This window comes from Sphaerodactylus townsendi, linkage group LG04, assembly GCF_021028975.2.
Source record: "Sphaerodactylus townsendi isolate TG3544 linkage group LG04, MPM_Stown_v2.3, whole genome shotgun sequence".
In the NCBI taxonomy this organism is placed as follows: Eukaryota; Metazoa; Chordata; class Lepidosauria; order Squamata; family Sphaerodactylidae; genus Sphaerodactylus; species Sphaerodactylus townsendi.
Window position 1 is genome coordinate 25361616 of NC_059428.1, and position 288358 is coordinate 25649973.

The following is a 288358-nucleotide window of genomic DNA, read 5'->3' on the forward strand; positions in this document are numbered from 1 at the left end:
TGGTCCTCTTTGGCTGAAAAGGATGAGTTGGCACCCTGCCTTAAAACATACCACAATGTGAACTAACCAAACCAGGAGCTGGGAATGGCTTAAAACATACCACACCCTTTGCAGGATACCCCATACCACAAACTTTGCATACCACAACCTCTGCAGTTGATGTATGAATCCAAAGACCAGTATTATTCTCAGAAGCACTGTGCCATCTGGAGTGAAGGGGAGACCTTTGACTCCAGCTGAAACTCTTGGTAGGCTTTTTGTCTTCAAAACACTGTAGAAATACTAGCCTGAATGTTCATGTGTAAACATGACCTGTGCTCAGCTTCAAGTAGCGTTCTACTGTAGGTACCCCTGCTGAAGTGATTTGCTAGCCATCTCTTAACTGTCAAGAAAGCTACCACAAAACCAGAGGAATGCAATATACTTCTGAACATCAACTTTCCTATAACAAGAACTGCACTAGGCATAAATCTTCAAGGTTCTGTTGGAACCGTTTTGACTTGCCCTAGACTTCCAAGTGTTAGTAGCCCCCTTCAAGCCTGAACAGATTTATTGTGGTGTTAAGTGTTCATGGCATTACGTTTCAAATGGCGACTTTGTCAGTCAGATGCATGAAATGTTATCCTCAGTTGGAAGATACGTGCATAGACAGTGGAGACAAAAGATCATGAAAAATAGGGGAACATTCAGCCTATTAAGAGCTCCTTATCTTCAGCTTATGTGGGCACTGAACAGATATGTCACAGACCCACTCCTTTGTGATCTTTTTATCTCCTACTCTATACATTTCTCTACAAGTATGCACATATAGGCAACTGATAGTCAGCTCTACGCCATGAAACATAATATATCTCTGCTTAAGGTGCCTCCCAAAGCTTGTTTTGGCTGCAACTGTCTAACACAGGGGTAGGGAACCTGCGGCTCTCCAGATGTTCAGGAACTACAATTCCCATCAGCCTCTGTCAGCATGGCCAATTGGCCATGCTGGTAGGGGCTGATGGGAATTGTAGTTCCTGAACATCTAGAGAGCCGCAGGTTCCCTACCCCTGGTCTAACATAACTGCTCCCTCTGGAATCCACCATAATGGCCTTTTCCACACTCACCATTTATGACATTTCCAGCGTGGAAACAAAACGTTTCCTCCACTGAGTTTCACACTGTTCCTCCCCTGCCCCCTTTGGTTTTGGAAATGTTTCCAAACAACATTTTCTCCATTGTTTCTGAAAACACTTTTACAGTGGTGTATTTTTCGAAACGTTTCCAAGTTGGCTTTTCTTGTAGTGTGGTCATACTTACGCATTTAACATCTTAAAATGTGTGACGTCTCTCCTGCCAAAAAGCCTGGTCATTTTCCATGCCTCTGTGCTATCACCCAATTTCCCCCTTGGTGCCATTTTTTTTTTTGCATCTCACACCTAATTCCTTTCCCCCTCGCTGCTTAACTGTCATCATTTTTGGTGGACTTTTTCCTCCTCTCTCTTTTGGGGGACCAACGAAGCATTGATTAAATGGATCAATAAATCATCATCTCAACAAATAAGCAAATTACGACAGCCTTGAAATGCTTGGAGGAGGTGAACATTGTGGTAAAGGCAGGAATCGAAAATGTTCTGGAAATGTTCTAAGTGACTATGTAAGCATTTCATTCTTTCCAAGCTTGCATTTTGAATGGCCACATCACCTGCTTTATCAGAGGGCTGTAGCCTTGTACAAGGACAGAGCCAAACTATGTCAAAATTCAGAGCAAGACATCAACAAAGAGCCAGTACAAGAAAGCCTGTTAGTATCACCACTTGACCCAACACAAAGTTTTCTCAGCCCAAAGGCTGGTCATTGTAAGTCCTTCATTAGGAAGTATCTCACATCTGATCTTATGGTAAGTCTTTACACACAGGAGTACTCTGCATAATTATTTTAGAGTGCTGGAATAAAACTGCACATAGTTCATACTCAAATTACTGGCAACTGTTCCCTATCATTTCCCCCTTTTTTTGTGCAGAATGTCTAAGAAGACCTTGAGCCCTACAAAAATCTTGGCCTGCCATTCAATCCACCTACCGGTTATTCTAGCCATCCAATATGCCTAAGCTTACAGAGCCATTATTTGATTCCATGCTGAGCCATAGGTTGCAGATCCCTGGCCACATGCTTTTTCCTGCTCTTCAAAGCATATTGCGGTTTGAGTGGTACATGACAGACATGCTGCATGTTGCTGACATATGAAAAGGTGAATAATGTAAAATGCTTTCATGTTTTAAAAGATGAAAGCCTCTTCCTAAAAGTGTCTGTCTAAAAAAGGGACACAAGAGTACTATGATGTCTGCTAGTGATATTTTAATTCTAGTTATCCCCAATATCACAGTCCTCAAACAATTTTCTCTGAAACAGTCCTCTTAAGATCAATTGTACTACTCTAGCTTAGTCAGTCTTCCTATTGCCAGCAGCCTAAAGGTGCATGCTCAAGATGGCTTACAGGTCAACCCAACACACTTCTAGTCAGAAATAAATACTACTTCACGCAATGGGCCTTAATCCCAAGTGCATAATATTGCAGTCTTCATGTAGTTTGTTTACCTCTGGAGATGGAAGGTTAACAGTGCCAGAATACAAATTTGCAAAGCTTTGAAACGATTCACATTTCTGAAATTTGACAACAGCATGTCAAAATTTCAGTGTTTGGAATTTTAACTTGAAAGGGGTTACATTTTGAAATACTCTGCCCATTCCTTGACAGAATATAAAACTGTGATGATCAGCGTCTGCTGTACTTCCAGCCCCCTTTTTCTAAACGCATCAACATTCAGAATCATAGCTAGGAATCCTATTATAAATCCAAACATAAATATGAATTTTTGTAAACAAAGTCAAATTAGAAGAAGAAGAGTTTGGATTTTTATCCCCCTTTCTCTCCTGTAAGGAGACTCAAAGGGGCTTATAACCTCCTTGCCCTTCCCCCCTCACAACAATCACCCTGTGAGGTGGGTGGGGCTGAGAGAGCTCAGAAGAATTTTGACTAGCCCAAGGTCACCCAGCTGGCATGTGTGGGAGTGCAAAGGCTGATCTGAATTCCCCAGATAAGCCTCCACAGCTCAGGTGGCAGAGCAGGGAATCAAACCCGGTTCCTCCAGATTAGAGTACACCTGCTCTTAACCACTACGCCACTGCTGCTCCTTAAGCAAATTAGGATTTGCTTAACATTCCCCACCCTTCGTATAACTAGTAAAAGACTTTAATGTCTTCCCTGCTTTTTCAATGATTCAGACAGGAGAAATGGAGATTCTAATTTGTCTTATTGATTTTGAATGCAGAGCCAATGGGGGTAGATTTTCTGGGGAAATCCTGCACAGTATGAGGGTTGGTTCTGTGTACCGGCTGGTACAGCTTGGGAGAAGGTCACGATGCTTGTACTGTCCACTTTTCAGCCATATCCCATCAACTATGAAGAACTGTTATTTGCAAATGAACAAACTCCTAATACAAACCACAAACATCAGCCAGTTGAGGCACTGCCAAGGGTAAGTGGAACTGGAACATGATGTTTCCAGCAATGTACCAGAACCTATTTTTTTATTTTCACTGTTCTGATTCTTGGACTGACCCTACCGGCAGAGCAAAGGCAGAATGTCATTTTTAGGTAAGCAAATCTAACTGCCAGGAAAAGGAAATAACCCACATGGTGTTCTCGCAAACCCGAACAAAAACGGCCTTTCTTATTGTTCAAACAAAACCCAGAATAATTTGAAAGAATGGCATCCAATATATAGCAGTCGACTAATCTCATACTTGGAACGCGTAGAATATTATCTGTACAGAAATCGGAGTGCATCAGAAAAGATAACATTCCTACCATTCCTACCATATTCCTACCATACTGAATATATAGTCCTTCTGCCAGGAAGATTATAAACGATCTCTACAGTATTTGTACGAGAAAAAACATTAAAATCCTTAGCCTTAAAAGAGCTTTATCCTTACTGAATAACACTTTTAAAGGCAAGAATGCATCTCAACCAGAACTCTACACTTCGCTTGCGTGAATTTAAGATGTCACAGAAACCCCGCTGCTCTGGATTGTGTGTTTATTTCACAAGTACCTGTGTATAGTTCTACTGACACAAATGGAGGATGTTTCCTCAGTAGCGGGAGGTTCATGCTCTTCAAAATGAAATTTCCCACACATTTCTGAACAGGAGGAAACATTCCACTAAGCCCGTGGTGGTGAACCTTTGGCACTCCAGATGTTATGGACTACAATTCCCAATTGGCCATGCTGGTAGGGGCTGATGGGAATTGTAGTCCATAACATCTGGAGTGCCAAAGGTTCACCACCACTGCACTAGGCACTCCATTGATTTAAATGGAACTGGCACCGGAGACTCACTGCTGAGTGGAATGTATCCATCAGGAGCAAATTAATTTGGATATCTGTGTTTTTTTTAAAACCACGCTGACATTTATGACCAACAGCAGCTCCAGCAATAGAGAAGTATTTTGCTTAATTTAATTCTTTTTCAAAACCCTTTTCCCGCCCCCCTCCCCCGCCAACACCCTTTCCCAGTTTGTTTACTGACAGCAGTCACCCACCTTTAAAAAGAATTATTGCCTGACATTTTCACGGAGCTTTTTTTAAACTGCTTGCTTGGAACAATGCAGTGAAACAGAAAGAATCTCCTTTCTCCTGTCATGACCCAGTTCTGGGCTTGTGCTTTTGTGACGAGTCTTTGATCTGCAGCGGGCCTCATAGGCTCGTTTCCCGGAGGAACATGGTGCCAATGTTGTAGGAAATCTTTCTCACTCTGGCAGATGTGACGGAGGACTTTGGCTGCTTCTGACCAGTTCTGACCTCCAGGAAATAACAAATCCCAGGGATTTCCTTTGGAAAGTTGTCTGGAAGCTCTTCACGGGATCGAGGAATGAAGATAAAATTTTCTTCCTTTTTCAAAAGTCTAGGGGGAAAGAAACAAGAAGACAGGGGTCAGTCTTGAATTATAGTTCTTTCACCCCATAGGAAGTTCAAGGCAGAGGGGACGATTTCTTCACCTGCCCACAAAACTGTGCCGATTACCAACCATTAGTGCCTGCACCTTCAACCCATCATCCCTTTCTTCACGGGCTATCTATTTTAAATATTAATATGCTAACTGAGACCCAAGGCAGATAACAAAAATCATGTTGCCTAAAAAATTAAACAACAGTAATAATACATTTAAAACAATTATCAGCAAAGCAGCCTTAAATGTGCAATAAATAGATCAATGACCAAAGAGTCTATAAGTTCCTTAGATCTTATTACTAGGTCCTCTTAAAGAGCTCAGTATTGCAGTCCTAATGAAACCATTAAAACCGAGGCCCTCTTCCAGAAGGCTATTTCAAAGAACAGTCGTGGAGCTACAAGGGGTTGGGGTGTGTGTGTGTGCCATGCACTGGGCGCACGCCTGGGGGAGCGTGAAAATCAGCCCCAGGCCCCTCCCACTTTCCTCATGCCCCCTGTGGTGCCCCCCATGGTGCCCCCCTTCCCACACTTACTTTAGTTCCTTTCCTTTTTCTGAACTTTTTCAGGCTGCAAAAGGCCTGCTTGCAGTAAAAACGGCCTGAGGATCTACAGTTCCCAGAAGACCTTGGGGCTCACAAGGTCTCCTGGGAAGTATAGTTCCCATCAGGCCGTTTTTACTGTGAACAGGCCTTTTGCAGCCTGAAAAAGTTCTGAAAAAGGAAAGGAACTAAAGTAAGTGTGGGAAGGGGGGAAGGGGGGCGCTGCGGGTGGGGGCAGGGTTCCACAGGGGAGGGGCCATGGGGGGCAGAAAATATAGAATGCGCAGCAGGCACAGTTTGGCCCAGCTACACCTCTGTCAAAGAATAAGGGTAGCCTCCAATAAAGAGACAGAAATAGAGTACATCTCCCAAGGGTATGGTACCACAACCACAAGATGTTGCTGTATTGAGTGAAGTTGCCTCATGGGCTTACAGGGCTTGGTTATTTAAGAATGTAGATCCCAGGCCAAGAAAGATGTTAAAAGTATGCATCAGCATCTTAAATGGTATCCAGGAAACAAACTGGCAACCAGTGAATAGACTACACAATGGCAGTAATATGCTTCTTAGATCCTGGCAACAAGTTGTATGTCACATCCTATCCCCGCAGAGGTTTCTAAGTCATCTTCCAGGGCTGCCACGCAGAGCGCACACAACAGCTGAGCCTTGGGGTTGCCGTACAAAGGATCAGTGTGGCCAAATTGGGAGTCTCCAAATATGGAAATATCTTGCATGCTAAATAGTGGCCTTCGCAGCACACCGAATCCTGTTGACTTCATTCTGAGAAACAAAGCTGAAACATATGTCGCACCTATAATTAGGCAGTGCTACAAAATACCCCACCGTGTGAGCTACTGATGAATCAGCATTCAAGGTGGGGTGAACCTTGGAGATTTTACTGGCAAAGGAGTGTAAATATCACAGCTAAAAAGCCAAATCCCTGACATAGCAACTTATTAGTAACCGAATCAGATGCCACGTAGGGTTGCTAACTCTGGCTTGAGAAATGCCTGGAGATTTGGGGGCAGTGCTTGGTGAGAGGAGAATTAGGGGACTTTCAGTGGAGATGTGATAGCCTGGAGTGCGCACTAGAAAGCTTTCATTTCTTCCTGTAGTCTGGAGATCAGCTGTAATGCCAGAAAACTAGGCTCCACCTGGAGGCTGTCAGCCCTAACGCCAACAGCACTTTAGACATCTTCCCAGTCTGTTCCGTTCCCTTAAGCCCAATAAAAACTACACAGCTGGGTCCCTCCTAGAAGAGGGGAGAAAGTAAGGAGGACCAGCTGTTCTCAAAAGCCTCCTGAGGACTGTCATTCCCTTCGGAAACATTGCTTAGAATCCTAATACGTCCCAGTGCGTCTTGAAATCACATGAGATTAACCATCGATTTACCACCCTAATGTCCTTTGCCCCTGCAACCAAGCCATAGCCCAGGCCAAATCTCTAGCTCTTCTGCTTGACCAGAAAATAGGCTCCATACCAAAGATTAACTCTTTTCATCAGTTGCACCCAAGCCGGATCAGATAAGGTAGTTTAGTCTGTCGCTCTGGTTTTATAGAATAGTTTTAAAAGCAAAATGCCCAACAGTCCCTTGTAGCACTGGGAAAGTTGACTCAGGAAAGTCACATGTTGGTGGGCTACAGTGAGAGATGGGAAATGTGTGAATTCACTGAAGGGTGTTTTATTTCCCTTTCCCCTTCCTCAGTGCAGCCTACATGGCTATTAATCCACACAGATTCCATGACTGCAGGAATCTACAGATATCTGGTTGGGTAAATGAATGGTCAGTTGAAGCACTGATGGATCTTCCCTGCTTCCCCTTCAGACCACAAGTCAGATGTCTCCACCCCAAAGCCAGTACCCATCTCCATACTATTTCCTGCCTTTCTTCTACACAGAACTCCCATTTCCATTTTATCTTCATAAATCTATTAGGTATGTTAGGATGGCTGCAGTGGTGGGATCCAAAAATTTTAGTAACAGGTTCCCATGGTGGTGGGATTCAAACTGTGGCGTAGCGCCAATGGGGCTGGGCGGGGCACAACGGGGCCATGGCCGGGCATTCTGGGGGCGGGGCTGTGGCAAGGACGCAGCCGCTGCGCTGGTCCTTGGGCGGGAAACGAATGCACGCAGGCGCAGGCTGCCACGCACGCCGGTGCACCTCCTGCTAGACTGCTTCAAGTTCTGTGTGCTACTGCTGAGAGGAGGGGCGTAACTAAGGCAAAAATCATGTGGCAAAATCACCAATTAGTAACCCCCTCTCAGCACACACAAATAATTAGTAACCTACTCTTGGGAACCTGTGAGAACTGCTGGATCCCACCTCTGGATGACTGCCCTTCCCCCAATTAAAAAAAATATGAGTGGCTCCAAGTCACACAAAGAATTTCACAGAACATTCTAATTCCTATTTCTTCCCAAGTATAGAACTTTACTTGCTTGTATGGCAGTGAAAGGCAACCCTTCCCTTCCCTTCCCTAAGATAAAGTAGAAAGGGTCACAAGGATTATAGCAAAAACTGCTTCTTGTCCTTAGAGACCCCAGCCTATGAGAATCAAGCCTGCTCCTATCAGCCTGACCTCAAAATAGCTGCTGTTTCTTAGGCATTTCAGAGTATGATGGAATCTTACAAACTGGTAGCCCAAATCTGACCCTTCCTACTACCAGCAGGCCAACTTCCTGAAGAAATAATACAATCCAGTTTCAATCTGGATCTTGAGCCATGGAAACTCTGGCTCGCTGGTTTATTAACACAGCCCTATTTGTGGTCAGGAAATGCATTTTAATACTCTGGATATTGTCATGCTTCCAGCTGGCTCTGCAGAAAGAAAAGACCGATAAAACATTTTGCCGCTTGGAGAAATATGTCAGACTTTATTCCCTTGTTTGCACTGGAGAAAATCCAGCTCAATGCTATTGAAATAAATAAGGCCAATTTTAGAACAAGGATGAGGAAAAAGAAACATACTAATTGAAACCAAGACAGTTACAGAGTCCTGATTAATTATGGTTTTACATCATGGGTTATGAGCTGGTTCATTGTGAAAAGTCTGATATGTCTGTGTATCTATCGCAGATCCTTTGAGGACTCCATTTGGTTAGCAAGGCAACCAATAGATCATGACGTTACTTATGGCTGTTTTGGTTTGGTGTAGTTTATTAAAGCAGCTGTCTATCATTAGTTTTAGGAACAAATTCACATGTTAAACTGCTTCTTTCCCATAATACTTGACCAAGGATTGTGGCCCTACCCCCACTTTCACCTCTCCAGAGAGAAGCTGGTGGGAATGTCTCACCCAGGCACTGCTGGGGCTGTATGCAGGAGAGCAAAGGCGAGATCACACCTAGAAATGCATCAGAGCATGGCAGGTCCAGTATAAGCCCCAGAAACAAGGCAGGGTTGAGACAGCAAGCTAGACCTGGTAAGAGACCTCCTGAGGTCTGTGCAGCTTCTTAAAATATCAGGGGAGGCCAGGAACAGAGAAGGGGGAGTCCGACCAAGGAGGCCAGTGGCTCACTTATCTCTGAAGAGGAGGACATCAGGGAAGTCCAGGGTCAGCCCCTCCCACACAATCCTTTATTAGACCAGCCCCAGGAAGTTCAAGGAGAGAGGTCCAGATCATTCCCAAGATAACAAAGGAGTAGAACCTGGATGGAGTGAGAAGACTGGAGAGGAACCTCCTCCTCACCCTAAACTGAGGTTCTTCTGGGAAGCAGCTTAGAAAAAGGGGAATTCTGGAGGGCACTATAGCCCCAGACTCCATCTAGGGCTGGCGGGAGTGATGATTGCCAATTCCAGGCTGAGAAATCCCTGGAGATTTGGAGGATGAGCCGAGGAGGGTGGGGTTTGGGGAGGAGAGAGGCCTCAGTGGAATATAATGCCATAGAGTCCTTTTTCCAAAGTGGTCATTTTCTCCACAGGCAATGATTTCTGAGCTCTGGAGATCAGTTATAATTCTGGAAGAACTCCAGGCCCCATTTGGAGGTTGGCAGCCCTAAGACACTGTTATATTTTCCATTTCTTCTTTTCTGGCTAGGCTTTTATTTTATTTTTTATTTCTCAAAGAGGATGCGTAATCTTGAATTGGATAGCTGAGCCAGATGGTGTTTCTCCCAGTTCTTGAATTATCATACTTTATCTGTTAATTTACACACGAACGGTAATAGATTATTTTAGTATCTTGTAACCACTGCATAATGGAATTTTAACATTATTATTTGTGATAGTAACAATTCTCTCCTAGTTAAACTAGCAGTGGAACAGATATGATTCATATAGAGATAGACGGATAGATATTAGCTGTTTGATTGCCCTTTTTAAAAAAAATTAAGAAAACAAAATGTGGAGATTGTTCTATTCAATATATTTTGTAGTTGTTCTGTTTTATTTTGCCATGATTAAGGTACTCCCCTTCATTCACAGTATTTGCTGTCTTCAGCAATGCCTACGCGTGTATTACTGAAGATTTCCAAATGCATGCTTCCTCTCGGCTAGATGTTCCCCATCTATCTACTAATTTAATTCTTCTGATGCAGAAAAAGGGTCTCTTTAGCTTCGTTCTACTCAAAACACTGGTAATAGCAATGTGTGCCCCTGCAAAAGGCTCTTATGAAAATAACGACTGGACCTAAGACATCTTTTGTGAACCAGCAATAGCAGTTGCAGTAAAGAAAATAAACAAAAAAATGAAAGAAACAATGTAAATGGTAGTGAAAATCAGGCATTAATGCAGCACATTAATTATCACAGACTGTTCAGCTCCACAGGAACAAGCTGTCCACTGACATCTCAAAAGGATATCTATCTGTTACAGCTGGATAAACTTTTCTCATTTGAGTATTTGCAATAATGTTGAAAATATTTTGAAGAGTGACTGCCACATTTGCTCCCCACATGAATTTTAACATTTGAATGGATTGTGACCAGAAATGTGAGTGATAAATTCGACAAATAAATAGATAAGACCAGCGGTGGGATTCAGCAGGTTCGTACCACTTCGGCAGAACCAGTTGTTAAAATGGTGCTTGTAAACAGTCAATTGTTAAATTATTTGAATCCCACCACTGGAGAAGGTTTTAGCTACTCTAAACTCAGAATGTATAAATAAGTAATCTGTTCCATAGTTTGTTCTTTTTTTTAAAAAATCCTGAACAAATTTGAATTTTAAGAAAGCACATAGCTCAAGGCTATAAAGAAGCTTAACATTCCCTTTGCAAACTACATGGAACATACATTTACATGGAACATTCCTTTCCCATTTGCTATAATATAAATATGCCTTAGTAGTTAGAGCAGTTCTTGAAAATTGGCAGTGGGTGAACTGAGGTCACTCCCTGGCCAATTGGTATCCGAACTTTCCTTATTATGCTATGGTATTATCCAGTTACAAGGCCACAGTTTGGAAATTTCAGTAGCAAGACCAGTCAGGAAACAGAATAAAGAAATAATGGCCATAAAAGCGCCATGACTGCAATTTTATGGTCATCTTGTGACAGGCTTGCTTTTGATTTCTGCTGATTGTGCCCTATTAACATATATGGAGGTGTTTGCTGAAGTTAACTAAGGCCGTTTCCGCACGGGCGGAATATGGCGGCCTAGGGACGGCAAAAACGCCGTCCCCAGGCTGCCATTCGCGATAGTGGGGCAGCAGTTGCCAAGCCAGCCGCCTCTGCCTTCGCTGGCGCCAAGCCGGCATTTTCAGAGTGCGCTGGGAAACGCACTTTTCTGAAAACGCCGGCTGGAAGCCGCTGCCATGCGAACAGCAGCGGCTTCCCGGCACTTCCCCCTCCCCACTCCCTGCCTTCACTCACCTGCTCTCCGGCTCTCCGGCGCGTCGCCGGGGCCTGGGGTCACGCCCCCCTGCTCTGTGACACGGAAGCAGGCGCGCAGGGCAGGGGAGGCATGTCCCCGGGCCCCGGCGATGCGCCGGAGGGCCGGAGAGCAGGTGAGTCGACCGGGCGACGGTGCCCAGCGGCGCCGTCTTCCCGGTTCTTTCTGGGACTGTCCATGCGGACGGTCCCAGCGTCGTTGGGTCAGCGTCAGAAACGCCGACCCAAGCCCTTCCGCCCCCGTGCTGAACATGCTGTATTGCTCCTTTTGCTGAATATGCTGTATTGACATATATGGAAACACGTATAACTGTGGGTGCTGATTGGAGATTGTCAGCCTTCTGGACCAACCAGGTTTGGTCAGGAGGACAGGACAGTGAAGCCTTAAATTGAGCTGTGCTGCCACACAGACCCCAGAGACCGCACCCTAGGTGCATCTTTCCATGCCTGCAGACATACTTTCCTAAATAAATCTAACTCGCTACTAGCTGCCTTGTGTGGGATTTCGTGATTGGTAAGAAATTCCATAACAATTACACCCGCATTCCTACTCTGTAGCTATCTGGAAAGAGAAAGGAGATGCAAGCTCACGGTTAGACCTCTAGTATCATAGATCCTCTCCTTTTCAGAAAGGTACCTTTTCAGTTGGTGGGGATGAGTGCAATCCCTGTGATGTTGCCAGGCACCCTGCCAACTGTCAGGACCTTTCCTGTTCCCTCTGCCTAAATCCATCCCTTCAGCTCCCTTCCTTTCCCTGTGGGGCATATCTCAGAACTGTTCTGCCAGGCCTACAGTTGTGGACAGTGACAGGTCAGTTTCCATCTTAGATGGCCTCCCTTTCTTTTCCTTTCCTTGTTTAGTTATACTGAATTTGTTTTAGGATACAGGGGCGGGAACTTCCTGAGCCATTCTATCCTTGGTTGGACCAAGCACCATCTTTATATGTTTCAAAGTACTATTTTCTATTAGAATTTTAGGTATTATAGTTTTTATATTGTTGTGAGCCACTCTGAGCCCGCTGCGGAGGGGGAGAGTAAGATAAAAATTGATCGATCGATCAATCGATCAATCGATCAATCGATCAATCAATCAATCAATCAATCAATCAATCAACTCAGTTTTGAAGAAAGGGAAAAATAAGTTTACTAGTAATTAACCTGGAGTAACAACCCTTCATAGAAGGAAGGAACCCTAACATAGAAGGAAACCCTCCAGTTTTTCTGGCTCTGTTTTACAAGTACTTTGCTGTCAAAATGCAGATAAAGTATTCTGTCTGTTCAGAAGAATGTCTGCTTAGCAGGTTTCATTAGAATCTTTTATAAGACAGTAAATTGGCTTAACACAGTTTATTACTCATTTAATTCAGCAGAGGATTTCTTGCCACTGTTAAAAGGAGAGGCGATATGTTATCCGTATAAAGGCCAGACCGACCATCTAAAAAGAAGCTAATGCAGACACGTTGTTAAATGTAGGAATGCACACACCAGGTCCAGAGGAGCTGTATATGATAAATGAGCAAACACTTATTTGGGAATGAGGTCTTTTGGATCCAGCTATCCCAGTTGGGCACCTTGCAATTTCAGCACATTTATGCCCCCCTTCAAGTCTGACTGCAGCTTTCCTAAGCCTGATAGCAAAATCCATTCCTTCAGCTGCAACCATTCTGTGAAAGCTTCCATTTCTGCATAAAGCCATCCTAATCCTCCAGCGTGTTCTGTATTACTCCAGCTTCAGATGATGATATACAGCCTCGGCAAGCCAGAAATATATTTATGAAATATCCTGACACCAGTAAAATCAATTTTTCCCCTGCTTTTCCTCCTGTTTCAAGAAAATGGGCTTCTTTAGATAATGACTATGGTAATTCCCCTGCCTTAATGTTTCTTTTAAAACATGGCAGATACTTCTTTTCAACCAAATCAAATTACAGTGCATATTCCAGGCCAAAATAAATGGGGACCATTTTATCCCAAACTGATTAGAACAGCCAGTCCATTTCTTCTGCTAATCTGTATCTCCTAAGCACGTTCATTTCTGTTATCCATTCATAGTAGTTGAGTTAAAACAGATTTTCAGTACTATGTCCAAACTTTTTTTCATGAAAAAAAGCCAGAAGATACTAGCATGTCAGTTCAGTTTCCCCCAGATTTTAATCAGATTTTCAACTCAAGCAGTAGTTTCAGTCTCTGAATTGAACCTGCAATTTGTATACTAGCTGTTATCTATTTTCCATTTTTCAGTTTTCTAGGAATTGCATTAGCTGTAGAATTACTGTCACTTTTCTCTCTAAAAAAGGACTAGTGCCATGTTTAAGTCCCTTGTAAGTTCAAGTTTCCCATCCCTGAATTCTAAAATATCATTCATTAAAGCTTCATGAGATTAAAGTGAACCAGTACTAGGACTGAATTCTCCCCATTGTAATAAAGTAGCTAAAATGGCTTTGATCAGTACATTTTTCATTGTTTATGAAATAGTTGCTTTTGGAATTCCAAATCTAATCTATCACTTTAAAAGACAGAAACATCTCTAATGTTAGAATTAGCAACTGATGAATTGGCTACCCTAATAAGATGTGACCGTTAGAGGCTTTTTCAGAGATCTGTACACACCAGAATGAGCCAGAGATATAATTGAACCGGATACCATAAAGAGTTTCTGCTGGCAGGAGGATTTGTGTTGATTTAGCGCAACCTCCTTGCCTCTCTCTTCCCAATGCAGCTTCAAATGCCCACTTAATGCTGCTCCTGGTATGAGTTGAAAATTTACACAAGGCCAACCAATGCCTTTCACAGAAAGAAAAGCGACTATTACTGCTATATACCAGTTTTACTATATTTCCACAAACCATTCAATAATAAAGGCATTAAAACATTGCTACATGTATGGTTAACAAAACCCTCTCAGCATCCAAGGTCTAGTCTCAATGGCCAGATTACAAAAAAAAGGAAAGATTACAATGGTACTCTTATAGAACAAGTGTAGTTCTATATCTATGTGGGCATTGTATTAATTCTTCTGGGAAATTGATAGCGCATCTTCAACAGACACAAGGGAAGGCTGAACAAACCACTCAAACAATTACTCAGTTGTATTACGTTAAAGTTGGATGGATGTTTTGTGCCTGCTGTGATTCACATATATAGGACCAAAGACGAGGTGCCTCAGCAACATTATGGAGTAGTTAATTGCCTTGATGGAGGTAATCCAAATACAGAAAAGCTCCATTTCTCAGAGTTATTCTGGGACTCCCTAAATTGACTAAAGGAAACGACAAAACTGATTAGGAACAACTAAACAAGACAATAGCAAACAGCAGAAATTGACACTAGAGCATTTTGCTCTTAACAGAAAGCAACAACCACACACACACCCCTTAACCCAACTACCATCCACATACACTAATCAAAGTAAACAATCAGCACAATAATTGTCATGGCTCCAGAGATGGGATCCAGCAGGTTCTCACAGGTTCCCGAGAGTAGGTTACTAATTATTTGTGTGTGCCGAGAGGGGGTTACTAATTGGTGATTTTGCCAAGTGATTTTTGCCTTAGTTACGCCCTCCTCTCAGCAGTAGCGCACAGAACTTGAAGCAGTCTAGAAGGTACACTGGCGTGCGTGGCAGCCTGCGCCTGCGTGCATTCATTTCCCGCCCAAGGACCGGCGCAGCGGCTGCGTCCTTGCCACAGCCCCGCCCAGGAATGCCCTGCCCCAGAATGCCTGACCACGCCCTGTCATGCCCCGCCCAGTCCCATTGGTGCTACGCCACAGTTTAAATCCCACCACCATGGGAACCTGTTACTAAAATTTTTGGATCCCACCACTGCATGGCTCTCCAGAAAGGGTTTCTTCTTGCACTGTTTGTATCCTGCACAGAGGTTGGGGGCTCTGCCAAGATTTCTGCTGTTTCTCCTGTGTCTCCAGATCATACTAGGTGGTGAACTAACACTCAGAACACCCCATTCATCTATCAGCATGCATGGGAAGGCTGAAGACACCATCCCTACCTGAAGCCATTTTTATTACACAGGACTGGAGGAGAGGATAAATTAGGTGACCTTCAGTTTGTGCTCTAAGCAGATGGAGGTTCCCCATTCTTCCACACAGGAAAATATACATGTCCCATGTTGTTGTGGGACCTGGGCATTACTTTGTCTGGATTTTCTCCTGCTCCTAATGGGCCAGGCTGTATTCTGTCAAGTCCCTGGGACATCTGCATCTATTATTAATTGACCAGGATGCTGTATTTTGTTACAGGCAAAGCAGTTATGCTGATTTTGTTTTGCTGCTAATTTGAGATCAAAAGTTAGGCCTCCTAAACTGCAAGAGAAAGCACCTAAACAGCAAGAAAATTATTGGTATGATAATTATCTACCTATTATGTTTGCTTGCGTATTTTAAATGGTTTTCTAAAAATGGTTCTACCTCTCATTAGATCATTGAAGCAATGGAACAATTCACACACTGCTGCCCCTGAATAATATATAAATATGGAATACAAAACACTATACAATAGAACAATTACTGGCGGGCTGGCCGGCTATACAATATAGATAAGTTAGCTACTAATTGCTGGTGGGGAATAGGAGTGGGGAGAGCATGGCTTTGACTTCTCTGTAAAACATCATCGACTCCTGAATTGAAGACACTTTTCTCTGGACCATCTGCAGTTTTATACTGCCTGAGACATGATATTGTTTAAGACAAATGTGTGAGCTGCCACATTATTCAACAGTTCCTGTATTGCAATGGGTCTCAATGACAGATGACACATCATTGTCATTAAAGCTGCACTCTTGGTGCTGTCTTTCTATCGGCTGCCATCAGCCCTGTTTAGAAGGAGCCAATATTTGCACATTTACAGTTACTCAAGTTAAATAAATACAGCTCAGATTTATAGACCACCCCGTCCTGTTTACAACACTGTCATGTTTATTAAGCTGTGTTTTTTTTTTAAAAAAAAATGATCAGCTCCATTTTTGTCTGCAGGCGAGAGTCTCCAGTTTAAACCTGCCTGTTCACTGACTGATCTCTCCATTCGTCTACCAACCCTTACAGGATTGTTGTATCTTTGTCATCTGGACAAAGTAGCTGTAATTTATTGGAATTTATTTATTTGAATGTTTTAATTTTTAGACGATTTTATGTTTTATATACCCTGTTTCCCCGAAAATAAGACATCCCCTGAAAATAAGACGTAGTAGAGATTTTGCTGAAGTGCTAAATATAAAGCATCCCCCGAAAGTAAGACGTAGAAAAGTTTTTGTTTGGAAGCATGCCCGTTGAACAGAACACCAGAGCATGTAGCTGTGGAGCGGAAAAATAAGGCATCCCCTGAAAATAAGACATAGCGCATCTTGGGGAGCAAAAATTAATATAAGACATTGTCTTATTTTCGGGGAAACACGGTATATATTGTAAGCTGCCGTGAGCCAGAGAGGGGAGGGGCGGCCTAGTAAATCAAATAATTGGGGGAAAAAGGTTTAGGCTGGGCTGACAGAAATGCCTGATCTAGTAATTTTAACCTGGGAATATATAGTCCCTTGTTATATATAGTCCTAGTCCAGTGCAGTGACTGCCAAATAACATGGGAACAATACCCAGTCAAAAATACCCATAAATACAATATCTTTAAGTTCTGGTTAACTCTTGATAGAAATTCCATTGGGGAGATATGGAACTGACTAAACAACAACTGAGCACTGGCCAGTATAAAACTGGAGCAAGAGAACCAGGTGTTTTGAAATTAAACAGCCTTTTTTTAAAAAAAAAACTCTGAAGACATTCTAAGATAACAAATACAAATCTTACTGTCTTACATCTTGACTTTCATTCTAAACAAATGTAAATTGGAGCAGGCCCGCCCAAAGTTCAGTGCTGTTGCTAGGAAACAGCAAATGTTATATTTATATTTTTAAACTCTTTACTTCCAGCACAGGAAAACTAAAGACACAGAAGGCTACTAAAGGTCTTTTTAAAATGTGATTATTATGTGAAATCTGATGAGTGCTTACAATAAGATAACTTCTCATCTGAATCTAGCTTTTATATTATATATGAACAGAGGTGACATACAAGCATTCACAACATTCATCAGACTGATGAGTAGGCAGGCTGGAAAAATACCAGGCAGCCTAGAAAGGTGATTCTTTCCCCAACTCCGCCCCTCAGTCCTGCTCACAAACGTCAAAGAACAGGGGATCATTTCTCTGCAACTGTCCCTGGAGATTCCACCTCTGTCCTGGGAGCAAAGGGTTGCAATGACTCCTCTGCTTACGCTATGTTATGACACTGAAAATCAGCTTGGACCACTGAGCAGGTATAACAATACTGGTCAGAGGGAACTGCTCTGCTTGTAACAGACACAGCTGTTCACTTGTGTGTGGGGGGCATAAGTCAACCCCCACCCCAAAATTATGAGATAAATTAAACAGTGAACTTGTTCTTAGTACCATCGACATCATGGCTGCTTACAACCTTGAGTTTTTGTGCACCATTCTGTAATGTTCTCATCCACATGTGTGTGTCGCTGGACAATACATGCAAATAGGTTGTCACTAATCACAGGCTACAGAAATGACCATGGAATCACCTGAAGGGCAATGCTTTTTAGTGGAGTCAGTTCATGAACTGAGCTCTAGGACATCACGAAACATGAAACAACTTAGCGATGAGAGATGAGTTGGCTTACATGTATGTATGAACTAAGTTTTCCCTGTGAACATCTCCAAGCTGGATAAAGAGAAGTATTCTGAAGTTCTGTTGTTCCCAGGCTCATGTGGATCTGATCTGGATCAGGACCATGGGGCATGGAGAAAGGGGTCTAGATCTCATTCCCCATGCCATTTTCTAGACTGTAAGGGACCTTTGGGGACTTGGTATTTGCTACATTGTGGAAACATGTGTAGCACACTGGTACATGGGATTCTCCAATGGGAGAAATAGCAGTCTCCTGGGATAAAACATAATTGTACTTAGGCCTAGTATCATAAACAGGATTTGGATTGCAGCATTTGAGTTGCCTCGGGATAACGTGATAGCATGATGAGCATACAGAACAGTGAATAATGCTGAGTCTGAATGCTGCAAATTCTGCTTGCCCAGAGGCAAGTCACTATAGGTCAGTTCATACATCGCTGTTTTAAATTAATATTCTAGAGTTTATGGGGCTGAGTTCTTAATGTTAGGTATTATTTATTTGTTGTTACCTACTCGCTCCTCTTGTTATTTATATTTTATGCCAATTATGTTGTACACCGCCCAGAGCCCTCCGGGGATGGGGCAGTATACTAATTTATTATTATTATTATTATTATTATTATTATTATTATTATTATTATTATTATTATTAGTAGTAGTAGTAGTAGTAGTAGTAGTAGTAGTAGTAGTAGTAGTAGTAGTAGTAGTAGTAGTAATAATAATAATAATAATAATAATAATGTTGATGTGGATAGTTGATGCTGGTAAATTCCTAAAGGCTGTTATGGACTACTGAGAAGCAACTGGAAAAACTTACACGTATAATGGTGGACGGCGGATTGAACCATAAAGACTCTGGCACAAACCAGTACAGGTGGTCCCAGCAGTGATCGGGTAATGACTGGGTGCAGTGCCTAAAGATCTTGAACGGCACTTAAAAACAATTGGCGCTGACAAAATCACCATATGTCAGCTGCAAAAGGCCACCCTACTCGGCTCTGCACGCATTATTCGTCGATACATCACACAGTCCTAGATGCTTGGGAAGTGTCCGACGTGTGATGTAATACAAAATCCAGCATATTGATCTTGTTTGCTGTGTATAACTGTTTTGTATCAATAATAATAATAATAATAATAGATGTACTACCATTGAGCTGGGGGCTCCATGATGAGCTGGGGGCTCCATTCTGGCTGGGCCTGGACTCCATCTTAGGCCCTGCCTTTCCCCCTCCCTCCCTGGCCTCTAGATCGGGCACCTGTTTCTAACAACTTCTGTTGTTCGTAATTTGTATTTATTTAAAGTAACTGCTGCTATTAGGATTTTAATGGGGTTAAACTATATTTTTGTATTTATATGCTGTCACTGAGAACAGCTATATTGTGAGCCGCCTCGAGCCCTTCGGGGGTGAGGCGGCCTATAAATCTAACAAACAAACAAACAAACAAGCAAGCAAACATGCATGTTTATCAGCTGTGGCAGGATTTTTTTTAAAGTTAGTGTGACGTGCAGAACCACACAGTTTTAAGACAAAACCAGAATCAACATCATGTAACTCTAGGGACTGATGGAAACACTATCGTTTTACCACAATGTTTCTGGTGACTCCTAGAATGATATGACATCAATTTTGGGCTTCCCCAGAGGTGATATCATGGTGCACGTCATGCCGCCCTGTACCAGTTTCCCAGCCCCTGCCAGCTGCAACCCTAGGCCCAAATGCTACTCTAAGCTCAGTGTAAGAAAAGCAGGATGCACGTTTAATGTAAATACTGCAAGTGAACCTCCCCAGACTCGTGAAAGAGAGAAAGACTTGGTTCATGACAATTGCTCATATTCATGCCAGTCAAGAACTGTCTGTGGTGGTGGGGAGGGGCTCAATGTAAGTATTGTAGAGAGCCAATCCATTAATTTCCATTGACTAACTCCATTATTCACATAGTTGCAAAAAAGCAGAGGAATTATCTTGAAAACAAGCAATTACTTCAGTTTCACAGCTCACTGGCTGGTTGTTTAGACAGGCAGTTCCTTGCATCGTGTCTTTCTATTTTTTATTTCAACAGGCATAGGTTGTTTACAAAGGTAGTCCTGGTACTGCATATATTAAACACACGTAAGTGAAGAGAGGGCATTTTAAGATTAAGTCCTCCAGCGTGCTCAATTAAAAAGCTCCACTTCCTTTAGCTTTATAGCAAGCTGCAGATAAAAGGCAGCGTTTCCTGCAAATACAGTATTTGCATACTTGCTTTCATCTACCAGGACCAATCCAAACACAGAAGCAAGTCCTGACAGCAGGGAGATAGAAGTTGTGGCTGATTGTTACAGTGTGCATTACTGACGGTGGCGCTGAGCACTTACATTTTTGGAGATCCCCAGATCCTTGCCATCACAACTAGACAGCCACTTTTCAAGAGATGTGCTGCAATCCACAAATGTTATATGAAGGTTTCTGACCTTTTGTAGCCTCAAAATAATACAGCAAGAATCGTTATTGGCAAAATCAAATGTAAGAACATGTTTGTATTGTCTGTGTATGGCCTAGAAGCGGGGTCCCGCAACCCTGTTGAGCCTGTGGGCACTTTTGTAATTTTGAAAACACTGAGTGGATAACACCGTACAGAGGAACAGTAACAATCATAAAATGGCTGCCATGAGGGTTGAGATCACTCACAAAATTTTGGGAGGTTCAAGCCAAGCATCTTCCTATGATGAAGACACCTACATTTAAAGAGGTATTCCTGTAGACACAAATGTTTTATTTATTTATTTGTTAGATTTATAGGCCGCCTCACCCCCGAAGGGCTCACAATATAGCTGTTCTCAACGACAGCAAATCAGTACAAAAATATAACTTAAACCCATTAAAACTTAAGCAGCAATTACTAGGAATAAATACAAATTAAAACAACAGAAGTTGTTAAAAATAGGCGCCCGATCTAAAGGCCAGAGAGGGAGGGGGAAGGCAGGGCCCAAGATGGAATCAGGGCCCAGCCAGGATGGAAAAACATGCAGCCTCAGTGGGGGGCGGTAGAACCGCGGCCAGCCCCCCCCCCCCAAAGCCCGGTGGAATAGCTCCATCTTACAGGCTTGTTGGACTCTTCAGAAACACCTCCTCCACCAATGAGGTGGAAGAAACCTAGGATTGGTTCTTTGCTTTGAGGAAATAGCAAGTAGGCTCCAGCAAACACACCGGTCAGGCCTGGGCAGCCTCCCCCACCTCACCTCGTTGCCTTGCGCTCCCACTGCCTGCCACCGCTCCGCAATGGTAGTGAGAAAAAGAAGAAAAAATTGACCAGCATCGCCAGTATGATGAAGTCACTTATGAGGAAGTGATGGAAGTAGCTCTAGGAATCACTAGAAAGATTACTGTTTTCCCGTAGAGGTTTCAGTGATTCCTAGAACTACCATTGTCACTTTCAGATTTTCTCCAGAAGTGATATCATCCACCATGCCCCTATTCCCAACTCTTTAATCAGTTGCCAGACTTGGCTCAGCAACCCTAGCATCATTCTAAGATCAGACCTCAGAAGTTAGATAATTCTATAGGACTGCTGTGCAGAAGTCCCTGATCCAAGTTCTCATCAAGCTCTCCCCTTTGACTAGAAGAGTCTTTGTATAGGACCGTGGTGGCGAACCTTTGGCACTCCAGATGTTATGGACATGGGAATTGGCACTCCAGATGTTATGGACATGGGAATTGTAGTCCATAACATCTGGAGTGCCAAAGGTTCGCCACCACTGGTATAGGAGATATCAAAGTTAAGAACATAAGAACATAAGAACAAGCCAGCTGGATCAGACCAGAGTCCATCTAGTCCAGCTCTCTGCTACTCGCAGTGGCCCACCAGGTGCCTTTGGGAGCTCACATGCAGGAGGTGAAAGCAAGGGCCTTCTGCTGCTGCTGCTCCCGAGCACCTGGTCTGTAACAGCTTATATGTAGTAGCCTGTTAAACAGCTAACAGTTGTTTAACTAACATATAAGTTAACAGCTTATATGTAGTAGCCTGTTAAACAGGACTAGGAAGAGATCTGAAACCTGTTCAAAGCAGCACACAAAAATGGGGGGGGGGGGGACCCAGCATCACACAAATCCTGAACTTTTAGTACTGAAACTGTCAGGAGAGGAAATAAAAACTTACAAGAAAACTTACAAAAACAGGCCTAAGAAAAGCCACGCCTCTAAGCTGACCAATGTTAGTCATCAGACTGTCGCTATCTGCAGTAACCTATAATACGTTTGCCGCATCTACAGTTCTGCTTCTGAGCTTGCTTGCATGCAGAAACAAGGGTTAATGATTAAACAGATCAATCTGTATTTTGAGTTTGGGTAAAGCTGGGCAAAACCTGGACAATACCAACATTTTACAGGAGACAGAGACACACATTAATCGCTGCCCAAATTTCATTTGTTGCAAGGATTTTATGAAAGCGCTGTTGTTGTTTATCTCTTGCTATAAAATGCAAATGAAATCTGCAGAAGAGTGAGAAATGCTTTCTCCAGCCACCTTGGTGGGACGGACTCCTCCTTGCGTATCGATATACAATAAATTTCTCAAGGCTATCCTCTGTGTCTGTTTTTGGTCTGGCCTTCAGATATTGAGGAACCTGAATTCCCCTACAAAACATGACTGGCTATCACTGTCTATGTATTCAGAGTTCTATCATCTCTGCACAATGAAATCCTTTGTACCAGAAAACTGAGGGAAAGCCAGTTCAATTCTATATCAGAACCATCTTCTATGATGACTCTGTTAAGACAGTACCTCCTGGTCGCCCATGGCTGCCAAATGCCAGGTAGGGTTGAAGATCTCCCAGAATTACAATTGACCTCCAGAGACTAGTTCCCCTGGAGACAATGGATGATTTAGAAGGTGAAGCCCAATCCAGATGTGGGACCCAAATGTATTTAGGGAGAGGCAGCAGAGCGTGCTGATCCATTTGCCCCCTCTGCCAGGGCAAGGGGCACCTGTGTCAGCAGAGGGGACAAAGGTGCCAGCAGCCAGTCGCCCCTCAGCTCCACAATGGCAAGGGTATTTCCAAGGGTGTAGCTGATGTTATTTGGCGTCCATCCTGGCTTTGTGGTTGGTGGTGCTACAGCAAAGGGTGGCGTAGATCCATTAAGCCCTATGGAGGGCTTTCTGGTGGTAGGGTTTTTTTTGGGGGGGTGGCTTTTCTACCTCCCCACACTGCCAGAAAATAGTGGAGTACTGGAGGTAATAGGGTGTGTGTGTGCGTGCGTGTGCGTGTGCGTGTGCGTGTGCGTGTGTCACAGCAGTGCTATCCCTGGCTGCCTGGGGATTGGGCTGAATATGGCATTCTACCCGGCTGATGTCTCCCAAAATCTCACTCTGCCTAGGGTCCACCTCCAAATACCCAGGAATTTCCCAATCCTGAATTGGCAACCCTATCGGTCCCGCTCAATTAAAGATGTAAAAGAAAAAAAAACCTCTGCTATAAATAAAACTACTTTCTTATCAAAACTGAACTTATTTTACTGCTATAATAATACAAAATGCATAATTTATACCTTATTTAACATATAAAATTATACAGTCTGACAGATTTAAAAGTATAATCACCTAGGTTTTCTATAAGCAAAATTACAAATTCATCCAAATATTGAAGAGAGAGCGAGCAGAAAATAACTGCTACCTTAGCACATATATATTAGTTTTTGCCCTCTGAGAGGTAGAAAAAAATTGAAGTATAAAACACAAATCTGGTACTAAAGAAAATGTGGAGTTTAATTTTTTTTGTAAAGCCTTATACAGTTATAATAGGGTTAGCACTATGTTTACAAAGTATGTTAAACTTCATAATGCTGAATTATTTAACAGTGTTCATCATCATAAATAATAAACATGGACAACATCAGTTACTTGGGAAACCCAATCCAAAGCCCCTGGCAGCGGGACACAGCATGGGTATGGCACCGCTCCTCTACCTCCAGAGCCACTCCTTGGTGGTTCAAGGAGGGGAAAAGCAAAAAAAAGCATCCCCGCTGGTGAAAAGCCCTCCCTTGGGGTCTATGGGCTTATGCCATCCCTGGCACTGGCCTTCCAGTATGCAAAGGCCGGGTGGGAGCAAACTAATATTGGCTCCGCTCCTGGCCATGCCTCCGGAATGCTGATTTAAGGAAGGATTGTTCATGGTTCTAGATTCTAGAGAGATATGGGCCCGCCTTCATTTCATGGAAAAATGACTTGATAACATTCCACAGTAGTGGTAATAATTATTAACGATGCAAAAATGGGGAAGGGGATCATTCAACAACAAAACCAATAACAAAACCCTTTCATGTGAAAATTTGTATCAGGGCTTTGGGTATTTACTGACATCAGTCACCAAAAACAGATTTTGTTATTGTTGTTGATGAACAATGGGATTTAGCCTGGGATAGTGAATACAACTCAAACACAATTTATAAGAGTTTTTTTCATGCCACTGCCGTAAATAATATATGCTTGGAAAAATAAATATCCACAGTATTTATACGCGGACTTGTGACCCCCGTAGGGTTTTTAAGGCAAAAGACATTCAGAGGTGGTTTGACATTGTCTGACTCCATGTCATGTCTCTGGTATTCCTTGAAGGTCTCCCACTCAAATACTAGTTGGGGCCAACCCTGCTTAGCTTCTGAAATCTGATGAGATAAGTCTAGCCTGGGCTATCCAGATCAGGGCTGTCCACAATGCACATGGGAATTATTCCTCTCTAATGCTGTAATGTTTACATTAAGAAGTTCATCTTATACATTCTGAGTGGGCAAAATACTGCTTTAAAAAGCAGTTCACTCATTTCAAAAGAGAAATTGTCCAACAAGAATTTTCCAGCGCTCAAGAATAATTGTTTAATGTATTTGAAAAATGGATGCAGCAATCAGAGGGGCGGGGAGGTGGCAGCGAATTGATTACTGGAGGTGAGGCAGGGTTGCGCCAATGCAGGTGCCCACTCAGTTGGCATAAAGGGCAAATACACCTGTGGAGGAAAGAAATGCCCTGGTGGCAGGGCGCTGTGTGGCTCAGTGGCACATAAACTTTAGAAACTGCCACTGCGCCAGCACTTCTCCAGCACAGGAGCCCACACTAGCATGGCTTGGGGCAGGCCAGAGACATTCCTGGGGGAGGAGCCGATATTAGTTGGCTTCCAAACACCTCCTCTGCCAGGTGTGGCGTAAGTAATTTTGCTCAATTGGGTGTTTCCCCCTTCCCATGGCACCTGAATCCTCTTTGAGGATGGTGCAGCTGTGCCATCAGTGGCTGCCACGAAGCTACCTCCCTGTGGATTGCACTGTAACAGTGCAACTCCAGGTTGAGTTATGCCTTTCCAAATTCCCTGAGGTCAATGGTGTGCAAGTTTATGTGCACTACTTAGTTCAGATAAACATTTTTTTTAAAACAATGGAGCTCAAGCTCCAACAGCACAAATCAAATTCTGATTTCTGGCAATCAGCCACAAAATACCAGTTTGATGCAGGAAGTTTGAGCACGGAGGCAACGTTTTAAAATATTTTATCGTAGAATGGCTGATCAGTCCCCTTCCCACACTTATTTGACACTAGATGTTGAAAGCACCATTTGCGGAGACAAAATCCATCTCCCGGCCAACTGCACCCCGAACTACTTTGCATTTCCAGATCTCTGTTCCTTTGCTCATCATCCATCACGATCTGTCCTTGACAATTTCACTATAAATCCTGCTTTGATATGCTGGGCTGTTCCTTTGAGGAACTCTGCTTCCTCTCCGGTTGCCTGATTTCTGTCTGAAGCTAAATGTGCTTCATTCCTTCCACCAGTTTTTAATTACTTTCCTCCCAAAACTGCAACCTCTTGCTGCTTTATATTCTAGCACAGCCACGTCCCCTGCTGAAGAAAATTACATAAGCTTTCATTTACATGGCGATGTACAGGGAACCATAAATGCCGGGACACTCGGCGCTGTTAAAATGCAAAAACAGATAGGAGCAGGTGAACAATGCTGAAAGTCAGAGCCGAGCCACTTGCCCCCAAACTGCAGAAAAACAGAGACGAGAGGCCAATCTCCTCATCAAGGAACGAGCGTGTAAGAATCAATCAAAGCAACAGACTGTTTGCCCAATCAATCAAAACCTGAACAGGCATTTCCTTTTAAAATCAGTTAAAAAAATGCAGTGATGTCTTTACATAATTGAACTGTGATTGCCGAAGGCACTGTGGTCTGGCTTGTGTACGGCAATCAGAGGCCTCTGTAAATGGCAGGTCAGTCCTTTGCCCACCGGGAATCTGAACAACGCCACGCTAAACATGACGTACGCCAAAAGTCTGTCTTGTTGAGTTCAATGGGACTTCTGAGTAAGTGAGCTGCAAGTGATTTTCGCCTGTGTTTTGGTATAGGTGAGAACACACATGAAGCTGCCTTATAAAGTATCAAGCTGTTGGTCCCTCAAGGTCAGTACTGTCTACTTGGACTGGCAGTAACTCTCCAGGGCAGAGGTGGGATCCAGCAGGTTCTCACCAGTTCCTGAGAGTGGGTTACTAATTATTTGTTTGTGCCGAGAAGGGGTTACTAATTGGGTCCGCTTTTCCATCTCCATGCCCTCGCCTACCCGAGAGGCATACTGCCTTTGAACGTGAAGGTTCCATATAGCAATTGCAACTAATAACGTAACTCCCTGAACTGGGTTAATCCCTGTCAGGTTCTGTAATTCATGGATTCTCAGCCTTTCATACCTTTTATCTCACCAGTCTCTATCAAAGAACCTGTGTGTTTCACCATTGCTGTGTTCAGATTTGTGAGTTGGGGCATTTTCTATAATGTGATGATGATTTAGAAATGACCTGGTGCAAAAAAATTTGGGGGGGGGGGTCATGGTGGGGTGGCTGCCCATGGGGGGGCATCCAACTCAGGTTTTGCCCAGGGCTCAGGTTTGCCAAGGTACACCTCTGCTCCCTTTGCTGAGGGGGGCTGGCGAGGGAACCTGTTACTAAAATTTTTGGATCCCACCACTGCTCCAGGGTCTTAGGCAGAAGTTTTCCACATCACCTACTGCCTGGTCCACTTTAACTGCAGATGCCAGGGACTGAACCTGGGACCTCGTGCCTGCAAAGCTCTTTCATTGAGCCACAGCTCTTCTCAGGAGGAAACACCTCCTGAGTAAAGCCACTGATCCCACACTGCTACAGAAAAGAAAGAGTAGGATGTCAGTCTTCTCAAAACTGGACTGGACTGGTGGGAGAGCTTTGTGGCTTCAAGTGGGGACTTGAACCCAGCTCTTCCTCATCCTAGGAGCAGCAGTGGCGTAGGAGGTTAAGAGCTCGTGTATCTAATCTGGAGGAACCGGGTTTGATTCTCCGCTCTGCCGCCTGAGCTGTGGAGGCTTATCTGGGGAATTCAGATTAGCCTGTACACTCCCACACATGCCAGCTGGGTGACCTCAGGCTAGTCACAGCTTCTTGGAGCTCTCTCAGGCCCCCCTACCACAGAGGGTGTTTGTTGTGAGAGGGGAAGGGCAAGGAGACTGTAAGCCCCTTTGAGTCTCCTGCAGGAGAGAAAGGGGGATATAAATCCAAACTCTTCTTTTTCCTCTTCTTCATATGGATTGTGATGCCACAGTAGTTTAGCAGCAATATATTCAGTGCTTACTAGGTGGTTGCGAAACACTGTAATTTCCAGATGGGATTCACGCATATGGGATTGTATAGAACAAAATTCCAATTAGACTCTTGAAAGAATTAACCATGCTCATATAAGCAGGTATATACTTTGATCCCAAACTTCACATTTCACAAAAAATTGCTGTACAAGCATATTTTTGCCCATATAACATTTGATAGCTTACCTTCTTATTTACCCTTTATCTCTTTAGTCTCCTTTGGTCATGGGTTACCTTTTTGTATTTTGAGATCTGTAGTTTTATTTCATCATTTTACACATTTGTTACATGTTTGTTACATGTTCATATATATTTTTAAAATACATAAAGAGTTTTTTTTTAAATGAAAAATATATAAAGTTAAAGCAACATTCAAAGAAAGGCTCATGAAGACTTACTGGTATGTTGTCGGGCTGACATTGACGCGGCGCGGGTGGCTTCCCGATTCAAATTTGCTTGCTAGAGTGACGTTGTTACCAAAAAGACAGTATCTTGGCATTCTTACACCAACAACTCCCGCCAGAACTGATCCTGAGTGAATCCCTATCCTCATCTGGTAAGGGAGAGAAGAAAAGAAAAACTCAGTTATGGTATTCAGTTACTGATCACAATTAAGAATAAGAAGAACAAGAAAAAGAAGAAGAAGAGGAGGAGGAGGAGGAGGAGGAGTAGTTTGGATTTATATCCCCCCTTTCTCTCCTGTAGGAGACTCAAAGGGGCTTACAATCTCCTTGCCCTTTCCCCCTCACAAATAAACAATCCTGTGAGGTGCAGATGGGGCCGGGAGAGAGCCCGCCGAGAAGAAGCAGTCAGCTAGCTGAAGAAGAAGAAGAAGAAGAAGAAGAAGAAGAAGAAGAAGAAGAAGAAGAAGAAGAAGAAGAAGAAGAAGAAGAAGAAGAAGAAGAAGAAGAAGAAGAAGAAGAAGAAGAAGAAGAAGAAGAGTTTGGATTTATATCCCCCTTTCTCTCCTGCAGGAGACTCAAAGGGGCTTACAATCTCCTTGCCCTTCACCCCTCACAACAAACACCCTGTGAAGATAGATGGAGGCTGAGAGGAGCTCGAGAAGAAGAAAGAAGAAGAAGAAGAAGAAGAAGAAGAGAAGAAAGAAGAAGAAGAAGAAAGAAGAAGAAAGAAGAGAAAGAAGAAGAAGAGAAGAAGAAGAAGAAGAAGAAGAAGAAGAGTTTGGTTATATATTCCCCCTTTCTCTCCTGTAGGAGACTCAAAGGGGCTGACAATCTCCTTGCCCTTCACCCTCACAACAAACACCCTGTGAAGTGGGTGGGAGCTGAGAGAGCCTCGAGAAGCTGCAGGACTAGCCCAAGGTCACCCAGCTGGCGTGTGTGGGAGTGTACAGGCTAATCTGAATTCCCCAGATAAGCCTCCACAGCTCAGGCGGCAGAGCTGGGAATCAAACCCGGTTCCTCCAGATTAGATACACGAGCTCTTAACCTCCTACGCCACTGCTGCTCCTTTGGATGTTCATAAGAATGTTCACTCAATCCTTCGGATGTTCATAAGAACCCATGTAAACAGCTTTTATTAGGTTATAACACAAATTATCTTTTTTTTGTCTCATTTGTTCATGAGTAATTTGAAAAAAAAATCAGTATCCAGTACAATAAGAAACCTAAGTACAGAACTAGAGAATCAATTAGGACAATTCCTGCAACTGGTCACTCGGAGAGCTTCATAAGAAGACAAACACACTGAAACTGTCAAAAAATGACATCTGTAATGCATCAGAAAATATCAATGGTATTTTATTAGAATGTGCCATCCTTGTAATATATGGCGGTACAGTTGCTATCCTCTCAAGTAGTTCTGAAATAAATAAATAGGAAACTATTTCTTGACATAGGGAATCAGCGGCAAGCTGAGCAATGGATGGATGGGACTTCAGCACTGCCTGAAGTCTTTGAATGTGTGGACTGTGAGGATGAGACGAAAGAATTTGATCCCTGAAAGAAGCACTAGATACGAGTGTCCAAAATCTTCAAAATCCTTCCAAGGGGCCCCAGCCCAAGAAAACTGCTCACAATAGCCAGGACTGAAATGACCATGCAATATGATGAGATGTGGGGAGATTCTTTCTTTTAATGGGAGCAGCTTCTTGAGTCTTACTGATCTGGGGGAGTGCAATCCAAGTCAGGCCAAAATGGTAGGGAAATTTTCTTACAAGGCTGATGATTTTCCAGCCTGCAGTGGGCCAATTCTGTCTCGGATGACATGTGTCTGGTGAAGGCTACGCCTGTTGGAAAACCTGAGAGCCAGCATGGTATAGTGCAGGGGTCTGCAACCTGCGGCTCTCCAGATGTTCATGGACTACAATTGGCCATGCTGGCAGGGGCTGATGAGATTTGTAGTCCATGAACATCTGGAGAGCCGCAGGTCGCAGACCCCTGGTATAGTGGTTAAAAGTGGTGGGTTCTAATCTGGAGAACTGGGGTTGATTCCAGGTAATTTATGTTATTTCCAGTTTTTGACCTAGTAGTGACATCACAGCAACAGCAACTGTGCAGTTGCTGCAGATGTCACTTCTGGGTACAAAGCAGGAAGGGATATCATGCCATGATTCCCTCGGGGCAAGTAATAACAAAGCAGGAAAAAGAATGCCCAATGGTGAGGGGGAAACAGGGTCATATGGCATACTACTAGCCAGCGTGGCGTAGTGGTTAAGAGCAGTGGAATCCAATCTAAAGAACTGGGTTTGATTCCCCACTCCTTCACATGAGCAGCGGACTCTTATCTGGCGAACCAGGTTTGTTCCCTTATTTTTCTACATGAAGCTTGCTAGGTGACCTTGCCCCAGTCACATTTTTCTCTGAACTCTCTCGGCCCCACTTGCCTCACAAGTAGAAGAAGGGAGAGGAAGGGAAGGAGTTTGTAAACCACTTTTGAGATTCCTTACGGTTGAGAAAAGCAGGGTATAAATCCAAACTCTTTCTCCTACAGTTCTTCCTCTTTTGACTCTTTCCTGAACACAGGCACTCCAGTATACATCTCGGCCGTTAGATTTCCAGTGAGATGTCCCCACACACTGTATTCACTGGCACTGCAGTTGGGCTCAGAAACATGGAGGAAGCAAAGGATCCAACTTGCGGCTGTCTATGCTGTTCCCGTTGAAAAAGCAGCCAGCCATCCCACTGTCATTCTTTTGACCTCAGCTGAAACAAGAGCCTGGCAACCATTTAGCCTACCTATGTTCTTGTACCTGTCAGGCATGAAAGCACTTTACAGTGAGCTGGGGGAGAAAAAATTGGAACACCATCTGAAGGGTTGTCAACATGAATGGTTATAAAGAGGGATTGCATTTTAGATATGCTCCAGTGACTTGTGTTTCGTTTACCTAGGAAACAGTCTTTAGGAATGGGAAATATACTTTTGCTTGGACTGCTTCAGACTCCAAGAGCCACCTTTCTTGGCAGCCTCTGGACTGCTTTTTTTTTGCTTTTATCATTTGGAGCTATCCACACTGCCAAATCCCATTTGGAACGGTACCTGCATTTTGCTTGTGGCACACAAAGGTCAGGACTGTATAGGCCAGTGATGGTGAATCTTTTTGACGCCGAGTGCCCAAACTGCAACCCAAACCCACTTATTTATCGCAAAGTGCCAACCTAGTAACTTAACCTGAATACTTAGGTTTTACTTTAGAAAAAACGGTTGGCTCCAAGGCGTGCATTACTCGGGAGTAAGATTGGTGGTAGTTGGTGGCTTTGCTTTGAAGCAACCGTGCAACTCTTCCAATGGGTGAATCACGACCCTAGGAGGGTTTACTCAGAAGCAAGCCCCATTGCCAGCAACTGAGCTTACTCCCAGGTAAAGAATCATGCTTTAGTTCTTCGCATGAAAATCAGTGGGGTTTAACAGCGCTTAACAGGGTTACCTACACTGCTTCCCCAAAACTGTCTTAGGTTTAATGCTAATAATCAAGCCCAGCGGCCCAGGCCAGCCTAGATGTGGGGGGGGGCACTCTGTTTGTGCGTGCCCACAGAGAGGGCTCTGAGTGCCACCTCTGGCACCCGTGCCATAGGTTCGCCACCACTGGTATAGGCTGATCTGCTAACAGGAAATGACTTTTGGTCAGGGAACTGGACTTGGTGAGTTCTGGCCCCTTATAAATTATTATTTTTGTACTTCATGTTGGGTTTAAAGCAGACGCTTGCTCAGCAATCTATGATGGCCCTGCAAAATGTGAGCCAGATAACCTCTACTGCAGATAATGGGCTGACCCTGAACGTTAAACCAGAGATAACAACCAACAATATTTTAAACAAACAAGCCTGGAAGATTTTTTGGATTCATGTGCTTCTTCTCACTCCCTTCTCACAGCTTAAGAATTTAAAAGTTCCACTTTCACAGCAAACCACAATTTGTTGTCATGTCTAAATCACAGACTCTAGGTGGTGCTTTCCGCTCCCTCCCTGCCCACAAAACCAGGCTATCCAAATTCTGGGCAAATCTTGATTTGCAATCCTGGTTTGGAGGGAAGAACACAAGGTAGAATTTGCAATTCAGAAATAAAGTCTTGCCACATAAATGGAAGGTCAAGACAATACTGTCAAGACACAAAGCTGTCTGGAAAACTTGAGGCTGGGGGGGAGGGAGGCATGAACGGGGGATTTCCCTTCTGTATGATTTATTGGTAAACCAGACAGGACTACTGGCACCGGAAGATAGCAGAACAGGGGTTTCTGAACCCCAAGCACACCTTCGGAGGTGAGGGCTCCTGTGAGATTTACCAGTGTGCGGTTAAGGGTTGCTTCTTGGATAGTTTGGAATCACAGATAATGCATGTTCTGTACAAAAAACTAGGTCCTCTTACATCTCACAAGGGCTCCATCACAAAAACCTATCCATTTTTTCACCTTGCTGGAAAGGATCAGATAGGCCATGCACCTGAATATTTGGCTCCCTGTCCTCAGCATGGCTATGTCCTGGGGAAAAGTACTTGCTTTCCTTAGGACACTTCTGCACTACCGGTTGTGTGCTTGAATTTCTTAGCTGCGTGGTATACGAAAGTGTAGTCCGTCAGACCCAGTCCTGTGCAGCTAAAAGTAGGCATTCCGGGCAAAGGCAACATAGTGTTTAACAAAAACAGATCTCTTGCAGTGTAATGTTACACAGTGTTATACCCTTCGAAGTCCATCAAAGTCAACAGGTTTAGAAGTGTCTAACTCTACTTTGGACCAGTAAGCAAGCCTTACACAGAATTTTTAAAGGAGTCCCGAAGTAACTGGACTTCTCTGATTTATTGGTACAGCTGGTCTCTGATGTTCTTTCCCTGGGCTAACACTGAATGATGGTACAAAGACTGAACTGCCGTTTGACACCTTTCAGCTTAACCATTTCCAAGAAACCTGTTTGGACATTCCTTTAGCCAAACAGACATAAATATTTAGGGCATTTTTAATTTGATTTTCTTTAGCAAGACTTTCTTTAGTTAATCAATATTATCAGCATCCAAACTCAGCTGAAGTCTTAAACCCAATAAGGGTCTAAACAGATTAAACCATATTTAGTGACTAAATCTAATCATTCCTGTACATGACTCTGTTCAGTATCCAATCTAATGCCAGTACTCAGCAGCAAATCTTTATTATTATAATTTGCTATTGCTCTGTAAGCAGAAATAAAACAAATCATTTTTTCTATGTATGCTTTCATGGATATGATTGGTTGAGCTGACCTTGAGCTGGCTTTTTAATTCTGTCTGAGAATACTCCTATGGGCAGTTCAAGACAACACACAAAATCATTGTTTATTACAATTAGTTTGTGAAACCAGGGTGTGGCTCATAGATGCTGTCATGCAATGTCTGAACCAAACTATGGTTCTACACACAACAACTCAACAACAATCCACAGTTTAATCTTTCCTTGTAATCCTCAATGTGTAGAGAAGAAACAAACCAGGGTTAGGTTTGACATTTGGATTACATGACAAACTGTTTTTTTGAGTATTCAGGGTTAGGGTTAGGGTTCAGTAAATGTCCAAGCTGCAACTTTACTTTACAGAAAAACTTTACAGAAAAACATTTCACTCTATGCTGCATACAATTGTAGGTTAAAGAAAGATTGCAATCTCCCATGCTGTTCTTTAACATGACAATTAACAAAATATATTACAGAGCACTTAACAAGCATGAAGAGGAAAAAAACCCCAAACCTATTATATAGCAGGACTTGCGAGAGGAAATAATATCAACATTTGTCTATCGTCAAATTTACTCTATCAAATTTCTGCTTTTATTTCATGACCAGTTCTCTGTAAATAGAGAACTTTAATCAATATTGCTAAAATAGCAACAGTTGAAAACAAAAACTGCCAGAAAGGAGAATGTGAAAAACCCTCAATGGTGACATATCAAGAAACATTGAGAATTGTCAGGGTTATTCATAGGCATTTAGAAGAAAAATAAATAGCCCTGGGAACTGGGCCTTTGTGGGTCAGTGACATTTCTTCATGCACCAGAAGACCTTGTTGCAGTTCTGTGGTGTCACTATACGAAATGTAACATGGGCAGACAATGCTTCCAACTGGGAATTTCTCATGGCTGAATTGCTCCATGAAAGCTGGGGAGCTCTCAGCACCTTTCAAAAGACGTCTGATCCATTTCAACGTTCAGAGGAACTTTGTAAGTTCTCTGTTGGAAATGTGAGTCCAGATTCACTGGTTTCCAAATGGTTTGCAAGGTGTGCTTAAAAATGTTCATGCAAATGATACAAGTGCTGTATTTTCCGCACTAAAACATGCAAATTAGCTTCTGTCATACTGAAAGTTTGGCTACAGGTAACTTCAACCATGGACTATTATTGATATTGACTGTTGCACCCAAAATGTGGGAATTCAGTTATGAGATTACCTTTCGATAGTATGACATTTGGGGGAGATTATTGATGCTACACGTTTAAACTACTCTACTTGGAAGCAAGTGCCAATTTATTTCAGGGGGATTACTCGGCCTAAGAAACATTTGCCAACTCGGCACAAGCAAAAGAAGATGTTTCACAAATGGTGATGTAAACTCCATGTGAAGACAGCAATTAAGAAGAGAAGGAAATGAAGATGAAAAATCGATATCAAGAAATGTTTCCATTTTTGTCTCAATCATTTGGATGGTATTTGCCAGACATTTGTTTTTCTTATTGAACAAATGCTTATCAAAGGGCTTAAATGTATTCTGAGCAAGTACAGGTCCAAAGTTATGTAAAAAATTCCCTACTGGGAACATTCTGGCCCAAGAAAAAGTTATGAAGGGAAGGCAAGAGCCCTAGAAGGTTTAGGTGCGAGGAAATAGGAGGCCGCTAAGTCAATTCCAGGGGAAACTATGAAATGATGTATGAATCACATCTGGGAATCAACTAGAAGCTACCCTGTACAGAGGCGTACCAGGGGTAAATGGCGCCCGGAGACAAATTGTCTCCAGGACGCTCCCCAGGCTCTGCCCCCACCACCCCAGCTCCACCCCCTGATTCTCCCAGGCTCCACCCCCACTGCCCTCGACCTTTCCCATGTCACCATGGACATGGGGAAGGTCTAGGGCACCTCCTCCCCCCAGACTCCCCCTGCCGGGAGTACTGAGGTGGGGGGGCTTGGGGAGCAGGAGGGGGTGGGACTTCCTGCTCCCCAAGCCCCACCCCTGGCCTCAGTGCTTATAAAAGCAGGTCTCCGAGGCCGGGACTGCAGTCTCTTCTGGCCTGCCCAGAGAGGAGGTCAGAAGAGACTGCAGGCTGCCGGCTGGGAGTCCAGCCGACACTGGGGAGAAGGAAGGGAGGGGGGAGTCCAGGGCGAGGTTGAGGGCGCTTGGAGGCAGCAGGAAGTTCTGCTGCCTCATCATTTTTGCGCCTCGACTGACATGGATGGGTCGAGGCACGCAAAAATGACAAGCAGCAGGACTTCCTGGTCACATGGGGGGGCGATCTTGCACCCCCACATGACCAGAAGAGTGGCGCCCAGGGACAAGGGGTACCACTGACCCTGTATCACTTCTGAGGAAAACCTAGAAATAATGTAGTGGCACACAGGACACCAACTTAAACAAACACCTCTGCCCTGAGGTAAATATGCTCCTGTTGCGGCCGCTGTAAGACTGAACTGAAAGTGAGCTGGATCTGGAGAAACCAAACTCAAGTTGTTTAAAAACATCTAGTGTAGTTTTCCTCTTAGCTACTACATGACAGAAACTCCAGGGTATTAGGCGGGAACTGACACTCCAAGTTACACAGAATATTTTGACTCATTTCAGTTATTTATTACACAATTGAGGGCATAAGAGCTAACGAAGAAGAGTTTTCTATAAAGATGGCAGAATACTTCCCACGGCAGAAGAAAATCATCCTGGAGAAAATGCAAAGATCTAAATATCTGGGCAATTTTACCTTTTACATTTTTACAGCAAATGTGCAGATATTACTAATGTTCACCCCAAACACATCATATTACTAGCGTTAACCCAAACGGGGGAAGAATTAGGACTAATAAAAGGAAACACTTCTTCACGCAACGTGTGATGGGTGTTTGGAATATGCTGCCACAGGAGGTGGTGATGGCCACTAACCTGGATAGCTTTAAAAGGGGCTTGGACAGATTTATGGAGGAGAAGTCAATCTATGGCTACCAATCTTGATCCTCCTTGATCTCAGATTGCAAATGCCTTAGCAGACCAGGTGCTCGGGAACAGCAGCAGCAGCAGGCCATTGCTTTCACATCCTGCATGTGAGCTCCCAATGGCACCTGGTGGGCCACTGCGAGTAGCAGAATGCTGGACTAGATGGACTCTGGTCTGATCCAGCTGGCTTGTTCTTATGTTCTTATCACAAAAGGCAAGAAAAGAAATTGCCAGAAAATGGTGTTCTGAAAAAAAACTATTTCTTCTTAGTATTGCTCCAGAATTGAATAATGGTTTAGGAATCCTATGAAACAACAACACAATGAACTTTTGTTTTCCACTGATTGTTATCTTTAAAGTACTAATGGTTATTTTCGTGATATTAATCAAAACTGAGTCAGTTTTGGGTAGCAGTAAAGACGTAAAGGAGATCTATTTTTTAATAATTTTAATGTGTCTTCATGCCAATAAAGGGGGTGTACTGTTTATTTAGACAGAAGTTCTATTAAGGGGGCGAAGAAACCCACACTAGATAGGAAATGTTAATAGGATGCAAAGGACGTAACATGAAGTCCTGATTAATAAAACAATTTCGGTAAACTGGGAGATGAAATCCTTCATGTAATGTTTTTGCCATTTGAAAGCATGAATCATAATAAAACAGCTTCCCACATTTAAATATGCATATAATAAGCAAGTAAAAATGATTAAAATATTCACATTTGAAATGAAGGGATGCCAGCACTAATGGATCAAGCTTGGCTTGTGCAATTTTATAAAATCCATATGTGGACTCAATTTTTCCGAATAAATATTCACTGTCTCTTTCACAGCTGTGGCCTGGCCCGGATGGCCCAGGCAAGGCCAATCTCGTCAGATCTCGGAAAATAGGCATGGGTCAGCCCTGGTTAGTACTTGGATGGGAAACCACCAAGAAAGTCCAAGGTTGCAATGCACTGGCAGGGAACATCTGCCTGGTTTTATTGCCAGATCGACCCATTGTGGATGGATGGGGGGGGGGGGTGGCTCGGTTTTAAGACAAAGATACCTCTACCCATTCTGCCAACCCTTGACATGCGTAGCAGTGCAATGCCAAAATGGGGAGCCCATTCTCTGCATTGGCCCAGTACGCCCACAAGGACACACAGTAAATAAAACTTGTCTAGACTTGCCCTCTGCCAAGCAAAGCATTAATCTCACACCCTTCCTGAAGGGATTAAGAAAGCACAATGATCCTGCTCCGGAGAGCATTCCCATACATCCCTGCAAAGACACAGGACTTGTTCATGTGTTTGCCCTGAGTGTTCCTGCCCAGTGTTGTATTAACCCAATATCTGTTTCTCTGACTAACCTCTCTAACGACCACCTCATTTGTCATTGTTCCATCAGCTACTTTTCCCTTTTTCAGGTATTCCCAAGCTTGGCTCATCAAGCTAATGCCTCAATCATTAAATTAATGACCCAACTATTAAGGTTGATGTCTGTCTCTTGTCTTTCCCCAGAAAGGCAGGACTCCTCTTTGTCCTGTAAGATTTAGGGCCACTCTGCATAACCCTGAGGATCCATTTTTTCCTATAAGAAGCCCCTCTCCCAGTGGTCATTGTTCAATATCTCCGGACACCTCTCTGTCTGCGATATTGTTCCACAACGCATTGTCTTCTGCCAGAGCTGAGTGCAGTCTGTTCAGATCTATTCATGCAATCATTCGGCTCCAAGGTCAGGTGACTATAACCGTTACTCCCCAATTCCTTCATCTATTCCATATCTACCCACTCAGCACTTCTTATATCGTAGGACCGTGTATGTGTTCTGCTGCTTTGATTATTGGGTGCCTGTGTACCCCCACTATCCCCTAATAAAATTGTTAAACTTTATTTGCTCCCCTGAGGAATTTCTTGCAAAAGCTGATTTTCGCATCCATAGGCAACAAAGACCCCAAACTTGCCTGACCTTGCGCCAAGCCGAGAATTCTCTAATTCCCTACTCTAAAGGGGAAATACTCTCACCATTTTGGGCAACAGTAGTGTGACAGAGTGATTTAGTTCCAACTCTGGGACAGGACAGAGTCCCCGATTGTTAGGCCTGTCTCTGGTGATGACCACACATTGTACCATTTAGACTGAATCTTGGGAAAGGGCAGGCTGATGTGGGTGAAATCCAATGTGTGGGAAAGGATCCAACCTAGTGGCTAGTCAGCAAAAGCCTGTTTGTACCTGAAAGCACTGAAGAAAATTCAAACCACGCTCTGAAGCCATAAACATTTAAACGTATATACCTCAGCCAGGTATCTCCTTTAATCACCTGGAGACCTGTGCTGCTGTTCTGTTCTTTAAAGTCTACCTGTAAATAAATAAATCTTTTTATTTACATACAACTTATGCCTGATCTCAGTGTCAATCTCGCTCCCCATAAAACTTATCCCATGGCAATAAACCCAAAACTTTACAATTACTACCCCAAGAACATCTTATAACTGAGGGAAAGGTTTGCATTTCAAAACAAACCTGGTTTCCCAAAATCCTTAGTTGGTAGAACAGGCCTGTCACAGAAACTTGGGGGTAAATCTTGCCTTGCTCATTCTAGTGATTTTGACAATACTTGAGTGGAGAACCAGTTTGCAATTTTCCCAGCCACAGCAGAATAATAAACTCCAGTCCACAGTCTCAATCCTTTGCTGTCAAGAAACTCAGGAAAGTGGGAAAGCCTATTTGAAAAGTGGTCTCCACAATGATGCTTTGGGAATTTTCCCATGTCTCTATGGTTTTTGCAACAAAGATTTCAGGAAATTTCCTAGAGAACAAGCTATTATATGCCCCCCAAATTCTACCCTCCCCCCCCAGGCACTATCCTCCAAATCTCCTAGCATTTGTCATGGCTGTGCTGGCAACCTGTACGCTGAATAATATCATTCTTGAAAGTCTGAAGCAGATTTTTGTGAACAAGGATCCAGCTTGAAACGGTGCTGGCATTTGTCTGTCATTACCCAGCCACCTGTCAGCTCTCTCCTCCAGAGCAAAAATTAAAACAAAACCAAACCCTGGGGGGGGGGGGTACGGAATAACTAGCAACAGGGAAACAGGGGAAGCCTCATTGAACACTGGCTAGGGGCCCTACCTGTGTTCCAAAAATAATACCTACTTTTCCCCAGCCATCACTTCTCACTGGGCCCAAACAGGAACGCAGTTTTGTTGGCTTCCTGATTCATTTTGGAAATCAGGAAACCTAAAATCTCATCCGTGCTGGCAGGAACTGATAGCTGGAGAAACTGAGAATTATTTTTGCAACAGGCTGTTTAATAAGCCCTTCCCCTTCAGATGTACTTTTCCCTTTTCCCAAAAGAAAGGTTATTGTTCTGAATGGGAGTCGGATGCCTGTACTAACCTGTGGGGGGATTTTTCGTTTTGGCAAACTCCTGTTGAGCACCCACAAATGGTGTAGTGGCTAAGAGTGGCAGACTCTAATCTGGAGAACTGGGTTTGATTCCCAACTCCCCCACATGAGTGGCGGACTCTCATCTGGTAAACTGGATTTGTTTCCCTGTTGCTCCATGTGAAGCCTTGGGCTAGTCACAGTTCTCTCAGCATTTTCTCAGCCCCACCGACCTCACAAGGTGTCTGATGTGGGGAAAGGAGGGAAGGCGTTTGTAAGGTGCTTTGAGACTCCTTATGGATGAGAAAAGCGGGGTATAAATCCAAAGTCTTCTTTTTCTTTTTCAAGAGCTCAACAGTGGCAATCACAAGGAAGCAACGGGGAGAAATAGGTTTTGCGTTCTCTTCCCCTGCTCTCTCTGACACAAATTAAGAGGAAACCTGGTTAGCATTAGCCACATTTTGATGTTGGGACAGATATGATGTTAAACTGTGGTTGCAGTAAACAAGGGGAGGAAATGATTGCCACAGACAGGCACATACTCAAGACAATCACTGTTTGCACGGAGAAGGGTTATGCCCAGTGGTGGGATTCAGCAGGTACGCACCACTTCAGCAGTTAAAATTGTGCTTGTAAACAACAAGTTGTTAAATTATTTGAAGCCCACCGCTGGAACCAGTTGTTAAATCATTTGAATCCCACCACTGGTTATGCCTGCACAGGCTGTGTGAAGACTTCAACGGTCTCAGTGCAGAATCACTAATAATTAACGCTGCATCCAATGCAAATTCCCAGCTTAAACCCTCATCATAATCTTTAAAACAGGCCTATAAATATTTAATGGAAACCCCTGCATAATAAATGACAGCAGTTGGGAATGTGCACAAACTGAATTCCAACCTCACTAACAGATTCTCCACCAACGAGCCTTGCTAATCAATTTGTTTTCACATCAGATACAATCCAGTTAATTGGTGAAAATTCAAAACCTATGAGGCTTTATGTTTTGGACCCCCTGCTGGGAAAAAAAAATGGATCTTGCTCTCTTCTTATGTAAACTGAGGCCCATTACGCACTGATGTGTTCCCTGGTTCAAGCAGTCTTTTGCTTTGGATCAGATTTTAATTATGAAACAGCTTCGATGTGTGATTTGGGTTAGATTTTCCCTCATGCAACTACTCTGAAGTGACGGTGCTTTTTCAAGGGAAAGTCCCACATTTTCCAAGGGCAGGGAAAAACCGACCTTTTCTTCACTTTGCGTGGAAGGAGAAGTGAATGCGTGTGTTGCCTCCTTTGGGTTTTTTCTCCCGCCCTTTCCCTCCTCTTTCCCACCCACTCTGCTTCCTACACTTGCAACATCCCACCATCGCCCCTCTTTTCCAGCCAGGCCTCTCTTCATCCCCTCCAACCTCCATTTTTATTCTGCTCTCAAGTCAAGTGGCTTCTGGCGGATTTTTTAAAAAAATTACTATTCCTTCTTTTATTTTGTAACACATCGATGCGTCGACATATTCATAACATGAAAAATGTGCCAATTATCTGTGAACTGCAACCATAAGACCTCCATTTGTCTGAGGATCCATGCTGGCTTCAGGCAACCCTGGCTTCTGCCAGCCCTGGAGAGTTTGTTGCCTACTAGGCCTGTACCTGAACCAACCTGGGGGAGAATTCCACCAGTCCCAACTGGAATTTTTTTTGTTCAACTAGCGACCATCAGTGAATCACTAAACAAATACTATATGGATACTTAGTTTGTGAAAGCAACTTTGACTGGGAATTTTCACTGTCCCTGGCAAGTTTGCGGGGTATGGCCAGTCTTGCTGGCAGAACAACTGATTCCCCCCCACAGTGGCCCCCCTGCGGCGCCCCACCCCCACACTTACTTTAGGAAACCAAGGAGACCCTGGGAAATGTAGTTCCCACCAGAACAGGAAGGCCTGTTCTCCAGCCTGCTCGGTTTCCTTAAGTAAGTGGGAGTGGGAATGGGAGCATGGAGGGCACCACCGCGGGGTGGGGGTGGCACGGAGGGGGGGAAGCCAGAGTGCGCACTGGGCGCACTTTGGCCCAGCTATGCCTCTTCTCTGGTCTGATCCAGCTGGCTTGTTCTTATGTTCTTATGTTCATGTCACAAAATTCAGAATGATTCGGGACCTGCTTTTTGGCAACCTTTAAACTTGTCACCAATTTTTTGGGAGGAAACCCCCTGAAAAAAACATTTTTTAAACATTCAGTTTGGCTTTGACAAATGCACACCCCTAGTCTTCACCCAGAAACCTTTAAATTTGTTCTTTAGGCTTTATGCCTCTGTGAGAAGGATTTGGATTCCAAGAGATGTAACTAGGCAGGATAAAAGGATCGATCACATTTACTTAGAGACATCATGAGGCACAATTCTTGGCTCCTAATAATTTATTGAATTTCTGTTTCTAGCTTTACTCCTTTGTGTGTGTCACTGAGATGGATTCCTGACCTTAGACTGCAAATAACCTTTCTTCACCCAAATTTCCTTCTGCTAGCCACTTGGATAGTCTTTGGATCCAACCTGCCTTTAAGGTTGCCAGCTCTGGCTTGGGAAAATCATGGGAATGTAAGGGTGGATCTTGTGAACGATCATGTTTTGGGAAGGGAGGAAGATTCCCTTCCATAGACCTCACCCTCCAGAGCTCCCAATTTCCTCCAAGAGAACAGATCTCTGCAGTATAGAGATCAGTTGTAATTCCAAGAGAACACCAGACACCCCAACCAGCGCCTTAGAAGTTGGCATCTCTACTTGCTTTATCATCCTTGGGGCCCTAGTATACTTCAACTGAACACAGGAGATAAATATTCTTGATTTCCTTTCCTGAATAATATTTAATTCCTATCTCCAGTATTTGAATAGCTTTTAGCTTTTAATCTTTCCTTATGTGGTTAGCACATGTTAATTCAAAGACTCAGTGTCCAAATTACAATAATAAACAGTTATTTCATCATTCATGATTAGAGACATTATGTTAAACCATTTCAGCCAATTCCATATTTTCAGCAAAGTGCTAAGGTTTTTTGCATTTTATTTTATGCTTTAAAATGTGATTGATATAATGCTAGCCAAACAAAAGGCCTTGCAACATCTAATGATTGGTATAATAACTAACTTTGATTGGACATAACAGACCTACGGTATCATTTCCCTTTAAAGAACATTTCTAGAAGTAAAGTAAAATCAAGTAAATCACCCAGATTTCTTAACCATTTATTTTCAGATGAAATAAATTTTAATTTAGTGTAACAGCCCAATCCAGATGGTGGGGCAGAATGGGCAATGGGTAAGCGACACCTACACTGGCAGGAAGGGCAAACACGATGGCACCATGGAGCTCTGTGGTGCCTGACCTGGAAGAGGCTTCTGGCCCAGAGCTGCATCGGCATAAAGGAGGACTCCGGCACAGCTGAGCGGGGGGGGGGGGGGAGAGACTAGAGGCATTCCAGGGGATGCAACCAACAGTAGACGGCTTCCATTGGGTATTCAGCCCTCTCCCCAGACTTGCAACACCAAAAAGTGTAGCATAAGCCCGTTTGCCCTATGGGATTATTCAGATGGCAGGAGGGTTTTTGAATTTCCCTGCGCTGCCAAAAATCTCTTTGGAGGTGCTGTGGAGCTGCAAAGTTCCCCCCGCTCATCTGGACTGGGATGCAAATTTCTGTTTTTCCTAGTCAGAGTAGAAGAAGAAGAGTTTGGATTTATATCCCCCCTTTCTCTCCTGCAGGAGACTCAAAGGGGCTTACAATCTCCTTGCCCTTCCCCCTTCACAGCAAACACCCTGTGAGGTAGGTGGGGCTGAGAGAGCTCCAAGAAGCTGTGACTAGCCCAAGGTCACCCAGCTGGCGTGTGTGGGAGTGTACAGGCTAATCTGAATTCCCCAGATAAGCCTCCACAGCTCAGGCAGCAGAGCTGGGAAGCAAACCTGGTTCCTCCAGGTTTAACCTTAACCTCCTACGCCACTGCTGCTATACATGCTATACATGCTTACTGCCACCTTGGAAGTATTTACACCATCAGATGCTCTATTTCTTCCATACATGGTGCTTTATGCAATATGATTGAAGTCTATAAAATTATGCATGGGGTAGAAAATGTTGACACAGAGAAATTTTTCTCTCTTTCTCACAATACTAAAACCAAGGGGCATACACTGAAAATGCTGGGGGGGGGCGGGGCGGGGAATTAGGACTAATAAAAGGAAACATTTCTTCTCACAGTTCCTCTTCCTGAAGTATATGGTCCAGCAAGAGAGTCAAGTTGTGTTTCTGCAAACCATGTAGGTCAGAGATTTTTAATGTAGTGCCCATGGGCACCATTGTTTCCATCAGTGGGTTTCCTATTGCCCATTTACTTCTTCATCAAAGCAGCAATTCCCCAAAGCAAAAAGCCAATCTCTGTTTTTCTCCCCTTATAGGAGCAGGAGGAAAACCAAGGAGGTATCAGCGTGTGTCTGCAGAGAGGACCCATTCACAAACAGCAGCTTCCATCAGAGGACAATCTCTGTACACGTCGTGACTTCTACTCTCTGTGTAAGACCTCAATCAAGAAGTCTTACAGCAAGGTGTCGGCACTTGGGATCCACAAACAGATCTGGAAAGGCATAGCAAGCTTATGGATTCATATACTTTCAGTCCCTCCCCCCTTCCCCCAAGCCAGGTGCAAGCAGTTGAAGAAGACGGCTAAACATCATGGGTTGTTTTCATCATGATCGAGCTCAGTTCCCACAGTGAAGGAGTCAGCTTATCTTGAAAGGAATGTGATAGTCTCACTGAGAGGCCCAGTGGAGGGGGAAAGCGGAAGCAACCAGCCATGGGAAGCATTAGCAAGAAGGCGGGAAAAATCTGTTTACTCAGACACACACTGACATCAGTACCTAATCAGTTCCCAATCCCCTGGCAAGAGAAAAACAAAGAGGATGAGGACAGCAGCTAATGGCAGGACCATCAGGGCATGACATCACATTGTGTCACTGGATTCATTCCCCTCCATAGCAGCCATTTTGTGGTGGAGCCTACTACCCATTCTCAAAATATGATATACGCCCACAGGCTGAACAAGACCGAGGACCCCTGATATACTGCAACTCAGAGCAACAACGTACACCAGTTCTTCCCTTTTGGTGTCTACTTCCAATCTAATCAGAAGGAACTACTTAAAGTGAATAATCAGTATTCCTTGAGGCCCCTGTGCTGAGATCAAGGGATAAATCTGAACAGTGTACATTTAAAGAAAGGAGATAATATTGACATTGGTTCATTTCCACAGACGTTGTCGTGACTGATCACTCTAACAAATTCTCTAATGCCACCGCTATATGAAAGATGGGTTGCAATTCCAAACATTTCTACAGCCACTGTCCAAAATATTCTATCATAATGAAAAAAAATGGGTAAGGAAATATCCTGACCTGGATGGTCCAAGCTAGCCGGATCTCTCAGAAGCTAACCAGCATCAGCCACAGTTAGTACTGGGAGGGGGGAGACCACCAAGGAAGACCAGGGTTACACAGAAGCAGATAATGGCAAACCATCTCTGAAATTTTTTTGCCACCAAAATGCTATGGTGTTGCCATAAGCCGTCTTGTGACTTGAAATCACATTGCTAAATAGAAACGATACTATACCCAATATGCTGAGTAGGAAATTACTAATACATGGAGTATGTAGAGAGTTGAAGCTGTCATTCTGTTATTTGTGATAAGAAACACTGAGGTGTTCCTTCAGGGAGTAGCCATGTTTGTCTGCAGTAAAACAACTAGATTCGAGTTCAGTAACACCTTAGAGATCGATGAGATTTTGGGTATAAACTCTCAAGAGTCAACACTCCCTTCATCCAAGGCACAGCTGAAGACTATAGCGATCCTTCCCCATACAAGCAGAACCAAGCAGCATTTGCTGATTTGTTCATGGGAGCAAAACCAATTAAACCATATAAAAAACCAGCTGAGGTCATCCCAGTGGTAATCAGCACCCTGGGCGCCATTCCGAAAACAGTAGGGCAGCACTTGCCAGAACATCTCTGGAGAACAAATTGGATAAAAAATCAACATCGGTCCAGGATTCAGAAGGCAGCCTTCTTGCTGGGAGCCTCGCATGAATACTTACACCTGGATATACATTCCACAACGTCCTAGGACTTGGGGTGAGGCTCGAATTGTAATGAAAGGTCAACAACCAGCTCAAGAACTGGCAGCTGTGATATTAAACAAAATTAAATAATAATAATGTGTCATCAAGCTGCGAAAGATTTACAATGATCCTTCATGGGGTTTTCAAGGAAAGAGATGACCCAAGTTTGCCACAGCACATTTTTGAGTAGCAACCCTGGATTTCTTTGGTTGTCTCCCACCCAAGTACTAACCGTTTCTGACTCTGACAAGCTCTGTCCATTAATCTGGACACCAGGAGATATTATAATTAATTGGAAAACACTAAATGCTAAATATTTGGGGCATTAAAATGCATAAATCAATCATGAAACAATATAAAATTCAGCCAAACAGGTGTACATAGATTTTAAAAAAATGAAGTGGTGTTCCTCAAACATTGAAAAAAACAAAAGTGTTTAAAAATGCAAGTTAAACAGCCCTTTAAAGTGGTACTTTAAGCCCAAACACATTTATTGTCATGGAAATTTTCTTCTCAGAAGCATAAAATGGTGACCTGCAAACATGCTGTCAGAGACTGTTTTATTGATTTAGGACTGAACGCAGAGGCCACACATCAATATTTGTGGAACATTTTGCCACTACGATCCTGTAAAACATCATATAATGAAACCACCACAGGAATGGCTTCGCCAAATTGAATGGAATTAACACCAGAACTATTACACTGTTGGTATGGCATTACTAATTTTGTCAGAACAGCTGCTGTTAATCTTATCAGCATCACAGAAGTGCTATAACAGCAGGGTGGAACTATTCAAATCAAAGTGCTTTATCAGGGGGAGAAAAAGATTGGTTCAGATCGATAACTGAACTACTTTTGCCCATAGGGGGATTTGCATATTTTCCTGTGGAAGGGCTCATTTTAAATAGTTGCTGTAACAATGGAAACAGATTGATTTACAGCAAAGAAGTGCTACTATACAATCCAGGGGCTCAATTAAAAACCCTTTCCAAAAATAGGACACATGGTTTTTGTCCTTCAGAGTTAGATGGTTACAGATAAATTACAACTGTAATCAATTTCTATTTATCTCTTTCCCAAAACTTCCCACAAGCAGAAGTCAGTGATTACCAAGCAAATAGTGTTCCTCCATGAGGTAAGAAGCAAAAACAGAGGCCCTTTCCGCACGGGCCAAATACAGCATCCCAGGGATGGCAAAAATGCCATCCCTGGGAGAGCGTTCGCACAGTACACATTGCTGCTGCGCAGCAGCGCTGTCCTGGCTTTCCCCAGGTGGCATGAAGCTGCCCCTGAAAAACCTCGCTCAATGAGCGAGGTTATTGATAACAAGCCACTGCTTTCTCCGTCGGCTCCACTCACCTTCTTGTGCAGGGTTCCTCTGGAGGGCTGCAGAGACCCACCCACCAGCTGTAGAGAGCTCCACCTTCAGAGTTCTTCAGGATCAGATGACCTGACATCACTCTGCCACCAAAGGTCGCAGGGCAGTGGTGGGTCTCTGGGGAAGTCCTTCAGGGATCACTCACTCCCACTGTCTCCCGCACCAAAGGTCGCAGGGCAGTGTGGGTGGGTCTCTGCAGTCCTCCAGAGGAACCCTGCACAAGAAGGTGAGTGGAGGGAGACCACCGTGAGGTGGCTCCACATGGAGCCACCTCTCCGGCTGCAGGGGAAGTCAGGGCTGCGCACACGCTAGCGTGCGAATGGTCCCTGAGCCTCCACCGGCATACTTCATGCTGGTGGAAGTGCGTTTCCGCATGTGCGCGGAAAGGGCCTAAGCAAACGTAACTCCTACTGAAGGGCATAGGAATGGTTTCCATTGAAGTGTGCCTTAAATGTCTATTCCCTCTGCTTGACAGATGAAAATATTCTCAGTTTGTCAAAATTACCACATATCTTATTCATAACTTTTGACTTCAGGTATCTTTCACATGATCCTTTCCTTTCACCAAGCACGTTTCTATAAGTGTGTCATGGACTTAATTGTACAAGGATGACATGTTGTCTTGTATTACAATCATATTTCATGTCAACCCAGGTTATTCTTAGAGAGACACGATGTAATCTTTTTAAAAATCCTGATGTAAATCAAAATATGCTTTTTTTAAAAAAAAATGTGCAACCTAATTTGAGTAAAGTCTTCTTCCACAAAACAGAAAAATCAAAATCAGACCAAGTTTGTAATCAGCCTTACAGTGTGTTGACTTAAAAAAAATACTGTGGAACGAGTTACTATTCTGTTGGAATACTTCTGTGGCTACAGCCACTTCACAAATGTTATTTATACTGTCTTTGTATTGTCGAAGGCTTTCATGGCCGGAATCACTGGGTGTTGTGTGGTTTCCGGGCTGTATGGTCATGTTCTAGTAGCATTTTCTCCTGACAGGTGGAAATCAGTGGTGGGATTCAAATAATTTAACAACCAGTTCCAGTGGAGGATTCAAATAATTTAACAACTGGTTGTTTACAAGCACCATTTTAACAACCGGGTCGGCCGAAGTGGTGCGAACCTGCTGAATCCCACCACTGGGTGGAATTTCTTTTCCTTCACCTTGAACCTATTACACCTGGTCCTAGTCTCTGGAGCAAAAACAAGCTTGCTCCCTCACCAACATGACATCCCTTCAAATATCTAAACATGGCTACTTGGCACAAGCAATTAGATTCTTAAGAAGTAATGGACATTTGGGCAGGGGAAGGCTGAACATTTGATTGACCAGGAAAGTTCCCATTGGACTGCTGCCCTGGAGGGCCACTAATTTCTACCGTAAGCTGAGCCCTGAGGGCTCTGCAGCATAAAGCAGAACGTTAAGGTCTGCTTAGCTTGGACCCAGGCCACTGAAATGACAACAACCTGAACATGGTATGGGTAGTGATTTGGGAAACCCGAATCACAAAAAAACCCAGATAAACCTAATTGAGTTTATTTGGGTTTGTTTGCATTACTGATAAAAAAAACCCAGGCAGATTCAGCTTTTTCAGAAGGGGTGGGGGAGGAGAAACAACTGAATACTGGTCTCAGCATTCAGTTGTTCTCCCTATCACCCCCGCTTCCCAAGCTCTGGAGGACTTGGTAATGGTGGCGGCAGGCAGTGGGGGGAGGGGGACACAACTGAATGCTGCTCTTTGAGTGACTGAGGGCAACATTCAGTTATCCCCCCCCTCGCTTCCTGCCACTGCTTCCCAAGTGGGGAGAAAATTGAATGCTCTTGGCGTGGCACTCTGATCCCCCTCCCCAAATTGGATTGCACTCTCAGTGTACTGAATCTCTCATAATTCCAAGACTCTTGAAGCCCAGGGGTCTGCAACCTGCAGCTCTCCAGATGTTCATAGATTACAATTCCGATCAGCCCCTGCCACCATGGCCAATTGGCCATGGTGGCAGGGGCTGATGGGAATTGTAGTCCATGAACATCTGGAGAGCCGCAGGTTGCAGATCCCTGATCTAGCCTAAATCCAAGCCCGGTCTTGTGAGAGGCTATGGAATAATTGTAGAACATCTGCTTTCCATGTAAAAAGTCCAAGGTTTAATCCCTGCAATCTCCAGTTAAGGATCAGTAGCAGGTGATGTGAAAGATCTCAACCTGAGACCCTGGAAAGCTGCCAATCTGAGTAGACAATACTGATATTAATGGACCAATGGTCAGACTCAGTATAAGGAAGCTTTGTGTGTCTTCAAGTGGAGTGAACTGGAAAAAGGCTTCAAATTTTACACTAGGCCTGGCTTTTATAATATTGAAATTCATACATAAGAAGATTTTGTTCCAGGCAACAGTTAAGTTTGGAAAGATATTATTTTCATGACAGTACATTGTGTTTCTCTATTAACAAGATTGCAGGCTTCTTTATTGTGATATAAATAATTCTAAAAATATTATTCCGCTTTCCTGATTGCAGAATGAATTATATAAACCAGGAAACTGTTTTATTTCTCTTAGTTTTCCATTTGCCTCCAAAGACTAGTTTAGATACTGGTTTTTATTTTTCTTGTTCACAAGATCAACAGCAACCCACAACTGGCTGTCTCACAACCAACGTTTCTATTTCTAGCTTCTTACAATCAGTTACCTTCTCGCACAACCAGCATGGTGTAGTGGTTAAGAGCAGCAGACTCCAATCTGGAGAACTAGGTTTGAGTCCTCATTCCTCCACATGAGCGGCTGATTCTAATCTAGAGAGACAGATTTGATTCCAAGCTCCTCCCCATGATGCCTGCTGGGTGGCCTTGGGCCAGTCACAGTCCTTTCAGAATGCTCTGTGCACCGCTAACTTAAACAAGGCTTGATTAGCCACAACTCCAATTTCATGCTCCCCACACTGAAAAACGAGGTGAGGGGAAACAAATCAAGTCAAATCAAATCAACCTTCGCTCATCAGAACCTTTCCCGTTTGTGACGAACAAGGAAATAAGGGTAGAGGGAGGTGGCTGTTGGTCAGGTGACCGTTTGAGAGGGAACGTGCATGAGGCCAGCAACTTTAGCATCCTCCACCATCAAAGCTCCAGAATTTCACCAAAGCTGGCCTTCATCAGAGCAATCCCCAATGTGGGGGTGCACAGAAGACCGATGATGAACCAAGTCTTCTTCTTCTTGCACCATCAACCACAGTAAGCAGATGGAAAGGGCCCCCGCCTTTGTGAGCAAACTTTCAACCTGATCAACAGGTTACATGGTTGGGACAAGGGAAATAATCTTAAGAAATATTATTGAAAATAAAAAGAAGCTTTTACAAGATTATCATTTATTTCCTGTACTGTATATGTTTTTATCAGTTTTTTTTACTATTGTTGTACTGTTGTCTATGCCAATAAAGGCTTGCTGCAATGTATGCAATAAAAAAAAAGACTATGGGAAAACGACACAGAAGTTGCGTGCACACACACAACACCCGTCACAAATAATTTTGATACTGGAGATCTATCACTCTTACAATTGATCTCCAGACAGACCTGGGCAAAGCTGGTAATACACCCAGGACTTATGGAACATGTATTTCAAACTGCTCATTATTTTTGTCATCCGTGCTAAATAAATATGATTTATATACAATATACTTTTATACTTTTTTCATTGACCCAGAAAACTGATCTAAAAAATCATTTCAGTTCTCTGCAGTCATGTATCTATATTTTATCTGTTTTAATCTTTCATGATTATGAATCTTTAAAATAGTAATATTTTTGTGCTAAACTAAAGGATGCCTCTTCACTCTTTACAATATCAGTATTCTTTACCAAGGGGTACTGTTTGCCTCTGAGGGAGTACGCCCCCTCAAAGTCATAAGCCCATGCCAACTGGTCCACCTGTCCCCCCTCCCCAATTCTAGCCTGTCTCCAGATGACCCTTGAAGAAAACGACTGCTTTGGAAAGAGAACTCTTGTGTCATTATACCCGACTGAGGTCTCTCTCATTCCCAAACCCCGCCCTTCCCAGGTTCCACTCTCCAAATCTCTGGGTACTTTCAAATCCAGAGCAAGCAATCGGAGTCACCAAATACTTCTTGTAAAAATGGAAAAGGAGACCGTGGAGGCTGTAATGTCATGCACAGAAGTTGCTCAGAGGAATAACTAACTCATTCCATGCTGGCAATTTCCTCAGTCAAAATCATCTTTCCCTCAAAATGCCCTGAAGGAAAGTTTCAAATACCTATTGACAAGAGCAATAAGAAACATGGAATACCACAGGGGAAGAGGAATGGAGTTTGAGAGAAGGGCCAAGAGAATGGGAACGCAAGCAGCAGCTAAAGAATAATCTCTCTCTCTCTCTCCCCTGCTCTCCAACCCTAAATTCTCAAGCCTTCTTTTTTTATTAAAAACAAAGTCAGGGCTTTATTACACAGTTTGCATGTAATATGTAATCTGCCCCTCAAATAACCTCTCCCCTCAAGAAGCACAAAAGGAAGCAGAACAAAGTTAATACACTTGGGCGCCAGCCAAAATGGTCTTGACCTGATTTCCCAGGCTTTGATCGGCTATCTTGTTCATCTGTACTCCAGAGGCACAAAATAAATATAGAGATTAGACTGGCATTAACACAGCATGTTCTCCGAGGGCAAAAAATAGCAAGGCAAAGGAAAGGCTGGCTTGGTTGTGCATACGGTGCCAGATGATAGTATGGCTAATCTCTAACTTCCCTGTCAGTTATCGCTTTGAAGCCACCCTTTAAAGCCCCTAATTGGGCAAAATTGCCAGCTTGAAGGACCCAGATGCCTAACCTTCCACTTTGTGGTACTGCTTATAGAACACAGCCTAGCAATTTCTCTTCTCAGAAATCACTGTCTTCTTTTGTCTCATCCTTGGTTGAGGGTAAACAAGAAATGTATTTATTTGTTTGGAGGAGCAAACTTATGTTTCCTGAATAAATGAAGTGCACCCTCATTCTACACCCTGCTCAGGAGACTTCTTAGTTTCTCCATACCACAGGTTATTCCTGGTAAGTTTATGGTTGAAGTGGAATTTGAATGGAAACCTCTAGCTCACACTGTACAATAACAGTTCTGTCACTCTGGACAACTGAACATCAGCCTTAGTACTTTTGATATAATGGGTTGGATCCAGACAGCTTTTTTGCTCAGCCTTGTCCAATTCACGTCCATATTACAGAGCCTGACCCACTTGGTACTTGTCCATGCAGTTTCCATGATCCTCCTGCATGGCTTTTTTAAACAGTCAAAAAAGATGTACTGTCGAAAACTTTCACGGCCAGATTCAACTGATTGTGGTGGGTTTTCCGGGCTGTGTGGCCGTGGTCTGGTGGATCTTGTTCCCAACGTTTCACCTGCATCTGTGGCTGGCATCTTCAGAGGTGTATCACAGAGGGAAGTCTGTTACACACTATGTTCAGTGTGGACACAGTGTGTAACAGACTTTCCTCTGTGATACACCTCTGAAAATGCCAGCCACAGATGCCGGCGAAACGTTAGGAACAAGATCCACCAGACCACGGCCAAACAGCCGGAAAACCCACCACAACCAGTCAAAAAAGACCCCGTCTCCTTCCATATTCAGAAGTTTACTTTTAGATACAACAGAAGTCTCTGATAATTCTTATCATGGGGGAAGGTGGAATCAAATAATGTAAAAGCAGTCATGTTGGATCAGATCAATGCTTCTTCTAGTCCAGGGGTAGGGAACCTGCGGCTCTCCAGATGTTCAGGAACTACAATTCCCATCAGCCTCTGTCAGCATGGCCAATTGGCCATGTTGGTAGGGGCTGACGGGAATTGTAGTTCCTGAACATCTGGAGAGCCGCAGGTTCCCTACCCCTGTTCTAGTCCATCTTCCTCTTTCACACACTGGCCAACCAGATGCCCCCAAAAGGCTTACAAGTGAGGCCCAGTAGCCTAGGCCTCACCCAGTTGTCTGCACAGGTATTCAGAGAATTATTGCTTCTGGATTTGGTGGTTCCATTTAGCCACATTAGTTAATATCCAATGTATAACCTATCCTCCATTTATTTCTCTAACTTCCTTTCAGAGTCAATTAAACTATTGGTCATCACATCCAGTGAATTTTCAAACTAATCCTTCAAGTGAAGAATTGCCTTGATAGGATGTGAACCTTTAGCCCGACAGACCTAATCTTGGGGAAGAGGAGTCAAAAGAGTATTATGTCACACCAGCACCTTAATGGTATTTGGAATATGCTGCCACAGGAGATGGTGATGGCCACTAACCTGGATAGCTTTAAAAGGGGCTTGGACAGATTTATGGAGGAGAAGTCGATTTATGGCTACCAATCTTGATCCTCTTTGATCTGAGATTGCAAATGCCTTAGCAGACCAGGTGATCGGGAGCAACAGCCGCAGAAGGCCATTGCTTTCACATCCTGCATGTAAGCTCCCAAAGGCACCTGGTGGGCCACTGCGATTAGCAGAGAGCTGGACTAGATGGACTCTGGTCTGATCCAGCAGGCTTGTTCTTATGTTCTTATGTTCTTAATGCCTAGATAGGATGTCAAAGTGCCGTTGGGGAACTCTCAAGGAATAGAATGGGGCAGTCACCGCCATGTTTCCTATAATTCTACAAAATCCACTAAAAACTGAATTTTGTTCCTCTTGCTTAAATATACAGAGCTCCTGTTAGCTGAAAATTTATACTATCTTTTATGCCTCTGACAGGTTCTTTGATTGCAGTGTGCAAAGAACAGAGCCAAAAGACGATACTGAGAGGACTAACTACAGCAGCGAGATCCATAAGCATAAAAACATCTCCTGAAATCAGATAATTTAAATGCAAGCAAATCTTGAATAAATTAGGCATAAATGAACATGTGTCTCCTCACACCCCCCGGACCTAACAGTCTGACTAACAGCAGATGCCTTCCAGTTAAACTTGTTGACCAAGATGCAGAGCTATGCACGCACACACAAGCCTGCCATTTCACTATGCAAATGAATTTTCAAAAGCACACGGAACACATGGCTCCCCTTCGGTTCCAGTTATAACTCACTTGGAATATGCTATATGTAGTTTTTTAAAAAATACATCAGTATTTTATATTTATTATAGCTCCCATTCCACTTTTCTATGGAGACTACTTCCTCTCTTTCCCTTCTCTTATTAAACCTCCCACTGTCTTCAGATTCTGCCACCCAACCGCAAGGGCCACATTCAAATCCTCCAAGTGTAGAAAATTACTTGTTCCTTAACGTCCCGTGACTTTGCTACAGGCCCAGTGAGGGTGGCACAATGTATTTTCCTCAGTTCGACTCTTGGCATGGCTTCCAAACTAAATTAACAATTCTGGGTACAGAATGGAGCGGATGGTGAATAAAAATGTGAAAGCATGGGGGGAAATACAACCTTAGAGTATCATAGTCTGACTAAAAACTGGTATCATAAGAGAGTCCTTAAACATTTCTTAGCATTTCAGACAAGCCAAGAGGAATCCCTACAGTTGTCCCTACAGGGACCCTCTGCTACTACATTATGTGGAAAACTGCGCCCCCATCTCTACCTGCAGTCTTAGAAAACTGTTTGAACTTTTTAAAGAACAAAAACCCAGCATATGTGTATGCTATTGTATGTGATTAATCAATCATCCCATTGCTAAGAGAACGTTTCTTCACATTTGACATCCACTTAGGTGTATCTTAATCATTTACTACTAATATTTAAGGAGTTCCCAGTGAGTGGGATCTCTTGTTCCTCTGCAAACATTGTCTGACTTCCAGAAGCAGCTGTGGGCCTTAAAAGTTCCTTCTCTGGAGTTTGTCTCCAATAATGATTGGCTAGGAGCACTCTGGATCTCATTTAAGGACTCAGTTGGAAGGGAGAATGCTTTTTTCTGAGAAATGAAAGAGATACAAGATGTCTGCTGTTGTTGATGATGGTAAGCATCCAAAGTTGAAAAATGCATGGGCTTTTTTTCAGAAGGAGTTTGTTATAGTGGTTAAGTATCCTGGATTTATTTTTACCATGCTGAAAATTGCAGTAATTCTCGTATATTCTCAGTTTGGGAATTTCAGGATGCACATCCCTGCTCTCAAGTATTATGTATATTTGCGATTTTGCCCATATAAAACGAAAGCATTTATTCCTTCAGATTTTTCATAAATATATTCCTTCAGATTTTTCATAAATATGCCATTTAGTACAATGTTGTATGTCTGTTACACATTTTATGTTGTTATTAACTGTACAATAAGTTTGTGTTTCACAGAAAATAATTGCTGTGTTTTGGGGGTTTTGAAAAAAATTTTTTTTACCCCATGGCTACAAAAATCCCACAAATTTCACATCTCCAGTGGTAAGGCTGTCCAGATTTATTTATTTGTTGATTATCATTATCATTATCATTATTATTAATTTATTTGACTTTTATACCGCCCAACCCCAGAAATATAAGCCCATTTCAAAAACCTTTAAACTAAATAATAAATACAAGAATGCTTTTTCTTCATTTGCAATTTTGTTCTTATCAACAGACTATCAGACCCCAATCAACATTTAGATACCCACCCCTTTACACAGAAGAAGAAAAAGAGTTTGGATTTATATCCCCCCTTTCTCTCCTGTAGGAGACTCAAAGGGGCTTACAATCTCCTTGCCCTTCCCCCCTCACAACAAACACCCTCTGAGGTAGGTGGAGCTGAGAGAGCTCCGAGAAGCTGTGACTAGCCCAAGGTCACCCAGCTGGCGTGTGTGGGAGTGCACAGGCTAATCTGAATTCCCCAGATAAGCCTCCAAAGCTCAGGCGGCAGAGCGGAGAATCAAACCCGGTTCCTCCAGATTAGATACACGAGCTCTTAACCTCCTTCACCACTGCTGCTCCCTGCACTGCTGCTCCCTACACATACATTTATCTCTGGGGAAGTAGCCAGAACAGGATGGAGAAAATGTATTTTTGTAATGTGAGAATGCTCAGACAGGAATGGCCAAGAAAGATCCTGGGAACTTTGTTGGGCAGTTGGCTCAACCATGTATCAGTCAGCCTATTTTTAAAATACTGCAGGGTTTAGCAATTTCCACGCTTTTAAGAACACGCAGACGGAAAAGTAATATCAAAGCAGTCCTTATACATTTTTGGTAACTGCATACCCCTGGGGCTTGCAATACTTCATAAGGCTCAGCAGTAAACATGACTCTGTCAAGGCACTGGTGCAGGGTGAAAGGGCACGGAATCATGACAGAAAATAACTTGTGCCAAATTGTAACACTCTAGTAACAAATACTGCTAGACACTTTCTCCCTTCAATGCCTGGCTGCTGCAAATGGATAAAATAGCACGAAGCAAAGAATGGCACGAAGCAAAGGCAGCGTCGTACAAAAGCATCCGGCTTATGAAGCGAACCACATAATTGGTAACGTGAGCTACAATCCTAAGAATACGGTACCTTCCATGAAGTAAGCCCCACTGGATAAAATGGGACTTATTTCTGAGCAGACCTGCTTAGGGTTACTCACACTGACATCTGGTGTGATGCAGTGCATTATGCAGTAGTCTAGATCCTAAGAAGAGTAGAAGAGTTTGGATTTATAACCCACCTTTCTCTCCTGTAAGGAAACTCAAAGGGGCCTACAAACACCTTCCATTCCTCTCCCCACAACAGATACCTTGTGAGGTAGGTGGGGCTGAGAGAGTTCTGAACGAACTGTGACTAGTCCAAGGTTACCCAGTAGAGAGGTAGAAGGAGGGAGACAAATCTGGTTGACCAGGCAAAAATCCACTGCTCATGTGAAGGAGTGGGGATTCAAACCTGGTTCTCCAAATTAGAGTCCGCGGCTCTAATCTCTCTCTCCCTCCCTCCCAAAGCTTCCCTAAAAGACCACTGTGAAGAAAAAATGGGAGGAACTATGTAGTATGTATGGTTGGGGAAATGATGGGCTAAGAAATGAATAAAGTTTATACATTTTAAAAATGCATATTTTCAGGCAATTCTGTCTCTGAAGGAGGCTTAGAACACACACACACACACACACACACACACACACACACACCCCTTGGACCAGTCACACACTGGTGGATTCTGCACAGCACAAATATAATGTCTTCAGGATATTTAATATAGCATTTGGGGGAAGAACTTCGCACAGGTCTCTTCCCTGAAATGACTCAGGCCCATCATATTTCTCTCAATCTGTGTTTTACAAAGATCACTAAACTAGTGGTCTTTTTTGAAAAATCCCAGGTTGAAGGCACTCCCACACAAAGACAACAGGCAGGAGATGCTTTCTTTTCCTCCCTTCCACCATTTCACTTCAGCTTCCGCCGCTGTCCACTATTTCAGGAAGAATCTGCCCACCTGCCATTTTGTGCAGTTTGTGTTGTAGGCTGATTCTCTGAGGGCCCACCATTTCACAAGTCCCCCAAGCACATTTTCTTCCTGCGGCAGCAAGTATGGCTGCCCTTTCACTCATAGATCTGCAGCAACGCATTTATTATTGCCTGGCAATTGCAGGACAGTCCCTTTCTCTTTTTGTAAAAAAATTGTCTGTTGAACTTGCAAAACTACACAGGTGCAGCAAATCAGGTTGCGGGAAAATCAACATGGCTGTGAGGGTTCATTTCTGTATGCCTTCGCAGCTATGCATGCATTGTAAACAAAATTTTTTTAAAAAGAAGTGTCTTTGTGCTAAGGCATGAAAACAATCCAAATTGTTTTCATGGGCTCAAATTGCCTCCTAAATGTGAAAACGGAACCAATGCAAATGGTAAAAAGAAAAATGGGTTCATTCATAACATTTGCATCTTGTTATACATGTGTTATGTGGAATCCACCACTCTCAAACTTAGGCCCTTTCCACACAGGCACAATACAGTGACCCAGGGACGGCATTGCAGCAGCGCCGTCCTGGCCACCCCAGAGCGGTGTGAAGCCGCCACTGTAAACCTCGCTCTTTGAGCGAGGTTTTTGCAAAGCGGCGTCTTCCCATCAGCACGTGCTGGGAGGATACCGCTTTCCCCATCCCTTCGCTCTGGAGGGCTGCAGGGACCTGCCCATGGTGCCCTCCGATCCCTGGATGTCAGAGGGCAGCGTGGGCAGGTCCCTGCAGCCCTCCAGAGTGACACTGGAAGAAGAGGTCAGTGGAGGGGACTGGAGGAGAGGCCGTACTGTGCAGAGTTGCCTCTCCGGCTGGGGAGGAAGTTGGGACTGCTCGCACGCTACGGTGCGAACAGTCCCGGAGCCTCCACCGGCATAATTTATGCCAGTGGAGGTTCGTTTCCGCTGCCATGAGGAAAGGGCCTAAATTACTTCACAGAGTTATTGGGAGGATAAAATGGAGAAGAGGATAACAGAGTAAGCTGCTCTAAGGAGATTGGAAGGGAGTAAGTGAAGTAAAATAAATATGTGAAAAGTTAATAATATCTTCAAGAAGCAAAAAATAAAAAAAGCATAAAAGACAATGCATTGCTGAAGGCTTTCGCAATCAGAATTAACTAGCTGTAGTGAGTTTTTCAGGCTGTGTGCTCATGACCTAGTAGTTTCAGATCCTAACATTTGATCCACATCTAAGGAGGCTTGTCACAAAGACAAACAATCTTACCAAGGCATGTGTCTGAAGATGCCAGCCATAAATGCGGGCAAAATGTTAGGAGATAAAACCAGCCGACTATAGCCACCTAGTTAGGAAACTCCACAACAGCCAATTAAGAGACACCTTCAATAAAATCCCTGGGTTGTTTAATAAGGGTTGTTATGAAGCTTGAACTCCCACAATCATAACGTGTTCATAGCTGTACTTTACTGTAGTTGGAAAATACTGTAAATAGACTTGCACATTTAGTGGGAATATTGTTTTGTATGTGGATTAATTTGATATATTGCACAATACACTTGACATTGCAGTACTTATATATGCAGCAGTTTTGGTAACTTGAATCATATGTTCCTTGCTTAATAAGACTTCATTTGGTGCACAAAGCTACACACATTCAGACTGAAGAAGACATTCTACACTCAGGTTGCCACAAGCAAATGGGCCTCTCTTGTAATGCTTGTTTCACCTCCAGGAACAGAAGAAGACCCAGCAGGCCCCAAAGGAAGTTCTTAATTGGTGGACATGTATGTGTGCAAATAGGCAATCCTTTAGGTATATTGGTCTCGAGCTGTTGAAGACTTTAAAGAGCTTTGAATTGGGTTTGGAAGTGAACAGCCGGTCAGCGTCACTGTTGTAAGACCTCAGTAATTCCAGATGTTTAATTGACAAGAGTCAGCAATCTGGCTGCTGCTTTTTCACTAACTGAGGTTTCCAGTCTGTTTTCAAAGGCAGTTTGAAGTACTGTATATTACATTAATCTAACATGGATGTGATCACTGAATAGATCACCATGGCCGTATTGTCCTGTTCAAGGAAAGGTCACAGTTGGTGTACCAGTGACACTGCAGGGTGTTATGGACCACAGATGCAATCTGCATGTCTGAAGGTCCAGTTCTAATAATATCCCCACAATGTGAACCTATTCCTTGGGAACACTACACACTATCCAGAGCTGGCTGATTTCATGGTCCCTAATTTATATCCCTGACCAATGGTACCTTATTCAACTGAACTTCAGTTTTATAACCTTGATTTATTCTATTACTGCCCCCAGGAACCCATTCAGAGCATCCACTAATTTCACTTGACTCAGATGAAAAGAAGAAATCGAACTAGGAGTCATCTTTGTATAGTGATAATACTTCTCTCCTAATAGTCTCTCCCAGAAGTTTCCTATATATGCTGACAAAAATCTATAGAATTTTAAAAAAGGATCTCTGATGTCAACACCCAAGGGAAACTAAGAAAGTATTAAAATGAATATCCAGCCTATCTTAGACACCAGGGAGTAGATTTAGTGTGGAAAATAGGGAACATGGGTTATATGAACTGGTTGGGCCTCCCTGTTTTACAATGCAACAATTAAGAATTCAGAACGGAATGCAAGCTAGATTACATTGAAGTGCTTACATACCAAACCTTCCTTTACGTGCACAGATCCTTGTGATTGCTGTAAAGGAAGTGTTTAGTCTGTCCACTGTAATTCTGGATACTGTTAGTAAGTAGGGCCGAGAAGAATTCTAATTTGAAACATGTTATTTTACAACGCCGTAAACAATGCGATACTAGACTCTTGCTTCCTTAGGTGATGGTACACCAACATGTGCAAGCACACCAGGGAATTTTGGAGTATTTTGGGCATCCTACCTTCCTGCCCACACTGAGAGAGAGAGAGTGTGGCTGTGCACACAATTGTATAGGATGTCCATGGTATATAAATCAACTGATCCATCTGCCACAAACAGCGAGCTGTGATATAGTGTGTGTCTGTGGAGGGAGCAGCTGTCTTGAGCAGAACTATTCTGAGCATCCAGATTTATAAATAGCAGCAGAGCAATTTGAGAACTGATGTGTAGCAAGCTAGAAATGAAGAACAATTCAGACAGTTAATGGCAAAGCACTAAATCTAGACCGGCAACAAAACCACAAATAGCTGTTTTTACAGATTGCACCAGACTGCAGGAGAGATAATGGTGTATTTTCACGCTGCAATAGGAAAAGATTCCCCATACACAAAAAAGCCCCCCTTGAAAGTCAGTGAGATGGGTTCGACCCAGCCTGATCTTCAACGCTCTCATTTTTGTAGTCATGTTTTGTCCCTCCCCTTAAGAACATAAGAACATAAGAACAAGCCAGCTGGATCAGACCAAAGTCCATCTAGTCCAGCTCTCTGCTACTCGCAGTGGCCCACCAGGTGCCTTTGGGAGCTCACATGTAGGATGTGAACGCAATGGTCTTCTGCGGCTGCTGCTCCTGAGCACCTGGTCTGTTAAGGCATTTACAATCTCAGATTGTATAAAGATGCCACTATACCACTGCCAGTGGGGAATCTCCTGGTGGCCCACTTCTCCCTTCTCTGCTGCATCACTTCTGGGTCTTTCTGTGGAAATGATGTTGAAGTGTTATGTGATGTCACACTGGTCATGACCTGCCCTCCAAATCTCCTGAGGGATAATAACATTGGTCTGCCACCCCTACCGCCACGTTGGAATGCCTAGATAAGACATCAACTGAATACAATCGACAATGATACACAGTGGGAAGGACTGCATCAGACCACTGTGCTAGAGGAAGATTAGCTCAGCATTATATTGTGTAACTACCCATTGGTTTTACTATCAAGCATGGCAGTAAACGGGCAGCTCTGCAACAAAGAACATTCCGTGCAGGCACAATTGCTGCATTTCATTATAACAACAGTGGTTCGTCATAGAAACCAGTCCTTGGGCTCATACATACACAGCCTCGTTTGACAAACTCTAACTCCTCATAGTTAGCAAAGTGTCTTGTGTTCAGATGGATCATAGTATCTGTAGTTTAATTCAGCAATCATTTCCCATTATGTCTGAACACAGTATTCATTTTAAATGTGTGGGATGATCTACGGATATTGGGTTTCATCTTGATTTGTTCCCTGGTGCTTTACTTGCAGGTTCATGTCTGGCCAGAGGGCCTCAGAAGATAAACCTGTCATTACCAGTCTCTCTGTGTGAAGCATTTGTCAGTACAAATCAGAATTTGAATGACCACGGGTAAGCCCTGTCCTTGTATCACAAATTAATCATACTCTGAGTTGGGACTATAATTTTAGTTTGCTGCTAAAGTACCAACAAAAGTCAATTAATTGTGGGACCATTTTGCTGAGCAACATGGTTGTATAAAGAACACTTATATATTACAAAATGCAAATATTAATCTGGTTAAAGGGTAGAAAGGGAAAACCTATTCCAATATTACAAGTTTTTTTAAATTTTCTTAGCAGAGGATAACTCCATGGGCAGTTCTACATTTTTCAGGCTTAAAACTCCTTGAAACCCTTTGCTTTACCTTTACCACATGTCTGATTAACAGAAGACTTTACCATATTGTTAACAGTTTCTAATTCCATTCCCAATAAGTAACTTTTTTGTCCTTGAGTATGTTATGTCTCACGGGAAAGGAAGCTGAAATATTTAAATAATCTGCCTGAGTATTTATTTAAAGAGGCAAACCCATCCAATCTCATGTTACTAAATCATTCTGAAACAGATGAAAAAAAAATGTTTAACAACTTGTCAACTCCACATTCCAAGCCCCAGCTCTGCTCCCAGTCAGTTCTGTGAACTTGCTGACCGACATTTTTAAGGAAGCAAATTTATAGCATTGATTCGATACTGTTCGGTACAGTCTGGGGGAACCTACAAAAGTTCTATGAAAACAAATTGCACCCCAAGAAGGACTGGAGTTGCCAAGACCACAAGAAACAGGAATAATCAAGGAAAGTTGGTTGTACACTGAAGGTCAAAAACAGATGAGACACTAGGTTACCCATGACTTTTTGAACAGGTACCTGCTTCTCTGCAAAATACCAATTCAGATTGGGACCATGGCTAGAATTCCCAGCTCTTGGGTGAGAAATTCCTGACGGTTTGGAAGTGGAGCCAGAGAAGGGCAGGTCTGGGAGGAAGAGGAACCTCACTAATGTATGATGCCATAGAGTCCCACATCTATCGGTATTAACCTTTAAGGCTCTGCGCGGCCTGGGGCCCTCGTACCTTTGGGACCGCCTTACGTGGCCTATGCATTCGGCAGAGGCCAATTTACTGGTGGTTCCCAGCCCCTCAATGACACAGCTGGCCTCCACCGGGGCCAGGGCTTTTACGGCCCTGGCCCCTGCCTGGTGGAACACTCTCCCTCCAACTGTCCCAGCCCTGCAGGATCTTGGAGAGTTCCACAGGGCCTGTAAGACTCAGTTGTTCCACCGGGCTTTTGGGGAGGCCAGCCGCTGATGGTGTGCGCCCTCTTTGTCTCTCCCTTTTAACATTCTGGGAGCTTGTGACATCTAGATTTACTGTCCCCCTCTCTGGGAGGGTTTTATTGATAGTTTTAATGCTGGACGCCAAGTGGTTTATGTGGAACGCTGTAATTTTATGTTTTAATGATGTTATTTATATTAATGATTTGCTGCTATTACCGTTTATTTTTTTGCTGTTCACCGCCCAGAGCCCTCAGGGGATGGGGCGGTATATAAATATGATAATAAAATAAATAAATAAAGTAGCCATTTTCTCCAGTGGAACTGATCTCTCTGGTCTGGAGATCAGTAGTAATTCTGGAAGATCTCCAGCCCCACCTCAAGGCTAGCAACCCTAACCATAACACATGAGAACAAGTTTAATCCTTCCAATCCTGAACAGTTTCACTAATAGAAACTGACACTCCTGGGATTACAACTGAACTCCAGATATTGGAGATCTGTTTCCGTGGAGAAAATGGCTGTTTTGGGGGAGGGAGGACTCTATGGAATCCTATCCCTGAAGGTATCTGGAAGACCCAACCAGCCATAAAAGCAAAGGCATCTGTAATAACTTTAATAACTGAAATAACTGTAATAATATTAAGGAAATAGATATGTTCCTTCTCGGCCCTGATGTCCGGGTTTCACCTTGTACTTTCAAGGGATTGTACATCTTGGCCGCGCGCATACACACTCACACACACGCATCCAATTGTTATGACTTAATGGCACAAATGACCCTGAGAAAACGACCCATTGGATACTTACCATGAAGGGGTCTTCTGCTGGGTGGTTGGAGTCCATCTTGTTGGGGTGTTCCCCACACTCAATTTGAGCGTGGGGAACAGCCCAACAAGATGGACTCCTCCATCCAGGAGAAAGACAGGACTTTTTTTTTTGCATGCCCTCTTTCTCTAATAAAATGCCCAAGACAACCAGGGAGTTCATCCTTTCAAAATCAATACCTTTCAAAAGAAACTCTACTAAGTTGCGGAAAGCACTGTCAAGTCGCTATCAACTTATGGCGACCCCACCAAGGGGCATTCAAGGCAGAGGTGATTTGCCATTGCCTTCCTCTCCAGAGTCTTTCTCAGCAGTCTCCCTTCCAAGTACTGACCCTGTTTAGCTTCTGAGAGCTGACAAGATCGGGCTATACTATGCTCTTTTTCCTCCCCTCCTAAGCTGGGTTTTGTTTTCCTTTTTTAAACAGAAGCCAGACCAAAAAAAAAAAAAGGTTGCAGATAGTATATTCACTATAATGTCTAGGCAAAGACTGGCGAAGTGGGAGAAAGAACTGGCAGCAGCTGTCAAAAATGCATCAACTGCTATAAAGGGTGACTCAACTGTTGTCAGGATTAGAAAAGATACAATAATTGCAGTGGGGACAGCCACATTTACCCAGAAAGTGACCTAATTTGGTCCTTGGTGCAAATTAGTGTGTTTTAAACTGTATTGAAGAACATTCTTCCAGACCCACTTCATGTCCTCCCCACTGCCTACAGAGGTAAGGCAAGTGGCCACGAAGGACCCCAAGAGAGACCCCAAGAGGACCCACAATCTTTCAGACTCCAGTAGGAGAACCAGTGGGATGCTGTTATACCAGGCTACAGGCTCTATAGGAAGGATAGGACAGGACGCATTGGGGGTGGAGTTGCCCTTTACATCAAAGAGAGCATAGTATCACATAAAATAGACAATGCAAGGGGAGCTGGTTCCCCTACAGAATCACTGTGGATATCAATACCAGGTGTGAAGGACAGTTTAATATTAGGAATTTATTATCGTCCCCCTCCGACCAAAGTGCACAAGAGGACTTGAGATGGAAAAAAGAAATTAGAGAGGCCAACAAAAACAAAATGTACGTGGTAATGGGTGATTTTAACCATCCCCATATAAACTGGAAAAATGCAACGCTCAGGTCATAATAAGGAGAGAGAGCATTCCTGGATATGCTAAATGACTGTGGTTTAGAGCAGATGGTTGTGGAACCAACCAGGGAGAGGTAAGTGGATCCTAGATCTAATTCCTCATGTGGGACCCAGGACCTGCGTGCAGGAAGTCAGTGTTGTTGAGACGATAGGGGAACAGCCACCACAATGCTGTCAGATCTCAGCATCTCAGCATGCGAACAAGTGGCAACTACTAATGTAAAGTTACTTTCTCACTTCAGAAAGGGAAATTTCAAAGATGAGGGGAGGAAAGTGCGAGGTAGCTTGAAAGGGAAAAATCAAGAGAGTCAAACTATCCAGGATGCTAGGTGTATTGGCACCTAAAACCTGTGAACTGTTTCCCTGTTGCTATCTTGCTCGGTTTTTAGATCGGATTTTATTGTATTTTTCTTTTTTATTGGAAACTGTTCTAGAAATGTTTTATTGAGCAAAAGGCAGAGTGAAATGCTTTGAATAACCAACAATAAATTATAGTTCATTTAAATTTATTGGAACATTTAGCCTGTTTTAGCTGTGGCATAATGCTGCTGTCAGGAAAAGAATGTAGGCTTGCATGATTCCTTCTCCCTCCAGGATAAAATATTCCCTCCCTTGCAAGGCTGACAACTGTTTCAAAGATAAAAATGGGGAACGCTAACCAAAACCCCCATCTTAACTGGATATCTAAGCAGCGTTAGAAACAGATTTGCAAACCCTGATTAAACTTGTTAAGTCAGTGCAGATGTCACACTTCATAGTGGTTAAGGCTAGCAAGGGAAGAGGGGAAATCTTACTTTCTCGTATAGGGGTCCATGTCTCACTTAGGTAGTGAGAGGTCCTAAATTCAGATGCCCCACAACCCTCCTGACATAGCTTAAGAGGATGCACTTTTGAGGAGAGTCTGAAGATCACAGGGAGCATAGGCACTTTCCATTGGAAGGTCCCCGGTTCAACCTCCAGTAAAAATAGTAACAATAGTGAACTTGATTTCTTCTGGAGATCTGCATTGGAGCAGACAATACTGGCTAAAGGTCATTCAATCTAAGGCAGGTTAACATGTTCATAGAACATGTCTTGTTTCACTGCCGTTTTATGAGTTCTTGCACAGCTCCCATTCATTTCACTGGAGCTCAGAACCTAAGAACTCTCCAGTGGCTCCGATCTGGTGGATGGGTTGGAAACCAACACAAATCCCGGTGACAGTGAGAGAGGTGGCCAAGTGGTAGCAAACAACCGATTTGGAAGCCGTATTTTTTTTGGGAGAGTCAGGAGGTCCCCAACCTCCTCAATAGTTCTCTTTGAAAGCTGTCCTGTTTCAGTAGCTGTGAGTTCAAGAATTATCCAGTAATCGCCTATTTTGGCAAAGGATTGCGAACATGCTTTAGGACTTTGAAAATGCTGTGTTCCCTTTTTGTTATTCTCAGTCTCTTCTTGTTTCCTATAGTTTAGTTTTTTATGACTGAACTTAATAGCACTAGTGGATTGCAGAATTTAGGAATAACCATAAACACAGAGAGCTGGTTCTAATTCAGCCACCTGCACAAAGTAAGAAATTCACAGCTACTTCCCACTATCCCAGAGAGGAAGGCAAAAAAATCCTTCCTGACCTCAAAGCGCATATTGGCATTTTCCTGGGCATACAGAAAAGGACCACAAGAGCCAAGCATTGATTCTCTTCCCTTCTTGCCCTCCCTTTCACAGTTTGCCTGTATTTGTAGAATTGGCGTTGTTGTCAGATGCCCGTCTAGCTCTACGCCTGGATTTAATCTTCTCATCTGCACGATCTTCCATTAATTGGTACATTCTTTCTGTTGTTTCTTCTTTCAACTTTTATTTGCCTATCTTGCTGTTTATTTTCACCCAACACATAATCTTTCAGGATTTCATTTGTAACCTCTCAAGAATGTCAGACTTTCGACCTTATCTTGCTTACTTCACACATACTTCCTTCAGCTCCAGCATCTCCTATAGTAATGTTCTAGTGCTTGGAGGTTATTTAAAAACACAGTAATAAAAGCTCAGCTGGAATGTGTTCCACAGGTTAGAAAAGGCAGCACCCAGTCCAGAAGAAAGCCACCATGGCTAACAAGAGAGGTTGAGGAAATTATCAGAAAAAAGAAAATGTCTTTTAGAAAATGGAAGTCCAGTTTGACTGATGAAGAATATGAGAGGGAACACAAATGGTGGCAAAAGAGAAGCAAGTTAGCTGTAAGGGGAGGTAAGATTATGAGGAACGCATGGCCTTGAAACATCGCTATTAATTCAGCAACAAACAGTCTCTTCAAGTACATCAAAAGCAGGAAGCCAGCAGCAAAGCGGTAGGTCCAAGTAGATGACAAAGGAACAAAGGGTGTGCTAAAAGATGGCAGGAGATTGCAGAGAAGCTGAATGAATTCTTGCATCTGTCTTCACTCCAAGAGGAGGAGGAACATTCCTGCACCTGGAACCAAGCTCTTAGGAGGCTTAATCCGAGGAACTAGCTTAAAAATAGTGGTAGACAAGGAAGAAGTTCTGGCAGCCATTGATAAACTAAATGTTACCAAATCCCCTGGCCCAGATTGCATTCACCCAAGAGTTCTTAAAGAGCTCAAGCATGAAATTGCTGATCTTCTCACTTTAATATGCAACTTATCCCTGAAATCAGGCTCCATCCCTGAAGACTGGAAGATGGCCAATGTCACACCAATCTTTAAGAAAGGATCTAGGGGGGACCCGGGAATTAAACATGTAGAAAAGCAAGACCTGCTGAGAAAGAGTCAGCATGGCTTTTGCAGAGGCAAATCCTGTCTTACAAACTTACTAGAGTTCTTTGAGGGTGTAAACAGGCATGTGGACAGGGGTGAACCGGTGGACATTGTCTACTTGGATTTCCAAAAGGCTTTTGACAAAGTTCCTCACCAGAGACTGTTAAGAAAACTCAGCAATGAAGGAATAAGAGGGGAAGTCCTCCTATGGATTAAAAACTGGTTGAGAAACAGGAAACAAAGAGTGGGTGTAAATGGGAAGTTCTCACAATGGAGAGATGTCGGGAGTGGTGTCCCCCAAGGATCCGTTTTGGGACCAGTGCTCTTTAACCTATTCATAAATGACCTGGAAGTAGGGGTGATTAAGTGGTGGCCAAGTTTGCAGATGATACCAAATTATGTAGGGTGGGTGGAGAACCACAAAGGATTGCTATAAGAGCTCCAAGCGGACCTTGATAAATTAGGTGAGTGGGCTCAGAAATGGCAAATGCAGTACCAGCAAAATGTAAAGTGATGCACATAGGGGCAAAAAATCCAAACTTCACATACACCCTGGCCAGGAGTCAGGTGCTATCAGTCACAGACCAGGAAAGGGATTTGGGCATGCCTTAGCTGATAGTTCCATGGGAATGTCAACTCTCAATGTATGGCAGCTGTGAAAAAAGGCAAACTCTTATGCTGGGGATCATTAGAAAAGGAATTGATAATAAAACTGCAAAGATTGTCATGCCCTTATATGAAGGAGTGGTGCGATCACATTTGGAGTAATTGTGTCCAGTTCTGGTCGCCGTGATCTCAAAAAGGATATTGAAGAGATAGAAAAAGTGCAGAGAAGGGCAACAAGGATGATTGAGGGACTGGAGCACCTTCCCTATGAGGAGAGTAAGGCTGCAGCATTTGGGACTCTTTTAGTTTGGAGAGGGAGGCGGCTGAGGGGGGGGGGATATGGATTGAAGTCTACAAAAATTATGCATGGGGTAGAAAATGTTGACAGAGAGACATGTTTCTCTATCTCTCACAACACTAGAACCAGGGGGCAACCATTGAAAATGCTGGGGGGAAGAATTAGGACTAATAAAAGGGAAACACTTCTTCACGCGAACGCGGTGATTGGTGTTTGGAATATGCTGCCACAGGAGGTGGTGATGGCCACTAACCTGGATAGCTTTAAAAGGGGCTTGGACAGATTTATGGAGGAGAAGTCGATTTATGGCTACCAATCTTGATCCTCTTTGATCTGAGATTGCAAATGCCTTAACAGACCAGGTGATCGGGAGCAACAGCCGCAGAAGGCCATTGCGTTCACATCCTACATGTGAGCTCCCAAGGGCACCTGGTGGGCCACTGCGAGTAGCAGAGAGCTGGACTAGATGGACTTTGGTCTGATCCAGCTGGCTTGTTCTTATGTTCTTATGTTCTTAGACTCACCAACACTGACCTTGATGAACCAATGATCTGATTCAGTGTAAGGCAGCTCCATGTGGTCATGCAACTTGTATCTTGTGTCACTACTCAAGGCTGAGGTAATTTTTTTTTAGCCTATGCTTTATGACGTTGTTGCTCAATTAGTTTCTATTCTTTTCATCGAATGCTTTCACAGCCAGACTCAACTGGTTGTTGTGGGCTTTTGGGGCTGTGTGGTCATGGTCTGGTAGATCTTGTTCCTAACATTGCATCTGTGGCTGGCATCTTCAGAGGTGTATCACATTGATGTTTCTCAGCAATTACATCAAGTTGTTTCAATTAGAGGCTGCAGGGTGGATTCCCAGTAACTACACACAGACACTAGGGAATATTCCTTTTTGTCCAAAGAATTTTGTACCCTTAAACTAATTGATCCCAATATCAACCTAATGCCATCAATTCTTCACCCTCACTTCTGTGGGACAAACATTACCACCATCACTCTATCTACAAACATTAAGACGAAAGAGAGCGTCAGAGCAGAAAAAATCCTGTTATATAACCATATTGCTCAGGCATTAAAACATGAATAGTTGTTCAATATGCAAATGTACTCTTTTGCAGAAATAAGTGAAATGCCTGAAATGACAAATAATTTCTCATTTCAAGCTAGCCAACCTGAAATAGGCTATTTTGTAGCTTATTGGGAATGATGTAGACACTGGGCAGGGGGACAGGAGGGGGCCACAGAAGTTGCTAGGATACCACAGTGGAAGGAAGAAACACTATGGAGGCATGGAATATTTCCACATGCCAGTGATGGAATTATCAGCAGACACACACAGCCCTTTGCCTTTCTGCAAGAGAGCTCGTCTTATTTAATGTACAGAGCTCTCAAGTGATGTAGCCATCCTCTTGTCAAATATACCACTTCCACGACAGATAAATAAGAACCAAGGTTCAAAGCAAAGCATGCAATAATGAAAGCTTTTGTTCTGATATCAAATCTCTCTCTTTCTCCCTGCCCTTTAAAATAGGTTTCAGTATCTAAAATGTCATAAAATGTATCATAAAATAAAAGGGAGTTTTCATCAAAGTTTTGTGAAAACATGTGGTAAACGTGGATGGCAAGAACTTTCAAGGAAGCCAACTAGGTTTCATGTTTTAAAAACTGGGGAGAATCCCCTATCCAATCTTCCTCCCTCTTCTCCTCACTCTATGGAGGCCCGCTTTCTCATGATGGCGCCATAACGGTGCCCTGGGGACGGCAAAAACGCCGTCCCCCGGGAGCCATTCGCACAGGCGGCGCTGCGAAAACGCAGCAGCGCCGACCTGGCTCCCCTCCCCCTCCCCCAGGGCGGCATCAGGCCACCTCCAAAAACCTCCCTCCTGGAAGGAGGTTTTTGGAACAACAGCGCATTCCCGGCGGCGCGGTGCGAATGGCACCGCCGGGAATACGCTGTTTTTCCCATCCCTCTCCCACTCACCTCGTCACCTCGGTCGCCCTGCTGGCCTCCGTAGACCCGCCCACGCTGCCCTCTGACCTCCAGGGGTCGGAGGACAGCGAGGGAGGTTCTACGGAGGCCAGCAGGGCGACGGAGGCGACGAGGTGAGTGGGAGAGGGACAGGGAAGAGGCAGCTTCGTGCGGAGCCGCCTCTCTTGCGTCGGCCTCTTTGGGGACCGCTTGCACGCTCTCGTGCGAACGGCCCCCGCTTCCCCACCGGCAGAATTCCTGCCGGTGGGGAAGCGCCCTTTCCGCAGTGCGGAAAGGGCCTTACCTACAGGCTGGTTGGGCCTCTGAGGTGGCAGGTGGAACAGAGCCGCATGCTGGGTTTGGCCAGGCCCAACATTCAGCTTTGTGCCACTGTCAAAGTCCAGTGGGCACCACTAATAGTATTCAGCTTTGCACTATCTGCCTCCACTGAGATACTTGTGGAGTTTAGAGGAAGCTGGAATTCTTCAGGGTCACCTCTCGTATACCCAAAAAATGTCAAATTTCAAAAAAAGAAGAAGCTCGAAACCCTACCCCCTCATGCCAGCGCGGGGATTCAACTTTTTCTTTTTTTCTATTTTGGTTTTTCAAAAATTTCCAGGTCAATTAAATTGAACCAGAAGAATACCAGAAAAAAACGATGCACATGTCAAATGATGAGACTGTTCCATCATATAGAATTCGGCGACTGTGACTCTTGTAACCTTTAAAAAGCAGGGTTTTTGAATACCTTTCTAAAGACTTCCTGTGAAAGCTTCAGCATAGTTCCAAGAGTAATATAAATCTAATTATCAAAGAAATGCAGGACAGGAAGAGGAAAAAGCCATTTCCGCCACAAGAAAGAATGATCTAGCTATTGCCTGACAATGATCCCTATGGAGAAAGCAGCAGCAGCTAGTGAGGTGAGACTGAAAAAAGGAAATGCCGGCCACAATTTCCAGAGGGTGGTCACTTTCTCATAATGGCAACAGAGACAGAGAATGATTGGCAGGTGGGATGCTAATGAATGGCTAACAGTTCACAGCATCCAGGCTGGTCTGAATCCATTCACATCACTAGCCATTCATCAATTGAACAAAGTAGCACATCAATCCTGTTCATTGTCTTGGCTGCCTCCAATGGATATGTATGGAAAGTGCTATCACATCACAGCCAACTGATGGGGACTCCAGCAAGGGTCATTCAAGGCCAGTGATTAAGCAGAGGTGGTTAGCTATCGCCTTCCTCAGCAAAGACATCCTTGGTGATCTCCATTCCATTCCAAGTATTTATTCACTATGATTTATTCAATTTATTACCCCGCCCTCCAGCCAGGCTCAGGGTGGCTAACATGCATGTTTAAAAACAGCAAAACCACATCAATAAATAAGCAATTTAAAGCATTCCCAGTAGGCATTCTAAAAATAGATGGAGAAAATTTTTCCAGTCTTTTCTTATTGATTATTTGATGTTCAATTATTTGATGCTTTCTATTACATTACACAAAGAAAAGAGAAAATTGAAGAATGCCTCCTTAAATAAAACGTCTCATTTATTCAGAAATTAAATAGCATAAGTAAAGAGTAGAATTTTTTTAAATTAAATATCACAAGTAAAGAGTAGGAAAAATAGTTCTGTTAAGTAAAGAAAGCAGGCAAATATTGACTTACACCTGTATTAACCATTTAGAATTATATTCGAATGAACACAAATACTGACTCTGAGATCTAATGAGATCAGTCTACACCATGATGCCTTTCTTCCCTCCTCCAACCAATACCTCAACACATGCACAGGTACTGCTCACAAGCAGTGAGAATTCAATACTTTTCACCCCAACTTACCAGCCATGGATAGCGGGGTAGACACATAGGAAACACCACCGCTCCCTGGCACATGAGCAAGAACTTAGACTCTTACCACCTCAGCACTACAAGATAAGTCCATGGTTCATGAACACAGAGAAACAAAGGGTCCATTTAAAACAGGGTTTCTGGAATTTACTCTCTTGCCCTGGATATACAGTTAGCACCTGTTACAGATACTCTGTTTTAAGACTGATGTTTCTATTATTCAGTTTTGCTGTATTTTGTAAAGAGGCTTGGACACAATGTAGAAAGGAGAGGTATACTTTTTCAAAAGGGAAAAGAAAAGAAATAGACCAATGATCTGATTCGTAAGCCACTTTTGGCCAATTATGCATGGAACACTTTCCTCAGGGTTCTAACCTGCACAGTGGGGTTGTAGTATGGTCTCCTAGAGTTTATTTGTTTACACATGAGAAGGCTTCCCACTGCTTACTGTGCAGTTTGCCTGGGTCTGCTTTTCTTGGTTCTCTTAACTTTCCTGGGTTTGCTTTTCCTGGTTTTCTTAATTCTGCCCATCAACTCACTCTTAAAGGCACAGATCTCACCACACCTGATAGCTGCAAGATTGCTGGCTTTGTTAAAACTTTCAAAATTACTGTTATATTGATATTGTTGCTATTGTAGTTATATCGATATTGTAGCCCCTTTCCACAAATATCCCCCCCCCCCTGCCAAATGAAAGAGGCAGAGCAATTCCCTGGACCAAATGCTGCTGAAGAAGGGGACCATGTCCTAGAACTGATATTCTCCGCCCCCCATACTCAAACACATACTTCCTGCCACTGTGGAAGGAGAGAGAGAGAGGCTTGTTAGTAAATGGTTAGTCCACCATTCGTATCTCATTCTACAGACATCCCTCCTCTCCAGCCTGTTGTTAACTGCAGAGGCCCTGGAAGTAAGACTGCGAAGGAAATGGCAGATCTGCCATTTGGAGGTTTTCAAATGGTGTAAAAGACAGAAATATTGCAGTGATTCTTTGATTAGATGGATATATTGATATATCAATATCGCAATATAATATAGAATAAATATTGAAGTAATAACGTATCTGAAAATATTTTTTGCCTGCTGTTTGCCCACAGGGAGGGGGAAAGGAGAGAGTCGTGATTGGGAATGTAACGGAGTGGGAGGGACAAAGGTAGTAGACTGGTAGTGTGTGGAGGGAAGATGTCCAGGGCAAAGCTGTGCGCACTGGCAAATCCCCATGCTTTGGTGGTGAAGAAAATTAAAGTCACACTAGAAGCGGTGTCATTTAGTGTGGGGAGAATGGAAATCGAAAACAAGGCTCATGGAAATCAAAAATAAGGGAAATACATCTGTACAAGAAATCTTGCTGCAACAGATGTTCGCCCCAGCACACACACTGTGCATAATGGGACTTTGTCTGTACCACCCTATTCTTATTGGTTTTCAGTCCCTGAAAGACGCAGCATCAGTGGCGTACCGCCCATAGGGACATGGGGTAACTCATGTCCCCAGGTGCATGCCTTTCGGTCTCATGGAAGGGCCATAGGAGAGCACCAGCCTCTCCCATGGCGTGGCAACCCGGCTGGTGCTTGGTGGCTCCCCGCAAGCCAGGGTGCCACTTGCCAGCACCCAAGCCCAGGCCAGCCACAATGCCAGGAGGCCTCTTCCCCACTGGGGGATCACTCTGGCACCCAAAGCCAGGCCCAGCAGTGTGGCCAGGAGGCCTCTTCCCTGGCTGGGTATCTACCACGGTGCCCTGCCCCCTCCGCCTCCCTGCAGGCTGGCTTCTGCCCTCCCCAGGGCCTGTGGAGGACAGGTGGCCTGAAGGGAGCCGGGGGAGTCTTGGACAGGTGCCACAGCAGCAGGCCATCCCACAACCTGACGTGCTGCTGCAGTGCCCATCCAAGCTGCCGCTGAGCACCGACCCCAAGTGCGGGGGGGCGCGGGGTGTGTGTCCCCAGAGCAGGTGTTGTCCCCGAAAGCCATTTCCCCCCAATACGCCTCTGCTCAGCATTCAGAATGTCATAAGCAATGTGAGTTTCCTCACTAGGAAGGAGTATATTTTGAAGCAGGTTTTGAACTGTTCCATTCCTTCCCCCATGGCTTTCAACAGCCAAGGCAATGAATCAGCATAATTGCAGAGTTGATTTTAGCAACCTCTTGCAAATTGGCATTTGCTTTCCCTCTGTGCCTCCATATACCCCTCTTCATACCCATTAGTGACACCTTTGCATGCCAAGAACATGCAAATAATAATCTAGAATAACTTTTGAGAGCAAAAAAAGCCCTCTCTAAAGTCAAGATTCAAATCATAAGAACATAAGAAAGAGCCTGCTGGATCAGACCAGAGTCCATCTAGTCCAGCACCCTGATACTCACAGTGGCCCACCAGGTGCCTTTGGGAGCTCACATGCAGGAGGTGAAAGCAATGGCCTTCTGCTGCTGCTGCTCCTGAGCACCTGGTCTGTTAAGGCATTTGCAATCTCAGATCAAGGAGGATCAAGATTGGTAGCCATAGATCGACTTCTCCTCCATAAATCTGGTCAAGCCCTTTTAAAAGCTATCCAGGTTAGTGGCCATCACCACCTCCTGTGGCAGCATATTCCAAACACCAATCACATGTTGTGTGAAGAAGTGTTTCCTTTTATTAGTTCGAATTCTTCCCCCCAGCATTTTCAATGTATGCCCCCTGGTTCTAGTATTGTGAGAAAGAGAGAAAAATTTCTCTCCGTCAACATTTTCTACCCCATGCATAATTTTATAGACTTCAATCATATCCCCCCTCAGACGTCTCCTCTCCAAACTAAAGAGTCTCAAACGCTGCAGCCTCTCCTCATAAGGAAGGTGCTCCAGTCTCTCAATCATCCTCGTTGCCCTCCTCTGCACTTTTTCTATCTCTTCAATATCCTTTTTGAGATGTGGCGACCAGAACTGAACACAGTACTCCAAATGCGATCGCTCCACGGCTTTATATCAGGGCATAACAATCTTTGCAGTTTTATTATCAATTCCTTTTCTAATTATCCCCAGCATAGAGTTTGCCTTTTTCACAGCTGCCATGCACTGAGTTGACATTCCCATGGAACTATCAACTAAGACGCCCAAATCCCTTTCCTGGTCTGTGACTGATAGCACTGACCCCTGTAGCGTGTATGTGAAGTTTGAATTTTTTACCCCTATGTGAATCACTTTACATTTTGCTACATTGAACTGCATTTGCCATTTCTTAGCCCACTCACCTAATTTATCAAGGTCCGCTTAGAGCTCTTCACAATCCTTTGCGGTTCTCAACACCCTGCATAATTTGGTATCATCCACAAACGTGGCCACCACGCTACCCACCCCTAAATCAACATCTCTGGCAAGACAAGAACTCTCAAAAACAAACCTCAAATGATAAACTGGGAAGGTTAGAAAGGGTGTGCTGTTAACAAGCAGCATGCTCATCAATATAATGGAGATTTAACGAAATCCTGCGAGATACAGAAGGGAATAAGGGTTGCCCACTGTCTCCTTTCTTGTTTACACTTGTGCAGGAAGTTTTAATTCAGTGGTTCTCAACCTGTGGGTCACGACCCCTTTGGGGGTCGAACAACCCTTTCACAGGGGTCTCTTAAGACTCTCTGAATCAATGTTCTCCATCTGTAAAATGGATAAATATTAGGGTTGGGGGTCACCACAACATGTGGAACTGTATTAAAGGGTCGCGGCATTAGGAAGGTTGAGAACCACTGTTTTAAATAGAGTTATAAGAGTGGTTGAGAGGATTGAAGGTATAAAAACTAAATTGAAAAAATTTGCTGATGACTTGGTGCTAATTTTAGAAAATCCTGTAAAGGGATCCGAACTGTTAATGACTAGACTGCGAGAGTTTGGTGCTTCGGTAAGGATTGAAGTTAATAAACAGAAGAGGAAGGTTATAACTAAAGATATGACCCTACAAGACCAAATAGAGCTGATGAGTAAAACAGAATGTAAAATTGAGAAAAGGTGAAGTCCCTTGGTATGGTGCTATTAAATACAAATTGCAGGCTACTTCAAAACAATTATCTTAAAACGTGGAATGAAGTTAAAGAGAACTTGGCAAAATGGAGTAAATTGCAGTTATCACTCCTGGGAAGAATTTCAGCGATTAAGATGAACATTTTGCCAAGAATGTTATTTTTGTTTCAAACAATACCGACTCTGTTAAATTACACTATTCAAACAATGGCAAAAAGGATATATCAAATGTTATCTGGCAAGGGAAAAGACCTTGAATTAAGTATAAATTACTCCAAGATATGAAAGAAGGGGGGGGGGGGTCTAGCCCTACCAGATTTGTAGTCTGCTGCCTGTTCTTTAGTTTGGAAGAAAGAATGGATTGCATTAAGAAATGGAAGATTACTGGATTTAGAAGGACATGACTTGAAATTTGGTTGGCATGCCTATTTATGATGTGATAAAGTTAAAGTTCACAAGGATCTTAGGAGTCACTATATCAGACTTACCATACTAAAAGTATGGAATAATTTGACACCTAGACTTTGTCAAAAAAAAACCAACCCCACCAAAGTGACAACCTCCCCAAGCAGCGGTGGATTCTAATTGGATTAACTGGGCTTATTTCCCCATCCTCCACATGAAGCTTGCTAAGTAACCTTGTGCCAGTCACATTTCCCTTAGAACTCTCTCAGCCCTCCCTACACAAGGTTTTTGTTGTGGGGAGAGGAAGGGAAAGCAATTGTAAGTCACTTTGAGACCCCATAATGATAAGGAAAAAACAGGGCATAAAAGCTCTTCTTTTTCACAGCGTGTCCCAAGGACCTAATGAAAGGAAAGTGACAGAGCCACATTGCCAACAACACAAGCCTGGGCTTCTTTTTGCAGCTGGTAAGTCCCTTGCATTGAAGTCGGCATGGCGTAGTGGTGAAGAGTGAGAGTCTTGAATCTTGAGAACCAGGTGTGAGTCTCCACTCCTCCACATGAAGCCTTCTGGGTGACCTTGGGCCAGCCACAGTTCTCTCAGAACCCTCTCAGCCAGTGGTGGGATCCAAAAATTTTAGTAACAGGTGCCCATGATGGTGGGATTCAAACTGTGGCGTAGCGCCAATGGGGCTGGGCGGGGCACGACAGAGGCATGGCCAGGCATTCCTAGGCGGGGCTGTGGCAAGGATGCAGCTGCTGCGCCGGTCCTTGGGCAGGAAACAAATGCATGCAGGTGCAGGCTGCCACGCACACCAGTGCACCTCCTGCTAGACTGCTTCAAGTTCTGCACGCTACTGCTGAGAGGAGAAGCATAACTAAGGCAAAAATCATGTGGCAAAATCACCAATCAGTAACCCCCTCTCGGCACACACAAATAATTAGTAACCTACTCTCGGGAACCTGTGAGAACCTGCTAGATCCCACCTCTGCTCTCAGCCCAAGCAGAGCAGGCAATGGCAAACCACCTCTGAATGTCTCTTGCCTTGAAAACCCTACGGGGCCACTATACGTCATCTGTTACTTGACAGCATGTACACACACACACACACACAGACACACACACACACACAGACACAGACACACAGACACACACACACACACACACACATCCCCTGCCAGTCAGCAGATCAGTACCAGGAGAAGGTCTCTGGAGCAAGGATCCCCTGCCCTTGGTGGAGGCCAGTCAACCCTAAACTAGAATTCAGCACAGATCTCTTCTGGCAACTGAAGAGTGGACTAGGTTTAAGTGTACAGGAAAGCTACGCCCAGCAGAACATTCCTCAGAAGTCTCTGCAACATGCAGGATTTTCACATCAGACAAAGCGGGATGCTTCAGCAATCAAATCAGTGAAAACCACTACTGTAAGTCTATTCCTATCCCATTTCAGTGTTTCTTGGGGTTTAGATTTCTAGTGAAGATGTCTAGTTATCGTCCTGGAGAATTTGACACCATTAATGCCCAGATCGTGCAATTATGTCCATTTTATCAAATTAAGCGTAACTCAAACTAAAAAGGGTAGGGGGTAGCTGGACAGTAATATGACTGTGTGCACTGTAAGCTCATTAATGAATTTAAACTCTAATGATCTGCAGTTTATTATGCCTCATGGTACATCATGATAGCCAGCTCCTGCTGTTCAATGAGGTCTTCTTATTCACTGAGAGAAGCACAAAACATCACCATGATTAGCAACTGGGAACACTGAGAACATTTGGAAAAACAGGAGGTGAGTCTGATTCTCCTAGTTAGCCTTGGTCAGTAATGAACTTACTGCTGAAAAAAAAAACCGTGTGCTCCATTATAGTAATGATGATTACTTTTGTTTACCTAGACTATTGGCTGCCATGGAGATATAAAACAAATAAAAAATCAACAGAGAGAAATGCTGGAGGCAACCGGTAAAGTTGGCACCCAACGTCGGTTCCTTTAAAGCTGCATAAATAATGCATAAAATCGTTACATAACACAATCGTAAAGAAAAGCAAGGAGTGAACAAAATCATAAAGGAAAGCAAGAACTGAGCTGTATTTCTGCTAGAATATTCCAGTAGAAAATACAGCTCAGTTCTTGCTTTCCTTTGTATATTTATCTTCAGCCCCAACACTTTAACAAAACATAGAGCAGGGGTAGGGAACCTGCGGCTCGAGAGCCGCATGCGGCTTTTCTGCCCTTGCACTGTGGCTCCACGAGCCGAGCCGCCGACCCCATCCTTGCCCGCCCTGCAGGCAGCAGGGCGGGCGCACCAACTGCCCATGGTTGGCTGGGCCATGCCGCGGGCTTCCCCTCTCACCCACCCCATTGGAGCGGGGCGGGTGCTTTCCCAGCAGCCGGTGAGGCTGAGCCACCGTCTTCATCCTTGCGGGCGGGCGCATCCATGCGCTTCTCAGAATGAGCGGAGTAAAAGGTAAAAAAAACCAATATATATAGTGTTATCTTTATTTTAAATGTAAAAAATTATTTGCGGCTCCAAGTGTTTTCTTTTCCCGTGGAAAATGGGTCCAAATGGCTCTTTGAGTGTTAAAGGTTCCCTACCCCTGACATAGAGGTATCTATATGTTCCCGATGATGAACTGGAAAAGGTGAGGGCTGTTGGGAAGTGTAAGTCCTTGGCCATCCAAGAGGCCCAAGATTTGAGCTCCTCCTGGAGGGGAGAAGACTACACTTCCCAGCAGTCCTTGCAAAGGCTGCCACTGTAGCCAGTACTGCTGCCTTTGCACAGGTGCTCTCCAACAGGAAGAGTGTTACCAGGCAGACCCATGTTAGGGGATGTCTGCTTTCGAAGTGTGTGCTCCTATCCATCCTGCCAACTTTGCAGGGTGGGCTATTAATGCAGTGCCAAGATGAACATAAGAACATAAGAACATAAGAACTAGCCTGCTGGATCAGACCAGAGTCCATCTAGTCCAGCATTCTGCTACTCGCAGTGGCCCACCAGGTGCCTTTGGGAGCTCACATGCAGGATGTGAAAGCAATGGCCTTCTGCTGCTGCTGCTCCTGAGCACCTGGTCTGCTAAGGCATTAGCAATCTGAGATCAAGGAGGATCAAGATTGGTAGCCATAGATGGATGCCATCCTCTGCATTAGCTCAGTGTCACCCATGAGGACAGTAAAACTTTCCTAGACTTGCTCTTGCCAACATCAGACTTCAAAATAACTTGCCTCTTCCCTTCCTAAAGACAGTCACTTTCTGCCTACAAGCAGTTCCCAACTCCAACCCTGGCTCACAAGCCTCAGTGAAACAAAGGATATGTTAACAAGAATTTCATTAAGAGTTCCTGCCAGAAATACTAATCTTATTTTTCAAATTTCTGACTAAACTCTTTATTTACAGTCGGCATTCTCTAGAAGCTGTGATTGAGTCAGTTTCCCCCTATCTCTGGGCACTCCTAGGCTAAAAACATTAAGCCAAGCACTCAGCTATTAATTTTAACTATCTGCCATGCAGCTTAAGTGTCCCTCTCTTGTTTTCCCTTTGGAAGGTGAAAGCCTCCTTTTTCCTGGGAGATCAGAGTCACTTAGCATAACTTGAGGGGCAATTTCTCCAATACCTAGCCCCCTCAACCAGCACCCAGGATTCAGTATTTTCCTAAATATCTATTTGTCTGGCTGTCCCCAACACGTTGCCTTTCTTCCTCTACTGGAGTTTAGTGCTGGTCACTGGACTCTGCTTGTTGGACCAGGTAATTAACCCCTTTATTCCCCCAAATTATCTTGCTTTTCCAAACCTATCCCCTGTATATACATTCTAGCACTGAAACATTTAATAAAGGCCCTGAGCTTTTCAGGGGAGGGTGGTATATAAATTAAATATACAGTACAATAAAATACAATAAAACTAAAATACCTATTTCAAAATTTCAGTGCCTTTTTATCATCATCTTTAAAGCAATTCACTAAGTAAAAAAATCCCTGAAAACACAACCAACTAGCATACAATCTGAAAACAAACTGACTGCTTAGAATTTTCAAGATGTTCCAGTACATCAAACAGCAACTCTGTGGAACATCCTTGCTTTAAAAGGGGTCGTCTGAAAAGGAACAGCCTCAAATGGTCTTCAAAACAAGGAGAGATGGGGCTCGACATACCTCCTCTGCCAGATGATTCCACAAAGTTGGCACTACTATGGCAAAAGCATGCACTCTAGCTATGGAGGACTGTGCCCTCCTGATAAAAGGATTGATGTGTACAGCACACACGTTTGGTTAGCCTGCTGGGAATATGAAGCCGAGAAGGTTACCTGAATAGGTCTTCCGTCTGGTGTGAGCACCTCCTCTGACAGCTCCATCATCTTCAGGGCCATCAGGGCAATGGGCTTTGCGTGATTCAGATTCTGCCGGTGGAGACCGGCTGCCACGCAGTACGCATCACCTATTGTTTCCACCTGCGGCAATCAGACAAAGCAAAGGCATAAGTTTGCTAATGAGCCAGGAATCTGTACCATTAACTATCTGCAATCATCAAATGTTGCTTAAAAACATGTCAGCACAACATCAGAAAGGATAAGCTATTAGACAACTGCGTATAATTACCCTCAAGTTTGCAAACAGGCACCATCAAAACCTGACACCATGTTGCACAATTGTTCATCATTATGGCACACATGATCATTAAAACTGAGGACATCTTGTACCACTGAGTGTTCCTTGCTACAGGGTTGCACCAAAAGGGTGTGGATTTTATGGACTGTGGGACCCTTAAAAGAAATGTGTTATAGATGTGCGAAGACAGTTCCACTGTAGGTTGTCCCATTGAAATGACAGAAATATTACATGGAGAACAATCAATCCAAATATAATAGGAATAGATGAGAATGTTTTCTTCCTTTCCGTAAAACTAAAACACAGCTACCAGACCCACAAGTGACAAAAGAAAGTACTTCTTCACACAATGTGTCTGAGACCTTTTCACATATTGCAAACATATGTTCCAGGAGCCTACCAACTGTGCACTATTCATGATCCTCCTGATACTTGCAGGCACCATGTTGTGTGAACAGCATCATGTGTATTTTCCATAAGAATGCAAAAAATGAATAATCTAGTGATAGATCTGTGTACACCAAAGCTACATGTGCATAGTAAACATACACATCACTCTGCTTCACAAAAATGACAACTGCACATATCAGGAAGATCTATGTGCCAATGGTAGGCTCCTTGTATGAATGATTATAATATTTGAAAAAGAGTACTGCATTAGACTGACCCTGGGCAGATGACTTCTGGTGTTTTTATGACCCAAAGTCAACTTGGTGTAGTGGTTGAGAGCAGGTGGGCTCTAATCTGGAAAACTGGGTTTGATTCCCTGCTCCTCCACATGAGTGGTGGAGTCTTATCTGATGAACCAGATTTGTTTCCACACTCCTACACTACTGCTGGGTAACCTTGAGCTAGTCACAGTTCTCTCATAGAATCATAAAGAGACACAAGGGCCATCCAGTCCAGCCCTCTGCAATGAAGGAACATACAAGCAAAGCACTCCTGTCAGATGGCCATCCAGCCTCTGTTTGAAAACCTCCAAGGAAGGAGACTCCACTACACTCCAAGGCAGTGTATTCCACTACTGAACAGCCCTTATGGTCAGGAAGTTCTTCCAATGTTCAGTAATCTCATTTCCTGCACATGGAATCCATTACTCCTTGTCCTAGTCTCTGGAGCAGCAGAAAACAAGCTTGGTCCATCTTCAACATGACATCCCTTCAAATATTTAAACATGGATATCATGTCACCCCTCAACCCCTTCTTTTCTCCAAATTAAACATACCTAGTCCCCTAAGCTAGGAGACACTATACTCATATTGATGCAGTCAAAAATCACATTGGCTTTCTTGGCTGCCACATCATACTGTTGATTTATGTTCAATTTGTGGTCTGCTAAGACTTCCGGATCCCTTTCACATGTACTGTTGTTGAGTCAGGTGTCACCCATCCTATATCTCTGCATTTCATATTTCCTGCCTAAGTGTACAGTTATCTCTGTTGAAATTTCTTTTTGTTAGTTTTGGCCCAGCTCTCTAATCTGTTCAGGTCATTTTGAAATCTGACGCTGTCCTCAAGGGTATTAGCTACACCTCCTAATTTGGGGTCATCTGAAAAGATGATTATAATGCCCTCAGTTCCATCATACAAGTCATTGATAAAAAAATATTGACCGGCACTGGGCCCTGGACAGATGCACCCCAATATTCTATTAGCTTTTTTTGCCACTACATCACACTGACTGCTCACAATTAGCTTACAATCTACTCATGCCCAAAGACTTTGTCCACACACACTGCTATCTAGAAGTATATCCCACATCCGGTATGTGTGTTTCTCATTTTTGTTTCCCAGTGTAGAATTTTTCACTTATCCTTGTTAAATTGCATTTTGTTCACATCTGCACACTTTTTGGATGTTCAGTTCTTGCTGAATTCTATCTTGGTCTTCCAAGGTGTTGGCTACTCCTTCCAATTTGGTACCATCTGCAAATTTAATCCCTCCATCTCCTCATTCAGATCATTTATAAAAAAAACTGAACAGTGTCATGCCCAAAATCAAGCCCTTTGGCACTCCCTTCCTCCAGTCAGATGAAATGCCACAGACAACTACACTTTGGGTGAGACTCTATGACCAGTTCCTTATTCACCTAACAATTCTAGAGCCCAATCTGCAGTTCTCCAGTTTACCTATCAGAACATCATGGGGAACCCTATCAACTGCTTTACAGAAATCCAGGAAACAATGTCCAGGAAGTCTTTTCCTGACACTTCCAACCATATAGATACTCTATCCTCATTTGTGTGTTTTTTTAATTGTGCTACATCAAAACAAGATGAGAACAGGCACCTCAGGGTGATTTACTAGTAGGGAAACAAGAGGAGATGACTTGTGCAAATCTTTCATGTTCTCTGGACTCCTACTCCTATCCTCCCCACATTTCAAAATAGTGACTTGGAAATACACCTCAAAATGTAATCACAAGGGGGTCATACATGTGGCATGCCTGATGCATGCTTTTTGTCACAAAAGTGGAAAGAAGACTGGTGCATTGAAAAGAGCAGGTGCAAAGGGGGAAAATGGTCTCTCCCAGCAGGCTCCCTGTAACAGCTTAATAGACAATTTGGGTTAAAACTGCTGCAGCTGAGCACTCCATTTCACAATGAACAAGTCCACACGCCAGTTCTCTCTTGAAAAGGCTTGGAATTACACCCACGTCGAAAAGAAGTATGTAGAAAAGATCAAACTGTACTGGGGGGGAGGGGGGAGAGGAAAAAACCTTCTCTGACAATTCAATTTCTTTGCTGCTTCTGATCAAAAGACAGAAGGTTAATGCCAAAACAAAATGGAGATTTGATTTCAGGGGGCCAGTTTCTCAAATGCCGCTTTGTACATTTCCATGCCTGACCAAGCCAGGAAAGATTTGCATTTTATTCTGAACGCACCACTCGACAATGTTTACAATAATCAAGTTGCAAGTGTCACGACAGAAATTTTACTTTGATATTTAATATTTGAAAGTCTCTCTTCTACTGCAATCTTGTTACTGTTCTTGGAAAGCCCTAGTACTGTAGCTCTGGACGTTCTGAAGAATGTGCATTTGAAATAAACCTTGAAATATTACAGTCCCAGCAATATACACTGAATTTTAGCAAATGGCATAGCAAAGAATGCAGATTGTTTAAACCAGCTATCCACAGGAAGGTGAACATATCCACCATAAGCAATGTTTCCCTATATTTTTGTAAACAAGGCACACTTTTGACTTAATTAAACTTTGTAGCAAACACCTTCCATGAATACACTCATTCATGTCAAGATCACTGCTATCCACCTGTGAATATGAAAAAAGGGGTTATTCATGTTTTTATTTTTGGTGCTTTTCACTCCCTTTTCTCCACTTAGTGCAGACTTAATAATAATAGAGCTTATAATGACAACAACAACAAAAAAGAAAGAAGGGAACACCTAATAAAAGCTAGAAAATCATCATATTCTCTAACATCAAATCTACCTGACTAAACCACAAGGTGGAGAATAGACAAGAGTACACAATAAAAGCTCTGCCCTTGATGGAACAGTCTCTCCCTAGCAGACCCTTACTGCTTTCCGTCTTTCCTTCAAGGGGGCAGTTCCCTTTATTTATTTACTTAATAGTGGTTACAAGTATCAGACTAGGGTCAAGCTAATCCGAATGCTTTATCATCAAAATAAGTATTTAATGTGTACATATTATACAAAACAAGTATGAATAATTAAAAGACAGGGTTTCACCTACCTGTAACTGTGTTCATCAAGGCCTTCTGTGCAGGCACACGTTGGGACTGTGCATGAGCAGGCCAAGCCATAGTGAAGTTGCCAAGCCTCAACACTAGAGGGCGCTCCAGTGACCATTGGCCCCATGCACAATCCCTCTCCACCGCCACCAGACCATCAACCCTACACCCTTAGTTCTACCTGAGTTACCCCAAGAACCACCTCACCAGAACTTGTAGTTCTGTAGTTCAGAACTTGTAGAAGGAGGAAATGTGTGCCTATACGGAAGATCTTGATGAAATCAGTTACAAGTTAAGTGAAACCCTGCCTTCATCTTCAGTTTTCTGTGAACATCTTACCAGGAGGTGGGTAGATTTCATGCAAACATCGAATGCAGCACAGCTTTTCCCATTGCTGTGTCTGTCCCACTGCTGTGTCATAATGATGTACCAGACATTTTGGACCAAAACAGCTTTCCCATAGGCGTGTGCTCTGGTTGAGTGTGCACAAATCAACAATGATCAGGACACTTTTGCTAATCTGTAACATAATTTTTATTGTGGATTCTATCTACCTGGAAAGTCTTTGTGAAAGAGAATGATGTAAGCCCCTTTGGAGGAGGAAGGTGGAGGAAGGTGGGGCATATATATTATATAAATTAAAAGTCAAATATAAATAAACAGATCGACCGACCGACCGACCAACCGACCAACCGACAGACAGACAGACAGACAGACAGACCCTTCTCCCTTTTATCCTCTCCAAACTATGTAAAATAGCCAAGGAAGCCTGCATGGCAGAGTTGGTGCCAGAACCTGTGTCTTCCAGAGTCTAGTCTGACACGCTAACTAATACACTACACTGGCTTCCACTTCCTTCCAGGGCATTTCCTTTTATACTTTTAAGGGTGGGAAGAAAAGTAAAGAACAGATGACAACAGCTCAGCCATTGATGGTAACAGTCTCTCCCCCATTAGGCAGGCTGATAGGTATTGAAAACTTCTGAGTCCACATTTACTCACAGGGCTGGACTGGGAAAATACAAACTGTCTTGTGCTCAGTGCACACCTGCTTAGAGAAGGGAAACTACACAGATGGAATTGTCAGTGGGAAGCCAGAACATAGCAGTGTAACTGGGTAAATGGAACACCTAAGAAACTACTGGCCAGAAGCAGACCATATGGGATGTAAAAGAGACAAACAGGTTTATGAAGGATCAGGTCAAAGTAAGGAACTGATGAAGGCATCAGTATGCTTATAAAAGCAACACTAGAGTTGTTAACCAACCAGCATGTAGGCTGATCCTGTTGAAAAAGATGATGGGAGGCTGGTGTCAAAGAAATAAGAAGTAAAAATGGCTGCAGATGGGTTAACATTCCAAGGCAGAGCACAGATGAGGAAAAGTGCCTCCTGACAATAACCCACAAAAATCGGGTATTAGGAGACCTGAAAGACCTCTGTTTGACACCCTGGAGTTCTGCCGGCAGTCTGAGTAGACAGTACTGTACTTGGCAGACTCAGTATGTTTCATGTGTTATTTTTTTTCCTACACCAGGATATTTTCTGTTAAATAACACATGGACATATAGTATAATTTTTTCTCCCTGCCACAGTTGTGCACCTTGGCTAGTGAAAGCAAGCTTCTAGGAGCCTATGCTGTTAAAATAGAAAGGAGCTGTTCATGGTGCTGGAGGCAAAAGCATAGTCGACTGTAGGCCTCTCCTCCTCAGACGAGTTCTCCTCAGGAGCATATACATTCAGGGTGAGAAGAGGCTGGAATGTCTGAGAGGCCTATTTTCCATCCATCCATCCCTATCCTAATTCATTCTAAATGAACAGGACTTCTCCCCATCCCTGGCTTTCCCCTTTTAATGCCTTTCCTCTAATTTCCCTCACAAGTTTCTAGATTCCATTAAGGATATTTACAAGTTCAGGTGCTCAGCTGTAACTCTAACAGTCGTTTCACTCAGAAGGAAAAGCTGTCTTGTAACAGGTTTATTCATAGGCCTGAACACTGACTCTTTCTCTGCTTGTTTCCAAGATATTTGCATTTGCAGTAAATGGCTTTCTCCTGTTTTCCAGATTATAACCTGAGTCAGCATCAACAACCTTTATTGGCATAACAATACATATCATAAACAAAAAGTTCATTCAGACCAAACAAAGGAGAAGGGGGAAAAAGAAGAAGAAGAAGTGGGGAACCCGAGTGTCTCTCCTGCACATAGTCACTTGAGGGCCAGTTTTACAATAATGGTGGCCCTTTAGCAACACATATCCTATACAGATAAGTAGCTTGGGCTCTGTGTTATCACAAAATCACCTAATTACCCTAATAAAAAACCTTTGGTGAAATCCTTTATGAGGCCATTACTATAATCATCGCATTGACTTACATAGAGCTCACCCTTGTTACAGAGATCAACTTGACAAGTACACATCTTTTGAGATCCACTTCACTACACCTTCCTTTGAGTAAACTGAGGGGCAGAAGACTATGCAAACATCTGAGTCTCTTGCTGATGCACTGTTAACATAAAACCATTCATTGCAATCTGAAATATATTTATACAGACAGATGTACCAGCAAACAAGGCATGTCATCTGTAAGTGTAAATCTAAGCTTAAATTTAATCTAAATTTCTGGCTAACATTGCAAGTTCCCTGACCCCCCAACCTAAGCCCAAACAAGCAATTGGATTCCCAGCTTCAGCATTTATGCTTATGTTCTCAGCTTTAAAAAAAACAAAACCCCTCACAAGGCAGAATTACTCATTTTACTCAAAATCTATTATAGCTTAACTTTGGTCTGTTCCGTTTGCTATGAGGTAACATTTACACAGTGTCTCTTGACCCTAAATCTAAATGCATCAAATTCCAATGTGCTTCAAGGTCTCTCTGTGTTTTGCAGAATTTGAACAGTAAATTTCAGATGCAGTAGCATAATAATTTGCCTCATCATTTTCTAGTCTCTCATTTCCATGGAGATTCTTACACATTAATCTCCTTTTCAGATTTGAGCTACATTTCATCTTTCCAGATAGTTTGTAGGTGCTTTAGCAAAAAAGAGACAGACACCTGATGCAGTGGGACAAATAATTTTAATTCACTCTGAGACCCCTGTATATTTTTAATGTGTTTTATTCCACCTGATCTCCCCCCATCCGTTGCTGTGGGAAGTATCCACACTAAAGAGGCCAACCTACTGGAGATCCCTGGCCCCTCAATGATGCGGCTGGCCTCCACTCGGGCCAGGGCCTTTACGGCTCTGGCCCCTGCCTGGTAGAACACTCTCCCTCCAGGTGTCCGGGCCCTGCGGGACCTTGGCGATTTCCGCAGGGCCTGTAAGACTGAGTTGTTCCACCGGGCCTTTGGAGAAGCCAGCCGCTGAGTGTGCCCCCTCTATTCCATGGGTTCTCAATATCATCGAGACCCATTGTCTCCCCCCTCCTTTTTAGGAGGATTAAGTTAAGTTTAAGTTAAATAAGGTCTTTTGTGAGATGCCTATCTTAGGAAGTAACTGCTGTTTTTAATTGTATTTATAGAAGCTATATTATGATGGTTTTATGGTTTTATGTTGTACACCGCCCAGAGCCCTTCGGGGATGGGGCGGTATATTAAATAAATAAAATAAAATAAAATAAAATAAAATAAAATAAAATAAAATAAAATAAAATAATAATAATAATAATAAAATTTACAACTACCACCACTCCTACTTGATGAAGTGTATACAAAATGCATAGGGGCTTCAGACTGAATTAGCATTCATTTTGCCACTACATCGGGTAAGTCTTGATTTTTTTGCTCCATGCTTGGTGCTGTTCCTCTTTTCATGCTGTTAGTAATTCAACAATTTGGGGGTGGCACTTTGAGATGTTTGTGATAAACAGAGATTTATGTGAGCTATCTAGCTAATATTTGAGATCCTCCAAGTCAACTGAGCTTACCCTGGCTCTGCCAAATGCCAAAATGGCGTGACAAGCTCACACTGCTCCTGGGTACTACAAAAGCTCTACATGATAAGAAATAACAACCTGAAGGAGTTACGTTTTGGTCCATTTTATTTCTCACGGAGCAGGGAGGGGTGTCTGCAGAAAATAAAACAACAAGATTCACGCATCTTTTCTTGAGCAAAGTCAGTTCCAAGTGAGATTGATTCCTTTTCCATCAACATGGAAGAAATGAATTTGGTGAAACCAAACAAAAGATCACAACTGAAAATGTATGATGGGCACTTTTGAGAAGGGAGTTCCTCAATTAAGAAGTCACCAACCAAGCAGCCCAAATTTCTTGTCAAATTTCAGACTGTAAAGATACTGGAGAAATCTGTTATTGTTTAGCAATGCATGAAATATTAATTTCCATCTTTCCATTGGTGCCATGTGTTGGGGGGCAGGCTACAGCGGTTTGAAGCTGCTTATAAAACTAAAATAACTCGCTGGAAGACTTTTTGTACCACTGTTGCAACATAAATGGTACTGTGTTCATACCTGAGCTTTCATTATCTGGCAGTACCAATTGAGCCAAGGAGAGGGTTCTGCCATTGTGAACTAATAGAATTCATGTTGGCAATGAGATTTTCATAGAGAGAAAGTGCTTGGATCTCATTGGGAGTATTGGGCTGATTCCGCATGGGCCAAAAACAGTGGTGTGTATTTGTATTTTAAAAACCTATTTTGTTTTTATAGTAAGTTCCTCGACTATAATATTTTATAGGGGAGGGAACAGTATAGAAGGAAATAGTGGATTAAAAAAAATTAGAAGTTATAACTGATAAGGATAATGTATTCTAAAGTTTCAGTCCTGATTTACTGTATACCTCGCCTTTTGAACAAGAGAGGGACCTTTGATAGTCTTTTCTATACTTTTTTTTCTTTTTTCTTTTGTTTTATTATGGCTTTTTGGGGGGGATATTTGATAATGTTTAACTCCTCTTCTATTTTCAATATCATGCAACCTATGCTACATATGATTGTTTTATATAACGGTGAAAATCAATAAAAAAAAACCAGTGGTGTGAAAACAGTGTGAAAACAGTATAAACCCTTTTACAACATTTTAAACCCTTTTACACCATTTTCACACCGTTTTCACAATGCTGTTTTTGGCCCATGCGGAATCTGCCTTGGATAACTGCTGGTTAAGATCAAACAAAACAAAGACATCTAGAAATATTTTCAGTCATTCTCTTATTTCATTTAACCTTTCTGAAATGGGAAACAGAACTCAAAGTTGAAGAAGAGAAGGGTTGTGAGGGAATGGGCAATTTATATTCTCAGGTAACCATTAGCAGAAATGATCACTGCCTACCCAATCGTCCACACAGACAACCCAGATAGACCTTTTCATTTGCAGGGAAATGATTGCATAATCAATAACATTACTTCCCCACAGGTAGCTGAATGTAAATTCACCTGGGCAATCTTGGGGGAATGTACCGTTTAGACTGCATTTGCCAGAAGAAATTATAAAGTTTGTCAATAATCCCAGAATAGTGCATTGATAAATATTTAGATTGTTGTATAAAGAGATACAGAACAGAAAGAAATTTGTGCATATCAAGATATATAGCTGATTGTAGAGAGGAAGCACTGTCAAGTTACTTTACCGTAAGTCAGAAGCTACTTGATGGTGCTTAACATGTGCACACACAGAGAGGGTGTTCTATTGTTGGTGAGGTTAGTTTCCATTGAATTGTTTTGCTTTTTTATTGTTTGCTATCTTAAGCAAGTCTCTGGAGCAGTGAAATACACATTTTCCAAACAAAAAATTCCAGAAGGTTTTTAATAGAGTTACCAAGAAAAATAGAAAAAAAAATTTTTACCAAGAGTTAGTTATAGCTTTTACAAACAGTGGCCATAATCATTTTTGGGTGGCTATGAATTTAAAATCACACAGACCTTCTTTTTATTTCTGCAAATTCTTTTCAGGACTTTAACATAAAGAACAATAAAAGTGGAATGTCTTGAGGGGTTTTTTTCTTACAGAAAAGCATGCTATTGATCTATGTTCCCTTTGATTTATGAACAACCTGGGAGCTGTTTCTGGACCCTGTGCCAGATTCTAAAAGATGGTTCATGCTGAAATAATAAACAACAGTCCATAGAAGCAGGTACCATAGCGAAGTGCTAGAAGGCAAGCATTACATGAAGAAAGTTCTCCAGTTGTTCCCCAGCATCTCCAGTTTAGCAGAGATGGGGAGGATCCATGTTTGAGACCAAGGAGGACTGATGCCGGTCAAAACTGATAAGATTGGGCTGGATGAACCAGTGGTCTGACTCATCCGAATGGGAAAAGAGCAGAGGCGTAGCTCCAAGGGGACGTGGGGGTGCGCAGTGCACTGGACACATGCCCCTGCGGGAGCAGGGCGGGGTGGGGCAGGCAGGGCATTCCGTGGCGGGATGGGGGCGGAGGATGCACCAGTGCACTGGGCGCTTCCCTCCTTGCCACACCTCTGGAAAAGAGCCCTGTTGGATCAGAACAGTGGTCCATCTACTTCAGCAGTTTGTTTCACCCCGCAGCCAACCAGTTTTTCCCCCCACTCAGACTTGTAAACAAAAATGGCAATTGGCAGCCCTGCCCTTTTAAAATTCACCAATTCTGTGCAGTCCTTCATACCTGCACTTTTAAAAACTCACTTTCTCCTCTGCAGTCCATCACAGATGTAAAGAATTAGAATACAGATCCTGTGTTCCAAATGCAAGCTTCTATCCACTTCATAACTCAGAACAGCCCCTGGCTAACCCACAAACTGTTGGAGAGTTCAAGGGTATGTCGCCCCCCCCCCCGCCCCACTAAGGCACAAACTCTGCACACAAGCCATGAGGCTGAACTGAATGAAGCATTATGGTTCTATGTGAATAGCCAAATTCCAATTTGACTTGTGAGAAACAAATCTATACATTTAGTTTCACACCCGCTTCTCTTTTTCCATTCCCCGTGTTTAAAATGAACCCATATTTCAATGTTGTATCAACTGGGTATGAATATAAAAAGGGCATAAGCATAAAAATCTCATACAGTGCAGAACGGAAATACTGAACTTCTGGAGAACCATTTAAATTTTGATGCATGTGTTGTCAGGGAAGTTATTAGGGTTTTTGAAAATCTTATTAGTCATTTAAAACCCAAGATATCATCTTAATCTCTTGTGGCAAGAAAAATGAACCAATGACAGGGCCCACATATGAAATCCACAAGAAATATCAATGTCCCTTCCATTCATGCTATGCAAAAAAAAAAACCTCAGTCATGAGAATTACTTGGGGGAGTCTTTAGCCCATGCAAATCAGCTGTTAGTCACAATCAATTAAACTCACAGGAACTAAAAACTTCACTCTAATTTGCCCACATTCTCTTTTATAGCCATTTGCACTTGATTACGTTTCACATTCTCAAGCTCAGTCAGTTCTAATTATATTCTCTGCCGCAGTTAGTTATACTAGCAATAATACTCAGTCATAGGCCTCAGAAAACATATTAATACTCATACTCAGTTATACAAATAGAAACCCACACAAAGTTCCCTGTTATAAAAGCAGAACAGATACCAGTCTTCAATTTGTTTGTTTGTTTGCTTGCTTGCATTTTTAATGGACTGTGTGATGCTACTGATTTTTTAGAGCAACTGTGTATTTTATGCCTGTCTGGTATCCACCTAAGATAAATGTGCACCTAAAACCATAAAGCAAGAACATGACTGAAGTGCATTTGTAAACACTCATATTATAGTTTTATGCACACCAGGAAGCAGATTTTGATTGCAGCTCCCTGACAGACATAGGTCTAAAGTATGTGAAATGGCTCTTGCTGTTTTTGGTGAATTAGTAACATGAGATCCAACTCAATTTCATGTTTCTGTGGCAGTGAGATTCAACTGAGTGCAGTCTGTTCGAATGTTGAATTTCCCTATGAGGGCTATAGAATCAAGAAAGGCTGAACACAGTGAGGCTGATTCTGCATGGCCCAAAAACAGCGGTGTGAAAACAGTATAAACCCTTTTACACCATTTAAAACCCTTTGACACCATTTTCACACCGTTTTCACACTGCTGTTTTGGAGCCATGCGGAATCAGCCTGAAAGAGATTCAGAAGGCAGCAGATTCAGAGGATGTTTTACCCAGAGAGACTGCAGCATATAGGAAGCAAGTCTAAATAGGTTTACTCAGGCCTATTATGTATGCAGGGCTTATTCTACGGCTCTTTTTTTCCACAGTGGATTTTTCCTGTGGTCTTCTGTGGTAACATAACAACTGTGTTAACTTTCTGCACAAATCTTTTTAAATGTTTTGAGGCAGAAAATAAAACGTTTCCTCCCTGGAGTTCCACATTGTTTTATCCGAAAATGTTTTATTTAAAGCCTCAAAACATTTTAAATGAATCCTCTTTTAAAATGATTCTCTCATTGAAATGTTTTGAAGAAGTGTTCAGTTGCTGTGAGACTTATTGACTATGTTTCCCATTCTTCTCTGCTTCCCTGAACTTCTTCCTTGGCACCATTTTCGGAGTTCAGCCAGTTTCCTCATGCCTGTTTATTTGCAGCATGTCTCTGTTTTTTTCTTTTATTGGGGTGGGGAGGGGGGGACAATCTTTGAAGCATGAAGTACATGAGGAGCATCAGTTCAACACAGAGCTCAAGAAAACAAAGAGGAAAAAAAATCACATAATGGTGGCCAGGAATCGTCTTGAGGGGGTGAGTGTTTGTAAAGGGGAAGGGATTGAAAACGTTTTAGAAACGTTTTAAGGGATTTGTGCAGGAGGGATCTGTGATTCTCCCACTGCAAAGCTTCCCCAGCCAAGCCAACTGCCGTTTCCCTTACCCACCACTTCTATGCCTGCCTGCTGTTTCTTCCTCTCTCTGAAAAGAAAAAAAGAAAATTCTTCAGGCTGCTCTGGAAGGAATTGCTATTAGGTAAGTGGGGGGAGGGGTGAGCAAAGCCAAGGCAAGCTGAACACTCGCAAAAGATCTTTGCTTTGTCATGCCCTTATATAAAGCCGTGGTGCGACCACACTTGGAGTACTGTGTTCCGTTCTGGTCGCCACATCTCAAAAAGGATATCGAAGAGATAGAAAAAGTGCAGAGAAGGGCAACGAGGATGATTGAACGCTGCAGCGTTTGGGACTCTTTAGTTTCAAGAGGAGACGTCTGGGGGGGGGATTTTTTTAAAATTTATTATTAGTTTTATATACCGCCCTCCCCCTGAGGGCTCAGGGCGGTTCACAACATGATTGTGGGATATGACTGAAGTCTATAAAACTATGCATGGCGTAGAAAATGTTGACAGAGAGAAATTTTTCTCTCTTTCTCACAATACTAGAACCAGGGGGCATTCATTGAAAATGCTGGGGGGAAGAATTAGGACTAATAAAAGGAAACACTTCTTCACGCAACGTGTGATTGGTGTTTGGAATATGCTGCCACAGGAGGTGGTGATGGCCACTAACCTGGATAGCTTTAAAAAGGGCTTGGACAGATTTATGGAGAGAAGTCGATCTATGGCTACCAATCTTGATCCTCCTTGATCTCAAATTGCAAATGCCCTAGCAGACCAGGTGCTCAGGAGCAGCAGCAGCAGCAGCAGGCCATTGCTTTCACATCCTGCACATGAGCTCCCAAAGGCACCTGGTGGGCCACTGCGAGTAGCAGAGTGCTGGACTAGATGGACTCTGCTCTGATCCAGCAGGCTAGTTCTTATGTTCTTATGTTCTTCTTATGCTTTCTCAGTGAAGAGAAAGGGGAAGTTGGACCTTAGGAGGTTTTAGAAACATGGAGATTCTCTGAGTTGCAGAACAGTGAGTTCGGGGGTGAGGGTGGGGGTATGTGTGCGCAACCAAGAAACTGATAATTTACATTCCAATTCCCCAAAAAGAGATGTCAAAGATTGCAACAGCTGTTAGACCATTGCATTAATTTTTCACAGGACTAAAGTGATGCTCAAAATCATACTATTCCCTTGTATGAAAAGAGAAATGCCCGATGTCCAAGCTGAATTAAGAAAAAGAAGTGATCATATTGCAAATTAATGTTGTTTACTAAAACATGTGAGAGAATTTCAGGGGAAAATCAACTTGTGTTTCATAGATAGCAGCTGTGTGGATCATGAAAAGCTGTCGCTGTTTTAAAAGAAAAGGGTGTGTCACGACATCTGATCGTTTTGATGGGCAACCTGTACTCTGGACAAAAGGCTGCTGCGAGAATAGAAAACGAAGGAAGAGGATGGTTTCCAATTGTCAAAGGCGTTAGACAAAGGTGTATTTTATCTCCCCATCTCTTCAACCTGTAGCGGAACATTTCATAAGGAAAGCAAAATTTGATTTAAATGAACACCGAGTGAAAATTGGGGAGAGGAACATTAACAATGAGACACTGCAGAAAAGACTTGAAATGACTACTGCTGAAAGTAAAAAGAGAAAGTGGCGAAGCTGAACTTTAAGAAGATAAAAGTAACACCTACTGCAGAATTACTCAGCTTTAAGGCGGACGATGAGGAAATTGAAATTGTCCAAGACTTTCTATTCCTTGTCTCTGTCATCAACCAAAAGGGAGACTGCTACCAAGAAATCAGGAAGATATCGAGATTGGGAAGGGCAGCAATGAAGAAGCTAGAATTTTTTTTAAGGATATGTCGCAGCAGCCAAGATCAAGTTAATTCATGCCATAGTATTGCCTATTACTATGTATGGGTATGAAAGTTGGTTAATGAAGCGAACTGATAGGAAGAAAGCAGATTCCTTCGAAATGTCGTGCTATGAGTAACATGAAATGCCCAAAAAGTGGGTTCTAGATCAAATCAAGCCTGAACTGAAAAAGACAATAATCCTTAGAAAAATTGATGGCAGCAAGAAAGGAGTGACCATGATTTAACACAGCCCCCATTGCTGCTGGGGAAGGGACAGCCTCCTGCGGCGCCTGCTGCCTTCCCCAGGGCCTCGTGAGACCTCATCTGGTTCGTGAGGCCCCTTCCCACGTGCCACGCATGACTGGTGGGCTGCGGACGCCACTCAATGACATCAGGGATGGGACGCTCTGACGTCACAGGGAGGAGGCAGGGCAGCCTATATAAGGCCAGGCCCAGCTTTGCTCCCTACCATTTCGTCAGAGCCAGTCTCATTCCCCGCCCACCTCGCCCTTGTTTTTATTATTGTTAATGCATGTTCTATTGTCATAGCTGATTGGCAGGTTGCGCATGGGGGACTGATCTATAGGTGGGGGACAGAGGGTGATACCCACTTTGATGGAACCTCCTTAAGAGGTTTGGGGTGGAGCAAGCCAACGTGTTTGCGTGCCCAGACATGGGCTTATATGGCTTCAGGAACCGTCCATCTGTAATCTCTCATGGCTGCTCCAAAGTGTGCTAATTTTCCTCAGCAAATGGGCTGGAGGAAAATGTAGGTTGCTGGGAGACAGCCCTTGGGCTGCCCAGCACTCAGATCAGACCCCCATGCTGCGCCTTATGCTTCTGTTAACTTTGTTCCAATATGTTAATAAATGGCTATGGCCAACCATTTTGACCATAAAACCAGGTTTAAGTTTTATTAATGGAGGGGTTTACAGGTGGGAGGATCTTCAGTTACTTCTCTCAGGTGGCAAAAAAAAGGAAAACCCAATGTGAGATGGATTGACTCTCTGAAGGAATCCACAGCTCTCAATGTGGCTCAGAAGTGACATATGTAGCTCTTGGAGTCACTAGAAGCTCTACAGCAAAATCATAGAGTTTCTGGTGATTCCTAATGGTACCCTATGTCACTTCCTCTTCTTTAATTAAAAAGTGATGCAGCCTCACAATCAATTCTGACATTTAATAAATCTGGTTGCTACCAGTTAGAGCAGGCACCCCCATCAGGGAAATGGTACATTGTGGCAATAGGCATCCTATCCTCTCTTTCCTGGGTTCTCCACTCCCCAAGCCCTGAAAATTATTTCATTGAAAGTTTGTTGAGAATTTTGCTGATTAGTTATATATTTCTACCATCCTTTGTCTTGCAAACAAAATAACTTCCTGGCACAAGGGTCAGCCAATCAGCACAGAGCACAAGCATACTCTCAAAAGGCTTTCTTGTCTACACAGTGGCTAGCCAAGCAGAGCTGTGCATATCTATCTTTTTCTCAAAGAGAATAAAAAAGATTCCTTCTCAGCCCAAATCTGAGCAGAAGAGAATGCACGGATTCCAGTGATCATACTTCCAAAGCAAGGTCGTCACTGTATTTCTGTACATTCAGTTAAAGTCAAAATGAATTCAGAATGAATGATTGAGGAGAAAACTCCAAGAATGTAAAATAATACCTAACATTCAACTCAGCTCAGACTAGGAAGCAAGAAGGTACATTCAACCTGACCCTCAATTCCCCTTCCTATTACATTTCTGAATTAAATTTTCCTTAGTGCCGCATCTCTTGCTGTTTCCGTCTCTGTACTAGCCTCGAGATATATCTTCAGGTACTGTAACAATGCTATGCTTGCTTGTGAGTCTCCTTTTGAAAATGAGCCATCTGAATTGCTCCCAACTTGCAGAAAAAACATTCCCAAGGGAATGGGAAGAGATTCCAAGAGGTAATTCGTCCATCTGCTCCATCCATGTTCTTCTAAAGCCCGTCTCTCCAGCAAAACCTAGTCTCTTCCCCAAGAGCCTAATTACGCTGCAATTGTTCCCACCAAACCTCAGGGCATTTTTAAAGGAAGAACTGAATGATCCTTCATGTTGGCAAACTCAGGAAGGATCTTATTCTGACTTGGTTCTACAGTTTCTGCTTAGCAGTCAGGGCAGAAAGCTCCAGAGAATCCAGGATAAAGAGAAACTCTGATGAGAACTATGTAGTGAGCCCCATACAGCAAGGAAACACAGAGAAACAACCACTTCTTGCTAAGTACCCTGTCTACCTGATAGTAAAATGACATTTTGTCATTTCCCCCCCCCCACCTGAAAATAAAATAAATGTATACACACATGCACACCTGGGAACAATCTGCATCAAAGTGAACAGAAGATTGCTGTGCAAACTTCACGATATTTGAGCAGAAATAATTTTAATGGAACACTCTGAAACTACATGTTACATGGGAGACCCAATCTCCTGACATATTTTCAATTTTGAAAAGCATCTGTGGGGAAGGAGGGGTGGTGAACCCCCGCCTGATGCAAATTTCTGACAGACGTGCCGAGATAGGGGAAGCTCATCAGCCACAGAAGGGGAAAAAGTTGTTCACCAGAATTGCCCTTGCGATTGCTCTAAAACTAGGACAATTTACTTAAAGAAAACAACTAGCATTCTCAGTCCACGCTTTCCTAGAAACAAACCCCACTGATTAAAATGGGCCTAATTCTGAGTAGATACGCTAAAGATAGTTCCTTCACTTAGAAGAATAGTAGTCCAGCTGAAATCAGTAGGTTTGGGATTAGCGTGCACAGGATTGGGTGGAATGGCACAGAAGCCATGTCAATTTCATTTCAACCATAAGAAAGGTTCAACTTGACAGTTTTGGCATTCTGGCACGTGCAAAATAGAAGCTTTTCGGATCATGTCTGCTGCATTTTCCGGGTTTCTGACAGCAGAAGATTTGCCCCTCCCTCAAGCCTGTTTACTTAGTATTAATTCCATCTGTCTCTTGCTTATCCTCTACCCAGTTTGGGGCAGGATCCAAAGCATTATCCTGCTATACGCTAAAAACAACCCCGTGAGGAGTGATTTGTCATCCAGTGACTAACAATTTGAATTGAGGTTTCTCAGGACAAATCTAAAACGTCTGATTTTGTAGCTGGAAAGTTTGCAATTTGTGCTGGGTAATTTTTTTTCCCACCAAAACATGTTAATGGAGCAAATAGTTGTCTTTTTGAAAGCCACTCTTTCTCTGGACTTTTGTCTGCTTTTACACTGTTTTTTGCCCTTTGCTGATGTTTCTCATTCCTGGATTAATCATATGGATGTTCCCATCAAATTATGCATCATGCAGAGAACAAGATGATCTTCCTCACAATCAAATTGGGCTATGGGATGATACCAACTAGAGCAATTTAAACGAATAAATGAACAGTTTTCTAAAGAGTGCTGAAGAAAAACTGTCCAGAAGAGGATGTGTTTTTCAACCTTACAAAGAATATAAAATACACACATATTCACACAACTCAATCTGCAAATAATTTCAGCTCTTGTGTGAAGTCACATTATATTCCAGAATGTTGCTATGGAACTGGGGTTATAATTTTTAAGTCCTCTAATAGCAATGGGTTAAGCATGTAATGCTCTGCTTGTCAGCACAGACATTATCACCGTGTTTCTTATTTTTTTTAAAATAGTATGGATTGTAATTCATAAATGGCTTTCCCACCCCTTTGTTATCACGCAAACCATCTCTTTTGTGATCATCTAATATCTCTATAGCAACCACACCATTTACTTGCATAGGAAAGTAACATCATGGAAGTGTATTTTTAGATGCCTTTTAAATGTGTAATTTGCCAGTGGGAAACCAAAAGGCGAACCACCTCCATCCCATTGAGTGCTTCAAGGCCAGAATCCGAACATGTCTGCTCATTTAACCTTTGTTTCAGGCACACATGTATACACGCATTTGGCTGAACACAATTTTGTTTTCCAAAACTCACTATTCCTTGGATCATTGCTGGACTCTAGCCATAGTTATTTGAAATACTATCTGAAAGGTACACTGATGTCCAAAACGTTGCTCCTAAAACCAAAGTGCATTTTCTATAAAGATATCATACCTATTGGCTTTAGAGGAAAGCTTTTCAGATGAAAATTATTTACTTGAGGTTATGGTCTCCTTTGTCAGTTTTTAATGACTTTATCGACACATATCTGACCTAAACAGATACTCAAGGCTGCTAATTTGTTTCTTTTGTATTGTGAAAGTGTCAGAAGACATCGATAAGCAACATGCAGTTCTATTATCCGTAGAAGGGAACTTTGACTCTAAAAATATATAGTCTAAAAATCTTGTTTGGTCTCGAATGTACCACTCGAATCTACTGTCAAAACCATGATTTTGTGCATTAGTGACATGATATTTTGATACAAGGGCATTTATGTCAAAATGTATTTTTTATTTTCAAATGGATGGGGAAGCAGAGCTAGTTAGGCACTAGGATCCAGGCAGAGCATTCTACAACAAAGGAGGTCCGGCATGCTTTGTTCTGTGGCAGAGGAATATACAATCTATGTGAAATAGAATATAACACTGCTGCAAGGAATATTGTGTTATCTGCTGCCTATTTCCTGGCATCTATTTGTGTATATACTTCACTCATATAATCAAACCACCAATCTTTATTTGCAGCAAACCGTTTGTATAGGTGCAGGGGTGTGTGGCTACACAGATAGATATTTGATGGCAGTTTGTCTACACAGGATGAGCGGGTATCTATCTACATGCTAGGCAACTTACAGTGTAATCCTAAAGGGAGCTGATCCAATCTAAGCCCATTAATTTCCAGGGATTTAGGGTGGAATAACTCAGCATAGGATTGCGCTGTAAGTATGCTGGCTCACAGCTGAAGGGATAAGATTAAAAATACAGCAGCAAACATTTCTGAGGTTACTGTTAGTGCTGAACAATGAACTCTTCATCGCCCAAGAGAAATCAGACTTATAATTTCTTAACAGAGCTGCCAACTACCTCGAGAAAAAAATGTCCTGCCCCTCTAGAGGCAAAGGCAGTCCCCTGTGTAAACACCAGGTCATTACTGACCCATGGGGTGACATCACACAGCTTTTACTAGGCAGACTATGTTCATGAGGTGGCCTTCCCCAATCATCTATACTTTACTCCCAGGTACCTGGGTACTTATTTTATCAACCTTGAGCCGGCTACCTGAAGCTGACTTCCCGCAGGATTGAACTCAAGTTGTGAACAGAAGCTTGAAGCATTGCAACTTACCACTTTGTGCTACAGCCAGTTCTACTGCCACTGTTGTTCTACTTAAGACTTAATAGGATGTTATATACCAGATGATTTTTTTTTATCTCAATGCTATGAAAGTTTCAGTTGTCCGTTCTACATATTAAGCCTCTGATAAAGGGGCAGGACTTTTTTTTAGCAACTACACCCTTGCCCCCAATGGACTCAGGGTAGCATACATATATAGATGACAGGACCACTTGGCTTTCTTGTGACAGCAAAGAAAAAAATCAGCACAATAGACCTCCTTATACACCCATTTTAACCCTTTGTTTAACTTAGAAACATGTTATATTGTTCAGTTAAGTGAAATAAAAAGAATCCGGATTCCTAGAAAGGCTTTTCCTCCTTAATGACCAGTGATTTCCTTCCCTTTCTTTCTCCAACACACATATCTCTGTGTAATTTCCTCATAGTTTGCACATATTCTTTCCTTCTTAATTTAGTACTGCTTCTAATATTCTTTAGATGTGTTGGGGAATCCATTCTACTAGTTTTAATGTTTTGCTCAAATGCAGCATAAAAATTAGATAAAAGCCTGAAGAAATGCAGAACTATATTGAAACTAAGGCATGATGGATGGAACTTACTGGTTTTCACCAATAATGTTGTCCAGCCAGGTTAGCATTGATAAATGTCATCCTTATTGGAGAAGAAATGTCAGTAGCCTTCCCTTCCCAAGGCAGCCACTAGAAGCCTGGGTACACAGTTCAAGAAACTTCATGCATAAATATGGATTGATGAGTCTGTGAGAAATTAGAAGGAACATGAGGCCCGAGAACAATGTTACAGAAGGCAATTCCCCCTCACTGCAGACAAGGGATGAAAAATTCTTGGACTTTTTTAATGTGGCATCCAAATTATGGTCCTTGGAGGCTAGAAATATGTGTGTGTCAAGGTCTGGGAAGATTTTTGGTACTGCCCATTGCCCTGCTGAGATAGACACTGGAAGTCAATATTCTAATTTTTAAAAATTATCTCCAGTGGTTTATCACATATTTTCTCCAAGGAGTTCAGGGAATGGCTTTTAATGTTGGGTTTTAATTAATATATTTGAATGCTTTTTATTGTTTTTATTTTGTATGCCACCTTGAGTAGGTTCCTGGTGAGTCGGCACAAACCTTTCTAAATAAATAAATAAATAATAATAGATACATGCTTCTTGTCTCCTATACTTTATCCCTACATCCACTTTGTAAGGTAGGTTAGGCTGAATACTCATATATCATGTAGTACTCATCCTTCTGACTGCTATATATATATATATATATATATCTACCTGTTACATATATATATATATGGATGAAGATGTAACAGGTATATATATAGGATGTAACAGGATGAAGGTGTGTGTGTATGTGTGTGTGTGTGTGTGTGTGTGTGTGTGTATAATTTTTATGCTGCATTTGAGCAAAACATTAAAACTAGTAGAATATATATACACCTGTTACATCTTCATCCTGGCTTTTCCAACAAAGATCTCAGGGCAGTACACATAATTATTTTATCTCTTTTTTTCCCTTACAGTAGTTCTGAGGAAGATAAGATTGAGAGGGCATCTTGTCTAAGTGCAAATTTAAACCCAGTTTTTCTTGTTCCTAATACAACATACTATACCACACTGGCTCTGAAAGACAAAGCAACAGCTGCACTATTCACCCTGGCACTTTGTTTAGTATAATATGATATTTATACTACAACTATTTAATATGTGCAACAGTTTGCTTGTCTTATTTGCTGTCTCGTTACAGTTCTGCACTGGACTTGACCCATTTTAGCCTAATGTTATATCAGCAGTGGCGTAGTGGCAAAGAGCAGTGGCTAAGAGCAGGTGCGCTCTGATCTGGAGGAACTGGGTTTGATTCCCAGCTCTGCCGCTTGAGTTGTGGAGGCTTCTGGGGAATTCAGATTAGCCTGTACACTCCCACACATGCCAGCTGGGTGACCTTGGGCTAGTCACAGCTTTTCAGAGCTCTCTCAGCCCCACCTACCTCACAGGGTGTTTGTTGTGATGGGGGAAGGGCAAGGAGATTGTAAGCCCCTTTGAGTCTCCTACAGGAGAGAAAGGGGGGATATAAATCCAAACTCTTCTTCTTCATTCACTGCTTTGAACGTTTTTATTTGCTGCTCTGTATTGTTCATTTTGTTTTCTTTTGTGATATCTTAGATAAGATATTGCAACTGCTTTCATGTTTTTACCTCACCAGCTGCTTTGACATTTGTTGATGGAAAGCACGGCTGAAAAAGCAACACGTATAAATGAACAAAGAGGCCCACACGCGACATGACCAGTACTCCACCTATAGCTCCTCTCAGTCCAAATCTCCCAATTTCTTTTCTCTGTGCCTCTAAAACTGGCGGCAATTCTCTGAAATCCTCAGCATTCAGCCAGCCCTGTGGGCTTAAAGCTGCCAAAGGAGCATGTTCACTTCATGCTTAAGATGGCGCTCATCAGGCAGCTTTTTAAAAACATTCCTGAGGAGAAAAGATACACGAAAACAAAAAAAGCTAAAGGCAGCTCTGCAGCAAAAAAGATTTGTTGCGCTCCAGTGCTTTCTGCGTACCATACAGAGATGCCAAAAGTAATCTCATGAAAAGGCCCAAGTTCACACTGCATGGTGGAACCAGATCAGCCCAACAGCAGCCTCAACACTAGCTGGAAAGCGACCTCATTTAGGAGGCCCTATGGCTACGGCATATGCCAATCCTATTGTTTCGGCGCCAAATCCTTGTTTTCAATTTAGCTTCTTCTGTCGGTGAATTCACCTTTGCATCATTTTCTGTTTCTTCATATCAGACGTTCCCCATAAAATGTGCATTTTCTTCAATATTGTTTCTGCCTCAACTGTACACAAAACGTGAAACAAAGGAAGAAAATGTGGAGCGCAGAAAGCTTGGCACTGACAAGTTAATAAAACGAAACAAAAAGGGCCGACCTGCACATCAGCAATCTCATCCTGCACAAGAAGAACCACTGTGCTGAGTTGCTTTCCAGTTTCAATTTAAAGAACATAAAAAGAGCCCTGAAGGATCAGACCACTGGTCCAGCTAGTCCAGCATCCTACCTCACATAATGGCCAGCCAATTCCTCCAGAGGTCCAGCAACTGGGCATAGAGGCCAAGGCCTTCTCCTGAGGTTGTCTCTTTGCACTGTTATCTAGAGGTTTACTGCCAGTGGATATGAAGGTTCCCCTAGATTTCTGTGAGTTCAAGGAGAGTGGGTGATTTTCACCTCCTCCTCCTACGGCAACCCAAAATGACCCATGAAATGCTGCTCCTGGACGATGGGAGGCCCCCAGCAATAATTTGGGGGAAATCAGAGGTCTTCTGCAAAAGGGGACGTTTGGTGAAAATTGTTCCTTCTCCTCAAATTTATGAAAATATAGCGGAGGGGGGAGCCACTAAATCTTCAATAGCAAAAAATGATAATGGATTTCTGTGAACTGCTGAGACACATATCAGCAAGCAACGAGAACGTGTGATTGGTGTCTGGAATATGATGCCACAGGAGGTGGTGATGGCCACTAACCTGGATAGCTTTAAAAAGGGCTTGGACAGATTGATGGAGAAGTCAATCTATGGCTACCAATCATGATCCTCTTTGATCTGAGATTGCAAATTCCTTAGCATACCAGGTGCTCGGGAGCACCACCAGCAGCAGAAGGCCATTGCTTTCGCAGTCTGCCTGTGAGCTCCCAAAGGCAACTGGTGGGCCACTGCGAGTAGAAGAGCTGGGCTAGATGGACTCTGGTCTGATCCAGCAGGCTCTTTATTATGTTCTTATGTTCTTATGAGAACAAGGAGTCAAAAATAGAAAAGTGCTTCTACAATTGGATCTATGAATGATCTAGTCACCAAATGTATACTTTTCTCGGACAAAGATCACTCTCACACCAGCCCTATGAAAGTTTATTTCAAAGTGAGCACTATTCAATCAAGTTTACTGCCAAGCAAACATGTATCGCTCAATGCTGACTTTTGAGAAGGGCACATCATAGACCTATGTCATCATACAGTTCTATTCCATCTCCCTTCTAGTACTAAGTAGCAATCTCAGCACCTTTAGTCCTAATGTGAATATGCCACAATTCTCTCCAAGAATCAGTTTTATGGCAACCACACTATACCCAAGGGTTCACAGTTTCCCATATAAGAAACCATTTATTTTTAAAAAAATTAATAACTTTACTATATATTCGGGACCGCATCACCCCATATGTCCCTACTCGGCCTCTGCGTTCAGCAGAGGCCAATTTGCTGGTGGTCCCCGGCCCCTCAATGATGCAGCTGGCCTCCACACGGGCCAGGACTTTCACAGCGCTGGCCCCAGCCTGGTGGAACACCCTCCCACCAACTGTCCGGGCCCTGCGGGACCTTGGTGAGTTCTGCAGGGCCTGTAAGACTGTGTTGTTCCACCGGGCCTTTGGAGTGTCCAGCCGCTGATATGGTGCCCCCCCCCCACTGCTCCTGCTTTGGCACTGGTACAACAGAGCTCCCTCATATTGAGGTGGCCTGCCGTCACACCCTATCTTGGGGTGAGTTTTTAGAATTGAGCCTGGGACGCCTCTTGTTTCAATTTGCTAATTGTTGTAGCTTACGCTGTTTTACACATGTATTTTAAGATGTTTTATGTGACGGAGCCTAATGTTTGGATTTTACTGGATTTGCTCCTTTTTATTGTTTATATATTATAGTTGTTCACCGCCCGGAGCCCTTTGGGGATCGGGCGGTATAGAAATTGAATTAATAATAATAATAATAATAATAATAATAATAATAATAATAATAATAATAATAATAATAATAATAATAATAATAATAATAATAATAATATATTGACATCTGCAAAGTTTTAAAAGGGTGAGTGGGAGATGAAGTGAGTTACCTTATAGATATCAAGGAATCCACACTGGTGGTCAAATCGCGTGTAGAGCTCATTGAGCATGCTGATCACCTGCATGGGAGTACACTGAGCACAGACAGCTGTGAAACCAACAATGTCCGAGAAGAGCATGGTCACGTCGTCAAACTTCCTGGCCTGAACCTGATGCCCTTGCCACAGCTGCTGAGCCACTTCTTCTGGAAAGATGGAAATGAGGAGGTCCACTGTTTTCTTCTTCTCCTCTTCCAGAGCCTGGTGCGTCCGTTCTAATGTAGCCTTCAGTTTGTCCATCCGCTTCTTTAAGCCATCCTGAGCCTTTGCTTGCTCCCCAACAAGGATGACATCACGGGTAGCATCATGAATCGGTATGTCGGAAAGATGGAGTCCTCGGCCCATCAGTTCGTCCAGCTTGTCCACACAAGGGGAACCCAGAAACAAAATGGAGTTGGATTCTGGGACGTGAATCATTTGCCCTTTGATTTCCATCACCTGCAAAACAAAGAAATGGAATCAAAATATATCCCAATAACAATATCAACAGAAGAATTTCAAGGTAAACTCTCATACTTGTTAAAAAGCTGTTTTTAGCAATGTTCTGTGGGGGTTTTTAAGTAACAATATTGTTGCATAAGATTTGGGACAGCTCCCCCCAAAGGTGATGACATTCAGTACCAATATATACCACCACAACCCAAAAAAAAAGAAAGAAAAAGAAAAACAGAAAAAAGAGAAAGAATAAGAAATTCCTGGCGACATTCATCTGTTTTCACAGATTCACTCTTTCTCATTAACATTAGGTAATAAATATCAGGATCACCTCGTTCGTCCATTTCAATGCATTCTTTCACCCTAAAGGACAACTTCTCTTTAGACTCCTGCATATGTCTCTTCGCCAGTTTATACTCTGAACTGCATCTCCTCTGCCTTGCAAAAAGTTGCCTTCCCCAACCTGAACCCTTGCCTGGGAGGCACATTCTATAGGGCTTTGCTCTACCAAGGGCGGTGTGGAGGTCTCTCTGTAGCCTGGTGTACTGGACAGACCCAAACACTGACTGAATGTGCATGGAGGGAGCAGGCTGGACCTGAACCCTCTCCCTCAGGAATACCTGGTTGTCTGTAGAAGAAGCTGCACATAGGAAGTGGCCATGCAAACTCTCCCTTCTCATGATCAGTGACATGCCAAAACCAGCCCTTCTGGTCACAGTGACGCAGACTTCGCACAGTCATTTCTGCACAGTTTTCCGCTGCAGACCTCCAGGCCAGGAGTTAGAAACCAATGCACTTGCTCCTGCTCTCCCGCCTGCAACATTCAGTAAGCACATGGGGTTGTTGGGCTAGTGATGTGCCAGCATCTGGGTCTTACAATCTTGTGGCAGCTGTTTTTGCCTTTTAGAGGAGAGAAATGCTGCTAGATTAAATCAAGTATGGCCCTTTAAGCAAACATAGCAAATGTGGTTCAGGACAATGACTGGGCTCCTCCTCCCAGGGTGTAAAAGGCAGCCTTGCCTGCAAGGAGAGAAAGTTTGTTCATTCCCTCTGACAGCATTCCATGATGGTTCAATAATATGCGCTCCATCAAAAGAAGGATAATATGTGAATAAGTATTGAGTGAAAGTAAGTACAGTGGTAAGATTCTAGGAGCAGATGTCAATAGAATCAGGCTCATACTATGAAAGGTCATCCCGCTGACAGAAAAAAGGGTCATGAACATAATGACCTACAGCTGAGGAAAATGTCCTGTCCCTTTATTAAGTGTTTACTATACAGAAATGGGCAGCTGAAACTTGTCATGGCATGGAGTTAAATTACATCTTACGGCACCTGCCACAGAGCCCACTGATAATAAAGGGGCAGCTAGTCAAAAAGATGTCAACTCTAACACAAAGTCATTCCCTCCCCCATCATTTTAGGTTGCTTCAGGGAGACTCTTGGCCTTTCATATGCCTGACATGGCATAAATATGCTCAGCTGGTTTGCCTCCAAAAAGAAAATCATCAAAAGAGCTGTTCATGTCCGTACAGGACCTGACAGGCTCAAGAGACCAAAATGAGTCATGGAAGCGATCGGCAGCCAATCTACATATGAAAGGTAGCATTAGAGAAATTACCACAGCAAACTCGACATGAGCATAGCTAATAATAACATTTGCTTCTAAAATCCTTCAGGCTAGAAAAGCAAATTCCAGAATTGGTGTCTCTCTGATAACTAACTCTAAATTCACAACAGCGCAAAGATGGAGACATTAATCTGAATAAAAATGAGCAGGGCAGAATAAAGTACATGGCACTAAAAATTCCAAATCAGATGACACTGAACAAACGTCAGTGATAAGGTTACATCTCTGGCTTGGGAAATTCCTGGAGACTGGGAATGGTGCCTGGGTAGAGCAGAGTTTGGGGAGGGGAGGAAGTTCAGCAGTGATGTTATGTCACTCCTAGGGACTGACATGAGTGCGTGAACCTTATGGCATCTCCAGATGTTCATGGACTTATCAATTCCATGTCAGCCCCTGCCAGCATGGTCCAATTGGCCATGCTGCCATAGGGCTTCGATGGGAATTGTAGTCCATAACATCTGGAGTGCCAAAAGTTCACCACCGCTGCTCTAGGACTCTGATTTCTCCTCAGCTTTATGGTATACTATAGAGTCCACTCCAAAGCGGCCATATCTTCTGTAGTTTGAAGATCAGCAGTAATTCTGGATGAATTTCAATCTCCATGTCGAGGTTAGTAACCCTAAGACACATTATGAAGCAGCACTTCTCCATGTCAGACCTCTGATTCCTCAAAGCCCTTATTGTCTAATCATCAGGGTGGATTTCATTTAAATAAAATCAAGTAAGACTTGATTTAAATCATGGAGGGGGGGGGGTTCCATAAAAATTCATTCTTGCTGGTATAACCTTAACATTTACAACCAGATGAAGGTTTCATTTTTTTAAAAAAAATAACTTTTCAGATTGGTTTTATCAGATTAGCTATATCAAAAATGCTAATTTGGTTTTACTACCGGAAATACATAGATAAACAATTATGAAATTATTGCCGGGTGAACTATCTCCAGTTTAATAGGTCAATCATTCACATTTGGACAACTTTTCTATGTACCTTGTTAATCAGACAATTGTGGCTTACCAGTAATGAAGAGGCCATTCCCAGTCCTGCAACCCAAAACTAAGGTCATTTTAACTAAAGATTCCACAGATACCTGAAATACCTTTCTCCTTTTTTTTGTAAACATGCAGCCTAATAGAAAGTGCTGGAAAATGCAAAAACTTGTTTTGCATAATTCTGGTTGCCCCTAAGAAAAAAAATATTCCATGGCTTTTGGTTTTGCTTGCCTATAAAGAATGTTTTAGCCCCTTGGACGCCACCTTGGAATCCCACATAAAGAAAGGAAATGCCCGTGTGGCATGGGTTCTGTGGAAACAGTATCTCATATGCTGTTGAATTGTCCTTTTTATGAGATAGGTAGGAAGAAGTACACATAATCCCCTTCCTGCATGGAAAGTGAAGGCATTACAGATAAAAAGAAGGTTATATATCTTTTAAACAGCCACAACTATGAGCTGTTGGAAGCGGTGGCAAAATTTTTAAATGGTGTTATTTTAACTCGTCAGAAGTTGTAAAGGCTGTTATTATTTTGCAAAGTTAATCTTAAACTATTTATATGCCATTAAAGGTATTCGAAATCGAATCGAAATCAAATCGAATGTTTTAGCCTGGTTGATATGCAAGAGGGCCAAGTCAGACATTGTGAAGGTGACTGCCTCTTTTTATTGTTATGACATCTGATTCTAATATCCAACCTAATATCTGTTCCACCTCCCCAACTCCACACTGCTTTTCCCTTTTGGCGGTGATACATTGTGAGCTTCAGGGTCTCCTAGAGCCAATCCCCTGCCAACAAACAACAGTAACACTAAGCTAGCATAATATGTTCCTACCAGGATGGGACAAGCTAGCCCATTCTTGTCCATCCCAGATTAATACTTGGGTGGAGACCAAAGGTACTATGCTAAGTCCAAAGGAGCTATGCTAAGACAGCAAACGGCAAACCACCTCTGTGGTTTGACAATCCTATGGAGTTGGTGTTAAGTTGGCTGTTACTTGATGGCATCTTCCACCACAATCCCTTTTGTGGACTGCCGTGAAGGGAGACTTGGGAAGGTAAGAATCACCAACAGGTTCACTCTGCTATTTACCTCTTGTGCCCATATGTGAATGGACTTACTAAAGCAGCAACTGGCTCCAAGATTTTAAAATGCTCCATCCATATTTTTAAAAATAGCTATTGCTCATCACTCAAGCAAATGTACAGGGCATCAATGCAAACAGGCAGATCAGGTGTTTTTGAAGCAACTCTTAGCACAAAAGACTCAGCTGTTTACAACCTGGGTTTGGTGTTGGAGTCTCTCTCCCTCTCTCTGTCTCTTTCTCCCTCCCAGACCCTATTCAGTTTTGCAACTTTATGTACAATTTTTTTGCCGCTAGATTGACCCCACACACACTGCACATATTTGTTTGGGGGAAAAAATCTAAGAGTGCACCACTGGAATTCCGCTTCAAAGCTCAGGTGCCAGAAGGGTAATCCTATGCATTGCCACAGCTGCACATGACCGCATAGCTGTGGGTTCCTGAGAACTGTGCTGACAAGTAACTAGGAATAATATTATTTTTTACAAAAATGTGTACAGAAGTGAGCATCCAAAATTCTCAGTGAACGGAGGTAAGCATCATTAGCTGCTCATCTCTAAAGCTCAAACTGCATTGAAAGCACAAGGGCCGGAAAGAACCAGCAACTCAGGCTTATTCAGAAGCACACGTAACAGTGCTGTGAGATGGTCGCAAATGGAGCTGTCCCCTACAATGGCATGTGATGGGAGACTCCTGGAAAATAATGGGAGATTGGTCTCCATCAAAGAGAAATGGAAACTTCCGCATAAGAAAAGGGCTGAAGTTTGACCGCTGGCTAACAGTGAATCAGCTGGGGGTACAAGTCACTCTCTGGAAATCTGCCTTCATTGACACTTGACTTATATGATTATTTCCACATGGCAACAACTCCCTGAGTAGTTCTTCTTGCCACTGTGAATGCAGAGGCATTTGAAGTGACAATGGAGCATCCGAAAAGCAATTAAGTAGCAGTAGTTATGTGGTCACAAAGCAGATGCCTCCTTTTATTATTATAGAGATAATTCTTTGTGAGCAGCCATGAGCAGCTCCACAGAGAAGTAGGAGGCTGAGTTCTGAGTTATAGATCTTGTTCCTAATTGCATCTGTGGCTGGCATCTTTAGAGGTGTATCACAGAGGGAAGTCTGTTTCACACTGTAACAGACTTCCCTCTGTGATACACCTCTGAAGATGCCAGCCACAGATGCAGGCAAAATGTTAGGAACAAGAGCCACCAGACCATGGCCACACAGCCCGGAAAACCCACCAGAACCAGTTGAATCTGGCCATGAAAGCCTTCGACAAAGCAGTATATACATTTCCTAAAGCCAGAAAGACAGACAGTCTATGTCCTTTCTCTCAGCCTAACCTACCTACAGGGTTGTTGTAAAGATAAAACAGAGGAAGGGAAACTGAAGTATGCTGATCCAAACTCCATGAATGACAGGTGGGATTAAAATGTATTTAAACAAATAGACTAAATAAAAGCCCTTGAAATGCAAGAGGTATCATTTATGGCATTTCTGTGCAAAACTCAAAAGTCCTTAAGGTAAGTACGGTGACCATTTACAACAGGCGCAACTGATGATCAGTTTCCTTAGCTTTGGTTAAAACAATTCAATGCCTGCAGAAGCTAAGGGAGTTGTTTCAGGGAGGACTTAATTTGACCTTGGAGGAGGGACACCATTTTCATGAGGGGAGCACCATATCACAGACCCAACCTCACAGCCATGGAATGACTGCTAAAGCTAAGCAGGCTTGGGTTTGGCCCCTGCTTGGATGAGAGATTTGAGAATCCCCAAGTATGCTACTTTGGCTTCTATTATGGAAGAAAGGCAGGAAATAACGGCACTAGAATCAACTAGGCCCATAATTGTGACAGGGGGCAAGGCACGTGGTAAGAGCTCCAGAGGAGGAGCATGCGTGTTCCTGGGTAGCCAAACGGCAGCGCCTTCCACCCGGCAATAGGCGTGCTGATGCACACGGGCATTAGGGTGGAGAAGCTCCCTATATAAGAGAGAACGTGGCTTCAGCCTGTCTCGACACCTTGAAGCAAATTGGCCCACCCTCCCTCACGCTAGGGATGGGACCTTTTAGTTTCCGTCACAGTCCTTTGGGGGGCAGTTTGGGCAGAGGAGCACATCAATTTAAGGGGGAACGAGCTTGCATGCCTTAAGAGGCATGAAGTGGGGCGGGCTGAGGGAGCATGCCTTTGAGGGCCTTTGCAGGCAAGTCCGACACCCCAGCTGGGTGGGCCACGAAGAATGGGGGCGGACGCCCAGTGGCCCACGACCTCTATCCTTCCCAATAGAATGGGGAGGAGCCGGTAGCAGCCAGGGTGGCTGTCCGGCAGGGAAGATGTGCTCCTCTTGATCGCCCAGCTTCGTTCAATTATTTAAATAAAAAGGGCTGCGGCCCTATTCCAATCCAAGCCGAGTCTGTGATTATTTCAAGTAGCCTCTGCAAATCTGGATGCAATTAATTGAAATAACCTGCTGAGAATTCTTAATGGCTCAGTTCTGAGAAGAGTAACACCTGTCCAAACTCACTGACTTCAACCCCCTTAGAAAAGTGAAATTCTGCTTTGGATTGCCCTGCAAACTGATGATTGTACTGCATCACAAAATGGTTCTGCCATCGTAAGCCACTTTGAAATCTTATTGGCTTACATATGGGCTAAAAGTGTACGTACTTGAACCTCATAATGAATAAGGAACCATCCCTGAGCAGAATTTTCTTGATCAAAGTCATTAGCGATTTTGTGCAGTGACACTAATGGGGCATAAAGCCATTTGGTGCCCCCCCCCCAAGATGCAGCTGGGGCCATACAGCATTGGCACCTTTTGTCTGAGTTTCCCCACTTGGATTTCCAGCTGAGTGAATTGTCAAGAGACATTATTCTTCACAGCGGCAAAGCTACCGGTACAAATTTTGGGTTATTTATAGAAGTCTGCAGAGTGTTGCATAATACGCAACAGCCTCCCGTCCAAAAAAAGGCAAATTTAGCCCTCTTTTTCCAGCAGTGATGTCTTAAAAATGCAGGAGAGTAACGTCAGTGATGCAGGAGGCTAAATTAAGGGAGGGAGTAGGAGATGTACCTCGTGGGTAAATGTCAGCCTGTTTGCTTCAAAAGAAAAGAAAGATGGAAATAAAAGCATTTTAAAATCCCAGGGAGGCAGTTAGTGCAAGGGATGCACAACTCATGTTTCCTGAGAATATGGCTATATGCACAGGCTCTAGAAATCTATGGGTCCCATGCATTTTAGAGTACACAGTAACGCTATCAAGAATGCAACAGACAAGCTCTAGAAATCTATGGGGCCCCAAACATTTTCGCGTACACAGTAACACATCTATCAAGAAGGCAACAGACAAAACACAATCATGAGAACCTCAGGGATGAAGTCAGTGTTATTCTTTTCAATGATACAGGCATCACTCCTCAACCTTCATATGCAGGAGAAATTAAATTGTTATGTTTTTACCCTGCTTTGCATCCAAGGAGTTAATGACGGCAATATCAGAGGCATAGCTGGGCCAATCTGCGCCCGGTGCACAGTCTATATTTTCCACTGCCCCCCATGCCCCCCCGCGACGTCCCCCCTTCCCCCACTTACCTTAGTTCTGTTCCTTTTCCTAGAACATTTTCAGGCTGAAAAAAAGGCCTATTCACAGTTCAGGCTTAAAAACGGCCTGATGGGAACTATACTTCCCAGGAGACCTTGTGAGCCCCAAGGTCTCCTGGGAACTGTAGTTCCTCAGGCTGTTTTTAGCCTCTACTGTGAACAGACCTTTTTTTTCAGCCTGAAAAAGTTCTAGGAAAAGGAAAGGAACTAAGGTAAGTGTGGGAAGGGGGACGCCACGGGGGGAGGGGCCATGGTGCACGGCGCACCCCCTCCCCCTTGTAGCTCTGCCACTGGGCAATATGCATGGTGTCCCCCACCTGCCCATTTTCTTTTCACGACATCCTTGTCTGGAAATCAGTTAGGCAGAGAAAGACCAGCCCGATGCATTGCAATCCTGAACAGAATTTCAAAGTCAATTAACTTACTTAGAATATTTCAATATAGGGCTGCCAGGTTCCTATGGTCACTGGCAAGGGATGAGGAAGCCCAAATGCGTGATTCAGTTTGGGAAATTCCTGGAGATTTGGGAATGGAGTCTGGGTTGGACAGGGACCTCAGTGAAGTACAGTGCAACAGCGTATACTCTTCAAAGCATCTATTTTCTCCAGGGGAACTGATCTCTGTAGTCTGGAGATCAGCTGTAATTCCATGGGATCCCCAGGTTCCACCTACAGGCTGGCATCCCGATTCCTGTGCCACTTCTCGAGGAAACATGCCAGAAGCTGCACCATTGCATTGTTTTTAAAAAATTCTCCAATGTTAAAAATATCCTCCTTAAAGTTTAACATAAAGTTTGCACAACAGGGAGATTCTAGCTGTTCTCTCTATGTATTATATTGGATTTCTGCTTGTAGACACACACACACACACACACACACACACACACACACACACACACACACACACACACCCCTTTACCTAAGCCAGTATTAAGACTTTGTCATCTCAATCTGCTGTGTGTTTAAACACAACATGACATGCAACCTGGAAACGCAAAACTGACTAGTGACTCTGGTTAGAGAGAAAGGTAGGATACAAATGTTGTAAATAAGCCAGCAAGATGCAAGCAAACAGAAAATTAATAGCCCATCATGGTCTGGTTGTGAACACACAATATGAAGAGTGCTGGATTAGAGGGTGTGATGGATGTAGCAGCAGGCAGACATAAGAGCCAGAATGTAAAGCATTAAAGCCCCATAGAACTTCATAGTATGAGTGACAGTCTGGGAGTGAGCAGAGTTTTAGAAAGACTTATAGCTTCAGACAAGAATTAAGAGGGGTTCAATTCTGAGTTCCAGAAAGTGCAAATGCAAAACCTGTGGTTTTGGCAGGAAGGGAAAGAGAGAGAGTTAAACATTATCCAAGAAGGGAATTTACTTCTAGGTAGAGAACGATTCCCAGCCCAGATTCCTGGAACAGAGCAAATCAGTCTTCTGGACAGAATGGGCAGAACTGAGTGAACAGAGTAAAAGATTGTGTCAAAGAGGAACCAATTTTCTTGTCAGAAGGGTAAAACCATGCTTTGTGGGCCAGAGAGATTTCGCATCCTCAGTTCTGTAGTAGGATTTACTTCAAACACAGTGATGTAATCCTAAGGTTTGAAAAGTTTGAATGGGTAAGCTAGGAAATACTCCTCTCCATACAGTTACAGGCACAGAGTAACCACATGAATTTCTGGGTGCAAGCTTGAATATACTCTGTGAACTGAGTTAAAAGTCTACAATATTTTACAAGCATTAAAACCTCTGTGACAAACTGAAATCTTTTCTAAAAGCCAGTTAACATCTGTGCTGAACTCTGGAAACACCTTTATATTTGTAAACAAAAACTGCCTCTTTCTATGCTGACAATTCCTAACCTAATCCCCTGAAATTGTTTATAACGTTAAAAAAATTATTTGTTAAACTTTCAAGAAGGCTTCTTGCATGGTTATCTTAAGTAAAACAGAGAGAGAGGTGAAGGGAGGAGGAGGAGGAGGAGGAGAAGCAGAAGCAGAAGCAGAAGAAGCAGAAGCAGAAGAAGAAGAAGAGGAGGAGGAGGAGGAGGAGGAGGAGGAGGAGGATTTATCCCCCCTTTCTCTCCTGTAAGAAGAGGTAAAGGGGCTAACAATCTCCTTTCCCTCCCCCACCGCTCACAACAAACACCCTGTGAGGTAGGTGGGGCTGAGAGTGCTCAGAAGAACTGGGACTAGACCAAGGTCACCCAAGCTTCTAATCCCTTAATCGTTAGCCATTCTACAATTAGCCATTTAAGGTACACATCTATTTCCTCAGTGTCATGCATAAGAACTTAAGAAGACCCATACTCCAACTGGTCTCCTGTATTCTTTTTCTCTAAAATAAAAATTGTGCCATATGGCACATTCTTTAACTGGTAAGCACATCCTACTTTGGAGAGAAAACACAATCCCACCACCATATTTCGTGAAGAAACAATAGCATCCATGGTTATTTTTAGACTGTAGACAAGTTTTACCAACATTTGCTTGTGGCAAGAATTAAGGGGGGGGGGGGAGTTTTCCATTCTTTAGAATTAAAGTACCATACTGTGAAAACACACAGTGATCCATGTTCTTCTGGGGGAAAAAACAGGATAAATAAAAATCAATGATTTTTTTTTAAAAAAAAATTAAATCAGATTTTTTTCAATTTAAATCGATTTTTAATAAAGTGATTTTTGAGGAAAAATCAGTTCTGTTTAAGATACATTATAGACTAAAGGTTATTCATCATAAAAAAGAAGTAGAGTTTAATTATGTAGTATGAGGCTATATATTCATGCAATGTTTACATTTTTTGGTAAATGAATTCCATTAATCTATTCACAATGTCATGCTCTTCCAGAGATTTCTGTAATTACTTTAGGCAGTTTTTCTGTATAGAAGATGATATCACAGATGCTTGATTTTGCAGTTCTCAAAGCTGTGAATTCGTGTCTGCAGAGATAACGCGCCTCTTCTTCACAGCAAAAATGTTAAAAAAATAAACATACAGATTTGAGGGGAAAAAAACTAAACCTCATTGTTCCTTTGTGTGTAGCCTGGAGGAGAAAATCAATAATGGAAGTTCCTCTACCTGTTACCTAAATTAGCCTGATCTGTTCTCTTATAGTTGGGAGAATTAGCTTGAAACAGACCTGCAAAGCAAGAGGCAGGGAGGAGGTCTTGCACCAATTTATATAGAGGTCCATGCCCCAAAGGAATCTGCTCAAAACCAGAATTTTAAAAAAGGGTTACAATTTTATTGAGGGCTTAAAAATGACAAAAACACACATGCCAGTTGCAAACATGTACACAAGGGGGTTTGAGAAGCCTAGGATATAGAGAGAAATGATCAATAGCAGGAATAGGAGAGGACATTGAGGAAAGGGCAATATTTACGGTTCCAGAAGAGGTTCGAGCAAGTGAGAGAAAGCAACTGGCACTGCTCACAGGAAATGACATCACATGCTCACAGGAAATGACAAGGATAGAAGTCCAAGAGTAGTTTCCATGGGTCTTGGGGGTTAAGTTATAGAAAGAATGGACTCTCTGGCTGTGATAAAAGAGGCAATCTTCCTGGAACAAAGCAAAGTTCCATTTCCCAAGTATGGACAGTACTGTGGAGAAAGGCTTGATTGGATTAAGTCCTGGGAGCACCAAACTCTTGCAGAGTTTTGGGCTGTTAAAACAAAACAAAAAACTCTGGAAGGTTGATGGCCCTTGATAGCAGGACAGGGAATTTAAGATTGAGTTAACGTTTGGGAGAAAAGAGTGCAGGTGATCTAGTCAGTTTGCGGATGAGATCAGGGCATTTGCAAGTTCTACATGAAACCAGAGCCAGGTGGACAGTCTCAAGGTTGGGATGTTGCGAGCCAGATTCAAGTGGCTGAGCCTTCAGGAGGAAAGGCATTGTCTGAAGCTATGCAGACTTAATCTGGGAAGGGGGGAAGTCATGTGTCAGCTAAACCCTCTTGATATCAAAGCCCTTGAATCAACAGTGTCATCCATCTTACCCTTGCATCTTATTCTTGCATACCCTTACATAGAATCATAGAATCAGAGTTGGAAGAGACCACAAGGGCCATCAAGTCCAATCCCCGGGCATGCAAAAACACACATTCAAAGCACTCTTATGTAAGCCACCATTAATTCTGTGGTGGGCAAAGGCGAGAACACGAAGCTCTCTTAAACTGAACCTGACCACAGGCCTATCAAGGTCAACATTATCCCTCTGAATAGCAGGGGCTCCCCAAAGTCTCAAGTATGGACCTTTCCCATCATGTGACTCTTGCAACAAAAAGAGTGTGTGTGTGTGTGTGTGTTAAGTGCCATCAAGTTGCTTCCAACTCATCGTGACCCAGAGGCATAGCAAGGGGGAAATGCATGTGGTGCACCGGTGCGTCCTCTGCCCCAGAACGCCCTCGCCACACCCCCACAGGGGAGCGCGCTCGGTGTCTCGCACTCCCCCGCCCCTTGGAGCTATGCCTCTGTCATGACCCTATGAACCAATGTCCTCCACAGCATCCTACTGTTAACAGCCTAAAACTAAAAATGACAGGGAGTGAATTAAGGATCATCTGCATGCAAAGCAGATGTTCTACCACTAATCCATGACCTCTCCCTGCAGGTGGGACATCGGTGTAATGAATGAAGCTGCCCAAAGATAACAGTTCTGTTATGACAACAATATTACAGGGACTGGAAGTTTTCCGTAATAGCTAATCGATATAACCCGTCAAAAATTGGATCTGTGCAGCTTTTTTTCTTTAAAGCATGTGGATTTGCAATGGCTTATTGGTCCATGTGGCTGATCCCACACACCAACTGTGTTCCTGGAAGCTCCTGCTGTCCTGCTCAACTGGGCCAATAGTAGGTCTTGCAGCAAATCATACCCTTTATAACTCTGAAGCCTCATCCTTGCCAAAGATCCTTCTTACAGATGTTGTTCCTTCCTGCAACGTACAGGTGGGTACTGGCTGACTATGCTCATGTTTCCTTCTGAGCGAACTTGTAACTCTCACTTGCATGCCATTCACAGATGCCACTTAATTGATACTCTCATTTTTTCCAGGGGCACAAATAGTCATGTCATACAGACCTGCCTTATACCAAGCCAGGCTAATCTACCTAGCTCTGTACTGCTGAATTTGATGAACTGTAGAGACACAGAGAAAAATCCAAACATCAGCGGCTTGAGAGTCCTTTAGCTGGCAATGCCAATGATTGAACCTTTCTAGACACAAAGCATGTGTCAAGATTACATAGTTGATATATGTTAACCACTCCTTTATTACTATGTGATCCCACTCATATTCCAGTTCCTAAGGCACATTTTTGCAGTGTGCCTGAACTACTATGCCTCCCACAACAGCTAGCATTGTGAAGAGAAATTAAGTCCTCTTCACCCGATTTTCCCCTGAAATCCAACAATCCATTTCTTTCCCTCTTTTCTTGTACTTTGGAATATACTTCAAACAAATTCTGTTTTGATCAAAAATAAATGAGAAGAGAGGAACGGCAAGAAGGGAGGTTCTGCAAAACATTTTCTCTGCAAAATGCTCAGGAGTTGACCTTGTTTTCTCACCGTTCTTTTAGAACACCATCATATGATCATACACACACACACACACACACACACACATACATATATATATATATATACACACACACACACACAAACACATATACACACACACACACACACACATACATACATACATACATACATACATATATTCATATATATATACACACATATATATATATTCATATATATACACGTACATATACACATATACACATATACACATACACACACACACATACATACATGTATATGTATATGTATATGTATATGTGTATATATGTGTATATGTGTATATGTGTATATATATGTGTGTGTGTGTGTGTATGTATATATGTGTGTGTGTGTATATGTGTGTGTGTGTGTATATGTGTGTATATATATGTATATAAATGTATATGTGTGTGTGTGTGTGTGTGTATGTATGTATGTATGTATGTGTGTGTGTATGTGTATGTGTATGTGTGTCTGTGTCTGTGTGTGTGTGTGTGTATGTGTATGTAAGTGTATATATAAAAACCTCTCCAAGGACTAAAGTTAGAAAAAGGTTCACAGAGATGGGACAGAAAACCACAAAAAGGAATCAAAGAGAAATTAAAGAGACATTCCTCTTTAGAAAGCAAAAAAGACAACAAGAGAAATTCGTATCCAAAAAAGTGAATTTCAGAAAAAGAAGTTCCACTCCCTATGTCAGTGTTAGCATCAGCTCAGCTGACCCAGGGATATAAAAACTGTCTAGAGTGTTTATGTGTGGGAAACTCCATTTCAGATCCCTGCTAATCTGTGAAGGATTGGTAAACCGCTGTTTCTTAGGCTGAACGACCAGTGTTGTTTCTCTCTTAAAACAAACAAAGAAATATGTTCTCACTGGAACATACCAAGCATGGAGAAAGGGGGAAATAGAATGGGGGAATCCACGAGTGAATGAGTCCACCAAGGGAAAAAAATGGGAATCCATACAATAGCAATTGTGGGATTGCAAAAAAATACCCACTGACTTAAATAAAGTTCCACACTTGGATTCTCTCAAGTGATACATTAGAAAATCTGTCACATCAGGTATTCTTTAATAACCTAGATATATTATGTGAAAGTCTCCAACTGGTAAACCAGAGTGCTTTTGCTGGTTCTGGTGGGTTTTCCGGGCTGTCTGGCCGTGGTCCAGTGGATCTTGTTCCTAACATTTCGCCTGCATCTGTGGCTGGCTTTTAGTGATCTGATTTCTGTTTTAGTGATCTGATATCTGCTTTTAGTGATCTGATCTCTGTTGAACCTCACACTGACAGACCTCCAATTCTTCTCATTGGCATGTACCACGCACCTTTCTAACAGTGTTAACTGTTGTTGTGATTGGTGTTTGGAATATGCTGCCACAGGAGGTGGTGATGGCCACTAACCTGGATAGCTTTAAAAAGGGCTTGGACAGATTTATGGAGGAGAAGTCGATCTATGGCTACCAATCTTGATCCTCCTTGATCTCAGATTGCAAATGCCTTAGCAGACCAGGTGCTCAGGAGCAGCAGCAGCAGAAGGCCATTGCTTTCACATCCTGCACGTGAGCTCCGAAAGGCACCTGGTGGGCCACTGCGAGTAGCAGAGTGCTGGACTAGATGGACTCTGGTCTGATCCAGCAGGCTAGTTCTTATGTTCTCTGGATCACACTATCATATTCAGTGGATTCCTGCCCCATTTTCCCCTAGTGTCTGCAGACACTATGGAGACACGGATCATGAAGGGGTAATGAGTACTGAACAGAAGATTGTGAAGATGGCAAATTATTAAAACAGAATCGTGGGGTAACCAACAAATAGAACAAAATTAGAATGAGACTGGAAGGAATGGATCCGCTTGTGCCTATCAATTACCAGCAAAACCATTTAAAATGGGAATAACTAAATATATGCACTCCACCAGTTCCCATACATATAATTATCTTGAAAAATCATGGTCTCTATTATGCCTCTTGTTGATGCTTTTAAAAATATTATTCATGAGCAGTGATTACAGTTCCTTGAGTTTCAGTTGTTGCCTCTTAATGTCTTTAGGACCTCATGGATTTCTTCCACTAGTAATGCCACATTTCTAAGGCACAAGAGGATTAGTTTACTAGTTTCAAATTAAAAATACATTTATTTTCTTATTAGTGCAGATGCTACTAATACATTCATAGGATCCAACCCAATATCTTTGAGCAAATGGGGCGCCAATCTTGACTTCTGGGTACAAGCAATGTTGGGATTCAGCAGGTTTGCACCACTTTGGCAGGACCAGTGGTTAAAATGGTGCTTGTAAAGAACCAGCTGTTAAATTATTTGAATCCCACCACTGGGTACAAGAATAAATGCATGCTCATGAACACAAAATGGCAGAGCCTCACTAAAGCAGACTCATCACTTTTTTTTGCCAGATAGTAAATGTTGCTGAAGTTTTTGAGTCACAGCTGTTCCAAATCAATTTCAAGCAAATATTAAATATCCTTAGTTTCTTAATGAGGAAGCTGTTAATGTCAGTTTATCATCACACTCTCTTCAGAGTAGAACAAGCTATTGTAGAGTAAATAAAAACAATGTACAGCAAGCAAAGAGCTTCCAGCAATGTGTAAAAGCCAGGGGGGGTAGAAACTCAGGCAGTGATCCCTTAAGACTATCAGATTATTCCTATTACCAATAGATAAAGTTTTAAAAAATTGGAAACACCCGAAAAGGAAAAGGACGGGAGAGAATGCTGCTAGAACACGGCCATACAGCCCGGAAACAACATAGCACCCCAGTTCTATGCCTGTTACCAACACCCACAGGAACCTGCCTGAGTACTAAGGTGGAATGGGGGGGCAATCCTAGTGGTCCCTTCTCCCACTGACGTGCAGGGGGGGAGTGTGCAGGAAGGCCTTCTCCATGGATGACCCCACATTATGGAACAGCCTCCCCATGGACATTTGCCAGGCACCAACCCTTTATGGGTGGCATCTGGAAAAGACTTCCCTTTCCACTCAGGCCTTTGGCCTTTGACCCCTTTGATGCCCCCTCTGGAGGTTGTCAGTCTGCGTTGCTGGAGAGTACGTGGGTGGGTAATATTTTGAAAAAAAATTGTGGTGTTTTTATTATTGTTTTTAGATTAGTTTTGTTGTTTTATTGTAGTTTTCAATGTTATGAGCTGCCCGGAGACCTCCTTATAGGGTGGGGTATAAGTTCCATAAATAAATACATTCAATTTCAGTACGTTGCCTATGAGCACCTTTTTGCTCCATCCATTTCCGTTCCCAGTGTTTCCAATTTCTTTGTTTCTTTTATGCCATTTTCATGCCACTGATATGTCATGTGCCATTTGCATGAAAAAATAACATTGGGAAATATGCTAGTTTTAAATGGGGAAAAAATTAGCACAAGGAAACCAAAAGCAGGTAAAAATCAAAGACCTGTGAGTTCAATTCATCCAAAAAAGACACAAAATCGGAATGAGGATTTGTGAACGGCACCTGCAGAGATGAGCAATAAGTTAGAGGTTATTGAATTATTCCTTAATGAATGTCAATCCAATGGAGATACTTTATTACAGCATACTAGCAATATTTCTTTAAAAAGGCAGTGTAAAATAGTACCCAAGAGATGGATTACAAATCGGGAAATCCCTAGTTCAGTTTTATGTTTCCCATAAATGAACTAGTAGGGAGCCTAAGAAATGTGCTCTCCTGACCCCGTCCCCATCCCAAACATGTACCATGCAGATAATAATCATACTGATTTCCCTTACACGGTTTTCATGCTGGAAGAATCACAAAGAATGTAATGAAATGTACCCATTTAAATGCAAAATCCTATACTACAGGTGATCAGTATGAAATCAAATAGGATGATGGTCAAATAGTTATAGTTATAGCAGAAAGCAGAGAGGGTGGAGGTAATTAAAGAAGGGTCTGCCACTTGCCGCTATCACACATCTCTGACCCAAATAACATTCCCCCATATTTTGGGGAGGGGAGAGGAGGTTGCTTAACTACTCCCCCGCAGCAGCACTTGAGCGAAGCATCGTGTCAAAATGTGATAAGCAAGAAATGTGTTTTCTACCAGGAATGAAAAGATGAGTCATAAGGGAAGATGCATGTTGCAGAACAAGATAAGACCACAGGATGACTAGACTGAAGAGCAAGGCTTGTGTCAGATTGTACGTATTGAGCATGTTTAATAGGCTAATACATATTAACTCCTCCTCCTGCTCTGAAAACAAACTGTATTATAACAAACTTATAGGAGGAATATGGGAGGGGGCCACATATTAAGGAAGAACATATAAATAGGTGGAGCAGAAAGCTTTGACTCCAAGTACTCTTAGCCAATGAGGGAACAGAGAGGGTGTAGGGCAGTGGTGGCGAACCTTTGGCACTCCAGATGTTATGGACTACAATTCCCATCAGTCCCTTTCAGCATGGCCAATTGGAGCTGATGGGAGTTGTAGTCCATAACATCTGGAGTGCCAAAGGTTCACCACCTTGGGTGTAGTGAATTCAGGAAAAGGGGATAAATGTGTCGTGGATATACTGTTTCGGCACAGTCTGCCCATGTGAGGACGACTCCCCTTCCTTAGCAAATAAAGCTACTTAAAACTGTCTTCTGTTGGCCTGATATTTGGTAAAGAAATGTTGGGCACCACAAAAAGAGACAGTTGAAGCAGCTCTTTAGGTTTTGCCATTTTGAGATGATATTCCTCAACAGAGTTGTTCATAGGGAGATATGGTTTAGAGTTAAGGCTGCAGTCTACTTCTCGCCTACCCAGGCCCATGCCAACAGCAGTGCTACAGGGAAATTTCCTCTTAAGACTACCAAGTTTGCTATCAGGGCCTCAGAAGCTTCCAAAAGCTCTGACCTTCATCTTGGTAAATCTACAGAGCAGTCTAACAACTTTGTTGAAGGTTGGGGGGAGGCAAATGGCTGGCTTCTCCTCTCACTCCACCACCAGCAACAATATACAAATGTCCTCCCTTACTCCATTATTTCAACTGACTGAGGGAGAACTCATAGGTCTACTAGGCTGCCATGTCGTCAGGGTTCCTTAGCCAGATAGGGGCAGCATCCATGCTCACTTATTTGTTTAGTTATTTGTTTGTTTGTTTGTTTGTTTGTTTGTTTATTGGGTTTCTAGACCGCCCTCCCCCTTTCTAAGGCGATAAATGGGAAAATAATATTTTATTGGCAGACCAACGCATTCCAAATGTATGCCACACCCTCCTCTGTGGGTGGTTTCATTTTACAGCTCTAGTGACCTTGCTTGTTTTGCCATTATTATCAATCATAAACCCATCAGTCAATCTGCACAATTCCGTGCATTGAATCAAGGGACTGATACAGATTTTTAATTGCAATGCTACCTGCCTGAATGACACATTCATGAATGACAGCGCAGCTAACATTCTGATAAGAAATGGATTTTTAATCTGAGACTAGTAAATTAATCAATGAACTGTACTGAATGATACTATGAATGCTTTTAGAGCTGATATGCCTAAATGTCTTGATTTCTCTCTCTCTCTCTCTCTCTCTCTCTCTCATACACACACACACACAAACACACACACACAGAGATGTCCTGGTACATACAGAATATAAATTTATTTGTTTACAACTTATATAAGCTTACCTTTCTCCAAGACAACCCAGAATGCTTAGAACTTCAAACTATTAAAGAGGTCAGCAGAAACCATATAAACAACACCCATAGAAGCGGGGATTCAAATCTGGACCTCCCAGATCCCATTCCAACACTCTACTACTGTCCCATGTTTGGTGTCACACTGGTCCCTACATGTGTTCTCAAACACTCTAAAATCAGCACGTGATTCATTACACAAAAAGGTGCTAAGTCCAGGAGAACTCATAGGAGAGTGATTTTCAAAGGATGCCTCCACATCACAATCCACATCACATGTGGGATTAGAAATTGGGTTTCTCAGATCCTAGTGTGATACCTTAACCGCTACACCATGCTGGCTTGTAGGGTGACATTTCCCTTATCTAGCTATAAACAAAGTTCACCCACCAAAGCAACTCAAGCCACCTCTGTTCCACAAACCAGCCTAAAGAAACAGACCAGAGGCAAACACATCATCCAGATATTTTTGTAACTGCTCAGCCATCATGGTTCAATAATCTTATACATCACTTTATTTTATGGCTCTTGCTCACTTTCTTCCCTAAAGTAAACAATCAACATTCATGGTGAGGGAAGCATAAAATACTTCTAGTGTATCCCTCAAAAATCAGATTCACAAAGATCAACACGTTTCCCATAAGGGATTTTTTTTACACAAAGCATCAGATGTACACGAGTAGGAATAATTCATGCACATAATTCAAAAGCTGGAATTTCTGATTTTCAGGCAAGCCATTCTATTTTTACTCATGATTAAATCAAACCAGCTGGCACCAAAGCCCTTTCGGTTTCTTATGAATTATTTAAGAAAAATCTTTAAAAACTGAAGCTTGAGAATTGCAACACTATCTCTTTGTGACAGATACTGGCCTCTGGTTCACACACGAGTCTCCATAAAAAAATCTTCCCCTTTTTAAATGCTGTTCCAAGAATATGTTATATGCTATTTCTTGAGTTGGAAAAAATAGATACGGGGAGATAGTAAACCACACTAGCCATACACAAAACTGAACATCTCTGTTGATTTATCAACAAACTGTATTACTTTTTGGGATGCTGCAAACTTGGAATGCAGCAGCAGCAGCAGCAGCAGCAGCAGCAGCAACAACAACAACAACAACAACAACAACAACAAATAAAAAATAATAATAATAATAATAATAATAATAATAATAATAATAATAATAATAATAATAATAATAATAATAATAATAATAATAATAATAATAATAATAATAAACGAAAAGACCTGGCTGTGGTTAACTCTGAAAAAGAAAACTGAATCCCTGATTTTAGCCGCCCAAGAGCAAGCCATTAGAACAAATTCGACCAAGGCCAAAATCGAAAAATCTTCAGATGATGCAAAATGCAGATTGTGCAAAGAAGCTGATGAAACTGTAGATCATGTCCTCAGCTGCTGCAAAAAGATTGCCCAGACTGAGTACAAACAGAGACACAACTCAGCTGACAGATGATCCACTGCATTTTATGCAAGAATTACAACAGAAGAACAGCTAAGAACTGGTGGGAACATTGTCCAGAGAAAGTAATGGAAAATGAGAAGGTCAAGATCCTGTGGGACTTTTGAATCCAAATGGACAAAGTGTTGAAACACAATACACCAGACATCACCGTGATCGAGGACAAGAAAGTGACCATCATCAACATAGCAGTCCCCGGTGACAGCAGGATCATTGAAAAAGAACACGAGAAGGTCACTAGATACCGCAATTTGAAAATTGAGCTCAAATTATGTTAGTCCACTGGTATTAAATGTTGATGTTATGAGCTGTATTTCAGTGTTCTTGCTAAAACTATTCCTCATGAGGCTTTGATCTTACCTAGGGTTCACCAGACATGGAGGGGTATCTTGGGCTATTTTTTAGACACGTTCAATATAGCCAGAAGCATTGGTTTCACAGGGAGGGCACAGCTAAATACGTCTCATTATTTCATGAGCTGTCCTTAGGTGCATGAGATGTAAAATATATATCTGGAGCAGCTTGTGGTAAGGATATCCCAGAAGAATTCCTGCCTGCTCTCACTGGAAGAAAAACTAATGAAAAAGGTAGCTTCCTTTGCTTTTGAAGAAGCACACAGGTACAACTGTTCTATCTATAAATAGTGGGAGGTTTTAGACAAATGGTCTTTATTGATCGAGTACGTTTTATTCCTATTGTACAAAAAAACTTGATATGACTTCTGGCTTGTTTCTACTCTAGCTTAAAAACTGCACAAAAACAATTCATTTGTTCTGGGGTTTCTTGGAGAATTCAGACAAAAAGGCTGTCCAGGTGCTGTACTTCCACTTTTCGTCAGACTAAACTTGTGCCTCTTTTTCCTATCTTAAAACTCAATTGTGGTGCCATCCATCTACATGACAACAGGAAACAAAGCTGTTAATAGGGTTGCCAACAAACCTGGAGGGAAAAAATGTTCCATCAGAGGCATAATAGGATGCTATTTAACACGTGATGTCATTTACCTCCATGCCAGATGGAGATTTGACTTTTAGCTCTTGCCATAACTCCACCAGTTGGGTCTGAGGAAAGCAGCCCTTAGGGAGCTCCTTGTAAAAACTCCTTGACTTAGACATAGCCAGTGTAAGAAACAGGAAGGAGTGGAAGTGAGGAAGATGGTGCTCAGATGGCTAGAATTTGCTGAGGAAGATTTGGCTGAGATCGTTGCTTCTCTGTCCACTGGTACTTAAGGCCTAGGCAAGGCCAAAGATCCCCGAACTCTACTATGCAAAGTCACAAGCTTTACTCCGGCTTAAGCTTGAGGTACTTAATTTGGGAACTTAACTCCTTCAACCATTTTTGTTTGAAAGAAATCCTCTTTAGGCCAAAGAAACTTCAATAGTTGTGTTTGTAACAGAACATACCATTAGGCTGAAAACAATCCATCTGAACCACCGAAGTAGCACAAATTATCACAGACATATGTGAACATAGGACCAAGATCTGGAGGTCTGTCATAGGTATGGCCAAGGAGTGGGTGCACATTAGACTCTTCGGCTAGTAGATGGAGAAAAATTTGTGAAGTGTGAGAAAAGAAGAGGGTGGTCTTTAGAAATGCAGAGAGAAAGCTGGAAGAACGTATTAGATATTGCTACCTTGCTTTTCTCCCCAATGGGTATCCAAAACGGCTTACAACATTGTTCTCCCATCCTCCTTTTTACCCTCACAACAGGAACCCCGTGAGGTAGGTTAAGCTGAGAAATTAACAGACACAAGCTCACTCACCCTGCAAGCTTCTATTGCAAATTGGACATCTGAAAGGGACGCCCTGCTCCTAGTTTGACTCTCTAATCACTACCTAAAATCTACACTGGGAAGCCAACGGGTGGCAAGCTGGACATTTTTCACAGCTATGCACCACTAATTTGTGCAAGATGGAGAAAGAATTATGTAGACCAGATAAGAGTGTAATAAAAACATTTTTGCAAGTTTAAGCTACTTTATTCACGCAGAGAGATTTGCAAATTCCCTATTTTACAACCAAATTGGCCGCGAGATCTTTCTTGCAGCAATGCAGCCGTGCCGTTCTCTGAATTAAATACCACGAGACAGAATGTTCCCACTGCTGCTCAGAGGAGTGCTGTTATTAGTGCAGCATATTCAGAAACCTCAGCACTCATTACATCTCAATAAAATGTCTTCTGCTCAGGAAATATCTTATTATTTAAAGAACGGGGTAAACAAATTGGTTTCCCGGAGCGCCGGGCAAATGTGAAAAGTGGAGCATTGTGTGGTTTTTTTTATCACAGGTTCTAAATGCTTAAGGGAGTTCAGCTCATTCAATCAGGAGGCAGCCCTTGTTCAGCAAGGTGATGAACACTGAGGGCTGAGAAACAAGAGCGAGGCTCTTATGAAAATGTTATCCCCATTACAGATGGTTAAGCAAAGTTCTGAGACTTCTTCCCCACTGGGGAGGAGAAAGCCTTCTGCCACCCCAGATGATTTCCCCACCAATCTGCAGATTTGTCTCCAGAGCTTAAATTCAAAGATATAAGAGCAATTTTTTTAAAAAAATCCACTAACCAGGTCACCAACGTCAAAGACGTTTATCTTGCTGCACTATGCCTTTAATAGCATCAGCTAGAAATGGAAGAAAGATATTTTTATTCAGGTTTGGCTTCATTGGCTGAGATTAAGCTGATATTTCTCCAAGCACGGTTGGCATTTTAATCTTAGACACTGGGCTGACTTTTACTGTTTTGTTTGAACAGGTGCCTGGCAGCTGTGTTTAAAATCTGCCAAAAGGTTGTGCTAGAGGTGGACAGAGTTGACCAGACTGCTCAGTCCTTGTCTGGAGGCAGAAAGGTAGATGATCTGGTGATCTGATTTGACAGAAAAAGGCAGAGGACCTGCAGAGGACCTGCAGGAATGTAAGAGGTTTTCCGTTTCCACTGTTTCGGTACTCTGAACATTTTGAGATGCTTGCAAATAATTAGAGTTACCAGTAGTGCCGGGAAACTGGTGGGAGGGCTGTGGACTGGGATTGGGGAAAGCATGACACCAGCTGCATTATCACATCACTCTTGGTAAAAAGTGACACAGGCAGTTCTAGGAATTTCTGGAAACTCTATGGTCTTGCCACAGAGTTTTTCGCTATGCTTAGTGTGACCCCATACCACTTCCTTTTTTTACCAGAAGCAATGTGATGCTGCAGACAGCATCACAAGGTTTTTAGAAATTGTATCCCGCACAGACAATGGGAGCGGGGGGGGGGGGCGCCACCCCCACAGAGCTCTTGGCAGCTCAACAGATACTTGGACATATCAATTAATTACTGTTATTCTCTCTTTCAGGAGTAAATATTCAAAACAGGTTCAAAGCAAAAGTTTAAAAATTACAGCGTTATAATGACATGAATTTTGATCATTACGAACAGGCACAGTCAAGCTCCAGGGTTTTGACTGATCCCAGAAATGTAATTGAAATAGTATTTAAAAACAAAGTTAGCACCATGTTCCATTCAGAAAAGCCCTTTTGATGATAGAAAATCAAGGAAGGCAACAAAGGACACCTTCCGAAGGCACAGGATGCTGCAGCCATGTTTAGTGACGGGGTCAGTGCCCAAAGATTTGAGAATTAGACTGAGAACATATTACCGGTACCTTGAAAAAAACATATATGCAGCCTTGAGGACCCTGGAGAAAATCAGTGAAATATACTGAGCTTTTACATCTAAAAGATATGAATAATAATGTCTTACATTTAACCATCAACACAGGGATACAGTTGTTGGGCTTACGGGCGGGGTGGGGATGGTGGCGGGAATATAACTAATGCCTTCCAAAATATTCGTCTAGTAGGGTTTTTTCCCCATGCCTTTTTCTGAAGGAGCTCAGGGCAGCGAACAGTCTTCCCCGCATTTTACTCTCATAGCAACTTTGTGAAGTAGGATGGCCTTTGTGAAGTAGAATGAATGGCTTCAAGGCTGAGAGGCAGACTTACCCGATTGCCTGGCATGTGTCGTGGGCCATCCCCTGGAGAGCAGTGAGTCTTCAGGGGATGAGCAGGCAGGGCCCTCACAGACTTTACAGGGTGAACAACGGCCAGGTCAAAACTCAGAGCCAGAAGTGCCTGCACAAGCAGGCCATGCACCCAGCCCTGCTCCAGCTGCAGAGACTCAAGGACCTAGCTCATCTGAGCCCATATGTCAGCGAAGGCAGAGACAGAGGGAGTTGTGTGTTAAACAAAGAAGCTTGCCTGCTGGCTCAGAGAAGGCACCTTCTGCAGCAGGGGGAAGCAGAGTCTTTACAGGACAAGGCCCAACATGGTGGAATAGCCTATATCAAGCAGGTTCACAGAATATCCCAGCCTGGATGCAACAAAGCTCGTGACTGCTGCTACGCTTCCTCTGATCTGTGCATTCTTTCTGACCCTCAGACCGGATGTCTGACTCTCCGACTGGATTTAGCTTCCTGCTGTAACCTGATATCTCTGCCTGGCAGCTCAAGCCGGGACACCATGGTGATCAATCTCCAGCCCCCACTTTCTGAAGGCACAGGATGCTGCAGCCTTGTTGAGTGATGGGGTCAGTTCCCAAAGATTTAAGAATTAGACTGAGAATATACTACCTTAAAAAACATATACTGTATATACTCGAATATAAACCGATCTTTTCAGCACATCTTTTATGCTGAAAAGGCCCCCCTCGGCTTATACTCAAGTATATATGGTAATTCCAAGATGGTGGCTGGAGCTGGGGATGCTGTGGGGATCCAGTAAGCATGTTGCTGCTTTTCTTCTAACTCACCAGAGAGACGTAAAAACAAGCTGTAAGGACAGCCTGAATAGAATTACAACCAGGTTTTGTGTGTGTGTGTGTGTGTGTGTGTGTGTGTGTGTGTGTGTGTGTGTGTGTGTGTGTGTGTGTGTGTGTGTGTGTGTGTGTGTGTGTGTGTGTGAGTTAAAAGAAAGTAAGGCATTTCTCTCCTAAGGGTTATTGGTGTATTGCATTCTAGATTAAAACAATTCTTCATAAGTGGTTTACTGCCAAATACTGATGTTGCTGAAGACAAAGACTTTCTTTGAGCAAAGTTTAGGCTAGCATGGCTATGAATCCCAGAATTATTCTACATTTTGAGGGAAACAGTGGTTCATTTGTGTTCCCTAATGCAAACTCTGTTAAGCGACTCTATCTCATCTTGCTCCCAAATTTTTAGCTGCTACTGAGTCAAATTCGAAGGCTTATACTCGAGTCAATAAGTTTCCCAGTTTTTTTCGTGGTAAAATTAGGTGCCTCGGCTTAAATTTGGGTCGGCTTATACTCAAGTATATACAGTATTCACCCTTGAGATCCCTGGAGAAAATCAGTGAATTATACTGATCTATAACCTGACTCTCACTAAATGGAGCACGGGGAACCACAATGTGCATATGGACTGAATGTCATCATGGTATTGTGCAACAGTCTAATAATTCCTCAGAGCATCGTGCACTATTTTTAATAGTCTCCATCCCCCAGATGCTCTCAGCCCCCCTCCCCCAGCTCTCAACTGGCAACCCTAGGAGATTTGAACCCTTTGCTCCTGTCTCCTGACATGTTTTTCTCTACTCCCTAAACTCCCCCCTTTTTTCGCATTGCTAAATGCCTTTCCCATATTTTAGGCATTTCCCCCCCCCTTCAAATTGCTAGAACTGTTTGCTCCTGTATAGCCATCCAATTCATTAATCTTCATTGGATTGTGCCCTGTCTCTGTCATTAAAGCAAATTAGGCAGCCCCTGGAGACAAGGCAGCAGTTGTAGGATTGATTGGGCTTTCAGAGGTGATTGTGAATAGGCAAGCATAGACAGCAACCGTGCAACCCTAAACAGACTTCCATTCACCGAAGTTCATTAACTCTGATGAATTTACAAGAGCATAACTCTGCTTGACCTTAACCTTCCAACTAGCAGCATCTGGGAGTTCAGGCGAGTTTTGCGGGACAAGAACTCTGGAGTACCTCTTTGGTCTACTGGATGCTGAAGAGCCAAAACAGAAGAAATGAAATATCTGCTGGCAAGCAGAGGCTCCTTCCGCACATACAGACTAATGCACTTTCAGTGGCGTAGCTACCACGGGGCGGGGTGGGGACAAATGCCCCAGGACAAATGCCCCGTCCCCCTTCGGCTGGGCCCGGCCCTGCCAGGCTGCCGCAGAGGCCACAGCCAAGCACCCCTCGGTCCCACCCCACCAGGCCCCACCAGGCTGCCCAGGACCACCTCCTCTGGTAAGTGGGGTGAGGGGGCATGGGAGGCATTTTGCCCTGGGAGCCATTTTCCCTCACGATGCCTCTGCTTTCGATCAACTTTCAGTGCACTTTGCAGCTAGATTTTACTGTGCAAAATAGCAAAATCCACTTGCTATTGTGAAAGTGGATTGAAAGTGCATTATTCTGCATAGGCAGAAGGGGCCAGAGTGTGGCAAATGACTCGTACTCAGAGTGACCAACAGGTTTAGCAGCAGGGACCCAAAGCATTTGACCTGCTCCATAACCAAGTCCAGCACATGGAAGAGGTCAACATGAAACAGCCGTTGGGCTTCTGATGGTTAAATCCTCAGTGCAAAAGTCATGCCGATTTCATTTGTCTGTTCAGCCCCTATAAATTCCAAGTAACTATACAAGTGATAGAAATTTTCTCAGCATTGCATGATGCTGCTACTGAAATGGCAGGAATTTAATTCCACATTACATCCTCCTCCATCTGAAGAGCATACTGCGATGCAATTATATCTGTTGCTGGCACACATACCTTCACACCAGTGAATTTTCCCAACCAGAAAGCATTAAAGCCATACCTAGTTTTTTAAAGTTAACTTCTTTTTAAAAGGATATTCCTTTTGAACCAAGGCCAGAAAATACAGGTCTCCACAGAACTGTTTGGTTTTTTATACAAACCAAAGAGTGGAAAAAGGAAAAGAAAGCCAGTAAAAGTGTTAATGGGTTTCTTTATATGAGCTGTCGCGCTGCACAACAAAAGTAATGGACTAAAAGAAGCTTTTCCATATCTCACAGGGTGTTCAGTGTAAAAAGCGTAACCTGAAAAGGTTAAGATACCCTATTAGCTTTGTTCCTTCCACCATTTCGGAAATGGACAACGTCTAGAAAACAAGAAAGACAATCCTGCTACTCTTTATCAAGCTGTTAATTAAGAAGAAAGGAAAATATTTTAAAGCTAATTGCATTTCTTGAAGAAGAGGCACAATCACTGTGACTGAAAATTCATTGGTGAAATGAAACTGTTTTTTAAATATATTAAAGTATTTCATGACCAGTATTCTTTTTTCAACTTTCAGTGATCTTATTTCAAAACCCTTGCCAATGAGCTGAAAGACAAATTTCCAAAAGTCATCTCAAATTATCTGCAACATGTTCCAACTATCAACAGGGTCCACAAATATTGACATAGCTAATGAGTAAATCATAGGCCATTTACACATATGTGATCTCCTTGAAGAAGAAGAAGAAGAAGAAGAAGAAGAAGAAGAAGAAGAAGAAGAAGAAGAAGAAGAAGAAGAAGAAGAAGAAGAAGAAGAAGAAGAAGAAGAAGAAGAAGAAGACTTTCCTGTACGTTTCTTTGCTATCTGATGAATGATGAATTAGAACTCGTGGCAAAGTGGTTTCTGCGGTAGCACCATACATGTGAAATCTGTCCTAGCTCACATTAAATACTTGGTTGTTTAAGAAGATTCTTGAACTATCTTCAGTCCGTTGTTGTTGTTGCCAGTGGCCTGATTTAGGTTTTTACCTTCCTCTGTCCATGTAACTGACTGCAGTGATTTCAACTAATTTTAATTTCCTTGTTGTTGCTTACTGCATTTAGGGTTTTAATTATATGTTCAGGGCTACCCTGGTCATTGCTTTTAATTAAAAAAAAGAATAAAACATTTTAGTAAATAACATAAAATAGTTCAAAATATTCACTAACCCGGATCTGTACAGCTTGTGACTCACCAAATCAAACAAACCCAACTCATCTGTCATGCATTGTGATCTACCATGTATTTGACAACTTGATAACTTCTGCAGTCTCGGGATGATCAAAAAGGGGTTGATCAAGACTCTATATATGGCTGGACTGTATTTATGGATCAAGAAGCCACATATTCAGTTTGATCACAAACTGGTCAGGCCTGAAGCAACCACTCCCCATTCATTCCAGCATAAGCTTTTGTGAGTCAGAGCACACTTCATCACACACATGAAGTGTATGTCCAGAAAGCTGATGAATTTATTTCAAAGGCTGCAAACAACAGAAAGGTGGGTTGTCATTTGCAGCCTGTAAATTCCCTATGGGTATTCAGTCCATGCATATGATGAACGGAGCTCTGCTTCACCATAACCTTTGCCAGTCTCTCAATTGCCACAGGACTCCAGTTATTTTGCTGCTTCAGGCTACAGTTACACATCTGCAATATTCCCCATGGTATATTTTGAAATATATAAGGAATGTTTTTTTTGGCCTTCTCCCATAACATTAGAACTTAAGGTTATGCACTGAAACCAATTGGTGATAGATGGAGGACAGACAAAAGAAAATGCTTCTTCACACAGGGCATAATGCTAACTATTGATGACTATGAGAAACTCCTGAATATGGGCTATTGATGGGCAACAAATGGTTAGGATTATTGGTTTGCAATGACTGTGAGCTTCCCAGAGATATCAGAATGGCTCCTATTGTAAATTGTAGCCACTTACTAATTAATTGTTATTTCTACTATCCAATCAATATATATTGATGCACAGATTAAAATATATTCATGGTATACACTAGAACATTACTATAGGAGATGCTGGAGCTGAAGGAAGTATGTGTGAAGTAAGCAAGATAAGGTCGAAAGTCTGACATTCTTGAGAGGTTACAAATGAAATCCTGAAAGATTATGTGTCGGGTGAAAATAAACAGCAAGATAGGCAAATAAAAGTTGAAAGAAGAAACAACAGAAAGAATGTACCAATTAATGGAAGATCGTGCAGATGAGAAGATTAAATCCAGGCGTAGAGCTAGACGGGCATCTGACAACAACGCCAATTCTACAAATACAGGCAAACTGTGAAAGGGAGGGCAAGAAGGGAAGAATCAATGCTTGGCTCTTGTGGTCCTTTTCTGTATGCCCAGGAAAATGCCAATATGTGCTTTGAGGTCAGGAAGGATTTTTTTGCCTTCCTCTCTGGGATAGTGGGAAGTAGCTGTGAATTTCTTACTTTGTGCAGGTGGCTGAATTAGAACCAGCTCTCTGTGTTTATATGGTTATTCCTAAATTCTGCAATCCACTAGTGCTATTAAGTTCAGTCATAAAAAACTAAACTATAGGAAACAAGAAGAGACTGAGAATAACAAAAAGGGAACACAGCATTTTCTGTGTCGAAGTCGCATGATAGCACACTAAAAATGAGGCGATTACTGGATAATTCTTGAACTCACAGCTACTGAAACAGGACAGCTTTCAAAGAGAACTATTGAGGAGGTTGGGGACCTCCTGACTCTCCCCCCCACCAAAAAAAAAACCTGTTTCAAATCAGTTGGTACATGCCACTTGCAGCCTCTCTCACTGTCACCGGGATTTGTGTTGGTTTCCAACCCATCCACCAGATCGGAGCCACTGGAGAGTTCTTAGGTTCTGAGCTCCAGTGAAATGAATGGGAGCTGTGCAAGAACTCATAAAACGGCAGTGAAACAAGACATGTTCTATGAACATGTTAACCTGCCTTAGATTGAATGACCTTTAGCCAGTATTGTCTGCTCCAATGCAGATCTCCAGAAGAAATCAAGTTCACTATTGTTACTATTTTTACTGGAGGTTGAACCGGGGACCTTCCAATGGAAAGTGCCTATGCTCCCTGTGATCTTCAGACTCTCCTCAAAAGTGCATCCTCTTAAACTATGTCAGGAGGGTTGTGGGGCATCTGAATTTAGGACCTCTCACTACCTAAGTGAGACATGGACCCCTATATGAGAAAGTAAGATTTCCCCTCTTCCCTTGCTAGCCTTAACCACTATGAAGTGTGACATCTGCACTGACTTAACAAGTTTAATCCAGGGGTTTGCAAAATCTTGTTTCCCTAACGCTGCTTAGATATCCAGTTAAGATGGGGGTTTTGGTTAGCGTTCCCCATTTTTATCTTTGAAACAGTTGTCAGCCTTGCAAGGGAGGGAATATTTTATCCTGGAGGGAGAAGGAATCATGCAAGCCTACATTCTTTTCCTGACAGCAGCATTACGCCACAGCTAAAACAGGCTAAATGTTCCAATAAATTTAAATGAACTATAATTTATTGTTGGTTATTCAAAGCATTTCACTCTGCCTTTCGCTCAATAAAACATTTCTAGAACAGTTTCCAATAAAAAAGAAAAATACAATAAAATCACGTCTAAAAACCGAGCAAGATAGCAACAGGGAAACAGTTCTGGGTTTTTAGGGTGCCAGCACACAAAATATCCAGCAAGCACCTGCCTGACCTTTGACACCTCAGCACCCATCGATATTAAGGGTTGGTCTGGTCCCTATACAAAGTAATCACTGCATGCAATAAGACTAGCAAGCAGAACTCTCCTCCAGGGAGCAGCTACATTTCACCATACCACCCACAAGCTACTCCTGAAAGTTGCAGGGCCTTCCGCAACAATGTGCAATACTGTACCAAAAGCAGCAACTTGAGTAAAAATTCCACAGAAAGTACTCCCTCCTTGTCAAGTGGAAGTGTCGTCCAGATGCAGCAGAGCACCTTTGGGTCCAATTCAGAGACATTTAAACATTGCCCCGAGATCCTATCACTACATCTGAGGTGAGTATGAATAGGATATCCGCCTCTCCTTTTTTGCAGTTGTTCATGGGACTGGCAGACTTTGAAATTCTTTACTTCTACAATATTCTGATCAGTCCCAACTGGTGATCATTTGCTCGTTTTTTAGAGAATTACATCCCAATTTTTTTACAGCCATTGGCGCTTATTAGATCTGGTCCAGGTCACTTATGAATTCTCTCCATTATGAGTGAGGCTGTCATATTCCATTTCGAAAGAATTGGGACTGATACTCAACATTTGTTAAATGTTCCATGGAGGGGGGGAAAAACCGCTATTACCCAGGCTGTATTTTTGTAGTCTTACAATACCTCAAGTTGATGAATGACCAGATTAGTTCTTGAGAGTTTGTGATCAGAACAGCACACAGAATTGCAGGAGAGAACAAAGAGGCTTGAGAGGAGCCTTTGGAGTTTATTTATTTGTTTAAAATTTATTTTATGTAAACTTATAGGCACGCCCTATCCCGAAGGGAACTCAAAGGCTGACTTCAACATGGCTATTACATAGACAACAATCAACAACATAAAATACTAAAATCATTAAAACCTAAAGAACTAAAAGCAGCAGGTTTGCTACAGAACTATAGGTTAAGCAACCTGGTTTAGCAGAATTAGTTAAGACAAATTTGCCCCGAAGACCATTCAAAGAAGAAAAGAGGAGGGAGTAAAGTAGGGCCTGGGATTAGGAATTTATAAGTGAACCAGGCCCAGCTTTTAATATTCGGAATAGAGCTGGCAGTCTGGTTTGATTTCAATTCCAGTGTCGATGAGGGGCAGTAGATCCGCGGTGGCCTCCCAGCCGATTGGAAAGCTCAAGTCTTACCCGGGCCCTGCGGGAACTCATTGGGTCCGCGGGAGTGTCCCGCTTTAACCCGAGGTAAGGCATTCCACCAGTGAGGGCCAGAACACGTAAAGGCTCACAATGGCCGAGGTTGAACCAGCCATTATCGTGCAGGACCAAGGGGTCTCCAGTAGATCTGCCGTTGCAGGCCTTGGCGACCTATGGCCGGGACCTTGGGGTGATCACGGTCCCGCAGGTATCATGGAGCCCCATGCAGCGTGGGGCACTTAAAGGTTAAAACCAGCACCTTGCCAGCGATCCGAACTCCACGGAAGCCAGTGCAGGCCCGGCACAGCACAGGGGTGATATGATCTGAATAGCCTACCACCTGTTAGAAGCCGTTAGCTGCATTGCAGACCAACTTCAGCTTCGGATCGGTAAAGCAAGGCCAGCGTGGAAGCGAGAGCATTACAATAATCAAAGCCTCGAGGTGACCGTCGCATGGATCACAGTGGCCAGGTCGGACTGGAGAGATAGGGGAGCCCAGCAGCGTGCCTGGCGAAGGTGCGGAAGAAGCATAACCCTGGGTAGCATGGGCCCACCTGGTTCTCCATAGATAATGAAAAGAGTCCAGGCCCGGACCCCAGGCTGCGAAAGTAGAGATGTTGAGACCAACATGGCCCCTCAGATTTGGCGGCTGAAATTCCCTCGGTCTCTCCCCGGCCCAGCCAAAGGGACCTCCCGTCTTAGTTGGGTTTAAGCACAACCTCTCTGTCTCCAACCAACCAGCAACCCGACTCCAGGCAGTGCTGTAGAGGCTGCAGGGAGGTCGCTCCCCCCTCCATCAACAGAATGAGCTGGGTGTAAATGCGCATGGTGGTGATGGGCCATTGCCCCAAAACTCCGCTTTCCAAGCTGGCGAGGGGCCATGTAGATGTTAAATAAGGCGGGAAAGCAAGCCCCCACAGAGGAACCCACAATTAGGGTGGGGCTCTGTGGGAGAGCCTCATCCCGCGCCTGCACGCCTGCTGGCCCGACCCTGGAGAGAAACTTGAGGGTAATCCATTTAGTACTGTACCTACGCTGCCTCCAGAACCTTGTCAGGCGGTGGATCAAAGGTGAAGTGATCGACCACATCAAAGCGCTGCTGTAGATCGGGGCAGCCACCAACAGCGCCGATCCGCTCTAGGTCTAGCTGCATGGGAACATATCTCATGATGGCGATGAGAGCGGTCTCAAGTCCCATGCCCAGCCGCGAGGCAGAGACTGGAAGGGATCGAGGTGCCGATGTGTGTCCTCCAGAAAGCCCTGAAACTGCTCCCAACACCACTCCTCTCAATTACCTTCCGAGGAGCGGCAAGTTGAAGCGGGGCCGGTGGTGTGGCCAGATCTCAGGATCTAAGGATGGTCTTTTAGAGTGGGCGGACCACTGCCTCCCTTCCAACCCACCCGAAAGCCTCCTTGCTCAAGGGAGCAGTTAACTATATTCAGCTTAAGGTAGGGGTCGTAACTCCTCTCGGCAGAAGCTTTAATCCAGCCAGGAGGGGCCGCAGGATCCAGAAGGACAGAGTGAGTAGGTCCTAACAGCAGCTAGGGCCCTGTCAACATCGGACTCTGACAGAGTAGGAAAACCGGTCCAGACTAGGACCTGAAGCGGTGAGGAGCCTGAGTTCTGTTACTGCTTATCAAAGGCGTGGCGAGGAAGGTCAGTGAGGAGGGGGATACGACTTTATCTACAAAAGCTCTGAAATGCCTCACAGCCAATTGCCAATTGAGAATTTGTAGACCCCTCCACCAAAGAGGTGAGGGATCGAGCGATCGAAAAAAAAAGTTGTGCTAGGCGGGAGCTAGCAGATCTGAGGAGGGCGAGAGAATGGGCATTCTTAAGCCCTCCCGTGTCATCCAACTCACTAGGCCTTCATAAGCGTCCTATAAGTTGTTGGCGTCCCTTAGATCACCGGAGACTTCCTCCACACTCGCTCTAGCCCGTCTGGAGTTTCCGCTTCATTTGGTAGCAGCTCCTCGGTATACCAAAGGGGCCTGCCGTGGCATACCTTAGAGTGGAACTAGAGAGCTGTCTCACCGATGGCATCAGAGGAGCCTGGAATTCCAGTCTGTCACCCTGCTTCATCGAGGCGCCAGGAGACTCAGGGTCCCGCTTAGAGCATTCAGGAACCTATCTTTGGTTCCATAAGTCTCCCTTGCAGGCGGACATAAATAAGTCCATTAAGCCTAGGCGGGGATTGGCCTTGACCGCAAATCCACCTGCCAGGACCCTCAGGGCAAAATGGTGGGACCACGGCACTCTGCTAACAGAGGGATGCGACCATATTCACTCCTGCCCCAAAAACCAGGTCTAAAAGTGCGTGACCCGGCCTCATGAAGGTGGCGTCCAGTGTGTAATAGGGGAGAGTCCAAGCGTGCATACATGGATGACACCATTGTGGTCCGGCTGCCGCTGGAGCATGAGGCAGGTGTCACATGGGCGTTAAAGAAATCCCCAAGACAATGGGCCAAGTCGGGGAAGTCGCCGCGATCACTTCGTCACCGCCTCCAGCAGCTCACGGTAGTACGTCACCCAGATGCAGCGCTAGGGCGACCCGGTACACCAGGAGAAGCGGCCAACCTCTCCCTTGACAGCCACTCCAGTCCGGCACACTTTCGAACCCGGAAATTTGAGGGGCAGGGACTGCCCCTGAAGGCGATGACAGGTCTCCCAGGATGAACATCGCTCACACCTCCCCGGCCCTGTGTTCGAGGCTGGTGGACACAAAGCGAGAGGCCACAGAGTGAGACTTGGATTCAAAGGCGACCGTTTAGCCTTCGCACGACTCCAGGAATACTCAGCAGTGATGCAGGCCAGGTCCACTGACTACACCCCGAGGAAATCTCGAAGTGTCGTTGTTTTATTATTAATGGACCTGGTGCATTAATCAACACCTCAGGCTCGAAGTAGGGTATACCTGAGCCCTTACTGCCCACATGCCACCGGGGATAGGCGGAGGCTGTGAAGGGAGTCGAGCATAAATAACATCTCCCCCCAGCTTACTCTCATATATGGCCCCTCCTGCACTACCGACATTACATCTACCCGGCCCCCAGACCACTGCAGGATCCCCTGGGTACCCATATATTCCGCCCCTCGCTGCCACCTCCCATATAGTTAAGCTCTTAGTATATACTGGCAATAGCCTGTTGCCGTAACACCTACTCTAATAGCTCTAGCCTTATACACAGATATATATATTGGTTGCTCTGCAGCATTCCAACACCTTTGTTTCTGCTTCTAGGCAACCCACTGGTTTAAACAACTATAGCTAAGTTAACTAATGAAATGGACTATTAAAAACTAGACTAGAAAGCTAAAAGAAGCTAGGAAAGTGCTGCACAGTTGCTTCCAGGTAATAAAATGAAGAGAGATGGATGAGAGGCAGGATCACTTTCGCTACGATTCGTATGACCTTCAAGTCCAAAGTTGTCAAAAGTGTCTCCAGGGCCACAGGGTCACTAATGGACAAAGATATCCAGGTCCATTTCCAGGTCCATAAAAATCCTGGTAGGTATGTATGGCTCTTGATGTCCTCAAGATTCTGCACTCAATGGCCAGCTGGCTGTCAAATGGCTAGGTGATGGATCACTGGACAGAGATTGTGGCAGGTTAGATGTGGTGGGCCACAGGGCAAAAGAATCCCCTGTCCCCGGGTCTCTCCCCTGTGATTACGCCCATGAGCAAGTGGAGGCCAGGAGGCTGCTGCCACCAGTCTCCCCTCTGATAGATCAAGTTGGGTTAGTGGGTCTCTACCACACTCCCGCTCCACAACACTACAGGGGAGGTCCCTGCCACCCCGACCTCTTCTAGAAGAGTATCGCTTGGGAGTCCTCCCTCGTCACAGTATCGCAGCTCCCTTATCACTAGGTCTCTCCTCCTCCAGTGTAGCGTCACAGTGGTCAGACAAAGCGTCTACTCGTCCCTGGCGTCAGAAGGGGAGGTCTCAGGAAAACGCACTTGGCCAGCCCGGGGGGGGGGGGTCTGCCACTTACCTCCCCCACTGTCTGGCTACACACACCCCTACAACATCCCTTCACAGCCTGCAGCCGGATCGCGAGGCAGATGGAAAAACGTCAGGCTTCGACCAGAGGCAGCAACAGCCAGAGAACCAAAGAAGCAAGAGACCAAAAGCATATACAATTAATATAACCCTCCAAAGCACTGAAGTCATCCCAGAGACCCACGACTAGAAGCGTCTCTTCCAGCAGAGCTTCCTGCGCGAAGTTGTTATGCTCACCCGCCTCTATTGGCTCGCGGGGGGGGTGCCCGACTTTGACGAGGTCTTCTTCACTTGGAGAGGCAAGATGGGGTCTCTACCACCGCACTTGACATCACTGTTGCCCACGAGGCTGCTCTGCCTGCGAGGTATTGGCGCTTCAGCTCCCTTTGATCGTGAAGTTCTTGGCTCGGCAGGGTCCAAGTTAGAAAATGGAGGGGAGTCTCTGCCACCGACTCCCAGGTTAGTGACTCCATCTGATTACAGTGTATGTTTGCAATCATACTTTTATCCAAGGCCTTCAGTTCTCTTAACATCATTGTTTTCTGACAAAATTTGGCACAAAAGAAAGGCTATTTCTTTGTTTCTTCAACTGGCTCAGAACTTGTCCATATGTGTACTGAAGACATTTGTTTCATTAAGGTTTCACAATGCATAATTTTAAAAAATTTAAATAATTTAAAAAATAACCAGGCATGGGTCTGTCAGGGAGACCTTTTTTAAAAAAACTGATCCCAATGCAAGATTATGATCAGGTGAGTTTTTAGCACATCAGTACAGTTGAGACTGGTGACCATGGAAAGGGGAATGTAGGGGCAGGCCCTGAAAGGGCAGGAGTTTTATAGACTAGCTCTGAGTTAAGAGGAAAAAAATGTAATCTCCTCAGCTAGATGTATTGTCGAAGACTTTCACGGCCCAATTCAACTGGTTGTGGCCGTGGTCTGGTAGATCTTGTTCCTAATGTTTCGCCTGCATCTGTGGCTGGCATCTTCAGAAGTGTATCACAGAGAGAAGTAGACTTCTCTGTGATATACCTCTGAAGATGTCAGCCACAGATGCAGACCACGGCTGCACAGACCACGGCCCCACAGCCTAGAAAACCCACAACAACCAGTCCTCAGCTAGAGTTGCCAACTCCCGATTGGGAAATTACTGGAGATTTGGGCATAGAGCCTGGGGAAGTTGGAAGTTGGGGATGGGAAGGATGACAGATACAGGTGATGCTATAAGGTTCAACCGTCAGAGCTGCCATCTCATCCGAGGGAACTCATCCTTCTAGTTTGGAAACCAGTTGTAATTCTGAGGGATCTCCTCGCCCACCAGGTGACTGGCAACCCTAATTGGACAAGTTTTCTCTACATACAATACAACGAATTGAGAATCACATTTCATTTCATTATTGTGAATTATATTTAAAAACACCCATGCCATTCTGCAATGCTGCTTTATTATAACAGATCTGATGGAATCTCCCTTTGTGAAAGTTCAGATGTTTTGCAAAAATCTGCAGTAGGAAATATTGTTGGGAAAAAACATTCATTTTCTAAACCACAAGCTCCCTCTTTCTCTAAAGCAATAACAAGGTAAATCAATTACTGTGGTGGGCCTGGTGCAGATCTATAGAGTAACTGTCCAGATTTTACCTTGATATTCCAGACATTTCTGCAAGAGGTCACACATTTTTAATTGCTTGCTTCCTTGGAGGCTCACTCCAAGTGGCTTCTGGGTGTCCACACTTCAGCTAACATAAGGAAAACTTCACTTCCATCACTGTGTGCAAGCCAAGTAACAAAATGCGCTCAGCTACACACATTTCATTAATTCATTCTGAGGCACTGACTTGTGACAACAATGAAACTTGCTTTGAAATTGGAAATGCTTGGTTAATAACAACAAATGTAATTTTTCATTTCCAGTTTATTGTGCTTGTTAAAAATAGAATTACCTTTGCTGCTCAACCAACAGGAAAGGAGGGGGAAAAAACTTTTGAAAACATTAATAGCTTTACAGAAAGACATTGCACCCCTTTATTAATGCATTCCTTCATTAAAGAAGTGCTGCAGAAAAGTTGCTGTTTGCAAAAGAGAATTGAGTAAAGATTCATTCATCAAACAGTTTACTTTCTTTATTGCTAAAAAGCATTCCGGTAATTTTTTTTGAAGGTTTATAATCTTTTAATAGCTATTTATTCAGGACGGTGATCAAATAATTATTCTTTTGGGGGAGAATCAATCAATCAAGCCAGAACATTTACTAGCTGCTGTGAATTCAGCGAGGCTTTATCTGTAAACGGTAATGAAACTGAAATGTGTTCAAGCAACCATTTCTTCTTTTTTCTGGAGTTCATACTAATAGTATGTCTGCCTCTCTGCATAAACACCAAAAATGTCCAAGGATTCTATAGAACCTTATAAGAGGTTTGGGGGCATACTTCAACCTATTTTATGATCAGATCATTTCCTGAAGAAGGCAAAGGCTGAGATGTCCTCCTCCCTCTAAGAACATAAGAACATAAGAACAAGCCAGCTGGATCAGACCAAAGTCCATCTAGTCCAGCTCTCTGCTACTCGCAGTGGCCCACCAGGTGCCTTTGGGAGCTCACATGTAGATGTGAACGCAATGGCCTTCTGCGGCTGTTGCTCCCGATCACCTGGTCTGCTAAGGCATTTGCAATCTCAGATCAAAGAGGATCAAGATTGGTAGCCATAAATCGACTTCTCCTCCATAAATCTGTCCAAGCCCCTTTTAAAGCTATAAAGGTTAGTGGCCATCACCACCTCCTGTGGCAGCATATTCCAAACACCAATCACACGTTGCGTGAAGAAGTGTTTCCTTTTATTAGTCCTAATTCTTCCCCCCAGCATTTTCAATGAATGTCCCCTGGTTCTAGTATTGTGAGAAAGAGAGAAAAATGTCTCTCTGTCAACATTTTCTACCCCATGCATAATTTTGTAGACTTCAATCATATCCCCCCTCAGACTCCTCCCTCCAAACTAAAGAGTCCCAAACGCTGCAGCCTCTCCTCATAGGGAAGGTGCTCCAGTCCCTCAATCATTCTTGTTGCCCTTCTCTGCACTTCTTTTTCTATCTCCTCAATATCCTTTTTGAGATGCGGGCTACCAGAACTGGACACAGTACTCCTGGCAAGCGGTCAGCATTCACTGCTTTTTATATAAGGGCATGACAATCTTTGCAGTTTTATTATCAATTCCTTTTCTAATGATCCCCAGCATCGCGTCTGCCCTTTTCACAGCTGCCATGCATTGAGCTGACATTCCCATGGAACTATCAACTAAGGCCTTAAACTCCCTTTCCTGGTGTGTGACTGATAGCACTGACCCTGCTTAAGCCGTGTATGTGAAGTTTGGATTTTTTGCCCCTATGTGCATCACTTTACATTTTGCTACATTGAACTGCATTTGCCGTTTCTGAGCCCACTCATCTAATTTATCAAGGTCCGCTTGGAGCTCTTCGCAATCCTTTGTGGTTCTCACCACCCTACATAATTTGGTATCATCTGCAAACTTGGCCACCACGCTACCCACCCCTACTTCCAGGTCATTTATGAATAGGTTAAAGAGCACTGGTCCCAAAACGGATCCTTGGGGGACACCACTCCCTACATCTCTCCATTGTGAGAACTTCCCATTTACACCCACCCTTTGTTTCCTGTTTCTCAACCAGTTTTTAATCCATAGGAGGACTTCCCCCTCGTATTCCTTCTACAAGATCAGGGGCAAATTCCAGTGCTCCATCCTCAGAGGTTTATGGATCAAACTACTTTACACAATGCTCTAGTGGATGGTGAGTCTGTGGAGGTCTTATTTCAGCATGGAATGTTGGTTCACTGGAGATTCATTGATTGGGCTGTTCCCCAGCACACTCTTCTCACGCTAATGTGACCCAAGAAGAGCACCAGAAGTAGGGGCAAAGCATTATTGGCTGAAATCCTGGGCCAAATGAGGCAGAACATGATATCCAGCACATCTGCACAGCTATCTGGAGGCAAAACTATTGAAGGTAGTCCAGTAGTCCTGGCTCTACTGTCACTCAGGCCCAACTCCCTTGCCAGATCTGATTTTGAAATTATCTGTGACATCTTTGCTAGCCACTTTGTTGATACATCTACCCCACTTAGAAACCAGCTTAAAAGTACATCCTGTTTTAGAAATGTCAGGAGTATCTGTTTGGTCAGTCAAACAGGTTGCTGAAAATTGTGAAGGACAAATCCTGTCAGGTAGATCCCTGATAAGAACCCTTGGCAAAGACTATTGTTCTTCAGAAATATTCTTGGTTAACTGCCAATTTTCTGTTTTGGGGGAGTAAGGTGGGGTGAATTTTAGCCATACTTGGATGAAACATGTGCAATTGACCTATGTCAATCAGATTCAGGTCATGGTTACAAGACAAACAGTGTAATCCAAAGGAGGGATAACTCTGTGGAGATAGCATGACCCTGACAGCAGCATAAATGCCACTGGCACCAGCATAAGGAGCACATAAGCCAGTGTGGGGAGTGGTGTAGAAGCGTGACACAGGGGCATCAGTGCACCTGTTGCAATGGCACACCTCTGGTGTAGGGGCTCACACCAGTGCCAAAGGGGACATTCTTAGGGGCAGAGCTTATGTTAGACAGCTCCCTGAGCCCTTTTGGTCAGGAAACACCTACTTTTTCCAGTGCAAAGTTACACCAGCAAAAAACATGGCACAGAACACAGAGCTGCATTATTGGACTGTAGAAAAAGTCCAAGCTGTAGCTGACACCTTGTGCTGCAGCTGATACCTCACATGCCACTACAGTTTTCCCCAAAAGATGTTACACCCATCCCCATTTACAAATCTGACAACTGGGCCAGTGGTGGGATCCAAAAATTTTAATAACAGGTTCCGATGGTGGTGGAATTCAAACAGTGGCGTTGCCGCACACACGCACCTCCAGTCCCTATTGGGCAGGGAGGTTGCTTTAGTAACCCCTTCTCGGCACTCAGAAAAAAATAGTAACCACTTCTAGAGAAGTGGTGAGAACTGGTTGGATCCCACCTCTGAACTGGGCCCATTGCATATGTATCCAGCAGCCACCACATAACAGAGCTCGTGCCCTGCATCCATGGAGCAGAGTGCGGCTAGTCAGCAGCCAAGACAAAGCAGTGGTTTGGAGGTGGGTACCCCCTATAAAGTTTCCATGCACTGAATTGAGATCTCCTTGTTTCTCTGTCAGGGAACAGATGGAGCTAGGCTGGACAGATGGTGTTAGGTCCAGAGGAAATAGGGAAGACCCTGGCAGGTGTCAGGCCTCTTAAGAGTGCTTGCAGCACCCACTCCACAATTGTTTGGGAGGCACCAGGCAACACCATGGAGGTAGTGCATGCCTCTGGAATGTCCCTTTCTGGTAGGTAAGGGATCTGCACTCAGGCATCAAGAGTCCCAGATCACCTATTGGTGGTGGGGAGAAGGTGGCCAGGTAGAAAAGGCCAAGAGAATGCCAGGTCACTCTCCCATCAGCAGAGGGTCCTAGTGAGAACATGACCCCTCATCAGGCTGTAACTGGACAAGATAGGCATTTGGGCAGCTAGACAAGACAAGGAGTTAGGTAGTGGCTGCACATCAGGACAGGCCTGTAGGCAGGCCTACAACATCCCACCCAGGAGGTATCACTGGTCCCACAGCAGTTGTGCCCCAGTGCTAGGGACTGCCAAACAGAATGACTGCCAAGGTTTGGCCCGCATTGTTGGTGATCCTCCTCCTCTCATTGGTCCCTCTTCACATTTGCATATGCTGATGGACAGCCAAAGAAGGCTGGGGTGGCCATTACTGATATCGGCACACAACAGCCCATGCTAACATCCAGGTCTGTCCTGTTTGGGGGAGTCTCACAGGAGGTTGATCTGGCTAGACTTGGTGGGATGGGCACAAGGGCAGGGGCTCAGGGCATGCTTGGACCACCCATGCCCATGTCAGAGCTTGGTGTCATCTGAGCTTGAAGGACCCCTTCTTAGGAGATGGGCCCAGGACCTGTATATTCAAGGGAATTACCTTCTGATCAGATTTACAATTCCCAGGACCGCTCCAAGTGACTGGTGCCTTTGCAATGTTTGAGATTTGTTTGTTGGGCTGGCCCCCAGCAATCTATCCAAATATAATCATGACTGACAACACCCTCATGGGAAGCAGGAGTCCAAAACTCAGGAAGCTCTGCTGCACCTTCCCCTTATCAGGGAACCCCTTCACGTGCTGGAACACTCTGAGTTGCCTTGTCATGGGTGCGCCCACACCATCAGGTGTAAGTGGGAGCCTGTTAGAGGCTTGGGGGGTGGTCAACCTATTAACACCCACCAGATCCTTTCTCCAGGAGAATGCTCCCTATGTCAATGTGGCTGCTTTCTGGGCTCACTGATTGCCATGTGATGGAGCAGGTCCCTCCAAGGGGGGATTGCTATCACTGGGGTCTGGAGGTCTTTTTGGGATATCGTTCCCCATCCCTTGGGTTTCAGACTGTTCCCCAACCTTCTCCACAACCCTTTCAGTAGACGGAGGTTGGACTGCAGCTGGGATCTCATCTGCATACTTATACCCTTCTCTGCCCTTGCGCTAGTTTTGTAGGCTCTCTCCTACCCTGTTCCTCCACCCCCTGATGGATGGCAGTTCTGTCCATTAGGAACCCTGCAGACTGGCTTTTTGCTCTGATATCCTGGATCTGGCCATGACACAAACCACTTAGGGGGCAGCTCAACTGCACCACCGGCAAAAGCTTCTTAGGAAACGAATGTATTTTGTTGGCAGAGGACATAGAATACAGTGGACAACATGGCTGTCTGTATTTTATACTAGTAGAAATCAAAGGCCATTTCTGCACGGCCACGATTGGGGTTGGGTCGGCGTATACGACGCCGACCCAACCCCCCTGGGACCGTTCGCCCAAACGGTCCCAGAAACAGCCTGAAAGACGGTGCCGCGGAGCGCTGTTGCCCAGTCGACCTGCCATTTCTGTGGCCGTCAGGCACGTCGCTGAGGCCTGGGGACACGCCCCCCTGCCCTGCGTGACTGCTCCGGCGTCGCAGGGCAGGGGGGCGTGTCCCCAGGCCTCAGCAATGCGCTGGACAGCCACAGAAACAGTAGGTGGATGGTGCAAAGGGGGGAGGGAGGGCGCCTTCGAGCCGCTGCTGTTCGCACGGCAGCGGCTCGAAGCTGTCGTTTTCCGTAAACCTAGCTCAGGAAGCAAGGTAGAAAAACAGCAGCTTCGCACCGCTTGGGCAGAGCGAGGGTGGCGCGGCTGCGAAGCAGCTGCACCCCCTGTGTGAACGGCTCCCTGGGGACGGTGTTTTTGCCGTCCCCAGGGCGCCGTATTTGGCCCGTGCGGAAAGGGCCAAAGTGTTTTGACTTTGTTGCAACCTGGGGTTCCTTTGTAAGCTGCCTTTAATCCTTGGAGAAAGATGAAGTAGAATTTTTCCAATAAAAAATTAAATGTGAGGAGAAAATGACATAAACTTGTAAGCAGGAGCAGAGGCAGATTTCACCCTGGGAAAGTTTTTTAAGTGGCTGATGAGAAAGTTTAACCCAGCAAGCTATCCTGCTGAGATGGACATTTGTAGCAAGTACAATTACATCTCATTTAAGGAACATCCTGTTTAGGAGAGAGTTCATAACTGCTGGAGAAAGGAAAGAGTAGTCAAGGTCACAAGCGGCTCCCAATCTTTTCAACAGTCCTGGTGAAAAGATCAGCAGAATTGCATCCGCTGACATGCAGAGCCCTTCTTCATTTAGAATGTATGCTTTTTAGAGAATAGAAGGTCTAAACTCATGTACTGTCAAGAAACTAGTTAACTTCTTTAGATAATAATTTTTAAAATGCCTTTGGCACAATCCAGCCAAAATGAAGCACCGTTAAAGGGAAGCATTAAGACACATTAAATTAAATAGAAGGGATGAAGATATACTCGGTTCTCTCCCACTGAGTTCCATGACAGCAAAAGTGATGGATCGTTTTGATCGTTCACACATAAAAAAACTGCAGTCCCTGAACTCTGTGAAAAAAACTTGAAATCCAATCAAAGTTAATGGGTTCTAAAATGGACCACAGAATACAAAGAGATTTTTTTAAGTATTTGAAAGAAAAGAACTCATTAATAAGAATATTTGTAATCTTGCCTCTTCTCACAGATATATATTTTTTTTAATCTGCAAGAAGACTTGCAAACTTTCTTGTTCGGTAGTATGGCACTCCCTTCTCCATGTAAATATCCATTACACAAAATAACTATTTTCTCTAGAATGGAAATAGGAGACCCATAAGATTGTTCCCAGATGTACATGTTCACAGCGAATGACCCAGTGTGGGAGAGGACCAGAAACAACATCCTATTTTTTCTATCTATTAACACAGCTAATCTTATAAGAGGGTTGGGGGGGAGGTGCAGCCTTTGGAGGGTGAGGTATAATGCCACCCTCCCAAGCTGCCTATTTTGCATGTATCTAATCTGGAGGAACTGGGTTTGATTCCCAGCTCTGCCGCCTGAGTTGTGGAGGCTTATCTGGGGAATTCAGATTAGCCTGTGCACGCCCACACACGCCAACTGGGTGACCTTGGGCTAGTCACAGCTCTTCTGAGCTCTCTCAGCCCCACCTACCTCACAGGGTGTTTGTTGTGAGGGGGGAAGGGCAAGGAGATTGTAAGCCCCTTTGAGTCTCCTGCAGGAGAGAAAGGGGGAATATAAATCCAAACTACTCCTCCTCCTCCTTCTCCTCCTCCTTCTCCTTCTTCTTCCTACACTCAGCTGGCAACCCTAGATCCTATACAAAATTTCCACCTGTGCTAGAGCGTTTATGCAAACAGAAATTTCAGAGAAAGACAGCAGTAGCCATTTGTGCTATGTCAGACTTACTGCATTGCCACTTGTATGTCAGCCTAAGCAAGATCTTGTGCAACCTCCTCAATGTATAGGGAGGAAAGCACTATGTTTTGCAGATGATCTTGTGGCAGCTGAATTGAACTAAATCCATTTGTGTTTCCTCTTCTGCATCACTGGATCCCAGCCACTGTTTTCCTCGCCCTCCAAGTGCTAGTGCAGACGGACCTCACGCAGCTGTTTCAGACCTTGGATTCACCCAAGGTAGGTCAAAGCATTTTGCCACCTGTCAGGGGCCCACAGTCTTTGAGTGCTGCAGGACTGAATTCAGACAATGAAAACAAGTTGGGGAACTGAGTCGGTGCAAAATTGCAGCCTAAAATAGGAACACTACACCACTGTTCAAAATGTTTGGAGAATTTAACGGCAAACCAATGAGCCGTACTTAGATGTCACTGTTTGATGAGAACTACAAACAGAGATTGATTGACTGACCTAGATGTTGCATAAACTTTGGAGGGTGGAAACTGTAGAGGATAAAAACCCCGCAGACAGAAAAACAAGCAACCGAGCAGCATGGTTCTGCGGAAGCTGTGCTTCTTCAATTTGCGTTGTTCTTTGAAAGCAATTCAGTGAAAGAGTGCATGAAAGAAAAGCCAGGGAAGATAATTTGGCATTTTGAAAGCATCAAATCACCCCCCATATGTGGCTTAAAAGTTGTTAATTAAAAACACTGGGTTGTTGAGCTAGCTGAACCTCTGCTCTAACAATCTGTAGTCTCTTAATTAAGCCACACTGAGATAGCAAAGTGTTTTTGTAATAAGTTTATAGGTAACAGAAGCCTTGACAACCAGCGGAACCTACTTAAAAGTGCAGAAGAGACTTACTGAGGGTTATGTAGCGTATTTCAAGTATTCCAACACCTTCATGTTCATTATTTACGTTTTCATTATTTATATCCTGCTTTTCTCCTCAATGAGAACATACGGCAGTTTACAACCTCTCCACTAATTTTATCATCACTTTATCCCTGTGAGGTATGCAGAGGTGGGATCCAACCAGTTATCACCACTTCTCTAGAAGTGGTTACTAATTTTTTCTGAGTGCCAAGAAGGGGTTACTAAAGCAACCTCCCTGCCCAATAGGGACTGGAGGGGCGTGTGTGCAGTGGTGCCATTGTTTGAATCCCACCACCATCGGAACCTGTTATTAAAAATTTTGGATCCCACCACTGGAGGTATGTTAGGGTGGGATCGGGGCAAGGTCACCCAGTGAACTTCCATGGCAGAGTGGGGATTTGAAACTGACATTCTAGGAAGGAAGCATGTTATAGCTTGATCTGGGCAGACCTTGGAAGCTAAGCAGGGTTGGTACTTGGAGGGCTGTGCAGAGCAAGGCAATGGTAAACCACCTCTGCTTAATAACTTGCCTTGAAAGCCCCTTGCTGGGATTGGCATGAGTCAACTGCGACTTCACACACAGAGAGAGAGGGGGGGAGAGGGGGAGGGAGAGGAGAGAGAGAGAGAGAGAGAGAGAGAGAGATTCTAGCCCCTGCACCACACTGGCTCTTTTCAGTAAAAAAATGAGCTGCTACCACCCACAAGTAAAATATGAAAGGGAACTGTTAAAATAAGCCATCCAAAAGCCATATACCAGCTTTTAAAATAAGCCAAATCAATGCGTAAGCTCTCAAGAATTCATCAAGCTAGATGTTAAAGGGAGGGTTTCCTCCTGCTCTCATTCACAATAAACCTACTTTATCAGTGAATAAGCACTTTGATAGGAAGGGCTACACGGTTCGCCAGCTTGAGGCACAGATGCCATAAATGTCACATATAGTAAATTTCCATGGCACTGGAGTGTGAGGGCCTGCAGGCCTGTCTATAGCTGAATCATGAGTATGATCCTTTTTTTATCTCTTCTATGCTACACATAGCAGCCTATCATGGAGTCAGCAGAGCAGAGGTAAAACCATTGCAAAGAAATGGGAGGGTCACATGTGTGTCCCAGGGTGCACTAAAGAGGCACTCTAGCACAATGGGCAGGAAGGCTGGCCACCGCTGATATAGAGGCTATTTCTCAGTCTCAAGTCACAACAGAATCCCCAGGATGGCTGGTGCATCAGTTAGTGCTTTATAATTGGGAAAGCATTCTGAAACTGCTGATAAACTTAGGATAATCTTAGTTAACATGGTTATACTTCTCAAAACCCACACATCTGAAACTGGCCCATACTAAGAACAGACTGACCTGCATTATGCTTTTCATGACTGAAAAGATGCCGATCAGAAATAGCAATCTGAACAAAAAGGTACTTTTTGTAATATAATAGTTACGTTTATTATTTGTAAAGAACTTGACTGATCAGGAACTGTATAAAATATGTATTTTAAAAGAAGATAGTCCCCACCCACAGGATTGCAGTCTAGGAGTATGACACTGAGAGTAAGATAAAATAACCTGGGAAGACAGTAGAGAGACAGAGAGAGATGAGAGGTAGGGACTACAAACAAAAAGAACAAGAAAACAAGCGTGTTTTTAAACTGTTATAAGGTTTCAGGAATATAATTGAAAGGAAGGAAGAGAAGGATATATGCAAGGAAGGGAACAAGGAAACAAGTACCTTTGTATTTGCGATCATTTAACAATATCATTTAACATTATTTAACAACAAACCGCAGTGATATTCCATGTTTGTACTTATAAATGGACACATACTTCGAAAATGCTATACCTTTTTCCACAGAAAGATATGAGGTTGGCCACAGTGTGGCGGAGGTTACAGTAGCATGTTTCTGCTGTAGAAAATTGTTCCAAGTGTTTATGACCATAAAAGAATCATTTTTAAGCACAGCCTTCATAAAAACCATTATTCAGCGCAATATTAAACATGGACCTTTGAGAAAATAGCATTTGTAGTGTATCGGACAACTATCAGCAAGACTTGCCTTTTTCTATAATGGTGTCTGCAGTTTTCTGCCCGGTTCAGGATCCACTGTGACGCTGTGACCATTTAGAGAATGTTCCCAGCAGTTTTCTCTACTTGCTGCTTATCCAATGGCCAGTTCACTTTCAAAAGTTGGTTAATAAAGTCTGGTTTTCCTGGTGATCCTACACACATGTGTGTTTTTTCTTTATTTGTTTGTTTTAAATGAGCAATCTTTGAAGCTTCTCAGAGGATAGAATAGCAGCCACTCAGAAGGCTGGTCTACCTCCCATTAGGAAGCATTGGGTAGACCTGTCTACCCATTACTTTCAATCATGGGTAGACCTGCCCTCCAGAATGATGATGCTGTACATTCCCAAGCACTTTCCATCTTCCCCACTAGTGCCCTGAGAAGATTTTTTCCTCCAAAACTTCCAACTGTCAGTATGCTTTGCCTGAGCAGCCTTTTGGTCTGCTGATATTGTGATGCAGTAGCATCAATGTAGTGATGTGTTTTTCCCACCTTTATATGTATAATAAACTGAAAAAATTTCTCCAGCTGCTCAGTTGGGCATCTCTCAGTCAGGCAGAGAAACTACTCTGAGGAAACACAAAAATTACTCCTTTTCCTTCTGTCAGAAAATAAAAAGCAGGCATCAGAGGTCATTTAAAGAAAAAATGATGGAACAAGGTTTTATTCACATACACCAAGAAAACAGATTTTGGCAAAGGAACAAATATTGATAAACAAGAAGCTGATATTGAGTGGTTACTGCATACAAGTAGTTACAGAATTTCCCTTCACAAGTGCTACAAGTTTGGCTCAGGTCATTAGCTTAATGTCTTCAAGATGTTACATTCAATTGTATTTACCCATATAACCATATATACAACAATTTAGGTGACACTATATTCAGTTATTCTTACTGTTGGTTTGGAAAAAAAACCCCAACCTTTCTTTTACCCTCATGTAAGTATTTCAAAAATAGTTCCTTAAAACTGTATTTAGACAATCCTTTCCACAAGACATGTCTAGCCCACGCACATTGTTTAACAGAGTAGGAATTCCAGCTAACCCTCAGGAAGACAATTCCTTTCTTCCACTCTCTTAAGCTTCTCTGCTTAATATCTGAGTGGGGTTTTCCTGAGACAAAAACAGCCAAGCAACCCATTTGGGGCACTTCTTTTGTTAACACCAGGGACATGGTACAGATTCTCCTTTTAATCTGACCCTCCTGTCCCTCAGAGTAGCCTAACAAACTTAGAACAGAGCCCAATCAACACAACCCTGCTCACTCTGACTTTCTGTTCAAAAATTTCTCAAAATCTCCTTACACACTCTTTACAATCCTGCCTTTCACAGCCAGCCAGTCACAAGCAGTCCTGGCTTAACTCCTCGTGGGCTGCAATCCACTTGCTGAAAATAAGGCTAAGTGTTGGTAATTGTCACAGCTGGTCTACCCATGATTGAAAATAATGGGTAGATCTGGCAGTCTACCCAATGCTTCTTAATGGGAGGTAGACCATCCCTCCAAGCTGCTGCTATTCTAATGTACGCTCTGCAAAGCTTCAAAGATTGCTCATTTAAAAGAAAAAAAAACATGCACAGGATAGCCAGGAAAATCAAACTTTTTAGAGTGACATGGCCACCAGATGAACTGAAAGCAGAGAAAACTCCTGGGGCCATTCTCCAAGTGGTCACAACAGCATAGAGGATCCTGAACTGGGCAGAAAATGGCAGGCACTAATATAGAAAAAGGCAACTCTTGCTGATAGTCATCCAATGCACGATAAATGCTATTTTATCAAAGGTTTAATACTCCACAGAATGATGTTGTTATGAAGACTGTTCTTAAAAGCAAATCTTTAACACCTACAGACATGCAAAGGAGGTGGGGGACAAAACTAGGTAGGCACTTGGATCCCCACAGAGCATTCCACTACAAAGAAGGTCTAGGAAGAAGTGGTGGATTAATTCACAAATCTCCTGAAATCTTTCAGTGGAAAAGGGTACAGACAGACACATATACCAGTGGTACACTTTACATAAGTACTGTTCAAAGTTCAATCCATTATAAGTCTAGTCAAGTTGCAAGGCTGGATGGCAAGTATGAGCACAACTGCAAATAAACTCTACCTGGGCAAATGCACCTCATCCTCACCCCCCACCCCCACCCCACACACCCCACACCTGCAAGGTAGACGAAGTATATACCCTACTACATAATTATTCCACACTGCCGCAGAGAGGAATGCATCTTACTGTGACACACCTCTGTGAATCTCCAAGATTGGAGAAAACATCAGGAGCAAACTCTAGCAGAATGTAGCCACACCATTCAGAAAACACACAACAGCCAGTTGATTCTGACCATGAAAGCCTTCGACAATACAGTACCCTCAAGATGGAGCAGAAATCGGCACGTAACAATCCTTGCTCATGAATATATTTCTGACATATTTATATATTGTCAGTTGCCCTTGTATTACCCATTGTAAGCCTCTGTAATCGGAATTTCTCTTTCTTATGACAAATTACTTTTCCTCCAACCTGTTCTTTGAATCAGAACAGTCTGTTTTTGTTCAGCTAATTCATTCATCATATACATATTCAGATGCATTCCAGGAGTTACTAATTTGGATCTTTGTTTTCTTTCAAATGGTTTTGTCTCCTTCCTCTTTCTCCCTCCCTCATACGGAATGGTAAAACTGTACGAATGGTAATAGTTCTCTTCCTCCCTCCCATCTATGTCTCTTTCATCTTCATTCTGATACCAAATGCAATAAATTTCCCACCAGATATCCCTTGATATTGGAAAATTTGTCTGAGTCACCTAAACAAGTGCCTGTCTAGTTTTAAGTACCTGAATTTATCTTCTGTAGACTCACATTGAGTATGGTGTAGTGGTTAAGAGTGCCAGCCTAGGATCTGGGAGAACTGCATTCAAATTCCCACTTTGCTATGAAGCAATCTTGGGCCAATCATACTCTGTCAGCCTAACCTGCCCCAAAGGATTGTTGTGAAGATAGGTGGAAAATAATGTAAGTGTCTATAAGTCTCACTGTGTGAAAAGGCAGGACATGCAAAAAGAAAACAAGTGAATAATAATTGCTATCACTCATTATAGGTTTGCATAATTTTTAAATAGTATGTGTCAACTAGGCTTGGTGATTTGGGTATCCCAAATCACCGAAAATGGCAAAATTGCAGCCCATTTGGGTCTATTTGGGCCACATTTGGCCCGAATACAATATGCCTGAATTCAAGCCAATCCGAATGCAAAGTATGGACATTTGGGATTCAGTGGCATTCAAGGATCAGTTACACAATCCCTGCATGCTGCCACTTGCCGGGGGAAGGGGGGCAATCTTTGTTGTTTTCTGCCTTTAAGCATTGCTTCAAGGGATTTCACTCCCTTGAAACAATGCTTAAAGACAGAAAACAGCAAAATGATGAGAGTCCACCCTCCCCTTCCCCAAGCAAGCGGCTGCATTCAGGACTCATCCCTGTAAACGATCCCCGCTTGCAAACTCTTGCTGGGGGAAGAGGGGGTAGACTCTTTGCTGTTTTCTGTCTTAAAGCATTGTTTCAAGTGAAATCCCTTGAAACAATGCTGAGAGACAGAACACAACAGACTAAAGAGTCCAAACACACACACACACACACACACACACACACACACACACACACACAGAGAGAGAGAGAGAGAGAGAGAGAGAGAGAGAGAGAGAGAGAGAGAGAAAGAGAAAGAGAGAGAGAGAAACTAAAGAATCCGCCCCCAGACAATCCCCCAATACTTACCCTGGAATGCCTGTCGGGGGTGCATTTTTCAAGCTAGCAGCACCAAAATTGCAGGAGAGTCTCCTGAAGATACCACCCAAATCTGGTGAAGTTTGGTTCAGGGGGTCCAATTGTATGGACTCTCAAAGGGGTAGTCCCCATCTCCTGTTAACTCCCATTAGAAAAAATGGGAGATGGGGCACTCCTTAGGGGGGTTCATAAAATTGTACCCCCTGAACCAAACTTCACCAAACATGGATGAGATTATCAGGAGAGTCTCCAGAACATACCCTGAAATTTTGGTGCCACTAGCTTTACAAATGTGCCCCCTACAGGCCAGAACCCGAAACACCAAACAATTCCCAAAAAAATCAGACCGACCCGAATTATTCAGGATACCAAATATGAAATTCAGCAGATTCGGTTACACAGATAATTTTACACCCGAATAAAGCCAAATCCGAATTTTACCGAACATTTTCAGTATTGCTCAACCTTGAAAATCCCTAAAATATTCATGTTGTCCAAGACAAGCAAAAAACTCTGAAACACTATAGAAGTTTATTGAGTTCCAAACAAATCATTTACTGAGTTTCAAATGAATCAAACTGTAGTCTCTTCTCATGATAGTAGCATGCTCAGATCTTTCCTACTTGGATAGATTTTTATTGGAGATAATGTGGACTGAATAATGCACAGTGCACAGTATGTGCTGTGAGGTGCGTGTGTGAGACCATCCCAACCCATGGATGTGTTTATTATGCTGCATACAAGGACTCATTGAAAGAAAAGTATTTGCTATTATTGTGATCAGACATTGTGAAATTATTAAGTCTTTTACAGTGATTTTCTTCTTTCTATGCTGAATCCTTGTTATCAAAAAATAATTATTGATTCTTTCCCCATAATCTTCATATCTTTTTCACTTATGACACAAATGGCAATTTCTAGGACATGGAGGCTGTTTTCTTTCTCTACTCCCCCCCTCCCCACACACACCATTTCTTTAAAATGAAGACTCATTAACCAAGAGAGCATCTTTTTTGATAGTGAGACAGGAACATATGCTGCTTGATGACATCCATTAAGAAAACTAATGCCCAACAGAATAGTCTTAGCATGACTTTCTAAGGGTATAACAGAGCAGCCAGGCAGCTAGACTGTTGCCCGGGGCAAGTAACAATTCTTTCTAGATGGGTAGTTTGCTTGACTGACTGCACTGCTCAAGCTGTGACACATAGATGGGCTCAGGCATGTGTTCTGTTAAGTACAAAAATTTATCAAAGTTTTTTTAAAAAAGCTTCCAACTCTTTTTAGATTAGAGCTGTGTTATTTAGATATGTATTTATTGTCTCACTATTCTGCTGCACACAGTAGCTTGTAATACTTTTATCTCATGATGTACGTATGAACAAACGCAGTCTTAAAAATGAGCGTTAGGAGGTTTCTCGGGTTATTTTTACTTAACATTGGTCTGTTCAGCACAGCCTAAATAAGACATCCTGGGCATGCTTAAAAAAAGGCATCCTAAAAAAAGGTGCCCTTTTCTTCCCAAGACATCATCACGATGCCTTATTTTGGGGAGACTTTTTGGGAGAACGCTTCAAAGTGCATCTTTTTGCCCTAAGCCACCTGCAAGACACCTTCTGCCTGGATTTTGCTCTTTGGTCAGTTTCACCCTCAGCATGCGCCCGACATTTTCTGTGAAGCTGAAGGTATCCCACCTGCTGCAATTTGCTGAAGGTTGCCCCAGACATACAGATGTCACATGCCTTTTTGGTATATATATTTTGCTAGGATAGCTAGAAACACTTTTATCAGATTTTTTTTCTTTTGAAGATGTGGAGGGTTTTTTTTCAATTTTTCCCCCAATGAATCCTGGCTTTTCTGATTACCTGCTTGACTACTGGAAATATGCTTTCTGTGAAAATGACCTAGAAGCTTCAGCTTATGCAGAAAGTGGGTAGCCGGCTTCCAGGTAGGGACTGGGGTCTGGAATTACAACAAATCTGCAGATTACAGAGATCAGGTCCTCTGGAGGAAGTGACAGCTTCAGACAGTGGACTCCATGGCATCCCATCCCTGCTGAGCTCCCTCCCTTCCCAAACCCCATTCCCCCTGGGCTCCACCCTGAAATCTCCAGGATTTTTTCTCCCTGATGCAAACAAATCCAGATGCAAACAAATCCAGGCTGTTGTTTATAAATAATAAATGCACAACTATTGTCAGTATTAAAAATGTATGCAAAAAGGAAAAAAAACTTTCTTTGGTTTATTTATTTAAATTCATATCCCACCTATCCCCATAGGGCTCAATCCCACTCTATTCCCATAGGTTAAGCGAAGTCTTAAAGGTAGGAAGAAGAAAGCAATTCAAATGAAATGGGGTTGAGGAGTGTGAAAAGGGGCTTTCTTGCTGAATTAGCTTTCAAGCAGACTCCCTCTGTTGTTGTTTTTTTAAATTGAAAATGCCCAGTTACTTTCCCATTACTGGCAGTAAGTGGGAGCTCGTCACCTCCTTTGGCAGCCAATTCCAGTGCTTGACAACTCTTACGGTAAAAAAATGTTTCGTGACATCCGGCCAATACCATTCCCCCAATACTTTACACCCACTGTTGTGAGTCCTAACCTCTGCTGCCAACAGCTACCTACACTTCTCTCAACAATAGCTTTTCAAATACTTACAGAAACAATCATGTGGCCACCCCCACCTCCAACAACCTCTTCTATTCAAGAGTGAACATTCCCAAATCCCTCAGCATTTTCCCTAGGGCTTAGTGCACCTCCTCCATTTTGTCCACATCCCTTTTCAAGTGAGACCTCCAGAACTGCGCTTATTCCTCCAGGTGCAGCCTGTCCAATGCAGTGTATAGAAGGACTATGAAATGTAGTAGCCCCTGTATCTCCTCATTCAGATCATTTATAAAAAATATTGAAAAGTACTGGGCCCAGAACCAAACCTTGTGGCATCTCACTGGACACTTCCCTCCAATCATATATCACGCTACTGACAACTATTCTTTGGATGCGATTCTCCACCCAGTTTCCTATCCACCTACCTATCCTATCCTGTGGGCCAGTCCACAGTTCTCCACTTTACTCATCAGAACATTATGGGGAAGCCTGTCAAAATATTTATTGAAATCCAGGTATATACTGACTGCATTCCCACAATCCACAAAACCCATTACTTAGACAAAGAAGGAAATGAGATTGGTCTGGCAGGACCTGCTTGGGACAAATCCATGCTGTACTGTCAAAAGCGTTGATGGATCTATTGTTGCTTCTATCTCTACATCTTAATCTTCATATCGTTCTTACTCATAACCAAATGGTTTTTTTCTACAGCTCCTATTCCCTCATGAGACATAACATACAGTGACAGAAAAGAATGTGGAGAGCGTAGGTTGGCATTGATGGGGTCCAAATCAGATCACCTGTGGACATAAGCGCAAAACTGAGATCCCCAAGGAGCAGCTACCATCTCTGTAAAACCTCTTCTACTCTAGAGTGTAAAACCAACTGTGAAGTTGTCCACAGAAGGGCCGAATCACCTCACTTGGTACTATCAGAAACACTCAGTTTTGAGAAATGTGAAAATTCCATTTGCTTAGACATATTTATTTAGCTTTTCCCCCTCCCACAAAATATTTCAACCAAACTTTATTGGAAATGCATTCTCTGGACTAGAATTTAGTACAAAATCACTGCTATCCTTGGTTACTAAGCCATTTCTGGTCTGAACTGTGAAAATGATATTTGCACTGAAGACGGTGTTCGTGTCAGTCCACAGTGCATTAGATCATGTCATGTTCTATTTATCCAACCACTTTGTGCCAATATAAAGACAACATTGTTTTTGTCAAACTCTCTAGCAACACCGGCCAAATCAACAATAGTTCGATATCTAGAAACAGAACTACATCTTGTACTGGTTATAAATAGTCCACTAACAGACAATGATTACTCACAAGGTTAAAATATATTCAAAGCCTTTGGACAAAGGAAGAGAAAATGAAGTTTCAACTTAACATGGCCCATACAATGAAAAATGGCTGAAGTGCTCTATACATTCATTTAAAATATCTGTATCGCATTTTTCCATGTTATTCTAAGTGATTTCCAAGAAAAATCATCAAGAACTTTAAAACAGCGCTGAGTTGCAGATAATGAAGGACTTTTTGATAGACTGCATTATGAGGAGTTGTCCTGGTGACAGAATCCTTTGATTGACAAGGCGTTTAAATGGAATTCTAGGGATGACAGTTAGAAAACTGACAGTTGAGAATTGACAATGGAAGGAGAACTGTTAACTGACAGAGCTGGGACAAATGAGGTTGCTGCAAGCTGTTTGTAAAGGATACTCCTCTGGAGTGAGAGGAACACACTTTGGTGTAGGAACAAGAAGGATCCATAACCAGTTAAAAAGGGAAATAGCTACAAACTGAAAAGAGTGATCCCAGGCCAGTTAAAATAAGAAAACTGTGAAAGTGTGTATCTTTAACTCCTCCAATTTAAGAACTACTATTTGAAGAAGCTTGTGCTTATGAAACTAAGCAAAGACTGCCAAGAGAAATTCATGTCAATACATAACAGAAGTAGAAACACTTGTCTGTGAACCTACCTTAGCTGCGTCCTGAATTACAAAATATCTAATGTATATAACCATCATAAGTTCTTCATTCGTGCCATTCTGGTACATGCCACATTCTTGCTAAAAAAATCTTGTTAACTTGACTTTTACATTCCCCTCAATGAGGCAAATAAAACTGATGTCGGAAAGATGGAGTCAATCTGCGATCTGAAACAGATTTCCATCAGGATCAAATTCAGGCCATGAGAAGATTCGACTGCAGTACTTATAAAAACATAAGAACATAAGAGAGAGCCTGCTGGATCAGACCAGAGTCCATCTAGTCCAGCATTCTGCTACTTGCAGTGGCCCACCAGGTGCCTTTGGGAGCTCACATGACAGCAATGGCCTTCTGCCGCTGCTGCTCCCGAGCACCTGGTCTGCTAAGGCATTTGCAGCTTACTACTTCAGCTTACTACTCTGTGCCACTGGGTTCCTTATGTACATAAGGACTTCTTAAAGAACACTGATCTTGTGGCATGCAGAAGTGTCAGCCACAGAGGAAGAAAGCATGGTAGCAGATGGCCAAATAATTGTGCGAGGGAAACTATGTCATCAGATCTAAGCCACTGTAAATAAGCACACTGTTTCAGAAATTTCCCCAAAGGCTCTGTTCAATAATTCTATTTTGCAACTTAACCTAAAGAGATAGAAAGATTTCATGTCTCCGACATCATTGGGCAACCCGTTCTAAAGAATTGGAGCTGATGCAGAAAAAGCCCTTTTCTTGCTGCCGCAAATCCCACACAAACCGGACACATATACATACCAAGACCTGCTAGCCATTCTATTATTATTGCAGTTACTAACACAGCACCATCTTTTTGTACACTTTCCAGCTCCACATACAAAATAACACCAGAATTCTCAGTGCCTTTAGGTTATTGTAAATTATTATTTTCCCATGTGATCACTGGGAACAAGCTGCATGTGATTCTGGTTTCTGCCACAGAGCTACCATTAATTGTGAATGTAGCTTTTGCTGCATCTCACTGATTTACAAATAGTAACCTCTTGCAAAATTGTCTATGACAGAGAAACCACAGTCTGAACTAAATTGCTTCCCACCTCAGAGATTTGTAACCTCAGGAATACCTTCTGTAGACGGTGTTTTTAAATCTTCTAATTAAAACTACTCATTATCAACACTGATGAGCAATAAATCACCTCATACCAAAACAAACTCAAATACAATAAAGGGTGTTTCCCCACTCACCCTGATCCCCCCCTATGCCGCGCGCCCGGGCATCCCCACGACCCCGCGCTCTGCACGGGGTCATCAAAAGGCGCCGTTTACAAGAGCGCCAGAGATGCCGCGCACTGAGGGGGCACGACAGCAGCAGCGTTGGGGCGGCTGCGCTGTCGACGCCCCTGTCATGGGGAGTGCCCCGGGACCCCGCGCTACTTGAGGAGAGTAGTGCGGGGCTTAAGGTACATGGGGCAAGGCCCTAAGTCTACTGGTATGCTAGGGCATAACTAGGGTGGGGCAAGCCAGGGCTGAAGCCCCAGTTGCTGCTTGAGTGGGGGTACCAGACAGTCTAGAAAGCCATGTTAAACTGTGCCCCCACCCTGAACTCCATGTGGAGTTTAGGGATGGGGGCACAGTTCAAGGCTGGGCCCAGGTCCTGTTGCATTCCTGTCCTACATGGACTTTGGGCACAGGGACACAGCGGGACCCTAGCCCAGCCTTCAACTGCACTCCTGCACCCAAACTCCATGTGCAGTTTGGGGGTGGGCTGTGGGGCCAGTGGTGGGATTCAAATAATTTAACAACTGGTTGTTTACAAGCACCATTTTAACAACCGGTTCTGCCGAAGTGGTGCGAACCTGCTGAATCCCACCACTGGGTGGGGCACAATTCAAGGCTAACATTTCAGGCTTTAAATTTCAGGCTCTAAATTTCAAGCTTTAAATTTCAGGCTCTGCCTGGAGGCCTGCAGTTCAAAGCTGGACCCAGCCAGGTTGAGCCCACCCTATGGAGGTGGAGTCTCAGATGAGGAACCAGCAGTATAAAAATGGTCCCAGGAAGGGCAGAGCCTGCAGTTCAAGGCTGGGCACGGCCTGACTGGGTCCAGCTTTACATTTCAGGCTTTGCAGGTTTAAATTTAGACTCAATCAGGTTGAACCCAGCCTTGAACTACACCCTCCCCAACTCCACGTCGAGTTGGGGTGGGATGTGTGCAGTTCATCCCTCCTGGTAAGTAGCAATGGAGATTAACCCCACCAATCCTTCTTCTCTCGTGTGGTTTAGGGCACAACTACACTTTAAAAGGTAAAGTTCCTCAGAATGTTATTGTAATGGAGGGACAGGATTTGCAAGAGTGAGTTGGTGGATGGAAGGAGGTGCTTAACCCTTGACCTGTTTGCTAATTGTTCCCTGCAAATGCATCCTCAGGCAATTTTAACTATTTTCTTCTCTAGTCAAGAACTGAGACCAGAAAAAAGTCCAGCTGGCCCAATCTGGTCATCTGATCCACGCTGCAGATCCATGACAGATAGTGAAAAATGAAGGTACCCACAGCTCAGGCCATGGGGAATGAATGATATAAAGGGCTGAAGCTTCAGCACACACACACATCCCCATTACATCTATGTGTCAGCCATTGAAACTAAAGCAAAAGAGTTATCCTGAAAAATTGCCGCCGATATAAAATGAATGAATTTGGGGGAAAGCATATGTGCATTTAAAGAAATGAATCTGAAAGATAATGCTGCAGTTCTAATACTTTCCTCATTGAGATTATTAACTATACTGTTGCAGTGGAACTATATTGTTGCAGTGGAACAAAACCATTTTCTTCACCACATTTCACTACTGCAGTATAAATGATGTCACAACTTTTTTGAGCTGAATTTGGTATTCATGACAAGCTGTATTTCTGAAATCCTTCTCTTTTCTGGATTTGTACTCTGATCCTCGGTATATTTTCTTTAAAATAACACCCGTCTGATTTAAGACAAAAATTTCAAGAGAATTGCTCCCTATGTAGCTTATTTTCACAATCTTACTGTAGTAACTTCTTGCACAGTCTATTCTGAGAATCCTACACATCATTTATTTTATTTTATTTATTTATTATTAATTTTATATACCGCCCTCCCCCTGAGGGCTCAGGGCGGTTCACAACAAGGTTAAAACATACATTAAAACACAGTTAAAATATCAGTTACCTAAAAACAGAACCAATTTAAAAATGTGGATGGCGTCTGGCTACCCCCCTCCCCTTGTGCTCATGGGAGGCCAGATGACTTGGTAGATATATTTTTAACCAGACTGGCCAAACACCTGGTCCGTCTTACAGGCCCTGCAGAAACTCTGTAAGTACCGCAGGGCCCTGATCTCCCTAGGGAGCCTGTTCTACCAGGTAGGGGCCAGGGCTGAAAAGGCCCTGCCCCTCATCGAGGCCAGCCTGATCATTTTTGGGCCAGGGATCACAAGTAGATCCTCCGAGGAGGAGCGGAGGGGCCTACCGGGGCAATATGGGGAGAGGCGGTCTCTCAGGTATGCAGGTCCGAGACCGCGAACGGCTTTGAAGGTTAAAACCAACACTTTAAACATAATCCGGAACTCACTACTTTGCCATATTAATTTTTTAACAACAACAAAAGGTTGAAACTCTCCTGTATTTGTTAAGAATTGCCTACATGTACTGATTACAGGTGGTCAATCAAAAGGAAACAAATGCACTGTAGTCACTGTTTATTGTTACAGAATAGCAGTTTTATGGGTATTTCCTTCATGCAAGGCTGACTATGGAAAAGAAGATTAAAAATTATACACACAGGAGAAAGATAAACCTTATAGGATTTTCAAAGTCATCTGCTAAATGTCAAACAAAATGTAATGGTGAAACACCCAAGCAGAAACTACAAAAATAGGGCCACAGAAGCATTAATTTGCTCAATACTTGTAAAAATGTGAGTGGAAACAAAACTATAGAAACTCTTACTGAGTTTGGTCAGCCTTATATGGGACAAACAGAATTGTTTCTCAAAGTGTTATTGAAGACGCTGCATGATTACCTAAACTCCCAGGGCTGACATGGTGGCCACTATGCTCATGAATAGAATCTCTGCACTTGGCGGAGCTGGACAACAGACACAAGGTTTGAGGGGAATATTCTTAGAGTATGTCATACCAGGTCCAACAGTAGTTACAGGATTCTTGGGGCTTGGATCCCAGCTTTGAGTGTGCCAGCCCAGTCAGTCTTGGACCAGCCCAAGATGTGATTTCATGTAGGGTTTTCTTTGTTTAAACCAGGGGTCCCCAAACTTTTTAAACAGGGGGCCAGTTCACTGTCCCTCAGACTGTTGGAGGGCCGGACTAAAAAAAACCATGAACAAATTCCTATGCACAAATGATTGTAAAATGTTTGATTTCACCTTTCAGTCTTTCTGTCATGGTCTATTTTTAGAACAGTGACCAAAGTATGTCAAGTACAGGGTGGGCTCCAAATATTGTTGGGGAGGCTGTGGAATACCTTCCCCTGTAAAAAAAAAAAAAAGCAGAACTTTCCCAATGAAGCATTCCATCTAACCCAGGATCAGGTATCTTCCTGGGTTCTTTCACATCTAGCAGCCAGCGACCGATTACAGCCAGCCCACTGGCCTGATGCACCAATGGGAGTGGTAGGAACAAGAAAGCCTGAGAGCAACAACATGGAGTAAGCCCGAGAGGGGAGAGGCCCGGAGCAAGGGGGGTTTTGCCACACGTAAGGTTTCCAACTCTGGGTCAGAAAATTCATGGAGATTTGGGGGTGCCGTCATGTAATTGCAATCAACAGCCGTTGGAGCCGGTTCCTCCTCTCCCTCAAGCCCCCACTGCACATGAATGGAGCCATCGCCGCCATGCCTGGAGGGCCGGATAAATGCCTTCAGGGGGCCACATTTGGCCCCCGGGCCGTAGTTTGGGGACCCCTGGTTTAAACTGTAGATTGGTCTTTTTAATAAGTTGTGGGTCTCTCTTGGAGAGAAATGACTAAATAAATGAAAGAAGGCATAAACAAACAAACAAACAAATGCAAAGTACCACAAGGTTTTCTGCAGTTCCATGCAATGTTCAAAATGGCTCAGAAAGCATATGGTGGAATACTCTGTAACTTTGCTATTGGACCAAACCTGGGAGATCTAGGATCTTACAGAATTCTTAAATAGTTAAAGCATTAGAAATTATTTTATCCCTCTTTCCTAGGGTCGGTTCCAAAGACTCTGTGTTCAAGAGATAGAACAGAATCTTGGCTAGAACTAGAAAAATGAGTCCTTCATCATTCATCAACAGGGAATACAAGAAAGAAGGGATACTCCAGTTGCTACAACAAAAGAAAATCGGAAGCTCTTTTTTAATGTCATGTTTCGCATCCCAGCTAAGAGACAAGGACACATATTTGTTTCAACATTAAACAAATTACAAGTCGACAGAGTTTCTATTTGTTCCACAAGAGCAATCTTTTTTCAGATTAATATTTCTTCTCCATCTGTGTTTCTGAAGCCTCTGAAAAATGTTCATCTTCAAAGCTCTTCTATGACCAGCCTTGTTCTTTATACTAATTACACTTAGGAGGGTTGTCAGTTCCCGGGGTAACTAGCAGGGAAAGGAGGTGTAGGATTTACATTGCCAGGTTGGGCAATTCCTGGAGATTTAGGGATGGAGACTGGGAAGGACAGGGACCTCAGTGGGGTACAGTGTCACCGAATTCGCCCACCAAAGCATCAACTTTCTCCAGGGAAATGGATCTCTGTAGACTGGAGATGAGTTGTAATACTGGAGAATCCCCAGGCCCCATCTGGAGACTGGCATTCCTAACACTTGGGGTTAACATTCCGGGGGCCCCTCTTAGAATTTTAAAGGAGCAGCAGTGGCGTAGTGGTTAAGAGCAGGTGCCTTCTAATCTGGAGGAAGTGGGTTTGATTCCCTGCTCTGCCGCTTGAGCTGTGGAGGCTTATCTGGGGAATTCAGATTAGCCTGTGCACTCCCACACATGCCAGTTGGGTGACCTTGGGCTAGTCACAGCTTTTCGGAGCTCTCTCAGCGCCACCCACCTCACAGGGTGTTTGTTGTGAGGGGGAAGGGATGCTTGCAAGCCCCTTTGAGTCTCCTACAGGAGAGAAAGGGGGAATATAAATCCAAATTCTTCTTCTAAAATGGATTGTTAGGTGCAAAGCTTCTTTTTTTAAAGTCCCCTTCCCAGGCCACCTCCATAATTTTCCCATTTATACATTGGAAAGCACCTTGAGTAATATGTTGTTAATGCTAGAAGAAAAACAGAGAGCAGTTGTAGCAGAAAACAAAGCAGTCTTTCGAAAATCAATCATTCCCAAAGGCACAATAGCATGACTGGAGAAAAGGGTTGGTGCATGCCAAGAGCAATAAATTAATACAGCATGCCAAGAGTCTGTTGCGGCTCTATACATGGTGCCTTCCAATCAGCCTCTTCTGGGAAAAGCTAATTTACCTGCATTATACATGAGAGGTGACTAACTGTGAAATCCTGTGTGAAGTTACTCCAGTCTGAACCCAACAGTCTCGGACTGGAACAATTCGGCATAAGAATGCTTTTGAAATGGTCCTCTCTCACATTTCTCTCCAGAATGTTGGCATCTGAATTACCCGCTTTTGTTTCCCAAATGAAACAGATGGTTTCCGAATCTACCGCTGGTCACTTTTTTATTTCCTAGTTTTAACGAAAGCACTTTCATCGCCTCTATGAAACCAGTCACTCTCTGAGCAGCCCCGACTCTGACTCAACTCACGAATCTTAAATTTAAACCTAGGATAGTGGAAACCTCCTATCCGCTCTTAGAAATAAAAGAAAATCAGCAAGGTAAAGACTGAAATAGTGGAACTATACAAGAGAAAAAGAAAACATCGAAAGTGAAGGTGCCTGAAACAACAGTGACCGAGAGGCAACACAAGGGGGAGAGCGGAGAGAACAACACCTACAACAACACCTACAAGAGAGAAAGGAGCCTTTAAAACACACCCAGCAACATAAAAATAAGCTGCACAATGACAAAGGAAATTGGACCCTAAGGCAGCTTCTTCAAATTACTTGATAACACGGCTTATTGGCTTTCAACTGTCTGATCGGATAAGTAAAAACCAGACACACCCCTCAGCAGAGAAAAGAAGAAAAGAAAAGAAGAAAAACAATTTATTCATCAAAAACATTTATTGAAAAGCAAAACAAGAGGACAGAAGCTTTAACAAAATCTTAATTATATAAAAGAAACAATAAAGACTTTTGAATATACAATTGAAACAGTTGGTAATAAATTGCAGATTGAGTGTCGGGGGAGGGAGGAGTGGAGTTTGGAGAAGGTGGGAGATGTGAAACGAAAAAATAAAACTGAAGAACTCAGCGAAGACTGGAGAAAAATAGGGAGCAGTCAGTCAACCTTGGAGATCCTGCAGACAGGAGGGACTGAGTTATATGTGCAATGTTCGAGTGGAAGTGCTGACATTTGAGGGCATGCATAACATTGGCAAATGAACAAGTGAATGAGTGGTACGAGGACAGATCTTGGTTTGTTGCAGGCCCTGGTTGGAAACTGTCTTTGGGCAAGAAAAGGTTTGCCTCCCATTAACTGTGAGAAGAGTATTATTTTCCAACATGGGTCACTAGTTGTTAATGATGTGTTCAGCCAGTTTGAGCTGAGAGCCATATTTTAATGTTATAAAATTGTTGCAACCTGCCCAGAGCCCTTCGGGGATTGGGTGGGATGGATGGATGGATGGATGGATGGATGGATGGATGGATGGATGGAGTCAGGGTGGTACTTACGTTTTCAGTGGAGTGTGAATTAGAAGGAAGAATGACTGGCTGGTAGAGACAAGTGAAATTTGGAGTTGACTTTGGGTACGAAGGTGAGGAGTCCGGTCGAGACCACCCGGTCTTTATTGAAAAATGCAGGAATTCCGACTCTATTGAGAGTAGCTTCTCTGAGACTCTTCTGGCTGATGTGATTGCGCTAGAAAGAAAAAAAGAGCTTTCATCCTTTTCCCGCAAGATGGATTGTTTGTATGGGTTCAAAGCGTTTTAGTAAGAGCGATGGGACTAGGTCTGTCGCCGTCGGGAATCTGTGAACCGTTGGTGGCTGAATTTGTTTTAACACCTGTAGAATCTGATGACATCAGGGATGTCTGGAGATGATAAGGAGGTAGCTTGGAAAGTTGAGTAGGACCGTGTTGAGGAGCCGCGATCTGGCGCCTCAAGGTTGCATCCGTAGACCCTGGCTAAATCCGTCCTGTAGGAGCGACAAGATTTCGCGGTAGGGATGGCCTTAAGTCGATTGATTTTCTTCCGCACCATCTCACAAAGGCCTTCCACGATGAATTGTAGATGTTCTTGGTGGAGGCACTTCTGGATGCTAGGATGGTGCTGGAAACTTGTGCAGAGTACCCCTTACTCGCCAGGAGGTTCCTTTCAAAAGCCATCGGTCAACCTGTACCATTGTGGTTTGGGGTGGGCTGATTGGGCCCTGCGTCAGCATGTCGGTGGCGATGATGAGGGAGAGGAAGGCCGGGGAGGGGCATCATCTCAGGATTGATGATAGCCAGGCGGCCAATTTGGGCGTTAGTATCGCGTCGGCCCGTTCTGCTGCTATTTTCCTCAAGACTTTGGGAATGAGTGGGAAGAGAAGGCATATAGCAGGGTCTTGACCGCGGTGTCAATGCGATCCCTCTGGCGCTCTGGGGTGGAAGAATGCATTGACATGAACTGGGGTATTTGATGGTTTTCTGCTGATTACCCAAAGGGTCCATTGTAGAGCCCCAGTTCTCGTGATCCCCACTGGAAGATGGCTGGTTTCAGCTTCATTCTGCTTCTCGCGATGGATTTTCTGCTTAGACAGTCGGCGGTGACATTCAAATGGACTCTGATGGGTTCGGCTTAAAGGGATAGAATGTGAATCTCGGGCCAAGAGGATTAGGGATGCTTCGGTGCATCTGGAGTCGACCTGGATCCTTGATTGTTGAGATATGTGCCTTGGCGTGGTGTTGTCCGTACGAACCGGACATGTTTCTTCATGAAGAGCGTCTGGAAGTGAAGAGGCTACGCGTGAAAATGGACCTTGTCTCAGGATGTTGATGGGCAGGAGGACTCTTCACTCGATCCAGAACCGCCAGACTACCCTGGAGAAGCTCCAAGGGTGGCTCCCCATCCTCTGAGGGCTGTCGGTGATGAGTTGGCTCCTGTCGCAATGCTTGGAGATAAACTTTGCCTTTTGAAGGTTGGATTCTTTGGTCCACCATCTGAGTTCCTTCTTGCCCGAGGAGAGCAGTCTCATCGTCCGGTCTTGCTTCGTATGATCTGGTATTGGAATGGGCCTTGAAAAAATTTGCAGAAGGTCTTTAGCGTGGAATCTGGCCCATTGGAGGCATGTAAGCCGGACACCATCAATCCCATCAGGCTCGCCAAGTGTAGAAGCTGATCCCCTAGAATGATAAAGTCACTGTCTGTTGAAAGCGGTGCACCTTGGCGTTGGAATGAGAAATTTAGTGTTGTGTTTATGAGGCTCCTAAGTGCTCCATGGTTTTGAGATGGAAGGATGAAGTACCTTTTGGAGTTGACTATGAATCCATGACTCTGCAGGACCTGTTGGCGATGCTGGACATCCTGGGTGCGCTTGCTGGGCGATCGAAGCCGGATCAGGATGTCGTCGAGATATGGATATGCATGGACCCTTCTGTTTGTCGTAGAAACTGTGATGGGGCATAGAAGGATCTTTGAAAACTTCGGGAAATGTGGCTGTAGTCGAATAAGTGCGGGAGACACAGAACTGTTGGTAGCCTACCGCGAAGCGTAGGAATTCTTGTGAGGGGTGAATGTCGGGATGTGTAGATATGCCGGTTAGGTCAGGGAGGTCCAGAAAATCTCGAGGTCGAGGTTTTCTACTATGGATCGCAGAGTTTTCATTCTGAAGCGGTGTAGTTGCAGTTGTTGGTTGACAAACTTCAGGTTCAAATAGCCGCCAGTCCCCGTTAGCGTTTGGGCACGGTGAAAAAAGTGAAGAAAACGCAGGATCTCTCTCGATTTAGGCACTGGCTCTATGCGGCTCTGATGCTCAGCAGATGTTGGATAAGCGCATCGTTCTCTGTGCTTTGACTATGCTGGCGTTGGCTGGGAAGGCCGGAAGCGATGGGGGAAAAGCGTCACGAATTAGATTGAGTACCCTGATTGGCATGACCTCGGGACATACCCGGTCTGCATAGTCTCCTCTCCATTGTTGTTTGAAGAACTGGGCGACCTCCTGGAATGTGCAGGTAGTCATTGTTTGAAAGCTGGTTGTCGTTGCGGAAGGTCTTACGATCTGGTGTTGTTGTTGTTGTTGCGAAAGGAACTGGTAAAGGAAGAGTTTCCCGTCGTTCTGAAACCCTTAGCGGCTTGCCAACGGTTACCGTCTCGGGAGAACCTGGGAAGAGTTTTGTGAGACCTGAAACTGGTGTGGGTCTTGGCATTTTGAGTCGGATGATCCGGTCTAATGGACTTGGGCATGGCCTTTTTGTTGTCTTTTGTTTGGATGAGCACTTGTTCTAGCTCTTGTCAAAAAGTATTACCCTGAAAGGTAGCCTGCCGCAGGTGTTTGGACAGCATACCGTGGCCGGAGCTCTAAACCATCGTGTCTTCCTGGCCCTCGTTATTGGCCATAATTTTGGCTGTGAGGAGTCGCCATGGTTAGAATCAGCAGGTAAAGACGAAGTCTGTAGAATTCTTTCCCCCCGTTCTCTAATGGCTTTGGAATCTGGTGGCAGCATCTCCAGGATTCTCTTGCCAACCAGCGATGGATGCCCTGAGCCATGGTGGCGAGGAGAAGTTAGTTAAGGCTGCCAGGCACAATAGGTGGGCTTTCACAGAATGACACTCTGTGCGTTTGTCTAGTTGGTCTTTAATGGTCACCCGTCCTTGGAGACTAAAAGCTGACTGCAGAAGCGGCGGCGAAGCGTCGACGAGGAGGCGGAAGTATGTTAGTGGCGTGCTCTGGGACAGGATATAGTTTTAAATGATGAGGAAAAGATTTTTTTGGTTGAGGTGGTTGTGGCCCACTCGCTGAGGATACCCGGTAGAAAAAAAAATTCGGAACTGAAGTAAAAAAATTCAGGCGCCGGTCCTGTGTGGGGAAAATCTCGCTTCTTCCCTTTAAGGGACACCCTTGAGGGGTTTGCCCTCGTTAGGTGTGGGTAAGGGGTCTACGGCATCAGAGGAATCCTTGAGATCCAATGCAGCGATGGCCTTGGATATGAGGTTGGAGATGTTCTCCGCGTTAAAGAATTTGGAGGGTTGCTCTGTAGCATCCGACTCTGCTTCATCTGGTTCAGAAAGAAAATGCTCAGGTCTCCCGGACCCCTCTCTGCTGAAGTAGTTCCTCTATCAGTCTCCTGGGAATGCAGCCCAGGAGTTCCTGTGTTGAATCTACCCCCCCTCCTGTGAGGGGCTATGAAGTGGAGCGATTAGGAGTGGGATGAGAGCGTTCCTCCTCCTTAGCCCCATATTCGCTTCCTATGGTAGGTCACCGGATTTCCTCCCTCATGGCCCGTCTAAATAGGTTAACTAGTTGGTCAGGAGAGGCATCTTGCCAGGAACTGGGGTTGTGGGCAGAATAGGACTGCAAGCCCCTCTCCCTACCCCCACCGCGGGTGCGATCTTGCCTGGTGGAGAATGCATCGCTCTCCTCCCCTTCCTCCTCGGTGGAATCAGCGGTGCGCGCCAGGCTGCGCGTCTCATGGCGGTGCCCTCGTGGCAGCCTCCGGCTTCCTTGAAGAGAGCTCGGAGTCTCGGCAAGCTCCGCTGACCCCGCAAAAGGAGAATGCGGTGCGGGCAAGAAAGACCAGCGGAGAACCGCCCTCGAAGCCTTGGGGAGCTCGCCCGCCCGGTCAGCGTCGATCGAGGCGTGCGATCGCTTTTCCTTGCAGCGGTTTTTCTCCGTTAGCGGCACAGCTGAAACGCTCTCCTCTCTTTCCCCCGTGGGGGGGGGAGGTTGTTTCCCTTTTCCGTCTTTTTTGTTGCGGGAGGAAGCCCTGGTGTTTTCTGCCGACGATTTGCTAAAGGTCTCCCTGGGAGGGGAGAAGCGGTCGGACCGGCCACAGGCTCCCTTTTTTGGTGGGAAAGAAGACCTGGGTGAACCAGGACTCTTCGGCGGAAATGAAGAGAAACAGAGAGGGAAAAGATAGGAGAATAGAAAAGGTTCAGGCGGATGAGAGAGGCGACACAGACGAATTTCACAGAGATCTAAACAGAAATTTTGCAGAGCTTCAAAGTTGCTGCTCTCCCCTGTTAGGCAGGGGAATTAAACTTGGGAATTGGGTGACCAAGCGGTTCACGGAAGTGATGAAAAACTACATCCTGCTACTCCTGAAGGCGGGTTGGGAAACACCCATTCAAGGCGTCCTTCACATCCCAGTAGAACAACACCACAGCAAGCACCTACAAGAGAGGCCTTTAAGAAACACGCAGCAACATAAAAATAAACGCACAATGACAAGGGGGTGGACCCTAAGGCAGCTTCTTCAAATTCACTTGATAACCGACATTGACTCAGCACAATGTCTGATCGAAGGATGTAAGTAAAAGCCAGACACACCCCTCAGCAGAGAGAAGAAAGAAAAGAGAAAAACAATTTATTCGTCAAAAGCATTTGTTGAAAAGCAAAACAAGAGGGACAGAAGCTTTAACAAAATCTTAATTATATAAAACAATAAAGACTTTTGAATATACAATAGTGAAACAGTTGGTAATAAATTGCAGATTGAGTGTCGGGGGAGGGAGGAGTGGAGTTTGGAGAAGGTGGGAGATGTGAAACGAAAAAATAAAACTGAAGAACTCAGCGAAGACTGGAGAAAAATAGGGAGCAGTCAGTCAACCTTGGAGATCCTGCAGACAGGAGGGACTGAGTTATATGTGCAATGTTAAATTAGAGTGCTGACATTTGAGGGCATACATACATTGGCAAATGAACAAGTGAATGAGTGGTACGAGGACAGATCTTGGTTTGTTGCAGGCCCTGGTTGGAAACTGTCTTTGGGCAAGAAAAGGTTTGCCTCCCATTAACTGTGAGAAGAGTATTATTTTCCAACATGGGTCACTAGTTGTTAATGATGTGTTCAGCCAGTTTGAGCTGAGAGCCATATTTTAATGTTATAAAATTGTTGCAACCTGCCCAGAGCCCTTCGGGGATTGGGTGGGATGGATGGATGGATGGATGGATGGATGGATGGATGGATGGATGGATGGATGGATGGATGGATGGATGGATGGATGGATGGATGGATGGATGGATGGATGGATGGATGGATGGATGGATGGATGGATGGATGGATGCATACTGTTTGCCACAGCCTTTGGCTCCTTCCACTTATCCCAAGGTAGAGGTGCTCCAAAGAAGGTCATTTGCTGAATTGCTTATGAGTGACAGTTCTGAGTGTGCTTCCTTCTAAATGAAACCAACACCCCACACAAAGACCTCTAAAGATGCCCTGTTTTGCCCAATCTCCACCACCTGAAGATCACATTTTTAAAAAGAAATATCCTTGGGATCTACTGTTCTCTTGTAAATGGGTGCACGTGATACTAGAAGACTACTGAATACACACATACCCCCCATTTTTTACAATTGTGAATCCTTTAAAGAAGAAGTCCTACGCACACTCCTTCAAGTAAAAGCAAACATGGTGAGGCACTTGAAAGTTTCAGTTTCAGACTTCAAACATCTGCAAAAAAATAGTTTGAGCTGGATCTGATGAAGCATGGGAAGCTGATTCTTTCTGCCTTTCCTCTTCAGTGGACCTCAAGACTCCTGAAATGCCAAGGCAGTAGGCAATGTAGATAACATTAAATGTTTCCATCTAAAATCCTGGAAAGCCCCTGCCAATCACAGCAGATAACACTGACCTTGACAGACCAATGGTCTGATTCAACCTAAGGCAGCTTCATGTGTTCACATGATTCTCCATCCTCAAAGCAACTCCTTATGCCCTTCTGACCATAAAGATTTCCTGATCCCCATTTGGGTTATTAACAGGTTGCACTTGGAGTTCTCCTGGAGTTATAACAGATCTCTGAACTAGAAAGATCAGTTTTCTCTGGAGGAAATGGCAGCTGTGGAAGGTGGACTCAGTGGCAACACACCCTTGCTAAGCTTTCTCCCATTGAGGTTTGCCAGATGCCTCAGGCAGCCAGTGGGTTGGGGGCCCTCCCTCAGCAATGCACTGATGGCACTCCTTGTGCACACTGAAAGTGGCATCAGCACATCACCAGTAATGCTGAGGATGCTCTGGCATTTCAGCAAAACTCAGAGCTTTTCACAAATGCCATCCCCAGCATTGCACTGATGTGACCAGGTGCAAGGGAAGTGATGTCAACATGCTGGGATGCTGCTGACATTCTTCTCCCCCTCCCCAGTTTTTGCATTATTTTGACCTTCAACCAGCTGAGAGGCAGTGGGGAGAACCTGACATTCCTCCTTCCATCCCCAAACTCCACCCTATAATCACCACGAGTTGCCCAAACCAGAATGGGCAACCCCACCCACATCACTGGCTTAGAAGGAGTATTAAGAGGGGAATGGAAGGGGTGGGGGAGAAAAAGACCAGCTTCTGTAGGATCCGGTCTTATAACTCTTTCCTTTTTAAGTTGACTAATGGAATCCTTTTTACACATTACATTTTTAATGTAAATCTACTGTGCACAAGACTGGCCCGTGCCCCTCATTTAATTCAATAAAAATCCTGTGTTTCAGCTATGAGCAATTTGGAATCGCCGACTATCTCACTTAGTCAAGGGTTTATTAAACTCCATCCAGGGCTAAACACCATAAATGACAGGAACAAAAATCAATAAAGCATTTTTTAAAGAGGCCGCCATGCCACAAAGTTCATAGAAAAGCACTGCACTTTCCCCATCAACAGCTATGTGGTAGTAGACAAGTATATCTAATTAATTAGAATACGCCTAACAAACAATAATTCATGTCACCAAAAGTCACCACAAGGTTTCTTTTATCTTTAGTAAGTAAAAGTTTGCAAAAGCAGCTACACAACGAGATAACCAGTTCTTTCTGGAAAAATCATTAGTTCAAAATGGCCTCAAGGCACAGTCCCACCATGACCTACATTTCCCAAAGCAGCTCTGAAATATTCTCAGCCTTTTAAACATGGTAGTTTTCCTAAATGTCTCCCTACACTTGAAAAGGTAGCAAGTCGGCTGCAAGGGATCTTGCCTGGATGAATTCGTTTTAATGTGCCAGGAGCAGTATCACCATCCTCCAGCTGGGAGTCTGGAGGTTTCTCGGTATTACAGCAGATCTCCAGATTACAGAGATCAGTGCCCCCATAGAAAATGACTGCATTGGAGGGTAGACTATATGGCATTATACCCCACTTCTCTCCAAATCCTTCTCTCCAAATGGGGCCCCTCTTCTCTCCAAATTCTCCCATACGTAACGTGCGGCTCTGCAAATGTAGAGATTTCAAACCCAAAGCTGGCAACCCTAGCTAGGAGATTGTGACATGAGCCTATTTCTCCCATACTTTTATATGGACTCTACCACTGAGGTGTCATGAAGACTGTGTAGCAAGCTCTGATGAACACCCAAAAGGGAGCAAATCCCATTGAAGATCTGGAGGTGCTTCTCTCCCATAAGATCCATCCTCAGCACTCCCCATTTCAAAATTCTCTTCCTCCTCAGCACTCCCCATGTCTCATGCTCAGTATGTGTTTGAACACTGGAAGCATGTATCAGAATGTGCACCAGCTGCCCTTCCACAAATAAAGTTCACATAATTGCCCTCTTATTGCCCTGTGTATTCGACCATCTGCCAGCCCCCTCCCAGGATTTGATCACTCCCAGGATCTGATCACTGGGGTGTGATATGAACGTCTCTTGTTATTAATTATTAACTATTTATTGAGATACTGCTGCTATTTTTAGAGTTTTGTATATTATTTTAAAGGTTTTAGAAAGGTTTTTGTATTATTTTTAACTAGGATTATTCAATTTGAACACTATATTTGTTGTTGTTTTTGTTGTACACACGCCTAGGCCCTTGGGGGGAGTAGAATTGGTCTATCAAATCGAATTGATTAATCAATTAATTGATTAATTGATGGATGGATGGATGGATGGATGGATGGATGGATGGATGGATGGATGGATGGATGGATGGATGGATGGATGGATGGATGGATGGATGGATGGATGGATGGATGGATGGATGGATGGATGGATGGATGGATGGATGGATGGATGAATAAATAAAAATAAAATTTCAGAGGTTCATTTGTGACTTTTTGAGCGGCGAGATAGAGGAAAGGGAGCATTGCTGATGTGACAGGGCCACTTAATGGAAGTGACATCACCAGGTTGGTCGAGAATTCCTCCAATCTTTAAGGCAAAGGCAACGAAGATTGGAAAAATTCCTAATTGACCACATCCACCACGTCATCCCTCCTTCTCTCCTGCTGCTCTGCGGGCAAAAATGGGAAAATGTGAGAGAGAGCAAGAGAACATTAGTACTTGCCTGTCAGTGAATACATGAAATGAGATCAGAAACCTATAAGTAAAAACAGCAGCAGTAGTAGAGATTTTTTCCATAAACCTCCCATCACTGTTTTTATATCTGATGCTGACCAGCACATCACTCACATGGTATCTGATGTTTAACCTGTTGTTACATTTATTGTGCTTATTGAGTTTGAGAATCTTAACTCTATGCTTTAGAATTTTAGCCACTGTTCTATGTTAATATTTGTACTTTATGTACTACTTTTTATGCTAAGACTGTAACAGCTTGTGCCCTTTTACAATACATACAGTGATGACTGCTACTACTATTAGTCTTCAGCATAGCATCTTTTAATTGCCATATGGGGAAAGTAAAACAGAAGAATTAAAAGAAGCCGTATCAGGTAAGGAAAGGGGGGAAAAACCCCTTACAGTCAAATAGCTGTTTTTGCACAGCAAAACTGCACCGGGGTGGAACAGGGATCTTACGAACCGGATGAATTTTGCCCCGGTTTGTACCTTCGCATAGAGCTCTGCTTCTGCCCAGTTGTTTCCGCACGAGAACAGGGCTTGTCTCATTTGCCCCACGATCTGTTCCACGCATGCGCAGACACCCCGCTTTCTGATTGGCCGCTGGTCATGTCACACACATGGCGTCATTCTCCCCCATTCCCCCACCCACTTTTACAGAGAGAGAAACTGTAGATTAAGAATGAAAAAGCGGGGGGGGGGGGGAGAGAAAGAATGAATAGCAACATATCTTTCCCAAGCAGGATGGGAGGAAAGTGTGTGAGCAGGAGGCGGCAGCAGCTGCTCCTGTAGACTCCTCCTTGCCATATTCCTGCAATGCATATTCCCGTTCCTTTCTGCGAGGGGGTGATACTATTCCCCAACCAAGGGAGAGATGGCATTCCCGCTCCATTACAGGGGGACATGGCATTCCTCCACCCATGCAAGGGGGATATTGCAACCCCACCCCCCAACCTGTGAGGAGGAAAATGCCATTTCTCCATTAAGGGAGACATAGCATTCCCCTACCCTTGCATGGTGAGATGGCAATTCCCCTGAAATGGCATTTTCTCCCTGTAATGGAGAGATGGAATTTCCTCTGTAATTGAGAGATGACATTCTCCCCCCCTTGTGAGGGGGAGATGTTTGTTCACCCACAAGGAGAAGATGGCATTCCCTCCTCTGTAGGGAAGTAAGATGACATTCCTCCACCTCCGCAAGCAGATATGGCATTCCCCAGATAGGAAATACACCCCCTGCAAGGGATGAGATGGCATTCTACCTGTGAGGAGTAAATGGCATTTCTTCTGTAATGGAGGGATGGCTCCCCGCACCCTCCACCCCCGGTGTAGATAGCATACCCCTCCTGGTGGGGGATGGCATTTTGTCCCTGGGACTGGAAGAAAATGGCGGATGGGCACCTCTGGCATTCTTTACGCGGCGGGCGCTAAACCTGGGAACTGCGGGAACAAACGAATATTCCTGCCTCAGCACCACCGCCCCTCTAAGGAGTCATGCCGCAGCTGCAGATCTTGCAATGGGCTGAGGGGCCTGTCATCCTCTGCTCAGGGAATGGCTGGGTCCTCTGACATGGAGCTTGTTTCTGTGACTTATGGTCTTGTGAAAACGTGGGACAGTTTTGTTTAAAAACAAGGCATGTTTCCTGAGATGTGGGCGCCTAGCGTGACTGGGCTGAGCTGGGAGTAACGGGGGAGGAGGGCCAGCTGTCCCCAGCCTCAGCTGGCCCCTTCCCTGCTCTGGTCTCAGGAAAGGAAGGTGGGAGCCTGGGGCTGGTCAGGCATGCCACCTGCAGAGAGACACCCAGCGTGGCTGGCCATGACAGAGGAGGAGGGGAGGCATGGAAAGCGTTGGGCTGGCCCGAACAGCGAGGTGGGAAAAATACACTAGTTCTGCCCCGGTTGTGTTCCCGTGGTGTTTGCATGGCAGTGGGGTCACACAGGGATATTTTAAAAGTACCACCTTGCTAGCGATTTTTGAAAGTCGTGGAGAAAAGGCAATATTGTGAGGTGACACTGGGGCAGACCCACTGCAGCTCCAGGAGCCATGCAGAATTCTCGACTGCACAGTGATATTTCCCATCCTCACACCGGTGCAATTTTGCCATGCAAGAACAGCCAAAAAGTGATAACATATTACTAAAGTAGTAAAACAACATACATCAGTGGTGCATAATGGCTCATGTCACAGTGCATGGCTGCTGCTACTACTACTACTACTACTACTGTTACTAATGTTTTTACATGCAGGTTTCTGACATTTACCATGAAACTAATGAAAACGAAGTACTAATGACATGGCACAGTGTGTTACACAATTAATGCAATTGCATATTTTAGTGAATGATGCAAGAGCCCAGCATCATGAGGAATAACATTTGACAGAGAACAATAGCTAACTATCAGCATGTTGAATGGTAAACGCTGCCTGCTTTGACTAGAATGAAAAACAATAAGCGAATCAACCATTTAAAACCTCCTGCTTTAGTGAAAATTACATGTCTGCTTCTCTGTATAAATGCCCCAAACATGGCAGATCACTGTTCAACAGAAATCTCTACAGAAGTAATATGGTAAGGTAATTAAAATGTTGTGTGGTCATTCAAGGTGTCATTAAAGATCACTGAAGTACAGCCACTAGAGCAAGTCTGTTTTGTGGGTGGGGTGTGTGCCTTTTTTAAATCCATGGTTGGGCGCGATGGAGTTTCACATTTCCCATTCACAGCCACTGGCAGCTGTCAAATTAGCCAATATAATACATTTTAGAAATCATCAGAGCCTAAATATATTTTGACAAGCCAACACGAAGAATGTTTGCAAAAGAAAAGGGAAGATCCCCAAAATTGGATTCTGTGATTTTTCTGCAAGGGTACAGGCATCAAAAGATGCTTAGTGTCAACTTTTTGCATTCACAGAGCGAACAAAGGAAGAATTAGAACTTTCAAGATAATATCTGGCAGATGCCCCTCACGGTACAATGACTTTCAGGCCACTCCAGCTGAATTTTAAGGGGAATGAAAGAAAGACAGAAAACAATTCAGGGCTGTGTGTGATGGATTTAAAATTACTCGGCCTGCTGGTTTCACAATACACAAAAATTAATATTAATAGACCAGGCCTCTTGAGTGAAGTCAATAGGGAAAAAAAGACATAGCCTTCATTGGTGAGAAAATATTAGTTCCTATTATATTATTTATGAAAGGGCAAAACATTTGGGAAAGGGCAGAAAATGAAACAACATTTTTCAAAATAACCCTACAAAAACATTTATTTATTTTTATTTATATTTTAGATTTATAGGCCGCCTCTTCCCCGGAGGGCTCAAGGCGGCTCAACAACATGGCTGTTATTAACAGCAACACAGCAACATAACTTAAACGTTAAAACTCCGGCAGCAGTTACATATGATTTAAGCGATCCAAGCCATTCAACAGTATAAAACAGTTCAGACAGGCGCCCGTTCCTAAGGCTAAAAGCAATAAAGCAATAAAGCAGGAAAGGGAGGGAGCAGGTGGGCCAGATGGAATCACAGCAGGCCCAGCCAAGATGACAAAGATGGAAAATCGGCAGAGTTTCAATGGGGGGCAGTAGAACGGCGGCCAGCCTCTCCAAAGGCCCGGTGGAATAATTCTGTCTTACAGGCCCTGCGGAACTCGCCAAGGTCCCGCAGGGCCCGGACTGATGGAGGTAAGGTATTCCACCAGGCTGGGGCCAGAGCCGTGAAGGCCCTGGCCCGGGTCGGAGGAGCCAGCGCGCGTCGTCCCGGCGGGGGCTAGGGGTCACCAGCAATTCTGCCACTGCCGAGCGCAGTGGCCTATGAGGGACATAAGGGGTGATGCGGTCCCGAAGATATGAGGGCCCCATGCCGCGTAAGGCCTTAAAGGTTATTACCAGCACCTTGAAGACGATCCGGAACTCCACTGGGAGCCAGTGCAGATGGCGTAGCACAGGAGTGATATGATCTGAATAATCACCACCTGTCAAAAGCCGTGCCGCTGCATTCTGGACCAGCTTCAACTTCCGGATCAATCGCAAGGGAAGGCCCGCGTAAAGCGAGTTACAGTAATCTAACCGCGAGGTGACTGTCACATGGATCACAGTGGCCAGGTCAGTCTGGGAGAGATAGGGGGCCAACCGCCGTGCCTGGCGAAGATGAAAAAATGCAACCTGGGTAACATGGGCCACCTGGCTCTCCATTGACAAGGCAGAGTCCAGGCGGACCCCCAGGCTGCGAGCCAGGGATGCCGGGGTCAGAGCGACCCCCTCCAAAATAGGCGGCTGGAATTCCCTTGGTCTCTCCCCCCGGCCCAGCCAGAGGACCTCCGTCTTTGTTGGATTTAGTTTTAACCTACTCTGCTTCAACCAACCAGCGACCGACTCCAAACAATGCTGTAGAGCTGCAGGGGCAGAGGTCGCCCCCCTCCCCATCAACAGAATGAGCTGGGTGTCATCCGCATATTGGTGACAGACCATTCAGGGGAGCAGAGGCGTAGCTGAATAGGAGTTCACACTCTGTGTTTTCCACCCCACCCCTCCACAGCTCCACCTCCTCCCCTGCACCCCCCACTTACCTTTTCCAGCTGGCAGAAAACAGCTTTCTGCCATCTGAAAATGGGCCAGGCTGGTGGGGCGTGGCCAGGCCTGGTAAGGCAGGGCGAGGAGGGAAGGGGGCAGGTAAGGCAATTTATGCACGGCCCAGGTGTGCACCCAGTGCAACGTGTACCCCCAGTCCCCTTGTAGCTACGCCACTGCAGGGGAGATCAGCAACTGAAGCTTTCAGAGCCAAATCTAGTCCTTCATATACCATCATATGGGACTAGCTAATAACCCAAAGATGGGGGGGGGGGAATGAAAACAGCAGTCATAATCCAGTCAGTGACTGGAGGACCCACCACCCTCTATTCTGGCTGAAAAACAGGTCACTCAATTAAAGACCAATAAGACATGCAGAGGTCTTTTTAGCAGATAAAAAAGGGCTGCATCATCTACCAAACAGTTCCTTGCAGCCGCATATAAGAAAGGATATTTCCCCATGACTTGTCAGAGCTTAGACTATCATATGTGAAACTTCCAGATAAATGTCACTAATAAAAGCACATCTAAAAAACAGTACTTCAAAATACCTTAGAGGTTATTCCTCAGCAGAAACCTCCAAACTTGCCTTTAAAAGGGTTTTGGTTTAAACAAGATTTGGTCTCAAATTTAGCTCCAGGTCTTATCAACTTCGCCCACTGCACCATCCATTTTGTCACAAGCCCCAGACATCAAACAGGATATCCAAAGCTAGTGAATGGACACCTAAAATACAATGCGAACAAGTTAGCCCAAAGAGTGATGCTCAAAACCTCTCTGAGAGTCTTTAAGGGTCTACTCATGACTCTTGATAGCCCACAAAATTAGTTTTGCCTGAACAGGAACCTCCAAATCAGCTCTTACAGATAGAACTGGAGGTCATGTACATTCAAAGGAAGCATAATCTGAAAGGACAACTATGTAGGCAAAAGTCACAAAACACATATCCCTTTTTATCATGTTCAAAGTTGTTAAGATAAGCAACAGAACAAACTTAGCCTGGATACTTTCCTTACATTTCATTTGCTAGCAGACCCCCACCCCCACTCCACAAATCACCCTTTTTTCCATCAAGTTGAAGCTGAATCATGGCAAATCAATAAGGTCATCAAGGCAAGAGACAAACGGGGGGGGGGGGTGCTATTGCCTTCCTCTTCATAAAGACCCTGGAATTCCTTGGTGGTCCTCCATCCCAATACTAGCTGACTCTGCTTAACTTCCAAGATGACAAGATCGGGCTAGCCTGGGCAATCCAGGCCTGGCATTCACACATTACAAGTCTAAATTCATATTCTTACCTTATCTTTATTTTCAAAAGCAGACATTTCAAGCTTGGTCCGGATCACAAAGGGCGTGGACAGTCTCAGAAGGACTCGTTCAAATGTGGCACCAATCCTTGGAGAAACAATCTCAAAGCAGTCCTGGAACTTCAAGGCCTTGTGAGTATCACACTTGAGCTGCTTCCTAAGACCTTCCCCCAGCTGCAGCACCAGCATGCTGGGGTCAAACATCAGATGGAAGGGGAAAGCTCTGCAGAATGTACTGATGCTTATCCTCAAGTCTGCCGGGGACTGAGAAGTCCCCAGAGGAAGCGCTTTTGTGATATTTGCATTCTCACGTTCTTTGATAATAAAGGTGAGGCAGCTGCAGTTGCCCGGGTTGGAGTCCTCGGAGCACGGCTCGTCACTTGCAATCTGCTCCACTTCAACTTCCAGTTGGTAGATCTTCCTCGCTGCTGCTGTAATCATACCCATCATGGCAAAACCAACTATCTGATGGGGGTGGAAGTAGTGGAGCATAAGTTTACCATCAGGGAACTCTTTGCATAGGAAAGAAGGGGATTCTGAGGTGGCCTGCCTTCCAACAGAAGTCCTGATGTGTTCATGCAAGGCATTAAAGCCATTAAAGAAATCTTGTAAGGTGCCTCCCACCGCCCGGAGGACTCGTTCATTCTCATCAAAGCAGATGTTGAAGAATTCCGCCCCAAATTTCTCTTGCAGTTCTTCGAACTTCAAGCCTACACAGCAATAAACAGGCATGTGTTAGTATGATGGCGCTACTGATTAGCATCAAGCTTTGGGAACATTGACAGGCAAATTAATACAGGGTCACCAATTGAGGAATCTGGGTCTGCAACTCTGAGGAGCTATGAATGGAACTATGAGGAGCTATGAATGGAATTATGGATGGCAGTCATATCTAATTCCTTATCTCTGCCTCACGAAATGGCTTTCTGGCCAGTCCTGTTACAACAGGTTACTCCCTTCACTCATATCTCTCACTTCTAAATCAGCCAGTTGGGTGCTAGAGAGTACTCCTGGGGGAAGGGGGAGAGACCTCCAGTTACTGACTCCTACTCCAAAGGCAGTGGCCCAACACTGGGTGTATAAAACAGACTTGATCTACAGTTTTATACCAATTATTAGAGGACTAATGAAGAGATGAAATATCGCTCCCCCTGCCAGTAAGAGTGATGCCCACTCAGAAAACGGGAACAGTTCTCACACTGTTGTCACATCAGTCTGAAAGACATGCCACTAAGAGAGTCATCAAAAACACAACAGAACCAGCAATTCGTCCAGTTTCTTTTTTAAGACACACGATTAGCCTTTTCAAGCTCCCATCACAGAATCTCATGTTTTTGATTACCAAAAGGTCACCCAGCTGAAAACTTACACTGTCAAATCAGAGACACCTTACAGGAAATGTGGTCTTGCTTGGGTGTTCTAATATCTTATACTCTGCTGTTGGAGGACTGTCTATTTTACATTGACCTTTCCACAGTTTTCACAGTTTCTGAGGAAAGGCCTCTGAGGAAAAGAATTCTTAATCAGAATTTACATTTTACCAACTTCAGTCTAACCCGCTTCTCCATTCTCAACTACATCAAGAAGGAACAAGGCATAGAAAACTATGGCTTTGAGTGCCACCAAATGCAAAGGAGCAAAATCCTTGCCGTTCACAAGTAATTTCGCAGCTTAACAAGGCAATGAAAGCTGAGAAGTCCAAGGGGTAATTTCCATGGAAACCATTCCATACCTCTTCCCCAATACCTGTTTTTCATTCTTTCAGCAGGGTTATCCAGGGCAGGAAGAAAGTGTGATTTCTCAAACATCACCAGCAACCAAGAAAGGCTATGAAAAGCAATAGGAGGGGGTCCTGTGAAAATGTTTGTGGGAGAAGACTATGTTTTTTATTAAAAGGTATCTCAATCAATTTATCTCAAGAACTGCTATCCATGATAGCTAGTGTGCAGGATAATTTCCATCAATGGGTAAACTTTCACCCATTTGTCATTTCAACAAAGCATCTTTTCATCTAAACAAAGATCCAGTCCTGGCTTTCCTCCACTTCACTGGACTAGCAGGTACTTCATAAGAGCTCAAGATGCATCATCTTTGTCTCTGTGGGGACCACCCCCATGCAAAAACTGTTGCCTCCAGCAAAGTAGAGTGCTTGGGTTGCAACCTCCCAACATTTTCTGGCTAGTCATGGCCACCAGGGCAGCCATTTTTGAGGCACCTGAAGATGTTTGGATTTGAGTCCTCAGAAATTCCAGAAGTGCCCAGAGACTGAACAAGGAGGATGAGAGACCCATGATATAAATGATCTGGACATTCCTAAGTGTAAAGTTGCTGTTTAACCTTGGAACATTTCCTTCTGACAAAGTTGGCGGGAAGCCCAGATTGAGGAGTGTTTCTATTATCTGTATCTCTTGTTTCTTCTGCCTGTCTGTGTGAAACTGTTTCCAGGAGGTTTTGGGGTGAGAACTAAAGGTGTTTATCCAACTTTGTTTATCTAACTAAAGATGTTTATCTAACTTTGGCGGGAACTGGTGGGGAGCCCGTAAAAGAGGCTGCTCGAACGTTGGGGGGTCAGTTCCCGCATTGCTTGTGATCGACTTGGAATGCCAGCTCAATAAAGAACTTGAAAAGTTACTTTTGGCCTGGACTTTACCGGTTCCTTACATTATGTGGGAACCAGTTCCTTACATTATGCGGAACATTATTACAACTGGTTCCTTACATTATGCGGGAAACACTAATCCTGTTTCTTTCACATCAAGCACTGACCATACCTGCTGTGGACATCAGTAAGCCTGAAAAGTGAGTAGGTTTGCTGCCATCCTGTGTAAAACTGAAGAACTTAACACTGCTGCACATTGTAGGTCGTACTTGGCATGTGTTACAGGCAGAGTTACATCTGGCAACTGGCCCCAACTGAAGATGCCCTCATGATGGTCTTAGTGCCTGAAGTTTCTGTTCGCTTTTCACAAGAACATCAAGGGGAACAAGAATCTTATAAAAAGGAACCAGAAATTTTCAGCAGCATCTTATTAAATGAAATGGAACATGAATTAGCTGCACCAAGAAGAATAACTACCACAGAGAAAACCACGTCTTTCATTTCTATCAGAATATTTGATTTCCTAAGGGCATGCATTACGATACTAGGAATAATATAAATATTCAGCAGCCATATGATATCAATAAAATCCCAGCGGAGCTGCCAGGAACATTGTACAATTTGAATGGCTCACAGTCTTCTGAACTTGGGAGAAGAATGTAATTAAAAAGTTTTATGCCCTGAGGCATATAAAATTGGGGAAAGGTGAAAATGGAAGGGCAGGGGGAAAAAAGATTATTTATCAGCTTGCAAGTTGGGGGTGGGGAGATTAACATCACAAGGCAGTTTTCTAAATAACGCACATTGCTTGTTGTATTGATGACTTCGTGTGGCTTTTCAGCTAGTGATCAGCTCAATGGTTGACAAAGAGGAATCAGGGCCTTACACACATCAGCAGAACATGACGAACCACAGCAAGCACTGAAACAGAAACTACACAGCCTTGCCCTCATTTATTCTGAAGCAAAACCTATTAATCTCAATGGAATTGACTTCCAAGTCGATTTGTCTAGTATTACAACTGGGTCAACTAATCCTATGAATGTTTAATCACACGTAAGGGCTACCAAGTGCAACAGCACTTACTCCCAAATAAGGATGCACAGCAGCCCCATGGTATTGTCTCGTCTCCCCCTCCCCCCTCTCCTCCTTTGCAAGCCACCCTTCACTTCCTCCCCTCCCTCCCCTTCCCTTCCCTTGCATGCCACTCCTCCCTTTCCCCCTCTTTCTATTAGGGTGAGTGGGGCATGTCCAGATGCCGGGCCCGCTCCCCTTCCCTCTCCTCCCTTGCATGCCACCCCTCACTCCCTCCACTCCACTCCCCTCCCCCCCTTCCCTTGCATGCCACCCCTCCTTCCCCTCCCCCTCCTAATGCTAGGGTGATTGGGCCATGCCCAGATGTCGAGCCCCCTCCCCCTCCCTCTCCTCCCTTGCATGCCACCCTTTACTCCCTCCCGTCCCCTTCCCTTGGATGCCACCCTTCACCCCAGATGCTCAGTGGAACAGCATCTGCTTGGCACACAGAAGGTCCCAGGTTCAAGTCAAAAAAATAAAAAAGGATTATGCAGTAGATGATATGAAGGACCATTGCCTGAGACCCTGAAGTCTGAGTAGACAGTACTGGCCTTGATGGATTGATGATCTGATTCAATAGAGGGAAGTTTAGGTGCTCACAGGGCTGCCAACCTCCCAGGGGTGGCTGGAGATCTCCCAGAATTACAAATGATCTATAGGCAACAGTTGCCCTGGAGAAAATGGCCACTTTGGAAGGTGGACTTCATTGCATTACATCCCAGGGAAGACATCCCCTTCCCCAAACCCCAAATCTCAGGGTATTTCCCACCCTAGAACTGGCAACCCTATGTAATCATGCATGTCTGATGTGTGGTGGATAGGGGGGAGAATTAACTTGCCCTATTTTCAGGATATCCTTCATTTTTGCCAGCATACTGGGGGGGGGGGAGCAAAGTAATTTCCCTTCGACTTCATACGTGGACATCGCTAATGGAAGCTTTACACGGCATGGAGGAAAAACACCACCTGGCAAATAATATTCCATTAAGCCTTTATTAAATGGACAATTTTCTCCATGCCAGTTGGCAACTCGATGCACATGGTTGCAATCTCTAGCTTACAAGGGAGTCATGTTTTACACAAATTATAGTTTGCATAGGTGCATAGCAACAACAAAACCATGATTAATTTAGTTTCTGCTTTTAACTGCCTTATTATTTGTTTCCCCTTACAATATCAATGCAGCAGTGGGAGGAAGAGGGAGGGGTGCCTCCAGTAGGCTTGGTAAATACCCTAAAAATTTGGTAAAATTCAGATTCAGATTTATTCTGGCATAAAATTATCTGTATGCCCGAATAAGACAAATAACATATTCGGATATACCCAAATATTCGGGTATATCTGAAAAATGTGGGTCAGTTTGAATTTTTTTTGTATTTTTTAGTGTTTTTTCACGTTTTGGCATGCAGGGGGCGCATTTCTAAAGCTAATGGCACCAAATGTCAGAGTATGATCTGGGAAGTGTCATGATGATCCCCCACAAGTTTGGTAAAGTTTGGTTGGGGGGAGCAAAGTTATGGAACCTTAAAGTGGGTGCCCCATTCTCCATTGTTTCCAATGGGAGTTAACAGGAGATGGGGGCTACCACTTGGAGGGTCCATAACTTTGACCCCCCTGAACCAAACTTCACCACACTTGGGAGTATCATAAGAACAGTTTCTGGATGAGATCCCAACATTTTGGTGTCAATAGATTTAAAAATGCACCCCTGACAGTCACCCAAAGGAATTTCCCCAGATTCTGGGCTCTGAAGCGCCCTGACTCCATTGTAGTCAATGGGAAATTTCTTGTGGGAGGTTTGTGGGGTGCACATTTTTCAAGGTAAAGCCACAAAACTTTCAGGGTGTCTTCAAGAGAGTTTCTTGATGACACCATCCAGGTTTGGTGACCTTTGCTTCAGGGGGTTCCATGTTATGGGCCCCCAAAATGGTAGGGCCCATCTCCCACCACCCCTGAAGCAAAGTTCAACAAACCTGGGTGGTGTTGTCAAGAGAATCTCCTGAAGATGCTCTGAAAGTTTTGTGCCTCTGCCTTGAAAAATGTGCACCCCACAGCCCTCCCCCAGAAATTCCCCATTGGCTGCAATGGAGCCACTTCAGAGCATAGAATCTCCCAGCTCTCTTCAGCAAGTTCTATGGTGGGAAAAATTAATTGGTTTTTCCCCACCATAAACTTCAATGGGGCTTGCTGTTGTGCCCAGCTGGCTCTGTGCTGGAGATTTTATTGGAGACTCTGGGAGGATCTTGCTTTGGTGGGGACACTTATTTCCTGCAGGACTGCTGATGTGTCTCCTGAAAGGAACCAGCCAACTTTGCTGAGGTTTGCATGGCTGGGCATTATTTCTGTGGGCATCAGGTTCACTTTCAAATGGATACCCACAGCATTTGCCCCTCCCACGTAAACTTCAGCTAAGTTGGCCCAACATCAATTTTCTTGTATAAACTGCACTGGCACCTGTTCCCATTTCCTCAAATCTCTTCTAGATCAGTAAATATTGCTCTTCCTTCAATGTCCTCTTATATTCCCCTCTATCAATCACCTCTCTTTACATCTTAGCTTATTGAAACTCTGTGTGCATATTTGCTGCTTATGTTTGCATTTTTATTGTTTTTAGCCCTTAATAAAATTGTAAACCTTCTCCTTCATTCTGATTTTTGTGTGGATTTCTAAGGGGATGTGGATTCTGCATAAACTTGCATAGTCCCCCAGTTCGGCCTCTCACACTGCAAAGTTTGTTCCTTGCTAATTATCCAAACTAAAAGGGGACAGACCAGACTGATTTGGGCAACAGTTCATTAAGTGGAAGACTGCAACAGCATCATCAACTGGATCATAGAGCCATAATCACCTATCAACTGAATCCAAGAGCCATAATGCCTATGGCACAGGAGACAGGAGATGTTTGTGAAGACTATAGAGGACATTGTGATTGGCAGCTATTTAAACCCCCATCCTCCATGCATATTAATATGACCCTGTGATAACAGACCTGCCACGGCAGAAGTATGTTGGGTTGATTATAGAAAACTTCAACCACCTATGCAAAAATATGACGGGGGGGGAACCCTTTTTCACTTGGTCACAAACTCACTTATTTATTTATTTTTAAAAGTACTCTTAATAAGCAGCAGGCAAAGGGGCTCTGCGATGTTTGCAAACAGTGAGACTTTCCCGCACAGCTTTCGACACACTACAAATCTGAAGTGTGAGAACTGCGAAGCGACATGGAAAATGTTCTTGCAGCCTGCAATTTCCTGGAAAGGCACTAAATAAGCAATCCTCTAGTAAAGTCGTCCTGACAAGCCCCAGAGATATTAATGGAAAATTTAGAACACAATTAATTGGTATTTTCTCCTTGAGAGAGCCTTCGAATGGGGCTTGAACATAGATAATATTTCTGATTCCCTTCTCAGGAGCCAGCAGGTCTATATTAAGACTACTGGAGGAGCAACTGTGGATAAATTGGCAAATGAACAATACAGGTAAAGATAATTTAATTTATCTGTAGGTACAAGGGTATATTACTCCTAGATAGACAATAAAAGGAACTGCCAATTTGGGGGGAGGGAGGTTATAGAGAAGAGAGTATGAACAGAAAAAAAAGGAAAGAGGAAGAAAACAAGGGGGTGAACAGGACAGAGAAAAACTCTGAAGGTAAAGAAGAGAGGTCCATGGCAGGGAAAAGGAAGTGGGGTGGCCTACTCCACGATGAATCTGAAAAAAGTAAAGATCCATCAGAAAAATGGTCTGTGTCACATAAAGAAGGGAAGGAATCCCTGAGAATTATGGTGGGGAAGGAGAAAATTGTATGGAGTTACTTTGCAAGCAAATCCTGGAAAACTGGAAGTGGGTCCCACATCAAAAAATTTGAGAGACACTGACTTAAAAGAAACATCAATCTCTGAGGAGATCTGAGCATTTCAAACCCAGGTTTTGGTTTTGTGCTGGAAAAAAATGCTAACTTGAGTTCTCCCCATCTCCTGTTCACATGCAGTTTTCTGGAGTTCAGTTTGCATCTTTCTTCTCACAGCTAGCAGATATTCAACAACACATACAGGTGTTCTATAAATCAGTGCAAAAAGGAAACTTTATGGGAGTCACATAGTTGCAACAATTTGGGGGGGGGGTGTGTGATTTTATCAAGGCACACATGTGCACACTAAAAACTATAGCTCATGGCACATGCATGAAATCCAGAATTTGCTGAAGAAATTCACCGGGTTAAACCATTAGGCAGCCCAGCATGGAACACAGGACATAGCAAACCCAAAGGACAATGTTATAGAAGAACATGGGAAAATCTGCACAGCCCTCTTTAGATTTTATTCCTGAAGCATAAAGGAAAGAGACCCAATGGAAAACAGTCTGTAAATAAACATTTGACCTCGTCCATATTTTTAGTGGTTTAAAGTTTTGCTGATTTTGCTGCCACGGAAGACAGGAGCATAGAAATGTTTCAAATAAGTAAATGAGTGCACGGAACAGGGAGTTGAAGGAGCACACACACCCATACACCTTCCTAGTTACACAACCCAATGTTGAGAGACACGTCTGCTTAAGTCAAAATAACCAACAGTCGAAAGATAAGCCAATTAACACGGCCAGAGTTTTCATGAGCCAAAGTCAACTGTGTCAGATGCACAACGAAGTTGCCGCAAGATGCTCTGCAATTTACCCCTATGTGCATCAGAAAGCATGTGAAGAGTGCCTTGAGTAGAGACCTGTATCTATTAATCAGAACCCAGCAATGCTCTGGACTGGGGTCTCTGCGTAGTAGCACATTCAGTTATATCAACAGAGTAAAAAATGTTGGTATTTAACATCTGAAGGCTGTACAACAGATATCAGATACAGTGGAGTGACATGAAGTGACGGCTGCTGTCTGTGCCCTGGTTGTGAACCTTTAGGGAGCATCTGATGGGCTACGTGGGAACAGAATGTCAGACCAGATGGACTTGAGATGTTGCATCAAGCCATTCTTCTTGACATGGAACAACCTCGTCACTATTACATATTACGTATTAATGGCACTGATTACAAAGGTCTGCAGAACAGGGACTTGTAGATAAAGTACAATGGGCAGGAATCTCAAATAATCCATTGCCCCTATTAAAAATAGCACAACTATATACATTACCGAGTATATTTGCTGTACACTGGAGAATTCCTGAGACGTCTTCAGTTTCGTCGCTGCCAGAGTTGTCTGCATAGGAGCATCGGTTAGAGATATTGTGGAAGTTCTTTTCTGCATCCCTGTAACTACAAAGCAACAAAAAAACCCAACATCAGCTAAGATAATCAGCTGTAAAACATTTAGAAGAACAAGCATCTGGAAGAAGAACTGGTATGGTTTCTGTAAAGGCAAGACCTGCCACAACCATTTTTCTGAGTAGTTTCCATCACACATTTATTTCAAAACTTTTACTGAAGTCATTCACCAACAGCTTCTGGATAATATAAGTCAAGAGGAAAAGTTCTCCTACATATTAGTAATTTCTTGTCCATGGGCTACATGGAGACAGCCAGCAAAACGTCACAGTTAGAATGCTAGACTAAGTGGAGACCCAGATTCAAATTACCACTTTGGCATGGAAGCTTGCTGGGTGACCATGGGCCAGTCATATACTGTTAGCCTAACCTACCTAACAGGGTTGTTGTGAGGATAAAAAAGAGAAGGGGAGATGAGGCACACCATCCTGAGCTCCTTGGAGGAAGCATGTGATAAAAATGTATTAAAATAAATAAATGCCTAAAAAAACAGGAAGCGGAAAAACAAAACAAATGAAATTATTTCTCTCTCCTTCACAGAAAGGAGGTTTCAGATCTACACAGAGCCCTGGACAGATCCAGCAGGCTATTCTTATGGTTTGGAGGGAAAGAAATATTACCTATTGTACTAGAGCGGGTCACATTAACTGGGGACATTTTGGGGAAATTTCAGTGAAAACCTCTGGTGTCAAACCAGTGACCATTAACCACTGTTTCTCTACTGCAGAGCAGAAGACCAAAACCAAGCAAGAGGTGAAAGATCTGTGATAAGAACTTTAAAAGCGAATTAGCTCTCTCAGATAGCTGCTTTCAATAATGGGGAAGGATCACTGGGCGAGACAGTGTTAAAAAAGCTCCTCTTATGCCTCTTGTCCATGATTTAAAACAACAGCCATCAATCTTGATGAACAAGGAGTGGGCACCACCACAAAATGGCTGCCAGGGGAGAGGGCAATTACAAAATATTGGAAGATCCAAAGCAAGCACTTTCTAGAACAGATGCAGTTGTTTCTGAACGGGTGCTCCTTGTAGACCCAAAGCCAATGTTCCTTTGAAGCATGCTGCTGCGGTAAGGTGGAGGAAAAGTTAACCTTGGGAAGGAAACTTTGTCAGAGTAGCAAATGTGTCCAGCAAATACACTGCCCTTCTCCGAGCTTGCTAACAGCTTCTTGGGGCTATCTGTTAGCTTTCTATAAACCATGGAACATCCTAATCAAGGATCTTTTGTGGTCACATCTATTTTGGCCCAGTGTAAAGTTCGGGGAGCGATCTGCATGAGAGCCTCAGCAATAGATGTGCTTTTACCTTTTTCCTGCCTCAGGCTTGCCCCAAGCATTATTTACCCAGCCCTCGTTCAGTGTGGCAAATGTAGGAATACGGAAGCTCAGAGGGAGGAAAAGTGCCCAGAAGGATAGTTTTAAGAGGACAGCAATAAAGACAAAAAGACTTAAACGCCACCCCATGTTCTGTTTCTCTCTTGCAAATGGGAAAGTAGCAAGTGTGTGTGTGGGGGGGGGGGGGGGAGGAGCAGCCAAGTAATGAGATCCTGTTCAGCAGAGAACCTTGTCCCACAGAAATATTTACACTGCATTTTCACTGCCCTTTATATGAGTCCTTGGCTCATCCCGCACATGCAGAATAATGCACTTTCAAACTGCTTTCAGTGCTCTTTGAAGATGTGTGGAATGGCAAAATCCACTTGCAAACAGTTGTGAAAGTGGTTTGAAAATGCATTATTTTGCGTGTGCGGAAGGGGCCCTTGATTCTACTGAACTGCCAATTTTGTCTGAAATGCAGAACACAAATACAAATTTATTGAAAGTCTGTTTAATTAAATAGCACACACACGCACGCACACACGCCACTTTGCTGTCCAGGAATGGCAGCCAGGGTTTGTCCAAGCCGTGCTTGCCATGTGATGCTTGGCCCCCTCAGTTAACCAGTCACTTTCTTGCCAACAATCGGTAGCTTTTTACAGCCTCCTGCTGCCGGGTATCACTTGCTGCTTCACTCCACAGGAAAGCATTCCACAGGCAAGAATTCCCAGCTGGAGACACCCAAAGGGAAGCTGAATGCAGACAAAGGGAGGAAAGGACAGAAAGAGGCTGGAGGCTACAGGCACATAAGCTTCTCTCCTGTAGAGCTTTAGGAATGTAAGCTTTCAAGCAGAGGGGAAAGACGGCTCTGCCAAAGAGTTTTCCCTCTCTGTCTCCCACCTCTGTTCCACATTCAGCACCAGTCTATGACTAAGGCAGGCGACTCCCAGAGCAACAGTTCGCACGCCCACCCTGCCCCAAGGTGTTCTCCTGATGTGCAAGGATTATTAACGGCAAGGAGGGAGCCCAGTGCTCAGCTTGACAAAAAAAGTTGTAGAATGAACAAGGACAAATACCTAAAGGACAGAGAATTTCATAAGCCTGGCCTGAATTTTAATACACACCCACACCTGACTCAACTTGAACAGTACACCAAAGAGCCCAGCGCATATGATGGGCAAATGTGCCATTTGACATAGGCCATTTGTAATAGTCATTTAACTGAAGTGGTCTCAGTCCTACTACATCAGGGATAGGGAACCTGCGGCTCTCCAGATGTTCAGGAACTACAATTCCCATCAGCCTCTGTCAGCATGGCCAATTGGCCATGCTGGTAGGGGCTGATGGGATGCTCAGTTCCCTGAACATCTGGAAAGCCGCATGAGATTCTAATACCTACACACTAAGGGCATAAGGATGGCAAAAAGTAATGGGGGGACTTGGGGGGGGGTGGAAAGTAGAAGTCAGACTTGAAATGAATACCTCAGAATGGCCCTACTAAGAGGCACCGTAGTGCCTCTCACTTTCCCCACCTCCATATTATCCTCCTAACAGCAATCCTATGAAGCATGTCAGGTTTACAGAATGACTGGCCCATTCTGCACAGCACAAATAAGACATCCTGAGGAAGTTTTTAAAAAGGAGTCTTGAGGAGGAACTCTGCACAGCTTTTTCCCCCAAGACATCCTCAGGATATTTCATTTTTGCTCAAGAAGTCTTTTTTAAAAACTTAAAATAGGACTTTTTTGGCCAAGTCATCCACAAGACGTCTCCAACTGTTCTGTGTGGAATGCAGTTCTTGAGACATCGTATTTCTCCCACTCAATCTTGCAGCCCGCCCAAATCTTTCTCTTTTTTTGCTGTTCTGATTCTACTGAGACGGCCGCCATTTTAGGTGGATTCTCCACTCGCTCACCATTTTGCAAAGTTCCCCAAGTCTGTTCTATAGCTTCCAAACCACACATTTTCTCCTCCGCCATCTGTCCTTTCCGCCATTTCCCTCCTCAGAGAACAGAAATACATTCATAATTGCCTTCCCCTCAAATTACACCGCTGAGTTCCCCCTTTTTTCTATTTTGTGTTTGAAATTCAAAGCTGCGGAGCTTCACAGCATGGCAGCCATGACAAAACGTTTATGAGGCGACAGGGCAGATTTTCGCAGTTATGATTTTGGACTGCAACTCCAACAGCAAGCTTGAATGAGGGGAACACCCCACACACACTCTCCTGCAGATATCTGTAGTTAGTGTTCGTTGTGAGGGGGGAACGGCAAGGAGATGGTAAGCCCCTTTGAGTCTCCTACAGGAGAGAAAGGGGGGATATAAATCCAAACTCCTCTCCTTCTTCTTCTTCTTTTGAAGAGTTGTTCTCCCAGCTGTTCTTCAGCCTCCATTTGGAATTTGGCAACCCTGCCCATATCATTCCAGAACGTACAAAAGAGGCTTTTCCTGCACATGTGACCATGTTTGATTTTAAAACCAGTGCATCCAGCATCTGGTTTGCCTTCCCCCCACCCACCCCCAACATGTAGAAAAAAGGGGGCAACACCCCCATGTCACCCTCACCAAAACAGTTCACACTCAAATTAGTTGTGACCTCAGGGGATTTCCAGCCCCCAACAGGAGGTTGGCAACCTTGGATTAATCATTGGACAAAGTGTGAAAGGGGCTCTTCCAGCACCTGGAAAGATGCTGGTTTGAAAACCAGAGCATCCAACATTGGCTTCCCCCATCCCCACCCCAACAACCCCAACAGCAAGCTTGAATGAGAGACACCATGCTTTACCTCCCCGCCCATCATACTTTAACCCCTAAATCACCAGGAGTTTTCCCACCCAGCTGATGGTAATCCTAGAATACAGGCAGCACTGGGGAATCTCTGGATCTGGTCACATTAATGCATTAGGGGCTTGATACCAGGGGCTGTGAGCACAACCCTTTTTCCCCCACCCACCTATGCAGGAAGAGCGGTGTGACCATCAAACACACAGTTTTGCGACACTAATACGTTTATTTTGTATTCCTCATACAAAACAGGTTCAAAACAAACATGTAAACATTAATCTTATTTCAAAATTGTACAATTTTGTACAATTGTACAAACTGTACAATTGTACAAATTGTACAAAATTTCAAAATTGATCAGATTAGCCTGTGCACTCCCACACACGCCAGCTGGGTGACCTTGGGCTAGTCACAGCTTCTTGGATCTCTCTCAGCCCCACCTACCTCACAGGGTGTTTGTTGTGAGGGGGGAAGGGCAAGGAGATTGTCAGCCCTTTTGAGTCTCCTGCAGGAGAGAAAGGGGGGATATAAATCCAAACGCCGCCGCCACTGCCGCCGCCGCCGCTGCTGCTGCTTCTTCTTCTTCTACAAGAACTGTAAAGTGGAAATTCCACAGCACACCTTCACACCGCAAATGTGCGCCGTCTCTGACCAACAACTTCTGCAAATTCCCCTTTGTCATCTGTGCCTACTCCTGTAAAGGAAGCATGACAGGGCATCCCTGACCATGCTCCCTTCTCGGCAATTCATGTCATGTCTGGGATTATATCTCTCAGGAAATGAAGTTCTGACAACTGTCTCCTCCAGTTCTGTGAGCTGCGCCAGTGTTGGTCTGGATTCCCTCTCAGCCTCTGACACTGTGTGACCCATGGCTTCACAGATGTTATGAAGAACCATGCAGGCTGTCACCAGGGAGGTGACATTTTCTGGGAAAACTGTCAGCTTGGTGGTTAGACAACGCCACCATGCCTTCAGTCTTCCAAAGCACACTCCACAACATTCCTTGTCCGACTCAGTCAGTAATTGAAATGCCTTTCCTGTGCATTGTGTGGTAGCACATAAGGCTTCATGAGTCACTTGTGGATTGGGAAGGCACCATCAGCCAGGATGAGGGGAAGAACAGAGACACATTCCATAGAGACACCTTCCAAAGTGTGGGGTTGCCAGGAATATATACCCCCCTGTCCATTGCTTTGCAATCATTCGATTAGTGGAACATGAAGGCATCATGGTTTCTACCAGACTGAATAGTCTCTGCATAAATAAAGCATCATTTATGGCCCACTGTGACCAAAAGGAGGACATCATCTGATTGGCATAGTTCCCTGATTGGCACGCCTCCAGGATGTCTGATTGGGATGGGAAGACATCCATCACACCAACACATTGTGGGAATCCCAACTGTTCAAAGCCAGCCATCACCTGTGGATTAAGGAAAAATTATGGTTCAGTGTACAATAAACAATTTCATGATTGACACTTCAACATTGTTGCCCAAGTATTCTTCTCTATCTCACAGGGCATACTGTTGTTGGTATCACAGATCAAAGCGCAACATGACTTCAGGAAAGTTCAAATCATAACTGGAGCTGGCCAACAAGAAGATATGACACAAGCATATGACTGTGTCATACTGACATGGAACATGGAATCACCTTGGAAATGAGAAAGAGTGGCTGAAATGTACCTTGGCTGCCGTTGCAGCCCGGGAGTGGGGCAGGGAGAGGGGCGGACTCATTGCCGGCATCCAGTCCAGCATGGGGCTGGGGTGCCCAGCTGCCAGCATGAGCGAGTGACGTGCCTGGAGGAGGCGGGGCCACAGCCTTATATGGGCAGGGAGGGCCATCCTGTGCCTCTTCTTGCCCGAGTGCCGACGGCTTCTCCCACCCTCCCTCAGCAGTAGCGTAGGAGGTTAAGAGCTCGTGTATCTAATCTGGAGGAACCGGGTTTGATTCCAAGCTCTGCCACCTGAGCTGTGGAGGCTTATCTGGGGAATTCAAATTAGCCTGTACACTCCCACACACGCCAGCTGGGTGACCTTGGGCTAGTCACAGCTTCTCGGAGCTCTCTCAGCTCCACCTACCTCACAGGGTGTTTGTGGTGAGGGGGGAAGGGCAAGGAGATTGTCAGCCCCTTTGAGTCTCCTGCAGGAGAGAAAGGGGGGATATAAATCCAAACTCTTCATCTTCTTCTTCTCATGGGTCTGAGGTTTCTGTTGTTGGCATCCTGTATACGGTGATTGTTATTTGCATTTCATCTGTCACAGCCTGGCAGGTTGCGCATGGGAACTGATCCATTCAGGGGAGGAGGAGCCTGCATGCCCAGGGTGGGGGTGGAGCAAGCTTGTGAACCACATGCCCAGGCGGGGGCTGCTGGTGTCTCATGCCCCCTGGCGGCAAAGGGAGTTCATCCAGAGGCCAGTGCCCAGATGGACACCACTATCTTGCTGCTCAAGGCATAATAAAGTCAAAGTATTCTCCAAATAAAGTTCATCATTTCATTAGTCCATTTTGCCCAATATCAACCCAATTTTTTTCTGAATGGACTATTGATTGGATTACAAACAACTCTTGAATGGACTAATGAAATGCTGAACTTTATTTGAAGAATACTTTGACTTTATTATTATAAAACATGGACGTGTATGTTTTGGAACTGAGTTCCTGAATACAATAAGTTGCTGTGTTGAGTTCTGGTTGAAACAAATGAAATGAATGTGTTTATAATGAATTTGAGTTTATAAAAAAATTTGAATGGGGAACTGAGCCTGATTTTGCGACGTGGTTTTTGGTAATAATAGCATAACATTACTATACATATTTTAAGGTTTACTATTCTGATATTAAAGTTGTGCTCCCATACTTAATACTTCTGGGATACTGCAAAAGAGGCAGGGAACATTATAGGGAACACTTATCAAAGGCATAGGCAAACTTCAGAACCACTATACAAACAGGCACAAAATGAACACAACCGAGAATCCACTCACCTCTGCCACATCTTCACCAAGACAGATGGTCTAGCTGAAGAGCTCCGCCTCGATGGCCAGGAATAGCTCCATAACTATCTCACCAACTGTGGATACTCCAACGCCAAACTGGTGTTGAACCAGGCAGTAATAGCTCAGGCTGGCGAGGTACCACAAGGCAATGGCCCCCCGCTTCTCCATCAGATGCTGCAGATGCCCCACAAGGCTTCCACCAAGTCCATGAAGGTGCACTTGAACGTTGGCTAACCACTGCTCATCTCCTCAAAAACCCAACATGCAGTTCTCCCGCCACTGAATACTTCTGAGGTACACCCAGCAGCGAGGCTGGTTAGGAATGCTTGCCATGGCAAATCAACCGTGCTTGGCTCTCTGAGATGAGCAGCAGCTGCTGGAAGCAACAAGAGCCCACCTTGCTCTGTTGAGTGGCCTGGTACTTGGACTCCTTGGGATGGGGGGAGAGGGTGCAGCAGTTCTAGACTCCAGAGCTGCTTCCAATGGTGAAATTCCATGCACATGTGCAGACCCTCCTGCATCAGTAGGAGAAGCTGCAGCGAAACCAGTAAAAGCAGCTCTTCCAGCTCCATTTTCCAAACCAGTGCAAATCTCTGTTAAACTCAAAACACAGAGAATGAGCTAAAATGGCACTGAGAAAGGCAAGAGGAGGCTACTTCGATAAATCACTTCCACTTTGTATGTGCACTGACCAATAGAAGGGAGGGAAATAAGCAGAAACATCTCCATCAAATGAGATCGCAGGCTACGGCAACATCCAGCTAGAGAGAAGCAAACTCCCAGTGACTACAGAGATTCGTGTCTCCATGGCTTCAAATCCATGCATGTGTTGAAATTTTTTTAAAAGCCAGCCAAAGGACACCTTAACAGGTGTAAATGCAGAAGCAAACCAGCAGCTGCCTCTTTTCAAGACATCTCCCAGATGTCTTATTTTGGGAGATGTCCCACAGATGTCCCACAGATGTCTTTTCTGTGCCATGTGGAATGGGCCTCTGTGTGGGGCTGCTGTTGAAGCCTGTTCGGAAGCTGGAATTGGTACAGAACACCGCAACCAGAATACTGACTGAAGTGGACCGTATCACTCCAGTCTTGTCCCATCCACACTGGATCCCAATTTGCTTCCAGGCTCCGTTCCAGGTGCTGGTACTGACATTTAAAACCTGACAGGGCTCAGGGCTAACATAAGACCACATTCTGTTTCTGGTTGTATTTCAAGGTCTGGTATTGATCTTTAAAGATCTATACGGTTTGGATCTGGCATAACTTAAGGACTGCCTATTCCCACAGGAACCTACCTGACCACTTGGGTCAGCTTCAGAGGCCCTGCTCCATGTACCCCAGCCATCAGACTTAATTTAAACATTTTACGTGTGTGTTTGTCTTAAATGCCATTTTAAAATTTGCAGCGTTACCTTGAATTGTGTGGGAAAAGTGGCACAGCAAAGTTTTAAATGAATGAACGAATGAAAAAAAATGCTGTAATTGTTTCTCATGTCATATTAGCATTCACCAGTGCAACAAATTCCCATTACAAACTCTTTTCAGTAGAAATTAGATTACGGACTTATACATTTCACAGAACAGAAAGGCAGCCTGACTGAGGTCTGAAACCGTTTCTGCAAGGCAAAAAATAGCTGACCCGGTAATAAATAAGCCATTGCACAATTCCCTAGAAGAAGGGCACGGGACTCTGTGTATGCTTAATTCTGTCCTCTGAAATCGGTTGAACACATTAGGGAAATGCATTTCAGAGTTATTTCTTATTATTGCCAATTTTTTTCTAGTTAAAGAACCAATGTGCAGGATTGCACACACACATACACACACACAATCAACACATTTAAAACATGCCAGAGCAATAAAACTCACAGCTGCCCAGTACAAACAGATGGCTACCATAAATCACCCCCTCCCTCCCCAAACAAGGCCTTCTGTGAGCAGAAGAGGAAGTTTTCGCACGTACCAAATAATGCACTTTCAATTTGCTTTCAATGCACTTTGCAGCTGGATTTTGCTGTGGATTGAATGGGTATACTCATTATGTGTGAAAAGTGATGGAGGAGTGATGGAGGGGGAGCCTTGACTTCTGACAATTTTCCCCTTGAGCTCCGGCCTTCATTCTGATCCCAGTGGTGCCCTGACCCTCAGGAGCCTTTCTTCATGAGGGACAGGAGGTTGCAAAGAGGAGAAGGAGAAATCCATTCCATAAAGTCCTTCCATTTATGGATCATAAGATTCAGCCCACTCAAACTCAAAGGTAAAACAAAATGGTCAGTCCAGGCCACCTTCTATAAATGTTGCCCAATGCATGGCTCACGATGGTCCAAATCAAACAAGATGGTAGGGATTCCATGCATAGAACTGGCCAAGTGGCTATTTAAAAGGGGAAAAGCTGCTGAAACACCCTTAGAAATCTGTGACTTGACCCACTGAAGGACAATATAGCAGCTTGGCAGAATCACTGTAAGTCAGGAATTTGCGGGGAGGACTCATGTCCCATTCACTGTGGTAATCCAAATCAGGATTCTGCCCACTGCACACATACAGAATTCTCAGTGCCATGTCTGGTTTACCCAGTTTTCAAGGCAGTTTTGGGGAAGGAAGAGTAGCATGTGTGAGAGCGGGAGGAAAGACAAGCGTCAACCATCGGGACAGATATCCCAGGGTGGTGCAGTGGTCAAAGTATCCAGCTAGGAAGCACAAGACCCACACTTGACTCTCCACTCTGCCATGGAAGCTCACTAGGTAACCTTGAGCTAGTCTCCTCCTCTCAACCTAATCTACTTCACAGAGATGCTGTTTTGGTAGAAGAAGAGAAAATGTTGTAAGTGTCTTAATGTCTTAATAAACTTTGCAAGTACTGAATCCAAATCACTACATTGTCTCCTTCTTAGCAGGAATAAACAGAAGACTTCCTGAAGTCTCATTCAGCTCCCCTGTGGCTTCAGTGATTTTACTAGCCACTGGCCATACATTCTGAAAGTTATCTTTGCAGCAGAAATAATATAAAATTAAAATTAAAATGGTGTTAGCGTGATGTCACTCCGAGGAAAACCCAGAAGTGACTTCCTGCTTCTCCAGGAATTGACCAAGACTGTACGGTAAAACCTTGTAGATTTTGGTGCTTCCCAAGAAGGACTGATATCACATCTGGGTATTCCCAAAAGTTATATCATGCAGTCATCCTAAGGCAACCCCTCATGTCCCTGCCTCCCTGGTATCCTGCTGGTTACCAAGCAATTTGGAAACATTATTTAGTAGTTAAAGGGCAGTCAGCCCTAAAGATTACATACATTTGATTCACAGTGGGCCTTGAAAAACAACAATTATAGGGACACAGGAAGCAAGATTGACAAGCTCCAGTTATTAGGTGACTCTGCACAGACAAAATATAATGGGTTAAGGGTGTAAAAAAAGCATTATGGAAGAGAGGTTCCCACAGAACTTGCCCCCCCCCAAACGCTTCTAACCTGCTTTATTTTGCTGAACCTGAGTTAAATGAAAGTCACTAAATCAGTGACTTTTCCCCTTTAACGTGGGTTTCACGTGTTTCCTGCTTGTCTCTGTGAAATACAGCAAGTAGAAAGGATTCTGTTTTATCCCATTCAGTCTACTATTATGGTGGATTCTGTAGGCAGCTGCCATTAGAGTGGATTCTATCGGTGGCCGCCATTTTTAGCTGCAGATAAGTTTGTGGAGTGATTCTCAGGTGGAAGGATTCTCGGATGCGCTTTTCCTGTGCAAAATATCCCACATCCTGTCATCAGGGTCCCAGGTTCCCCATGAAAAGGGGAAAACAGCCACATTCAAAAAAGCAAATGCTTGGAAGATTGGTAGAAAAGAAGGACAAAAGAATGCTCAGAGAGACATTCACAAACCCCATGGGAATAAATGAGAATCACTCAAATGTGTCCTTCCCATTCACTGCAATGGAGCCTGCACAAGAGAACATCCCAGCAGAGAGGTCCCTCGACACCACAAATCACTAGTATAGCAACTGTCATTTAAATTTTTTATGGCCTCCCGCTCAGCCTCCCCTTCTGCCTCTCTGCTTCTTCCAAACGTGAAGGAATCAGCTCTACTTACCCAACTGCCTGATGCTCGTAATGCTGCAGGGTCCTCTGGAGAGTCTGCCTTATGGTCTGAGGCTAGAGAATAAACACAGAATAATAATAAAAATGTTATTGGTGCATCGGCAGCCAACCTCGCACTCAGCACGCTGTTTGAATGGAGGTGACTACTGATTTTATTACTTAATCTAATGTATGCTTTTCCAATTACACTCTTTCCCTCTCCTTGCGCATCTGCCACACTTCCCCCAGAGTAGCAGGAAGAAAAGGAGCCGAGAAGTAGCAAGCTGTTTTGTACCACAAATGCATAAATATTTCAAGAGTCGTCCTTCAAATTCCATCCCCCTCATTTACATTTTTTTTATAGCCAGTGTCCCAATATGGGAAGTAGGAGAAAGACAAGAGAGTAAGAACATAAGAACTAGCCTGCTGGATCAGACCAGAGTCCATCTAGTCCAGCATTCTGCTACTCGCAGTGGCCCACCAGGTGCCTTTGGGAGCTCACATGCAGGAGGTGAAAGCAATGGCCTTCTGCTGCTGCTGCTGCTGCTCCTGAGCACCTGGTCTGCTAAGGCATTTGCAATCTGAGATCAAGGAGGATCAAGATTGGTAGCCATAGATTGACTTCTCCTCCATAAATCTGTCCAAGCCCTTTTTAAAGCTATCCAGGTTAGTGGCCATCACCACCTCCTGTGGCAGCATATTCCAAACACCAATCACACGTTGCAAGAAGAGTGACACAGAATAAGAAAGCAGCCCCCTTAGGGATAAACTAACCACTACATCTCTTCTCCTGCCTGCTGCAACCTGCCCCCACTTCTCTGCAGCATGCAGAGGCTGCTTTTCAATGAAACCAAAGCAGAACCAAATAATGTTATGTGGCCTTTCCATGTTTAATTATAGAAGTGGAGGACCCATGTAGGGGAGAATCCAATTAACCCACAGCTGTTCTCCCTCTTGACTATATTCTTCGCCGCCCCATCACTGCCTGCAGCCTCTCTCTTCCTTTTACCTGCCCACACACCTTTTTATTTCTCCATTAGGACTGCCAACCTCCAGGTAGGCCTGGAGCCCTCCAGACCAGAGTGGATAAAAATCAATAATTTTTTTTAAAAAAAAATTAAATGAAACTAGAGAAAGTTCACCTCGCAATAATTTCATAACTATCTACCCATGTATTTCTCATAGTTTAACCAAATCAGTAATTTTTTTATAAACTGTAAAACTAATCTGAAAAGTTATTATTCTAAAAATGAAACCTTCATCTGGTTGTAAATATTAAGATTATTCCAGCAATAATGAGTCTTTATGTAGAAAACCATGATTTAAATCAAGTCTTACTGACTAATGATTAAAATCGTAATTTAAAAGAAATCCACACTGTTCCATAATACAGAGCTAAGTTTCCCTGGGAGAAAAAAAAACGATTGCTTTGGCAAGTTGATCATATGGCATTATAGTACTCTGGGGAGGTCCCTCTCACCCCAGGGTCCACCACCACAATTTTCAGGAATTTTCCAACCTGGAGTTGGCAACCCTACTCCCTGGGTAGGTAGCCTCTGTATTATTAGTTAGCCAACACCAGATGGGAGCCACCATAATGTGCTAAAAGGAGCAGGATTTTTCAAAGGATCAAATAGTGATAGAAGAGCTTTCACGGCCGGATTCAACTAGTTCTGGTGAGTTTTCCAGGCTGTATGGCCATGATCTGGTGGATCTTGTTCCTAACATTTCACCTGCATCTGTGGATGGCATCTTCAGAGGTGTATCACAGAGGGAAGTCTGTTACACATTGTGGGAAGGATCTGTTACACTGTGTAACAATGTAACACTGTCTGTTACACACTGTGTGTCTGTTACACTCTGTGATACACCTCTGAAGATGCCATCCACAGATGCAGGTGAAACATTATGAACAAGATCCACCAGATCATGGCCACACAGTCCGGAAAACCCACTAGAATCAGATCAAATAATTACCACTTTTCACCAAAATACTTTAGGTCCCAAAAGACCAAATGGTCTTTAAAGTACACAATCTTATAGACCAGATTTCTAACAATACAGCCTTTACTTTTTCAAATATTGGATATCTCTACAATGAGTACAGAGCATGTATCTCTTCCGAAACATCAAATAAATATTACTTTCAACAAAGAGCTATTTCTCATCAATGATAATACAAAATACTTCAAGACAAGCTTGGGAGCGATCGGCAGAAACACAGTCTCAGCAAATGGAGTGTAAGCTCAGAGCAGCTTGAAAAGTGCAAACGCATGGACAGTAAGCACATTTATTTAAGTGAGCTCGGAAGAAGCAAACGAAATTCAAAAAAACTAACTGGAGGTTTAATTACCCATAAAAACAAAATCAACTATTTGTATTATAACAGATGAGAAATAGATCTTTGTTGAAATTAATATCTGTTTGCTATTTTGGAAGAGATACCTGCTCTGGACTCATTGCCGAGGTATCCAATATTTGAAAACGTAAAAAACTATATTGTTGGAAATCTGATTTATAAGACTGTGTACAAATACTTTAATGACAATTTGGTCCTTTTTGGACCTAAAGCATTTTGGTGCAAAGTGGTAACTATTTGAAAGTCCAGTTAGGCGGCATAGGTGTCAAACTTGCAGCCCTCCAGATGTTATGGACTACAGTTCCCTTCATCCCATGATGGAAACTGTAGTCCATAACATCTGGAGGGCCGCAAGTTTGACACCTGTGAGTTAGGGCCTGGAGATCTCCCAGAATTACAACCAGTCTCCAGACAATGGAGAAAATGGCTGCATTGGAGGGTAGACCTCCATGACAGGTCCTTCCTCTCACCAAATCCCATTCTCTCTAGGCTTCACCCACAGACATGCTTCTAGCTTCCCACCCCAGCATCTCAAGATCACTGCCTGGTGAGGCTGGATTGGTTAGATAATCTCTGCTGGCACGTATGCTTCCTCGAAAGCCAACATTTCCAAACTGAGCCCTGTATCCAGGAGCTCTTATCTATCTACTAATTTATACTGCCACCAGATGTTGGCCAATCGTTCCAAGCCATCAGCCTACCAAAAGAATTGTCATCACCCAGAAGCGGTTCAAATCTGGGGAAAAAAACCCACTTAAAATCAAAATTCTGAACAACAGTTATTGATATGTTTTTACAATCTCTAACTGGGGCATGATCATCCCTAACTGGGGCATGATCAACAGCAGCAGTTTGGTTGCTTAGCTGAAGACAATCGGTTTGAACCAGGCAGAACGAGGGTGGGGAAAAAATCTTATACATCTCTAATACAGAGCTGGAAAAACCAATTTCATTGACAGTGGCCAAGAATATTTATGCAATTGGTCGATCTGTTCTTTTTTTAACCTCATAAGTTATTATGAGATCTGTACGCCATATTGTGTGGTTACCTCTGCATTCTTCCTCCTGGAAAACTATGGACTAGCATCCTTGTTCTTTTTTCTAGATACAAAATTCAAAGGACGACACTAATATTGCTTTGATTTTGACAAATGTAGCTGCAAAATCATTTCCTTTTTAACTTAGAAAATTACGTTGACAACAGAGATCCTTTGGGAAGCAGAGGCGTCTATAAATTGATTTAATTAGATGTACTTCAAATAGGCAACTTTCGACTAGCAATATTTTCAGCCTTGAAAAATAATTCTTTATCATCTTTTTTCCAGTGTTCCCAATAAAGATGGAAGGGCTGGCCGTGACAAGGCAACAGAATTTCTGTATTCAATTAGATGCACTTCAAATAGGCAACTTTCGACTCATATTACATCTGGCTGGGAAAAACAATTCTTTCCAACGCTCCCAATAAAGAAGGAAGGCCAGACCATAACAAGACAACAGAATCTGTGTGCTTCTTTAAAAAAGGGAGCACAGTAAATCAAAGCTTAATCATCCCCACCAGAACTGAAGCAAACCCATAAGATCCATAAAGCAGAAGCAGAACGCTCAATTTGCCTTCTTCGGCTAGTTGATGCCAACAATTTTCTTTTGTGTTTAGATTGCAGCTCAGCGCCCACTGAAAAATAAAGAAGGGTTAAAGCTTCCACAGTGCTATCCTGAACAGAGTTACATCGTTCTAAGCTCGTTGACCTCTATGGTTTTAGAAGGGTGTAATTCCGCTTAGGGTGGCACTGTAAAAAGGTACTTTTAGGGGGAGAAAATTCACACCAGATGCTTTTGCTCTCAGCAGGAGTTAAATGTACTATCTCAGGAAAGCATTTAAAAGAATCAACTGTGCAATGCACTTGACAAAAAAAAGCAGCAGCAGCAGCAGCGCTATGGAAATGAGAGCACAGGAAACAGCTTCCTCCCATTTGGAGAAGCAGGTGTTTAAGTCCTTAAAGACCTGATGGAGCAGAAATTCTCCTCAGATGTGCTAAAGCACAGACAATTTAGTAGCTCTACTACTCTGATCCTTGCTGCGAGAGAATTAAAAGGGGTGGGTGGGCACTGCTTTCATGCCCAAAAAACTACACCCTCTCTCCCTGGCTTTTTGTGTTAAAACCTGGGGTCAGTTTGACCAGCGGCAAGATTTTAGCACAATTAAAATTAAGCAAACAAAATCTGGCAAGCCTACAAAGAGAAGAATTAGCTCCTTTACGCAATTAAGCCGCACAGACTGCCAGTCTTTGAACTTCGTTTGTGTTAAGCTCCCTTTGCCAATATCAACTGTTGTACGGAAACCGACGTGGTCCTTTACCTCATTATCAGTTTCCTGTTTTAGAGACAGAAGCCCGGTGTGGGCTAGTGGGCTGAAGCCTGTTCTTGGTCTCACAGCCTATGCAGCTACCTTGTCTGAAGCTAACTGAAGCGTCCTAGCAGTTCAGTTACTGTTTCCTTCCTTCTCTGTAGCAACTGTAGATTAGAAAGGCTCTGCTAAGGCAGTGAGATATGCCTACTAAGAGAGCCCTTTTCAACGGTTACATTTCACCACCTGTATAGCGACCACATACTACACACAATCCTCTCAGTCTGCACAACTGCGATATTTTTGAGAGAAACAAAATGTATATTTCAGCCACAGTACACAAAAACCAGAAACCAAGGCTGAAAATAAAACCGTTGCTCCCTTCAGACAAAACAGCCACTGTAGTTAGGGGTAACAACTCCTAGGAGGGGTCAGGAATTCTCCTGGAATTACAACTCATTTGCAGACTATAGCAGTTCCCATTAAGGCAATGACAGCTTTGGAGGGTGAACACTTTAGCACATCACCCATACCAAGCTCTCTCCTTGAACTCTCCAAACTCTCCCAGTCCCAAGAACTGCCTCCACATCTAAAGGAACTGCCCAGGTCAGAACTGGCAACCCTGAGCAATTTGCACATATCAGGAAAATCACGTGTAGCATAATCTCACCATGCATGTAAAATGTAACGAATGAAAAGAACTACGGTCTTATACATCCAACACCGGGAATGAACCTGGGCAAGCTGGAGCCGGGGGGGACTAAAGACACGAGTTTGGCACACACACACCCCCCCCCCGCAAATGGGCGGCCACCCTCCCCCACCATGAACAAACAATTATTTTTTGCACCAGCTCACAAAACACCTCCCACTCCCAGCAGAACATACATGGCTCTCTCCCCACCAACTCTTTTCCTAATTTCCTAATCACAACAACCCTATGAGGTAGGTTGTTAGCCTGAGAAACAACTCCAAGCCAGTGCAAGTGGATATTAACCATGTAAAACCTCTCACTGCAACCACCCCCAGCAAAACATTTGCAGAGCAAATGTCAGCATCATTTGCCTGGGATGGCTGAATACTGTGGGCATCAGGTTCACCTTCAACTTGGTGCCCACAGCATTTTCTTTCAAATTTGGTTGGTTCCTTTCAGGAGAGTCACACCAGCGACCCACTGCAGGAAGGAGGCCCCCACCCAGGAGCAAGACCCCAACCACAGGTGCCTCCCATTGAAACCTCTACCACAGGGCCATCTGGAGCATGGAAACAAAAGCAAGCCTTTTGGAGGTCGCAAAAGAATTGAACCACTCAAGAGCAAAGGTCTCTATGCCTGGGATGCCTGTGCCAGGAGGGCCTCCTGAGCCATCTTGAAAGTCTGGTGCCTCTGTCTTCAAAAATGTGCAGCCTGCCTACACACTCAGAAATTCCCCATTGGCTACAATGGAGCAAAGTCACTGCAAAACAAAGAATGTAGACGCTTTCCTGGGGTGCCTGTAAAGGTGTATTTTTTTAAAACTAGTGACACCAAAATTTGAGAATATCATCTGGTAACTATTCTTAGCAGTACCACCCAAGTTTGGTGAAGTTAGGTTCAAGGAACAAGGGTGTGGTCCCTCAAATAGGTAGCCCCAATCTCATTGGCTCCCATTGAAAACAATGGGGATGGAGGCACCTCTCTTTTGGGGATCCATAACTTTCTGCTTCCCCTGAACCAAATTTCAGCTATCCTCTTAAGATATTATCATCAAGACAGTCTCTGAATGGTACCCTGAAAATTTGGTGTTGCTAGCCTTAACAATGCGCCCCCTGCAGGCCAAAACGTAAAAAACACTAAAAAAATTAAAAATCACACAAACGACCCTGAAATGGTGGCGCCCCCCCCATGTGACCAAATGGGGGGCGCCCGGGGACATAGGGTACCCCCTGTCCCTAGGCAGAAACGCCACTGCATAACACTTGATTCACTAGCAGGCCTGACACAATTCACTGATCCTGTACCGAGGCCCTCCAGAATCTGACAAGCTCTCTGTTCGGCTTCCTGTCAAGCCCTGCAAAAATGGGGCTGTTGTCAAGCTGCTCAATATCATAAATATGCCTGGTGGTTAGAGTTGCCAGCACAGTGCTGACAAAACATCAGGAAACTGACTGGGGGGGGGAGGTTCAACATCATGACGTCTCCAGTGGCACTGCAGTGTTCAGCAAAACACTATGGAGAACCACAAAGTTTTAACTGAATGCTAGAGCACTGCCAGCCACACAATGACATCACTTCTGGTCAGTGGCATAGCTACCACGGGACAAGGGGGTGCGCGTCGCACCAGGCGTGCCCCTGGGGGGGCAGCAAAAATGTATTTTTGATATTTTTAGTGTTTTTATTTTGTTGGCCAGCAGGGGGCGCAGTTTTTAAGATAGTTGCACCAAAATTTCAGGATATCGTCTGGTGACACTCCTGCTGATACCAGCCAAGTTTGGTGATGTTTGGTTCAGGGGATCCAAAGTTATGGACCCCCAAAGAAGGTGCCCCATCCCCCATTGTTTCCAATGGGAGCTCATAGTAGATGGGGCTACCTTTTGAGGGTCCATAACTTTGGACTCCCTGAACCAAACTTCACTAAACTTAAGTAGTATCATCAAGATAGCCTCCTGCTGATACCTCCTGCTGATACCAGCCAGGTTTGGTGAAGTTTGGTTTGGGGGGGTCCAAAGTTATGGGCCCCCAAAAGGGGTGCCCCATCTCCCATTGTTTCCAATGGGAGATAATAGTAGATGGGGTTACCTTTTTGCGGGTCCATAATTTTGGATCCCCTTAACCAAACTTCACCAAACCTAAAGATACCCTGAAATTTTGATGCTGCTAGCCTAAACACTATGCCCCCTGCAGGCCAAAAACTGAAAAAACACTAAAAAATACAAAAACCACAAACGAACATGGGGAGGGCAGCAAAACTCCAATTTTGCACCAGGCTCCATTTCCCCTAGCTACGCCTCTGCTTCCGGTCATGCCAGGAGTGATGATGTCACAATGACACTTTTATCCTCCTTCCCCCATTTTCTCACTGTCACCTAGGTGAGCAGCGGCAGCAAGGGTTGCCCAGGAGCTGGAGGTCTTGTACCTGAAGCAGGGACATGCTACTGAGGGTCACAAGTTATAGGCCTGACCCAACAGAAACTAGTTAATTCCAGATTTCAGGGTCCTCTTACTACAGAGAAGAGTTCTGGCAATGATTCCCCAGTCTCGTCTTCAGGTTCACACCACCTTTCAGGATTTGTACTCCCCTGACCTATATCTCAACTGTATCTCATAAGCAGTGCAGCCATCTAAAGGACAGCAAGAGCCCGAACCAAAACAAAAAAGCAGAAGAGGGACAAAAAAATTTCAAAATGTACACACTACTAATTTACTTCCCAGATTCAAATTTATACATAACTTCTATAAGTTAAACATAAATAGAATCATAGAATTGGAAGAGACCCCAAGCGGCCATCAAGTCCAACCCCCTGCAATGCAGGAACTCCCAATCAAAGCACTCCTGACAGATGGTCGTCCAGCCTCTTTTTAAAAACCTCCAAAGAAGGAGACTCCACCACACTCCGAGTGCATTCCCCTGTCGAACAGCCCTTACTGTCAGGAAGTTTTTCCAGATGTTTAGGTGGAATCTCTTTTCCTTCACCTTGAACCCATTACTCCGGGTCCTAGTCTCTGGAGTAGCAGAAAACAAGCTTGCTCCCTCAACCACATGACATCCCTTCAAATATCTAAACTTGGCTATCATGTCACCTCTTAACCTTCTCTTCCCCACACTAAATAAACCCAGCTCCCTAAATCTCTCCTTGTAGGGCATGGATTCCAGACGTTTTACCATTTTGGTTACCCTCCTCTGAACACAATATCCTTCTTGAATTGTGGTGCCCAAAACTGTACACAATATTCCAGGTGAGGTCTAACTAATGCAGAATAGAGATGCACATTGCATCCCTCACAATTACATCCCTCATCCCTCAAATACAACTCACTATAACTTTGTCTGCTATCCAGGGGATTTTTTCCCCTCTCTTGGGTCATTTCTGCACAGCCAATTCCCAGCGATGATAGTGCCGTGCGGTGTTGTGTAGCAACGCTACAGCTAATGGAGTGTTAGCATGGGCAGGCACTCCGCCGGGCAATTAGTGCATACGGCAGAACACAGCGCCATTCGTACGGCTGTGCTTTGCAAATGGCGTTCTTTTTTCCCAGAGTCACGGGCATTCAGCACCAGGATTGGCCAGTGTGGACCGCCATTGGGGGGGGGGGGCGGGCTCTGCGGAACCAATTTCTGGAGGGCGCTTTGCATGACGCTGACTGCGGATCGCTGTTGTTGAAAAAACACTCTTGGTGCACGACTTTCGCAAAAACCTTTGTGAGTCCACTGGAGGGCTGTCGCATTGCTGCAGCGTCATTTCTGCAGCGACAGCTGTGCGAGCTTCCCGCCTATAATGCTGCTTTTACCAGCTTTTTTGGCTCATGCCGAAACGGCCTTAGAGTATATCCTTTTCCATTCACCCCAAAACAATGTGGTTAGTTTGAACAAACTGTCTTCCAACTGCAGACAGTTGGATTGTGCAGAAATTCAGCCTCCAAAGCAACTTCAATTAATTTTAGTGGACAGAAGCAGAACACAGAATTTCAGAGTATAGGGCAAAATAAGAAAAGAAAAGGAGGAAAGAAAAGAGAGCTGTATTCCAAAAAAAGAAATCTACCCATCATAATTGTACCTCTGGCCCATTAACCAAAGCCAGCTAATTTCCCAGCCTTTTGAAGGTACAGGCTGATTCATGCATTCAGGCAATCAAAAATCATAGGCTCTGAGGAGGTTATAAAGGACGCAAGCAGGCACAAATAATCTTTCAGACTACATATTATTCTGCAAGATCATCGAGCAGTGGGTAATTAACGAGAACTATTGTTATAAACAATTGTACAGGTCTATGTATTGGATATCCATGCCAAAAGGGCACATTCCTTTACTTCAAGAGAAGGGTAATTTATTACTCTGAAACGATATCATTATTGTAATTAGTGTGAAGTCTTAGACTTAGAAAGGGAAATAATCACCATTAAAAAAATCCTCTCAAAATACAATTCTGCAATTTAACCATGAGTGGGTCTTCAGGCATCGCAAAACCTTTATTTGTTACAATATCTCCCCCTCTCTCACAGGCAAGCTATGAAAGGGTGCCCCAGACTGGAACACAAGAAGACAGTGCGCAGTTCCTCATATCAAATCCCCAAAGCCTGTGAAAATCTAGCACCAGAGTTTCAACATAGTCTCCTTCGTGATGTGATATGTTTCCAGAGGCAGAAAAAAGATGGTTTCTCCCCACACAAGCAAGCCTTCACTTTTCTGAAATAATAACATGTCTATATGAATTCTGAACAAACAAATATATATGTCAATTTCCCCCAATTCTGCCTGAAGAGCTTTGGCAGGTTGTGCATCATTGACAGATTCCTTCCATTGCCAGATTCCTTCTATGGCTACCAATCTTGATCCTCCTTGATCTGAGATTGCCAATGCCTTAGCAGACCAGGTGCTCGGCAGCAGCAGCAGCAGCAGGCCATTGCTTTCACATCCTGCATGTGAGCTCCCAAAGGTATCTGGTGCGAGTAGCAGAGTGCTGGACTAGATGGACTCTGGTCTGATCCAGCAGGGCTCTTTCTTATGTTCTTATGTTCATTCTCGATAAAGAATTCCATGCAAATCTACAAAGATTCCCCCAGTCAGAAGTGCTGGAATCATTTGAGCCCAGTCACTATAGTTGTCATGCATTTATCGACTGAGTGCATCGAAATTAAAGAAGGGAGGAGTATCACAACCTTGAATAGAAACCACTTTCCCTCAGCTATCACAACTGAAATGTAAAAGGCTCAGAAGAACTCACCATTATAGGACAGTTCTTCTAAACTGTAGTCTGGACTAAAATGGCTGTAAACTCACAGACAGCCATACAAAATTTCATACGCAAAGCCAAGCTGTTGGGAAACTTTTTGGTATGCATTCTTGTACAACCAAGTAGGCAGGGTAGCCATAAATCCCACACACACACACACACACACACACACACACACTCGCAAGGCACATAACACACTCTTTACATTTGTGAATCAATTTAAATGATCAAAAATACAAGATGATATAAAACTCACTGATTTTTTTTTCCCAAATACATTTCAGCCAAAAGTGGTTGCAATTTATGTGTGTTATATGCAGTGGTGGGATTCAGCAGGTTCACATCACTTCAGCAGAACCGGTTGTTAAAGTGGTGCTTGTAAACAACCAGTTGTTAAATTATTTGAATCCCACCACCGGAACCGGTTGTGAAATTATTTGAATCCCACCACTGGTTATATGTAAATATTTTTATTTCAAATATCACCAGGAAGGGTAGCTCAAAATATGTGCGCAATGAATTATTTTCAAAGTATGATTAATTGCTTATTTCTTGCACCCACTAACTAATTTCTTCCCCCCCCCCCGTTTGTCATTCATTTTTTAAAAAGCTGAATTCACTGCTAGTTATACACCTGTTGTTGTAGATTCTTCTGCTTAGCCAGATAAATTGATACATTTTAGCATGCAAATTACCTCCAGCCAGTCAACTGCACTGGTTAGAGGAAAAGTTATTAACACTTTTCTGTTTTCCTTATGGCATTTTTTAGGGTCATGGTTGTCTAAGTTCCACAGTTAACTTGCTCCATTGCTAAAATTCCCCTATGTTATTTCCCATTGCCAATAACTCTCAAATTTGTCTTTCAGTTAGCGTTTTCCATCTGCCAGCTCACAAAGGGAAACACAGCTCAACAGAACCCATCCCTCTGATGGGACAGAATTACAAAGAGCTTGGTGGTATTTATTATCAGCAAAAACCCTCCTATGATCAGAGGCTTGAATTGCATTTATACCGTTTGATTTCTTGGCAATTTATCTACCATTTTTATCCCAGTTTTCCTCCAAGGTTCACAGAGCAGCTTACATGATTTACTTTCTCTCGTGGGTTGCTTATACAACAACCCTATGAAATAGGTTATGTTGAAAGAGAGTGGCCAGCCCAAGTCACCAAACAAGATTCACAACCGATTGAGGATCTGAAGCTAGGTCCCCCAGACCTTAGTTGAACATTCCAATCAATACCTCACAATGCTTCTAGATGAATGTAATGATTCTATTTTGCATTTGAGATTACATAGAAATCCCATCTGTAGCGATAGCTAGGCCATGGCGTAATCGTGCTTGCAAGTCGCCACATGTTACTACAATAATTGAACCAAGAGTCCAGTGGACAAGTGTGTTCCTTACGGAAAAGAAGGACCAGATAATCCTCAGATCCCTTCCGAATGCACCAAGCCTGAATTTATCCTGTATCTTAATTCTAACCATTTCTGAATTAAAGTTCCGAACAAAAGCCATCTTACACAAGCAACTGAATATCATGTACTGGCATTATTGTTAAACATTTTATCAAAGGTAACATGGAGGGAGGGTGTGAAACGACAGACCATTCTCCAGTTGTAACCCATAAAACATGTGTCTGGAGGACCCAACAAACCTCCAGTTGTTGCTGTCTTCCTGGGTCTTCAAATACAATGGAGTCCTTCAGCCACACAATCGGTCACAGCTGGTGAACTGCATTTGACTAAGCAGATCACAGGCTGCGGACACCTGACTTAACTCCGAATCAAGTGTGCAGCCAGTCTGACATGAAAGAGCCTAAGATCAAGATACCACTGTCTTTTGTTTTCATCAATTTGACAGAAACTACCCAGAATGCTGAACAATTTCTCTGCACACTCTTCTTACCTGCCCCACCTCACCTGCCTCACAGAGTTGTTAGAATAAAGTAGAAGAAGGGCTGCCAAGCTCCAGGGTAGGAATTGCCTAAATATTTGGTGGTGAATCCTGGGGGTGGGGAGGGTAGGGAAGGGGCATCAGTGGAGTACAAGGCCATAGAGTCCATCCTCCAAGGCAGCCATTTTCTCTAGGGGAACTGATCTGGAGAATACAGCAATTCTGGGGGATCTCCAGGCCCAACCTAGAGATTGACTATCCGGGGGGGGCGGAATTATATATATTTTAAGTGGAGATGCTGGAGATTGAACCTGGGACCTTCAGAATGCAAAACACACATTTTTTCCATTGTGCCACTGCTCCACTCACAAGCGGTAGCTCACTAAGAACAGATAATCCATCACCTAAAAGACAAGTAGTACAAATGTAGGCAATTTGTGATTGAATCCATGTATGGGATTTGGGGAGAACATTGTAATTTAAATCATCCCCCTTGTGGGATAATCTCTTTCAAGGTGCTAGGTTCTGTGTGTTGATGTATTTTATCGTGTACACTATTGATGTTAGCCACTCTGAACCTGCCATCACATGGGAGAGCAGCACTGAAGCATAATAGATGGAGGGGTGGGGATGGATGGATGGATGGATGGATGGATGGATGGATGGATGGATGGATGGATGGATGGATGGATGGATGGATGGATGGATGGATGGATGGATGGATGGATGGATGGATGGATGGATGGATGGATGGATGGATGGATGGATGGATGGATGGATGGATGGATGGATGGATGGATGGATGGATGGATGGATGGATGGATGGATAGTTATGAGGGACTAGTGAATTAACACTGAAGGGGAATTAATTCATTATTTACTCAAACCAGATGGTCCCAGTCAAGAAGAAAGATGGGCATTCATCCCATGTCTGCATTTTCCCCCTTCTGAGGCTCAAAGCAAACTGAGAAGTCCATGTATGGACACTGAAATAGCATGGGAGGAAAGTGATAACTCATGCTCTTCTCCAATGCCCTAACTCATATCCATTACCTTGTGCAACTCCCTTTTGAGACAAGCCTGCATTGGTCTCGGTTAGCCCTGCCAACATATACTGCAGCACATTCTGAAGCTCTGATCCCCTATATTAAAGAAATATAAACACAGATCTTCTAGGCTATTTGCTGTTGCAGCCTAAAGCCCGATCTGCACATTACTGGCAGTCAAATGTGTGAGGTTTCCAATGCACGATCTGGGTCCAAGGTTTGGTTCCCACTAAACAGTAGGCTCTTCTGTCAATGGAACAGAACATTTCTGCCATTTCCTTTCTATAGCAGCCTGCTGTTCTCCCCAAAATGTTGTTCCTGGATGACAGAGGACCATTTCAGGTTGCTTAGTAGGCTGCCGAAGGAGGAAGAAAAGTTCCATTTCACTGATGGAAGTGTTAATAGTATGGATCCAGCCCGCTATATTTTTCAGATGTGTACATGCCTAAAATGTTTTACATGAACAATGCAAAGTGAAAACGTGGGCAATACACGTACCATATAGATAATCTCATCAGGGATTTATGACTGACCAAAGCTCCTTAGTGAGCATGCTCAACAGCCATATGTGCTTCTGCCATGTGAGAATGGGCGCCATCAATGGAAATCATTACATATGAGAAATGATGTGAATGTGCCATTTGCAATCCTTGATTATCATTCATAAGTACAAATTATCCACTGATAGTACAGTCACCAAGCGAGAGGTGTGTGACTTGACCTTTAAGCTGACTAGCAACCTGGAATTAACTGATGAATAGCTATAGGAATGAATAATGAAATGAAATGCTGTTTTGATGTTTGAAGCAAGAAAGTAACATGTCTGCTCCAAATAACTGCTCTGAACACCTGAAACTGAATCCACACTCTTCCTGCCACACTATAAATCTCCACACCATGGGGAGACGTGAATTTATGCAAGAATGTCTAAAGCACGAATGGGGAAAAGAAGTGCAATTCAGATGCATTTCCCATTGCCCTATCGATTTCAAATATCTACAGCCACTCCATATATGATCCTAAACACGTTTGTTGGCAAGGAATTTCCATTGATTTATGCTGACTTCCTAGTTAGGTCTTGTTAGGTGCACAACATAAAACTGCAAAGTTCACACACTTGGCTTAAGATCAATGGAATTCATCCCCAAACCACAGATATAGCAGAGATGCTAACTGTTGAATCTAGACAAGGTTTCTAAATAGTAAATAATTAGGTCGGTGTCTGTTCTCTTGCGAGGCAAATTTGTTTCTTTGCTGCGTTTGCACTCCATTTTTCTCCACAACAGGGAGCCAAAAGGTTCTTCAACTTTCTCTCCTTCATTTTATCCACACAACAACAAACCTGTGAGGTAAATTAGGCTGGGAATGTATCATGCCCATGGTCATTCAGCAACCTTCCAAGGAAGTTTCTCCCAGACTCTTTTCCAATAATGTAACAACTACAAGTGCTGGTATATCACCTCTAGGAGGGCTAACTGAGAGTAGGAAACCAGCACAGGAATTCAACCACTCCCAAACACACACCCTTTATCTGAATTCCTTCCTCCCCAAAGAAGACCCTCATGAGTTGAACAGTGTCTCTCCCAGTTAAGTTCTAACAATAATTCAAAACAGTGTATCACTCTTTTAAGCCCAGAAACAGAACCAAGGAAGTCCTCATTTCTAATTCTCTCCCCCACCCCCCGCCCACAAAAAATAAACTTGCTAGGGCTGCAGAGGCATTTGCAATGGCAGTAGAAGAAGGAATTATATACATTTCACTATCCCAATTAATATATGAATGGAGAATTACATTACTTTCTTTCCTAGTGGGAGGAAACATGAGCATGGAAAGAAGGTGCTATAAATACCAGTCCTACAGTCAAGATCTGCTGCGGCAATAATGGTTGAAATCACCCACCAATAGACACAAGAGTAATATGTCACCGTTCCCCTGACTGGAGAAGTTAATTTACAAATAAATAAACTTGCAACGGCTGGGAGAGAGACCAGAATGATCAAACGAATGGAGCATCCCCACAAATCTATGGCTGTTTCCTGGCATTAGGAATTATGTAAAAATACTCCTTTCATAGCCCCCCCCCACCCCCCCCCTCCCCCTCCCCCCCCCCCCCCCCCCCCCCCCCCCCCCCTCCCCCCTCCCCCCCCCACCCCCCACCCCTCCTATCCCCCCCTCCCCCCTCCCCCCTCCCCCCCCACCCCCCCCCGGTTCCCCCCCGGGCCCCCCCCCCGCCCACCCCCACCCCCCCACCCACCCCCCCCCCCCCCCACCCCCCCCCCCCCCCACCCCCCCCCCCCCCCACCCCCCCCCCCCCCCACCCCCCCCCCCCCCCACCCCCCCCCCCCCCCACCCCCCCCCCCCCCCACCCCCCCCCCCCCCCACCCCCCCCCCCCCCCACCCCCCCCCCCCCCCACCCCCCCCCCCCCCCACCCCCCCCCCCCCCCACCCCCCCCCCCCCCCACCCCCCCCCCCCCCCACCCCCCCCCCCCCCCACCCCCCCCCCCCCCCACCCCCCCCCCCCCCCACCCCCCCCCCCCCCCACCCCCCCCCCCCCCCACCCCCCCCCCCCCCCACCCCCCCCCCCCCCCACCCCCCCCCCCCCCCACCCCCCCCCCCCCCCACCCCCCCCCCCCCCCACCCCCCCCCCCCCCCACCCCCCCCCCCCCCCACCCCCCCCCCCCCCCACCCCCCCCCCCCCCCACCCCCCCCCCCCCCCACCCCCCCCCCCCCCCACCCCCCCCCCCCCCCACCCCCCCCCCCCCCCACCCCCCCCCCCCCCCACCCCCCCCCCCCCCCACCCCCCCCCCCCCCCACCCCCCCCCCCCCCCACCCCCCCCCCCCCCCACCCCCCCCCCCCCCCACCCCCCCCCCCCCCCACCCCCCCCCCCCCCCACCCCCCCCCCCCCCCACCCCCCCCCCCCCCCACCCCCCCCCCCCCCCACCCCCCCCCCCCCCCACCCCCCCCCCCCCCCACCCCCCCCCCCCCCCACCCCCCCCCCCCCCCACCCCCCCCCCCCCCCACCCCCCCCCCCCCCCACCCCCCCCCCCCCCCACCCCCCCCCCCCCCCACCCCCCCCCCCCCCCACCCCCCCCCCCCCCCACCCCCCCCCCCCCCCACCCCCCCCCCCCCCCACCCCCCCCCCCCCCCACCCCCCCCCCCCCCCACCCCCCCCCCCCCCCACCCCCCCCCCCCCCCACCCCCCCCCCCCCCCACCCCCCCCCCCCCCCACCCCCCCCCCCCCCCACCCCCCCCCCCCCCCACCCCCCCCCCCCCCCACCCCCCCCCCCCCCCACCCCCCCCCCCCCCCACCCCCCCCCCCCCCCACCCCCCCCCCCCCCCACCCCCCCCCCCCCCCACCCCCCCCCCCCCCCACCCCCCCCCCCCCCCACCCCCCCCCCCCCCCACCCCCCCCCCCCCCCACCCCCCCCCCCCCCCACCCCCCCCCCCCCCCACCCCCCCCCCCCCCCACCCCCCCCCCCCCCCACCCCCCCCCCCCCCCACCCCCCCCCCCCCCCACCCCCCCCCCCCCCCACCCCCCCCCCCCCCCACCCCCCCCCCCCCCCACCCCCCCCCCCCCCCACCCCCCCCCCCCCCCACCCCCCCCCCCCCCCACCCCCCCCCCCCCCCACCCCCCCCCCCCCCCACCCCCCCCCCCCCCCACCCCCCCCCCCCCCCACCCCCCCCCCCCCCCACCCCCCCCCCCCCCCACCCCCCCCCCCCCCCACCCCCCCCCCCCCCCACCCCCCCCCCCCCCCACCCCCCCCCCCCCCCACCCCCCCCCCCCCCCACCCCCCCCCCCCCCCACCCCCCCCCCCCCCCACCCCCCCCCCCCCCCACCCCCCCCCCCCCCCACCCCCCCCCCCCCCCACCCCCCCCCCCCCCCACCCCCCCCCCCCCCCACCCCCCCCCCCCCCCACCCCCCCCCCCCCCCACCCCCCCCCCCCCCCACCCCCCCCCCCCCCCACCCCCCCCCCCCCCCACCCCCCCCCCCCCCCACCCCCCCCCCCCCCCACCCCCCCCCCCCCCCACCCCCCCCCCCCCCCACCCCCCCCCCCCCCCACCCCCCCCCCCCCCCACCCCCCCCCCCCCCCACCCCCCCCCCCCCCCACCCCCCCCCCCCCCCACCCCCCCCCCCCCCCACCCCCCCCCCCCCCCACCCCCCCCCCCCCCCACCCCCCCCCCCCCCCACCCCCCCCCCCCCCCACCCCCCCCCCCCCCCACCCCCCCCCCCCCCCACCCCCCCCCCCCCCCACCCCCCCCCCCCCCCACCCCCCCCCCCCCCCACCCCCCCCCCCCCCCACCCCCCCCCCCCCCCACCCCCCCCCCCCCCCACCCCCCCCCCCCCCCACCCCCCCCCCCCCCCACCCCCCCCCCCCCCCACCCCCCCCCCCCCCCACCCCCCCCCCCCCCCACCCCCCCCCCCCCCCACCCCCCCCCCCCCCCACCCCCCCCCCCCCCCACCCCCCCCCCCCCCCACCCCCCCCCCCCCCCACCCCCCCCCCCCCCCACCCCCCCCCCCCCCCACCCCCCCCCCCCCCCACCCCCCCCCCCCCCCACCCCCCCCCCCCCCCACCCCCCCCCCCCCCCACCCCCCCCCCCCCCCACCCCCCCCCCCCCCCACCCCCCCCCCCCCCCACCCCCCCCCCCCCCCACCCCCCCCCCCCCCCACCCCCCCCCCCCCCCACCCCCCCCCCCCCCCACCCCCCCCCCCCCCCACCCCCCCCCCCCCCCACCCCCCCCCCCCCCCACCCCCCCCCCCCCCCACCCCCCCCCCCCCCCACCCCCCCCCCCCCCCACCCCCCCCCCCCCCCACCCCCCCCCCCCCCCACCCCCCCCCCCCCCCACCCCCCCCCCCCCCCACCCCCCCCCCCCCCCACCCCCCCCCCCCCCCACCCCCCCCCCCCCCCACCCCCCCCCCCCCCCACCCCCCCCCCCCCCCACCCCCCCCCCCCCCCACCCCCCCCCCCCCCCACCCCCCCCCCCCCCCACCCCCCCCCCCCCCCACCCCCCCCCCCCCCCACCCCCCCCCCCCCCCACCCCCCCCCCCCCCCACCCCCCCCCCCCCCCACCCCCCCCCCCCCCCACCCCCCCCCCCCCCCACCCCCCCCCCCCCCCACCCCCCCCCCCCCCCACCCCCCCCCCCCCCCACCCCCCCCCCCCCCCACCCCCCCCCCCCCCCACCCCCCCCCCCCCCCACCCCCCCCCCCCCCCACCCCCCCCCCCCCCCACCCCCCCCCCCCCCCACCCCCCCCCCCCCCCACCCCCCCCCCCCCCCACCCCCCCCCCCCCCCACCCCCCCCCCCCCCCACCCCCCCCCCCCCCCACCCCCCCCCCCCCCCACCCCCCCCCCCCCCCACCCCCCCCCCCCCCCACCCCCCCCCCCCCCCACCCCCCCCCCCCCCCACCCCCCCCCCCCCCCACCCCCCCCCCCCCCCACCCCCCCCCCCCCCCACCCCCCCCCCCCCCCACCCCCCCCCCCCCCCACCCCCCCCCCCCCCCACCCCCCCCCCCCCCCACCCCCCCCCCCCCCCACCCCCCCCCCCCCCCACCCCCCCCCCCCCCCACCCCCCCCCCCCCCCACCCCCCCCCCCCCCCACCCCCCCCCCCCCCCACCCCCCCCCCCCCCCACCCCCCCCCCCCCCCACCCCCCCCCCCCCCCACCCCCCCCCCCCCCCACCCCCCCCCCCCCCCACCCCCCCCCCCCCCCACCCCCCCCCCCCCCCACCCCCCCCCCCCCCCACCCCCCCCCCCCCCCACCCCCCCCCCCCCCCACCCCCCCCCCCCCCCACCCCCCCCCCCCCCCACCCCCCCCCCCCCCCACCCCCCCCCCCCCCCACCCCCCCCCCCCCCCACCCCCCCCCCCCCCCACCCCCCCCCCCCCCCACCCCCCCCCCCCCCCACCCCCCCCCCCCCCCACCCCCCCCCCCCCCCACCCCCCCCCCCCCCCACCCCCCCCCCCCCCCACCCCCCCCCCCCCCCACCCCCCCCCCCCCCCACCCCCCCCCCCCCCCACCCCCCCCCCCCCCCACCCCCCCCCCCCCCCACCCCCCCCCCCCCCCACCCCCCCCCCCCCCCACCCCCCCCCCCCCCCACCCCCCCCCCCCCCCACCCCCCCCCCCCCCCACCCCCCCCCCCCCCCACCCCCCCCCCCCCCCACCCCCCCCCCCCCCCACCCCCCCCCCCCCCCACCCCCCCCCCCCCCCACCCCCCCCCCCCCCCACCCCCCCCCCCCCCCACCCCCCCCCCCCCCCACCCCCCCCCCCCCCCACCCCCCCCCCCCCCCACCCCCCCCCCCCCCCACCCCCCCCCCCCCCCACCCCCCCCCCCCCCCACCCCCCCCCCCCCCCACCCCCCCCCCCCCCCACCCCCCCCCCCCCCCACCCCCCCCCCCCCCCACCCCCCCCCCCCCCCACCCCCCCCCCCCCCCACCCCCCCCCCCCCCCACCCCCCCCCCCCCCCACCCCCCCCCCCCCCCACCCCCCCCCCCCCCCACCCCCCCCCCCCCCCACCCCCCCCCCCCCCCACCCCCCCCCCCCCCCACCCCCCCCCCCCCCCACCCCCCCCCCCCCCCACCCCCCCCCCCCCCCACCCCCCCCCCCCCCCACCCCCCCCCCCCCCCACCCCCCCCCCCCCCCACCCCCCCCCCCCCCCACCCCCCCCCCCCCCCACCCCCCCCCCCCCCCACCCCCCCCCCCCCCCACCCCCCCCCCCCCCCACCCCCCCCCCCCCCCACCCCCCCCCCCCCCCACCCCCCCCCCCCCCCACCCCCCCCCCCCCCCACCCCCCCCCCCCCCCACCCCCCCCCCCCCCCACCCCCCCCCCCCCCCACCCCCCCCCCCCCCCACCCCCCCCCCCCCCCACCCCCCCCCCCCCCCACCCCCCCCCCCCCCCACCCCCCCCCCCCCCCACCCCCCCCCCCCCCCACCCCCCCCCCCCCCCACCCCCCCCCCCCCCCACCCCCCCCCCCCCCCACCCCCCCCCCCCCCCACCCCCCCCCCCCCCCACCCCCCCCCCCCCCCACCCCCCCCCCCCCCCACCCCCCCCCCCCCCCACCCCCCCCCCCCCCCACCCCCCCCCCCCCCCACCCCCCCCCCCCCCCACCCCCCCCCCCCCCCACCCCCCCCCCCCCCCACCCCCCCCCCCCCCCACCCCCCCCCCCCCCCACCCCCCCCCCCCCCCACCCCCCCCCCCCCCCACCCCCCCCCCCCCCCACCCCCCCCCCCCCCCACCCCCCCCCCCCCCCACCCCCCCCCCCCCCCACCCCCCCCCCCCCCCACCCCCCCCCCCCCCCACCCCCCCCCCCCCCCACCCCCCCCCCCCCCCACCCCCCCCCCCCCCCACCCCCCCCCCCCCCCACCCCCCCCCCCCCCCACCCCCCCCCCCCCCCACCCCCCCCCCCCCCCACCCCCCCCCCCCCCCACCCCCCCCCCCCCCCACCCCCCCCCCCCCCCACCCCCCCCCCCCCCCACCCCCCCCCCCCCCCACCCCCCCCCCCCCCCACCCCCCCCCCCCCCCACCCCCCCCCCCCCCCACCCCCCCCCCCCCCCACCCCCCCCCCCCCCCACCCCCCCCCCCCCCCACCCCCCCCCCCCCCCACCCCCCCCCCCCCCCACCCCCCCCCCCCCCCACCCCCCCCCCCCCCCACCCCCCCCCCCCCCCACCCCCCCCCCCCCCCACCCCCCCCCCCCCCCACCCCCCCCCCCCCCCACCCCCCCCCCCCCCCACCCCCCCCCCCCCCCACCCCCCCCCCCCCCCACCCCCCCCCCCCCCCACCCCCCCCCCCCCCCACCCCCCCCCCCCCCCACCCCCCCCCCCCCCCACCCCCCCCCCCCCCCACCCCCCCCCCCCCCCACCCCCCCCCCCCCCCACCCCCCCCCCCCCCCACCCCCCCCCCCCCCCACCCCCCCCCCCCCCCACCCCCCCCCCCCCCCACCCCCCCCCCCCCCCACCCCCCCCCCCCCCCACCCCCCCCCCCCCCCACCCCCCCCCCCCCCCACCCCCCCCCCCCCCCACCCCCCCCCCCCCCCACCCCCCCCCCCCCCCACCCCCCCCCCCCCCCACCCCCCCCCCCCCCCACCCCCCCCCCCCCCCACCCCCCCCCCCCCCCACCCCCCCCCCCCCCCACCCCCCCCCCCCCCCACCCCCCCCCCCCCCCACCCCCCCCCCCCCCCACCCCCCCCCCCCCCCACCCCCCCCCCCCCCCACCCCCCCCCCCCCCCACCCCCCCCCCCCCCCACCCCCCCCCCCCCCCACCCCCCCCCCCCCCCACCCCCCCCCCCCCCCACCCCCCCCCCCCCCCACCCCCCCCCCCCCCCACCCCCCCCCCCCCCCACCCCCCCCCCCCCCCACCCCCCCCCCCCCCCACCCCCCCCCCCCCCCACCCCCCCCCCCCCCCACCCCCCCCCCCCCCCACCCCCCCCCCCCCCCACCCCCCCCCCCCCCCACCCCCCCCCCCCCCCACCCCCCCCCCCCCCCACCCCCCCCCCCCCCCACCCCCCCCCCCCCCCACCCCCCCCCCCCCCCACCCCCCCCCCCCCCCACCCCCCCCCCCCCCCACCCCCCCCCCCCCCCACCCCCCCCCCCCCCCACCCCCCCCCCCCCCCACCCCCCCCCCCCCCCACCCCCCCCCCCCCCCACCCCCCCCCCCCCCCACCCCCCCCCCCCCCCACCCCCCCCCCCCCCCACCCCCCCCCCCCCCCACCCCCCCCCCCCCCCACCCCCCCCCCCCCCCACCCCCCCCCCCCCCCACCCCCCCCCCCCCCCACCCCCCCCCCCCCCCACCCCCCCCCCCCCCCACCCCCCCCCCCCCCCACCCCCCCCCCCCCCCACCCCCCCCCCCCCCCACCCCCCCCCCCCCCCACCCCCCCCCCCCCCCACCCCCCCCCCCCCCCACCCCCCCCCCCCCCCACCCCCCCCCCCCCCCACCCCCCCCCCCCCCCACCCCCCCCCCCCCCCACCCCCCCCCCCCCCCACCCCCCCCCCCCCCCACCCCCCCCCCCCCCCACCCCCCCCCCCCCCCACCCCCCCCCCCCCCCACCCCCCCCCCCCCCCACCCCCCCCCCCCCCCACCCCCCCCCCCCCCCACCCCCCCCCCCCCCCACCCCCCCCCCCCCCCACCCCCCCCCCCCCCCACCCCCCCCCCCCCCCACCCCCCCCCCCCCCCACCCCCCCCCCCCCCCACCCCCCCCCCCCCCCACCCCCCCCCCCCCCCACCCCCCCCCCCCCCCACCCCCCCCCCCCCCCACCCCCCCCCCCCCCCACCCCCCCCCCCCCCCACCCCCCCCCCCCCCCACCCCCCCCCCCCCCCACCCCCCCCCCCCCCCACCCCCCCCCCCCCCCACCCCCCCCCCCCCCCACCCCCCCCCCCCCCCACCCCCCCCCCCCCCCACCCCCCCCCCCCCCCACCCCCCCCCCCCCCCACCCCCCCCCCCCCCCACCCCCCCCCCCCCCCACCCCCCCCCCCCCCCACCCCCCCCCCCCCCCACCCCCCCCCCCCCCCACCCCCCCCCCCCCCCACCCCCCCCCCCCCCCACCCCCCCCCCCCCCCACCCCCCCCCCCCCCCACCCCCCCCCCCCCCCACCCCCCCCCCCCCCCACCCCCCCCCCCCCCCACCCCCCCCCCCCCCCACCCCCCCCCCCCCCCACCCCCCCCCCCCCCCACCCCCCCCCCCCCCCACCCCCCCCCCCCCCCACCCCCCCCCCCCCCCACCCCCCCCCCCCCCCACCCCCCCCCCCCCCCACCCCCCCCCCCCCCCACCCCCCCCCCCCCCCACCCCCCCCCCCCCCCACCCCCCCCCCCCCCCACCCCCCCCCCCCCCCACCCCCCCCCCCCCCCACCCCCCCCCCCCCCCACCCCCCCCCCCCCCCACCCCCCCCCCCCCCCACCCCCCCCCCCCCCCACCCCCCCCCCCCCCCACCCCCCCCCCCCCCCACCCCCCCCCCCCCCCACCCCCCCCCCCCCCCACCCCCCCCCCCCCCCACCCCCCCCCCCCCCCACCCCCCCCCCCCCCCACCCCCCCCCCCCCCCACCCCCCCCCCCCCCCACCCCCCCCCCCCCCCACCCCCCCCCCCCCCCACCCCCCCCCCCCCCCACCCCCCCCCCCCCCCACCCCCCCCCCCCCCCACCCCCCCCCCCCCCCACCCCCCCCCCCCCCCACCCCCCCCCCCCCCCACCCCCCCCCCCCCCCACCCCCCCCCCCCCCCACCCCCCCCCCCCCCCACCCCCCCCCCCCCCCACCCCCCCCCCCCCCCACCCCCCCCCCCCCCCACCCCCCCCCCCCCCCACCCCCCCCCCCCCCCACCCCCCCCCCCCCCCACCCCCCCCCCCCCCCACCCCCCCCCCCCCCCACCCCCCCCCCCCCCCACCCCCCCCCCCCCCCACCCCCCCCCCCCCCCACCCCCCCCCCCCCCCACCCCCCCCCCCCCCCACCCCCCCCCCCCCCCACCCCCCCCCCCCCCCACCCCCCCCCCCCCCCACCCCCCCCCCCCCCCACCCCCCCCCCCCCCCACCCCCCCCCCCCCCCACCCCCCCCCCCCCCCACCCCCCCCCCCCCCCACCCCCCCCCCCCCCCACCCCCCCCCCCCCCCACCCCCCCCCCCCCCCACCCCCCCCCCCCCCCACCCCCCCCCCCCCCCACCCCCCCCCCCCCCCACCCCCCCCCCCCCCCACCCCCCCCCCCCCCCACCCCCCCCCCCCCCCACCCCCCCCCCCCCCCACCCCCCCCCCCCCCCACCCCCCCCCCCCCCCACCCCCCCCCCCCCCCACCCCCCCCCCCCCCCACCCCCCCCCCCCCCCACCCCCCCCCCCCCCCACCCCCCCCCCCCCCCACCCCCCCCCCCCCCCACCCCCCCCCCCCCCCACCCCCCCCCCCCCCCACCCCCCCCCCCCCCCACCCCCCCCCCCCCCCACCCCCCCCCCCCCCCACCCCCCCCCCCCCCCACCCCCCCCCCCCCCCACCCCCCCCCCCCCCCACCCCCCCCCCCCCCCACCCCCCCCCCCCCCCACCCCCCCCCCCCCCCACCCCCCCCCCCCCCCACCCCCCCCCCCCCCCACCCCCCCCCCCCCCCACCCCCCCCCCCCCCCACCCCCCCCCCCCCCCACCCCCCCCCCCCCCCACCCCCCCCCCCCCCCACCCCCCCCCCCCCCCACCCCCCCCCCCCCCCACCCCCCCCCCCCCCCACCCCCCCCCCCCCCCACCCCCCCCCCCCCCCACCCCCCCCCCCCCCCACCCCCCCCCCCCCCCACCCCCCCCCCCCCCCACCCCCCCCCCCCCCCACCCCCCCCCCCCCCCACCCCCCCCCCCCCCCACCCCCCCCCCCCCCCACCCCCCCCCCCCCCCACCCCCCCCCCCCCCCACCCCCCCCCCCCCCCACCCCCCCCCCCCCCCACCCCCCCCCCCCCCCACCCCCCCCCCCCCCCACCCCCCCCCCCCCCCACCCCCCCCCCCCCCCACCCCCCCCCCCCCCCACCCCCCCCCCCCCCCACCCCCCCCCCCCCCCACCCCCCCCCCCCCCCACCCCCCCCCCCCCCCACCCCCCCCCCCCCCCACCCCCCCCCCCCCCCACCCCCCCCCCCCCCCACCCCCCCCCCCCCCCACCCCCCCCCCCCCCCACCCCCCCCCCCCCCCACCCCCCCCCCCCCCCACCCCCCCCCCCCCCCACCCCCCCCCCCCCCCACCCCCCCCCCCCCCCACCCCCCCCCCCCCCCACCCCCCCCCCCCCCCACCCCCCCCCCCCCCCACCCCCCCCCCCCCCCACCCCCCCCCCCCCCCACCCCCCCCCCCCCCCACCCCCCCCCCCCCCCACCCCCCCCCCCCCCCACCCCCCCCCCCCCCCACCCCCCCCCCCCCCCACCCCCCCCCCCCCCCACCCCCCCCCCCCCCCACCCCCCCCCCCCCCCACCCCCCCCCCCCCCCACCCCCCCCCCCCCCCACCCCCCCCCCCCCCCACCCCCCCCCCCCCCCACCCCCCCCCCCCCCCACCCCCCCCCCCCCCCACCCCCCCCCCCCCCCACCCCCCCCCCCCCCCACCCCCCCCCCCCCCCACCCCCCCCCCCCCCCACCCCCCCCCCCCCCCACCCCCCCCCCCCCCCACCCCCCCCCCCCCCCACCCCCCCCCCCCCCCACCCCCCCCCCCCCCCACCCCCCCCCCCCCCCACCCCCCCCCCCCCCCACCCCCCCCCCCCCCCACCCCCCCCCCCCCCCACCCCCCCCCCCCCCCACCCCCCCCCCCCCCCACCCCCCCCCCCCCCCACCCCCCCCCCCCCCCACCCCCCCCCCCCCCCACCCCCCCCCCCCCCCACCCCCCCCCCCCCCCACCCCCCCCCCCCCCCACCCCCCCCCCCCCCCACCCCCCCCCCCCCCCACCCCCCCCCCCCCCCACCCCCCCCCCCCCCCACCCCCCCCCCCCCCCACCCCCCCCCCCCCCCACCCCCCCCCCCCCCCACCCCCCCCCCCCCCCACCCCCCCCCCCCCCCACCCCCCCCCCCCCCCACCCCCCCCCCCCCCCACCCCCCCCCCCCCCCACCCCCCCCCCCCCCCACCCCCCCCCCCCCCCACCCCCCCCCCCCCCCACCCCCCCCCCCCCCCACCCCCCCCCCCCCCCACCCCCCCCCCCCCCCACCCCCCCCCCCCCCCACCCCCCCCCCCCCCCACCCCCCCCCCCCCCCACCCCCCCCCCCCCCCACCCCCCCCCCCCCCCACCCCCCCCCCCCCCCACCCCCCCCCCCCCCCACCCCCCCCCCCCCCCACCCCCCCCCCCCCCCACCCCCCCCCCCCCCCACCCCCCCCCCCCCCCACCCCCCCCCCCCCCCACCCCCCCCCCCCCCCACCCCCCCCCCCCCCCACCCCCCCCCCCCCCCACCCCCCCCCCCCCCCACCCCCCCCCCCCCCCACCCCCCCCCCCCCCCACCCCCCCCCCCCCCCACCCCCCCCCCCCCCCACCCCCCCCCCCCCCCACCCCCCCCCCCCCCCACCCCCCCCCCCCCCCACCCCCCCCCCCCCCCACCCCCCCCCCCCCCCACCCCCCCCCCCCCCCACCCCCCCCCCCCCCCACCCCCCCCCCCCCCCACCCCCCCCCCCCCCCACCCCCCCCCCCCCCCACCCCCCCCCCCCCCCACCCCCCCCCCCCCCCACCCCCCCCCCCCCCCACCCCCCCCCCCCCCCACCCCCCCCCCCCCCCACCCCCCCCCCCCCCCACCCCCCCCCCCCCCCACCCCCCCCCCCCCCCACCCCCCCCCCCCCCCACCCCCCCCCCCCCCCACCCCCCCCCCCCCCCACCCCCCCCCCCCCCCACCCCCCCCCCCCCCCACCCCCCCCCCCCCCCACCCCCCCCCCCCCCCACCCCCCCCCCCCCCCACCCCCCCCCCCCCCCACCCCCCCCCCCCCCCACCCCCCCCCCCCCCCACCCCCCCCCCCCCCCACCCCCCCCCCCCCCCACCCCCCCCCCCCCCCACCCCCCCCCCCCCCCACCCCCCCCCCCCCCCACCCCCCCCCCCCCCCACCCCCCCCCCCCCCCACCCCCCCCCCCCCCCACCCCCCCCCCCCCCCACCCCCCCCCCCCCCCACCCCCCCCCCCCCCCACCCCCCCCCCCCCCCACCCCCCCCCCCCCCCACCCCCCCCCCCCCCCACCCCCCCCCCCCCCCACCCCCCCCCCCCCCCACCCCCCCCCCCCCCCACCCCCCCCCCCCCCCACCCCCCCCCCCCCCCACCCCCCCCCCCCCCCACCCCCCCCCCCCCCCACCCCCCCCCCCCCCCACCCCCCCCCCCCCCCACCCCCCCCCCCCCCCACCCCCCCCCCCCCCCACCCCCCCCCCCCCCCACCCCCCCCCCCCCCCACCCCCCCCCCCCCCCACCCCCCCCCCCCCCCACCCCCCCCCCCCCCCACCCCCCCCCCCCCCCACCCCCCCCCCCCCCCACCCCCCCCCCCCCCCACCCCCCCCCCCCCCCACCCCCCCCCCCCCCCACCCCCCCCCCCCCCCACCCCCCCCCCCCCCCACCCCCCCCCCCCCCCACCCCCCCCCCCCCCCACCCCCCCCCCCCCCCACCCCCCCCCCCCCCCACCCCCCCCCCCCCCCACCCCCCCCCCCCCCCACCCCCCCCCCCCCCCACCCCCCCCCCCCCCCACCCCCCCCCCCCCCCACCCCCCCCCCCCCCCACCCCCCCCCCCCCCCACCCCCCCCCCCCCCCACCCCCCCCCCCCCCCACCCCCCCCCCCCCCCACCCCCCCCCCCCCCCACCCCCCCCCCCCCCCACCCCCCCCCCCCCCCACCCCCCCCCCCCCCCACCCCCCCCCCCCCCCACCCCCCCCCCCCCCCACCCCCCCCCCCCCCCACCCCCCCCCCCCCCCACCCCCCCCCCCCCCCACCCCCCCCCCCCCCCACCCCCCCCCCCCCCCACCCCCCCCCCCCCCCACCCCCCCCCCCCCCCACCCCCCCCCCCCCCCACCCCCCCCCCCCCCCACCCCCCCCCCCCCCCACCCCCCCCCCCCCCCACCCCCCCCCCCCCCCACCCCCCCCCCCCCCCACCCCCCCCCCCCCCCACCCCCCCCCCCCCCCACCCCCCCCCCCCCCCACCCCCCCCCCCCCCCACCCCCCCCCCCCCCCACCCCCCCCCCCCCCCACCCCCCCCCCCCCCCACCCCCCCCCCCCCCCACCCCCCCCCCCCCCCACCCCCCCCCCCCCCCACCCCCCCCCCCCCCCACCCCCCCCCCCCCCCACCCCCCCCCCCCCCCACCCCCCCCCCCCCCCACCCCCCCCCCCCCCCACCCCCCCCCCCCCCCACCCCCCCCCCCCCCCACCCCCCCCCCCCCCCACCCCCCCCCCCCCCCACCCCCCCCCCCCCCCACCCCCCCCCCCCCCCACCCCCCCCCCCCCCCACCCCCCCCCCCCCCCACCCCCCCCCCCCCCCACCCCCCCCCCCCCCCACCCCCCCCCCCCCCCACCCCCCCCCCCCCCCACCCCCCCCCCCCCCCACCCCCCCCCCCCCCCACCCCCCCCCCCCCCCACCCCCCCCCCCCCCCACCCCCCCCCCCCCCCACCCCCCCCCCCCCCCACCCCCCCCCCCCCCCACCCCCCCCCCCCCCCACCCCCCCCCCCCCCCACCCCCCCCCCCCCCCACCCCCCCCCCCCCCCACCCCCCCCCCCCCCCACCCCCCCCCCCCCCCACCCCCCCCCCCCCCCACCCCCCCCCCCCCCCACCCCCCCCCCCCCCCACCCCCCCCCCCCCCCACCCCCCCCCCCCCCCACCCCCCCCCCCCCCCACCCCCCCCCCCCCCCACCCCCCCCCCCCCCCACCCCCCCCCCCCCCCACCCCCCCCCCCCCCCACCCCCCCCCCCCCCCACCCCCCCCCCCCCCCACCCCCCCCCCCCCCCACCCCCCCCCCCCCCCACCCCCCCCCCCCCCCACCCCCCCCCCCCCCCACCCCCCCCCCCCCCCACCCCCCCCCCCCCCCACCCCCCCCCCCCCCCACCCCCCCCCCCCCCCACCCCCCCCCCCCCCCACCCCCCCCCCCCCCCACCCCCCCCCCCCCCCACCCCCCCCCCCCCCCACCCCCCCCCCCCCCCACCCCCCCCCCCCCCCACCCCCCCCCCCCCCCACCCCCCCCCCCCCCCACCCCCCCCCCCCCCCACCCCCCCCCCCCCCCACCCCCCCCCCCCCCCACCCCCCCCCCCCCCCACCCCCCCCCCCCCCCACCCCCCCCCCCCCCCACCCCCCCCCCCCCCCACCCCCCCCCCCCCCCACCCCCCCCCCCCCCCACCCCCCCCCCCCCCCACCCCCCCCCCCCCCCACCCCCCCCCCCCCCCACCCCCCCCCCCCCCCACCCCCCCCCCCCCCCACCCCCCCCCCCCCCCACCCCCCCCCCCCCCCACCCCCCCCCCCCCCCACCCCCCCCCCCCCCCACCCCCCCCCCCCCCCACCCCCCCCCCCCCCCACCCCCCCCCCCCCCCACCCCCCCCCCCCCCCACCCCCCCCCCCCCCCACCCCCCCCCCCCCCCACCCCCCCCCCCCCCCACCCCCCCCCCCCCCCACCCCCCCCCCCCCCCACCCCCCCCCCCCCCCACCCCCCCCCCCCCCCACCCCCCCCCCCCCCCACCCCCCCCCCCCCCCACCCCCCCCCCCCCCCACCCCCCCCCCCCCCCACCCCCCCCCCCCCCCACCCCCCCCCCCCCCCACCCCCCCCCCCCCCCACCCCCCCCCCCCCCCACCCCCCCCCCCCCCCACCCCCCCCCCCCCCCACCCCCCCCCCCCCCCACCCCCCCCCCCCCCCACCCCCCCCCCCCCCCACCCCCCCCCCCCCCCACCCCCCCCCCCCCCCACCCCCCCCCCCCCCCACCCCCCCCCCCCCCCACCCCCCCCCCCCCCCACCCCCCCCCCCCCCCACCCCCCCCCCCCCCCACCCCCCCCCCCCCCCACCCCCCCCCCCCCCCACCCCCCCCCCCCCCCACCCCCCCCCCCCCCCACCCCCCCCCCCCCCCACCCCCCCCCCCCCCCACCCCCCCCCCCCCCCACCCCCCCCCCCCCCCACCCCCCCCCCCCCCCACCCCCCCCCCCCCCCACCCCCCCCCCCCCCCACCCCCCCCCCCCCCCACCCCCCCCCCCCCCCACCCCCCCCCCCCCCCACCCCCCCCCCCCCCCACCCCCCCCCCCCCCCACCCCCCCCCCCCCCCACCCCCCCCCCCCCCCACCCCCCCCCCCCCCCACCCCCCCCCCCCCCCACCCCCCCCCCCCCCCACCCCCCCCCCCCCCCACCCCCCCCCCCCCCCACCCCCCCCCCCCCCCACCCCCCCCCCCCCCCACCCCCCCCCCCCCCCACCCCCCCCCCCCCCCACCCCCCCCCCCCCCCACCCCCCCCCCCCCCCACCCCCCCCCCCCCCCACCCCCCCCCCCCCCCACCCCCCCCCCCCCCCACCCCCCCCCCCCCCCACCCCCCCCCCCCCCCACCCCCCCCCCCCCCCACCCCCCCCCCCCCCCACCCCCCCCCCCCCCCACCCCCCCCCCCCCCCACCCCCCCCCCCCCCCACCCCCCCCCCCCCCCACCCCCCCCCCCCCCCACCCCCCCCCCCCCCCACCCCCCCCCCCCCCCACCCCCCCCCCCCCCCACCCCCCCCCCCCCCCACCCCCCCCCCCCCCCACCCCCCCCCCCCCCCACCCCCCCCCCCCCCCACCCCCCCCCCCCCCCACCCCCCCCCCCCCCCACCCCCCCCCCCCCCCACCCCCCCCCCCCCCCACCCCCCCCCCCCCCCACCCCCCCCCCCCCCCACCCCCCCCCCCCCCCACCCCCCCCCCCCCCCACCCCCCCCCCCCCCCACCCCCCCCCCCCCCCACCCCCCCCCCCCCCCACCCCCCCCCCCCCCCACCCCCCCCCCCCCCCACCCCCCCCCCCCCCCACCCCCCCCCCCCCCCACCCCCCCCCCCCCCCACCCCCCCCCCCCCCCACCCCCCCCCCCCCCCACCCCCCCCCCCCCCCACCCCCCCCCCCCCCCACCCCCCCCCCCCCCCACCCCCCCCCCCCCCCACCCCCCCCCCCCCCCACCCCCCCCCCCCCCCACCCCCCCCCCCCCCCACCCCCCCCCCCCCCCACCCCCCCCCCCCCCCACCCCCCCCCCCCCCCACCCCCCCCCCCCCCCACCCCCCCCCCCCCCCACCCCCCCCCCCCCCCACCCCCCCCCCCCCCCACCCCCCCCCCCCCCCACCCCCCCCCCCCCCCACCCCCCCCCCCCCCCACCCCCCCCCCCCCCCACCCCCCCCCCCCCCCACCCCCCCCCCCCCCCACCCCCCCCCCCCCCCACCCCCCCCCCCCCCCACCCCCCCCCCCCCCCACCCCCCCCCCCCCCCACCCCCCCCCCCCCCCACCCCCCCCCCCCCCCACCCCCCCCCCCCCCCACCCCCCCCCCCCCCCACCCCCCCCCCCCCCCACCCCCCCCCCCCCCCACCCCCCCCCCCCCCCACCCCCCCCCCCCCCCACCCCCCCCCCCCCCCACCCCCCCCCCCCCCCACCCCCCCCCCCCCCCACCCCCCCCCCCCCCCACCCCCCCCCCCCCCCACCCCCCCCCCCCCCCACCCCCCCCCCCCCCCACCCCCCCCCCCCCCCACCCCCCCCCCCCCCCACCCCCCCCCCCCCCCACCCCCCCCCCCCCCCACCCCCCCCCCCCCCCACCCCCCCCCCCCCCCACCCCCCCCCCCCCCCACCCCCCCCCCCCCCCACCCCCCCCCCCCCCCACCCCCCCCCCCCCCCACCCCCCCCCCCCCCCACCCCCCCCCCCCCCCACCCCCCCCCCCCCCCACCCCCCCCCCCCCCCACCCCCCCCCCCCCCCACCCCCCCCCCCCCCCACCCCCCCCCCCCCCCACCCCCCCCCCCCCCCACCCCCCCCCCCCCCCACCCCCCCCCCCCCCCACCCCCCCCCCCCCCCACCCCCCCCCCCCCCCACCCCCCCCCCCCCCCACCCCCCCCCCCCCCCACCCCCCCCCCCCCCCACCCCCCCCCCCCCCCACCCCCCCCCCCCCCCACCCCCCCCCCCCCCCACCCCCCCCCCCCCCCACCCCCCCCCCCCCCCACCCCCCCCCCCCCCCACCCCCCCCCCCCCCCACCCCCCCCCCCCCCCACCCCCCCCCCCCCCCACCCCCCCCCCCCCCCACCCCCCCCCCCCCCCACCCCCCCCCCCCCCCACCCCCCCCCCCCCCCACCCCCCCCCCCCCCCACCCCCCCCCCCCCCCACCCCCCCCCCCCCCCACCCCCCCCCCCCCCCACCCCCCCCCCCCCCCACCCCCCCCCCCCCCCACCCCCCCCCCCCCCCACCCCCCCCCCCCCCCACCCCCCCCCCCCCCCACCCCCCCCCCCCCCCACCCCCCCCCCCCCCCACCCCCCCCCCCCCCCACCCCCCCCCCCCCCCACCCCCCCCCCCCCCCACCCCCCCCCCCCCCCACCCCCCCCCCCCCCCACCCCCCCCCCCCCCCACCCCCCCCCCCCCCCACCCCCCCCCCCCCCCACCCCCCCCCCCCCCCACCCCCCCCCCCCCCCACCCCCCCCCCCCCCCACCCCCCCCCCCCCCCACCCCCCCCCCCCCCCACCCCCCCCCCCCCCCACCCCCCCCCCCCCCCACCCCCCCCCCCCCCCACCCCCCCCCCCCCCCACCCCCCCCCCCCCCCACCCCCCCCCCCCCCCACCCCCCCCCCCCCCCACCCCCCCCCCCCCCCACCCCCCCCCCCCCCCACCCCCCCCCCCCCCCACCCCCCCCCCCCCCCACCCCCCCCCCCCCCCACCCCCCCCCCCCCCCACCCCCCCCCCCCCCCACCCCCCCCCCCCCCCACCCCCCCCCCCCCCCACCCCCCCCCCCCCCCACCCCCCCCCCCCCCCACCCCCCCCCCCCCCCACCCCCCCCCCCCCCCACCCCCCCCCCCCCCCACCCCCCCCCCCCCCCACCCCCCCCCCCCCCCACCCCCCCCCCCCCCCACCCCCCCCCCCCCCCACCCCCCCCCCCCCCCACCCCCCCCCCCCCCCACCCCCCCCCCCCCCCACCCCCCCCCCCCCCCACCCCCCCCCCCCCCCACCCCCCCCCCCCCCCACCCCCCCCCCCCCCCACCCCCCCCCCCCCCCACCCCCCCCCCCCCCCACCCCCCCCCCCCCCCACCCCCCCCCCCCCCCACCCCCCCCCCCCCCCACCCCCCCCCCCCCCCACCCCCCCCCCCCCCCACCCCCCCCCCCCCCCACCCCCCCCCCCCCCCACCCCCCCCCCCCCCCACCCCCCCCCCCCCCCACCCCCCCCCCCCCCCACCCCCCCCCCCCCCCACCCCCCCCCCCCCCCACCCCCCCCCCCCCCCACCCCCCCCCCCCCCCACCCCCCCCCCCCCCCACCCCCCCCCCCCCCCACCCCCCCCCCCCCCCACCCCCCCCCCCCCCCACCCCCCCCCCCCCCCACCCCCCCCCCCCCCCACCCCCCCCCCCCCCCACCCCCCCCCCCCCCCACCCCCCCCCCCCCCCACCCCCCCCCCCCCCCACCCCCCCCCCCCCCCACCCCCCCCCCCCCCCACCCCCCCCCCCCCCCACCCCCCCCCCCCCCCACCCCCCCCCCCCCCCACCCCCCCCCCCCCCCACCCCCCCCCCCCCCCACCCCCCCCCCCCCCCACCCCCCCCCCCCCCCACCCCCCCCCCCCCCCACCCCCCCCCCCCCCCACCCCCCCCCCCCCCCACCCCCCCCCCCCCCCACCCCCCCCCCCCCCCACCCCCCCCCCCCCCCACCCCCCCCCCCCCCCACCCCCCCCCCCCCCCACCCCCCCCCCCCCCCACCCCCCCCCCCCCCCACCCCCCCCCCCCCCCACCCCCCCCCCCCCCCACCCCCCCCCCCCCCCACCCCCCCCCCCCCCCACCCCCCCCCCCCCCCACCCCCCCCCCCCCCCACCCCCCCCCCCCCCCACCCCCCCCCCCCCCCACCCCCCCCCCCCCCCACCCCCCCCCCCCCCCACCCCCCCCCCCCCCCACCCCCCCCCCCCCCCACCCCCCCCCCCCCCCACCCCCCCCCCCCCCCACCCCCCCCCCCCCCCACCCCCCCCCCCCCCCACCCCCCCCCCCCCCCACCCCCCCCCCCCCCCACCCCCCCCCCCCCCCACCCCCCCCCCCCCCCACCCCCCCCCCCCCCCACCCCCCCCCCCCCCCACCCCCCCCCCCCCCCACCCCCCCCCCCCCCCACCCCCCCCCCCCCCCACCCCCCCCCCCCCCCACCCCCCCCCCCCCCCACCCCCCCCCCCCCCCACCCCCCCCCCCCCCCACCCCCCCCCCCCCCCACCCCCCCCCCCCCCCACCCCCCCCCCCCCCCACCCCCCCCCCCCCCCACCCCCCCCCCCCCCCACCCCCCCCCCCCCCCACCCCCCCCCCCCCCCACCCCCCCCCCCCCCCACCCCCCCCCCCCCCCACCCCCCCCCCCCCCCACCCCCCCCCCCCCCCACCCCCCCCCCCCCCCACCCCCCCCCCCCCCCACCCCCCCCCCCCCCCACCCCCCCCCCCCCCCACCCCCCCCCCCCCCCACCCCCCCCCCCCCCCACCCCCCCCCCCCCCCACCCCCCCCCCCCCCCACCCCCCCCCCCCCCCACCCCCCCCCCCCCCCACCCCCCCCCCCCCCCACCCCCCCCCCCCCCCACCCCCCCCCCCCCCCACCCCCCCCCCCCCCCACCCCCCCCCCCCCCCACCCCCCCCCCCCCCCACCCCCCCCCCCCCCCACCCCCCCCCCCCCCCACCCCCCCCCCCCCCCACCCCCCCCCCCCCCCACCCCCCCCCCCCCCCACCCCCCCCCCCCCCCACCCCCCCCCCCCCCCACCCCCCCCCCCCCCCACCCCCCCCCCCCCCCACCCCCCCCCCCCCCCACCCCCCCCCCCCCCCACCCCCCCCCCCCCCCACCCCCCCCCCCCCCCACCCCCCCCCCCCCCCACCCCCCCCCCCCCCCACCCCCCCCCCCCCCCACCCCCCCCCCCCCCCACCCCCCCCCCCCCCCACCCCCCCCCCCCCCCACCCCCCCCCCCCCCCACCCCCCCCCCCCCCCACCCCCCCCCCCCCCCACCCCCCCCCCCCCCCACCCCCCCCCCCCCCCACCCCCCCCCCCCCCCACCCCCCCCCCCCCCCACCCCCCCCCCCCCCCACCCCCCCCCCCCCCCACCCCCCCCCCCCCCCACCCCCCCCCCCCCCCACCCCCCCCCCCCCCCACCCCCCCCCCCCCCCACCCCCCCCCCCCCCCACCCCCCCCCCCCCCCACCCCCCCCCCCCCCCACCCCCCCCCCCCCCCACCCCCCCCCCCCCCCACCCCCCCCCCCCCCCACCCCCCCCCCCCCCCACCCCCCCCCCCCCCCACCCCCCCCCCCCCCCACCCCCCCCCCCCCCCACCCCCCCCCGCCCCCACCCTCCCCCCCCCCCGCCACCCACCCCCCCCACCTCCGCCGCCCCGCCCGCCCCCCCCCCGCCCGCCCCCACACCCCCCCCCCCCCCCCGCCCCCACTCTCCCCCCCCCCCGACACCCCCCCCCCCCCCACCTCCCCCCCCCCCCACACCCCCCCCCCCCCCCCACCCCCCCCCCCCCCCACACCCCCCCCCCCCCACCCCCCAACGGCCATACAGCCCGGAAACCACACAGCACCCAACTTTCAGATATAGTTTTGCCACTTTGGCATGATAGACTAGCCCCTAAATGTTGAGGTTCAACATTGTGATAGGCTAAACCTGGCTTCTGTGGAAAGAAACACACTTCAGGAGCCCTAGCAAAGTCTTGGTGAAGTTGCTGTCTGTCAGCTTAACTTATCTCTTTGGGTTGTTGTGAAGATCTGCACGCCGCAGTGGATAGGTGGGATTCAAAGAACAGAAATTAAAGGAAAACCCTGCTCTCCATGGAATTTCCTAATGCTGAATATTTAAACACGTACCTTTGAGACACTTCTGTTCAGCCTGAATTTTTCCTATGGCTCTTTCAAAGAACTGAAGACAGCATGCACACAGAGAAAAGTATTGCAGCTGCATGAAGCTAGGGTTTAGATTTTCCATAGGCTTCTCCTGTCTCCTGTTTGTGGATTTTCCTGCCTGAAGCAGGAGGCTGAACAAGAGCTGGCAAGAACCAAATGTTCTGCCTTGATTTGCTTTTGCTTGAGTAAACATGATGCTCAGGGAGTGTTTGCATGACCTTCTTTATTTCATCTTTGGTTGCTCCAGAAGAGGGACCACAATTGCTTCTGTTTGAAAGAGCGTATTTTTACATTGCCATCTCTTCAAAGGGACTGACTGGAAACAGAAGACGCTCCTTTTTCTGTATTCTTGCAGCTTGGACTTCATCTGAAATATGACATTTCCAATTTTGCAGCATTCTGAATCAAGGCATTCTTTTCTCTCCTTTCTTCTTGTGACGTTGGGCGAGCCCAACCACTAGGCAACTCCTCCTTCCCTCATGAAAGTGACCTACACAGCTCAATGGGCTGTCTCTGATTTTGCCGGCATAAGTCAGCACCAACAAAAGGGAGCATTCCCAGGCTGAAAGAACCTGGAAAGCTGACTAAAGCTGCCCCTTCCCCCAGGAATACCCTTTCTGCACCAGGGCAGGCTCCTACACTAGAGGAGTACTGGTGCTGCACTGGCACTTGGACATTGTGCTGCTACAAGCATAAGCATAAGCATCAGCATTTTATTGTCATTGTGCACGCACAACGAAATTTACAGCAGCATTCCTTGATGCCCACAATTTCAGGCTCATACCCCATCCTCACTTTCCCCTTCCTCCACCCATCCCTACACAGCCCCAAACACATCAACATGAAGCCGCAGAGTTTAGCATAGCCACAGCTCTAGAGTAAAAGCTGTCTCTAAGCCTCTTTGTCCTAGTTTTGATAGACCTGTATCGTCTGCCGGATGGTAACAGTTCAAAAAGAGGCATAAGTACGTCTGCACCAACACAAATGCCCCTTACTTTTCCATCTACCCATGCTGTCTCCCCGCCCCCAAGACCATCTTTGGCCACAAATGTATTGTGCCTTGTCCTCTCCTGGGGGTGGGGGAGGAAGTGGATTTTTCCGGGCAGCCATAACTGTTGACCTCTTTGTTGTGGAGGTCATTTAACTATGTTGTTTTAAATTGTGATCTATGCCAATTTTATGGTGTTTTATCTACACTGCCCAGAGCCCTTCGGGGGTGGGTGGTCTATTAAATCAAATAAATAATTATGCCAGCCCAAGTGGCATTTATGCTGGTGCCGGGGTCATGCTGCCTCCGGAAAGGTTTCGCATGCACCCATCCCGCAGGAGTTTACTGTTAGAGAGGGGCCAAGAAGAAAACGAGGAAACTGCTTTACTTAACAAGATAAGTTTGGCATGAATTGGGTTGTAGACTCCCCACATTTGTTCACTCTGGTCTTCTGTAGCTGCCATCTTGAACCAGTTCAAGCCCCTTCTCCCCACGTGCTGCAATCTCCATCCAAATTGGTCCTATGCATGGAACTCCCAAATGACATTAGTAGACCCAAACCAGGGACAAACCTGGGGGGTGGGGGAAGCATAGAATGTAATTAAGCATTTAGCCTAGTGTAGATAAGCTAATAGAGGGTGTGTGATTTTTTGCCATCAAATCACAGCCGACTATGGCAATCCTGTGGGTTTTTCAAAGCAAGAGACACTCAGAGGTGGTTTGCCCTCGCCTGCCTCTGTGTTGCGATCCTGGACTTCTTTGGTGGCCTCCCATCCAACTACTAACCAAGGATGACCTTGCTTAGCTTCCAAGATCTGATCAGATCAAACTAACCTGGGCTACTATCCAGGACAAGAGAGAATACACAGTGTGATTTAATTTATGTATCACTATCTGTAAAGTAATTGTGAAAAAGACCTAACCAGCTGGGAGTGAGAAATATTTTCTTGGGCATTAATGCTTTTCAGTCATCTTTTTGGAGCACCATTCCTCAAGGCCTGACATCTGGGAACTCGTGTGCAGATCATTTATAAGCTTCTTCCAGTGTTGATTGTTTACAGCCTTTCTCTTTTCACATTGCAGCACGGAATGGCCTGATGTTTTCATTCTTGTCCCTGAGATCGCCACTCCCAGGAGCAAACCACTAATGGATAAAACAGGCTACGGAAGGACTACAAAATCCCGAGAGTTTAGATCACGTGACTGCAAATGTACTATCCATGATGATTACACAGATGATCTAGTAAACATCTGCAGATATTTCCTGAAATTATTGTATAGTGTATTGTTATGTGCTCTCCTCTTTCCTGAGTGGTGGAAAGCTCAGGGGCAACTCTACAGACCTTAACTTCCTCTTGTGTGAGATATTATTGTTACAGCTTATGCATAAAATGTTTTTCTGTATAAAAATGCACTCAATATGTCGCTCGAGATCACCAGAAACTTCCAGTCTGTGTCTGTGCAAATATAGACAATGAGAATAGAAGAGCAGCAAGTAGCAACCAACCGGATGGTGTAAATCTGTGAAGCATCGTCTTCTTGGGGGGGTTCTCCAAGGTGTCTTCTTCCAGCTCACTGAAGGACATCCATTTCCATTGCAATTCTCCAAACTAACTTTCTCTGCTTTGTAAACATTGGCGGAACACTGATAAAGATAGCTGTGATATCAGCTTCACCATTTGCTGATATCAGCTTCACCATTTGCTGGTTGTTTTGCCTAAGCTAAAAGCAGAATTTAATGAGATGTTGAAGACCCTACCAGAGAAAAACTCCCTGGAGCAAACATCACCGCATCATCAATGGCCACTTAGCAAATCCAAAGCAAGAGGCTCTTACATCAGTGGAAGATCTTGCATTGGAGGAAGTCACTTTACACTGAAGGAATGCACTGTTGTTAGCTGTAAGGATGTATCCCAAGTAAAATGTTCCTTCTAGACTCCTCACTTTTGCCTGTAGTGAATATGCAGTATGCCAAAGTCATCGTTAATCTTGGACCAGCCCTACCCCCCCCCCTCCGCCCTCCATGGTCAAACACTTTCGCCTCAAACAAATGCCTCTAGAGCTTAAGGACCCACCAGACTCAAAGGAGCTTTTTAAAATGGAGTTATGGAGAACGTGAAAGGAAACTTCTAAGATTCTTGTAGAAGGAAACTTCTAAGATTCTTGTAAACAGTAATCTAATACCAGTGGTATGTATCCGACCATCCACAAGCTTTAGACTTCTACAAGTGGGACTTTCCTGCTCCCCACTCCTGATGCGGGCCCTGGAAGCCCTGAAATTTTATTCCTCAAGGTGAGCAGATTCTTAAGAACATCATAAAAGACAAAGTGTTGATCAGCAATGGGGGGTGGGTGGGGGTGGTCTCAGACTCTTATCTTCTCATGTGATTTATCATTCACTTCCTTTTTCTTTCCCATACAGTCCTTAGAAGAAGAAACTTTGTGTTTACTGTTCTCTTATTTCATCTACCAGCATCCCACAATCTTTTGCTAGTACTGCATGTTTCCTCTTGTTTTTTGATAGAGTGAATGTAATGGAAAAGTTATGAGGAAGCAAGTCAGAAATTGTCTTGGGGGACAAAAAGTGGAAAGAGTATTCTAGGATTTGGTGTCTATTTTAGGAACCGTAAATTTTGTATTATTTTTGTCCAATTCTCTGTGGTCACATCTATTCTACATTCCACATCAGGCCTCTAGAGGGCTCTAGTTCATCTTTATGTCTGTGATTATAAAACCATCTGAAATACAACCCATTTCTAAACTAAATTCACTTTTCAAGACCTATTTACAAAATAGCAACATGCTACCTGAACCTCATCTACGTAAAATACAGAAATATCTCAGCAGTTAGCCTTTTATATGATATTTTTGATGTTTTTGTGTTTGTAAATGTATAGAATTATTGAGCAACAGGCAGTTTTTCATGGCCATTTTGCACATTATGCAAAGTAAAACTCAAACCAAGTCCCCAGGTTCTCTTCTCTTGTCCTTCTCCTCTCTCGTGGCCTCACAACCCACCTGCAGGAGAGTTGTGTCCCAATTTGGGGTGCTGGTCCCTGGTTTGAGAACCACTGCTGTATGTGCCTGCTAACCATGCAGAATGTTTGGTTCAGGAGACCAGTGTCTCAGTTATGAACCATCCTGGATAATCCAACATACCCTCGCCTCTTAGCAGAAGAAATATCGGGGTGGGGGGTGGGGGGTGTGAAATGATGTTGAGCTACATGACAATATCAAGTCCAGGCAAAAATCTGGATGTGGCATTAGATGTTATTCAATGCTCTAGAAACTATCATCATACCAGTGAGAAATAACAAAGAGTTTCTAGAATGTTGGTCAAAACATACATGTCCAGTTCTTTGTTCATATATGGCTTCATCATGCAGCCTGATATAATTTCCACCTTTTACCCCTCCCCCAAGCTACCTCCTGGATACGAAGCTATTTACTGGCATCCCTAGTACTACTTCAGAAAAAGCAAAACACACCAACCTTACAAACTACTGGTTACATCAGTGTGGTGTCTATCTGTGGAATCCTCAAGTTAGGACCATCAACTAATGGCAAACGTCAACTCTAGGCCAAATAGCAAAATAGCACAAGCGTCTCCATTAGCACTATTCATGCCACTCTCCTGAAATCTCTTTAAGGCACATAAAGGAAGAAGAGTTTGGATTTATATTTCACTTTTCACTCCTGTAAGGAGTCTCAAAGTGGCTTACAAACTCCTTTCCCTTCCTCTCCCCACAACAGACACCTTGTAAGGTAGGTGGGGCTGAGAGAGTTCGGAGAGAACTGTGACTAGTAGTAGTCCAAGATTAACCAGCAGGCTTTATACGTAGGAGCAGGGAAACAAATCCAGTTCACCAGATAAGAATCCACTGCTCATGTGGAGAAGTGGGAAATCAAACCTTGTTCTCCAGATTAGGGTCTACCACTCTTAACCACTACACCACGCTGGAGGTATATTTGAAACAGGTGAAGTAATACCCCCAAGACTGTATCCATGTCTACTGGATGTCTTGTAATAAGACTCCTGAGATCATGTTTTAAAAGCCAAAAGTAACATTTAAAGTATAGTATCTTGCTCAGAATGCAGTGGAAGGTTAAGTAGAAGGAAAATTGTGATGCCAAGTAGGAATACCGAAATGCATTCTCAGGAGCTTTGGAGCATGGCAAGGGGTGGAAATGGCATTGGGCTATGTGCCACTGATGTCAGTGCACTGACCAACATTCTAGAAACTCTGTGGTATTATCATAGAGTTTCCAGAATTTCTGCTGATGTCTGTCATCTCATTTGGGTTTTTGCAGAAATGTCATAGGGCTACATGCTATCACTAGGAGAATGCCCACCCAAAGGGAATACTTAGCATGCCTATAGTAGAGTGAAATGTTATTTTACATTCAACCCAAAGTCATTCAATCAAATCTCTCTCTCTCTCTCTCTCTCTCTCTCTCTGTGTGTGTGTGTGTGTGTGTGTGTGTGTGTGTGTGTAGTTTTTTTTGGTAGTAAGCCTGGATAAACCAGTCACGAAATACAAATATCCAAGTTGGAAAACCAGAGCAGGTTTCACCAGAAAAGAGATGGCTTGATCTGTGATATGAATTACATTTGTCACCTGTGGGTACATAATGTGTAATGTCCATACTGTAAAGCAATCCATACTGTGCATTTGAATTATGAATTGGATGCTTGGATACCTCGATTTATTCTTGATGTATAATCTCAACATCCCTGAGGTGCTTTTCATTGCTTCTTGCTCAGCTTCCCTTTTTGAGATAGCCTCATATTTCCTATTCTAGCGATGGCAGTTTGCTACATTTTATGAGCCAACAGGATGTGCAACACAGCATCAGAAATGCTAAAAGATGCAGTTTTAGTGGATGAACTTAAACAAAATACTGGCAGAAGGGGAAAAGGTGGGGGGGGACTGTGTTGTCAGGGAACAGGTGCTTATTTCTCTGAATCATACTTTGCTGTGGAAGTACCTGACAGTATATGCCTACAACGGATTTATGTAAGGTAGACAGGCAGCTCTGACAGATGAAATGCAGAGCTTAGAATTCAGTATGTAATTATAGATAGCATCCCAGAATCCCAAAACACCTATTTTTATGCTTACCGCTAGGATTAAAATTGAGATAAAGGGTAGAAAATATATGAGGACGGCAGAAGGGATAGTTTATTGAATTGTTACAATGCTTTACTCGGAGGAGCTCAGGGTAGCCACATATAAGAAATTCAGGGAATGCATAGGGAGGCCTCTTTCTTTTGTTTATCGGCCCCCTTCCAGGAAGCAAATGGTATGCATGGCATTCAATAGTAACTTGGTCCTTCTGAAAATTTCACCAGTCCCAAGGACCGTGCCCACTGATGCTCTGTAGAAGGAGGAGGAAGAGAAGGAGTAGGGGAGTTGGTTTGTAGACCCACACTTTCCCCTACTGTAAGGAGTCTCAAAGTCACAATTGCCCTCCCCTCCCCCCACATAATAGACAACTTGTAAGATAGGAAAGGGCTGAGAGAGTTCTGAGAAAACTGTGACTGGCCCAACGACGCTCAACAGGGTGGGGAATGGAACCAACTTCTTCAGATTAGAGTCTGCCACTCTTAACCACGACATCTCATTGCCTCTTCAACTAGAAACCATATTTGTATCCCACCCTTCCTCCAAGGGGCTCATGACTTCTATGGCATTTCCGTTTTGCACCATTTTGACCATGTGAGGTATGTTAGGCAGAGAGATCATGTCTGGCCCAAGGTCACTCAATCAACTTCCCAGTCAGTGTGGTATAGTGGTCATAGTAGGATCTGGAAAACCCAGATTCAAATCCCCACTCAGCCATGACATTGGGACAGTCACTCCTCTTCACCTACCTTACAGTGCTGCTGCTGTGAAAATAAATGAAAATAAAATAAGGAGAAGCCATTGGGGAGAAGGGCATGGCATTCATTCATTAATTTGTATGGTCTGAGGTGATTTGAACCTGGGTATTGGAAGTCTTGCTGGCATCCAATGTTATATTCCATTGAGAATGAGATGACTAGGCAAACTAGTCCGTAGTTTTACGTTGCATGATTGCATCTCATGCAAATGTATTTAATTTTTTAAAAAAAGAATCATAAAATAACTCCCTATTTTCTTTTAACCCAGAAATTATTCTCTCTCAGATGCTTGAAGAAAAACTTCACAAGGAAACAGTGGTTTTCAGCTGCTGGTAATTTGTCTTCTAAGTCTTAATTTGCAAAGATGTTTTCTAACCTAGTACAACGGAATAGCACGCAATCCAGTTCCTAGCCACACAGAAGAGGGACACAGGCTGTAAGAATGAATGAATTTCTAATATTAACTTGCAAGTTACAACTATTTTTTATGCATTGACACATGCTTATTCATTTACACACAACCTATTTATGATGTATTTACCAAACTACAAAACATTTATATATTATAATTTTATACATACAGCTGCAAGCCTCAGGGATATTGTAAGCATACGGCTAGTACCGTGTTTCCCTGAATATAAGAAAGTGTCTTATATTAATTTTTGCTCCCAAAGATGTGCTATGTCTTATTTTCAGGGGATGTCTTATTTTTCTGTGTTCTGTTCGTCAGGCATGCTGCCAAACAAAAACTTTGCTATGTCTTACTTTCGGGGGATGCCTTATATTTCGCACTTCAGCAAAACCTCTCCTATGTCTTATTTTTAGGGGATGTCTTATATTCGGGGAAACAGGGTACTTTAATAGTCTGTAGAATGTTGTGATCCTAAGAGATTGTGGACGTCAGTGCTGAGGAAGTAGTTTCATTATGTAACCTCCATGAAATGGGAATGGAATCTGAGCGCTTGTCCTTGGACTATTTGGACTATTTATGTTTGATGTTTGAATGACATTGTTTGAATGATCATTGCCTTCCTGGATGATTTTTGTATTATTTCATGCACTATTGCACTGTACAGTTATATATGTGGCTCTGTGAGTGTTACTCGCGAGTACTGGAGCTTTTATGAACAGTCACCAATCCAGCCTAAGATGGTAAATCTGTTCTCTCTCCCTTCTGCCTCAAAATACTATGGAACGACATAGTTTGCTTGATCACCAAATAACACATTACACCAGAGTCGTGGCTCTTCATTTTGTACAGCCATCAAGTTGAGAGAATGCAATTAATCAAACCATATATTGTGCTTCTGATCTCCTCCCTCATTAGCAATGTCACCATTCACTGACACTGAATTCACACACCCAGCATCTGGCACACTGTAAATTGTGCTGGACTTTTCATTTGTCCATGAGAATTACAATGCCCTTGTAATTGTGACTGAGTAGCAAACACCGAAAATGAACAAGCACCTAAAACAAATTTATCTAGAATTTGCCTGAAGCAGTTAAAAAAAAACCCCCAAGAAGATTCTAGAAGCAGCACCATGAATCACAATGAGAGTTCCCTCAGAAAGAAGGATTTCGGCGCATCATCTTTCTTTAGCTCTGTCGCTGCCTGTGCTCTTTTCATCTTGTACTCCTTCTTGCCCAATATATTATCTTCTTTATTTAACAAAAATACCCTCTTTAGTTATATAAAGTTGTTAATGAGATAAGATATGGTAAATTCTTGCTATTAAGGAGAAAGCTGTTAATGTGTAGTTCATTTAAATAAGGCCATTTTCTATTCCAGGAAATACTCGGCCCAATAAAATCATATCTCTTGACTGTGTAATGTCATGTGTAAAGAGCAGTTTCATAGTAGTTAATGTGCTTGCCATTACCAAAGGCATTTACCATGGATTGGGACTGAATGAGGTAGGATGACAAATTGGTAACCTATTGAGGCCAGGCAGAAAACTGTAAGGCCGTTTCTGCATGGCCCAAAAACACTGTCCCTGCGCCATGCTCACCACCCTCCCCACCCACATAGTGCAAAAATGCTGCTTTCCATAGTTAGGCTGATGACTAAAACCCATGGCTATCTATCATTTTTATCCTTCCCTTCCCTTAAGAACCTCCAGATGAAGTACAGGTTTTTCTTCCTGTGAGGTAGCTTAGTCTGAGAGAGAATGATTAGCCCAAGGACACAGAGCAAGTTTCAGAGCTCGGTAGGGGTTTGAACTGGGGTCTTTCTAGTCTTGGCCTGAAATTCTAACCCACAAAATTGCACTTAGATGTGATACAAGTGGCCAGAATAGACATGATGGCAGCGGTGCTGCTGTGTGTTGAAACATGAAACATTCCCAGTCTTGTAGCAAGACAACTGAGTCTGTTCTGAATATCAGTATCCATGGCTGACTTTCTCAGCGATTCTCTCTTCAAGAATTTTCCTAACAGAACCCCAAAATAACAAATGGGCTAGATTGTGGAGAAACATAAAGAGAAATCAAAAGCCAAAACTCACAATGAATTCAAATGCAGCATGTATATTACATAGTAACAACAAGAAGAAAAACCCTAGTACAAGTGAGAATAGAGTCCAAAAAGAAGCTACAACACGGAAGACAGTCAAATTTAGTCTAGCTTTTGACAAGTAGCTGCAAGCCATTCATTTTACAGATGCCATAAAAGTTTATCTAAATAAACAATGTAAGAAAGCCAGTCTCTTTTCTTCTCGTTTAGGTAGGCAACAAATGCCCCTTTGTCAGCTTTCTGTTTCACCGTTACACACTGTATCTTGCTGCCCCATGTATTCCAGAGAATAGTCCAGAGGTGGGATCCAGCAGGTTCTCACACGTTCCCGAGAGTAGGTTACTAATTATTTGTGTGTGCCGAGAGGGGGTTACTCATTGGTGATTTTGACACGTGATTTTTGCCTTAGTTACACCCCTCCTCTCAGCAGTAGCGCGCAGAACTTGAAGCAGTCTAGCAGAGGTGCACCGGCGTGCGTGGCAGCCTGCGCCTGCATGCATTCGTTTCCCGCCCAAGGCCCGGCGCAGCATCTGCGTCCTTGCCAGAGCCCCGCCCAGGAATTCCCCACCCCTGAAATGCCCGACCACGCCACTGTCGTGCCCCGCCCAGCCCCATTGGCGCTACGCCACAGTTTGAATCCCACCACCATGGGAACCTGTTACTAAAATTTTTGGATCCCACCACTGGAATAGTCACTGCAAATTAATCCATACTGCAATTCAATGGGCTAGTTGTGGTGCAATAAACATCTTGTTGTTTGCATTGTAGATTGTAGCAAAAACATTCAGTTGAGAGGTGTTTAGAAGCCTGAGACTTTGGATAGCCACCAGAGGCATTGCAAGGGGAGAAAGCACCCGGTGCACTAGTGCGTCCTCCATCCCTGCCATGCCCCCGCCTGCCCCTCCGCCCCGGAACGTTTCCACCACGCCCCCACAGGGGCACGCACCCGGTGCATCACACACCCCTGTCCCCTTGGAGCTACGCCTCTGTTAGCCACTATCAATCAGAACAGGCAGTCATTGATGCTCTACTATCACAGTATATGAATCTACCTAATAGTGGGACCAAAACTACTGTTGCCATTTTCCACCAGCGAATGAACGCTTTTTTTGTTCATTTGGCATTTCCTCAGTGATCACTCCTTCCTGACCAATTTGTCATCGTTGTTTTTATTTTATGTGTAGTTTTGCTCCGGTTTTAATTGTTTTGATGATGAGTTTTTGGGGTGACAGCGTTAATGCCTTTAAGATATAATTTTACTGTGTACGTTTTAATTGGTTAGCGGCCTGATTGGGCTGTGCGAAGACACAGAGGCGGGATATACATTTTGTAAATAAATATGAGTCATTTGATAAACATGTAGCTGAATGCATTTCAAACTCTTCCGGTATTTTATGCAGAGAGAGATGGCCACACACCTTGCCGCTATCATTTTGTGAGGGTTCATCCTGTTTTTCCACCTCACTGTTGGTAGTAACTGTGTTAATATAAGATTCAGATATAATTATATGGAAAAATTGTACAAAGCACTGTAGGCTTTGTCTTGTCAAGCTCCTCGTAATCCTCATGTTTTATTGGTGCTAAATATGAACTTAATTAGTAATCAGAGCTCGAGGTCCTCCTTTGTAATTCTGAACCGCCAGCTCAAAATATTTGTATCTTTTTTTTTCTGCGGTAGCACTAAATGAGCCATTGAAAATTCAGCTTTTTCAACTTCTGTTTTAATACTTGATGGCTCTTTTTGAAAAAAACTTTCTAAGGTGGCTATAATTATTTAAATCCCAGTTGGTGAGTATTTGGAGGCCGTCCAATTCTAACGTGGAGGTGGGCGGTGTTCGCTGAGAAAATCTTCCAAGATGTGGCTTCCTATATCTTCAGATAAGTGGATGTGGGGCTAATTTATCAAAGTAAGCAGAAAGCATTGAAGGGCTAATTAATATTAGTCCATCAGTGCTACCTGTTTGCTTTGATAAATTAGCACCACATCTACTTGTATGAAGATAAGTGGCAACATGGCTGTTCCAATTATGGATAATATTGTTGGGAGTCACAAAGGAGGCCCTAAGCAGCAGTGGCGTAATAGTTAAGAGCAGGTGCATGCTAATCTGGAGGTTTTGATTCCCCACTCTGCCGCTTGAGCTGTAGAAGCTTATCTGGGGAATTCAGATTAGCCTGTGCACTCCAGTCAGTGGCGTAACTAGGCAAACTGGAGCCCTGGGCAAAACCTGAGTTTGATGCCCCCCCAGGTGCGTGCCCAATGCAACGCGCACCCTCTCTTGTAGCTACGCCCAGTGGCGTATCTAGGCAAACTGGAATTTGCCGCCCCCCATGGGCAGCCACCCTCCCCCGCTGTGACCAAGCAATGATTTTTTTACACCAGGTTGTTTCAAAGTCACCATCACATTATAGAACATGCCCCAACTCACAAATCTGAGCACAGCAATAAGCCATGCCAGACAACAGAAATAATTTTTTGAAAACATTTTCAAAATGCTTTCAAAATGTTTTATTACTGCTATGAAAACATTTTATGGTGTTGTATCCAGTACCCCCAATTGGGGGAAACAGCATCACTTTCAATGTTTCAAAGAATGGCTCCCCCTAGTTTAAAACAAGTGATGCTGGAATCCACCCCCCAAAATCACTAATGGTGTTTAACTAGGAGCCCAGATTCTCCCTCCTTTAATTCACACCTTAAAGGAGAATCTGGGGTTCCCTAGTTTAACAACATTGGAAGTGATGCTATTTTGGTTGATTCTCCCCCACCTGGAAACAGCATCACTTGCAATGTTTAAATTGGGGACTCAGATTCTCCCTTTAAATCCATGTCAGCGGGGATTTAAAAGGAAAATCTGGGAAAATTTGGGAGGTGCTCTGCTGGCAGGGTGGGATTGTTAAGCTAGCAGCACCAAACTTTCAGGGTATATTTAGGAGACTCTCACGATACCACTGTTTGGTGAAGTTTGGTTCAGGGTCCAAAGTTATCGACCCTCAAAGGTGTAGCCCCCATCTTCTGTTAGCTCCCATTGGAAACAATGGATAATGGGGCACTCCCTTTGGGAGTCCAGCTTGGGACCCCCTGACCAAACTTCACAAAGCCTGGGTGGTATCAGTGGTGCTAATCTCCTGATGAGCTCCCAGGTTTGGTGGAAGTTAATTAGGGGTCCAAAGTTATCGACCTCAAAGGTGTAGCCTCATCTCCTATTAGCTCCCATTGGAAACAATGGGGATGGGGGCACTCCTTTGGGGATCCATAACTTTGGACTCCTGAACCAAACTCTCACCAAACCTGGGTGATAGCATCAGGAGAGTCTCCCAAAAAGAACCCCTGTACCTTGGTGCTGCTAGCCTAAAAACTGCACCCTACAGGCCAAAAAAATGAAAAAAAAACACTGAAAAAACACAAAAATCCCACAAACAAACCTGCTTCACAGTGGCTGCTTCAGGGCAACTGCCCACTTTGCCCAATGGGAGGAACGCCTCTGACTCCAGTACACGCCAGCTGGGTGACCTTGGGCTAATCACAGTTCTTCAAAGCTCTCTCAGCCCCACTTACTTCACAGGGTGTTTGTTGGGGGGGGGGGAGGGAAAGGAGTTTGTCAGCCCCTCAATATTTCAGTATGTAGCAGTCCAATCCTGAGCAGAGCTACATCCTTCTAAGCCCGTTGACTTCAATAGACTTAGAAAGGTGCACTCTGCTTGTGTTTCCACAATAAAGGTCAAGTTATCTGTGACATATTGTGCCTGCCTTGAAAGGAGATCACATAGCACATTTTTGCTCATGGAAAGGGCATGAGGGGTGAGGAGCTCAGCACTGTGACCGTATTTCACACCATACACTTACCTTTTGCCAATAAATCTCATATTGGGTGACCCCATTCCAGATCCTGGCGGTCCTGTAACTTCTAGTTTTAGCCTTGTGGCAGAAAATCCAAATCCAACCCCCATCCCCACCCCGATAAAATACAGTAATGAACTAAATAACTATGTTCAGTCCATTGAGAACATTTCAAAATCTGTTGCTTGAGGCCCGCTTCCCCACTCCAGTCTGTTGCTCGGGTGAGCTTTCTCCTGATTACTGATGATAATATTGGTAAGCTGGAAGAAAGCTCTTCTTTCCTCAGTCAAGAAGATGAAAAACCATCTTCCCGTAACAGGAAAGAATTCTGTGAAATGCTTTTTGCAGCTCACTATTAATAATACGAAAGGGATAAAAGGATGGGACAGTCCCCGAGTGAAGGTCAAGCAATACGTTTCGTGTTGAGCCAGGAGCCAATTGCTCAGACCTTTACACCAGTCTGGACATTTCCATTTTAACACTGACATGAATAAATACTCAGAACAGCCATTATGTGATAGCTGAGATCTTAAGTAAAGAAGGGCTGTGTTTTTCTTAAAATAAAACACACAAACGCACAAAAGCTTCACAAAAAAATAAATTGAAAAATGAATCACCACGCTCTGGCTTTCTATTTACTTAATATAAGCTGTCAATACAATTTTCTGTTTTCAGGAGCTGTGGCAAAGATCTGTTTTATGATGATGATTATGATTTCTTCTCAGGACTATAAATATAGTATAAAGAAGATAAGAATCTAAAGAGCTAATACCAAAAACAGAAATGTAATTCCTAGCAGCAAGATGGGGAGTTGAACTGAATATATTCAAATCCTGTGATGGTTCAATTTCACCTATGAAACTGAGTAATGGAAACCTGAAGGGGGATTGTACGTTTCTGTCAGATGCTGCCAAGACTACATCTGGACTTGAAGTACACCTTGTAGGATATTGTGCTATTGTAATTGTTCACCGCCTGGATTCTCCAACAGGAAACCATCAGGATCCATCAGAATCCAAAGACAGGCCAGGTTAGCTGTATAGTAACAGAGGCTAAGTTTCAACCCCACCAGGTCACGAGTTGTCTATACAAGGAGGCTGTATTAAATCTTCCTACATTTAGACCTCCTGAGCAGAATGCCATACTAAGAATTCAAATTGTCCAGTGTTTAGGTTCAGATTATGGGAAGACCCATAAAAAACACTTGATGTCAGTGATCTTCAAGACAATCAGCCTGTGGAGTCCCCTGTACAGTCACCTTGGAGATTACCTGCTCAGTCTGGGAGATTGTAGGCTGCAGGATAGTCTCCCCAGAATCTCTATTCTGTTTTATCCAGGTGTACATGAAGCTGCCATATACTGAGCCTGGATGTTGGTCCATCAAGGTCAGTATGGTCTGCTTTTGACTGGCAGTGGTCTCCAGGGTCTCAATAAGAAGTTGTTCACATCACCTACTACCTGTTCCCACTAACTGTGGATCCCTGGGATAGAATCCGAGACCCTTCTTCTTGTGAGGGTTCAGTCATGATTTCTAGTTGCTTGCTGACAAAGCAATTAAAATAGTAGCTAGTCTACTGTGAGAAGTCATCTTATGAGTGTTCAAGAAGCTCTACAGGGCATGTGCAGCTACAACAATATCCTTAAAGAGCACTGAGGACAGTGGAAAGGTTAAAGAGGGTTATCTCCTGCAGGAATGGCAAGCAGGTAGGTGGGTGGGCAGGTGACGGCAGTTAATATTGCAACAGTGGTACAGCAGGGAGTGGCAAAAATAATATGGCTGGTAAACAAAGGGTCAACTGCTTCTACCCTCAATCAGCAAAATATCTTTGAGTGGATTGGGAAGGTTGGCTGAAGAACCTGAGCAGGACTCGGTAGATATAGCAGAAAGAACCATTTGTGTTGCCTTGTTGGTTCCAAAGAATATAAAAGGGAACAAGGTAATTGGTTCCTTTGGACAGTCACTCACACTGGGAATAATGTAACAGCCGTCTTTTTAGTCTCGCAAGACTAGTGCTCTGACAGCAGTGGAAAGCAGAATAGAAATACTGATGAATTCATTTCAAAGAAATCCCTTTTAGAGTGTGTGTATGTGAGAGAGAGCACAGAACAATCTTCTGTGAAAGGCCTGGACAGGTTTTAGAGTTTGTTGTTTTATGCAGCTGTTAGCACTTATTGAGAGTAGGGTGCCTTGTTTATATTGGTAGGCTCCTATTTAGAGTTGGATGTTGGGCAGCATGCTGACAGTGGGGAGAAAGCAGACTGGTGGGCAATTAGAAGTTAGCTTCAGGAAAAATGTCGTCTAGGGTTGCTAGCTCCTAGAACATAAGAACATAAGAACTAGCCTGCTGGATCAGACCAGAGTCCATCTAGTCCAGCACTCTGCTACTCGCAGTGGCCCACCAGGTGCCTTTGGGAGCTCACATGCAGGAGGTGAAAGCAATGGCCTTCTGCTGCTGCTGCTCCCGAGCACCTGGTCTGCTAAGGCATTTGCAATCTCAGATCAAGGCGAATCAAGATTGGTAGCCATAGATCGACTTCCATAAATCTGTCCAAGCCCTTTTTAAAGCTATCCAGGTTAGTGGCCATCACCACCTCCTGTGGCAGCATATTCCAAACACCAATCACACGTTGCGTGAAGAAGTGTTTCCTTTTATTAGTCCTAATTCTTCCCCCCCCAGCATTTTCAATGAATGCCCTCTGGTTCTAGTATTGTGAGAAAGAGAAAAATTTCTCTGTCAACATTTTCTACCCCATGCATAATTTTATAGACTTCCAATCATATCCCTCAGACGCTCTCCAAACTAAAGAGTCCCAAACGCTGAAGCTCTCCTCATAAGGAAGGCTCCAGCCCCTCAACTTCATCCCTTGCCCTTTCTCTGTATTTTTTCTATCTCTTCAATATCCTTTTTTGAGATGTGGGTTTACCAGAACTGAACACAGTACTCCAAGTGCTGTCGCTACCTAGTTTTATATAAGTGGGCATGACAATCCTTGCAGTTTATTATCAACTCCTTTCCTAAATGATCCCCAGCATAGAGTTTGCCTTTTTCACAGCTGCCATGCATTGAGTGGACATTCCCATGGAACTATCAACTAAGACTAAATCCTTTCCTGGTCTGAACACAGCACTGACCCTCTGTAGCGCAGGTATGTGAAGTTTGGATTTTTTGCCCCTATGTGCATCACTTTACATTTTGCTACATTGAACTGCATTTTGCCATTTCTGAGCCCACTCACCTAATTTATCAAGGTCCGCTTGGGCTTTCAATCCTTTGTGGTTCTCTACCCATCCTACATAATTTGGTATCATCTGCAAACTTGGCCACCACGTGCTTACCTACCCCTACTTCCAGGTCATCATTTATGAATAGGTTAAAGAGCACTGGTCCCACACGGATCCTTGGGGACACCACTCCCTACATCTCTCCATTGTGAGAACTTCCCATTTATACTCAATTCTTTGTTTCCTCTCTGTCTCAACCAGTTTTTTAATCCATAGGAGGACTTCCCTCTTATTCCTTCATTGCTGAGTTTTCTCAACAGTCTCTGGTGAGGAACTTTGTCAAAAGCCTTTTGAACTGGGCGCAGACAATGTCCACTCGGTTCCCCCCCCATCCACATGCCTGTTTACACCTCTCAAAAGAACTCTAGTAAGTCAGGTGACAGGACACACTTCTGCAAAAGCCATGCTGACTCTTCCTCAGCAGGTCTTGCTTTTCACATGTTTTTATAATTTTATCTTTAATGATAGATTCTACTAATTTACCAGGAACAGATGTCAAACTGACTGGCCTGTAATTTCCTGGGTCCCCTAGACCCTTTTCTAAAGATTGGTGTGACATTAATACCATCTTCCAGTCTTCAGGAATGGAACCTGATTTGTGGATAAGCTGTATATTAATGTGAGAGAACATCAGCAATTTCATGCTTGAGCTCTTTAAGAACTCTTGGATGAATGCAATCTGGGCCAGGGGATTTGGTAGCATTTAGTTTATCAATGGCTGCCAGAACTTCTTCCTTGTCTACCATTATCTTCGCTAGTTCCTCGGATTCACCTCCTAAGAAGCTTGGTTCAGGTGCAGGAATTTTCCTCACCTCCTCTTGGGTGAAGACAGATGCAAAGAATTCATTCAGCTTCTCTGCAATCTCCCTGTCATCTTTTAGCACACCTTTTGTTCCTTCATCATCTAACGGGCCTCCTGCTTGGGAAATACCTGGAGATCATAGAGGCAGAGAAGGAATGGTTTAGGGACGAGAGGAACTTCAATGGGATATAATCCAGAGGTGGGATCCAACCAGTTCTCACCACTTCTCTAGAAGTGGTTACTAATTTTTTCTGAGTGCCGAGAAGGGGTGACTAAAGCAACCTCCCTGCCCAATAGGGACTGGAGGTGCGTGTGTGCGGCGGCGCCACTGTTTGAATCCCACCACCATCGGAACCTGTTATTAACATTGTTGGATCCCACCACTGATATAATCCCATACAGTTCACCTTCCAAAGTGGCCACTTTCTCCAGGAGAATTGATGTCTGTCACCTGGAGATCAATTGCAATAGTGGGAGATCTCCACCCAACTCCTGGAGGATGGAAACCATAATGCCATCTGAGATCACCATGTTAGGCCACTTTGCTATAGAACTGGCCTGATGGGATGGCATAGTGAGGAGGGCACTCATCTGAAACTGGGGCTGACTGTGGGTCTTCGATAGAATGGAAGGGGATGGGCACAGAAAGGGGATGGGCCTAGACTTCTTAACCCATGCCTCTATTGGAGAACAACTGCATAGGGGTCAAACTCGTGGCCCTCCAGATGTTATGGACTACAGTTCCCATCATCCCCTGCCAGCACCATGCTGGCAGGGGATGATGGGAACTGTAGTCCATAACATCTGGAGGGCCACGAGTTTGACACCTGTGCTGTATTGTCTGGGACCATACCATGGATGTAACTTCCTTGAGGTGATATAAGGCATTGAGCAGTGCTCCTGGCTGTTTTCTACAACTGCTTTTAGCAATTATCAGTGACATTGTTAACCAAGATAGTTGGACTCAAGAATATTTACTGGATAGGAGATACACTTTTAGGTGGCAGTGTTCTTGAAAAAAAAATCAAAGGGTATGTGGGACTGTAAAGCAAATATGATCAATCTGAGTAATGCAGAGGCATAAAGACTAATGCAGTCTTGGGGTATATCAATAGAGGCATAACATCTGGATTGCAAGATGCCATCGTTCTACTGAACTCCACATTGGTCAGGATGCACCCGGAGTATTGCATCCAGTTCTGGAGGCCTCCCTTCAAAAAGCATGTGGTCTGAATGCAGCAGGTGCAGAGGAGAGCAACGAGGAGGATCTAAGGCCTGGAGCCCAACCCTACAAAGAAAGGCTGTTGGGAATGTTCAGTCTGGAAAAAGGGAGATCGAGGGAGGACATGATTCCTCCCTTTAAGCATTTGAAAGGCAGACACTTAGAGCAGGGCAGGGAGCTGCTCTTGTTGCCAGCTGGGGATAGGACTCACAATGAGGGTATCAATTAAGGGTGAAGATATTGACTGGATACTAGGAAAAAACACAGCAAGAGTTATCTAATATGGTGGAATTGGCTGCCTAGGAAAATGGTGAGCCCTCTTATTGGCAGTCTTCAAGCAGTGGCTGAGTGAACACTTATCGGTCAAGCTGATCTTGCATTTATTTAGCAGGAGGTTGGGTTAGATGGCCTGTATGGCCCCATCCTACTCTGTGACTCTATTGCCTTTTCCTTGCTTTTCTGAGAACTCATCATTTTCCCCAAGAGAACACAAATGACACTTTGACTAATATCATGTGTGGGGTTTTTTTTAAAAAAAGAGACTCACATTTTCTTATTAGGGCATGAATCACTCAATAATTAATTTACTTGTTGGAGATCCTAGGAATGTATAAGTCAATATTAGCAAACCACAGAACAAAGACCTCTCAGCCCTTCTGATAATGTCACAGCACATTAACTTAATCTCTTGACAAGGATGGGGGCTCTGCAATTTTTGAACAGCATTCCCTAGTGTTACAAGGATCTATGAAGGTCAGGAAAGAATCTTTGGCAGTTTCTGGTGATGCCATTAAAGACCACCTCCCCCTGTGGACCCCATAACAATCTCTGGAAACCAGAGTTGGAATCCCCTTGATGTTATGTCCTGTGCCAAATTGTGGGGCAAAGAGAGGAGTTCTCATTAAACACCTCACTGACATAATTATGGGACTTTCCTCATCTGTTGTCTGCTGCATTTTCTTACTCTACGCTTCCTCTGAGGATCTCAGGGGGACATAATCTCTCCCCCACTATTCTGTTCTCACAACTCTGGCTGTTTTTGCACACGAAGGCTCTTTCCACACAGCAAATGTACAGCAGGTTGCACTCAGTATAAAGTAACCCACTTTCCTGTTTTTGCATCCGCATGCATCCGAGCAGGCAACAATTGGAGCCCAGGGAAACAATGCGGGTTGCTGTAGCACCTTTGCATGGAGGTGTGTCTATTTTTTTATTTACCTCCCACCAAGGTATGCACAAATGAACCCCCACAGCCATGCTGTCTCACAATGTGACCCTTTGCACCTGTGTGGGTATGCAGATGTACACCAGGACTTTTTTTTTAAAGCGCAGTTGAATAAAGGACCTCCTGCCCATCCGTTTGCTCTCAAGGGGCTGCAACCTGGGATTTTTGAAAAGACTCGCTGATAGTGTGATTCTCGAAAAACCCTATTTGGGGGAAATAACATGGGGCAGACTCGCTGAAGGGGCAGGATCCGTGTGAAGTTCTCTCCCCCCCCTCCAATGGTTTTTTTTAACCATCCTTAACCCATGTTTATTGGCCCATGCAGAAGGGGCCACAAAATAATACACTTTCAATCCACTTTCAATGCACTTTGAGGCTGGATTTTACTATGCGAAATAGCAAAATCCACTTTCAAACCATTGTGAAAGTGGATTGAAAGTGCATTATTCTGCATGTGCAAAAGCAGTCTTTGTGTGGTAAGTCAGGTTTAGAGAATATAACTAGCTTAAGGTTGTCCAGTGACCTTTATAACTGGTTTGATTCCAGGTCTCCCCAGTCACAAACTGACTCTCTAATCACCACATAGGGGCTTTCCCCACTGACAGAGTTGAACTGGTTGCTACCTAGGTTCGCCTCAGTGAATCCCCACTGCCACCGAGCTCAACATTGTTTTGTCTCAGGTCCCCCCCCCCCCCGCCTCAGAACTGCGACATTCTTGTCGCAGTTATGAACTACACTTTTCTGCCGGAACAAGGTCGATACCGCTTCGAAGCTTCGAAGTAGGGAAGCATCGAAACAACACCTCATCCGTTCAACCAATCACAAGCCGCTTTTGTGGCATGCGCAGAATGGGAGAGTCGTGGCGGGCAGAAAGTGCATGTAACTGTAAACTGTAAAAACTGTTTAAAAAAGAACACTCCCGTTTCCCGCTGTAACACAAGTGCCAATCACGATCGAGGAGCGAAACAGGCACCAAGATGATCCCGTCCACTTAGCTCAGTTCCAGGGGGCCAAGTCAGTTGCTGTGGGGACAGCCTGGAATCACCCTCCACTGAAGGGAACCGAGTCGACCTTAGCTCCCTTCTGTAGTGGGGAAAGCCCCATAGATTATTGCTGTTCATGATGAGTTCACCCATTTTATGAGTATCTTTCAGGAGTGATATAAGTTCTGTCTATGTGGGCCAACATTTGAATTTCAAAGTTAAGGGAGTACATGGACAGAAAATATCAATGGCATTTTAATATTGGGTGATTCTGCACAGGCAAAATATAACAGGTTAAGGGATGTGAAAACAGTGTTATGGGGAAGAAGGTCCCACAAAACTGGCCCCCAAATGCTTCTAACCTGTTATATATTGCTGAACCTAAGTTAAATGAAAGTCGCTAAATTAGCGACTTTTCCCCTTTAACCCGGGTTTCACACATTTACTGCTTGCCTGTGTGAACTACAACAAGCAGGAAAAGTGTACCCGATGATGAGTAACTTCGTGTATAAGTTCGAATTCCGCATATATAGAAGTCGAGGCACCTAATTTTACCACAAAAAACTGAGAAAACTTATTGACTCGCATATAAGTCGAGGGTGGGAAATGCAGCATCAATTGAGGCCTCAGTAGGTTAAATGTTTTTGAATATTTATTTCAAAGAAAAACAGTAAACTAGCTCTGTAAGTGGAAAAGAGGGTCAACAAGAACAATATGGTATCAACAATAACTTTAAAAGTACAAAAACCTTAGCTCAACCAGCAACCAGAACTGCTGGAAACACAAGGAAGTTAAAATCCTTCAAAACTGGATTCCTCATCATCATCTGTATGTCATCAAATGTAAACTCCAACTTAGATTTTAAGAGGATATTATCAGAAATGAAAAAAAATCTACTAATATTAGCTTCCATTAGTAAACAATGGGGGGATGGGGGCAATCCCCTTTGGAGGGGTCAATAACTTTGGACCCCCTGACCCCAAACTTCACCAAACCTGGCTGGTATCATAATGAGACTCTCCTGATGAGACCAGCCAGGTTTCTGATAGTTTAAGAAGTTCTGAGGGTCCAAAGTTATGGACCCTCAAAAGGGTGAGCGCCCCATCTACTAATAGCTCCCTAATATTGAAAAACAATGGGGAATGGGGGCACCTCCCTTTGGAGGTCCATAACTTTGGACTCCTGAACCAAACTTTACCAAACCTGGCTGGTATCATCAGGAGAGTCTTCTGAGGGTACCCTGAAATTTTGGTGCCTCTAGCATAAAAACTGGGCGCCCCTGCTGGCTGGCAGCAAGTAAAAACACACAACAAATTTTAGAATGACCTCAAGATATAGAAGTCGAGAGGGAGCTTTTCAGCATTTTCATTAACAATGTGCTGAAAAATTCAACTTATACATGAGTATATACGGTATATTATAAAATATACATAAATACATTTATTGAATATATTGATCCTCCGTCTTCAGTGTGTGATGCGCTGTTTTGTTCCTCTGTCATATACGTTACACACAATTTGGCTTGTTTTCACGGATTATGTAGGCAGCCACTATTAGAGTGGATTTTCTGGGTGGCCGCCATTTTGTGTTGGTATATTTGTTGGGGGATTCTCAGGTGGGGGGATTTTTGGATGTGCATTTCGCAGAGAAACAAAGTGTTTTTTGCTCAAAACAACCCTCATCCTGTTGCCAGGCTCTCAGCGATCCTGGATGGCCCTGCACCTGCAGTAAGAACTGCAAGACAGGCCACACAGGTTCATTTAACCCCTTTTTGTTGCCTTTACAGAAGGGACCTTTGTTAACATTCTATTCTACTTTTCCATATGAGGCCACTCTTCCTTAGGCTGAGTCTTGGGTATTCTTGGAGAACATGGAGGGGGAGCTGATCCCAGATTCTGAGCTAACCGCCACTGGGAAGAGCAGCAGGATCTAAACATCTAAATCAACAAATAGCCCCCATCACTTCAGAATGACATGCTGATGGATCATAGGACACATGTGCAGTATATCTTTATACACCCCTAATGAAGGATCGATCTGGATGGTCACAGGTAGAACCCAGCCTGGATGTGGCCTTCCCCCCCACCCCAGCCATCAGCTGACTGGGACTTTTCCCTAGTGGTCATAAAGGCCAATCTGCCCTCAACAGCAACATATCTTGACTTCTATGAGATATTTGAGGTTTCCAAGGTGAAACAAATGGATTCCTTCCCATTTTCCAATGTTATGCCTGAAAATTAGCACTCCTAATGCCATTTTTTTGCAGCTTTGCTAGGAGGCGAAGAGGCTTTATGCACTTACGCAGAAGAACTACAGAAAGCAGAACAAGATTAGAAAATACAAAGCAGGATTCCATTTTCACAAAGACTGCATCAGTCAACATTTGTACAGAAATTGGGTCTCAAAGTAGTACTGACTTCTATTAAAACATTTAGCTCTGTACACAGACGTAATGGCAAACTCTGTGAGCTCCCACCAGCTAAAGATTGCAAAATTCCTTGTGTGTGTAAAATGCTGTCATGTTGCAGCCACCTTATGGCAACCCCAGAAAGGGGTTTTCAAGGCAAGTGAGAAGCAGACATGATTTGCCATTTCCCTCCTCTGCAGAATCTTCTTTGGCGGTTGCCCTTCCAAATACCAACCCTGCTTATCTTCTGAGATCTAACAAGATCAGGCTATGCCATGCTACCTTCCCTCCTGCAATGTTCCTTAAATGTGAACTTTTGGAATGTTGGAAGAAGCCCTACCCATACCCATTCATTACTACCTCCCCTTCTTCACTTTAAGTGAAAACATGGTTGTTTGCCCAGACATTTTGATAACCGATTAGTGCAATTTGTATTTTGTTTTCCATCATTAATTTTTGGATTGCACTAAAAAGCGGCCGTGACTTACCGCGGTCGCCATTGCTGCTGGGGAAGGGACAGCCTCCCATGGGCGGCAGCCTTCCCAGCTGCCTCGCGAGTTCCCTCTGCTCGTGAGGCCTTCGGTCTTCTAGGGCGCCCGGAAGTGACACTGGGCGCCCTGACGTCATCTGGGAGGAGGGCTGGGCAGCCTATTTAAGGCTAGGCCCTGCTTTGCCTCCCCCCCATTTGCTGGAGCATGCGACTCTCCCCCCTACCCCCACCCCTGTATTTGTTGTTTGTTAATGCATGTTTGTTTTGTTAAGGGTTGGAGGATTGCGCATGGGGGACTGATCTTTAGTTTAGGGTCAGCGGGTGAAATACCCGCTTTATGGGAACCTCCTTATGAGGTTTGGGGTGGAGCAAGCCAAAAGGTAACCTGCCCAGATGTGGGCTTCTATGGCTTGCGCCCCTGGCAGCAGTGGAGTCTTCAGGAAGTGGCAACCGCCCATCTGGAATCTCACAGCTGCTCCAGCGTGCGTTCATTTTTCATCAGCAGGCATGCTGTAGAAAAATTTAGGTGTCTGGGGGACAGCACTCGGGCTGCCCAGCACACAGATCAGACCCCCATGCTGCGCCTTACGCTTTGTTTGCCTTGAACCAATTTTGTTAAATAAAATGGCTATGGCCAACTTTTTACCACACAAGAGAGCGTGTTGTACTCAATTTATTTTAAGTTTAGGAGGGTTCTTAGCTACTTCCCTCAGACAGCAACTAAGGTTGCTCCTTGTGCATTTAACTGCATGACATAGTTCTTTTCACTTTTTTTCCCGTGTTGGAATTTTTGTTCTGTTCTATTGTTTTTATGGATTTTGTTGATTTTACTTGTTTATATTTTTTATTCTTTCATGATATGAGCTACTTTGGGCAGCTTGTTAAGGAAAAGGGGGTACGGTATTATTCATTCATTCATGTCACATCTAGTCCACCTTTCTGAGACTCAAAGTGGATCACACAGTTGAGATAATCTAAATCTACAAGAATGGGACATTCCATGGGCCACACCATAGAGATCTGGGTTGCAGAAATCTGATGAAGAGATGAAACCAAGCTGAAACAAACCATAAACATTAATGTATTGTCAAAGTGTTTCATGACCAGAATCAACTGGCTGTTGTGGGTTTTCCAGACTATGTGGCCATAGTCTGGTAGCTTTAGCTCCTAATGTTTTGTCTACATCTATGGCTGCCAGAGGTAAGATGTATTTCTTTGGGTCCCTATTGGGAAGAAAGACAGGGTACAAATGATTTAAAAAATACATTCTACTACATGGGGGCAACAATAGACAATGTCTGTGTGGGGGTATTAGTTGATTTGTCATGTAGCACGTGCGGAAGACTCTGCTCAGTATGACATTTTATTCTCCAGCAAGTCAGATGTTTTTAGTATGTGTACTAATCCAGTTTTAAAAAGCTGCTCAAGCCCCTTAGTTTTAGGACTGAGGGAGTACTGAGAGGGCCCTAGGAACCTGTGTGTCATTAAAACAAGCATTTTGATGATTCATTAACTTTTTAAAATTGTTCACTTATTCTCAGTGAGAACCCTAAGGAGTCAATCAAAGGGAGAGAAAAAATGATCCTCTATGGCTTATAATGTATATTCAATTGAAAAAAATTGCACACAGAAATGAGAAACTGGAGAGTTCCTCTTTTCCATTGGCTATAGTCTATTAACTAGCTGACAATGTAAAAAACAACAAGAGAATTTCATTTGAAAAAGAGACGTATCGTAATGACGATTTATAGAAAACAAATTATGCTCGATGGAATTGCCAATACAAAACAGTATTTAAAACACTTCACATTTTAACTTGGGGGATCATTGAATCTTATGAAGATCAGTAATAATGGTCATGCTACTCTGTCCAAGAGTGACTAGTATTACCAGTCTTTATTTGTTTATGTTCATTTAGAAAATTTATATATCAGTCTTCACCCCTGAGGATCTCAGGATCCAAGGCAGGCATAAAGCAATAGAAAAACAGTTTGATATGAATGTTAAAGCAACAGATATAATAAAGATTAAAAACATCATGCTATCACCAGTGGAGTATTTCCCTTTTTTCCAGTCTCAGGATATCTTACAGCCTCACTTGAAAGTCAGGAGAGCTGATGTCTCCTTTACCTCTTCCAGTAGGCTGTTCCATAGACATGGGGCAGCCAGTGAAAAGAAGTCCAAGCCAAACCATTACAGAACATGCCTCAGACAAAGGGTGTGTGTGCTGACATTGGATCTTTCTGGAGAGAACAAAGCTGTTGTGTGGACTCTCAGATGTGTACAACACTTCAGGTGAGCACAACACCTCAAAATCTCAAGTGAGCACTTCACAACACCTCAGAATTGACCTAGACTCTGTAACTGGCAGCCAGTGAAAGGACCTCAGAATTGGAGTGTCATGGTCACACCAACTAGTCTTCTCCACCATGTATGTCAAATGGGTTTTGTGGTACAGTCACAACCCAGTAACCCTGGCTACAGCCCCACTGGAACTGACTGTGCAACTTTTTACTAAAAATGCTGAGAACTTTGACAAGAACATGATCCTCCAGCAATGTGAAATGTGGGTGAAATTTTGCAGAGATAACATCCATCACATTTGGACTGATTCAGGTGTCAATCAGAGGACAATTCAGGTGGCAGAACCATGTGTCCTACTTATGGATCATTTTGATTTGGCTTACCCGATGGTTGTCAACTGGATCTTGGGTGCTGTTAAGACCACCATCTCCCCGCTCAGTGGAATAACTTGCCTAATGATGTCCCACTACTGCTCTTTAAGAGGCTATGCAAAACTGAAGGGCATTTTTATGAAAGGTAGGGTGTTGCTGCCATGGCGGTAGCTACCATGGGAAAGGGATGTGTGCGTTGCACCAGGCGCACACCTGGGGGGCAGCAAAAATGTATTTTTGATATTTTTAGTATTTTTATTTTGTCAGCTGGCAGGGGTCACAGTTTTTAGGATAGTGGCACCAAAATTTCAGGATATCGTTTGGCGACGATCCTGCTGATTCCAGCTAAGTTTGGTGAAGTTTGGTTCAGGAGGTCCAAAGTTATGGACCCCCAAAGAGGGTGTCCCATCCCCCATTGTTTCCAATGGGAGCTAACAGTAAATGGGGCTACCTTTTGAGGGTCCATAACTTTGGACCCCCTGAATCAAACTTCACTAAAATTAGGTGGTATAATCAGGATAGTCTCCTAAAGATACCCTGAAATTTTGATGCTGCTAGCCTAAAAAACTATGCCCCCTGCAGGCCGAAAACTGAAAAAACAATAAAAATACAAAAACACAAATGAACATGGGGGGGGGGGAGACAGCAAAACTCCAATTTTTCACCGGGCTCCATTTCCCCTAGCTATGCCTCTGGTTGCTGCCACCATTAGGATTGCCAGCTCTGAGTTTGGAAATACTGAAGATTTGGGGGAGTGACACCTGAGGAGGGTGGTGTTTGGGGAAAGGAGGACATAATGCTATAGAGTCCACCCTCCAAAACAGCCGTTTTCTCCAGGAGAACTGATGTGGGTTGTCTGGAGACCAATTTGTAATAGCAGCAGATCACCAGCTTCTACCTGCAGGTTAGCAACCCCAGCCATCAGTCTTGTGGCAGGAATGTAAATATGTTGTATTAAGGCTTCATGATACAATTTTACCAAATTTATTGTGGCTTTATATTTATTATCAGCATAACTTGTTTTGAGTCCGGAAAGAGAAACATGAGTTAGAAATATTATGAATAAAGAAATGGCCATGTTCCCTTTTAAAATCAGCATTACAAAGAAAAACGGTGAGAAACAGAGCAAGATCAATTGCCAGTGCCCTTCTCCTCTGTGATAATTTAGGACTCAGACCATTATCCTGGGAACTCCACATTCTGCATCTTGCTGACGGAATGTCTCTGTGACTCACTCCGGCTGTGCTTGCTGGTAACTTATAAAAATTGGTTTCGCTCTAATACTCTCCTGGCGACGTTTCTTTTGGAGAGGAGAGCTGTTAAGTTCTAACTTCGGACACCCAGTGCCTTACAATTCGTAGCTACGTTATCAACCTGAGAAAAGCCAAGGATAAAACATAAGCTGTCAATATCATCTCCCGATAGAAGAATTTACCCCAGTAAGGGGATGATACTTCCCAATGCAAAGAAATCTATAGGCCAGAGGCTACTACCAGAATTTGGGGCTAGCAACATCTGGCTAGTCCAGTTGCTGAGTGAAATTGCTGGAAGAGAAAAAGAAGGATTGACACCTGGGGCAGAGAACCGACTTGAGTTCCCATCTGTTAGAAATATCGACAATTACTGTGCACGAAGGTACACAGCTGTCATTTTGGTGGGAGGTAGAGAAGGGAAGCCGTAGAAAGAACACATTCTTTTCTATGCCTTTTGGGAACACTGAAAGCAATGGCTGTGCAGGCACTAAATGAAGAGAAACAGAAGTTAAACATGTATAAATACATCCAACAGGAAATAAAATTGTACTAGCGTTGAAGCCTTCACGATCTAACTTAAGCAGTAGTCAGGGTGAAAGTAGCCAGACTTGCATGGTTGCAGTTTATTAGCCAACAATTTCCCATGCTGTAAGTTCAGCCATTTCCAAGTGGGTTCAATGCTGTTGGGAAATACTTTTTCCCCCTGATTCTACAAATCATTGCGGTGTATTTCTGCACTTCCTGAGTTCCCCATTTTTCCCCAATCATTCTCAAACCTGGCTTGCTGCAAAGTTTTGGGAAAGGCCGCAGTAAAGCCAGGAGGGCTTCCATGTGGGTAGGAAAGTCCGGATTTTCCTGCCAACGTAACAGCTGTTTTCTGTCACGCCGTCCCCATGGTGGCCATTTTCTCTCCCTTTACTTTTTTAAAAAAATTGGCAACAGAATAATTGCTATACTGATAACGTTATAACAACAGGTGTAACAGATTCGCTGAGTTACCAGCTTTCATTTAAAGTAATTAAGCCCATTCCATTGTGGAGCTTTAAGAGGAAAGGCATATTTATGCAATGAAATGAACCAGAGGCTTACTTTTTGAAAAGGGAATTCTGATGAAGAAGAGGAGGAGGAGGAGGAGGAGGAGGTAGAGGAGGAGTTTGGATTTATACCCCACCTTTCTCACCTGTAAGGAGACTCAAGGTGGCTTACAAATTCCTTTCCCTTCGTCTCCCCACAACAGACACCTTGTGAGGTAGGTGGGGCTGAGAGAGTTCCAAAGAACTGTGACTAGCCCAAGGTCACCCAGCAGGAATGTAGGAGTGTGGAAACACATCTGGTTCACCAGCTTTCCTTTAAAGTAAACCTGTTAGAGATTTTATGATAACACCATATTAACACAGCAGTATTCAATTGCTGATTAAAAAAATGAAAATGCCTCAGTGGCTTGGAGGAGGGGGGAGATGGTCACTGCTGGGGAACTGGGGAGGGAGACTGCAGAGAAGCCTGCTTTCCAGGGGAAGGCGTGACTGCCACTGAACTGTATTGCGTGCAGATGGTGTGTAGACCCTTCCCTGGCAAATAAACACAACAAGGACTTGGAAATAGATTGGGCCACAGCCCAATTTATTAATTAACAAACATAACACTCAAGAAGCTGGGAGACAAATGGATCGCAACATCAGCAGGTCAGCACCGTTGCTGACCCGACCATGCTGTCCCCAATCCCTATTGGGGCATTGGCAGGAAGCTGGGAGCCACCGGGGTGGATACCCTTGGTGTCAACCCTTCCTGCTGGGGTGGCAGGCACCAGCTAAGCCTACCGGCTTGCTTACCAGCCCGCCCCACCCCCAGGCCCTTCCTTAAGGGCACCAACCATGGAGAAGACCAGCCGCCCGGCTCGGCTTCTCCCCACAGATGTTGCGATTCCGTTGCCAACCCGCCGGGCTGCGACAAAAGTACAAGTATAACAATAAAACCATTTACAACATGTCAACCATTAACAATTGTAACTACGGAGGGAGGGTGGGTCACGTCGCTCTTGAGCCTCGGCTAGCCAAGAAGGCCGAGGCTCGGGGCGTGGTGCTTATAAGCACTCTGCTGTTCCCGCCTTTGCAGCTCAGGCCAATCGTTGCAGCTCCCTGCAACTGCCCCCTCGAGCTGGCTGCCCCATTCCTTTGCCTCGTGCTGCCGCAATGGCTGCCACCGGTGACTCGATGGCTGCTATTTGGCGGCAGCACTAGCAATGGGGGAACAACACAAGCCTGTCCATATGGAGACCACCTTATCTGTGATAGAACTTTCTGATGATGTTGTGAACAGGGCAACACTCTGCATACTTTTGCTAGTCATCTATAGGAACAGCTAATGGTGTAGTGGCTAGCAGCAGGTAGATCTGATCTGGAGAACCAGGTTTGATTCCCCACTCCTGCATAGAAGTAGTGCACTCTTATCTAGTGAACTGGATTTGTTTCCCTGCTCCTACACACAAAGCCTGCTGGGTGACTTTGGACTAGTCACAGTTCTCTCGGAACTCCCTCAGCCCCACGGATCTCATAAGGCATTTGCTGTGGGGAGTGGAAGGGTTTGTAAGACCCTTTGGGTCTCCTTCCAGGAGAGAAAGGGGGGTATAAATCCAAAGTCTTCCAACTTCTATGGTTTTAACATAGAGTTTCCAGTAGTTCCGAGAAAGGAGTGATCATGACTGTTGCCACTAGCCACCTCCTCCCAGTCCCCATCCCTGGTTTCTCATTCCTTGACAGGCCTGGCTCACCAACCCTGTAAGAAAAGTTTGGCAAGTATACAATAAAGCCTAATGCCATTTCCCCTCTGGAAACATATAGAATTTATGTGGAATCACATAGGAGAGTGGAATTATATTGGCAAAGCAAGACCAAGAAAGAGTGTTTAAAATTCTGACGTTCGGCATCTGAAGGCCTTCTTTGAAAAATAAAGTATGATTTTATCCAGAACAAACATCAACATATATAGAAAGGAAAAAGGACTCGCAGAACCATTCAAAGCAGTTTGCTTGAGCTCAGGCTACCTAGTAAAATCTGGTCCAGATAGGGCTGCCAAACCCTTGTCTGCAGGTCCCCAGGAGCTGGTGGAGGTGGAGTCTGGAAGTGTCTCTGACACTGTGACATCACTTCTGAGTGATTATCAAGATGGGAAGTTCTAGCATCAGCAATGTCACACCACCTTTTCTCCCACTTGTTACTGGCTCTGTCACGGGCAACAAAAGTTAGAGACAGAAGTCTTGTTGTTGGTGGGCACCTTGCAATCCTAGGTTTGAATCTTCTCCAGATTCGAATGCCCTGAACTATTTTAAAAAATGGAGTAGAGTTATAAAAATTACAGAGCGACGTTTATGCCTTTTTATTTATTAACCCATTACTCTTTTATAGCCTACATTCCAGATAAAGAGTGCCCTCGAATCCCGGGGGCAGCCATTGCCAGCCAGGGAAGGGCACAGCTAAGAGGCCCTGCTGCACCTGTCCTTAGAAGGGCAGAAGGCAGGTGGTGGCCATGCCCACTATGGGCAACAGAACAATCTCAGCAAGAAGAGAATGCCCTGGAATCTGTCCTCTCAAGCTGCCGTTTCCTCCAGTGCACAGGTGTCAAACTCGTGGCCCTCCAGATGTTATGGACTACAGTTCCCATCATCCCCTGCCAGCATGATGCTGGCAGGGGATGATGGGAACTGTAGACCATAACATTTGGAGGGCCACGAGTTTGACACCTGTGCTCCAGCAGAACTGTTCTCAGTAGTCTGGAGGTCAGCAATAACTCTGGGAGAACATCAGACCGCATCTGGAGTCGGGTAACCTACAAAAGACTTGTAGGGCATCGTAGCACAATGTAGTGCGCAGTTGATTTTTTTTTCCACATGTCGATAAGGCTGATTTTTTCTAATACATGTTTAACTCAAAACAACCAACTTCTTAGCTTTTTAATCACGAGGGATAGGCTGTAGCAAAGAAAATCAATATAGCATCCAGCAAACCGAATAGATCCTTCAGCATTGTTTAATCGCAGGTTCTTGGGGAGAAATGTTCCCATTCTCGTCTGTGAAATACTGGAGGGTTTGGATATACGCTGATCCTATATTACTGTTTCCCACACTCTGCTGGGTTTTTTTTTTTAATGGAAGGCGGGGAGGCAACTGAAGCTTACCAATGATACAGTTCCACTTCCACCTGAATTTTTCATTTATCCGTTAAAGTCAAATACATATCACCCAACTACTATAAAAACGAGATTTAAAAGAACCCCAGAAAGATTTATGAAGCAAAATAGTGCAGGAAACAGTACCTCTGGTCTGCCAGAGCCTAATCCTCTTCCCTCCCGCATGGTCTTTCAACAAGCCACCTGGAGAAGATATATAGTCCTGTTTTTTTCCAGTGAAGGGCAGGAGGTGAATTACTCCAGCAAGCATGATTCATGAACCCTCAGCAAACCTTCCCTTTGCGTGGGTGTGTATTTCTTTCCTATGGAACCTTGTGTCTTTTGAAGACCCCCACCCCACCCCAGAATTTATTGGGTTTGTGATTTTGGGGGGATTTTGGGGGGGGGTAAGTTATTGAGCAAATTAAGCAGAACAACGAGTGAGCCAGATTGGATTCTCCATGGCTGGGAGCTCTACCACCATGTAGGGTTACCCTACTTAGAAAATTCCTGGAAATATGAGGATGATGTTTAGGGATCAGGGAGTCTGGGGGGCAGTGGGAGGTCAGGAATCATGTGACATCCACCCTCCAAAGTTGCCATTTCCTCTGACTTATCCAGAGGTGGGATCCAGCAGGTTCTCACAGGTTCCCGAGAGTAGGTTACTAATTATTTGTGTGTGCCGAGAGGGGATTACTAATTGGTGATTTTGACCACGATGATTTTTTGCCTTGTAGTTACGCCCCTCCCTCTCCTCAGCAGTAAGCCTGCAGAACTTCTTGGAAGCGAGTCTAGCAGGAGGTGCGCAACCCAAGGCGTGCGTGGCCAGCCTGCACTCAAGGCATGCGATCTGTTTCTCGCCCAAGGCCGACGCGCCAGCGGCACAGATGCTGCCTTGCCACAGCCCTACCCAGGTATGCCCCACCCCCAGAATGCCCGTCCACACCCCTGTCGTGCCCTGCCCAGCCCCATTGGTGCTACACCACAGTTTGAATCCCACCACCATGGGAACGTGCTACTAAAATTTTTGGATCCCACCACTGGACTTATCTCTGTAGTTCTGGTACTGCAGTACTTATAATCTGTTGACTTGTAATTCTATGGCAATGCCAGCCCCACCTGGAGGTTGGCAGTACCAGGAGACAGGTTCAATGCTCCACTCTGATGTATCACTTACATACATATTTATGCAAATGCATCTCCTGATATACTCCCATGCATCAGCCATACTCTTCAGGCAGACTTTCCCTGTAATGCCCTCTCTTAGGATTGTCTGCACGGCAGCAGCTAGGTCATAACCTTTTCTGTGGTAGGTCCAGCCTTTTGGAATATTCTTATATCCGAGAAGAAGGATAATAGGAACAGATGAAGATCCAAACATGAGGATGCATATTGATACCTTTTGGAATATATGCACACTGTGTTTCCATATCACTGTAAGATAACACTTCTCCCAACCTTCCAGTATTTTTGTATACTAATTGTACAAATCAAGTGAACCTGGAGGAAATTTTACTTCATGATTGTCCTATAATGTTCCACTTCAAATTATCAAGAGTTTATGAATCCTAAAATGAATACGGATGATGGAAAATGGAGTCTCAAAAAGCAATACAGAGTTCCTAGCTATCCAGCTACCTGCATTCAGGAAGGAATGTAAGATAGATTTCACAGGGCATTTGTTGGAAGGTTAGCTGTTTGGGCAGGATCTGGCTTTGGCTTATTGTATCTCTTCCTTCTCTCAGGTGAATTCTGCACAGGCCAAATATAACGTTATATAAACTTTTGGGGGGGGGTCTTTGCACAGGTCCCATTCAGTGGTGGGATCCAAAAATTTTAATAACAGGTTCTGATGGTGGTGGGATTCAAACAGTGGCGCCGCCACACACAAGCACCTCCAGTCCCTATTGGGCAGGGAGGTGGCTTTAGTAACCCCTTCTTGGCACTCAGAAAAAATTAGTAACCACTTCTAGAGAAGTGGTGAGAACTGGTTGGATCCCACCTCTGGTCCCATTCCCAAAACAAGTTTGGCCTGTTTTATTCATAAGCATTAAGCATTTAAGCATAAGCATTTTTTATTGTCATTGTGCACGCACAACGAAATTTACAGCAGCATTCCTCGATGCACACAACTTCAGACTCATACCCCATCCTCACTTTCCCCTTCCTCCACCCATCCCTACACAGCCCCAAACACATCAACATGAAGCCGTAGAGTTTAGAATAGCCACAGCTCTAGAGTAGAAGCTTTCTCTAAGCCTCTTTGTCCTAGTGTAGATAGGACCTGTATCAGCTCTGCCCGGATGGTAACAGTAGTTCAAAAAAGAGAGTGTGCTGGATGAGAGGCGGGTCTCTCAGAATATTTTGGGCTTTTTTTAGGCTTCGGGAATTCTTCCAAGGAGGGGAGAGGGCAGCCGATAATCCTCTGAGCAGTAGTGTGATCACCCCTTTGGAGCACTTCCTTCCCCATATCTGCCACTGTGCAACTGGAGAACCATACACAGATGCAGTAGAGTTAAGAACTTACTTCTCTATAGCGCACAGCGGTAAAAGGACACCAGGGAGTTTTCCATTCAGTTGTTGTTTCCTTAAAAGTCTCAGATAGTACAGTCTTTGCTGGGCCTTCTTAACCACCGCGGCAGTCTGTACGCCCCAGGTCAAGTCCTCTTTAATCATGACGCCCAGAAATTTAAAACTAGCCACCCGCTCTACTTGATCTCCATTTATAGTCAAGGGCTGAATTTCTAAGCTATTCCTTCTATATTCCACTATAAGCTCCTTTGTCTTGTTAGTATTTAGAACCAGGCTATTTTCCCTGCACCATGAGAGCAGTCGGTCCACCTCACTCCGATAGGCAGACTCATCCCCTCCAGAGATGAGCCCCAACACCGTTGTGTCATCGGCAGTTGTGCAGCTACACAGGTACAGCCAATCAGATTATGGGACAATCAGCATGCCTGCAGGGGTTTGCTTCTGTATGCCTGCACAGCTACGCATGCGTGGCAGGAAATTTTTAAAAAAGGAAGTGCCTCCACGTGGAAGCGTGACAGCAACCTGGATTGTTTCCATGGACTCCAATGGACTCCAACACAGGGGAAGAGCGCAGATGCGAACAAGAGAAAGAAAACAGCTTTCTTTATAACAACTGCAACCTGTTTTGCATATGCTGTGTGGAATCCACTTTAGTTTCATATCCCACTTCTGATCGGTACTCACTTTTCCTCTTTTAGAGTTCTCATATTTGTTGAACTGAGGTGCAATCTGTTCTCCTGTCTCCCTCCGCACCAACAGCTGCTGCCAGAATCATACAGCATCCTTATTTAATTCCCCTTTTTGGTAACTAAGAACAACTAGAGTGAGACCCTGAAATCATTCATCTTAGGTGAAGTACTGTTGAGGACACAAAATTTGTAAATGAAAGAAGTTGTTTCCCTCATTGGAAAAAAAATGGAGGATAGATGGGGCACCTTGTTTGGGGACTAATGGAATTTGACCCCTTGACCCAATCTTCTTTCAACTCGGAGGTCCTTCTGTGGACTAATACAAGCAGGTGTGGAAAAACTTTGATGCCTCTAGTTTAAAAAACCCTCCCCACCCTCCTGGAAATGTTCCCCATAGGCTATAATGAAGTCAAATAATATCCAATTCCTAAATAAAACCCAAATAAAACATCACACTGGTATTGGGATCCCCCCCCCCAAAAAAATTAAGATCATCAATATTTTTCAGTTCCAATATACCTGGATGTTTAAAAACAACAACTTTTTTTAGTGCACACCCCTATTTTGGCCTCCACTTTTCATGGGTTGAGCACTAGAAGGATGAGAAATCAATTGCTATATGGGGATATGTGACACAGCTATGCTGGCAACTGTTTTCTGCTATATCTTTCTGTTCTCATTGAAATTTGATTGCTTAGTTGCATCTGAATGTATGTCAGTTTATTTGCTGAAGTGTCATTACTGGGTAAGGAACAGACACACAACATCACCTAAAGCTGGCTACTTTGGTAATTGACACCTTAATCCCCTCCCCCCAATCTGTTTCCTTGGTCACAGTTCATTTCCTGAGAATTATGAAGTCTGAAAAGCCAGGGCACAGGGAGTTTTTTATTGCCCAAGTTTTCAATGTCATAAATAGTTCACGTGCCCTTCTTTGTGTATGATATGCACTGTGTTATGCAGTCAACTCACTTCTGTGCAGTCAACTCGCTTCTGACTCGTGCTGACCTTATCAATTAATGACCTCCAAAACATCACATCATTGACTGTTTTGCAGGTCATGCAAACTGAAGGTTGTGACTTCCTTTATTGGGTTAATCCACCTCATGTTTGGATCGTCCTCTTTTCCTACTGCCCTTCTTCAGGTGTGTAAGATTTCTTTCTTCTTCTTCTGCCAGGTCTAAATCCTTTTGAATGAAATCCTAAATCCTTTCAAATGAAAGATTGAACACACTCTAAGATGTGTTGGGTAGAAAAGACAAACCAGAGTAATGCATACACTTTATATTTTCTTCGTGCTCTGGGTCCAAGAACAAGCCTGGGCTAGGAGCCTGGCAGAGGAACTGGACAGCAGTATGGTGGTTTGAGTATCCAACTAGGTCTGCAACCTGCGGCTCTCCAGATGTTTATGGACTACAATTCCCATCATGGACTACAATTCCCATCAGCCCCTGCCAGCATGGCCAATTGGACGTGCTGGCAGGGGACGATGGGATTTATAGTCCATGAACATCTGGAGAGCTGCAGGTTGCAGACCGCTACTAGGATCTGAAAGACCCAGGCTTGTATCCCTGCTTTGCCATGAAACCTCATTGGGTGATCTTGGGCAAGTGTCTCAGACTAAACCTTATCTCTGTTTAGGATTGCATTGCTAGTCTCTCCTAAGTGCTCCCTCTATTGGCTCATTCCGCACATGCAGAATAATGCACTTTCAAACTGCTTTCAGTGCTCTTTGAAGCTGTGCGGAATGGCAAAATCCACTTGCAAACAGTTGTGAAAGTGGTTTGAAAATGCATTATTTTGTGTGTGAGGGGCTATTGTCAGTCTTTCAGTTCTACTTCTTGCGCAACTCACCTTGTTCCATAACATCCTGCTTCAGTGTTAGAGAAATGGAGTATCAAATCTTGGAGAGGAAAGGACTAGGGTTCCCCTGCAGTTCTCTCCGGTGGTTTTTCTCCATCTGTTTCACGCTGACCTGCCCATGTGCCAGCCAGGAAGTGGGTCGGAGAAGCCATGTCATTTTCATCCTATCTAAATTTTACTCAAGCCATGCTGACATTTCAATTCGATGTCTTCCCCAAGGAGGCATGCTGGGGATTACAGTCCTCTTGTAAAGAAGGCTCAATTCATAACTTTGGCAATGTAATTAGAATGAGACAGCCAATGTGTAGGATGTTTATATCCATCTTTATATCCTTCTATCCATCTTTAACCCCCATCCTAATTTTGGCTGTCTGCAAAGGCAAAGCGTGGTAAACTATGAGGAGATCATCTGGATGTGTACCATAGGTTGAAGTGAGCTGTTAAATCCTTGACTAAGCAGGGTCTGTACAGAAAAATAAACTTGGAACAGAAAGTGCTGCAGGTCTGCTGGCAGGTGGTAGTTAAACTTCTGTGCATGCTTCTTGTCTCAAGGGCACATTCCCGTCCCACAATCTGCAAGATGAATGGAGGCAATAAAGCTTGTAGAGTGATAGATATACAATGGGAAAACATAGCTGTTGCTGCTTCTGTGGAGCTTAGAGAAATATCTGATATTTACCAGGAGAAAGCATTAGCTTCGTTCTGTGGCGATCATATATTGCAAGCGAAACTGGGCGATTGCAGATAGCTCAGAGGAGCAAGAGCAAAACATAGCAACAGAACCGCACGGCTTCCTAAGTTCACGGCCCAAATTACACAGGGGTGTGTGTGCTGCTGACTTGTATCTTCTGCACCACCCTGATAAGATGTAGCTAGAGAAAGAAACACGGGTGAAGACTGCATTAGCATTTCCCTGCCCCACCCCTCTTCGCTTGTAGGAGAGGCAGGTAATGAAATGATGAGATGATGACATTGTGACATATGTTTTTTTTAATTGTATTTAATTTATACCCCAGTTTTCTCCCTAATGGGGACCCAGAGAACGTTCTCCTCTTCTCAATGCATCCTCGCCACAACCCTGTAATGTAGGTCTGGCTGACTGTATGTGATTGACCCAAAGTCTCCCAGCATTCTTCTAGAGCAGGAGTCTGCAACCTGTGGCTCTCCAGATGTTCATGGACTACAATGTTCATGGACTACTGAGCCCTTCAGGGGAGGGAGGTCTATAAACCTAATAAAAATAAATAAATAAATAAATAAATAAATAAATAAATAAATAAATAAATAAATTCCCATCAGCCCCTGCCAGCATGGGCTGATGGGAATTGTAGTCCATGAACATCTGGAGAGCCACAGGTTGCAGACCCCTGTTCTAGAGTACAGTGAGGAATCAACCCAGATTCTAACTTGACATTCTAACCACTGTACCACACTGGTTGTTCATGATGCAGACCTAGGTAAATGGGCAGAGGTCAGTGGTTTCTGTGAGTCCTCCATTTAACAACACATAAAATAGACAAATGAATGGTCATACATCACAAAGTAGAGGGCCAGCTGGCTCAAGATGTCCAAATGTTCCAGGTGCCCCCCTCTCATGTCTGGTCTGCACCATTTTAGACACCACCTCATCATTTAAGGAGACAGAAACATTGATGTCTGGGAACATCCAAACCCTGCCTTCTAGAATCTCTGAAGACCTGCCTTCTAGAATCTCTGTAATGTATAACAGTTCCATAGCAACCAATAAGTCCTATTTGTCATGCATCTCAATCTTACAGAGAAGCTTCTGTTAACCTTGATTAAGAAAAAAATCCTCCATTCAATCCAAATCAAAGCTTTTTAAGGCCAAACCACAGGTTGGGGAGATTTGATTCTGGGTTCCCAATGTAGCATGTAATTTAGCCCTTCACTATAACTGACTTTTGCTGACTGGTTCTATAGCTGCAAGGCTTCACCTGCATGGGGCTTAACATTTGGAAATATACCTCCCTGTAACGATATTTCCCTGTACATGCTTCAGCATATTTACCAGCTAGTAAGCTTCATCCGGGGAGGGAAGATGGCCTGGTATACCCTGATCTCATCAGATCTTGGAAACTTAGCAGAGTCAGTACTTGGAAGTGATACCTCTAAGGAAGACTCTCCAGAGGATGTTAATGCCAAACCACCTCTGTTTCTTACTTGGCTTGAAAACTCTTTGCTGTGGCCATCCTAAGTGATCTGCAACTTGGCAACACATTATGTATGCATGCACACATGCAAGTGTGCACACACACACACGCGCGCGCGCACGCACGCAAGCCCCAGTTGAAGTCAGTGGAGCTTACATCTGAATAATAATAATTGCCTTTGATCCAGGACAGGGTGAGCGATTTTCCCAAGCGCCCCCCCCCTTTAAATATTTTCAATTTTTTTAAAAGGAAAGGACCATCATTTTGCCTTTGTCTGAATGACAGCTGCCTGCCGTTGCGACCCTTCGCTTTTGTAATGCAGAAGCACGTTGCCTCTCCTGACATCATTCAGTTGGCTCGCAGTCTGGAGTATCACCGCTCTTAATGCATTCCTTACAAATTAATCATCAGTCAAGTTGGCCCTTTGCACACGCACTGAATGTGTAATGGGATGTCCTCCGTTGGCCTGAGCAACAGGGGACACTTGTGATTAGAAGCTGCAATTGGACAAGACGCAGGCAGAGGAAGGCAGCCATGCACTCAGCACCTGAGCTAGATTAGTAGGCCATTCTAAGCATGTTTATTGTTTACTGGTAAGAAGATGCTGATATCTATGTATCACCAGCCTGCTTCAAGCCACTGGTGTCTGAACTACCACAAAAAAGCTGCCATTTTTCTATTATTTTATTATTACCCAAAAGGGGCACAATGTGGATTTTCTGCCTCAGGCATCAAAATGTCTTGGGCCTTTTTGCGATATCTTCCCTGCTCAAGTTTCCTTATCTCCCAATTCTCCTGGTTTTTGAAAAAGCGAAGGTTGAAGATATGTTTGATGGCTGATTTCAACATCTGTCCTCTTTGACTCATTCTTACTGCGCTGTGACCTGATTACCCAATGCTAGTATTTGGTGGAGGGGAGAGGCACAGAGAGAGAAGACGTCTCTCACTGGTCCTCCTCCTGAAAAGAAATTAGCAGCAGATGTCCCCTGATTATCTAGGAAAGTAATGAAAGACATGTCAAAAGGATTAAACTGCTGATGAGAAGTGAATAGTAAGTCAGAGAAGCAGGGAGGGGGGAAAGGGAAACATTTTGAACATCTGTGTTGCATCACTATCTGATCTCTCCAACTCAACTTGCCTTATGTGGACCACAACCATATGCAGAATAATCCCCTCGTTTTTCATTGTTTCACAAGCCTTTAACAGCAATGGGAAATACTGCTGCTACTCTGTTATCTTTCTGAAATGAAAAAAAAAATATTATCGTCACTGCTTTCCCTAGAGAGATTCTTCAATATCTCTTCCCACATGTGCCTGTTTCCTGTCATTTGTGATAACTTTCCTAATGCAAACCGAGCCCTGAACTGTGTGAGTCGTCTCGACTTTGAGACTATGTGTTGTCTAAGGCTTTCAAGGCTGGATTCAACTGGTTGTGATGGGCTTATCTGGGCTGTGTGGCCGTGGTCTGGTGGATCTTGTTCCTAACTTTTCGCCTGCATCTGTGGCTGGCATCTTCAGAGGTGTATCACAGAGAGAAGTCTGTTACACATTGTGTAACACAGCCCACATTGTGTAACACAGGCCGGAAAACCCATCACAACCAGTTTGAGAACTATGATTATAACCCTCTCGGAGTTTCCCCCATGAAAGTCCTTTTCAAACACCAAGTTAGTTCAATGGGACTTGAAATCAATAGGCTTAATCACAGCGTGTTCTATGTTAGACTAGGGTCTGTACGTAGAAATGAGAGATCTGGCCATTAATATCAGGTCCCCAAGGAACCACCAGCACTGTACACCACTTCTGAATAGCACTTTTGATTTTGTTACGTGTATTTTAAATTGATTTACTCGTGGTGCAGAGAAAGTGGCTAGAGAGAGGTTTTTCTTCTCTCCAGAAGGCTAGAACTTGGGAATAGCCACTGAAGCAATAGAAAAAAAGTGAAGCAGTTCAAGCAGCTCTTCACACAATGCTTAATTATGTTGCGTTAGCCACTGCCACAGGGTAATGATGGCTGTAGGCTGAAATGACTTTCAAAGGGAATTAGAGCAACTCATGGAGAGTAGGTTCAATGACTGCAAAGATGGCTGAGCAGGCCCACGATTTGCAGAGGCAGCATAACTCTTGACACCAAGTCATTATGGGGCAATAAAAAGCAGAGGGTTTGGCTTCCATGTCTCTACCTGTATGACTTCCAGGGTTGTCTGGTTATTCTCTGTAGGAAACGGAGATGCTGCATGAGATAAATCATTAGTCTGAAGCAGAAGTGGCCCTTCTTATTTCTCATGATTCAGGCTGTTTCTTAATTTGTACTTTTTAAATTCAAATATGTGTGCCCCACCTTTCCTCTTGATTCAAGGCAGATGAAGAAGAAGAAAAAGAGTTTGGATTTATATCCCCCCCTTTCTCTCCTGTAGGAGACTCAAAGAGGCTTACAATCTCCTTGTCCTTCCCCCTCATAACAAACACCCTTTGAGGTAGGTGGGGCTGAGAGAGCTCCGAGAAGCTGTGACTAGCCCAAGGTCACCCAGCTGGCGTATGTGGGAGTGCACAGGCTAATCAGAATTCCCCAGATAAGCCTCCACAGCTCAGGTGGCAGAGTAGAGAATCAAACCCGGTTCCTCCAGATTAGATACACGAGCTCTTAACCTCCTACGCCACTACTGATGTTGGTCCGAGGCAGACGGCAGTGATTTGCTTTGCATAACTCCTGATATAAAATAAATAAAATATGCATTCCAACAGTAGATGCCAACTTCTGTCTTTGTGTTTCCACCCACTGGTGGGCCTCCCTGTTTTGCAAGCTCTGTCAAGTCATTGTTCAGCTCCGCCCTTTTCTTGTCCTCAATTTACTTGACCAGTTGAAGGTCCCAGATAAAGAGATCTTTGCATCTAATGGCGTTTCTGTATTCACTACGTGCCACTTTGTCCAAGCACATCCAGTTAAATTAATGGATGGACAGAAAGAACCTTATTTTTCTGGTATGTTGCTGCCTAAAGATCCTATCCTCCTTCCGTTTCTCAATAGCTCCTTAAGCATTCTGTTGCCATCGTGACTTTCCAGATTTGGGGAAAGGAAGGATAAGCAAACAGAGGATCTGGCTTGTCTTATCGCCTCTGTGCCTCTTCAAGAAGTGTGACATCTCATCTGATGTGTGTTACCTCCAGCAGCAAGCCATCCCCTGATACAATGAATGTGTCCAGATTTCTCAGCCAGCTGATTACCTTCAGGCCTGGCAGCAACAGTCTGGATGACTGACATTTCTACAGCACCAGCATCAAAATGTATTGTTGACTGCAGTTCTGGAAATGGCTGCGCTGGAAATCTGTTTGGCAACCTGAATGTTTAATTGGAAACAGCCTTTGCCACACAGACACTCTGTCCACTTGGCCAGGGGAGGCATTGTCCCGAACTTTGGAATTAGAATGGAGCAGAAGATCTGCCGCTTGGCAAATCAGCAAAGAGGTTGGCCTTGAGAAGGCAGGAGAGGGCTTGGGGGATGCCTGTGGGCTTTTATTTGTCTTTGCAAGATTCCCAGCATTTAGCAGAGCATGGAGATACAAGGAAATGGTTGCAAGGTATTGCACCAAGAGACAGATGGCAGCTCTTTCGATTAATGGCCTGTGAAAATGCGGAGGCAGTGTTTTCCATATTGCATTGTCAATGGGTGTATTCCACTGTTCTTCTCTAATATTACCTTGGTTGTTAATGGCATGTTACTGTTTTTATTTAATTGTGCTTTTTTTCTAACTACGCAGTCCAGTTTTACTGCATTGTTTATCTATTTTGCTTAACTCTGCTGCATTGTTTTATAACTCTGTAATCCACCTTGAGTCACTGCAAGGAAGGCAATTGGTAAGTGGAGGAAGAAGTAAAAAAGCAAGCAAGATCTAGACGAGCGACCGCAAATTCAGCTTGTTCATTTTGTCTATTTCCCCCCCTGGCATTTTTCTCGGTTTCCAAATAGAGTAAGCTTGAAACAAATTATCGTCAAAGTCTTGTGAAGCATCTGCTCCAGACGAGAACACTTAGACCAAAGGGAGGGGGGAGGCCACAAAATATTGACATTATTTCCTTCCAAAGAAAATTCCATGAACATAAAATTCCTATCAGGGAGCTGGTTAGGTTTGAACCAGTGGTGGAGCTACAAGGGTGCCGGTGTGTGTGCCGTGCACCAGGTGCATGTCTGGGGGAGGGGGGCAGAAAATATAGACTGTGCACTGGGCACAGTTTGGTCTGGCTACACCTCTGGTTTGAACTTCTTGGTAATATGTTTGTTTTGTACCAGCCGAGAAGGTTTTGTTGAGTCAAGTTATCAGACATTGGATCTATCTGCAACAAGACTGGGCCTGTTTGGTCCAGCTACGCCTCTGGTTTGAACTTCTTGGTAATATGTTTGTTTTGTACCAGCAGAGAAGGTTTTGTTGAGTCAAGTTATCAGACATTGGATCTATCTGCAACAAGACAAAACTGCAAGAGGCACCAAATCATGGACTTTATTTATAGAAGTCCATGATTTTTTTAGAATATATATTTTATTGCTTTTCCCCCCCCCAATGAACAAGCAAAAAAGAAAAAGAAGGAGAACAGAATTAAACACCGTATAAGAATACAAAGGTAGGAGTAGATTCGTCTGTCATAAACAACAATTGACTGAGTAATATAATTACTAAATAAAATCGTACAACGAAAAATAATATACCATCTCAGCTACTCCACCCAATTATCATAAGGCTCCTTTGTTGCTTGTCCTTCCTTGTTTCCCCCCTCCCCCTCCCTTTCCCATTCCCCTGACTTCCTCTCTACTTTAGAATCATAACGTAATAGCTGTACTAGAATATAGATTAATACCTGAAAAAGATTTTACGTTTACTTAAAACAACATTTTGAGGTAGAGACTCGTTAGTACATGAACATTAAGTCACAACCCAATACAGGCCAAAGTATTTTCCAATCTATTTAAGCAAACTTAAAGATTAACCCTAAAAACCGGTGTTTTATATAACAATGAAATGTAGCTTATCCAAGGTTGCCAGATTCTGTAGTAATCTTCCGTTGGTTGGTCTTTCATTTCAAAAGAAATTTTATCTAAAATGAAAAGTTTTTGGACTTTATCCCTCCAGTCGTCTAATTTCGGTGTTGACCCGGACTTCCATTGCTGTGCAAGTATTATCCTTGCTGCCGAAAACATGTGAAACAACAAATATTTAACATCAAATGTAAACTTTTCTTTTGCCATTGCTGGACCCAAAAGGTAAGTAATACTTTGTTTTTTAAAGTTGACTTTCAGTATTTTTACTATTTGAGTGTGGATCGTTGACCAAAATTTTCCCACTATTTTACAGGACCACCATTGATGAAAGAATGTTCCTTGTTTTTTGCCACATTTCCAACAATAGGGTGGTATTTTTGGATTCATAGCATTGAGTATCGTTGGGGTTATGTAAGTCCTGTAAAACATCTTTATATTATTTTCCCAAAGGGATGAGTTAGGGGTAAGTCTATAGATGTCTTTATAATAGTTATTCCATTGTTCAGTAGTTATTATCTCATTAGCATTTTGGGCCCATTTAACCATGTTTATTTTTATCACTTCCTGTTCTGTGTTTTGTATTAACAGAATTTTGTAAATAATACTTATGCTTTTTATATCACTTCTGGTTAACGCCCAATCTAGTTCTGTCATTTTCCTTTCCAGGTTCCATAACTGCAAATCTGCTTTAAAACTACTTTGTAGTTGGAGGTAAGTTGTGACATTCTTTCCCACCACTAATAATGTTTTCTCTGTTTTTCAATTTAGGTAGCCCTTGGTCCCATTGGGTGACGTCCTGATATCTCATCCAGAAAATCTCGCTGCTTCTTTCACCACCACCCTGTGCCTCCAAGCGGGAAACCCAGGGTGGCAGTTTATTATAGAAAATGTTTCTGTATTTCGTCCAGATTTTTAGTAATTTTGGTCTAATAAAATGTTGTTTGAAAAGTTTATCAACTGGCTGGTTTTTCCTTTTTTGTGGCCATAAGTATGAATGCCACCCATTAGGTAAATTATGTCCCTCCAGATAGAGCAATTTGTAGTTTTGGAGTGTTATCCATTCTTTTACCCACATCAGGGCCGCCGCGTCGTGGTATAATTGAAGATCAGGTTGTGCTAACCCCCCTTGATTTTTATTTTGTATTGCACATTTGTACCTGACCCGCGGTTTTTTCCCCTCCCAAATAAATTTTGATATTGCCCTTCTCCATTCCTGGAAACTAACTTTTGAGGTTATAAAGGGTAAGTTTGTAAATAGGAATAGGAATTTGGGCAGGATATTCATTTTAATAATGCTAATCCTGCCTAAGATGGAGGTTTGATTATTAGACCATCTTTTTAAATCTTCTTTGATTTTCAGCCAAGTTGGGGCATAATTATTCTGAATAAGATTTTTGTTACTTGCTTCTATGGTAATTCCTAGGTATTTTATTTTGTTTTCTATTTTAATATTTGTTTTGTTCTCTAATTGCTGTTTATCTTTCGGGGTCAGGTTGAAAGTGAGCATTTTGGTTTTTTGATAATTAATTTTGAGCCCTGCCACTCTGCCATATTCATTTATAATATCCAATATCTCTAAAGCTTTTTCATTGGGGTCATCTATTAGTAAAGCTAAATCATCTGCATAGGCCAGCACTTTTAACTTATATTTTTTAAAGTGTATCCCCTTTAGGGCCTCGTGGTTTATTAGTTTCCTTAATAGTATTTCTAAGGTTGAAATAAATAGTAGGGGTGATATAGGGCATCCCTGCCTGGTACCTCTTTCTATTTTAAACTTATTTGTAAATTCACCATTAACTTTAATTATGGCTTCTTGATTCGTATATATTGTTTTTATTGCCTGGAAAAATTCTTTATTTATACCCATATTTTTTAGTACCTCAAACATGAAATCCCAATTAACTTGATCGAACGCTTTCTCTGCATCCAAGAATATAATAGCTGTCGGTAGTCCCGGCTTATCGTTTAGGTACTCAATTATGTTTAAAATTTTACGTACATTATGTGATATATGTCTCTTTGGAAGAAATCCTGCTTGTTCTTCTGTAATATAATTATTGAGTATCTTTTTAAAACGCTTAGCCAAAATACCTATAAAAATTTTATAATCTATATTTAAAAGCGAAATAGGGCGAAAGTCTTTCGGCTCTAACAGTGCTTGTTCCTTCTTTGGAATCAGTGTAATTAACGCACGTTCCCACGACTTTGGTATTTGTCCCCCTGCTAGAATATTATTAAATAATCTATGAAGATGTTCTATTAAATCTGGGAGAAATAATTTATAATATTTTGCTGTTATACCGTCTTCTCCTGGGGTTTTATTTTTAAGGTTTTTCACCGCTACTTCAATTTCTTCTTGCGTTATTAAACTATTTAAATTCTCTAATTGTTCCGTATTTAATTTTGGGATTTTCTGTAGTTCCAAATATTCGGTAATTTGCTCTTTCTTAATTGTTTCTTTAGCATACAGAAATTGGTAAAAAGTTGTAATTTCTTTTTTAATTTCCTCCTTCTCCGTAATTATTTTTGAGTTTACCCTCAATTGACTAATATATTGTTTGGCCTTTTGTTTCCTAATCTTATTTGCTAACCACCTTCCAATTTTGTTATCTAAGGCGTAGTATTTCCTTTTCAAATGTATTAGCTCCCTAGTAATTTGATTGGTTAGTAATAGCTCTAATTGAGCTTTTATTAATTTAATACGTTTCAGCACTTTTTTGTTATCTTTCCTTTTTTGTAATTTTAGTTCTAAATTTCTCAATTCTGTTTCGAGCCGTTGAGTTTCTATCTTTCTGATCTTTTTTAATTTAATCTCTTGTCCATTTAAAACGCCTCGTATAACCGCTTTGTGTGCGTCCCATAAGGTATTCTCTCCTTTCACAGAACCTAGATTTATTTCCCAATATTCCTTGATCTGTTGTTTCACTTCTTTTATGCATGTGGCATTTCTTAATATCCAATCCTTCATTTTCCATGGGCCACTTACCCGCCTCCCAAAAGACTCCCACAGAATAGGATTATGGTCTGAAATTATCCTGGGTTTTATTTGGATTCTGGTAGTATTTATACTTAGTTTTTTGGAGGCCCATATCATATCAATACGAGAATGTGAGTGATATCTGTTTGAATAAAAAGTGAACTCTTTAGAGTTCCCTGTTTTTGTTCGCCATATATCACATAAATTCAGGTCTTTCGTTAGTTCGAAGAAGGTTTTAGGAAGTTTCCCTTCTTTGCTCACTTTATCTCTTAGCCTCTTATTTTTTTTCCCCCTTTTAATATTCCAGTTTGTCTTTTTATCCATATCAACATCTACGACCCCATTGAAGTCCCCAACTAGAATCCATAATTGAGTATGGATTTCTGTTAACCTCTGTTTTAGATTAGCATAGAATTCTGCTTTTGCTTGGTTGGGTGCATAAATCCCCACCACCATTATCGGGGAGTTTTCAACTAATATTTCTACTGCCAGATATCTACCTTCCTTGTCTTTCAATATTTCCTTCGGATGCAAATTTTCTTGCATATATAGGGCCACCCCTCTCTT

At 47.0% G+C, this 288358-nt stretch overlaps 2 protein-coding genes across 2 annotated transcripts; one reads left to right on the top strand and one right to left on the bottom strand.

Annotated features, from left to right (window-relative positions):
• Positions 1-4564: 4564 nt before the first annotated feature.
• On the bottom strand, positions 4565-205677 carry GUCY1A2 (guanylate cyclase 1 soluble subunit alpha 2). The gene is made up of 8 exons (XM_048494034.1): positions 205564-205677; positions 204803-204864; positions 193486-193607; positions 184667-185385; positions 105961-106446; positions 81166-81309; positions 28091-28245; positions 4565-4947 (listed from the first exon to the last, which is right to left on the bottom strand). The coding sequence occupies exons 1-8, from the start codon at positions 205675-205677 to the stop codon at positions 4740-4742; spliced, it is 2010 nt and encodes a 669-aa protein (XP_048349991.1). The 3' UTR covers positions 4565-4739.
• Positions 205678-220631: 14954 nt separating this feature from the next.
• LOC125431087 (basic proline-rich protein-like) lies at positions 220632-221654 on the top strand (the record flags this gene model as incomplete). The annotated part of the gene is made up of 1 exon (XM_048493656.1): positions 220632-221654. A coding segment is annotated over one exon (1023 nt), but the record flags the coding sequence as incomplete, so codon positions are not given.
• Between the last annotated feature and the right edge of the window lie 66704 nt (positions 221655-288358).

What these genes read in the sequence shown, in the direction of transcription:
- GUCY1A2 (XM_048494034.1), bottom strand. Translation starts at nt 205,677, where the DNA reads ATGGAAAGGCCACATAACATTATTTGGTTCTGCTTTGGTTTCATTGAA. An exon ending in GATTCCTTGATATCTATAAG is followed by an intron (nt 81,310 to 105,960) that starts GTAACTCACTTC and finishes TGATTGCCGCAG; the next exon opens with GTGGAAACAATAGGTGATGC. An exon ending in GTCAGCCCGACAACATACCA is followed by an intron (nt 4,948 to 28,090) that starts GTAAGTCTTCAT and finishes CTTTCCCCCTAG; the next exon opens with ACTTTTGAAAAAGGAAGAAA.